Source organism: Homo sapiens, chromosome 4 (genome assembly GCF_000001405.40).
Source record: "Homo sapiens chromosome 4, GRCh38.p14 Primary Assembly".
Classification (NCBI taxonomy): Eukaryota; Metazoa; Chordata; class Mammalia; order Primates; family Hominidae; genus Homo; species Homo sapiens.
Window position 1 is genome coordinate 64,720,158 of NC_000004.12, and position 288,358 is coordinate 65,008,515.

The window sequence follows — 288,358 nt, forward strand, 5'->3', positions numbered from 1 at the left end:
AAAAATAGGGACAAGAAAGCATATGAATCAAACCAAGGACAACTAATGATGTGTGGTTTTCTAATACCACCGTATCTAGCAATACAATTAATAGATTGCTAATTTAACCATGTATAGGAAGTACAGTACCCCACTAAGAACTCAAGGTTCCTTAGAAGGAAAAACAGAATTACAGGCATAATTCAGAGTAGCTGAAACATTGACTACAAACTCTACCCAAAGAAATTATTTCTTAATAACTCCTTTATTAATTCTCTGTTGTCTGAATCTAGAATCTGTGTTTTTCACCAGTACACTATATTACATTATGTTATATCACCCCAGAGTGGTAGCAACCAAGTGTCATGAGATATCTGGGTCTCATGATGCAAATGAAGGTAGCCATGATGTCTTGTACATGTGGCCTTATCTGGAGGCTGCCATGACACCTGGCACACGTGGTAATGAGGAGAAGACAGCTGGAACCACCATAGTGGGTGGACCTAGCTTCTAGCAACCTGGCATTTGCATATCAATGACTGTCTGTCTGGTTTTTCAAGCTGCTTTCTGTTAGAAGAGAAATAACTTCAAGTTCTTGAAGAAATTAAATCTAATTTAAATAAATCTGAAACTAGGACACAAGATACGGATAGTAAAAAATAAAAATTATAAGTACCACCAATAGCTACAAACCAGTTCTAAAAATGAGAATGCTAATATCTACTAATGTTCTCATTCTTTTTTTGTGTCATATATATTTGCATATTTTAACAATTATTTTTATGATCCCTCCCTTTTCATGTATGTACACATACACATACACACCTACTATATATAGATATAGATATAGATATTTTTGATGACCTGCAAATTTAGTCCAATAAATTAAAAAATAGTCCTAAATTATAGAGGTTATCACTCAGAAATTTTGCATGTTCAGTTGGAGTTGATAATATATGATTTAGGGGAGGAATTTGGTGTACATTAGTTTTAAAAATTATGGCTGCATTTTCTCTGGCAAAATTGTTTTTTAAGTGTAAGTAAATAAGTAGGGTATAAAAGAAGTTTGACAATGAAAGAAAACAGTTTAATTAGAAGCTGTACTTTTGGTGTTATTTCATTTGGACACAAAGTTTCTCTCAGTGTGAACCTGAAGGGGGCAGTTACTCGCTCTTCTCACACCCAGGCAGTAGGACATAGCTACCTGATATAGACTTAGCCGATTAGAATGTCCACTCAGAATTTCTAATGTAAAGGAAGCGTTGCAAAAGGAAGAACACAAAACATTACAGTGTTAAGTGATGGCAGCAGAGTATCAGAGTGTACAGTGCCAAGTAGAAGCAGCAGTATAAAGTAGCAGTTGTAGCCATTGATATCCATTGATAATGCCAATAGCAATATCTTAACCATCTCAGTGAGAAATTTGTATTTCACTCCAAATCTCTGGGAAAATATTTGGGCAGTATGAGTCAGGTGATAATGCAATGTAACATTTTGAAACCTCATTTTAGCCACCAAGTAGTGAACAGACTGTTGAGCATCAAGAATGGAGACAAGGATAGACATCAGTCATTTCTAATCCAGATGGATTAAAGTTGGTAGCAATTTATTAAGACATGCATAGTAATTACCCCAGGTAATTCTGGAGGAGTTAACAGAAAAATAAACTTTATAAATTTTCTAAGCTTTAAAAAAATTGTTTATTGTTAGTAGTGATGGGATGTAAAGTATGAATATAAATGCTGCCTATTTCATAATATAAAAGGTGTGTTTAGGTCCATATATGATATGAACTAATTCGCTAGCACATGTTAATTACATGCTAAATATGTGCCAGTGACTGTACTAAAATTTGAATATTTGAGGTAAGCAATATATGCTTAATAAACCACAAATTACTAGCACAAAGTAATTCACAATGCCAGCACTATATATCACACTACATTCCTTTTGATAACATTGTATCTATGCAAAGCTGGAATTTTTGCAGTCGAGAAGAAAAAATAATTGTAGAAAAGAAAATTGAAGTACACCCAATTTCTTTGATTAATTCTTTTCTCAACTTTTATACTTTGAAAGTCTTTTTTATTTTGGTTGGTTCTTAACTATTTTAATAAAATCTGACAATCTGTCTTATAATAAGTGAGTTTGATCTTATAATAGGTGAGTTTGATATTTCTCAAAAGAATGAAAATAATAAACATTTTCTCTCAACTAATTTTTTTTGTTTTCACTGAATTTTTTATTTTTATTACCCTTTTGCAAAATTGCTGATTTTTTTCATTGCTCTGTTTTAGAAATTATGGGCTCTATTTCTATTCTTTGTGGTTTTCTTATATAACTTTACAGCACCTATATTCATTTAAATTTTGTCAAATAAAACTACGCCCCCAAACTTGATGGTTTAAAACATTGATTGCATTTTCTCACTATCATAAAGGTCAGCAATTTGAGCAGCTGTCCTCTATAGAGTATTACATGTAAATTCAGTCATACAGTCAATTGGCTGAGGGCTAGTTTAGTGGTTGCCTCACCTAAGAGGGTTTATTTCTACTCCAGATAATCTTCTCCTTTAGTAGGCTGGCCCAGTGTTCATTACTTGATGGAAAAACAGTTCCTAGAAGTCAGAGAAGGACACCTTAATTAACATTAAAAAAAAAATTCTGCTTCAACATTGAGTAAACAAATAAAATGCTCATGGCCAGAGCCAATGTAACAGAAAACTACACATAACTGTGGATACAAGGAGGTACAAGTCATTGGAAGACGGGAAGATTTTACTTGTAACTATGATGACATATTCGTTGTAATCACTCTTAGGAATACTTTAACTACATTCCTCCTTTTTCTAAATTACTATCTTCTGAGATTGTAATGATTAATTTTATATGTCAACTTGACTGGGCGACAGGAGACTCAGATATCTCCTTAAATATTATTTTTGGATGTGATGTGTCTGTGAAGATGTTTCCAGAAGAAATTAGCATTTGAACTAGCAAGTGGAGTAAAAAAGTCACCCTCACCATGCCAGTGAGTATTGTCCAACCCACTGAGGGCCTGAATAGAAGAAAAAAGCTGAGAAAGGTTGGATTCACCTCTCCTCTGCATGACTGTTAGAGGTAGAACATTGATCTCTTCCCCTTGCTCTTCCTGGTTCTCAGGCCCTCAAACTTGGACTGGAATTCACATCATGGGCTCTGTAGCTCTCTGGGCTTTAAACCACACCACCAGCTTTCCTGGGTCTTTAGCTCAAGGTGGCAGATCATGAGACTTTTCAGCATCCAAATTCATGTGAACCAATACCTTATTATATGTATATACATATACTCTATTGATTTTGTTTATCTGAAGAACCTTGATAAGATAGAGGTCCACTATTTTAATTTTGAATCTTCACCTCCAAACTAGGCATTATTATTATATTTGTCATTGTTATTCTTGTTGTTACTTTATGTAGCCCATAAATGCTTTGATTGACTTATACCTCAATAATTCCTTTACTCATATTCTTATTAGAACTTCAATACTTCTTGCAGGAGTGCATTTTCATAAGATTCTGCAATACTGTCTCTTTTAGAAAGGTATTTTAGGTTTTGTTTGTTTCCCTGTTTAAATCTGAAAATGTTTATAATATGTTTTCATTTTTGAAAGATAATTTTTGGCTACAAAATGTAAAGTTAGTATTCATTTTCTTCTAATGTTTTGAGAATATTATTCCACTGACATCTAATTTTAAACTAATTGTTCTTTCATAAATGATGTGCATTTTCCCTCATATTGATTTTAAGATCATCTTTTTGACTTTGGTGCTCTAAAATCAAAGAAATGAAAGTAAAATAGTCACTTGTATGCTTTTAAAGAGAACATTTGGTTATTTGATTAATGATCATTTGGCTAATGGTCATTTTGTAATATAAAGCAAGTTTTTTTAAAAAAAGATGAAAATCTATATTTAGTTTTTTATAATATTGACTCAAGTCAAATATCTTGACTTACCCTCAAGACTTTGTATAAATTTTAACAATCAAAGCTGACCCTGAGTATGATCCTGTCATTCACTTCAAAGAAACATTGCAGTGAAAACCAAGAAAACTAATGAGAAAGAGAAAGAAAACAATATTATATTACATATACATGCCAAATGCTAAATCCATTGTCAATTTGTTCATCTTCATGAAGCATGTATTCTTATATGACAGATATGGCTGAGATATGCTTTTTCTCAAATTGAGTTTAAATACTCTTTAAAAGACAAAATGCAATAAAAATACTATGTGACTATCTGTTGATTTGTTTGTATATATTTTTCTCTGCATTTATTGTGCTTCCTATATATATGATATTTGATGAGTTTGGCATAATTTACAGAACTATTTCTTTGAATATTCTTGCTCCTTCATCTCTATGTTCTCTTGTCCAGAGTATTTATTTGGAAATATGTGTTAGATGTAGGACGTTTTCATCCTATTTTCCATATTGTTACGGGCGAATCTTTGTTCTTAGAGCTCCCAAGATGGTCGTGGGCCACTCCCAAGATGGCAGCAAGCCTTTTGTTTTCTGACCTGGGGCTTTTGGCCTCAGGGATTACAAGGAATGGAACCTTGGAACTTCGGGGCATGCAATGAGTGTTATAGCTCTATTAGAAGCTGTGGGTCATGGAAGAGGACCGTGGAACCCAGCAAATAGTGTTCAGCTCCATTAGGATGAACCCGGGCACTTAGCCATGCAGGAACAATGGCGAGCCTCTAGCCTGATTGGCAGTGGGAATGGGCCCCTCCCTGTATCAGAAGTGCAGTGGACACCCTGCTGGATCCAGAGGGGTGGTAGTCAGTGGCAGTCTGCGACAGTGGCGATCAGCAGTGGTGGACGACGAGTGAAAGCTCAGCTCCAGCCGGCACAAACATGGACCAGAAGAGTGTGAATTTGCAACATTTAGTAGAGTGAAAATAGAGCTCCCATAAAACTCGAGGGGACCCATAGGGGGTTGCCACCACCAGCTGGAATGCCTGGGTTTATATATTCCGATCATTGTCCCTCCCCCTGTGCTCTCAGGTGATAGATGATTGACTATTTCTTTACCTCCTGCTTTTAGCCTAATTGGTATTTTAGTGAGCTTTCTCTACTACCTGATTGGTCAGGTGTGAGCTGAGTTACAAGCCCCATGCTTAAAGGTGGATGCAGTCACCTTCCCCAGCTTGGCTTAGGAATTCTTAGTAGGCCTAGGAAATCCAGCTAGTCCTATCTCTCAATATTGTGTTACATCTATTTTTTTATTTTCTATATCCTTGATGCATCTTTATGATGTATAATGTCTTTAGATTACTTTAATTTGCAAATTTTTTTCAATAACCATTTCTAATATTTTAACAATGTCACTAAATTAATGTTAGAAGAACTTTATTTCTAAAAATTGTTTGTTTTAAATCTGATAATTATAGTAATGTATTATTACTCAGTATATAATTTTTATAATAACATTATATTTTAAATCTGATAAATAATATATATAAAGCCTCTAGGAGTCAATATTCACTGTTGGTTGTTTCTGATTATTTGTATTCGTAGTTATATTTTTGTTCAGGTGGGCCTGGAAATTTTATATTTAAGCTCATATTCTTTATAACTAATCTAAGTAAATATAATATGATTCTTAAAGTATTGAATGAGGAGTCCATTTCTCTACGGAGGCAGGAAAATAAGAGTCTGGAGGCAGAGAGTATAAAGCTGATTAACACTTCAGTTATAACAGGAAATATCCTCTCCATAGGGCATACACCATAAATGACTTTGCAACCTTACTTCATCCTCTTCATTTACATAGGGTGTACCTGAAGTAACCAATGGAATACTCTAGGGGGTAATTAAACTCCCAAAAATTCTGTAACAGGACCTTTGAGCCGCTATGCTCGGTTCCACACCCACACTGTTGAGTGTACTTTCATTTCATAGTCAACAAATCACTTCATCCCTTCTTTGCTTTGTTTTTGTGTTTTGTCCAATTCTTTGTTCAGGACAGCAAGAACCTGGACACCCTCCACCATTAACATATTTTGGTGAATCAGCCAGGAGGAAGAGGTAAGCCCAAAGTTTGGGATTTATTCTTCTCCTTTCCTATTTTTCTTTCTGCTCCATGCAGGGGAATCTTTTTCTCTCTCTTTCTCTTTTTGTTCCAGGACCCTTCATGGGCAGTGCCTAAACATGGAAGCACCTGCAGGTTTCTGGCCGTGGCCAGTGAAACTAAGGGATTTCAATGTGGAGAAGCCCGACTGCCACCATCCAGTTCACTTAAGGAACCTGGGTCTTTTTGATGGTCTTTTCTTTTCTTTTCTTTTCTTTTCTTTTTTTCTTTCAGCCTTTCAGCAGTTGCTTTCTAGTAGCTTCGTGGAAATTGAGGGCAACTGGCTTAGGCCTAGGGATGAATGGGAATAATTGCCATGCCCCAAAGCAGGGAGGACTTTTTTTTTTAATCTTTTCCATTCATGGTCCCTGATCAGTATGTGTGGGTCATCTCGGAGCAAACTTGCACGTTTCAGGCAACTTAAACTTTTCATGTGCTAAATTCTTCCCTCATGATACTCAACTCACTAAGGAACAAAAAGGCCCACTTGGCATCCAGTTCACATTACAATTCATGGCTATTCATATAAAGCTCATAGAATGCTCTGGAGGATAAAACCTGCATGTGGCACCCCCTAAGGCCAGAGATGTCTGGATTGGACCCCACAGGAGGATGTTCCGTGGGTTCTGTGAACCGCAACCACTCCAAAGAGGATGCTCTTGGCAGAGGTTCTGAGGTTCTGAGATCTTAGGCCTCCTTAGTATCTTCTCTCACAGTTGCAATGCTTTTTGGCCCCAACATTGCTTGGAATCTGGAGTTTTCTGTCTATTGGGAAAGTAGAATGATGTTGCATATATACAGGCTTTTGTGCTGTGGTTGTAAACAAGGGGCCTGGTTAAAGTGTGGTGCTCTCTCTTGGTACAGTTTGGCACCAGTGCTCTTCGGAGTCTGGGGAGGTTTTTCCTTTAAGAGTCAAACCTCCATGGAGACTGCTTTACCCAAAATTTTGGTTCAGAGACTTCATTGGGTTATCTATTGGGGCAAAGTAAAACCAGCAAGCTTGTAGTGCTATCTCATGGCTAAGGTTCCAAGCTAGTGGACCTTTGTTTATGTGTGTGTATACACGTTTAGATGTGCTTATTTGTATGTACACTTATCGCTATATGTTGTTGTCTACTAAATTGCCTTATAAGTAAAAGAGTGCTCATAAATTAAGTAAATAAATCTAACTGTAGCAGGACAAGCTGCAGACCAAACTCCTCAGACACCAAGTTAAAGAAGGAAGGGGTTTATTCGGTTGGGGGCATTGGCAAGACTCCTGTCTCAAGAGCCAAGCTCTCTGAGTGAGCAATTCCTGTCCCTTTTAAGAGCTCACAACTCTAAGGGGTGCATGTGAGAGGGTCGTGATTGATTGAGTAAGCAGGGGTACATGACTGGGGGCTGCATTAACTGGTAATTAGATCAGAACAAAACAGGATAGGGATTTTCACAGAGCTTTCCTATACAATGTCTGTAATCTATAGATAATATAACCAATTAGGTCAGGGGTCGATCTTTAACTACCAGGCCCAGGGGGTGGCGCCGGGCTGTCTGCTTGTGGATTTCATTTCTGCCTTTTAGTTTTTACTTTTTCTTTCTTTGGAGGCAGAAATTGGACATAAGACAATATGAGGGGTGGTCTCCTCCCTTATAACCAATTTTCAAGTTCATGTGACTTAAAGTATAACATTACTAAACAAGCTAGCTTTAAAATTCTTGGTGGAATAAAAATAGAAATGCCTTTGTAATTGTCACCATACATTTTGTCTGAATTTTATGTTTGTCTTTGCTAGATATTTTAAGATGTCAGTGTTAATTCAAGCTGGCAGCTGCTTGGGGCGAGCCTGCCTTCCATTCTATTCAAATTCTCACTGAGATAAATGCATATCTGATTGCTTCCTTTGGAAAGGCTAATCAGAAACTCAAAAGAATGTAACCACTTGTTTCCCACCTGTGATCTGAAAGCCCCCAGGCCTCCTCGTCTCAAGTTGTCCTGCCTTTCCAGGCCAAACCTGTGTTCATTTTACATATGTTGATTGATGTCTCATGTCTCCCTTGTTAAAAGTAAAAAAAATGAAGTTCAGAGAATGGGATAAGTGTTTTAGGTAAAATTTTTGTGTAAATTAAAATCTTAAAGTTATTTTCAAAGCTCATTTGATATCTGGGACATTTCCAATTAAGAAAGGGTTGTAATGTGGAGAAATATGTTTCTAAAATTGTGGAATTGTTCTTATCTATAAATGCTCATTTCTAATAGTTTAGGATTTCTTGTATTTTAGGGTTTCACTAAGGTTTTAGGTTACTAACAATAAAATTTTAGTTAACAAATAATTCTGTATACAAAATGTGTCAGAAAGAATTATTAGTGGAAAGAAGTAGAATCATTTTGTCTAATTCAGAAGTTATCTAAAAGTTAGTTCAAATAAATTTGAAAAGGATATTTATGAAACAATGTAGTAAGGAATCATTACATAGGCAAGAAAGATGTGGAAAAAGTTTAGATAAAAAAATTCTCTAAAGCCTGACAAACAACTGGAGACATTTGGCTAATTAACATTTTCATAGTTAAGGCTCTTAGTCTTGATTAAATTAAGAAGTATTGTAAAAATGCACTGACAGTTTGGCAATTCTTTTTTTTATATAGTTAAGCATGAAGTTGGATTTAGAATGAGCCAAATTTCACATACATGCTTGCATAGCTTCACACTATGTTTATCGTTTGGTTTAGATAGTGCTGGAATACTTATTGGTCATGTTCCTGAAGTGAATTTCTTAATTGCACAGGATGAATAATAATATTAGTTACCTTAAAGATATTGAATTCTGTATCATGAATAAAATATTTATTATGTGGGTTTTCTGGGGCCCTAGGTAACAACGTAGCTTTCAGGGTAAATTGAGTAGGAAAATTTAGGGTTGGTTTTTGGTCTATTTGTGTTTGCTTCTAGTTTTCATTTGTTTGCTGTTTATTCTCATCTGGCTTTGGCTGTGTGTCTCTCTACATAAAACCATGATGCTTTTTAGTTTCTAGTGGAAGGCTTTTATTTGATTTTGTGAATGACTATTTTGCTTCCTTTTCTGGCAAGTCATCATTTGTTCCATTTCTCTGGAATTCCTAAGCTACCTTTGTCGGGCCACAGGAATTAATGGAGAATTAATTAATTCCAGAGAAATGGAATTCCTAATCTACCTTTGTCAGGCCACAAGAATTAATGGAGCACATCAGCTTTTTATTCTTATAAACTAACTTTTTGGATTTTAAGCTTTCTAATACTTTAAGTGTGTAATGTCAGCCCTCTGAGCCCAAGCTAAGCCATCATATCCCCTGTGACCTGCACATATATATCCAGATGCCTGAAATAACTGAAGAATCACAAAAGAAGTGAAAATGCCTGTTCCTGCCTTACCTGATGACATTGCCTTGTGAAATTCCTTCTCCTGGCTCAGAAGCTCCCCCACTGAGCACCTTGTGAACCCCACCCCAGCCCACCAGAGAACTACCCCCTTTGACTGTAATTTTCCATTAACTACCCAAATCTATAAAACAGCCCCACCCCTATCTCCCTTCGCTGACTCTTTTCCGACTCAGCCCCGCTGTATCCAGGTGAAATAAACAGCCCTGTTGCTAACACAAAGCCTGTTTGGTGGTCTCTTTACACGGACATGTGTGACATGTAAAGTATACTTTCATTAATATAATTTGAGTCATATTTCTCTCTCTGCCTAATTTCTCCAAAATTTGTAAAGTATTTGTGAATATTCTTAATTCATGGCAATATGTTTGTTTGCATATGGTCAAGCAGGGTTGCTAGGGCTGTTCAAGGAGACAGAACCCAGAAACCTGGCATGCTGGCAAAAGGGTAAGAATTTCTTACCAGTCAGTCTCTGGCCTCTTTCTCTCTGTGCAAACTGGTTAAAAATAAAGTGAAAGTCAGTGTGTATCTGCTTTGTAAAGTTTTAGCTAATTAGTTTAATAATAATAAGTGCTTAATTCAAATATTTTGTCAGGAAAGTAGAAATTGTAATGCCTTTTAATTCTTGTAACTTTAGCAATCTTTGAGAAATAAAGACGGTTTTAAAGATTATTGGTAAAATACAATTGTCTTCAAACTGTAAACGTGTGTTCTAAATTTTGTTCAAATATTAGGTTTGCTAAATGCTTTCAGGTCATGAACTGCTTTGGCTTTTGAAAATTGTTTAACTTGCCTGCATTCTAGTTAGGTAAGGCCTGGGGACATGTGGAGTTAGCCATGCCCTTGTTATGCTGGAAACAGTCTAACCTGATCAGAATATAACTTACCAAGATTTACATTCTTGTTAAACTTGCCAAGAGTCACCACTGGAACATTCAATGAAGACTACTAGAAAGAGTGTTACATGCAAGGTGTGTAAAAATAGTAGTTTTTTTGTTTGTTTTGTTTTTGTTTTTTCTGTAAAAGGTTATAATGGGTTTTTACTTCTTTACAATTTCTGAGTCATCATTTTGGCCAAATAAATAATTATGGTAATCTGGAATTCCAAAACCAAACTTCAGTTTCAAAATTGTCTTTCCTAATGCCTAGCTTTCTTGATGGATTAGAGGGCCCCTGAAAACATTCAGAAAAGAGGTAAACAGAATTATTTGACATGTTTATCTACATGGGATTGCCAAAATGATATTCAATCTTCTTTAGGTTCTATTTTTGTGAATAATACTAATATATATTCCAAAATTGTATGAGATTTCTAACATTCCTTTTTTTTAATTTTATATATATATATATATTTATTATACTTTAAGTTCTAGGGTGCATGTGCACAATGTGCAGGTTTGTTACATATGTGTACATGTGCCATGTTGGTGTGCTGCACTCATTAACTCATCATTTACATTAGGTATATCTCCTAATGCTGTCCCTCCCCCCTCCCCCCACCCCACCACAGGCCCCAGAGTGTGATGTTCCCCTTCCTGTGTCCATGTGTTCTCGTTGTTCAATTCCCACCTATGAGTGAGAACATGCTGTGTTTGGTTTTTCGTCCTTGCGATAGTTTGCTGAGAATGATGGTTTCCAGCTTCATCCATGGCACTGCAAAGGATATGAACTCATCCTTTTTTATGGCTGCATAGTATTCCATGGTGTATATGTGCCACATTTTCTTAATCCAGTCTATCATTGTTGGACATTTGGGTTGGTTCCAAGTCTTTGGCTATTGTAAATAATGCCGCAATAAACATACTTGTGCATGTGTGTCTTTATAGCAGCATGATTTACAGTCCTGTGGGTATATACCCAGTAATGGGATGGCTGGGTCAAATGGTATTTCTAGTTCTAGATCCCTGAGGAATAGCCACAATGTCTTCCACAATGGTTGAACTAGTTTACAGTCCCACTAACAGTGTAACAGTGTTCCTATGTCTCCACATCCTCTCCAGCACCTGTTGTTTCCTGACTTTTTAATGATCGCCATTCTAACTGGTGTGAGATGGTATCTTATTGTGGTTTTGCTTTGCATTTCTCTGATGGCCAGTGATGATGAGCATTTTTTCATGTGTCTGTTGGCTGCAAAATTGTCTTCTTTTGGCCGGGCACAATGGCTCATGCCTGTAATCCCAGCACTTTGGGAGGCTGAGGCTGGCGGATCACAAGTTCAGGAGATTGAGACCATCCTGGCTAACACGGTGAAACCCCGTCTCTACTAAAAAAAATACAAAAAATTAGCTGGGTGTGGCAGAGTGCACCTGTAGTCCCAGCTACTCGGGAGGCTGAGGCAGGAGTATGGTGTGAACCCGGGAGGTGGAGCTTGCAGTGAGCTGAGATTGCGCCACTGCAGTCCGCAGTCCGGCCTGGGCGACAGAGCGAGACTCCGTCTCAAAAAAAAAAAAAAAAAAAAAAAAAAAAATTTCTTCTTTTGAGAAGTGTCTGTTCATATCCTTTGCCCACTTGTTGATGGGGTTGTTTGTTTTTTTCTTGTAAATTTGTTTGAGTTCTTTGTAGATTCTGGATGTTAGCCCTTTGTCAGATGAGTAGATTGCAAAAATTTTCTCCCATTCTGTAGGTTGCCTGTTCACTCTGATGGTAGTTTCTTTTGCTGTGCAGAAGCTCTCTATTTTAATTAGATCCCATTTGTCAATTTTGGCTTTTGTTGCCATTGCTTTTGGTGTTTTAGACATGAAGTCCTTGTCTATGCCTATGTGCTGAATTGTATTGCCTAGGTTTTCTTCTAGAGTTTTTACAGGTTTAGGTCTAACATTTAAGTCCTTATTCCATCTTGAATTAATTTTTGTATAAGGTGAAAAGAAGTGATCCATTTTCAGCCTTCTACATATGACTAGCCAGTTTTCCCAGCATTATTTGTTAAATAGGGAATCCTTTCCCCCTTTCTTGTTTTTGTCAGGTTTGTCAAAGATCAGATAGTTGTAGATGCGTGGTATTATTTCTAAGGGCTCTGTTCTGTTCCATTGGTCTATGTATCTGTTTTGGTACCAGTACCATGCTGTTTTGGTTACTGTAGCATTGTAGTATAGTTTGAAGTCAGGTAGTGTGATGCCTCCAGCTCTGTTCTCAGCCCAAAATTTTGTTAAGCTGATAAGCAACTTCAGCAAAGTCTTAGGATACAAAATCAATATGCAAAAATCACAAGCATTCTTATACACCAATAACAAACAGAGAGTCAAATCATGAGTGAACTCCCATTCACAATTGCTTCAAAGAGAATAAATTACCTAGGAATGCAACTTACAAGGGATGTGAAGGACCTCTTCAAGGAGAACTACAAACCACTGCTCAACAAAATAAAAGAGGATACAAACAAATGGAAGAACATTCCATGCTCGTCAATAGGAAGAATCAATATCGTGAAAATGGCCATACTGCCCAAGGTAATTTATAAATTCAATGCCATCCCCATCAAGCTACCAATGACTTTCTTCACAGAATTGGAAAAAACTACTTTAAAGTTCATATGGAACACAAAAGAGCCCACATTGCCAAGTCAATCCTAAACCAAGAGATTTCTAACATTCTAATGTCTAAAGTATATGCTACAAATCACAATTACAGTTATTATGTTAAGTTATTGTAAACCGCAGAAATAACCAAATTTTCATGTATAAAACTACTCACCCAAGTAAAACAACAAAAAAATTAAATATCAAGAAAATACTTTTATGTTAAATCAGCTAATACCGAAATTGTTTAAAATAGTTTATAACCAATGCTTGATCCCATATCCCTGGGAAATCAATTATAGCTTCATGTACCTTTAGTTACCTGGTTGGCCATTTAAACATTTTATAAAGGGATTTCTTTCCATTGTTGTTTTCAATTCATGCTTTCTTGTTCTATAAAAGCTTTCCCTTGCAGGAGGGCTGATGTTATAACAGTAGATTATTATGCTCGGTGTATTTTCACCAGGTAAAGAAAGCTTTTTTATGGTTTGAATATTCTGGAAACATCAGAGAAAGACTGTCTTTTCTATCCACACTAAAACAAAACTTTGAAACCTTGAACTTTGGGTTCATAATATCACAATTGAGAAAGGTATCTCCATGCTCTTGGAAGTTATGCACCCACTGGAACGCTTAAGGTAAAACTAACCAGGGAAATTTCTCCCAAAAAAAGGATGGCATCCTTGATGCGAACAACTTTTCCTAAGCTCACAGATTAAGACTTCTACTGTCATGAAACACTTATCTTTAATATATATATATATATATTTTTTTTTTTTGCTTAGGCCTCTATGAAAAATAGAAGTGGAAAGGGGGTCTGTTATGTGCACTAATGGGGTGCACTTTTATTTGTGAAGGAGTTTGAAGCCTTATACATGGATAACCTTATACTTTGATACATAAAAGATGAAGGCCCAATGTAGGTAAGGAACTTTAATGGTACATATGTTGTCTCATAATCAGTCAAAAACAAAACATTTGTTCACTCCTCTTAATCCACATCATGGGTTAAAGAGAACATTGCCAGAAGGCCTTTACTATTCTAAATGGGCATCATTTGTTAGGTCCTTTGTCCATGGCTTAAAGTAAAAGAAGCAATGATTAGAAATGTATCCTCGTGGTAGGCTGTATAGCAAATTTTACTGTAAAGGCTATAGTTACACAACAAACTTTAAATTCTCCTGTGAAACTTATGCTAAATAATAGAATTGGCTGAACAGAGGAGAACCTGTGTGGCTGCTGGCACATGTAGCCTATGGGGAAATACATTAAATGAAGATTATAGAAATTTAGTGGTAGGCGATTGATGAAGAAATTGCTTAGTCAAGTGAGTAAACTCTTTCTCTAGCTCATTCTTTGATTTATTTGATTTCAGGAGGTTTGGCTTATTGGGACCTTGGGAAGTAGGGAGAATACTCTAAACTCTTGGTATTATCCTCCCAATAATTATAATAATAGTCTCCCTGGTGTGCTGTATTCTCTCAGAGGTTTTAAATGCTTGCATGCAGCCATATCTAGAGTATCTTATGGTCTCCCTTCAACTGGAATAACAGGAGCTGAAAGAAATGTGCAACCATGAGGACACATATAACCTATAAATGATGTGCTGAGACCAGAAACCCAAAATTATGGTAACTGAGAGTGGCACTGAGGCCCTACATTTTGGTTACACTCTCACCTAAGTGAAAGCCTGAACAAAAAGGGGGAATTTTTCAAACAAAATTATGGGAGGCCATTGTTTTGGACTAAGCTCATGCACTAGGTCCCAACAAACCAAACCAAACCAAAATTGAGTCACTTGTGCTAAAACTTTAAGAAAACACATAGATTCTAGAACAAGCCAGGTTTTGTTTTTTCTCTTGCAAATCTCTATAACAAACATTTCTGTCAGCATAGGTATGCACCCCCTGAAGTCCCATTAAATCTTTTAGCCAAATTCATTTTCTCTCTCCTAGAGACCCTCAAGTTTCATATGATCATGCAACAAAGTTTCCAGTCAGTTCCAGGTGAAGACATCAACCCTGGTCATGAAGAAGCTACCTTGTCCCTACTATAAAGCAGGGTGAGTTCTGTGATCCCCAATAGGTAGGGACTACACCCCAAGCCAACATGAAGCAGTTACAGAAAAAAGACTATCAGTCCCTCTGCCTCCCATGAAGATTTATGGGGATCACATTTCTTAGGGGGGAGATGAGGCAGAAAAATAAGGTCAGGAGGCAGGGAATATAATGCTGATTTACACTTCAGCTATAACAGGAAATATTCTCTCTGTAGGGCGTTCACCATAAATGACTCTGTAGCTTTACTTCATCCTCTGCATTAACATAGAGCATACACAAGTAACAAATTGAATCTTCTAGGGGGTATTTAAACTCCCAAAAAGTCTGTAACTGGGCCTTTGAGCCTCTATGGTCAGGCAAGCTCCCACACTGTGGAGTATATTATTCTTTTTAATAAATCTCTTTGTTCCTTCCTTGCTTTGTGCGTTTGTCCAATTCTTTGTTGAAGACATCAAGAACCTGGACACCCTCCACCATTAACATCTAGGTATTATTTGCTTGGATAAGAGTCATTGAACACTACTAAACATGAATTTTGTAATCTTCTCTTTTGTAAAGTTTGTAGCTCATCTTGAAGCTTCTATCTTACTAGAAAACTTATATTTAATCACACTGCATGGCACAAAGCTTGGTGTAAGACTCTCATTCAGAAGTTCTGGTTTTGACATGCGACCTAAGACAAAAGAACAACCTTAATTTTTGCTTTCTTCTCTGCAAGCAGCTCAAATTTCAGCTTACTATTTCGCTATTCCCGTTTTTGAAAAATAAATCTAGTTCAAAAAATAAAAATGTCTTTATAGATGCACTTTAAGTTTAATGACACTTTTACTCAAGGCTTTGTGGATGGTGAATTTGAAAAGTTTTGTTGAAAATTTACCCAGAACATGGTAATTACAGTCTCATTTGACCATGAAACAAATATATGAAAGAAAAATTAGGAACACTATATCATGTAGATGTTACTTATTGTCATTATTGTTAATTAAAATGCCTGACTTCTCTTTTTATTTTCCAAAATTTTTACCCTTTCTCTTTGTTCCCAAGTAAGATGTTTCATTGATATGAGAGTATAATAATTAAAAATAATGAAAAAATATTTACTTGTATGCTTTAAAAGAAAACATTTGGCTATTTGGTTAATGGTCATTTGGTTAATGGTCATTTTTCAATATAAAGCAAGTTATTTTTAAAAAAATTGAAAATCTATTTTTAGTTTTACATGATATTCAGTCAGAGTCAAGTATCTTGACTTAGTGTTAGGACTTTGTCTAAATTGTAATTGTCAAAGCTTACCCTGAGTATGATCCTGTCATTCACTTCAAAGAAACATTGCAATGAAAACCAATCAAGACAGCAGAAGAGAAAGAGAAAGAAAACAAAATTATATATACATGCCAAATGCAAACTCTATTGTCAATTTGTCCATCTTATTGAAGAATGTATTCTTGTATGATGGTTATGGCTGAGATATGCTTTCTCTCAAATTGAGTTTATATTCTTATTAAAAGGAAAAATGCAATAAAAATACTAACAGCAAAACAAAAGAATTAGGTTGCATTTTTAGGAAAAAAATTAAAAGCAGGTGTTAAACACAGAGAACATTTTTACTCCATATGTGCTGCCCAGTCAGAAACTATGAGAATAAAAAATGTAACAATGAATTAACAAAGATAACTATAATCCACTTCTATCGACATCTATTAAGGTAAAACAACCACAACATCAACACTGAGATTAAAATTGACTTTGTAATGCCATTTTTTGTTTCCATGAAATAAATTCAAAAATAGAGCCAAGAATAATTTGAACATTTATAGAATACATCAATGATACATCATTACCTAGATCTTCTTCAATTCAGTGATTTTAATTTTCTGTTGAACAAGTAGGGTTTATCAGAGAACTTAGCATCTGAATGTAACAGGGGAATTGTAAAATGATTTCTTGAAATTTGCATGTCTTTGGCTCCTGAATAGCCATCAAAGTAATTGTTTCTTAAATGTTATGCAAATCTTTTCTCCTGTGTTGACCCTAATCAAAGCAATTAATTCTATAATGATGTCTTTCTTTGCAGACACCATCTTATTATTATCTTGGCCTAAATTAATAACATCATGATAATAATTAGTAGATTTGAAATCATCTATTTATTTCTTACAGCATGTGGGCTCCTTATAAAAGAGCAACAGGAATGGAAATTAGAGTAAAACATGGCAGCTGTGTTGATTGGTGTGCCCTCCTAACCTTAGCACCTGCAACATCGGCCTTATTTAAATGTGAATGTGATGTGTTTGTAATAGTCTTTCCCTCACCAGACTCTACAAAGTACAAATATATACAGTTAATAGTGTGTGTGTGTTTGTGTATATATATTAGAATATGTATCTTATGTTGACCTAAAAGAAAGATGCTGAGGCAAAATTAATATAGGTAGAGAGTTTATTTGAAGCAAGCTTCAGAGATGCAACTTCAGAGCATAGATTCAAGTTGCCCTGAATATACACTCCAATTAACAAGTACAAGTAGGTTGTTAAGAGGAAAGAAGAGGTAGTTTCTGTCAGGCCTCTGAGCCCAAGCCAAGCCATCACATCCCCTGTGACTTGCACGTATATGCCCAGATGGCCTGAAGTAACTGAAGAATCACAAAAGAAGTGAATGTCCCTGCCTCGCCTTAACTGATGACATTCCACCACAAAAGAAGTGTAAATGGCCAGTCCTTGCCTCAACTGGTGATATTCCACCACAAAAGAAGTGAAAATGGCCAGTCCTTGCCTTAAGTGATGACATTACCTTGTGAAAGTCCTTTTCCTGACTCATCCTGGCTCAAAAACCTCCCCCACTGAGCACCTTGCGACCCCCACTCCTGCCTGCCAGAGAACAAACCTTCTTTGACTGTAATTTTCCTTTACCTGCCCAAATCTTATAAAATGGCCCCACCCTTATCTCCCTTTGATGACTCTCTTTTTGGTCTCAGCCCGCCTGCGCACAGGTGATTAAAAGCTTTTATTGCTCACACAAAGCCTGTTTGGTGGTCTCTTCGCACGGATGTGCATGAAAGTTTCTAAGTTGTTTACCAAAAAATTTTGGTAAAATATGTTATTGATTGATTATACATAGTTATTTGTATCATAAATTCCAGAAAGATGAAGGTAATTGGTGAGGCAGCTAGTCAGGAATGTAATGATTTTAAATAATTGCCCCCAGGCATGGGTATGGCATGGGTATGGAGAGGAATGACTGAAGTACCATACTCATGTCTCTCTGGTCCTGCATACCTCACAGAGTTCAGACTAATCTGAGCCAGTTTTCTTTTCTCACTTATATATACTATATTCATAAAAATTTGTGTACAAATATATGTAATATATAAGCTATATGTAATATATTAAAATATATGTAACTATATGCGTACATACATGACGTACACACACATATAAATACATGTATCTATCTATATAAACATGCCTCCCCATATATACTTATATGTATCTGTTCTGTGATTATTGGAGCATTCCTATATGTTTTTATTTTACATATTTATTTTTCACAAAGATTCATACCTAATTGTGGCATTTATTTATTCATTCTAAAGTTAATATGCTCTTAGCAGGTTGAATCTATAGACAGTAGACAAGTCATATAATATGTCAAGCAATTTCATTTACAAGAACCTTTAATATCAATACAATAATGCCATGAGCTAGACTTCTACATTCTTTCTTGATATCCTTGAAGTAAGTTTTTCTAATTAACTTGTTTTAATTTGATGAGGTATCCTGATATCTTTATAGTTAGTACACTGAGGTCCAGGATTTTTATGCAAACTTTCTGGCTAATTTAGGTGGTCTGTCATCCTGGCAGTTCTCTTCATGAATAGATTTCTCTTAGTGGGTATTCTTATTGAATACCTATCTTAGACACAGTTTTCTATTTGTCCCACCTGCATTTGATGTTTCATCAATTAACTTATTTGTTCCACGTTCTCTGATTTTATGTGTATATATGTATACATATAAAATAATCTAACTCATTCAACCCAATAGCAATTACTACTGCAAATATTTGTACCTATTCTTGTAACATTTTACTTATGTTTAATATTGTACCACTGTAGGTAAAATGTAGAAACATTGCAGCATGTGAGGATATTTTTCAGTCTCAATGATATAATGACAATATGCATTATATTTTAAACCATACAAGACAATTGTATCATATTGCTTTAAAACATGATATATATTTTAGAGATAATAAGAAAATACAATGTTTTACATTTATCCAAGTCTTAGTGCTCTTTATTTCTTCTCCAAAATTGCTTGGTATCATTTTCCTTCAGTCTAAGTTACTTTTAGTATATTTATTCTGCTGTAGTATTCTGTATATTATATTCTGGTGGCAATAATTTTCTCAGTACTTTTATCTAAAAATGTGTTTAGTTCACTTACAAGATATTTGTACAAGATATAATATTTATGAATTGACAAATATTTTTATTTTATTTCTCTCAAAATTTTAAAGATATTATTCCACTGTCTTTCAGCCTCCATAGGTTTTTTTGAGAAGTCACATATTTTCCTGTCATGTTACTCTGGCTTCATTCGGGATTTTTCATGTTATTTTTGGTTTGTAGTAACTTGTCTATAGTATTATTAATTGTTTTAACATTTATCTTCTTTGGGATCCATTAAGTATTTTACTTACTAAATTTATATATTTCACCAAATTGGAAAATTTTTTATCTATTTCATCAAATACTATTTTTCCTACTCCATTCGTCTACTCTATTTTTTTCTGCTACTAAAATAACAGATATTTAAGATGTTTTAATATTTTATCAAAGGTACCTAATCTTGGGCTAATATTTTTCAGTGTTTTTTTCTCTATTATATATATTGAATTAGTTGTGTTAATCTATTTCAATTTTGTTGATTCTTTCCTTTGTACACAACAATCAATGAAACTTAATTTTTGAAATTGTATTTATTGAGTTGGGGAATTGTCATTTGCTTGTTTCTTAAGGTTTCAAAATCTCTTTTTGTATTACATATCACTCTATTTGTTACAAAAATTTTTCTTTCATATTAATGAGCATAATGATTATAGGTGTTTCCCCTTCAAAACTGGCACAAGACAGGGATGCCCTCTCTCACCACTCCTATTCAACATAGTGTTGGAAGTTCTGGCCAGGACAATTAGACAGGAGAAGGAAATAAAGGGTATTCAATTAGGAAAAAAGGAAGTCAAATTGTCCCTGTTTGCAGATGACATGATTGTATATCTAGAAAACTCCATTGTCTCAGCCCAAAATCTCCTTAAGCTGATAAGCAACTTCAGCAAAGTCTCAGGATACAAAATCAATGTGCAAAAATCACAAGCATTCTTATACACCAATAACAGACAAACAGAGAGCCAAATCATGAGTGAACTCCCATTCACAATTGCTTCAAAGAGAATAAAATATCTAGGAATCCAACTTACAAGGGACGTGAAGGACCTCTTCAAGGAGAACTACAAACCACTGCTCAATGAAATAAAAGAGGATACAAAGAAATGGAAGAACATTCCATGCTCATGGGTAGGAAGAATCAATATCATGAAAATGGCCATACTGCCCAAGGTAATTTATAGATTCAATGCCATCCCCATCAAGCTACCAATGACTTTCTTCACAGAATTGGAAAAAACTACTTTAAACTTCATATGGAACCAAAAAAGAGCCCGCATCGCCAAGTCAATCCTAAGCCAAAAGAACAAAGCTGGAGATATCATGCTACCTGACTTCAAACCATACTACAAGGCTACAGTAACGAAAACAGCATGGTACTGGTACCAAAACAGAGACATAGATCAATGAAACAGAACAGAGCCCTCAGAAATAATGCCACATGTCTACAACTATCTGATCTTTGACAAACCTGAGAAAAACAACAATGGGGAAAGGATTCCCTATTTAATAAATGGTGCTGGGAAAACTGGCTTGCCATATGTAGAAAGCTGAAACTGGATCCCTTCCTTTCACCTTATACAAAAATTAATTCAAGATGGATTAAAGACTTAAACGTTAGACCTAAAACCATAAAAACCCTAGAAGAAAACCTAGGCATTACCATTCAGGACATAGGAATGGGCAAGGACTTCATGTCTAAAACACCAAAAGCAATGGCAACAAAAGCCAAAATTGACAAATGGGATCTCATTAAACTGAAGAGCTTCTGCACAGCAAAAGAAACTACCATCAGAGTGAACAGGCAACCTACAAAATGGGAGAAAATTTTTGCAACCCACTCATCTGACAAAGGGCTAATATCCAGAATCTACAATGAACTCAAACATATTTACAAGAAAAAACAAACACCACCATCAAAAAGCGGGCAAAGGATATGAACAAACACTTCCCAAAAGAAGACATTTATGCAGCCAAAAGACACATGAAAAAATGCTCATCATCACTGACCATCAGAGAAATGCAAATCAACACCACAATGAGATACCATCTCACACCAGTTAGAATGGCGATCATTAAAAAGTCAGGAAACAACAGGTGCTTGAGAGGATGTGGAGAAATAGGAACACTTTTACGCTGTTAGTGGGACTGTAAACTAGTTCAACCATTGTGGAAGTCAGTGTGGTGATTCCTCAGGGATCTAGAACTAGAAATACCATTTGACCCAGCCATCCCATTACTGGGTATATACCCAAAGGACTATAAATCATGCTGCTATAAAGACACATGCACATGTATGTTTATTGCGGCACTATTCACAATAGCCAAGACTTGGAACCAACCCAAATGTCCAACAATGATAGACTGGATTAAGAAAATGTGGCACATATACACCATGGAATACTATGCAGCCATAAAAAATGATGAGTTCGTGTCCTTTGTAGGGACATGGATGAAATTGGAAATCATCATTCTCAGTAAACTATCGCAAGGACAAAAAACCAAACACCACATATTCTCACTCATAGGTGGGAATAGAACAATGAGAACACATGGACACAGGAAGGGTAACATCACACTCTGGGGCCTGTGGTGGGGTGGGGGGAGGGGGGAGGGATAGCATTAGGTGATATACCTAATGCTAAATGAAGAGTTAATGGGTGCAGCACACCAGCATGGCACATGTATACATATGTAACTAACCTGCACATTGTGCACGTGTACCCTAAAACTTAAAGTATAATAATAATAAAACAAATTAAAAAAATAAAATAAAATAAAGGATTACTGCTTCGACACAGCAAAAAAAAAAAAAAAAAAAAAAAACAAACAAACAAACAAAAAACCCTTCACTGGTGATATCAAAATCTGGGCCAGTCTTTGTTAATTGTCATTTATTTTTGAGAATGAGTCTCATTTCTCTGGTTCTTTATATGTTGAGTTATTCTGATTTATATTTGAATGTAGTCATAGTGTGGATACTAAGGATTCTGTTAGGTTTCTTTTAAGGATGTTGGGATATTTGACAGGAAATTGGTTAGATTTGAAATTTAAACTCCATCTTTTGGAAAACTGCTGACATCTGATTTCATTGTCTTCATTTATAATTTAGTTGCTTGCATTTTAACACACGCTTCAGGTATTCTCCAGATATTTGGTCATTTTATATATAGGATATGGGCATTTTCTCTCTTGTTCTCCTTCTTCTAAAATTCACTTCACACTTGTCCTTGGCTGCAATATACTGTACTCTGCTTTCTAGTTCATCACACCAGAAAGACTGTGAGTTCTCTTTCTTTCAAACTTGCCAATATCCTACACATAGTGAGGTGTGAGTTTCCTTCCGGCCAAAAGCCATGGCAACAAAAAGACACTCACGTTGTTACTCTTCTCTTCCAAATGGCAGCTGACATGCAAAAATATACCTGCATTGTTTTATACTCCAGAATATAGGAGCAGAAGAGGTGTGGTATCTTTCCTCCCCATCATAAGGGTCATGGCCACCACTAGTATATCCAAAGACAAATTAATGAGAGAAAAGTAAGACAGATTGATTTTACAAAAGTGTCACTTGACATAGAAGACTTGAGAAATGAAAACCTAAAGACTCAGGGAACTATCAATTTTTGTTTTTATGTTAGATAAATAATAGTAAGGTGGAAATGTAATTGTACAAAATGGATATGATCTAATAGTAATAAAGGAAAAGGGAAATCCAACAAGACATGTCTTTTTCAATTTTTTTTGGCTGTTTTGTGTGGCAATCCTTCTCAAGCCTTGAGTGGGATCCCTTCTAGAATAAGGGTTTTATGACCTACTATTTGACAAGGTAGGTCAGATAATTTATTTACACTCAGCACTTACATAGAAAGATAGGGGAAGGTTTTATGGATAGCTTTGAAGTGTAGGTTTTATGGATAGCTTTGAAGGAGAAATGTCCTAGTTTCTATCCCCGCCCAGAGGCAAAAGAATTCTATTTTCTATAGCTTGCCTTTGTTGGGGGGCAAGAAATGGAAAGAGGAAGACAGAAGTCCAGAGAGAAACGTTGCTTCTGACACTGCTTCCAAGGTCTTTTTTTTTTTCTTTAACTTTTATTTTAGGTACAAGGGACATGTGCAGGTATGTTATACAGGTAAACTCTTGTCACAGGGTTTGTTCTATGGATTATTTCATCACTCAGGTACTAAGCCTAGTGTCCAATTGTTATGTTTCCTGCTTCTCTTCCTCTTCCCACCCTTCACCCTCAGGTGTCTGTTGTTCCCCTCCATGTGTCCATGTTGTCTTATCATTTGGCTCCTTTATGATACAACAATTTATATTCCTTTGGGTATGTACTCAGTAATGTGATCGCTAGGTCAAATGGTAGTTCTGTTTTGAGCTCTTCCAGGAATCACCACACTGCTTTCCACAGTGGTTGAACTAATTTACACTCCCACCAACACTATATAGGAATTTCCTTTTCTTTGCAACCTCAGAGCACCTGTTATTTTTTGACTTTTTAATAGCAGCCATTCTAACTGATGTGAGATGGTATCTCATTGTGGTTTTGATTTTCATTTCTCTAATGATTATTGATATTGAGCTTTTTTGCATATGCTTGCTGGCCACATGTATGTACTCTTTTGAAAAGTAGCTGTTCATGTCCTTTGCCCACTTTTAATGGGGTTGTTTGCTTTTTTCTTGTAAATTTAAGTTCCTTACAGATGCTGGATATTAGACTTTGTCAAATGAATAATTGGCAAATATTTTCTTCCATTTTGTAGGTTGTCATTTCAATCTGTCGGTAGTTTATTTTGCTGTGCAGAAGCTCTTTAGTTTAATTAGATCCCATTTGCCAATTTTTCCTTTTGTTGTGATTACTTTTGTAATGAAATCTTTGTCAGTTCCTGTGTCCAGAATTGAATAGCCTATCTTACCTTCCAGGGATTTTATAGTTTTGGATTTTACATTGAAGTCTTAATCTATCTTGAGTTAATTTTTGTAAATGTTTTAAGGAAGGGGTCCAGTTTTAATATTCTTCTTACGGCTAGCCAGTTATCCCAGCACTATTTATTAAATAGGGAGTCCTTTTCCCATTGTTTTTTTGTCAGCTTTGTCAAAGATCAGATGGTTGTAGGTGTGTGGCCTTATTCTGAGCTCTCTGTTCTGTTTTATTGGTCTATATGTCTGTTTTTGTACCAGTACCATGCTGTTTGGGATATTGTAGCCCTCTAGTATAGTTTGAAGATGGGTAGTATAATGCCTCCAGTTTTGTTTTTGTTGTTTAGGATTGCCTTACTATTCCAGCTCTTTTTTTTGGTTCAATATGAATTTTGAAATAATTTTTTTAGTTATGTGAAGAATGCCTTTGGTAGTTTAATGGAAATAACATTGAATCTTTAATTGCTTTGAGAAATATGGGCATTTTAGTGAGATTGATTTTCCCTATTCATGAGCATGAAATGATTTTTCCTATTTTTTATTATGATTTTTCATTTATTTGTATCATTTTTGATTTCTTTCAGCAGTATTTTGTAATTCACATTGTAGAGATCGTTCACCTCCCTGTTTACTGTATTCCTAGATACTTTATTCTTTTTTGTGCCAATTGTGAATGGGATTGCATTCCTGATTTGGCTCTTGGCTTAATTTTTATTGATGTAAAATAATGTCAATGATTTTTTACCTTGATTTTATATCCTGAAACTTTGCTGATGCTGTTTATCAGGTAAAGGAGCTTTTGGACCAAGACTCTGGGGTTTTCTAGATATACAATTATGTCATCTGTAAAGAGGGATAGATTGAATTATTATCTTCCTATTTGGATGCCCTTTATTTTTTTCTCTTACCTGATTGCTCTGGCCAAGGTTTCCAACAATGTGTTGAATAGGCGGGGTGAGAGAGGGTATCCTTGTGTTATACCAATTTTCAAGAGGAATGCTTTCAGCTTTTTCACATTCAGTATGATGTTGGCTATTGGTTTGTCATATATGGCTCTTATTATAGTGAGGTATGTTACTTCTATACCTAGTTTATTGAGAGTTTTTAACACGAATGGATGTTGAATTTTATTGAATCTATTGCGATAAATGGGTGGTTTTTGTCTTCAGTTTTGTTTATGTGATGAATCACATTTGTTGATTTGGTATGTTGAACCAGGCTTGTATCCCAGGGATAGGCCTACTTGATAATGGTGGATTAGCTTTTTGATGTGCTGTTGGATTTGATTTGCCAGTAGTTTGTTGAGGATTTTTGCATCAATGTTTATCAAGGATATTGGCCTAAAGTTTCCTTTTTTAGTTGTGAATCAGCCAGGTTTTTGTAGCCGGATGATGCTGGACTCATTGAATGAGTTAGCGAAAACTCCCTGCTCTGGAATTTTTAAAATAGCTTCAGTAGAAATGGTACCAGCCTTTTTGTACAACTGGTAGAATTCGACTGAGAATCTGTCTGGTCCTTTGCTTTTTTTTTGGTTGGTAGGCTATTTATTACTATTTTAATTTCCAAGATCATTATTGCTCTGTTCAGGAATTCAATTCCTTACTGGTTAAGACTTGGGAGAGTCTATGTGTCCAGGAATTCATCCATTTCTTCTAGATTTTCTAGTTTGCTAGTTTGTGTTCATAGAAGTGTTCATAGTAGTCTCTGTTTTTTTTTTTTTTTTTTTTTATATTTTTGTGTGGTCAGTGGTAATATCCCTTTTGTCATTTCTAGTTGTATTTCTTTGGATCTTTTCTCTTTTCCTCTTCATTAGTCTAGCAAGCACTCTATCTATCTTGCTTGTTTTTCTTTTTTGTTTGTTTGTTTTTAAAAAAAAGAATCTCCTGTATTTGCTAATCTTTTGAATGGCTTTTCATATCTCAGTCTCCTTCAATTCTGCTCTTATTTTGGTTATTTCTTCTCTTCTAGTAGCTTTGGGGTTGATTTACACTTGATTATTTAGATCTTTTAGTTGTAATGTTAGGTTATTAATTTGAAGTCTTTCTGTTTGATTTGGCCATTTAGTGCATATAAATTTTCTTCTTAATACTGCCTTAGCTGTGTGCTGTATTTTGGTTCTCATTAGTTTCAAATAACTTCTTTATTTCTGCCTTAATTTCATTATTTACCCAAAAGTAAATCAGGAGCAGGTTGTTTAATTTCTAGGAAATTGTATGGTTTCTAGCAATTTTCTTCATTTTGAGTTCTATTTTTGTTGCACTGTGGTCTGAGACAGTGGTTGGTATGATTTTGTTTTCCTTTTTTTGCATTTGCTTAGGATCATTTTATGTCAATTGTGTGCTTGGTTTTAAAGTATGTGCCATGTGGCAATGAGAAGTATGTATATTCTGTTGTTTTTTGGTGGAGAGTTCTGTAGATGACTAGCAGTGCCATTTGGTCCAGGCCTGAGTTCAGGTTCTGAATATCTTTGTTAATTTTCTGCCTCAATGGTCTGTCTATTACTGTTAGTAAGTTGTTGACAACTCCCACTAACATTGCGTGGAGGTCTAAGTCTCTTTGAAAGTCTCTAAGAACTCACTTTATGAATCTGGTGCTCCTGTACTGGGTGCATATATATTTAAGATAGTTAGGCCTTCTTGTTGAACTGAATCTTCTACCACATGTAATGTTATCTTTGTCTTTTTTGATCTTTGTTGGCTTAAAGTCTTTTTTTCCTGAAGTTAGGATTGCTCCTGTATCATTTTATTATGATTCTTAGCTTTCTTAGATTGGTTTTCAACGTTCTACTGAATCTTGATAATCTTCATTCCTATCCACATTCTGAATTCAATTTCTGTCATTTCAGCCATCTCAGGCAGTTTAAGAACCTTTGCTGGATAACTACTGCAGACGTTCGGAGGGAAAAAAGGGCACGCTGGCTCTTTGAGTTCTCAGAGTTCTTGTGCTGGTTTCTTCTCAACTTTGTAGGCTGAGTTCCTTCACTCTTTGAAATTGCCGTCCTTTGGGTGAGTTTTTGTTTTGTTTTGTTTTGTTTTATTGTTCTTTCATCCTATTTGATGACCTTGGGTGTTTTATTGTGGTGTAAGATGGGTTCGTCAATTGGTTTTGTTTCTGGAAAATTTAGGGGGCCAAGACTGAGCTCAGGACTCCTGCACTGTGTGCTCGAACTCTGGGAAACTACTCTAGAGACTTGGCTTTTTTATCCTGCTCCTTGAGGTTAAGAACCTGCTGTGCTAGAGGATCTTAGGTGCTCCTAGACCGCTGGTCACAATAATCTGATGGGTAGTGCCAGCCAAAGCAATTCATAGGGCGGTGGCAGAGGGATCTAACCTCATTCACAAGTGCCAACAGCAGTGGTAGTGGCAGTGTGGCGGGTGCATGCTTATTGGCTGTGTCAGGATGCTAGCAGTTGCCAAGATGCCGGCCTCCATGCATGCATTTGCAGCAGAGGCAGTGGCACCACGGCTGGCAGGGCAGGGGACTTCGCCGGTGACTGTGTGTGTATGTTTGCACTACTAGTGGCCTTAGCACAGGAGTGGGGCAATGGTGCGCGCAGGACTGCCCGGGCACTTTATGCATATTCACGTGGGCAGCAATGGCTCCTCAGGGCAAGGTCGTGTCCGCTGTTCTCCATACCTGGTTTCATACTGGTGGCAGTGTTGGCACAGGTTTAGGGTGCTTGTGGGGGTGGGGCTGGTGGGCTCTGTGCCCACCCAACGTTTCTATGAGAATGGCAGTGTGGAAGGGGTGCACGATGCACTCACACAGGCAGCAGTGGCATTGCAGAGTGCACATGCACACATGCGCTGCTGGGGAAGGGAAGGCAAGGTTCGTCCATGCACACCTGCGCCAGCAAAGCGATTTTGTGGGTAGCCGTGGGCAGGTACATGCAGGCAATGTTGGATGGGGGAGGCTGCAGCGTGGTGAGGTGCATGTTTGCAGGGCTACTCTGCTGGAGCACTCTGCCGGTCAGTCATAGTCCACCAGCACAGGAGCTATAATGTGGGCCCACAAGGAGGTACCTGGGGGTTGCACTGCAAGCAGATATGGTCAAGTTGGGCCGCTGGGAGAGACCAGCAGACCTAGGGGTGCTCATATTGGACAGGCCCCATCTCATGGGCAAGACTACCCTGCATAGATCGGGTCAGACAGTTCCCCTAGGGCTAAAGTCTCCTATGGGAGCGAGGTAAACCTAGGGGGATGAGGTCCCTGGCCGTGTTCCACTACAGATGCACCCACACCAAAACCTTTGGGCTCTCCATTGGCTGGAGTTTTTGCCCCTACCACTTCTCTAAGCAGCTCTCCCTGGCAACTCAAGTGTCCGTGATGGGCAAGTGGGCTCCTCACACTGGGATTCCAGAGGCACGTGGCAAGAGCGGATTACTCCTTGCCTGTTTAACTTACCCCTTCTGCAGGAGTGGCTGGGGGGCCAGAATGAGGCCTAGTGGGTGGTAGTCCCATTCTGGGTTCCACGCCTCCAGCGCCTTCAGCCGAGCCTCTGTATCTTTCATCTGTCCATTCTCAATGCCTTCGCTCTGAAAGTCTGCTAGGAGTGTGCCAAACTTCCCAATGTCCCAGTCCCTTGATGGTAGATGTTCCTCCTGTCTGCATCTAGTCAGCCATCCTGCAGAGCTCAGTTTATCAAAAGAATAAGATGAACACAACCAGACAAAGAGGTACATAGGGCAAGGTCTGGAAGGGACCTAAGCACAGGATGTCCCCATAGATGTAGGGTATGTCTCTGTCCCCATAGATGTAGGGTATGTCTCTGTCCCCATAGATGTAGGGTATGTCTCCTTCCTGGCTTGTGGTTATATTTTATTTAATCAACTCACAAACTCTTGAACCCCTTCATTTAGGGTTTTATGAGCATTCTACTACAATGGCATGATTGACTAAGTCATTGGCCATTGGTTTCCTCCCCAAGGCCTTCTAATCTCTTTTAGTTCAAAGCACTTAACTTGCCAAAGCACCAAATTTTGGGGTATTGTTTTCTTAGCGCCAACAAAAGCATTTGAGTAGATTTTGGTTTTTATTTGTGTTATATGCCAGGTTTAAAATTCATTTCTGCAGGAGAGTCAGTTTGCTAGGAGCTTAGTTGTATATGTTGGATGCTAAACTCCTAATTTGTTTTAAAAATAATGTTGCAGCTATTTCTCTATTTAGTGCCTAGCTTTGGTTTTGTTTTTATCCTGCTCGAGATGTTTTAAACTTTTGAATCTTGTAATTTATATTATTATCATCAGGTATATTTTATGTCCACAAAATTATATTCTATTGTCCAGATAGATTGCATGTGCATTATGTTCTTCTTTCTAAAAATTATCAGTCAGTCAACTTAGACCAATACAGACTCAGAAATTTAGGATTTTAAAAGGAAATATTATAATGATTAGTATAAATGAATAATGTTTTACATAATGTTTAAAATTTGTAGATAAAATAACACAACAAGGTTACTATGGCAAATCTCACCACTTTTTTTTAGAGATGAAGAAATAAAATTGAATAATTTTTTCAGGGTCACAGAATAGGAAAAATCAAGGCAGTATTTTAACTCAAACTAGGTTTACTTATTCTATTCCTTTATTCTATAATACTTCCAGATTCAAAACTATCTCTAAATCTCTTTTAATTACTTCCAATTTTCAGATAAAATCTAAAGCTGGTAAGAATATATACATTAAGTAGGTGTAATGCCAAAATCTATGTCTGCTCTTTATTTTACCTATAGTGTTTAATCATGTTACAGTTGAAATTCAACAGATATAAATATTATACAACAGTTATCTAAAATTTATTATGAATTTAGAAACAAGCTCTAATGAGGACAGGGGTCAATGTGATCAAATATTTATTTGGACTTATAATTTTATCTATGACAGAAAAATATATACTTCTGCTTCTAGAAGGTGGATTACATGCACTATTGTAACCATAATAGGCTCATTGGTCAATATGCATAGCAAGTCAACATTCAGAGACACCAGGTTGTAATAGAGAAAGAGGTTTAATTATTGGATCACCTAAAAAGGAGATGAGAGAAAAACTCAAATGTATCTCCCTGAAGAATTTGGGCCTTGAGTTTTTAAGGGTTTTAGAGTGGGCCAAAGTGTGGAGATCTTCAGTTGGTCTAAGAGTGTATGGGGAAATCACGGGAGAGGGAAATGAAGAAGCTGTATTCTGATTCTGATCCTGTTCCTCTATAATTGTCTTCAAAGTGGTTGCTGGAATTTGGGATCTGAAAAATATCTTAAGCAATTATTAAATAAAAGCCTTATGATTTTAATGTCAGAGATCTTGTGTATTTGGACAATGGGGATGGAAATAAATTCTTAAACACACTTATCACCCTAATGTCAGAAATTCCATCTATAGGAAAAATGGGGATGCAAATGGTCAGTATTTTGTGCTGTGTGACTTTTAGCAACAGAGAAGTAGGTCAAAGAGCAACCTGTTTATTGCTTAATTATAATTATATTTCTGTTCAGAACCCATCATTCATTTCTTGCCAACTCTGTAGCAGTGGATTCACTTTGTCTTGTGCTTTTCCACAATAAGCACACCTAAAAACCCTAGACATTAAATATGAAACAAACCTAAGAAGATTATAGCAGAAGGAGAGAAGACAGACTGATTAATGATCTTAGGTTCTTAGAAAGGACATGGAGATGAGATCTTTGGGTTTTCTTTTTGCCTCATATGTTCTAGATTTGAAGCTGAAGAAGCTGGCTACTCAGAATTGCAAACAGGCACAAACAAAAATGAATGCCCAACAAAAGCCAATACACTCTTACTAAACAAAATAGAATCTGGCTCATAGACAGTTAACTTTTAGAGTATAACCACTCAATTTCAGAAAACATCATAGAAAAACTGTGGCTCTAGCCACATTTACTCTAAACTTATGAGACTGTAATGAACCCCCTGCTGCAGTGGTATCATAAAAGGGAAAGTAAAAAGATTTGGGACTTTCATCCTCACAGGCATAAGTTATAAGACACCCCCTCTACTCAGTGTCAGTGGAGAATATGTAGCAAGCCCGGAATTTCACTCACACTCTGCAATAACAAAGTGCTCCCAAACCCCCAGTGGACAGATGTCAGTAGAGGCTTAACAGAGAAGCAGAACTTTCTTTATTATCTGTGCAGTGTCAGTGAGGACAACATGGGTAGTATATATTCTCTTCTTGCCCAGGAGAAAGGAGAAGCACTCCTACACTGTCAGGAGTCAATGGAAGCTGAGTGGGAAATTTGAACTCATTCCACCTGGCAGTAATAAGGTGGCATTACCCTTCCACTGCCAAAGTAGTATCAGGAAATCCTAGCTAAAACATAACATTTAAATAAGATCCAAAATATTAGAATACAAAAATCCAGGCTTCAATAAAATGTTACTCATTATAAAAAGAACTGGAAAGATCTCAAACTGAAAGAAAAAAGGCCATAAATAAATGCTAATATCAAGAAAATAGACATCATAGAATTATTAGACAAATATTTAAAGCAGTCATGGTAGGATTGCTTCAACAAGCAATTGAAAACACTATTGAAACAAATAAAAAAGTAGAGATTTAGCAAGTAAATGAATGATACAAATAAAAACCAACGGAAAGTTTTGAACTGAAAAACAGTAACTAGAATAAAAAGCTCACTTGATGGGCTCAACAGCAGAATGAAGGGGACAAAGGAAAGAATCACTAAACTGGAGCACATAACAATAAAAGTTACTAAAAGGAAACAGCAGAGATAGAGTAGAAAAAAAAAATATATATATATATATAGGGCTCAGGGACCTGGGAAGCTATAATAAAAGACCTAATGTTGTGTTACTGGAATTCAATGAGGAGAAAAGAAAAGATGGTACTGAAAATGTACTGGAAGAAATAATGACTGAACATTTCTGTTATTTCACAAGAGACATAAGATTCAGGAACATGAATGAATCTTTACTAGGATAAACCTAAATATACCAAGAGACAGCATTCCTTTTCTTTTACCATTTGAATGATATTGTGCCACTTTCTTCTGCCATCCATGGCTTCTAATGAGAAATCTGTTGTCACTTCCATCTTGTTCCCATGTCCTCCTTAACCCCAGAAATCCACTAATCTATTAAGCATTTTGATAATTTTGTCATCTCAAGAATTACACATAAATAATATATTATATAAAATTTTGTGATTAACATTTTTATAAATGAAGATTTATCCAGATTACTGTGTGTATCAGTAGTTCATTCCTTTTAGTAACAGTCCTTGGTATATTTTGTAATTTTTAAAAGAATTCACTTAACACCTGGATTATTTCAAGTTTGCCTGTTGTACCTATAATTGCTATAAATGTTTCTGTTTAGGTTTTTGTGTGAATGTCAGTCTTCATTATTATAGAATGAATGTCCAAGAGTGCAATTGTTTGATCATATGTTAGGTGCATGTTTCGTTTTATAAGAAACTACCCAACTGTGTTCCACAGTGGCAATACATTTTCCCCAGCAATGTATGAGTGATCTTGTTTCTCCAAATTCTCACCAGTAGTTGATGTTATCTCTATTCTTTTCTAATTTCAACTATGCTGATAGCTATGTAGTGATATCTTACTGTAGTTTTAATTTGTATTTTCCTAATGGTTAATAATGGTGAACATCTTTTTCATATACTTATTTGTCATTTGTTTTCCTCTTTGGTAAAATTTTTTCTCCTGCCTTTGACCTTTTACTAATTGATTGTTGTTTATAGAGTTGAGTTTTGTCATATATGTACTTTAAAAATATCTTCTCGCATGAATAATATTTGTAGCACTAGAAATGCTTTGCATTTTGACCGTATCAATGTCAGTACCATAGTTGTAATAGCACGCTACAATTTTTGCAAGATATTACCATTAGGGGATACTGGGTAAAGAGTACGCAGGATCTCTCTGTATTATCTTTTACATTTGCATGTTAATCTATAATAATCTTAAAACAAAAGTGTTAAAATAAAATGTAGGACTTCTAAGGGTAGTATGTTGGTATTATTTTACAAATAACTTTACATTTGGCTCCCTAAGGCCATACTAGCTCCTTTTATGTTCAGGAAAATAAGCTTATGATATCTTTGGACATACTTATGAAGCAATTTCCTATATTGAAAAATAGTCACTTTCAAGAAGAGAGACCTCAAATATTTTTTCTGAAATATCAACTGTCTACTCTTCAAATCACTGGACTGTGACTGTAAATATAGAAAATAATTAGGATGATCAGAAGAGCATAAACAATTTCTAGCTTTATGTCAAGGAGTTTTCCAGGAAAAACCTTGATGAAAAATTTTGTTATTGGAAGCTGATATAGTTTGAGTGTTTGTCCTCTCCAAATCTAATTAGTGAAATGTAATTCCCAATGTTGAACATGGGGCGTAATGGGAGATGTTTGGTTCAGGGAGGTGGTTCCCTCATGAATGGCTTGGTTCTGCTCTTAAGATAGCGAGTAAGTTATTGTGAGATCTGGTTGTTCAAAAGTATGTGGCACCTCCCCTTCCCTGTCTCTCTTGCTCCTGTTCTTGCCATGTGACAGAATGATTATCATCACCTTCTGCCATGATTTTAAGCTTCATGATTGTAAGAATGCTAGCTCCCGTAACATCTTGCCATAACTGTAAGGCCTCCCAAGAAGTTGAGCAGATTTGGCACCATGCTTCTCATACAGTCTTCAGAACGGTTAGCCAATTAAATGTCCTTTCTTTATAAAATACCCAGACTCAGGTATTCCTTTGTAGTAACGTAAATGGCCTAACGCAGAAAATTGATATCAAGGAGTGGGGCATTGCTATAAAAATACCTGCAAATGTGAAAGAAACTTTGGAACTGGGTAATGGGCAGATTTTAGAAGGGTTTGGAGGGCTCAGAAGAAGGCAGGGAGTGGAGGGAAAGTTTAGAACTTCTTAGTGACTAGTTGAATTGTTGTGACCAAAACACTGACAGAAATATGGATAGTGAAGGCCAGGCTGATGAAGCCTTAGATGGAAATGAGGCATTTATTGGGAACTGGCATAAAGGTCACCTGTGTTACACACTGGCTGAGATCTTGACTGGATTATCTTTATGTAATAGGGATCTATGGAAGTTTGAACTTAAGGGTGATTACTTAGGGTATCTGGCAGAAGAAATTTCTAAGCAGCAAAGTGTTTAAGAAGTAATCTCTCTGCTTCTAACAACCTATGATCAGATATGGGAGCAAAGAAATGACTTAAATTTGGAAATTATTTTTAAAAGGGAAGCAAAGGGTAAAAGTTTGGAAAATTCACAGCCTGGCCATGCGGCAGAGAAAGAATCCAAGCAGGCAGTGGAGGAACCCCTTGCGAGAAAAATTAGCATGACTAAAATGGAACCCAGGGGTATTATCCAAGACAATGGACAAAAGGCCACAAAGTCATTTCAGAGATCTTAGAGACAGCCCCTCCCATCACAGGCCCAGAGACCTACTAGAAAAGAATGGTTTCATGGGCCAGGCCCAGGACATCACTGCCCTGCTGCACTGTCCCAGGACTGCTAGGCCTAGGACACTGCTTAATGCATCCTGGGTGCTTCAGCTGGAGCCACACCTCAAAGGGCCCTAGGTACAGCTTGGGCCGCTGCTCCACAGGGCATAAGCTATAAGCCTCAGCAGTTTCCACATGGTGTCAGATCTGCAGATGCACAGAATGCAAGTATAAAGAGGCTTGGCCACTTCTCCCTAGATTTCAGAGGATATATGGAAAAGCCTCGATGTCCAGGCAGAAGCCTGCCACAGGGGCAGAACCTTCACAGAAAAACCTCTACTAGGGCAGTGCAGAGGGAAAATGTGGAGTTGGAGCCCCCACACGGAGTCCCCACCAGGGCACTGCCTGGTGTTGCCAGTGTTGTGGAAATGAGGCCACTGCCCTCCAGGCCCCAGAATGGTGGATTTATTGGCAGCTTGTACCCTGCACCTGGAAAAGCCATAGGCACTCAGTTCCACCCTGTGAGAGAGACACAAGGGCTGCACCACAGGCGTAGAGTTATGCCAGGTCTTGGGATCCCACCCCTTGTACCAGAGTTCCTTGGATGTGGGACATTGAATCTGGGGAGACTATTTTGTAGTTTTAAAATTTAATGACTTCCCTATTGGGTTTCAGACTTGCATGGGGCCCACTGTCCCTTTTTTTTGGCTATTTTCTCTCTTTTGGAATCATAATTTTTACCTAATGTCTGTACTAGAATTGTATGTAAGGAGTAAATAACTTGTTTTATAATTTTACGGTTTCATAGGTAGAAGGAGATAAGTCTCACTTGAGACTTAGGACTTTGGACTCAATGCTGGAATGAGTTAAGACTGTTGGGGATTATTGTCACGGACGACGATATTTTGCAATGTCAAAAGGATATAAGATTTGAGGGGCTATGGGAAGAATGATATGGTTTGTATGTTTGTCCCCTCCAATTCTCACGTTGAAATATGATTTCCAATGTCCCCTCCAATTCTCATGTTGAAATATGATTTCCAGTGGAGGTGAGGCCTGGTGGGAGGTGTTTGAGTCTTGGGGGAAGATTCCTCATGAATAGCTTGTTATTGTCCTTAAGACAGTGAGTGAGTTCTCATGGGATCTGGCTGTTTAAAAATGGATGACTCATTTCCTTCTCTCCCTTGCTCCTGCTCTTGCCACATAACATGCTGGCTTTCTGTTGTCTTCCACCGTGACTGAAAGATTCCTCAGGCCTTCACCAGAAGCTGAGCAGATGTTGGCACCATGCTTCTTGTACATTCTGCAGAACCATGAGCCAATTAAACCTCTTTTCTCTATAAATTACCCAGCCTCAGGTATTGCTTTATAGTGATACAAAGGGCCTAATAAAGAGACTTAATCAGATCTAAAGAAGGAAATGTATCATTACAAAATTTAAAATGTCTGATCATATGTAGGACTCTCTTGTCAATTATTGCTCTGTTTAGCGAGATGAGTTTATTTTCAAATTTTTGAGTTATGTGTCTCTGTGCTGATGTTTAGAGGGAACAAAGGGAAAGATCTGAATTTGTCATTTGAACTAATCTTTATTAAGGTACCACTTATTTTGTGGTAGAAATTGTCAGACATTAGGACTTACCAAAAAGGTATACCTAAGAGGAAACATTCCCCACCAGAAAAGGTCTTAATCATCACAGGGTGCACCTCTCCAATTAGGGTGGCATAGCAAGTGACAGCTACATACGCTTGAGACAATAAAGATTATGCTGCATGCTTTCCAAGTAACAGTGAATTTATTTTTATATTTGTCCTGCACGGAAATGATGAACACTACATTACTAATTCTAAATTAGCATCTAAAATGACAATACAAATCACTAAACATATAGTCATAAATATGATATATAGGACCACCTGTAACAGGGTGCTTACTTTCTAATTAAGGCACAATAGCCATTGGTTAATTTCCAGAATCCATTAGACTTTTGTACATATCAGATTGGGCTATCGTACTCTGACAAAAATTGTTAAGGTATGCATGCATCCGTAAATACTTACAGGAGAGTCACCACTTAAATTTTCTCTTCAGATAAACTATATCTTTATGTCAGTACCTGTTAAATAAGTCTTGATAATTGAAGTGACTCCTGATTGCAGATGTACTCAAATATAACACTGCCTCTGTTTTGAAGGTACATGAAACACCCACCACTATGATAAATTTTGCAATTAGTACTAATGAAAGTTAACATTAGCACACACTGGAAACATTGCCTGGATCTCATTTACTTATGTGGTCTTTGATTCAAGTTGTGGATAAAGAACATGGTAGCCCCCCTACACACATTTTATTGTCCAGAGACTATTATCACTTGAGTATTAGTGTTCAAATGCCTTAAGAACGTGTGTAATCTCTTCTTTCAATGTATGGTTATGTAAAACAATTATACAGCATTTATTGTGTGTGTGTATTTGTTTTTAATTTAGTAAAATACTTTTGATACATATCTGTGTTTTGTGTATATCTGAAGTTTGTTAATTTTTTTTTCTGAGTAGAATTATCATTATATCATGCATTGTATGGATATACTACAATTTGTTCATCCAGTCACATATTGATCAAAATTGTTCCAAATTTTATACAATTTTTAACAAAGCTGCTATAAAGATTTGCATACAAGTGTTTGCATGGACATTTCTTCTCATAATTTTTGGTGAATAAGCTAGTTGTAGAATTGGTTTGTCATATGGTAAGTTCATGTTTAAATTTATGAGAAACTCAGAGTCTTCACCAAAATAATTGCTTCATTTTATATTCTCATTCATAGCTTATGAAAGTTTCAATTGTTTCCTATGTATCTAAAATTTGATATTTTTAGTTTTTTAATTTTAGCCATGTTAACTATACATAGAATTATGTATGTAATTTTTAGTGATATTTATTTATATTTATTGGATGATTAATAATGTTGATATTTTCTGTGCTTATTGGCCCAAATTTTTTTGTAAATATCTGCTCATCTCTTTTGTCAAATTTTGAATTATGTGTCTTATTTTCAAGTTGAATTTGTGTTTGTGTGTGTGTGTATATGGATAGAATACCTATTTATTGTCAGAAGCATTTACTGTGCAAATTTTTCCAGATTGTGAATTTTATTAAAGTATCTTTCAAAGATCAATTAAATTTTAATTTCTTTGGAATCTAATTTATCATTATTTTACTTGTATGTTTTATGTTTTCAGTGTCCTAAAATTCTACCCTAAGATCAAGAGATTTCTTCATACATTTTTTACTACAAGTTTTATAAATTTACTTTAACGTGTTTCCCGTCTATCATCTAAGCCTGAGGTCAGAGTGGAGGTGCATTAAAAATATGTAGCTAAAAAGATATCAAGTGATTCCGGATTTTTTACATTACATTACATTACATTACATTACATTACATTACATTACATTACATGTTGAAGCATGTAACAATTTCTATAGCTTATCTACTGTTTTAATAGCAAATTACTCCCAAAATTAGTAGCTTAAAAGAACACACATTTATTATCTAATAATTTCTGTGGATAAGGGGTCAAGGCATAACTTAGCTAGATTCTCTGCTTCAGGCTCTCTACAAAATGTCAATTAAGATGTTGGCCCAAACCAGGTGTTGGTGGTGCCTCACACCTACAATCCCAGCAACTAGGAAGGTGGGAGGATGGCTTGAGGCCAGGAGTTCGAGACCTACCTGAGCAACATAGCAAGAACGTCTCTACCAAAAAACAAAATTAGCCAGTAGTGGTGCCTTGCACCCCTAGTCCCAGTTAATCAGAAGGCTGAGGCAGGATGATTGCTTGAACCCAAGAATTTGAGGTTGCAGTGGGCTATGATCAAGTTACCACACTCCAGCCTGGGCAACAGAGTGACATCCTGTTTCAAAAAAGAAAAAAATTGGATCTCATTTGAACACTTCAAGCCACTCCCAAGCTCTCTTATGTGACTGTGTGAGAATTCCATGGCTCAAGGTTTGCTGTAATGATGGTGGATGGTGATGGCCGTGGCTGGGTGTCTCTGCAGCCTGCACCCTCGGGTGCCCCAGGAAGGATGCTAATCCCTGCAGGCTCGGGGGTGTTGGCCTGACCTCTCTCCATTCCCAGTGCCTACTCTAATCTCCAAGAGGGAGATGGGGCCAAGCCTGGGGGTCATGAATGGCAGCTGGAGGCAGATTGATTCCTGAATGAAAGGGGCTCGTCCCCAGTAAGGCCCCACCTGTGAGCCAGGAAGGACCTGAATGATCCGGGCCAAGCTGCCAGTCCTGCAGACCAGAGTGGGAACTCTCATTGCTTCTTCCAGCCCGCCCATGGCAGCATGGAGTATCCTCTCTGCTGATAGCTGGAGACAATGGGACAATGAAAGCTGCAGAGAGGAATACCTTATCTGCTGAGAGTTGCAGAGACAACCTGCTGGCAGAGAGGAGCTATGCTCTCTACTGAGAGCTTAAGAGACCTGCAGAGACTTTGGAATGACTTACAGAGAGGAGCTACACCCTCCAGGTTCTCCTCTCTGCTGAGAACTGAATACTAGATGAGGCTACCTGCCTACAGAGAGGAGCTACCCACTCCTCTGGCCTGTTCTGACACTAAATAAAACATTTCTTCTTCATCACCCTTCACTCTTCTTCTTCTTCACCCTCCACTCGTCTGCTACCTCATTCTTCCTGGATGCAGGACATCATTCTTCTTGGATGGAGGACAAGAACTTGGGTAAAGGTGCAGCAGACACAGAGGTTTCAAGCCAGAAAAATCGATGCCCTAGAGATCTTGTAACAATGGCTTTGTTTGTTACTGGCTTTATCTAAGCATAAAGTTAGAGTTCATTCTCAATAGCTTGTCATGTGGGGGTCTCCACTGGACAGCCAACAACATGGCAGCTTTCCTCATCAAAGCCAGTAAAGGAGTCAAGACAAATTGAAAGCTCTTTGTTTTCTCCCCCTCAAGAGGGTAAGAGGTTTCAGTGAAAACTGGAAAACCTAGGTAAATTCTAACAGAACTGTAACACCTATAATCTAATCTTGGAAATGACACCCATTGACTTTGTCACAGTCTGTTGGTTAGAAGCAAGTCACTCAGTTCATCCCCTGTTTAAGGTAAGTGAATTACACAGGGTTGGGAATATAAAATATAGAGTTTATTTGGCTCCATTTTAGAAATTTTCGTATATCACATCCTCATTAAATTATCTTCAAATTTTTAATGAAAACCAATTGATAATATATATGTCTGTTTCTCAATATTTCATTTTGTTCCATTGATCTGTAAGCCAATGTTTTTGTCAGGGCCACAATAGCTTTATTATGGAAGATTTGTAGTAAATCATTTGTAGCAATCTGGTAGTATCAGTCCTCAATTTTAATATTTAATAAAACTTAGCTATCCTTCAGTGCATTGTATTGCCATATGTATTTTATAAACAGCTTAATAAAATCTTCAAGAATAGCCTGTTAAGATGCTAACTGATTTTCTGGGACCAAACATTTGTGGCAGACTTGTCAGATCATAGGATACAACACAATAATTTTATATGTGGATAGGAACACTCAACCCTAGAAGAAAGTTTTAATCATCCCAGAAAGCATTCCAAAAAGTAGTAGAAGATGGCATGTATTAGTCAGATTTTGTGAGAAAAAATGATGAAGAAGTTATCTTAAATATATATACTAACTTGAGGACAATTTTGAGTCTTCAAATCCATAAATTTGGCACATTACTCCATTTATTTAATTCATTTGTATTTGTTCTCTACAATGTGTTGTAGTGTTCAGTGTAATGATCTTGAAAATATATAACATTAGATTTAAGCATGCCATGTTTATGCTATTGTGAGTGATACTAATACTAATTTAAATAGAATTCAGTTTTCAATTTTTTAAGTTATATAAAAATATGGTTGACTTTTGTATATTGACTGCATATCTTGAGACCTTTCAAAATTAATGTATTTCTCATTAATGTCATGGAATTTTTTTTACAAATATATGTCATCTAAGAATAAAGTCAGTTTAGCTTCTTACCTTCCAATTTGAATGGATTTTATTTTTTTTCTGCGTTATTGTACTGACTAGAACCTAAAGTAAAACATTCAATAAAAGCAGTGAGAAAAGATATACTTGTCTTATTCCCAATCATAGGGAGAAATTATTGAATGTTCCTCAGTTGAATAGAAACTACAGGTTTTATTATGTGTGTGGGGATACCCTGCACTAGATAGAGAAATTTGACCTGTTATTTTACTGTTTGTATCTTGAATAGGCATTTATTTTAGTCAAATGCATTTTCTTGCATTTCTTTGATATACACATGATTTTCCATCATTTGATTTACTTTGACTTCTTAAATATATAAACCAATCATAAATTGCTGTGATTAATTTGAATTTGTTTATGATATCTTCAACATTTGATAAGTAGGTGGATTTTTGGTAATAATTGTATTTAGAATGTTGGTATCTATCTACATTCATGAGAAAAATGTCGGTCTTTAATTTTATTTACTTGTAAGACTTTTGTTTGACTTTGATGTCATGTTAATGCTATTCTTAAATTTTATTCTTAAAAATTAGTTGAAGCTTTTTTTATATATTTTATGTTCCTGAATGTATAATTGGTATTATTTCTTTCTTAAATAAATGATAGAATTTACCTGTAAAATTATCTGGGCCAGAAGTATTCATCACAGCAATTTCTTTTTATGAAGAATTCAATTTCTTAACATAAAATGTTAATTTTTTCTACATAATATTTGGCAGCTTGTGCCTTTCAACAGTTTTATTAATTTTATCAAAGATGTACACTTTATTGCCATGAGATCATTTATCCTATTCTTTATTATGTCTTTAATAACTGTATGATATATGGCAAAATCTATTCTTTATTCTTTTTTAAATGATTGTTTTTCAGTTTATGTGAAATTAATATAACAGAAAGTTAACTATCTTAAAATATTAAATTCAGTGGCATTTAATGCATTCCCAATGTTATTCAACAACATCTTCCCTCTAATAAAAAAAAATATCACTCCAGAAAAAATTCTGTATTCATTAAGTAATCACTCCCAACTACCACATCCCTAGCACCGAGCCACCACTCATTAGCTTTCTGTCTCTATGGATTGGCCTAATCTAGATATTTTACATAAAAGGAGTCATATATGTGATATTTTCTATCTGCCTTCTTGCCCTTAGTATAATATTTTTAAGGTTCACTCAAGTTGTAGCATGTCATTCATTTTTATAACAATAATATTTCATTGTATGTATATACCACAATGTGTTAATCCATTTGTCCATTGATGGATATTTGGGTATTTTCCACCTTTTAACTATTATAAGTAATGCTGCTGTTAACATTGGTGTACAGGTTACCGTGTGAACATATGTTTTCATCTTTCTTGCACATACCTGGAAGTGGAATTGCCAAGTTCCATGGTCATTCAATGTTTAACTTTTTACAAAACTGTCAACGCATTTTCCACCATGCCTACATCATTTAACATTCCCATCAACAATGTAGGAGGGTTTCCATTTTTCCACATCCTCACCAATACTTTTTTATTTTTTATTTTTTTCTAATTTTATCTTTATTATAGTCATCATAGGGATGTGTGAAAGAGAATAAAATCTTGGGACTGCAAACTCACTATGTCGAAGAGATAGTTAAGCTTGGTAACTGAGTCATGCAGTACTGCCTTCTCCAGATAGCTGTAATTTCACAATGACATAGTCTTACCTTATGCCTAAGCCAGGTACTCAAAGGGATAGAAAGTCATATACCTTCCCCAGATGGCCTCTCTCACACATTATTCACAAATAAATTCCTTGTGAGCCCGTAAGTCTGCCAGGATAAATATTCCTCTATAAACCAGTTCTAAGTCAGAGTTCTGTTAAATCTCAAACTGATTATATGTTGATTATGAGCTTATCCTCACAGATACAGAACAAGGGCAGGGTCAGAAATCATCCTTCTGTGTACCTTGAGATGGAAGCATAATTGACTTTTTCTTCTACTTTCTCTTTTCATCTTCCCTTATCTTGTGTAAAATGTAAATTCACTGAGCACTTATTAGATCCTTACTAGAAAGTAACCATTTGCCTCACTGTCTTCTCTCTCTCCCTTTTCTCTACACTGCTCCTTCTTTCCCCTTTAAATACTGAGTTCCACAAACCATATACGGAAAAGCACAGGTAACAAATGTGACATGTGTTTTTCCCAGGTGCATCCTCAAACTTTAGTTCAATAAACATCTATTGATTGAGACTCCCATCTTAGTCACTTTGTGGCTAACAGGTGTAAAGCAGTATCTTACTGCGGTTTTGATTTGCATTCTTTTAATGATCAATGATGATAAACATCTTTTAATGTGCTCATTGTTTATTTTATATTTCTTTTGGAGTAATGTCTATTTGATTTCTTTGTATTTTTTAGTTGAACTGCTTGCCTTTTTGTTGTTGAGTTGTAAGAGTTATTCATACGTTCTGAATACTAAACCCTTATCAGATATATATATTGCACATATTTTATCTCATGTTGACTTTCTTGATTGTGTCTTTTGATACCCAGTGGTTTTTTAATTTGATGAAGTTTAATTTATCATTTTTTCTTTTGTTACTTATGCTTTTGTTGCTGAATTGGCAAGTCATTCTCAAATATAAGGGGGTAACGGTTTATTCTAATATATTCTTCTATTAGTTTTATAGTTTTAGCTCATATATTTAAGTAATTAATCCATTTTGAGTCAATTCTTTGTGTACAAGTGAGGTAGCGGTCCAATCACTTTTTTTTTTTTTTTTTTTTTTTTTGAGATGGAGTCTCACTCTGTCACCCAGGCTGGAGTGCAGTGGCATGATCTCGGTTCACTGCAAGCTCCACTTCCTGGGTTCATGCCATTCTCCTGCCTCAGCCTCCCGAGTAGCTGGGACTACAGGCGCCCGCCACCATGCCCAGCTAATTTTTTTTTGTATTATTTTAGTAGAGATGGGGTTTCACTGTGATAGCCAGGATGGTCTCGATCTCCTGACCTCGTGATCCACCCGCCTTGGCCTCCCCTAGTGCTGGATTACAGGCGTGAGCCACTGCCCCCGGCCCCAACCACATTTTTTTTTTAATGTGGTAATCCAGTTGTCTTAACATCATTTGTTGAAAAGATTTCTCTCCTTACTGAATGGCCTTGGTACCCTTATCAAAAATCAGTTTGTTTAGGTTTATTTCTAGACTGTCAGTTCAGTTTTACTTGTTGATATGTTTATCCTTATGTCATTACCACAGTGTTTTGATTACTCTAGCTTTACAGTAAGTTTTGAAATTGAGAAATATAGATTTACCAACTTTGGCTTTCTTTTCCAAGATTATTTTGGCTACTTGGAGTCCCTTCAAATTTCATGTGTATTTTAGTATATTTTTTCCTACTTCTGCTTAAAATGACATTTGGGTTTTGGTAGGAACTGCAGTGAATCTCTCCAATACTGCTTTTGTAAATGTTTGATTGAATTTTTCCACTGTACCATTTGACTCCTCTTTTATTATCTTTTTTGTTTTTTAAGTTTTTTTTTAGTGGTTACCTTGGAGATTGCAGTTATCATACCAAATTTATACGTCTATTTTTAATTGATACCAATTTAGCTTAAACAGAATACATTCACTCTGTTTCTATCCAGCTCCATGCCCCCTTATGTTGTTATTGTCATAAATTTACATTTTATACAACGTTTGTCCATTAGCATTGACTTATAATTAGTGTTTAACACATTTATCTTTTAAATGAAATAGTAAAAAAGGATGAATTACAAACCCAAAATATAATATTACCTTTTATATTTGTCATTGTGGTTACCATTACATGAAATCTTATTTGTATTTTTTTGTTTTCATTTATTTAATTATTTTCTTCTTGGGATGGAGTCTTACTCTGTCGCCCAGGCTGGACTGCAGTGGGGTGATCTTGGCTCACTGCAACCTCTGCCTTCCAGGCTCAAGCAATTCTCCTTCCTCAGCCTCCTAACTAGAATTACAATCGCATACCAGCATGCCTGACTAATTTTTGTATTTTTGGTAGAGAGAAGGTTTTACCATGTTGGCCAGGCTGGTCTCAAACTCCTGACCTCAGGTGATCCACCTGCCTCAGCCTCCCAAAGTGCTGGAATTGCAGCCATAAGCCACTACACCAACCTGTATTGTTTTAAACAACAAATCTTTGTTTCAATGCATATGAGGTGCTTTTTATTTTTTTCTTTGCTTGCATTTAAGATTTTCTGTTTGTTAAGATTTGGTGTAGATTGCTATATGTTTTTTTTTCTTCCTTTGGGTTTATTGAGCTTCTTGGGTAAGTCATTATTAGAAATTAAATTTTTGTGTATCAGCAAAATTAACATTTTGAAATCTAATCCCCATTGTGATGGTGTTTAGAGGTGAGGTGTTTGGGAGGTAATGAAGTCATGGTGGTGAAGCTCTCATGAATAACATGAGTGAGTGTCTCATAAGAAGAAGTTAAAGAGCTAGCTTGCTGTCTTTCTACTACATGAGGATACATTGCAAAGTCAGCAATCTACAACTGGAAGAGTGCCCTCACTAGAAACTAACCATGTTGGTATCCTGATCTCAGACTTGTAGCCTCCAGAATTGTAAGAAATAAATTTCTATGATTTATAAGCCACTCAGCCTATGATGCTTTACTCTAGCAGGCTAAAATGGCTGACAGTGATTTTAAAGATTCACTGACATCTAAGAATGTTTGGCTATTATTTTCTAAAATATTTTTGTAATTATGCCCAATTCATCTGTATAAATTGGTGATTCCAAAAACGTGTGTGTTTTCCCACTTGAAATTGTTTCCAAACTGATGATATATTATTTTAATTTTAGACATTTTCTATGTTTCATTTTAGTTAATTTCTTTGGTCATGTCTTCAAGTTCACTCTCTTTTTTTTGCAACAGGTAATTTACCATTAAGTGAATTCACTGTATTTTTTCTCACACATTAGAGTTTTTACATCTAATTGGTCACTTGTGACCCTTTAAGCATATCCTCCTCAACTTGACTAACGTTTTTAATATTTCCCATACGTTTAATATTTCCCATACGTTTTTAAATTTATATGATATAGTAATAATTAATGTTAAAGTTTCCAAACTTTAACTAAATCTATATCTACTAAATCTATAACTGTACAATTTCTGAGTTAGTTTATAGAATGGTTTTATGAGTTGAATTGTGACACTCCCCCCTGCGGAAAAAAAAAAAATGTATGTTGAAGTCCTAACTTTCAGAACCTCAGAATGTGACCTTATTTGGTAATATGATTATTGTATTAATAGATGTAATTAGTTAGGATGGGGTTATACTGGAGTAGATTAGGCCCCGAGTTCAAAATTAATTCTGTCCTTGGGAGAAAATGGCCATGTGAATACAAAGAGAGGACACTATATGAAGCTGAAGGCAGAGATTGGAGTGATGAGTCTACAAGCCAATGAATGCCAAAAATTACAGATCATCATGAGAAGGTGGAGGAGAGACATGGAACATTACCAATACCCTGATTTTATATTTCTGACATCCAGAACTCAGAGGCAATACATTTCTATTATTTTAATTCACCAAGTTTGTAGTACTTTGTTACAGCAGACCTGGAAAATTAATAAAATTGGCTTTACCCCTTATTATGTATTGTATTTTGCTGATTCCTCATTTTTTTAAAGATATGAGGTCTGGTCTTATTTACTTCTGTATTATTATTAATATTGAGACAGAGTCTTGCTCTGTCACCCAGGCTGCAGTTCAGTGACACAATCTTGGCTCACTGCAACCTGTGCCTCCTGGGTTCAAGTGATTCTCCTGCCTCAGGCACCCAAGTAGCTAGGACTACAGGTGTACAGCACCACGCCTGGCTAATTTTTATAATTTTAGCAGAGACAGGCTTTTACCATGTTGGCCAAGCTGGTCTCGAACTCCTGGCCTCAAGTGATTTGTCCGCCTCAGCCTCCCAAAGTGTGGGGTTACAGGTGTGAGCCACCACTCCTGGCCTTTATTTATTATTATTAAAATATCTTATTTTTGTGTTGGACTCAGACTTACAAGTAGAAGCTGTTAAAGAGGTCAGCCTGTGTCTTTTCGCAATTGGTAATGGCATTTTTCTTTGGTCTCCTTCATTCTCTTTGGCCTCCTTCATTCTCTTTGCCAAAAATTTACTATAATCTGTGACTTTTTCCTTATTTTTCTTTGTAAGCTATTTCTCCAGTGCAATCTGGTGTTTGTGTTACAGGACATGTGGCGTAACATAATGTGGAATCTTGGACGCTTTGGTCTTAGGTATCTTACCTTCTTTGCTCAAGGTCTTTCCCACAACATATTGGCAGACATCCTCTTCTTTGGAAAGATGAAAAAAGTTTACAGATTCTGCTAGGTCTTTTGGACCCCAGCTGATGAGGTATTGTAGTATTATTCAGTACAGGAATATATTTCTCTTCCTTTTTTTACAATAACCAAATTGAGAACACTCAGATTAGCACCAACAATTCAACTCCAAACAGATTTTTACTTTCTTTAGCCAATTCTTCGGAATCTATAACAAAAATGTTCCTTACTCAATAGCAGATGAAGATGGCCATAGGTCAAGGCACAGTGTTTCATGTGGAAACCTCACTTGTCATTCTCATTACTGATTCAGACCACATAACCCTTCCGTTTTTCACCCAGAGTAACAGCAGCAACTTCTATGGCTTTATGTTAATCATAAAAAGTACAACATTTATGTTCACTATCCATGTCAGTGAGTTTCTGGCAGCCAGTGGCTGGGAAGAAAATATTCAGCTTCATCTTGAAGCAACTGATCACCTCTGAGGTGCTAAGAAAAAAAGATCTTTCTTATGGATTTTATTTTGCTAATTCCTAATTTTTGATTGGAGGTCAGACATTGCAAATTTTCCTCTGTTGGGGGCTGAATATTTTTGTATTCCTATCATATTAGGATTTTATTGTGAGACATGGACAGTTACTTGGAAACAGTTTGATGTTTTAGCATCTTGTTTTAATCTTTGGTAGATGGGTTCAGAAATACATTTAGTCTAGGGTTTCTTTTTTCCTGATTACTAAGAGAAGACCATTACATTAAACTACTCCCTGAATTATGAGTTTTTCTACTTTGTGCTGTTGGAAGGAGGCACTATTCTTCACCCTTTGCATACCCCAAGCAATGTTGCCATAATCCTGTTAGATAGTTTTTTTCTCAGCCTTGAATATTTTACTCACACAAGTGTTGTGTATTAGTCCATTTTCACACTGCTGTAAAGAACTGCCTGAGACTGGGTAATTTAAAAAGAAAAGAGGTTTAGTTGACTCACAGTTCTGCATGGCTGGGGAGGCCTCAGGAAACTTAAAATCATGGTGGTGGGTGAAGGAGAAGCAAGTACCTTCTTCACAAGGCGGCAGGAGAGAGAGAAAGCACAGGGGAAACTGCCACTTTTAAAACCATCAGATCTCGTGAGAACTCCCTCACTATCACGAGAACAGCATAGGGGAAACCACCTCCATGATCCAATCACCTTCTACCAGGTCCCTCCCTCAATACTTGGGGATTACAATTTGAGATGAGATTTTGGTGGGGACACAGAGCCAAACCATATCATTTGGTAAGCAGTACTTAACTGAACATTCCCTGGAATTTTCTCTCCTGCAGTTCTCTCTTATTTGTGAACTTTCACCAGTTTTTGTCTGGCCACATGTCTCCAACAGACTAGCCAATGGTTCTTTGCATTGTTACTGATTTCCAAAAGCAACAAGCAAAAGAGGACAAGCCCTATTGTACAAGCACTCTTTGAGCCTCTTGGGTCACTTTTGCTACAATCCCATTGGCCTAAGCAAGTCACATGGCTAAGCCCAGAGTTAATGAATGAGGAGATTAAATTAGTGAATAGATGGAGAGAGAGGTGATTTATTAGAGGCCATTACAATAATAGTCTATCACACAGTAATTATAATAGCTGAATAACAAGTTCCAGAGACTATATTTATTTAATCCAATAAAAAGACCACATCTGGAATAGCAGCTGCAATGGAAGATACCATCTGGTATGACGTACATTACTTTTCTCTTCTCCCAAGACTCATCTGTCTTTTGCAGATATCAAAAAAGAAATTTTAAATTGAAGGTATAGTGTAATGGGAATCACCACCTCTGCTTTTTCATAGTTTTCCAGGTGGTAATAATCTCTATAATACCAAAAGTGATATAGTCTTGCATTTGGATTACTATTTTTATAAAAGAGGGTGCTCCAAATATATCTAATAAAATAAACATTTAGATTGTTAGAAAATTTATCATTTTACTTATAAAAAATTTTACTCATTGTAGTTTCCAAACATAGATTTTAGGTACAAACTTTCATGAAGTGTAGAAAATTTAAGTTCTTCTTTCAATAACATATGTCAGGTATCTCAAACTCTTTAAACCTATGCTCACTTTCAATAATCAATAACAATAAAAATCTTCTGAGTCATTTTATTAGCATCTTAAATTTCACAATATGTTAGTATGATGAAAAATTATAAATTCGATATATTTCTTATTCTATTTCCAGTTTTAAAAGCACTTTTAAGAGGAATACATGCTTTGTTCTCCTCCTGTTAAAACCATTTACTTAAATGTTTGAATGTTGCTGTTGTATCTTTAGAACTCTTTTCCTCTTGAGGATAATATCTATTTCTCAACCATTCTCAATGTCAGGGGTATCATTCCTGTCCTAATACTTAAATGTACTCTGCAAATATGTTCTTTTCCCTGTTTTGTGACAAAGGAATCTGAAATAGAGTTTGTACTCAACTTTGCCCTGAAATCAGCCATAAAAACTTAAGGTAAATATAAAATATAAAGTAAATATGAGAGGTAAAACTTTACTGCTACACTCTTAGGGTCCCTGACTTGGCCCAAAAATTAAATAGGCATGAGATAGATTAAAAGGACAAAAGCATACCAATTTAATATTAAGTTTTATGTGACATAGAAGCCCTCATAAGGAAATGAAGACCAAAGAAGTGGGAAAATCCATATGATTTTATATTAGATTGATCAAAGAGAGGGAATTACAGAAAAGTAACTAAATTATATGGGGAAGCTAAAGGAAGATAAGAATTATTTTAACATGGTCTTTTTGTATAGAGTTTTCTCAGCTATGACTCCCCATAGAAGAATGTTTCTTTTCTCCTGGTACAGGGAGGGTGTCTTTCATATGGGAGTTTTTATCTCCTGTAGGCAAGAAAAAATAGTAGATTAAAATATTCTGTTTAAATCTTCTGTTTTTCAAGTGCCTTTGGCTCAAAATAATCCTTATACCAAAGTGGTATATTCTGGACGGCTTCAGAAGCCTGAATACAATGCAAAATTCAGGCTATTCTGTAAGTAGTAACAATTAAAGTTTTATGAATGAATGAAATGCAATATCTTTTAGAGAATAAGAAGAATGAGAAAAGAAAGCTGAAAACTGAAGTCTAAAGAATTGGTGAAGAAGTCTGAGAGACAACTCTGACGGACAGGGTGAAGTAGTAGCATATTGTGTAAACAAAGATGTAGGGAACCTTTAAACAGACTTGTATAGCCAAGGTAAATGAGGTCATATAGACCCCAACAGACTTCCAATTTGAAGATTTCTTACATCAGAGCATTTTTCAAAACATAGCTATGTATCTTTAGATGTACTTGTAAATTTGACGTTTGTTTCCAAGTTGCTGTTAAATTAAGCATCAAAAAGAAAGAAGTATTTTATTACTTCATTTATGGAAGGTGCATTGAATATATTTAAATGCTCATAATTTTTAAATCATATTATACATATACTTTTGTATTGCAATTCTAGTGAAAAACTATTCACTCAACATTTAAAAAAGAGACAAAATAGGATCCTTGGTTTTCCCATAGTTAATAAGTTCAGCAAAATTTTATTTTTTGGGATCTTTCATAAATAATAATAATAACACACCATGTATTTGTGTAGCTCAAAAACTTTTAAATACAAGTTTATAACATTGATATATATTATTTTAGCTACAAAAGCCGCCTTGGAAATTGTTAAGCATAACCACTTCTTTTTTTCAGATGAGAAAAACCAGAACATGATACAGTTTCCTGTAACACCTCTGGTAACTAAGCCTTAAACTGGACATGGATGTTGCTCCATGGACTACAACCTCTCTTGTTTTCACTGCATCAGTGACACTATTAGGCCAAACATATTTCTGGCTATTTTTATTACTTCGGAAATGTTCATCTGGTGACTCAGCAAAAACACTAATTATCTCATCTTCTTTCCCCATTTTGGAGAAGGACAAATTGAGAATTGACCATTCAAGAAAGATATAATAATAAAATAGAAATAAAAGTGCATAAGGATTTTCTTCATTTTCTAGAGCCCTTTCATGACAAAATGTTTTCAATTAAAGATGAGTTAAATCAAAAGAATGGAAGAAATTAAACGAGACGCTTATTTTTTAACACCTGCTAACAGGTGCTAAAATCTGTTTGAATTCTCTGAATGATGATTTCTGTAGCCAAAATCTCATTATCATAAAACCCAAGATCAAAAAGACTGTGAAATACTGAGGCTGATTTAGTTTTCAAATGCAAAGCAGCAGCTGGATTAAAGCAAAAGGCTACTGGAAGAACCTGGAGAGACACAACTGACATCTTTAGTCATCGGGTGCACTCTCAGACAATGAACAGACTGATTGGACATACAGAAATGGGAAAATTCATCATGTTCTTATTCTAATAAGTTTCATTTCAGGAAACTGATGAACGGCAAGCTGCAGCAGGTTATTCTTTTACTCAGCAAAGAAAATACAGAGGTGATTGATACTGGGAGGACATAGGTAGAAACAAAATGCTTTTGTTAAGATTATATTTACTCTAAAATAATGCCATATATAAAAGTTTTATCCAAGAAAAGTTCTTGTACAATACATATATATCTATATTTACATATAAATATATATGTATGTCTACATAAATGTAGATACATAAGTGTGTACCTGTATAGCTACATGAAATACATATTCATATATACCTATATATGTATGTACATGTATATCTACATAACATACATATGCATATGTACAAAAAAAGGTAATTGAAACAAAAAATGCTTTTTCAAAAGTTGAGATTGATATACTCTCAGCTTTGATAAAAGTCTAATATAAAATATACTATTAAGGAAAAAATTCACTCTACCTCAAAAGAGTTTTTAAATGCATTCTCCATTATGCCACACAATATTCTAATGATCACCTTTCAATTTACTGCTAAGAGGATTCTTTGCCTCTTTAAGCAGGAACAATTCTATTGAAGTATAGAATGTCTTAGGAACAAAGTACACATAGCTACTTAAAAAGAAAGAGAGAAAGAAATTAAAGCTGCTGCTCCCTGTAATTGCAAGCTCAAGTATTATTGTTATTATTATAGTTGTTGTTGTTTTCTGGTTCTGGATCTTGTTATTTAAAATAAAAGAATGAATTCTGCACAGCCCAGGAAGTAATAAACAAAGTGAAAAGACATCCCATGGAATGGAAAAAAATATTTGCAAACTATCCATCTGACAAGGGATTAATAACCATAATATATATGGGTAAGATAAAAGAGATTTTTGGCACTGTAAGAAATGGGGCACACACACATCTGTAAGTATCAATTATTATTATTAATGTTTATTAAAAATGTGGAGACTATACTAAAAGTGATTAATTTTTAGGCCTTTACTAAATTTTGTAGACATAAAATTGTTTTTTCTCCATTAGCTGTTGTTTTTATGTGCCTAATATTGCCTAATAATTGCTGTTTTGTTTTCTAAAAATATATACTGCATATATATTATAAACATATGAAATAAAATATACATATTTAACAATAAAATAGTATGTACTCTGCAGAAAACATAAGAAAATGCCAGAAAGGGCAGATTTTCTAAAATCACTAACTACTCTACTCAGATAAAGATTTTCACGGTTAAAACATGTGACATATATCTACAGTTATTTTTTGCATTTTTCCCCATTTAAGCAATAATTCTAAGCTCATATACTGAATAACCATTTTTCTTCAATATTTAAAGAGAAATTTTTCTCATAACCTACTTAATTTTAAATAGATGCATTTCTATTATTTAGAGTTTTCATCCTATATTTTTTCCTATACCAACTACATGCTATGCTATTATGCTTATAGAAAATTTAGAAGCTGATTTCATATTGAGTTGTATAAGTTGTCTTTTCTTCTCCTATTTCAATGTTCCTTGACTGGTGTTATTAGTTATTCTCACATATAAACTTCTCAATCCTTTTATCAACTTTAAAAATTCTGTCTTTTTCCTTTCTGTCTGATTAAACACATTCTCTTGATTTTCTTCATGAAATAGGCATAGATTATTGTAACCATTTCTTTGTCAACCTATGAAACTCAATTAGAGACACCCATATAATTTAACATTTTTATAAGCCATGATAAAAAGTAAAATAAAATAGGTAAAAAGAAGTGTAATAATATATTTGATTTAAACAAATATATCCACAATATTATCACTTTAACACCTAGTTAAGACAAAAATTATTCAGATATTTTACATGTTTTTGTAGCAAGTATTCAAAATTTGGCATGAATTGTATACTAACAGCACTTCCCAATAGGGAATAACCACATTTTAAGTGCCCAATGATCACATGTGGGTAATGGTTACAGTATTGGGCAGCAAGGTTTTAGGCACTGATTATAATAAAACAAAATAAAAGAGGGTGACGTGTGTCTTAGTCTGTTTTATGCTGCTATAACAGAATACAACAGACTCAGTAATTTATAATGAACAGAAATGTGTTTGGCTCTTAGTTCTGGAGGCTAGGAAGTGCAAACCTGGCATCTGGTGAGGATCTTCGCATCACATCATCACATGGTGAAAGGTGGAAGGGTCAAGAGAGGGCAGGAGCTAGAGCAAAAGATTGAATATGCAGTCTCAGAACTTTCATAATCAGCATTAATTCATTTATGAGGGTGGAGCGCTTGTGACCCAAACATCTATCATTAGTCCCCACCACCCAACACTGTTGTATTGCGGATTAAGTTTTTAACACATGCTTTTTGAGGGACACAGCAAAACCATAGCAATACAGAAATTAAACACATATGAAGAAACTAAAATAGGATAACAGGTGGATAGTAACCAGAAGTGTAGAGGCAGGCATTCCCAATCAAATAAAATCTAGTGTAATATCACTGAGAAAAAAAAAAAGGCGTTTAGTAGTTTTGAGAAATAGGAGGTAGGGGTGGGGTGGTCACTGTGGCTGTGGCTGAAATGTGCTGCTAGATGAAATGGATGGATGAAGCAAGGAAAGGTAGTAAAAGCCAGTTCAGTAGGGCCTCCTCAGATTTTATTCTGTTTTCCATGGAGAGCCACAAGAGAGGCATAAGCAGGAAGATTACATGATGTGCTCTGTGATTTAGAAAACAGAAAACCACGTGATGGCTGCTGAGCAATGAATGGACTACAGTGTTGGGAGTGGAAAAGCAGAAGAGAGCTGAGGATAAAGCCAGGGAAACCATTGATGGTCTGTTTCAGTAATCCAGGAGTTAGAGATTCAAAACTTGAAAGGACTGGAATTGGTGAGAAATGGTTGGATTCAGGATATAATTCAGCAATGGAACTTGGACGACTTACGAATAGATTGGTTATAGGTTGTGAAGAGGAAAGATGACACTATGATGACTACTAAGGTAGGAATGCATGTTGATGCTATTTACTGTGGCAAGGAGACTTGGAGAACAAATGTAGAGAGATAAATTAGTAGTTACATTTTGGACGGTTAAATCATTGAATGTCTTTTAGTTGGAGAGGCTATTCAAGGTTATAAGTCAAGGGAAAATGCTAGATTAGAATTTTTTAGTTAGGATTTATGGGCCAATGAATGGCATTTAAAAATAAGGAAACTGATGTGATTATTTATGATGAAAAAAGTATGTTAGACAAGAAAGTGTTTCAGAACCAAGCCATGCTGTAACCTGACATTTAGAGGCCAGGCAATGGAGAAAGAAAGATTCAAGGACAGTGACAAAGAACAGCAAGTAAAGGAGAAAGAAAATAAGCTTTAGGTAATATCAAAAAGTCTAGAGATTTCTGTATTTCAGGGGTTAAGAGTGGCAAACACTAAACTGCTGAGGAGTTAAGAACACTAAATGTGGCTGGGCACAGTGGCTCATGCCTGTAATTCCAGAACTTTGGGAGGCCAACGCGGGTGGATCACGAGGTCAGGAGATCCAGACCATCCTGGCTAACACGGTGAAACCCCGTCTCTACTAAAAAAAAAAAAAAAAAAAAAAAAAAAAAAAAAAAAAAATAGCCAGGTGTGGTGGCGGGTGCCTGTAGTCCCAGCTACTAGGGAGGCTGAGGCAGGAGAATGGCGTGAACCCGGGAGGCGGAGCTTGCAGTGAGCCAAGATCACGCCACTGTACTTAGGCCTGGGTGACAGAGTGAGACTCTGTCACAAAAACAAAAACAAAAACAAACAAAAAAGAACACTAAATGTAAGCATGATCATTGATTTGGGCAAGATGTAGGTTATTGGTGACGTTTACTAATTCAGAAGAGTGTGCTGAAAAGTTAATGAAAAGTGAGGAAGTAAAAAGAGTAAGTGTAGACAGTTTTGTTGATATGTTTCCTATAAAGGAGAGAAGATAATTTGAGCAGGAGATTAGTGGAGGATTAAAAAAAAAGCAAAGTGTTTGATTTGTTCATTAGTGTATTTCTTTAAAATTAGTGATACCGAGACATGTTTACGAACTGTGATTGGTAGAAAAGAATAAATTAACCATGTAGAAGAGAATGGGATAATTGAAGAAGTGAAGTCCTTTAGGGTACAACAGCATATGGGAACCAGGCCTCATATAGAAACAGGAGCACTTCATGATCACAAGAGGGATGACAGAGTACAAGCAGGTAGGTGAAACTGTCATTAAGTTAATTAATTGATGTGGTATTGTATGCATTTTTGTAGGAATTATGTAACAAATTCATCCACTGATACTAAATGGGGAAGACATTTTTTGAAATGTGTAGTCATTCTTGAGAATGGGAAAGGGAATTTCCTGAAGCAGTGATATGATTATCAAGCAGTATTGCTGTGAAATTAGCAGGCATGGCTCTGTAATTTTTCTCCAGTACCGTTGAGCTGCTGTGGATCAATGTGAATCAGCAGATGGCTCAGTATAAACAGTATTGGGCTTTCATCATTGAGTAAAAGGGAAAATGAGGGGCATGGGAGGCCGAGATATTTGCAAAGGCAGTAGAGATCCTCTTCGTTGCATTTCTTCCTTAACCTTACTGTTTTTCTCTTCTGCCCATGAGGTGTCAGTTAGAAGATCACTGACTCTGTAATTCTGCAGCCAGTAGACCGTAATATGATGAATCTTTACTGAACATATTGCTATGTCATGACCCCCGTTATGGAAAAATGTGCCTCCTCAAATTCACATGTCAAAGCCCTAGCACCCAGTGTAGCTGTATTTGGAGATGAGAACTCTACAGAAGCAATTAAAGTTAAATGAGGCCTTAAGGGAGGACCCCTGATCTGATAGAATTAGTGTCTCTATGAGAAAAGACACCACAGAGCTTCCTTTCTCTCTCCCTGTGCACACACTGAGGAAAGTCCACGCAAAACCATAACAAGGAGGTGTATGTCCACAAGCCAAGAAAAGAACCCTTGCCAGAAATGAATTAACCAGCATCTTGATAATGAATGTCCAGCTTCCGAAATCATGAGAAAATAAATTTCTGTAGTTTAAGACACTCAAGTCTGCAGCATTTTGTTATGGCAGCCTGAGCTGACAAACACAGTCCCTTTTTCTCTTCTCTCCCAGAAAGGTCAAAAAGGGTATTTGAGATGGTACCATAACTTGTAGGAGGAAAGCTGAGTTGGCAAAATTTTACAGCATTTCTTTTTGTTATTTTTTCACTGAATCTATTAAAAAAGAGGAAATGGAGCAAAGTTTGAAAACTTTTGATAAAGCTTTTATCCCCCGCCAAAGGTAGTTATCTCCATTTAACAGGTGAGAAAACAAGAGCCTTAGGAAGGTTATAAAATTTGATTAAAGTTATGTGTTGACAACAAAAAACTGAAGTAATGTGTCAGGGGTCTGGGAAATCTTTAAACATGACAGGATTAAAGCTTATGCTAACTAGCAATACTAAGATTTTACAGGTAAAATAAAGACAGTTGCAAACATCTCAATTTGAGCAAGCCTCTTGGCATTTCTGTGGGTTAATGAGTTAAACAGACGGCCAAGGTGAACACCATATCAGCAAATGGGGCATTGTGTAGTCAGGAATGCGTAATTGCCAAAAGAGGTATAATGCCATTATTCACGGTCTTGGAAGGTAACCTCAGAACTCATGAATTTTCCAACTGAGAGAGTGTTTTTGTTATTCATGGTGGGCCCCTTGGACCACAGGAGGTAGTGGATGCTAACCAGGTGACTCAGGGTTTCCTGGAGCCACATCATATCAGTCCAATCTCTGTACAGGAGTTTTTGAATATTGAGTTCAAGTACATACACAATAAATCAATTGATCATAGATAGATAATAAACTCTTAATGAAACTTGAGACACCAAAGCTCAGGTGAGCTGCACAGGTTTGTAAGGTCTTATGCATATCATTTCAGATCAATGGCTGGAGGATAATACATCTTCAGAATGATGGAAGCTTTGCTTTGGGAACCCTTCCAGACTGCACCCTTTGTGTTCCTTCCCTTGACTGATTTTTTTTTCCCCGAGAGACAGAGATTTTTTTTTTTCCTCAAGACGGAGTCTTGCTCTGTCTCCCATGCTGGAGTGCAATGGCATGACCTCGGCTCACTGCAACCTCCACCTCCTGGGTTCAAGCAATTCTCCTGCTTCAGCCTCCTGAGTAGCTTGGATTACAGGCTTGCACCACCATGCCTGGCTAATTTTTGTATTTTTAGTAGAGACGGGGTTTCACCATGTTGGCCAGGCTGGTCTCGAACTCCTAACCTTGTGATCCACCTGCTTCGGCCTCCCAAAGTGCTAGGACTATAGGCGTGAGCCACTACCCCCGGCCTCTTGACTGAGTTTTAATGTATCCTTTTCCTGTAATAAGTGTAGCCATTAGTCTAATAGGTTTTAGTGAGTCCTATCTTTCAGAACTAATGAATTTTGGAAGAATTCATTAGTCTTTGTAATGAAAATTATTGAACCTGAGAATGATTTGGGGAAACTCTTGAACTTACAGTTGGTATCATAATATAGGGTAATCTTATGTGGACCCTTCCCTCTAACTTTATAGTTGGGACTCAACTTCTTGAAGTTAGAGTCAGACATGAACTTACTTGGCCATCTGGAGGACTGTGCCAATAACTTCACAGTTCGACTAACTCTCCATAGACTTAAGAATGCTTGAGTTAGATGTCAGGAAAAAATAAAATATTAGTTCAATTTAGATTACACTTTTCTGCAGCATATCCAAGTAGCAATATGTAGAAAGCAGTACTAAAGAATTAATATATCCAATTCTTGAGTTCAAGACAGAGACCCCAGGGATGTGAATTTGGTTGTCTATAAAACATAAATTATATTTGGAAACTTATGGGAATGGCAACATTCAAGACAAAATTATGAAGAAACAGTTACCTAATTACTTTCAGAGGTTCATTCTGTCACATGAGAGGTGAACCAGTGTTTCATTACAAAAAAAAAATGTAGCATGGCTAAATAAATTTTAGAAATTAAAAAGATAGTACTTGATCTTTTAGAGATTCATAATGAATACTAGTGGATTATATGTTCTGAAAAGCTGTTCTCTAATGTTTAACTTTGGTTCTTTGTTTGAAAATATGACTTTGGAAACATAGTTATTAAATATTATGTTATTTTGCTAAGGCTACCATAACAAATTAATTTCCTCACAGTTCTGGAGGCTAGAAACCCGAGATCAAGGTATTAGCAGGTTGGCTTTTTCTAAGGGCCTCTCTCCTTGGCTTGTAGATGGTCACCTTCTTCTTGTTTCTTCACATGTAATATATTGAGAGATACAGGGGAAAGGGTGTAGAGAACACATATTTTCAAAGCATATGCTCTTTTTCTTTTCTATTATCATTACAAATAAGGGTTAGCTATTGTATTTATCTGGAAATACTACTTAAAACAATTGCTTTGGTGATAATAATTATAGCAACAGAAAACTCTAAATTACAATTTTTTATCACCCTCAGGTACAATGACATTCATTTAAATTCTGGTCTACAAACCAATGATTGTGTAACAGTTTCCTTCTGCTTAGTTACTGTGTTCATTTGTTGTCCAGAGTACTACTAAAACTAATGCTAATGTAGTCTTCCAGCAATACAGTTTCCTTTAAACAATGGAATCAGGAAAACCTCCAGAGAAGTTTGAATCATAATTATTGCCCTTATGTAATGTTCTTCATAATACCTACCTTAACTCCCCTCCAAATTTTTTACTTCAGAATAATCAGTACTTATCTCCTATGCAAAGCTGCAAGGTCTTGAGGATGTGATCTGAGTCTTATGTATAGTTACATCCATTACTATAATAAATATTCACTGTTAAGTAAATAAATACAAAATATTGGCAATTGAACTTTTTCTATCTTCAAGTCATCCACACCTTGTTGTGAAGACTGACTCATAATAACCCATGTAAGGAATATCAGAACATCATGATGAAATAATTTTAGGTTTCTGATTTTAAAAATATAAGCTTGATGTAAAGGTTAAGGAGAATTCCTACCTTATACATTTAATATAATTAGATGGAGAAGGAACATAATTGTGATGGAAATAGTTGAAAAAAATTGAATGTGTATATATAGATGTATATATATATGTTCAGAAAAATAGATGATTTTGTGTTATATTTTCAACTCACATAAAGTATATGAATAAAACTGCCTGATTTAGAGCATGGAGCTGCAAGTCAAATGAGAATAATTTGTTATTAGTTAACTAGGGAATCATTGACAGTTGACACACAGGTGAATTTAAAGAACAGTTATAGTGTTAATTAAAACTAATGAGGACTTATTTTTTTAAAAGGTGATGTTTGAAGTAGGAGTTATCCAAATCAGGTGATGGAACTGATTGATCTATTAATAGACTGAATGAATCATTCATTTGTTCATTCAAAAATATTTAATGAGAGAATTCTAGGAAGTGGAGACTGGAGATGTAGCAGGAATCAAAAAGATGAGATTCTTACCCTCACATAATTTATATCTGATTGGGCCAATTAATAAGACAATTAAAAATATTACTTGTTGGGAAGGCAATAAACAAATGGATTATATAAGTATTTATTTGGTGAAAGATATTCTAGACAAGTAGTCAGAAGGAGCACTCTGTGAAAGTGACATTTATTTGATCTCAGAAAGCAAAATAGTGAGCCTCATGAAGATTTTGAAGAAGGGAATTGATTGAACTGGTATGTAAACACTACCTCTCTATGACTGTGAATCAGATGTTTACCACGCGGAAAAGGAAAATTGTCACTATCAAAAATGACCAACTTATGCAGTTAAACAACAAAACAGAACCAAAACACACACACACAAGAACGTCTCATCAGGATAAAATACTAAGCATTTATTTAGCTCAGAATTCTGTGAATTCTGGGTCAATGGATCTAGGCTGGATTTGGTTCAGAGGTAGGCTCTGCTCCACCTGTCCCTCCTCTTCCTGGGACCAGCAGGTGAGGCTAAGCATGTTTTTATGATGACCTCGACAGAAAAGCAAATGAGTAAACAAACATTCACAAGCACGTTGCAAATTTAATCCCTGCTGTGTCTGAAGACGTCCTGTTATCCAAAGTCACTCATGTTGTGAAACCCAATGTCTAGGATTGAGTAAGTATACTCCTCCCGTGGGGATGTATGAATAGTTCTGAGAACAAAAATAAAAGTTTGAGCATCCTTTGGCACTTAAAGGTAGTCCATATGTACCTTTTATCCTACCTTCACTACTTCTGATTTTTTTTTCTTATCAATGTAAACGCACATAGATTGTAGCCACAAGGGAAGCAGGAGTGACCACATGAAGCCATAGCCACCGGCACAAACAGAAGATGGGGCACAAATAGACCAGCCCTATTCTCAGTACTGAATAGACTGCAAGAACATAGCATTTTCTTTACCAGTGTAATAATTGGTCCAAACTAGGTGTTCTAGAGGCCTCAAATTTTTAATTTGTAACATAGTTTAAATTTATATTGAGGAACTCCCTGACTTATTCTGACTTAGTTATTATTTCTTCATTTAGTAATAAGAAACTGTTATTCACCAAGTATTCTAAAGTATCATTGGCTTTGAACAGAAAAATAGATAATTTTATGTTATATTTTCAGCTCACATAAAATCTGTAATTTAATTGGTGAACTTTTGAACAGTTTATAACAGCTGAAATTATTAATTGCTAATATTGATATTTTTGCAGCTATAAGGAGGCTAATGTGGACATAAGTTGTAAAGTTGCATGCTCAATAAGTTTATGGCTTTAAAATCTAAGAGTTAATGAATGCTATAATAGGTTAGTGAAGATGATGTACAACTCCAAATATTAAATGATTAAGTAGTGTTCTCTTTTTTAAGGCTGCAAAATCTCAATGGAGTTGTAAGCCAATGTTACTCAACACTCAGGAATCAAGTTTAATATATGGAAAATAAAGCTATATTAGTAGATCATTTCTAAGGCTGTCGTTAAGGTAATTTTTAGCTCTGAAGACTATTCCAAGTCTCATTGTAGGAATCCAGACCTGAAAAAAGTAGACAGTGGAAGTACCAATTAAAGCCACAAGAGGGTAGTCTTCCCACAATGAAAGCAGTAATATGTTTTTGTTTCCCTTATGTCAGCATTACATTATTAAAATTCAAATTTTAGAGGCCGTCCATTGAAGGCAGAATTTATGACCTATAATTTTTATAGCCACAAGTATTTAAAACTGTTTTAAGATGGACTAACATAAAAAATAAGTGGAGATGAACCATGATATATTAGTAAGCAAAACATGCTGTTTGAGTAGTTATGATTTTGTCTGGATAAGTAATATTTTTTAGGTGTAACCAGTTTTCAAAGAATAGTGTATCTGTGGAATGTGTGAAGAAAAACAGGATGCTCTTGAACCATACGTAGATTCTTTAATTTTGAGTAACAGAATAGCCTCTCTTTAGAATAATCCTCCAAATTTTCTCTTATTTTTTTACTGACTGTGAAAGGTTTTGCCTTTCATTCTGTTCAAGTGCTTGGCTAAAAATATTTAACAAGGTATGTACTAAGAAAAAATGGTTTTTTTTTTTCTGAGACAGAGTCTCACCCTGTTAGCCAGGCTGGAATGCAGTGACGCGATCTCTTCTCACTGCAACCTCTACCTCCTGAGTTCAAGCGATTCTCCAGCCTCAGCCTCCCAAGTAGCTGGGACTACAGGCTCACGCCACCACACCTGGCTAATTTTTGTATTTTTTTAGTAGAGACAGGGTTTTGCCATGTTGGCCAGGCTGGTCTCAAACTCCTGACCACAGGTGATCCACCCTCCTTGGCCTCCCAAAGTGCTGGGATTACAGGCGTGAGCCACCACGCCCGGCCAAAAATGTTTATTCTTTTGTTGTCTTTAAAAGTTTAGCAGTGCAGTGTGTGAAAGATCTTTTGCAGTATAAAAGAGGAGACAAGAATTCTCATCCCAAGTTTGTTACTAATTAACCAAGCAGTATAATTGACAGAAACCAATATATTCTCAGTTACTCTCTCAGTTGTTTGAAATGTAAAACAAAGAGTTTGAGGAGGTATACTCGGAGATGTTTCTTTGACTTTCCCGCCATTCTTTCCCCTAACATTGGTATATCCTCTTTATGAAGAAAACCGTAAAGAACAAGAGTTAATTCATGCTGCATCTGATTCATCTCTGAGCTAGCATTGCTTTGATCAAGGTACTGTTTCTTTGCGGAGTAGATTTAAATGCCAACTGATTTCAAACCAGTAGTGCTTTAAAGCCCCTTTGCTTGTCTTATTTTTTCACTGCTCCTTAAATTTCTCGTTCAAACCGTGAAAGTACATATGAATCAGGACTTTAGATCAAAGGTAAAATAAGTGTTTCATAACTGCTTTCTTCGTAGCTCAGAAACTATCCCATGGATTGTATTTAGTAAGAGTAAATTTATGTTATAATCTATTATGCCAGTCCTTGCTCAAAGTCTACAGTTAGCACACTAAATAATGAATTTCTTTTTGTGAAAAGTTGAGTAAGAAACTGCCCATGGGGGGCTATCTGGTAGTGATATTGAACAACCCTATTTGCTGAGGGTCAAGGCAACCATTTCCATGAGTGTTCTTTTTATCAGCAGGTGTGATGACAACAAAAGACAATTCAACAATGACCTTTCCCACTCTAAGGAACATGATTCTTCAGTCAAGGATGTGCAAATAGCTGTGGTCCTTGACTGGAGCTTCAAAACAGTATCTCAAACTCAATTCTAATTAGCTATAAAACAGCTATTTATCTGGCAATTATGTTGTTACACAGGTGTGTTGCTGCTGGAAGAACCATTCCACCACTCAGCTCAACAATGTGCATATGTTCATCTTGTTTGACTTGGTTTATGATTATATGCCGTAGTGCTGCCAAATAAATTGTTTTCAAAATGTTAACTACCTTATGCAGAAGATTGGTTTGCTATCATTTTAGTATATGACTTTGCTTCATTCATTAGATCATTTCTGTCCTTTAAATTTTCCCAAACACAAAACTGAACAGAATTCCAATCCCTCACTCCCTGTGTGGTGAATCTGAGTGTAAAAGTGGATAGAATGAACCATTCTTTACAAGATAAAAATTTAGCTTCTCCCCATTCCTCTTATTGCTTAAGGCTAAAGAGGCAGAGAAAATAAAGTTAACAGAAGGAATATAGGGATGTAGCATATCAGGCAGGTGGCTAAAGCAATTCTACAACACTTTATGGATTCATAGAACAAGAAATTGATGCAAATGACCAGGGATTTAGATGCCTCTGCCTCACTGACAATAGCATTGTTAGGTGGTGGTACTATTGCAATCACTTTCAGCTATTTTTCTTACCAACAGGCAAAGGACTAAATAAAGCATGCAGGCAGGGAACTAATATTTACTTAATCCTAACTATATGCCAGATGCTCACTCAGAGCCTCAAAACAAGCCTGAAAGGCTGATGTCATTATTTCCATTGTTCAAATGAGGAAACAAGGACTTAGAGAAATTGAATAATTTGTCAGAGTTCACATACCTCATTAGTGCCAAGGCATGAATTTCAACCCAAGTATGTGTTATTCAAAGATCAAGTATTTAAAATCGTTTTTCAAGTATTCTAAGTTCCTTCTCAGAAATTAAGGAAAAACAAAGCCTCCCTGATTTACTTTTATCTTTTCTATACCATATTTCTTGGTCTAGAAGTCTTCAGTGACATTTTTCTCTTGTTACTGAAGCGAATAGCAAATTCTTTGTCTGTGAAAATTGTTGTTAAATCACCTAACCTATTTCAACAAGGCCTCTTTTTCAATAGCATATTTCTCTTTTTTTCTCTTGCCAGGGAAAATAAAAAATGTTTCATGAATATTCAGAAAGAGATGTTCTGATAGCTACTAGCAGTCACCTATAATGCAATATTGAATGAAAACAAGGACTTACAGCATTGTGAAAATAAACTGAAACTGTGGGAAAAAAAACAAAAGATACACAATACATTGTATTGGTATTCAGAATGCCTATAGTCCTTTGGCTCAATTCTCATAGATGCATAAAATCATATTTCAAATCAGCACATTAAAATTCTCTGACTTAGACAATATATCTTTATCAAAAATCTTTTAGTAACAAACTTTAAAGGACACTCTGGATATAATAGCAAAAATCTGACATTTTCTAAGTCCATTTGATATTATCTTCTTCAAAAAGCAATAAAGAGTAATCATAACAAAAATATAAAGCCATTAATAAGATTTAATGTAATAAAAAAATACACATGTGTCAGAGAAAATGAGAACGAACATCAGTAAATTCAGAGCTCTTCATTTTAGCTAGTGCCTCAGAAGGATGTTCCTCTCAATGACAGCTTGCATTTCACTTGCACATTTGAAAAAAAAAAAGATGTTTACATTTTAGGAAAATGGGATAAATACATTCATATTCTCTTAAACATATTTTCATACTTTTAATGAAAACCAAATGTATTATAGATAGAATAGATTTGGAAAATATTGTTTTCAATTCTGAACACAGTAAGAAGTTAAAGCATTTTCAATGCTTCTTCAAAGATTATTTTTTCCCAAAAGTTTGGTAACAATAAGTCTTCTTTATATTCACCAATCAGCAATTACCTCTACCTCTTGAAACAGGTCAGTTTTCCAAAGAATTTTTGTCTGACTATTCAAAACATATTGAGTAAATTATATGCTGTCACTAAACATACACATATATATAAACAAACACACACAAACATATGTTTAGGTTTGTCACTTGATAGTATAAAGGCTTGACATTCAACCTACCTTATACCTGAGTAATTAGAGAATTTTGAACCATTTTTTCCTGAGTCCTGGGATTTTAAAATCTCCTCAGGTGATTCTAATATGCCACCCACATTGTGTAGCACTACTTAACCCTTGTGTTCTTTAGCAATCAATTCTCTATTGACTCCCATGGCAACTGAGCTCATCCATTTCAGAGGCTGCAGGTGAAAACTGTCCCGGACCTTCCCTAAGGTCCAGTCAATAGCTGAGGAGATGCCACACTGTCCACCTACACTATATGACAGTGGTTAGATTGGCCAATGAATGACTGAGTAACCCTCTTAGAGTTGGAGGCTTTTATTCCTGCGGAAACAAGGAAAGGATCCAAAATACCTGGTTTACTCCGTTCCACATCTGTTCCAGTGTCTCTCATCCCTATAATTTTGTCTCATACTTTAATTGGATTCTGTCGTAGAATTTATCAAAAATTCCAATTGTTTTACTCATCTTCCTGTCATATCGGATGTTCTCTCTTATGATACAATATAATCCATAAAAGCAACCACATTTTTTTTTCAATTCCTGATGCCTTCAGATGTTGCCAAGAACACAGTAGGCCTCCAGTGAGCACATTTTGTTTTCATAAATGAATGATTACATAAAAGGGTTGCAAAGAAAGAGACATTAGGACATTAGGATAGGTGGCCTCCCGGAAGAGCAAGGTCTTCTGATTTCCTTCCCATGAATGCATTAGGTAATAGGAGTGTGCAGCAGTGACAGGAAGGAGTTTGCTCAGGAAGGCCCTGACGGTATCCACTGCTCTCACAGCTGGGACCTCAGCCCATGTTAAGGGGTCTTGAGAATCATATTTTAAATTTTAACGTGTGTCCTTTTAATGTACTCTAATTTAAACAGCAGGTGGTTGAGGCTATTACTTTTGCCTTAGGAAAGTTCATGAAGTGAAAGAGTCAATCATGTAGGTCAAACACTAAGATCAAAACATAATCCTTTAGCATCTCCCCAGGCAGTTGGAATACAGGCTCAGGATTTTCAGCAGACCATCCCCATGGATCACACTATGAAAAATATGGGTATATTTCTGGGAATTTTAAACAAGATCTATTGTTTTTAATATCCCTAAACATAATATATGGACGGAATTTTTAAAGAATCATATACAGTAGGATATAAGCAGTAGGTGGTATGGGTCTGTTGTATAAGTGTGCACGTGTGTGTGTGCATGTGTGGGTGTGCATGTCTGTCGGTGTATGAGTTTACTAATATATATAAATAATTGTTTTATTTGCTGTATGTATATATTAATATGTTTGTGTACAATATATATAATTGGCTTTGATATACTACGTATTCTGACACATTACACGTTTATTCATATTGTACAAACAAGGAAATTAAACGTACAAATGCTTAAATATGCTATTTAATGTCACAACAAAGAGGAGTAAAAAAAATTTGTTCAAAATCACAATTATAGTCTTATTGCTGTTATTTTATAGTCCTTTTCTTTAAAATTATGCAGAAAAATTACCCAAAATATATTTCATCAAGAAAATATGTCAAATCTTGCATTGACAAACAATAGGATACATAATTTCACTGCCTATCAATCAACATAGCCCAGTATCTAGAAGTAAATCGAGAAAACAATCATTTTAGGCTTAATCTTATTTGTATAAAGAAATATTCACTAACAAAAATATTTTAAACTCTCATGTAGTATTTATTTTGTAGTATCTTATATATTAGAAAAAATTTGTTTATTATATTAGAATATACAAAATTAAATAAACTAGGGATTATTTTTCTGTTAAAGAAAACCTAATGACTTCTTGTGTTGTTTTTGCAACTTGGTGTTATATTCGTCACTTTTTTTTTTTTTTTTTTTTTTTGAGACGGAGTCTTGCTCTGTCACCTAGGCTGGAGTGCAGTGGCACAATCCTGGCTCACTGCAACCTCCGCCCCCCCGGGTTCAAGCGATTCTCCTGCCTCAGCCTCCCGAGTAGCTGGGACTACAGGCGCTTGCCACCACTCCCAGCTAATGTTTTGTATTTCTGGTAGAGATGGGGTTTCACCGTGTTAGCCAGGATGGTCTCAATCTCCTGACCTCGTGATCTGCCCGCCTCAGCCTCCCAAAGTGCTGGGATTACAGGCGTGAGCTACCATGCCTGGCCTATTTGTTACTTTTAATGAAAAATAAAAGTAAGTGGAGGTAAACAGATATAGAAACTGATGGTGGAAGACCCCAGAATGATGGAGTTACTACCAAAACCAAATATTCTCTAGTAATAGTAAAACTTTTGTAGATAAAATGTTATTCTATAAGTGGAAAAAACACAACTATGATATTAATTCTTTGGAAATTATGATTTATTCTGTTATCAATAATTAAAGAATGCAAATAAATATATATAGTAGCAATGGATTAAAATGGCTGGTATAAGTTTGTACTTCAAGTTACTTAGAAATAGATGCCCTTGAAGAAATGCAGTATATTTCTGCAAGTAACTAGGTCAACTTGGGGTTAAAATACTAATGGCAGCATGCTTAGACAAATCTGGTTATGGCACAATATCCATAACTTTTATACTATAACTTTATTATCTGAATATTTGATATATAATTTAACATAAAATATAGAATATATTCAAAATATAGCACAGGGTAACTAAATATCTTTGGATACCTTTTCTGCTTCACAATTGCCTATTCTACTAATTCCGTTTACATATTCTTTACTTAGCAATTCTAGTTGGGTGTTATTGATGGAACCTGCCAGAACAGCAGGTGTACAGGGCAAAGAGTAAATTTGTGTATCATGACGGCTAATTTCATTAGTATGGCCAGCCAAGCTGTCTTCTCTATGTATTTGAGCCTGAGCCTCAAATACTGTACAAAGCTTATGTGTCAAAAAACAACTTTTTAAAAACACTGCCCTTTTTAAAACTCAGAAGCCTATTTTTAACTCTGTTGACCCAAATATAACAAGATTTTGACAAAATTCTATGCAATTTTCTGTAACTATTCTATTTTTCTTTTCTGATTAGCTACTACCTTAGGCAATCCTATGCCAACATGAACACTACAATGATTCAGTTGAATCATATCTGATTTATACATTCATATATACATGTGTGTTTGATATGCAAAATCCTATGATCAGATCTCTTTATGTGTTGGAGTATTGGTGGGGGATTCAGATCACTGTAGATTCTTAGTCATAATAAATACCAAAAAATGTAAGTTTGATGTTGCATTGCTTGTTTTTCCTTCTAACATACTCTGTTATTTCTCAAAAGGGGAAAATAGGATAATAGTAACACTCACATAAAGAAAATTAATCAATCAATCATAGGTATAAAGGTTTCATAGCATCTTTTAGGTCATCCTGTCAACTCCTGAGGGCTGGGTGAGATTGTCACTGAAATCTTCTTTCTGGTATTTATCAAAAATAGTACCAAAAGTGTTAATAAGGAGAATATTTTTTCCTGATGTATTAATGCTCAGAGCTCAGAGTAAATGCTATTAATATTCATTGCAGCAGAACTTTCATTGTTATCATGGTCAGAGATCATTTGGAAATGATTTTGTTGTGTCTGCTAATAAAGACATCAGCAGTTCTACAGTCGTTTATTAGTCAGATTAAAAAGTCTCTATTTTAAAACTGTAAGAGTTGTTAGAACATATTTCTTCTTCGTTTGATTTTTTTGTTTTCTTATCTGTGTATTCAGTTATTTGTTTTAAAGACATTTCAGACACTACAGGCCTCATTCTACCAGAGCTTTGAAAAAAACATGAGCAATATACGTCCATTTAAAAAATATGAAAATGAGCAATCCAAAATTTAAATTCTGTATGTAAAACAATAAGTCTCTGAAGGCCAAACTAGGTCATGAAAAGAAAGAGAGAATAAAGATTTACAAAGGAGACCAAAGGCCTAATGCTCTCAAGTAAAGATTTTTTGAATTAGCCTCAAATGAGAGGAGCATGTAGTGATGCTAGAGAGAAGCCATTTATTGGTTCAGATAGGACATTTTAACATTGTATGGCTTTATGTTCCCCAGGATGTGTGACTTTCATTTTCCCATTTTCACACCATTAAGTATTATATGATTCCTGACTACTATGATTCACTTTTGAACCTCCCAGCTTTCCTTCTTTTAAAAATATCCATTCTACTATATGTCATATTTTACTTACAGTTTAAGATGAAATAATTTCATCTCAATTTCAAGTATCTGCTTCATCTTAATATAAGTACTGCAATTTTACTGATTTCTAAAAACCACATAATTTCCATATTCATCTGAATTTTCTTAACTGATGATGTACTTTAATTAGTATAAATGTTCTTTCAAAGCAATATCTGAGTAAAATATGATTGTGTCAGTAGTTTACCACATTACAAAGTTTAATTAGACTGTCACAGAGTAAAAGGGACATGGATGATATTAATTATCTTTAAAGTAATAATAATGAAAAATCAGTCTAAAATAGTCAATAGTCAATATTCAATTTCATATTGTTGTGAATTTCAGCCGTGGTATATGTGCAATGCTATAGATGAAGTAGAGTAGCTATGTAACTGAGATATAGTTACTTTTCATATAGATGGGACAGTAATATGTAGACCATTGTGAGCTGATGCTGCTCCTGCCCAAACTAATGACTTGTCTGGCAGGTTATGTAAGGTTGTGGTTTTTCCAGCCTGGTGCATCTTTCCACTACCTGGGCCATATTAATATGAAACAGTAGGCATGTGTGCTGGGAATACTAGGGAAGCATTGGGAAGTGACTACTCAATTGCATATACGTTTATGTCTGGTACCAATAGCCTTAAAGTAAAGTAAAATTACTTCTATAACCTTAAAAATAATTTTCTCAAATACCTCCTTGCAGTTTTAGTTATATATATGAGTGTGTGTACATATATATTTAAGTTTAAATCATTGCAAACAGAAAAGGATCCTATTTTGTAGCACACAGAGTTTATTCAATTTTGTGAACCTTTTTGTAAACTTTCTATTAGAAAAAGAAAATTTATAATGCACAACTATAAATAAAAAATCAAGTATGAGAGAATATTTAAATAGAAAATAAATTGCAAATGTAAAAGCTGACAAGTAAAGTAAATATCCAGAAAAATAACACATTGTTATTAATTTACTGCCTGGCACTCATCTGTAATACTTTTTTTAAATACCAGTGTTGTTGGCAGCATTCTTTTTGATCCTAACTTCATGTGACAATGATTTTGTAAAATCTACAGAGAGAAGAAGGAAATTAGTCTTCTTTTAACATGTTGAAATTTATTTTCGTTTTTTTTTAGTTGGAATATATAATGTACTTGACTTTACAAAGATACGTACTTGTTAATTTTTATTGTTGCACAGGTTTTGTTTACATACCCAATAATTCTAAAATTTATATTTTATGTAATTCCCATGGAAAAAAAACAACCTTAAGTTACTTGTTGTACTTCCAATTGTCAAAACTGCATTTTCAAGTATATTCCTGAGGCCGAAAATTTCTGTTTAAAATGGGCGCTTCAATAAGAATCCACTAAAAACTGTACACATCTATTGACTGGAAAAATTTTCCTCAGAACAACTTCTGGCTCCACACCTCTCAAACTCTACTTCTTCTATGGTACCCAGATACTCCAAGTTCTAGATGCCATTGGACATGCTCATATCACAATACAACCTCTGGCCTTGTAATGATAATGGGTGAGTGGTCACTGTGAGCGATGAGAATATACATGAAAATGATTTTTACACTGGGATGATGAACAATAGTCAAATTCACCAAGTGGATTTGATTTGTATGAATTTATCTCCCTAAACCCAAACTAAATATATCACCAACTCAGTTTCCCCTTTGAGTCACAAAATTCCCAAGAAACTTTAAAACCACATACAGATTTGTGAATGAGGGTAAGTAGAATTGGAATGAGACAAAGGTCTTAACCAATTGTAGTTGAAGTAACTTATTTTTGAAAATATGAAAAGAACATATGGCCTCATAAACACATTTTTAGGGCCTCTCTCAGGTCTTCCTTGGAAAAAAACCTGTGCAAATGAAGGGCTCTCAACTACATTTATGTTGCTTGTTGTTCTCCTTGAAGTAATGTTTTTTCTTTGTCCTCCAAAAAAATTATCTTAAATAAATTTATTTAATGTTTGATATGATTTTTTCTAGTTCTAGTTCTAATACTTATAAGCAGTAAAAATGTTGTATATAAAAATATATATTTACATTTTTATTTTTGGTTTTCTGGAATAAAAGTTATTACGATTATTATTTGTACCCGAATCCTCAAAACAACATAAATATATTACATATTTTGAAAAATATTATATTTTATAATGCATCATTTAATGAGAGATTTTTTTCAAAGACCAGTGAGTGAGAGTTATTTATTATCAATAGGAAACACTTTTCAGTTTCCAATCATTTCCTGCTTTTTTTTATAGATATAAGTACCAAGAAGTCTTCTTAATGAAAGTAAGAAAAAAAATGGAGTTTGGTTATAGCAACGCTAATAGTTGAAACTTTTTCTGACTTATATGCTACATATCACACAATAATCTATCATCTAATTATTTTATATATTTCAACTCAACTAGGGTCTTCTTCATAATACTAAAAGTCTCCTAATTTGAAAGAGGCTTTCAAGTCTTGTAACTTCTGTTTCTGCTTACTGCTAAGTAAATTAAAAAAAAAGTTTTCTCAAGACTTTCCAGGGATAATTATTTATTAATTATATGAATTACTTAGTTAAAGGCAAATGTCTATGTAGTTAAAAAGTATCAACACAAGTCTTACAAAATTGCAAATGAGAAGAATATTTTAGAAATTTTATTATACTTTTACAATAATTCAGAGATAAATAATAAAAAAGTTTGGCTATTAAACAAAAACCGTTGTCACCTATAACACTCACTTTATAATACATCTGAATTCCAACATCCAAAATTATCTCATTTCAAATGCCATACTTTTCTTTTTGCAGAAATGCATGTAATGCATATAAGGTAAGACATTAAACTTTACTATTAGTTTAACATACCCTTACTAAAAGGGCCTTCTCAGATATCAAATTTTACTCTATGCCTTATTTGATGTCCTTGACCTTTTTATACCCCAATGTGTAAGATTTGGAATGGTTATTTTATTTTTTATTCAAAGGATTTGTAAAAAGTTAGATAGAGAAGGAAAACTCATATGAATTCAAACTGCAAGCATATTCTGAAGCAGAAAAATTCTGGGAAAGAGTACACATCATAATCTCAGATCTGGGATAGAAAATTTGTCCAATCTCCTCCTGGAAGTTTCCTCTATCCATTTTGAATGTTTCTATCTTATTTCCTTTGCACTGCTTATTTGGGTGGTAAGCTTAAGCAAAACAAACCCTGAACTCTCAGCCATCTCTCTCTCAAATCTTCATATTGACACAACTCATTTGGCTTTGGCCTTGGTTAGTATATGTGTATCTTTTACTTATGTAATATACATAACTGGGAGAAAAATCCCCAAGTATAAAAGAATTAGTTTAGTATTTATTTTCAATAACTTTAAAAATGTATGTAAACACATGGCCATTTGTACAAACAAATATGCATTAGACCAGCATTTCTCAAATTTTAATTTACATAAAATTTGTTGGAGTTAAAATTTAGGTTTTGATTCCATAGGTCTGTGACGGGAGCTGAGATTCTGCAATTTTAACAAGCACTGAGGTGATGCTGATTAGCAACTGGTTCACAGACTATACAATTAGTAACGAGACACAAGATGATATGTATATATGTATGTGTATAAATATGTGTGTGTGCAGGTGTATGTGTGCGTGGATGTAGTACATATTCGATGTTGCCAGATCCATGTATATCATACACCTGTTTGTTGTGAAATAAAAAATTCCATTTATGACACTCTGCTTTCTATGTGCAGAAGAAATAAGGCAGATTTTAATCTAAGATCTAATGAGAGAGTTAAAATGACAATTAGATCAGTTTATTGCACTTCTCCACCCAAGAAGATATCTAATGGTGGGTTCTTTTCTATCTTCATAGCAAATCAATTTTCTTATATAATCAATTTCTTTAATGATTCTTGCAAGCTAGATTATATCATGAAGCTAACTTTATAGATATAAAGCATAATTCTCAACTCTATCAGATTCAGCAACCCCATTTTGTAACAAGTATGTTCTAATATTCTCTTTTTTATTCTGAACTGAAAAAAAAACTAAAGTAAAACCTCAGGTGTAATTAACATAATCAACAAAATGTCCTAATGCAAGTAAATTTTAGAATTCAATGGAAATAGTTATGCACCACACACACACACACACACACACACACACACACACACACAGATTGTAAATTCTTGACCATGTCCATACTTGAAAGTGTAATGAAGTAGACAGTGATTTTTGCATCTGTACGTAAGATCACCTCCAGTAATGGAACTATTAGAAGCATAATGATGAAGTTCATTGAATCATTAGATCCAATAACATGCAAAAGAAACTTTGTTATCAGTGATGCGATTTTCTGAAATGTGTACAATTTTACAATTTTCCAAATAAAACAAGGTAAAATCTTTACATTGATTTAGATTTCCAGGAGTTACATTGCTTGAAGAAAAGCTAATATATCTTAAACTGTTAAAATTCAGCTTATGTAGTAGTGATTTTAGTTAAATACAAAACGCTATTGAGATCTTGAGTCATATAATCATAAACATACTTCTTTACTTACTTGAATATAAGAGGGACATTTGAAAGTATCTTCAGTTCAGAGCTATTCTTTTTTTTTTTTTTTAATAAGAAATCTAGCATCCTTGGACTCTAACCCATGAGTGTCAGCAGGATAACTTGCCATTTTCTGTGACAACCAAGAAAAACAAGTTTCTAATGCACTCTGTGATTGGGTACCACCCTACTGAAAACAACTAATTTAGAATATTTTTGAATGACTTATATGAGAATTCACACACTTGACTCTACATATTTTATTTAGTTTCATATTACTTCTTTTGTTCATGACATCACTTTGATGTCATCAAAGACTTTTCTACTTCTCCATCCGAAATGTTCTTTCTTGGAAATACCATTGCTTAACGAACCTGACTTAATCTTGATGAATTTTTTTTCCTGTTTTAATTTATGCAATGGCTTTTTCTGATTCTTCTTATATTCATTTTGGACATAGCCATTCTCTTTCATTGGATCTTTTCTTTCTACCTGTCTACTTAATGAAGATTGGTATTTCTTAATATGTTTAGCAACTCTCCTTTTTTTCTCTGTCTCTCTCTGTCTCTCTCATTCTCTCTCTTCCTTCCTCTCATTGATCATATTCACTTCCATGCTTCTGACACCTAGACAAATTAGAAAATCATATAGAGTTGAATTAACAAGTACTTTTAATACAAATAAACAAGGATCATAACTTTGCAACTGATTTTTAATTCCTGTAATTGGATTTTTATGTTATTTTGCTTTGCTCACTTGAGCAAATAAAATGAGGTGAGAAATAAATAGAATCAGAAAAAAAGAAAAAAGAAAGTAATTCTCCACTTTTAAATTTTAGAAGAAGGTTTAGGAAAAACTGCTAAGGTCTAAAATTTTATATAGATTTATTTTGAGAAAAACTGAAATACATGTTCGTATCTCACTAGCCTTTGTATCTCACACACTTTGAATACACGCAAAAAAGATTTGTTATAGATTGATTTGATGTTAAATAGAGGATTGAGAAAGGTTTAAAGTGCACACATCTAGTGATAATTTTTTTTTTTAATTCATACCTTCAGAAATTGAAACAAAAATTATCGGCACATTTGCTATCTTCTAAGGCAAGTCACTTTTGTATGAAAGCATTGTGAGGTGCAATTTAAATATTAACTTTTCTCTTAAAATATATGTAAATAAGGTTTTCTGAGTCTGTCATGTTGGAATGAACTTCATATTGGAAAGAAGCAATTCCAACAATTTCTTCCTAAGCCATGTTACAAAATAATGTAGAAAACTCTTAGGACTCATATAAAAATATGATCTCAAATGCAGACTAAGTTTCAAAAGATAACTTTACTCCAGGCACATTTTACTTTCTCATTACATAACTTAAGAAAAAATTTCAGGGAACAATTTTGTCGTATGAATTGAGCAAGATCCTTAGAAAGGACCAACGCTTTAATTCTAGACACATGTCAAACAGCATCAAAAGACTAAAGAACACTCACTCCTTTTTTTGTTGTTCATGGTAATAACGTTTTTCAAAATTGATTTAAAAATTATCTTTTTACATTATCTTACCAATTTCAATTTAAATGAAAGGAAATATCTACACAATATAAATATATAAATTAAAGGCAATATTATTTATTGAAAAAAGTGAAAACATGGTTGGATAGTCACTCTAACAATAAAATGTTGTCAGTGATTTGTTTCATCTCTAAAGTGACCTTATTAAAGAACAAATGGGATATAAGGTATTATAAGCATATTTGCATTTTTAAATTTGAACTACGTTAGTTCATGATGCATGATTGCCTTACATACAATAGTAAGTTTTACTAGATGATGTAACAGGGGAAATAACTCATCGCGAAACTTAAAAAATAATTCTAAATGTATATTCCTGTTTTAGCAAGTTAACTGCATAAATTATTAAAATAAATCTATATACATAATGCTTCATTTTAGATTATTTATGACATATTAATTTACGTAATTAGTTTAGCAAATAAAAATTCCCTGTTCTCCCTACTCCCTCTTCAGTCCTGTAAGGTTTACCTCCAGATTCATTCCTGTTGTTGTCTGTGTCCTTGAAATCTACCTCTCAAGCTGCCTCATGCAGTTGCTACAGCTTAGATTTTCGAGACAGAACTTACGTTAGCCTGCCAGGGCCTAATTCATAAAATATTTCTAACACCACAGATTAGTTCTGAGCCATTTTAAAGCTTCGGAAAGTCTATACCATAAAGGATGCTCCCTTTCATTCCAAATCTATTTGCATTTTATTTGTGCCTCAAAGGAGGAACAATCCAAACTGATTAGAATCTGCAGACACTGTGCATAATGAAAAATTAATTGCATCAATCTTTTCACTGTAGTGGTCTTAACAACTCATTTTCAACTGGTCATTTTTCCACCTGCTCACCAGGGCCCAGGCAGCTGAGGCGAGCATAACTGTGACATTTGCAGAATATCAATGAAGCTAAGGTCACCAGTATATCATGCAAGTGAGAGCTGAGAATCCTGAAAGAGATGTAAGCTGTTTGGATGAGCTAGAACTATTATGTGACAGTGGAGGGCAAATGCATGCTATGACAATCCATATATGCATGGTTTGAATTAACAAAACCGAAAGGAAAAGAGAAAGCCTAAATAACCAACAACAAAGGTGAGGGTAGTGCTACTTCATTGGAGATGGAGCATAATGTGCTGCTGACAGTGGTGGTAAATCAACAATTGCACGTTAACATCATCATAGGCAATTTAATATGGCAGGTGGCGACAGTAGTTCAATGCATATGCGTGAAAATGAGGGGTTTGATTTTGAAATAGGATTGTAAGTCACCATACTTTGTAAAATACACATTTCAGTATTATTCATTTAACAATACTCTTCATGTTCTTATTGATTAAGATATACAACAAATTGCTCCTCATTGTATAAAGTTTTATACTTTAAGCAAACTCTTACACCTACAGGTTTTCAATAATTTCTTAACTAGATTTCTTATAGGTTTCTGGGTCTTCATGCCAAAATAATCAGGAAGTTGTCTAAATTTTCTTGGTTTTAACATCTAAATAAAGAAATTCAAGGCAGTCTCCAAGATGAGATTAATTTCTATCATTTACTACAATTCCATAGGATCTTATTAGTCAAAGTGAGGTCCACTAACCAATCACCCAGAAGCTAGTTAGAAATGAAGGATCTTGGGCTCAGACTGGGATTTACTGAATTAAAATTTGTGTTAGTTTTATTGTAATGTAAATTGCACCTCAATAAAGACTTTATCTTTAAAAAAGTTTTCATTTTAGCACAATTCCTAGGATATCTAAAGCAATGCTTCTCATACACATAACTAGAGCCTGATAAAGCCCAGATTCCTAGGGCCACCTCCAGACATTCTGTTCAATAAATCTATAGTGGGGCCAAGTAATTTGCATACCTGACAAGCTCCCATATAATGCTGATATATTGGTCTATGAAACACACTGTGAATTGCATTTTCTTTCTTTCTTTTTTTCTGAGACAGAGATTTGCTCTTATTGCCCAGGCTGAAGTGCAATGGCGTGATCTCAGCTCACCGCAACTTCTGCCTCCTGGGCTCAAGAGATTCTCCTGCCTCAGCCACCCAATAGCTGGGATTACAGGCATGCGCCATCGTGCCTGGCTAATTTTTTTATTTTTGGTAGAGACGGGCTTTCTCCATGTTGGTCAGGCTGGTCTCGAACTCCCAGCCTCAGGTGATCCACCCGCCTCAGCCTCCCAAGAATTGCATTTTTTTAAAGCAAAATTATAAGTAAAAATAGCATCTCATTTTGGTTATTTTTCTTCAATGTTCAGAATATGTAACAATAATGACATTTTGTTGGTTAAAATATGTCACAAAAAAAAGAAACAGACCTACTCTTTTTAATAATCTTTACTGTAGCAATTGTTATCTACCTAATGTTGAAAAACTTCAGTGAAGAAATTTTATGTTTTATAGAAAAGTTTCCAAATTTTAACTTTTAGGCTTTTACAGTAACAGAGGGAGAGAAACATCTTTCCTATAACTTATGAAAACTTGAGGTATGGGGCAAGGGAAGGGAATTTCAGTGGGGGAACTGTCACTGTAACTCTGAATGGTTATTTAAGAAAAAGCTTGTGAGAAGATGGAATATGGGACTACAAAAAGGAGGAATTCAACTTTGATAGAGAAAGATTTTAGTTTTAAAGTATGAAAAACTAGATGTAAAAGGTTGACCTAAGAAACTACATTATTTTGAAAAATATTGTTCTACATTGTAGAATTTTATTCTCATTAGTAAGATATAAATGTGTGGCTAATTTAAAAATACCTAGACCAGGCTGGGCACGGTGGCTCATCCCTATAATCTCAGCACTTTGGGAGGTCGAGGTGAGTGGATCATGAGGTCAGGAGATCGAGACCATCCTGGCTAACACGGTGAAACCCTGTCTCTACTTAAAAATACAAAATATTAGCTGGACGTGTTGGCAGGTGCTTGTAGTCCCAGCTACTCAGGAAGCTGAGGCAGCAGAATGGTATGAACCTGGGATGTGGAGCTTACAGTGAGCCAAGATTACGCCACTGCACTCCAGTCTGGGCGACAGAGCGAGACTCCATCTCAAATAAATAAATAAATAAATAAATAAATAAATAAATAAAATAAATAAATAAAAAATACCTAAATGAGTGAGAATATAGAATTGGCTCTGAATACCTATCTAACTGGTATGAAAAATGGTTGACAATGTTTACAGAATCATTACTAAGGAAAGGAACTTACAGTTACTCAATTTGCAACACACTTTAGGTCTCTGGGCCACTTCTCTTCTGTTTCATACTTTCTTTTGAGATTTTTTTCAGATATTTTGTCATAATTTTCATGCCAAAGACAATTCTAACATATGTAAATAGTTCATCGTATGTGTAAAAAGAATTAAATTGCACCAGTAATGCAAATCATCCCAGATATTCTGTTTATTTACTTATCTATATTACTTTATTTCTGAAATATAACTGGCATTGATTACAATGACTCCAATATTCCCTACGCTATTCACTGGGATGAGTGGTACAGGATTTATCATAGCATAAAAAATGCAGGGAGAGGCTTCCAAGATGGCCGAATAGGAACAGCTCCGGTCTGCAGCTCTCAGTGAGATCGATGAAGATGACAGGTGATTTCTGCATTTCCAACTGAGGTATTTGGTTCATCTCATTAGGGCTGGTTGGACAGTGGGTGCAGCCCACAGAGGGCGAGCTGAAGCAGGGCAGGGTGTCGCCTCACCCCTGATGCACAAGGGGTCAGGGAATTTCCCTTTCCTAGCCAAGGGAAGCCATGAAGTCTGAACCTGGAGGAATGGTACACTTCTACCCAAATACTGCGCTTTTCCCACAGTCTTTGCAACCGGCAGACCAGGAAATTCCCTCCTGTGCCTGGCTCAGTGGGCCACACGCACATGGAGGCTTGTTCATGCTAGTGCAGCAGTCTGAGATTGACCTGCAATGCTGCAGTTTGGCAGGGGGAAGGGTGTCTGCCATTGCTGACGCTTAAGTAGGTGGTTTTGTGCTTACAGTGTAAAGAGGCCAGGAAGCTTGAACTGGGCGGAGCCACCGCAGCTCAGCAAGGCCTACTGCCTCTCTAGATTCCAGCTCTCTGGGCAGGGCATATCAAACAAAAGGCAGCAGACAGCTTCGGCAGAGCTAAATGTCCCTGTCTGACAGCTCTGAAGAGAGCAGTGGTTCTCCCAGCATGGTGTTTGACCTCTGAGAATGGACAGACTGCCTCCTCAAGTGGGTCCCTGACCCATGTATAGCCTGACTGGTAGACACCTCCCAGTAGGGGACAAGAGACCCCTCATACAGGTGGGTGCCCCTCTGGGATGAAGCTTCCAGAGGAAAGATGAGGCAGCAATATTTGCTGTTCTGCAGCCTCCACTGGTGATACCCAGGCAAACAGGGTCTGGAGTGGACCTCCAGCAAACACCAACAGACCTGCAGCTGAGGTGCCAAATTATTAGAGGGAAAACTAATAAACAGAAAGGAATAGCATCAACATCAACAAAAAGCACATCCACAGCAAAACCCCATCTGTAGGTCACCAACATAAAACACCAAAGGTAGATAAAGACACAAAGATAGGGAGAAATCAGAGCAAAAAAGGAGAAAATTCCAAAAACCAGAGCACCTCTTCTCCTCCAAAGGATCACAGCTCCTCACCAGCAAGGGAACAAAACTGGATGGAGAATGAGTTTGATGAGTTGACAGAAGTAGGCTTCAGAACGTCAGTAATAACAAACTTCTCCAAGCTAAAGGACCATGTTCTAACCTTTTGCAAGGAAGCTAAAAACCTTGAGAAAAAGGTTAGGCAAAAGGCTAACTAGAATAAGCAGTGTAAAGAAGACCTTAAATGACCTGATGGAGCTGAAAACCACAGCATGAGAGCTTTGTGATGTATGCACAAGCTTTAATAGCTGATTTGATCAAGTGGAAGAAAGGATATCAGTGCTTGAAGATGAAATTAATGAAATAAAGTGAGAAGACAAGATTAGAGAAAAAAGAGTGAAAAGAAACAAATAAAGCCTCAAAGAAATATGGGACTATGTGAAAAGGCCAAATCTATGTCCGATTGGTGTTCCTGAAAGTGACAGGGAGAATAGATCCAAGTTAGAGAACACTCTTCAGGATATTATCCAGGAGAACTTCCCCAACCTAGCAAGGCAGGCCAACATTCAAATTCAGGAAATACAGAGAACACCACAAAGATACTCCATGAGAAGAGTAACCCCAAGAAATATAATTGTCAGATTCACCAAGGTTGAAATGAAGGAAAAAATGTTAAGGGCAGCCAGAGAGAAAGGTCGGGTTACCCACAAAGGGAAGCCCATCAGACTAAAAGCAGATCTCTCGGCAGAAACCCTATAAGCCAGAAAAGAGTGGGGGCCAATATTCAACATTCTTAAAGAAATGAATTTTCAACCCAGAATTTCATATCCAGCCAAACTAAGCTTCATAAGTGAAGGAGAAATAAAATCCTTTACAGACAAGCAAATGCTGACAGATTTTGTCACCACCAGGCCTGCCTTGCAAGAGCTCCTAAAGGAAGCACTAAACATGGAAAGGAACAACCAGTACCAGCCACTGCAAAAACATGCCAAATTGTAAAGATCATCGATGCTGTGAAGAAACTGCATCAATTAACAGCTAACATCATAATGACAGGATCAAATTCACACATAACAATATTAACCTTAAATGTAAATGGACTAAATGCCCCAATTAAAAGAAACAGACTGGCAAATTGGATAAAGAGTCAAGACCCATTGGTGTGCTTTATTCAGGAGACTCATCTCATGTGCAAAGACACAATAGGCTCAAAATAAAGGGATGGAGGAAGACCTAAAAAGCAAATGAAAAGCAAAAAAATCGAGTTGCAACCCTAGTCTCTGATAAAACAGACTTTAAACCAACAAATATCAAAAGACACAAAGAAGGCCATTACACAGTGGTAAATGGATCAATTCAACAAGAAGAGTTATCCTAAATATATATACACTCAAAACAGGAGCACCCAGATTCATAAAGCAACTCCTTAGAGACCTGCAAAGAGACTTAGATTCCAACACAATATTAATGGGAGACTTTAACACCCTACTGTAAGTATTAGACAGGTCAATGAGACAGAAGGTTAACAAGGATATCCAGGACTTGAATTCAGCTCTGGACCAAGTAGACCTAATGGACATCTACAGAACTCTCCACCCCAAATCAACATAATATACATTCTTCTCAGCACCACATCACACTTATTCTAAAATTGACCACATAATTGGAAGTAAAACACTCCTCAGCAAATGCAAAAAAACAGAAATCACAACAAACTGTCTCTCAGACAACAGTGCAATCAAATTAAAACTCAGGATTTAGAAACTCACTCAAAATCACACAACTACATGGAAACTGAACAACCTGCTCCTGAGTGACTACTGGGTAAATAACGAAATGAAGGCAGAAATAAAGATGCTCTTTGAAACCAATGAGAACAAAAACACAACGTATCAGAATCTCTGGGAAACATTTAAAGCAGTGTGTAGAGGGAAATTTATAGCACTAAATGCCCACAAGAGGAAAGACCTAAAATTGACACCCTAACGTCACAATTAAAGGAACTAGAGAAGCAAGAGCAAACACATTCAAAAGCTAGCTGAAGGCAAGAAATAACCAAGATCAGAGCAGAACTGAAGGATACAGAGACACGAAACACTCTTCAAAAAATCAATGATTCCAGGATCTGGTTTTTTGATAAGATCAGCAAAATAGATAGACCACTAGCAAGAATAATAAACAAGAAAAGAGAGAAGAATCAAATTGTTGCCACAAAAAATGATAAAGGGGATATCACCACAGATCCCACAAAAATACAAACTACCATCAGAAAACACTATAAACAGCTCTATGCAAATAAACTAGAAAATCTAGCAGAAATGGATAAATTCTTGGACACATATACCCTCTCAAGACTAAACCAGGGAGAATTTGAATCTCTGAATAGACCAGTAACAGGTTCTGAGATTGAGGCAATAATTAATAGCCTACCAACCAAAAAAGTACAGGACCAGACGAATTCACAGCCAAATTCTACCAGAGGTACAAAGAGGACCTGGTACCTGTCCTTCTGAAACTATTCAAATCAATAGAAAAACGGGGACTCTTCCCTAAGTCACTTTATAAGGCCAGCATCATCTTGATACCAAAGCCTGGTAGAGACACAACAAAAAAAGAGAATTTAAGGCCAATATCCCTGATGAACATTGATGTGAAAATCCTCAATAAAATACTGGCAAACAGAATCCAGCAGCACATCAAAAACTTATCCACCACAATCAAGTCGGCTTCATCCCTGAGATACAAGCCTGGTTCAACATACACAAATCAATAAACGGCAATAAACATAATCCATTGCATAAACAGAACCAATGACAAAAACCATATGATTATCTCAATAGATGCAGAAAAGTCCTTCAACAAAATTCAACAGCCCTTCATGCTAAAAACCCTCAATAAACTAGGTATTGATGGAATGTATCTCAAAATAATAAGAGCTATCTATGACAAACCCACAGCCAATATCCTACTGAATGGGCAAAAACTGGAAGCATTTCTTTTGAAATCTGGCACAAGACAGGGATGCCCTCTCTCACCACTCCTATTCAACATAGTGTTGGAAGTTCTGGCCAGGGCAATCAGACAAGAGAAAGAAATAAAGGGCATTCAATTAGGAAATGAGGAAGTCAAATTATCTCTGTTTGCAGATGCCATGATTCTACATTTAGAAAACCCCATTGTTTCAGCACAAAATCTCCTTAAGCTGATAAGCAACTTCAGCAAGGTCTCAGGATACAAAATCAATGTGCAAATATCACAGGTATTCCTATACACCAATACCAGACAAACAGAGAGCCAAATAATGAGTGAACTCCCATTCACAATTACTGCAAAGAGAATAAAATACCTAGGAATCCAACTTAAAAGGGATGTGAAGGACCTCTTCAAGGAGAACTACAAACCACTGTGCAACTAAATAAAAGAGGACATAAACAAATGGAAGAACATTCCATGCTCATGGATAGGAAGAATCAATATTGTGAAAATGGCCATACTGCCCAAGGTAATTTATAGATTCAATGCCATCCCCATCAAGCTACCAATGACTTTCTTCACAGAATTGGAAAAAAAACTACTTTAAATTTCATGTGGAACCAAAAAAGAACCTGCATAGCCAAGACAATCCTAAGCCAAAAGAACAAAGCTGGAGGCATCATGTTACCTGACTTCAAACTATACTACAAGGCTACAGTAACCAAAACAGCATGACACTGGTACCAAAACAAATGTATAGACAAATGGAACAGAACGGAGGCCTCAGAAATAACACCACACATCTACAGTCATCCGATCTTTGACACACCTGACAAAAACAAGCAATGGGGAAAGGATTCCCTATTTAATAAGTGATGCAGGGAAAACTGGCTAGCCATATGTAGAAAGCTGAAACTGGATTGCTTCCTTAAACCTTATACGAAAATTAACTCAAGATGGATTAAAGACTTAAATCTAAGATCTAAAACCATAAAAACCTTAGAAGAAAACTTGGGCAATACCATTCAGGGCATAGGAATGGACAAAGACTTCCTGACTAAAACACCAAAAGCAACAGCAACAAAAACCAAAATTGGCAAATGGTATCTAACTAAACTAAAGAGCTTCTGCACAGCAAAAGAAACTATAATCAGAGTGAACAGACAACCTACAGAAGGAGAGAAAATTTTTGCAATCTACCCATCTGACAAAGCGCTAATATCCAGAATCTAAAAAGAGCTTAAACAAATTTACAAGAAACAAACAAACAACCCCACCAAAAACTGGGCAAAGGATATGAACAGACACTTCTCAAAAGAAGACATTTATGTAGCCAACAGACATATGAAAAAATGCTCATCATCACTGGTCATCAGAAAAATGCAAATCAAAACCACAATGAGATACCATCTCATGCCAGATAGAATGGCGATCATTAAGAAGTCAGGAAACAACAGACGCTGGAGAAGAAGTGGAGAAATAGGAACGCTTTTACATTGTTGGTGGGTGTGTAAATTAGTTCAACCATTGTGGAAGACCGTGTGGCAATTCCTCAAGGATCTAGGAGTAGAAATACTATTTGACCCAGCGATCCCATTACAGGATATATACCCAAAGGATTACAAATCATGCTATTATAAACACACATGCACACCTATGTTTATTGTGGCACTGTTCACAATAGCAATGACTTGGAACTAACCCAAATATCCATCAATGATAGACTGGATTAAGAAAATGTGGCATAGGGCCGGGCACGGTGGCTCACGCCTGTAATCCCAGCACTTTGGGAGGTCGAGGCGGGTGGATCACCTGAGGTCAGGAGTTCGAGAACAGTCTGACTAACATGGAGAAACTCCATCTCTACAAAATTAGCTGGGCATGGTGGCGCATGCCTGTAATCCCAGCTACTTGGGAGGCTGAGGCAGGAGAATCACTTGAACTTGGGAGGCAGAGGTTGCGGTGAGCTGAGATCATGCCATTGCACTCCAGCCTGGACAACAGGAGCAAAACTCCATCTCAAAAAAAAAAGAAAATGTGGCACATATACACCATGGAATACTATGCAGCCATAAAGAAGAATGAGTTCATGCCTTTTGCAGGGACTCAGATGAAGTGGGAAACCATCATTCTCAGCAAACTATCAATCCTATTACAAGGACAGAAAACCAAATGCTGAATGTTCTCACTCATAATTGGGAGTTGAACAATGAGAACACATGGACACAGGGCGGGGAATATCACACATCGGGGCCTGTCGGGGGTTGGGGGCTGGTGGAGGGATAGCATTAGGAGAAATACCTAATGTAGATGTCAGTTGATGGGTGCAGCAAACCAACATGGCACGTATATACCTATGTAACAAACCTGCACATTGTGCACATGTACCCTAGAACTTAAAGTACACTAATAAAAAAATGCACACTTAGTTTCATAGCCAGATACTGGAATTTTACTCATATATTATTTATCAATAATTTTATCACATATGTATACAAATTTATAGAGTTTAGTAAAAATTTTATGTTCCTGAACTTTTTTATTTGCATAATAATAAAGTAAAAAAATTAAGTGAAACCATGATGTTCATACCAATGGAAATTTCTTGAGCTTATTAATTAATAAGAAAAAAAAGGGGCTAAAACAGGCTCAAAGGAGAAGCTGTAGAACATATATGTGTATGAAGGCAATTAGTGATTCTGACATGAATTGCTAATAAGTGAAAAACTGGTTCATATCCTAGAAGGCAACAAAATATAGTATTTGGAGTAATCTTTTTACAGAGGTAAAATAAATTGCATCTCTCCCAGACAAAGTCTATTTATACTTTTATGGACAAGAATTCTTTTCTTTTTCTTTTCTTTTCTTTTCTTTTCTTTTTTCTTTTCTTTTTTCTTTTCTCTTCTCTTCTCTTCTCTTCTCTTCTCCTTTTCTCTTCTCTCTTCTTCTCTCTTCTCTTTTTCTCTCTTCTCTCTTCTTCTTTCTTTTCTTTTCTTTTCTTCTCTTTTCTTCTCTTTTCTTTTCGAGATAGTCTTGCTCTGTTGCCCAGGCTGAGAGTTCAGTGGCGAGATCTCGGCTCACTGCAAGCTCCTCCTCCTGGGTTCAAGTGATTCTTGTGCCTCAGCCTCCCAAGTAGCTGGGATTACAGGCACTCACCACCACATGGCTAATTTTTGTATTTTTAGTAAAGACAGGTTTCGCCATGTTGGCCAGGCTGGTCTGAAAATCCTGTCCTCAGGTGATCCACCCTCCTCAGACTCCCAAAGTGCTGGGATTACAGGCATGAACCACTGTGCCCGGCCAATCTTTTCCATTTCTATCAGGAGATTACAGTTACAAAATAGTCTACTAGAAGATAAACAAAGATGCATACCCCTATAGAATTGGGTAACCCTAAAGAGTTTGCTAAACAGCTCCCATAATTTCATTTGGGCATTTTGAAGTCTCCCATATTTCCTAAATATGCCAAAAAATTACTTACTGTTTTTTCCTAACAGTGAAATTTTAATAGAGACTCTCCACCTAAAATTTTATGAAAAAGAATCAAAAGAAAGGGGAAAGATACACTTTAAAAATAAACACTTTAGGTAGGACTATGCATTGCAAAAATAAACTTTAATATATAAATATGTTTCTTTTCTTGAGAATTTGTCTATCCAGAGTATGTTTTTCTATGAAGAAAGTATATTTTTTGTCTTTCTAGCTTGAAAGTAAACTCTTCAGGGAGGCTAAAAGTAAATAAATAAGATACTTTTAGAAAAAAACTTAATTAGAGTTTATCAAGTTAGGATATGCCTGTAGGTGTTGCAAAATTTTCTGAGACAAAAATATTTTAACTATCCATTTGAAAAAACAAATTATACGGATACTATTTATTTATTTTATGAGGTTCCATATACAGCTACTAAAATAAGTAATTATACCATTCTCCTATTCATTTTAGAAACAAAACTGAAGTAACAATACATATCACAAGGTTGATAACTCATTACTTCATTTAATTAAAAAATCTAGTTCTCAATTTTTGTTTCATGTTTGTTTTTTTGTTTAGGGGGCAGAAACACCTAAATTTTCTTTTTTAAATGTTTCTGGGTACATAGTAGGTGTATTATTTATGGGTTATTTGAGATTTTTTTGATACAGGCATCTAATTCTTAATAATCACATCAGGGTAAATGTGGTATCCATCACCTCAAGCATTTATCCTTTGTATTACAAAAAAACAAATAATGTTCTTTTAGTACATTTTAAAATAATTCAAAGAGGAGGATGTTTTGTTGTTGTTGCTGTTTTTGTTTTCTCCATTGGCAGAAACTTGCTCTAGGACTATGGGTATGCATTTTGTCACCTACATAGCCCTTTTAACTGATCTGGCTCCCTTTGAATGAATGAAGTAAAATCAGGTGAGAATAAATGGATTTTTTTGTTACGTTTTGTTTTGTTTCCTGTGCACCAGTTCAAAGAATACAGCTGAATCATTGCATGATAACCATTGTTATTCTTCTCAAGCAACCCTGAAGTCCAAGGCTTTGAGCCAGTTTCTCTTAAGTTATTATACTTTCAGTCTGGCAAAAAAGAAGAACCACGTGGAAAATTAGAGGTTTAGAGAAATCTTTCAAAAGAGGCAATAGAGTCTGACTTTAGATTAAAAAAAAAAATTTCTCTCAGAAAATTCAAGAAAGTGTCACTGTGAAGTACTTTAATCTATTTTCATAAAGGAATGATCTGCATAGGTAGCATATGTCAATATATTTTCCTTTCTAAAATTTAAATACCTAATTTGAATAAACAATGACGATAAGGACTCTAGGGACTAGAGTAGGCCTTGTTTAGGCACATGAACTTGAACATGAGCATCTTCTGCATGGTTATATTCATTTATTCATTTAAATACTTTGTGACGTAGTACATGGGACAATCAACAGAGCATAGCCTCCAAGAAACCAAGAAGGGTTGGAATTTAGAGAACAAGTAGAAAATTAAGCCTGGATTGTAAACAACATTTTTTTTTTTTTTTGTAATAAGAAACTAGGTGGGGGGTGGTACATGAGCATTCATGAGTTTGCTAACAAAATGCCTAGGGAACTCCAACATACCAGCTTACATTTTCTCTGAAAATTGAAGACATTGTCCTGGTTTAAAACAAAAAAAGCATAAGACTAGTGGAGGAGTTAAAGTAGGCTGACTATCTCAATTCCTGCCTCCTCCAGTCTCCCTACTAGGGTGTTACTCTCTGTTTTCTACTTTAACCATTGTAAGTTTCCACATATCAGCTTTCAAATGTGCATTTTCCAAAGATACTCCTATAGTATAAGTAGACAAGAAAGTCCTAGTACACACAAAAAATATTTGGACAGCCATTCTTGGCAGGGAAGTGACAGAGGAGCCTTCTATATTTCCTCTTGGATTTCATGGTCACTCCAGCCTCTTCTATACCTAATCTGTATGTAAATTACAACAAAACAAAAAATAAAAACTGCCAAATAATTTGGTGAGAGAGGCACAAAACTGATTAATTGCAGTTTGTTTCTTTCTCACTGCTTCATTAATTTATAATCAGTGATTTGACAGAAAAAGTATTTTTAGATATGACATATGCTATTCCTTCATCAAATTTTTCAATGTCAACATTGACCAAAATCTCAGGATTTAAGTCTGTGCAGAGGTTGAAAAGTTCTGCAAATATATCTATTTTACCTCTTCTCTCTGCTCATAGTTGATTCTGTCACAGCTCTTTTTTCCACTCTCTTTTAAGAATCATTGTTCCAAATCTAAACTTTGTTTTGGAGCTTAATTAAATTAAAACACTGTGATCTGTTATTTAAAGGACAAATATATGTCCAGATCATCTTTTGTTGTGTTGGTTCCACTATTGTTATATACACATAATTAGTTTCTTAAGTAGTTTCACGAAGACCTTGATAATGTATATGCCCTATTCATTGTCATCATAGTTTGCCAAAACACATAATCACACAGTAGGGATTAATGGTTGCAAAGGAACTATAAAATCCGTTGAGTAACAAATCCACCTTCTAAATGTGTTTCACATCCTGCCTAACTATGGAAACCCTTGATAAAACACAAATGTGTCTGATTGCACAAATTATGGGTTATGTGAAAACTATCACTTAAAGCTACTAGAATAGCTGTCAATACTCTAAAAACAAAGTAGTTCTCTCTTAATTCTCCTTGTGTTTTAAATATTGCTTAAATGATGTTCAATTTTATACATCATATTTTAAAAACAGATCACATAATGAGCGTGTCTTGCTGATGGTGATTAGGATGACAAATATTCTGAACCACATTATTTAAAAATAGCTAAAGAAACTGGATCAATAAGCCTAGGAAAGAGAAAGCTCGAAGTCCTCTCATGTGAGAGGAAGTAGACGCACTTAGTAAAGTTTCAAACTGCAATCCATGGATAAAGATTAAGGAGAAGTGTGTGTGTGTGTGTGTGTGTGTGTGTGTGTGTGTGTGTGTTTTAAACTTGGCATACTAAGTGTCTTTCCTCAATTTGAAATTTCCAGAGATAAATTGAGTAGGTGAGTGCTGCCAGTGGGACTGGTCAAGCAGGGTGATGATTAATCTTTTTTAACCAACCTAATTAATACCTGTTCTCTAGACTCAATAAAGACTTTTTTTATTTTATTTATTTTTTTTAAAGTCATTCCTGGTCTCCCACTCTGGTTGGATCTTCCTCTTAAATGTATAGTTGTTATAGTATTCTAACCTCTTTCATATACTGTATGTTTGTTTATATAACTTTCCCCACTAATTTACAGTTATTTAAGTTTAATAACTTGAATGTTAGCATCTACCATAGCAAAATATATGAAGGAACATTCACTGAAATTATTGTTACATTGAGATCTCTAAGAGCACATGAAATAATTATTAATAATCCCAGCACTTTGGGAGGCCGAGGTGGGCAGATCACCTGAGGTCAAGAGTTCGAGACCAGCCTGGCCAACATGGTGAAACCCCATCTCTACTAAAAATGCAAAAAGTAGCCAGGCATAGTGGTGGATGCCTGTAATCCCAGCTACTCAGAAGGCTGAGGCAGGAGAATCACTTGAACCTGGGAGGCGAAGGTTGCAGTGAGCCGAGATCAAGCCATTGCCCTTCAGCCTGGGCCAAAAGTGTGAAACTCCATTCAAATAAAATAAAATAAAATTATTATTAAGGTTTTATAATGAGCCACCTAATACGTTAGCTGGAAATACCTTTTATGTTTTGGCTGGAGGTTATCTCATAAAGTTTATGTTATTCAGGTACTATCACATATATTGATCTTGCCAATTGATCTTACATGGCTTTATCTCTCATTAATGACTCTGAAGAAGATTGCTTCACATAAAAAGAGAAGAAACTTATAGAGTCTACAAGCCAATTACTATAGTCTCAGCAAAATGATTTACCTTTAAAATGTACTGGGTAAACACTGACCCTTTTCAAATACCCATACACCTTTTGAATATCTTTAGAAATATGCTAAACTTGTCTGAATAACACTAGTGTTCTCTCATTGATAAATGGCCTTTTGGTTCCCGCACATCACAACATAATCCTCAGTCAGATATTTATGTAGTACTTAGAAGAAAACCTGTAATTTGAAGCATGGAGGAGGCCAGGAAGGTTAAGGAGCCTATACAGTTCTTTGCTGATAAAAAATCCCCTCCTTGCTAGTTAAAATCCAGTTTTTATTAAAAAATAAAATCTCGTTATAAACATTGTATCTATGTGTAAATAACAGGAAGTGGGTAAGCGAGGGGCTACACAATCATTTCTAACTTTGTCTTCAAGTTCCTGTCTTTTAAATCTTCAGCCTTCACTTCAGATTTTGAAATTATGGTGTTTTGATGTAGCTGCCAACTTGGATGTTCAATAAACTCCAAAATAAACTCTCACAACTATTTCTCCTGTTGTCTTTACGTCTTCGAAAGGCCACCACTCTTATGAGTCTTTTTTGATTCCTCACCTGCTTCTGTTTCTTGCATTTGAACTGTCACCATTGTCTTCACATGGCACGGGTTCACCCTCTTTTGCTCTTTGTCATTGCTATTGCAGACTAAGCCACCATCATCCCTCACTTATTTTACTGCCATGGTCTTCAGACTGAGCTTGAATTCTTGTACTTCTCTTATCCTTTTCTTTTTTTTTTAACAAGCTATATAATTGATTCCATTGATGGTTTCCCAGTGAATTTTTGATAGAAATCTCCGTTTGTTTACCTAACTAAAAACTTCTGCATGATATGACCCTTGCCCACTTACACAACTATATTTCATATTGTTTAAAATAAATGAAACATATGTTTCAAACCTTGCAATTGAACTAGACATCTGAACCTAATTTTATCAAAATTTCATATTTTTAAAAACTATAAGTCTCTCTGAAGTGCATAAGCTTTGGACCCACCAAACCTTCTCCATTTAGACTTATCATTTGGTTTCAGTTCAATGTTTACCTATCTAGGAAGAAGTAATTATTTATTTCATATGTTCTTCTCACATTTTCATATAACTAAATACAGCTTATAATTGATTAAATTTTATGTATATATATTTTATGGTTTTGTTTATTAAATTACAAGATTTGAAATGGCAAGAACAATGATCTGTCTTATCCATTACTCTTGCTTTATCCTGCAAAATACTGCAATCTAAATATTTCTAGATGAATTAACGAATGATAAGAACAACATATGTAGGATTTTGTGTGTAAAACTTTGAGTTTATAACAAATTTCCCTTACCTTTTTACTCTTCTAGATCTTTACAGAAGAAAAGAAAATAAATAACTTAAAAATATTAGTTCACGGCATTTGAAAAAGGCTTGGTCATCTATGTGCAGATAAAGTAAACAGAGAACCCATTTGCCCATCTTTTAACAATTGTATCAGTCAATATTCTAAAAACATGGTTACTTAGAGTTTGGCTGAAAGGTCCAAATATTACCCTAAGTAGTATGAGAATAAATGAACACATAGACAGAGAAATCACTCAACCAAAACACTCACACTGTTCTGTAAAGGGCATGTATTTCATGAAATAAAATAACTGTGTGAGGACTGATTTCATTTTCCTGTGACTGAACAAAACAACTTTAACTTTGAAACCCAATACTGCCTGTGAGAAAAACTTAATTTCCAAAAATTTGATTTTTTACTTCTTTTCTCTTTTTTTTTTTTTTTCTTGAGACATAGTCTCACTTCAACACCCAGGCTGGAGTGCAGTGGTGCTATCTTGGCTCACTTCAACTTCTGTTTCCCAGGTTCCAGCGATTCTCATCCTTCAGCCTCCCAAGTAGCTGGAATTACAGGCAGGCACCACCATGCCTGTCTAATTTTTTTTTTTTTTTCAGTAGAAAAGGGATTTTGCCATGTTGGCCAGGCTGGTCTCAAACTCCTGACCTCAGGTGATCCACCCGCTTCTGCCTCCCAAAGTGCTGGGATTATAGGCGTGAACCATTGTGCCTGGCCTTTCTTCTTTTAAAGCAAGTTAATGCCCATTTAATGTATGCAGTGCTCTTGTGTTTCGAGGCTTTCTGATCATCTGTTAATGCCGGTATCCTCTGAGTAGAATGACGTCCTATCTGGTCCTATCCATTCTACTGTGTGGTTTTTGGCTATCAATATATGAGATCACAGCTGCATATTCTTTTTGCTCTTCACCAGTGCTCTCCAGTATTGCCACTATTTGAGCTATTGCCAAGCATCACTTAGGTTCAAAAACAAACTTTTAACACTCCCAGTTGGCCTTAGTGGAGATGTTTAATGTTGTTTCCCATTGTTTTGCTACACACGGGTTGCGGTAGTAAATGTAACTCCTCCCTTAATGTCCCTGGCAGATATTTCTTCTAGTCTCTCTTCGTACTATTTGTAGAGAAATTGTAGGAACCTACTGGTCCATCGGGCTTCTACAGGTCACAATGAACAAGTCTTTCACAGTTCTCAAATCCTCAAATCTATTTGTTATTCACCTGCAGAAAATGCAGCTGAGGCAATAATTGTTTTCCCTATGGAAGTGCTTCTCACTTCCATCAGTCCAGGGAATTTTTGCTAGTGTTTGAGTGAAGTACTGTTTAGCTACTAATTGCATACTCTCTACATCCTCTGGTAAAAAAAAAGTAAAGCCCCAAACACGGGAATAATATTCAAAAAAATTTATTGTGTGTTTTTTGCTCAGAATTTTAAGAATTTGAAATGCAAAAGCCAATGTTTATATCTGATATGCAGTTCTGCATTCATTCTGAAGCATCTCTATTCTGAAACATGAAAACATAATGTCTAATTACCCAATTAAGCAAAATAATATAAAAAATACCAAAAGAGATGGGAAAAGATTAATATGTGGTCTACTACAAAAATGATCATAAATGATTCTTAACATTTTCAGAAGGAAAAAAAAAACACATACTAATCTAAGTTAAGTCTTGCCTTATCAACAGAATAGATCCCCCCAACCCTTTTTCTCACTGTCTCTAAAATTGACCACACGGGTTGTTCAGCAAGACTTTTCTAATGGAAATGAATCATTACTTTGTATAACAGGTATTAAAATTGCCTTAAGGATTCTTTAAGCACCAGGACTCCTAAAATACAAGCTTAATTCTAAGGTCTACAAATGTAAATCTTACTAATTTTTCTGGAATAATTTATTATATTCCAGAATATTTTAAGTCCTAGACCCATGGCCTATTTGAATTTACAAGCTATAATTAGTAATTTGCTAGAGAAAGTCATTGAGTAGAAATGATTGAATCTTTTGCCTACATCAACACTGGGAAAAGGCCAGATTGGAATAAGGAAAGATGTGTCAGTTTCTCCAGTATTAATTTATCCACAAGTTGACATGCTGCTTCTCTCAACTATGCCAATTGTTTTAGTTCAAAGCCTCCCTGACTATCCAAGTTCTTGCTCCTTTACTTTTCATCTTCATCTAAGCAATTTTTCAACTTGGCTTATATTGAGAAAATTCAATATTTCTGACCTGAACACTTCATTTTGGGGAAATTAAATTGTGTGTGTGTGTGTACGTGTATATATGTATATACATATGAAGTTTCATTTATGTATATATGTCTATACATACATTTTTCTGTATATATATATATATATATATGTACCTTGGAGAATACTTATTAACTTCACATCAAATATATGAGAAAACAGCTTTTCATCTTTTATTACTTTTAAGAAAGAAACTGGGCGTTCACATCAAGAGTTCTAGAAGTGAATCAAAGGAACAAAATAAAATAGGTATGCAAGCTTCCAAAAATGAAACCGTGCAGCTGTGCACCATATGTCTATCTGAAATAAGCCAATTGTATGTCATGAGAAAAGAAGGGAAGTACAATCTGGATAAACCAAATGAATTTTCTTAACCAGTAAAAATCACCTTGTCCAAGTGACAAAAGTCACTCAAAGAGCTGGACCAACATTGATTGGATCAGATAATTAATTTGTCATGATCTTATGTTGACATAATTCAATTGATTTTTTGTGGCCTACATTCAAAAGTTTGGAAACACACAAATATGAGTTGTTAAAGCACAGTTCTCTAGGAGTTATGAATATAATTTTTTCAGCTTATGAATTATAATTTTAGAATTCATTATCATTTTTTCCAGATGGATAGACATATGAACTCTGTATCTTTGAAAATTTAATCAAAGTCATACATTATTTTGATTGTTTTCACTGTAAATTATGTATTCTTAATCGGTAAAAAGATATTAGATAACAAAATATACTAGATAACAAATTATTTAATATTGATTTACCAGTTCATACATAAGACTTCCTAAGATGAAACATCAAAAACATCCATCCTGAACCAAATACTTTGTTATTTTCACATTTAACGTGGGATCTTAAAAAGGAAAGAAAAAAAGATGAGGAAACTGATGGTACATGTTCCTCTGGTTATGTCTTTTGTGTTTGACAAAACTTGATGACCAACTTGTTCACACACATAGGACTTTTGTGTTCTATCTCCCCAGACCACCTGCATACTACAACTTAAGAAGGCTTTTATTAATAGACACTTCCTATAGGAAATTTAGCTCATTCTTTGCATGTATGGATCAAAAGGAAATAATAAAAATTGCATCAATTTACCATTAGAAATGAGAGTTCCATAACATGGGTAGATATAAGATACAATGTTGTAAAAAGAAACTTTATTTTGTAACAATAAAAAAATTAAAATTTTTATAATATTTTACTCACAATTGCAACAAACATACACATATAAACATAACAAGACATATTTGATATTCTTGTAAGAAAAAAATCAACTTTACTCAAAGATATTACAATAACTGAAATAAAATAAACATATAAGTTTATGATTAGAAGTTTCAATATTGAAATGATATTTATTTTACACAAATTAATCTATTGATTCAAAGATATCTAGTCAAAATCTCAATATGACTTCTTAAAGGAAAATTATTATTGGCTTTAAAACTCATATGATTAAAATAAGTGAAAATTTTTTTAAAAAGGGAATATTTGCCTTATCAGATAGGAGTGCATATTTTTATTTACATTAATTAAAATTGTATTGCATTGGTACAGGTAGACAAATGGAATAGAATGAAGAATTCAGAAATAAACTCAAGCATGTACCGTCCCCAATGAGCCTCATGTTCTGTGTTGTGGTGCCCTTGTATAGTTCCCTACCAAAGTGAACAATGATGACCTTAGTAATTTGTAGGAAATTTGCATTAATGTTGTGTGACTTCTGAGGTTAAATCATAAAAGATATTGGGGATTACCACTTGCTCTCACTTGGATCTTTCATTCTGAAGGAAGTCAGAGCCATGTGTTAAGGACATGTGAGCAGCCCTATATAAAGGTTCACATGGTGAGGAACTGAGGCTTTGTGCTAACGAAGGCAGCATTCACTTGACAGCAAAGTGATTCAGCCATCTTGGAAGCAGATCATTTAGTCCCCGCCAAGCCTTTAGAAGACTACAGCTCCAGTTACTATCTTGACTGCAGTTTTACGAGAGACCTCAATTCGGAAGAAGCCAACTATTCTGCCCCCAAATGTATAGCCTACACAAAATGTAGGATAATAAATGTTTATGCTTGTTTTAAGCCGCAAGGTTTTGAGATAATTTGTTACTCAGCAGTCAATAGCTAATACAGATTTCCATAGCTGCAATTAGGGTACGATCTTAAGAAAAAGTAATGTGTAATGAATTATTTAGGCTCTGACGTTGGAAGAATAATTGTATGTAAAGTAGATGAAGTGAGGATAACCTAGAAGCTGCCAGCACCTCCGCATTTCTCTGTCTCCGCATCTAAGCAGTGAACCTGCTATCACTTACAACGTTTCAACAAGTTCCTCTGTCAGCCACCTTTAACTTGAAACTATGCATAAAACCGCCTTTAACTTGAAACTATGCATAAAAATGCATTCTGGAGAACATAGTTCCAGACTAAACAAGTTGACCAAGTTGGAAAACGAATTCTGAGGGACATAGTTCCAGCCTAGTAAAACCGACAGAAGGTAGCTTCCTTAACCTCAAAAAAATCCATATGAAATAAATCTATGGCAAATGGCATATTTAACAGATGTACAAGTCTTTCCTTTAAGATTAAAAAGAAGGCAAGCAGATAACATCCACTACTATTATTGAACATAAACATCTTGATCAACACAAACAAGTAAACATGGGAAATTTGTGTAAGAAATGGATAAGACAACCTCACAAAATGATCATTTACATAGAAAGACTGTTATTTATTGCCAGTATACTTAATATTGATTTTAATAGTGTTTAAACTAAGACTATAATTTTTCAAGTTATAATCCCCATAGTTTACCTAATCCAGTGATCATATATTATTCAGCTCTATAATAATCTTATCTGCCTTCAGTGTTTTACTAATTCCCATAATCTTTTTATTTATATGTTTGCATTTTATGAAGTACCATAGAAAGTAAACCATTCCAACTTGCTTTACCCTCTTGTTTCATGTTAATGTACACAAAACATTAGAGTATATAGGGATATGGTATGGTAGATCTCTATCAGTAATTTCATTATTTTTCATATTTTCATCCTTTATGAAGAAAATGAACATTTTTTGCTCTAGGGCTGTACTTATCAATAGATATGATAAGTACATTATTAGTTTGATAAGTACATTATTTGACATTTTACATTAATATGTACCCACCATTAAAGTACCATAAAAAATAAACACACTGCTCTAAAAATGCTCTGTGATCTGCAAACTCATCCTTCTCTCCCTCCCACATAACCACTGGTAACTACCTTCCCCAAAATGTTGTATGGTTTAATCACACAACATGAAATCTCTTCACATTATATTCCTTCACTTAGTACTACACATGTAAGATTTCTTAGTACAAAGATAAGATTTTACTTAGTAATATACATATATGACTTGGAAGCTAAATAATATTCCATTGTCTGGATGTACCATGGTTTTATGAATTCATGTACTGAAAGACACCTTGATTACTTCCAAGTTTTGGAGATTATGAATAAACTTTCTATAAAAATATGTGTGTAGGTTTTTGTGAGTACATACGTTTCCAACTCTTTTGGGTAAATACAAAGGGTCATGATTACCGGATTGTATGAAAATAATATGTTTCACTGTCTTTCAAAATACTAATACCATTTTGCATTCCCACCAGAAGTTAATGAAAGTGCCACATCCTCATTTGGTGTTGCCAATTTTCTCAATGTTGGCCATACTAACAGATAGGTAGTGATATCTCATTGCCATTTTAATTTACATCTCTTTAATGGCATATGACGTAGGCATCTTTTCATTTACTTATTTGCAATCTGTGTATGTTAAGGACCTGTTAAAGTCCCTGGTCCATTTTTAACCAGGTTGTTTGTTTTCTTATTGCTGAATTGTAAAAAATTATTTTGCATATTTTGAATGACAGTCCTTTATCATATACGTCTTTTAAAAATATTTTCTTCCACTATGTGGCTCTTATTTTTATTCACTGGACAGTGTCTTTCACAGAGCAGAAATTTTTATTTTTAATGAAGTCAAGTTTATCCATTCTTTCTTTCATGGATCAGGATTTGATGTTTCTGAAAAGTCATTACTAAATCTAGGGTTATCTAAATTTTCTTATATGTTATCTTCTAGGACTTACGTAGACTTGTGTTTTACATGTAGATACGTGATCCATTTTGAGCTGATTTTTCTGAAGATTGTAAGGTCTGTGTCTATATTCTTTTTATATATATTTTTGTATATGGATGTCCAGTTGTTACAGCACCATTTGTTGAAATGTCTATCTTTTCTTTATTGTATTGCTTTCAATCTTCTGTCAAATATTAGTAGATAATATTTATGTATGTCTAGTTCTGGGCTCTCTATTTTGTTCTATGAATCTGTTTGCCTATTCTATCACCAATATCACACTGTGTTGATTATTGTAGCTTTGTAGTAAGTTTTAAGGTTGGGTATTGTCAGTCTTTCAACTTTGTTTTACTCCTTCAATGTTGTGTTGGCTATTATAAATCTTTTCTCTCTCCATATAAACTTTAGAATTAACTCATCAATAGCCACAAAAGTGACTTGCTGGGATTTTGGTTGGAATTGCATTGAATCTACAGATCAATCTGGGGAGACTATAACATCTTGACAATATTGTCAAACTAGTAACAATACTGAGTCTGTGTATTTGTAAACATGGACTCTTTATTAACTTTGTTATACTTTGATTTATTTCAACAGAGTTTTGTACTTCTCCTCATAAAGATCTTGCATATATTTTGTTAAATTTGCATCAAAGTATTTCATTTTGCAATTGCTAAGGTATATGGTACTATGTTTTTAATTTCAAATTATATTTCTTCTTTGCTGATTTACGGAAAACAATAAACTTGTTTATTAAATTGTATCCTTCAAACTTGCTATAATGGCTTATCAATTCCAGTTTTTTGTTGTCAATTCTTTGGGATTTCCTACATAGATGATAATGTCATCTGCTAACAAGGGAAACTTTATTTCTTCCTTCACAATCTTTATATATTTCCTCCTTGTGTTACCACATTACCTAGGATTTCCAGTACAACACTGAACACAGTAGTGAAGGGGAGATCCTTGTCTTCCTGATGTTACTGGGAAATCTTCAAGCTTGTCACCATGAAGTAAGATATCAGCTATAGGTTTTCTATTGATATTCTTTATTAAATTGAGGACATTTTCATCTATTTCTAGTTTACTTACATTTTTATCAGAAACGGATGTTGGACTTTGTTAAGTGTTTTATCTGCATCTTTTGAAATTATCACATGATTTCTCTTTTTTAGCCTATTATTGTGATGGATTACATTAATTGATTTTCAAATGTTGAACCAGCCTTGCATGTGTGGTAGAAATTCCACTTGGAGATGATGTATAATTATTTCATGCATTGTTCAACTTAATTAACAAATATTTTGTCAATAATGCTTACACCTATATTCATAAGATATGTTGGTCTGTAGTTTTATTTTCTTGGAATTTCTTCATCTTGTTTTGATGTTAGGGTAATGTTCACCTCATAGATTATGTTTCTACAATTTGAAATATATTGTAGACAATTCTTACAACTTTTTCTTTAAATGCATAATAGAATTCACCAGGGAATCTATCTGGGCCTAGTGCTTCTTATTTGGAAGGTTAATAATTATTAATTTAATTTATTCAATAGTTGTAGGCATATTCACATTGTTTATTTCTTTTTGTGTAAGTATTGCCAGATTATCCTTTTCAAGGAATAGGTCCATGTTATCTATATTATCAAATTTGTGGACATAGAGTTCTTCACAGTATTTTTTGACTATCATTTTAATATTCTTTGGATCTGTGGTAATGTCCTTTCTTTCATTTTGATATTAATTTCTTCTGTATTTTGTTTCCTTAGTTATCCTGGCTAGAGGCTTATCAAGTATATTAATGTTTTTTCAAAGAACAAACTTTTTGTTTCATTGCTTTTTGTCTATTGTTTTCTATTGTAGTTTTTAGTATTTCTTTTCTTCTACTTACTTTTGATTTAATTAAATCTTCTTTTAGTTTCCTGAGCTAGAAGCTTAGATAATTGATTTTAGATCTTTCTTCTTGTCTAGTATATGCAGTCAATGCTATAAATATCCATCTATACACTGCTTTTGCTGCATCCCACAAATTTTGATAACCTGTTTGCATTTTTATTTCGTTCAAAAACAATTACAATTTCTTTTTATATTTCATCTTTTACTCATATTCTATTTAGAAGTGTGTTGTTTAACCAGAATATTCTTTAAAGTATTTACAATTACACTTTTTACCCCCTTACTTCAACATGTGAATGTAATTATCTAAGCAGGATATCTACCTAGGAATTATTACCTAGGCAAAAACCTCTATTCAATTTCCTTTTTGTTTCCTGAAGTGTCCTTCCTCTCTCTCTTTTCTCCACATGATTCATTAGTTATGTTTTCAGATTCTAGACAATTATTCATTGTGTTAATATGACCATGCATATCAAGAAATTATGGCAAAAACTGCATCTTTGTGGTTACCATTGTGGTGCTATTAATAGGATGTTAAAATTTGCACTGGCTCAGATATTCTTATGTCTTTAAGGCATATGATGATTCAAATTTCATCACTGAGCTCGTTGCTTCAGAGTAAAAAAGTAAGAGATGGTTAGTATTCACATTTAATTTCAAATGCCTATATGAAATTTATAACGAAGATTTTATAACCTTTTTATTCTCAAGTAGTATAAGTCAATTTTGTAAAATCATGTAATGTTAGAGCTAGAATGGAGGGTAGTGCTTATAGTCTGTTCATTTTATAGATAACAAAATAGGTTCCAAGTCAATGTCTTGCTCAGAGTCGTAAAATCATGGTTTGGCTCTTCTAACTATGAGCAAACAGCAATGTTTTTCCTTTAATCACTGTGCTTCCCTTTTGCACATTGATCGCTATTTCCAGAAATGTAAAATATAAAAAACTATTGCTATTTCCAAAAATGCAGGATATTTTGAAACTGTTGATCCTTTCTCAAGTTATTTGAAACTCACTAGAGAACAAACATAATGATTATTCAACACTCCCACCATTGAAGAAGGTGATGTTCCTTACAGCAATTTAGATTTGCTTTTTTTCAAACCATAGAAAGCACGAACTATGATTGTGTGGAGACCAATAAATGAACGTCTGCTGACAAAATGATTTAATACAGACTGTGCAAAGTGTCAATTATTAAGTATTCCATACCCGGTGATAAGGGACAAGGACAGATAAATTACCACTTTAGTGACACATTAGAAAATATGTTCAACAGACATGAGGCAACTGAATTGACAAGTTAGAAATGATCCCATTAGAGGAATAAGAATCATGGGAAAAGAAACAGAAAATTCTGTACTTTACATTAAATAACAGTGAAAAGTTATTTTGAATTCCTGAAACATTTAGTAAACATTGGGTCCATATTTAGTAGAATTTGGGTACCTATAGGGTTATTTTTCTAAGACACTGTTATTTATTGCCAGTATACTTAATATTGATTTTAATAGTGTTTAAACTAAGACTATAATTTTTCAAGTTATAATCAATCCCCATAGTTTACCTAATCCAGTGATCATATATTATTCAGCTGTATAATAATCTTATCTGCCTTCAGTGCTTTACTAATTCCCATAATCCTTTTATTTATATGTTTGCATTTTATGAAGTACCATAGAAAGTAAACCATTCCAACTTGCTTTACCCTCTTGTTTCATGTTAATGTACACAAAACATTAGAGTGTATAGGGATATGGTATGGTAGATCTCTATCAGTAATTTCATTATTTTTCATATTTTCATCCTTTATGAAGAAAACGAACATTTTTTGCTTTAGGGCTGTACTTATCAAACTATAATGTACTTGCAATTCACCTGAGAATCTTGTTAAAATTGAGTTTAATAAGACTGGGCTGATCTGAGACTCTGCATTTCTAAGAATCTCCCAGGGGATGCAGATGTTGCTGTTCTACAGAGGACACTTTGAATAGAAAGTTGGGCCAGACTGTCTAGACCAGCAAAGCAGGTGGCCCCTAGAAGGTTGTTAGAAAGGGAAATGTATGGCCTATTCCCACACCTGCTGCATCTTAATCTCTATGGGTGGGACCAAACCCCATGAACCACTGTCTAATTCTATTCATTCTTCCAATTTAGTTTCACTTAGTTTCTTTTTTTCTTTCCTCCATGCAAATAAGCCTTGAAAAAGATGCATAAAATAAATATATTACATTTACTGTGTTCTTGGCTTAACAACCTTAAAAATTTATGTTTGGATTTAATTAAAAAATAAAATTTAATGGCAGTAAAATGTTTTTTGATAAAATTTTTAGTTAACATAGACTTATCTCGCCTCTTCCAGTGAAAATTACCTTTCTAAAGAACAAAGTATATCAGTTGTGTGAAATTTTACCATCCACTAATATTATATTTATAATTTACTAGGTGTTAATTAGGGTTTAATAGATCTTTCTGGTTTCTACAAAATTCTGACGAATTTAATACCTTTTTCTTAATTTACATTAGTTTGCCTATGTAATTAAATCAAAGCTTTGTTTAAGAAATAGTTATTTTCTGAATTAGCTCACTGAGTCATCGTATACAATGCATGAACAAAATATTTCTAATATGTTTACATACATGTCTTGTTGCATAATGTTAGATATTAAGCATTGTATAATTTTCTTAAGTTTGACTAGTTTCTTCTAATACCTAAAGAATGAGAAAAAATGACATCAATGTATATATGAGTCACAATAAAATAGTGAGCACTCTGACATTGCCTTCAAAGTTTGGCATAAATGCTGGATATTGAAAAGCAGTTTCCCTCTTAATTCTTAACTAGAAATATTACAATGGTTATATGAAATTGTACAATTGTACAATTCTGGCTAGGAAAATTTTATAAGGACCACAAAAAGAGAATGAGGTCATTTGGAGGACCTTAATTCATATTATATATTAATATTACATATTAAAAATGTATCCTAATTTCACTTTAAGTAAAATTTTTATTTTCATAATATTTAAAAAATATTTTTATGTTTTATGTTTTTTTCTTTTGAAATTAGCCGAAAAAAAAAGTACTTAATGGCAATTGTTTATTTCATATAAAAATTAACATGCATTCTCAGAATCTCTGTGAATCACGCCCTTTGTAGGGACATGAAGGAACTGAAGGCCATTATCTTTAGCAAACTGGTGCAGGAAGAGAAAACCAAATACTGTATGTTCTCACTTATCAGTGGGAGATAAATGATGACAATACCTGGACATATGGAGGGGAACAACACACACTGGGGCCTATCAGACGGTGGAGTGCGGGAGGAGGGAGAAGATCAGGAAAAATAACTAATGGGCACTAAGCTTAATACCTGGGTGATGAAATAACCTGTACAACAAACTACAATGACATGAGTTTACCTATATAACAAACCTGCACATGTACCAAGGAACTTAAAATAAAATTTAAAAAGGTAAAATAAAATAAACTTAAATTCTAAATTTTTTTAAAAAATAAATAATGGCAAAGAGATGAATATGAAAAGTGGAGTTAATGAAGTCAGCATGATGTTATTTCCATACACAGGAATACCTCAAAGATATTATGGGTTTGGTTCCAGAAAGCCACAATAAAGTGCACATTGCAATAAAGCAAGTCACATAAGTTATTGGTTTCCCAGTGCATATAAAAGTTGTTTACACTATATACTCTAGTCTATTACATGTAGAATAACATATGTCTAAAAAATGTACATACCTTAATTAAAAATAATTTATTGCTTAAAAATGATAACAATCATCCAATCCTTCAGCAATCATAAGTTGTTATTTTTTTGCTAGTAGAGGGTCTTGCCTCAATGATGACAGCTGCTAACTTATCAGGGTGGTGGTTGCTGAAGGTGTGGGTGGATGTGGCAATTTCTTAAAATAGGATAACAGTGAATTTTTGTCACATCAATGGACTCTTCCTTTCATGAAATATTTCTCAGTAGCATGTGATGCTATTTGATAGTATTTTATCTACAGTAAAACATCTTTCAAAATTGGTGTTAACCCCTGTCAAAACCTGCATCTGTTTTATAAACAATGTTTCTGAAATATTATTAATCTTTTGTCATCATTTCAATGATATTCACAACATATTCACCATGAGTAGAATCTATCTCAAGAAACCACTTCCTTTACTCACCCCTAAAAAGCAACTCCTCATCCCTTTGAGTTTCATCACGGCATTGTAGCAATTCAGTCACATCATCAGTCTCTCCTGCTAATTATCTTGCCCTTTTTACCACATCTTCAAGTATTTCCTCTACTGAAGTCTGGAACACCTCAAAGTCATCCATGTGGATTAAAATCAGCTTGTTCCATACTCCTGTAAATGTTGATATTTTGACTTCCTTCCAAAAGTCAGGGATATTCTGAATGGTATCAGGAATGGTGACATTTTCCAGAAGGTTTTCAATTTAATTTGCCTGGATCCATCACAAGAATCACTATCTATGGCAGCTGTAACCTTAAGAAATATATTTCTTAAGCAATAATACTTGAAAGTCAAAATTATTCCTTGACCCATGGGCTGCAGAATGGATGTTTGTTAGCAGGTGTGAAAACAACGTTAGTTGGTAGGGTGTGGTGGTTCACGCTGTAATCCCAGCACTTTGGGAGGCCAAGGCAGGCGGGTCACAAGGTCAGGAGATTGAAACCTTCCTGGCTAACACGGTGAAACCCTGTCTCTACTAAAAATACAAAAAATTAGCTGGACATGGTGGCATGCACCTGTGGTCACAGCTACTTGGGAGGGTGAGGCTGGATAATGCTTGAACCCAGGAAGTGGAGGTTGCAGTGAGCCGAGATTGCGCCTCTGCACTCTAGCCTGGGCGACAGAGACTCTCTGTCTCAAAAAAAAAAAAAAAAAGGAGAGAGACAACAACATTAGTCTCCTTGTACATCTTCATCAGAGCTTGCATGACCAGGTGCACTGCCAATCAGCAGTAATATTCTGAATGGAATATGTTTTTCTGAGCAATAGGGCTCAACAGTGAGCTTTAAAAATTCACTAAATCATGGTGTAAAAAGATATGCTTTCATTAGGTTTTGTTTTTCCATTCATAGACCAAGGGGCAGAGTAGATTTAGAATAATTCTTAAAGGCCCTAGGATTTTCAGAATTGTTAATGAGTACTATTCCAACTTTAATTCACCAGCTACATTAGCCCCTAACAAGAGAGTCAGCCTGTACTTTGAAGCTTCTGTTTTCTGGCTACGAAAGTGTTAAAAATGGCATCTCCTTCTAATATAAGGCTGTATCATCTACATTGAAAATCTGCTGTTTAGTGTAGCCACCTTCATTAATGATCTTAGCTAGATCCTCTGGGTAACTTGTGTCACCTTCTGTATCAGCACTTGCTGCCTCACCTTGCACCTTTATGTTATGGACATTACTTCTTTCTTTAAACCTCATGAACGAACCTCTGCCAGCTTCGACCTTTTTTTTAGCAGTTTCTTCACCTCTCACAGGCGTCATAGAATTTAAGAGAGCGAGGGCCTTGCTCTGGATTAAGCTTCAGTTTATGGGAATGTTGTGGCCGGTTTGATATTCTCTCCAGACCACTAAAACATTCTCCATATTAGCAATAAGGCTGTTCGTTTTCTTATCATTTGTGTGTTCACTGACGTAGCACTTTTAATTTTTTTCAAGATCTTTTCCTTTGTATTCACAACTTCGCTAACTGTTGGATAGGTTAACAACCTAGCTTTCAACCTATCTCAGTTTTTGACATGCTTTTCTCACTAAGCTTATTCATTTCTAGCTTTTGATTTAAAGTGAGAGATACATGATTCTTACTTTACTTGAACACTTAGAGGCAATTGTAGGGTTATTACTTCACTTAATTTTAATATTGTTGTGTCTCAAGGAACAAGGAGGGCTGGAGTGAGATGAGGGAGAGAGACAGGGAAATGGTGAGTCAATGAAGAAATCAGAACATACATATTTATGACATTCACCATCTTTTATATGCGCATTTCTTGGTAAACCAAAACAATCATGATGGTAACATTGAAGATCACCGATCTCAGGTCCCTATAATGCCTATAATAATAATGAGAATGGTTAAAATATTGTGAGAATTACACAAATTTGACACAGGGACACAAAGTGAGCTTGTGCTATTGGAAAAATGACACTGAGAGATTGCTCTATGCAGGGTCGCCACACACTTTTGATTTGCAAAAGTTGCAATACCTGTGAAGTACAAGAAACCAAAGCACAAGAAAACAAGATACACCTGTATGTTCAATTAAACTTTTCTTTTTTTTTTTTTTTTTTTTGAGATGGGGTCTCGCTCTGTCACCTAGGCTGTAGTGCGGTGGAACGATCTCAGCCCACTGCAAGCTCCGCCTGCCAGGTTCACACCATTCTCCTGCCTCAGCCTCCCAAGTAGCTGGGACTACATGCGCCCACCACCACGCCTGGCCAACTATTTGTATTTTTAGTAGAGACAGGTTTCACCGTGGTCTCGATCTCCTGACCTCATGATCCACCTGCCTCGGCCTCCCAAGGTACTGGGATTACAGGCACTAGCCATCGCATCTGGCCTACTTTTTGGTTTTTAATAAATTTTTGTTGAAATTTAAAATACATGTGACAAGTATGTGGCACACATGGCGTAGTGTGTACCTTGATGTGTTTTTCTGATATGAAGTTTAAAATATAGAATGTACAATATTTTACTTGTGTATTAAAATTTATTTTTTCTTTATTACTGGGCTCCTTGGGGAAAGGTATTGTCATGGCCATCTGTGAAATTCCTAGGCCTGCATTTAGCAGATATATGGTAAACATTTACTGAGAATACAGGAAAGAACAAACATAAAATAAATAATATATTAACATAGTGATTTCTGCTTAATTAGACAATTGTCCTATATAACTAGTGTTAACTCTTATTTGGTCTTCATAAATCATTATCATAGTGTCTTGGGGAGCATCACAGAAACAAATACTATATTAATAAATATTTTCTTGTTGGCATTATTTAGAACAAACAAATGCATAGCTATTAACAAAAAAACAGAAAACTTTCTTTTCTATTATTGTATTTAATTCTCTATAGGTAATTTTTATAAAAATTGCATGCATTCCAGACATGCTTGTGAATTAAGACAGCTTTCAAGATTTTAAGCAATATGTATCAGAAACTTTATGAAATAAAGGTTATTGACTAAATAAGGGAAGAACTCGTTCACACAGAGAAGGATGACGTTCACTGCTGTCAACTGCCTGCAACATCTTGTTATGCCTCATTATAGACTACTTAACATTTAAATTTTATATATATAATTTAAAAACTACTTATATATAGGCATATAATGGTATAATATATAGTGTGCAATATGTATTCATTTAATATATATGTTACATATAAAATTGAATCCCTAACACATGTAGCATATATTGTCATATATAATGTATATTTTCATTTTACTTTTATTGTTGCAATATAATTACTATAAATTAAAGTTTCCTCTAGGAGTCAATGTCAATGTAAATTTCAAAAATAAAATTAAAAAATATAGTTATACAGAAAGGTCAGATGAGTTATAAAAGTAGTGATTGTGGTATTACAGCAACTTGACTAGTCTTTCAGATAAAGGTAACCCTTTCTCTCTATTGCTCTTTGTCCTCTCTCCCTTTCTCCCTCTTTATAGTTTAAAAATACTCTATAGAATTAACCTGAGCTTGAACAATTGTTGTGACAGCAATGAAGATCAATGAGAATTGCTTTTAGAAAGATCATTCTGTTATACTTTTTGCTCAGATTTTTATTTATTTAACTTATTTATTTGGCAATAACATATTATCTTTACTCTGTCTTATTGTGATAGATTTAAGAGAGGAAATTTCAAGTGTAGGTTTGACCAAGGGAAATATTTATAGTTGAAATTGCTTTTCATATGATAAGGCTCTTAGTTCAAATTAGGATTTTTTTCTTTTAATAATAGTTGTTACAATAATTGCTAAAGTACCATGCATATAAAATGCTTTTCTTTGTCATCCCAACATATTTTATCCAATATTTAAATGTGTTATTTATAAATTTATGAAGCTCATAATCATTGGACCTCTATTTTTTCTATATAGGACTTAAAACACTCAGAATGCTATTGATAATGTATCCCAGAATACTGGCTAAGATTTCAGCAAAATGATCAGAAATAACTATCTTTAAATTCCGGCTCTTCCACTTATTAGCTCGTGTTTTTTGCAAAACTTATCTGATTTTTGTGCACCTTAATTTGTAAAAGTCTGCATAATGGAGACAGTATTATAAGACACTTTAGGATTATTATAAGAATTAAATAAATTGATATGCATGAAATATTTATAATGTACCTAAAATGGTCTATCAATATTGATTATTAGTTATTATCATTAGTTATGCACTTTTTACTGATATTATTATTAATCATTTTGACAGGATGATAAGGAAGAAGTTTAGCAGCTGATTCAGGAGAGTGCAAAGGAGAAACACCTGAAAATTTTGCCTGAATGTCTCTGTTTTTTCAGCCAGTACTAGCAGTGCACATCTAAATGCTATCATACCCTAATCAAGGTCTAAGTCCATCATCAAACAAGTGATTCTGATTGGACAAATGGAGACCCAAGATTTATAAAATCATCTCTATAAATTATAATCAAAGACAAATGTAACAGTAAGGCTTTTTTTAAAAAAACTCTAGCATATTTACATTTATCTTCACTTTGATTTTTATCTTACTTCTATGAATAAGATTTAAAGACGAAAGATTGAAAACAGTTTTTTCTTTTTTCTTGTTGTCTTGGCACATTCTCATAATTCAGCAACAACTTAAATAAATTAGGTAATACCAATTAGGTAATGAGAATAATAATTCTCTCTACTTCCACTAGTCTTTGTATTTTTCTTTTCTTACTGTGTTTTTTTACCCATGTTTGAAGCTTTTATTTTTTAAGTGCCTCCAACCTGGGAGAAGAAATGACTTAACATGGAGAGTTGGAAGCGATTAATGCCTATCTAGAGAGCACAGTGAAACATGAGTACCTTCACTGTAACCTAGGCAAGCATTAATCAGTACCTCAGCACAGCCTGAAGTGACTTTTTGTGATAATAAAAATGAAATTTTTCTCCCAAATGTATGTCAAAAATATGTGTTCCAAGTATTTCTCTGGAAAGAAACAGTTCTTGATGAAAGCATTTTATTTCTATATGAAATGAAACATTTTCTGATTTGACACACAGCATGTCTATTCTGGGGTGGTTAGGAAAATACAACCCTTATAACTCAAAAAATGAGTGGTGGTTGTAAATTATGTCAAAGCCCATTACACAAAGAGAATGTTCTTCAAAGGTAGGTAATACCATATATATACATAAGGGTTATCAAAAACCCATTAAATTTGACCCTTTTAGGTTTTCCTGCTGAGATTAATTTCCCAACATAACATTGCCCTTTTAAAGAAAATCTTTCTTTATCAGAACCTCTTGTTCTCATGGGAGGTATCCACCATTTCCTTGATAGCCAGGGGCTAACCAGCAACCCCTCACAATCTCGTAAGGCATTTCATTTAAATTTATATTGAGAAATTCATAGTCTTATTAAGTTGTCTTCCCTTGAGATTCATTTTGCCATGTTTCATTGGTATGTCATTTTAAATGGTGCCATTTAAAAGCTTGCCCCATATTTTTACGGGCCACACTACAATCAAATGAGGTTAAATCAAGACTTGAATGTTTCCATGTAGATAACCAAAGAAGATATTTTTCAATATTTTGGTTTTATATTGCTTATGCACATGTGCTGATTGAAATTTCCATGATTGCTCAATATAATTAATTGTACATCTTATAGTAATGATAACGATTATAAATAATTAGTGATTCTGTCCATTTTGAAAAATAACATAGCCAATGACTTAATAGTCTAATATCTTAATTTGTGGCTTTTTTTTTTCATCTCCATGTGGCCTACTTGATAACTGAAACAGTACTTTTTGATCCTGGTAATTAGTTGAGGAATTTCTTTCCTTTTTTCCAAAGCCAGATGGTTTTTTTGAAAATCTAAAGACCCATCAAAGATCCACAGCTCACTTAAACTTCCATACTGAGTTTCGAGGCCTTCAAATATACATGTTCCTGAACAAATTATCCTTCCTTTATATTCTTGTGAAAAAAAAGATCAAGCTATTCTGGAACCACTGGTGTTCTTTAAATCTGACATGCTGTTTGCCCATAGGAGAGCCTTTGGAAGCAGTTGAAATAATAGCCGTTTACAAACTCAGCCACACAACCACTCAGGAGATGATGATGATAATAACTGTATAAGTTTTCCAGGGCTGCTGTAACAAACTGCCAGAAAATGGGTATATTAAAACAACACAAATGTATCGTTTCACAATTCTTAAGGCCAGAAGTTCAAAATCAAAATGTCACAAGAGCCAGGTTCTCTCCCGTAACTCTAGGGAAAAACACTTCTTGCCTTTTTCCTGGCTCCTGGAGGCTCAAACTTGGCATTCCATAGCATGTAGTCACATAACTTCAGTCTCTGCCTCTATCTTCACATGGCTTTCTATCCTGGGTCTCTTTCTTCTCCTCTTTTTAAAGGGACACAGGTTATATTGATTTAGGATCCACTGCAATGACTTTAATTTTATTATATCTGAAAATACCCTATTATTTCCAAGTAAAGTTACTTTCAGAGGTACCAGGGGTTAGAACTTCAACATATCTTTTAGGGGAACACAATTTAAGCCATAACAATGACCAAGACTATAATAATGACACAGAGAGACATGTTTTTGAATTGTTTTAATCATAATGTCTAATCCTTACCAATGTTTAGCAAAATGAGAATTATAATTTCCATTTAATCTGGGAGGAAATTGAATCTCAGGGAAGTGAACTTATTTTTTTTTTTAAGATTTTATGGTGTCAGAGCAAAGATTAGAGTCTAGATTTTTCTGAGTATATCTTGTGTTACAGTGACCCTGTTAACAGAGTGAATTGACAACATTATTTCCACTGGCAGCAGTGCCCTGGAGTAGCTGCTATTTCTCCATATTATCTGCAGGCAGTTGGTCCCCCCAAGCAATGGACTCCAACATTAGCAGCTTCTAGAAAGTTTTCCAGCTTTAGCCCCTGTATTTTGAAGTGCTGGTGTTGCATACAAAGTCTCATTTCAGTAATACAAGTTCTCTAAGGTAGCATATTTTGTAGAAATTATTAATTATATAGTTCTGAGATGTTCCTTGCTTACTCAATAGTTTCCAAGTCCTTTCACTGTTGAACATTTTAAAATTTTCTCTCCTGGGCTTCCTTGTCATTTAAGGAATCTTGGTGAGACATGTAGTGACAGCAACTATGCTATACAGACCACTCATAGATATAGGTCCCCACACACTAAATATATCAGGAATTGAATATAAAAGCTGGAAACCGAGTGGCCAGGTATTATCACAGTAAATTATGTCAGTACTGGAAAACACTGGTTTAAATTGAAATTTTAAAAAGGTCACTTACTAGATGTGTTAATTTGGAGCAGAGTAACAATACCTAACTTGTAGAGTCATGAAAATTTAATAATAATATTTATAAAGCTTTGCTTAATTCATTTACCAGATCTAGGAGCTTTTTAGATGAGTCTATGGGGTTTTCTAGGTATATGATCATATCATTAGCAAACAGCAACAGTTTGACTTCCTCTTTACCGATTTTCTTTTTCTTTCTTTTCTTTCTTTCCTTCTTTCCTTCCTTCCTTTCTCCTCTTTCTTTCTTTCTTTCTCTTTCTTTCTTTCTTTCTCTTTTTCTTTCTTTCTTTCTTTCTTTCTCTCTTTCTCTTTCTTTCTTTCTCTTTCTCTTTCTTTCTTTCTCTTTCTCTTTCTTTCTTTCTTTCTTTCTTTCTTTCTTTCTTTCTTTCTTTCTTTCTTTCTTTTCTTTCTTTCTTTCTTTTTCTTTCTTTCTCTTTCTCTTGTCTAACTGACCTAGCTAGGACTTCCAGTGCTACATTGAATAGAAGTGGTAAGATTGAGCATCCTTGTCTTGTTCCAGTTCTCAGGGGGAATGGTTTCAACCTTTCCCCATTCAGTATTATGTTGGCTGTGGGTTTATCATAGACGGCTTTTATTACATTAAGGTATGTCCCTTTCATGCCGATTTTGTAGAGGGTTTAATCATAAAGGAATACTGGATTTCGTCCAATCTTTTTTCTGCATCTATTGAGATGATCATGTGGTTTTTGTTTTTAATTCTGTTTATGTGTTGTATCACATTTTTTTGACTTGCATATGTTGAGCCATCTCTGCTTCCTTACTATGAAACCCACTTGATCATGGTAGATTATCTTTTTGATATGCTGTTGGATTCGGTTAGCTGGTATTTTGTTGAGTATTTTTGCATCCATGTTCATCAGGGATATTGGTCTGTAGTTTTTGTTGTTGTTGTTATGCCCTTTCCTGGTTTTAGTATGAAGCTGATACTGGCTTCATAGAATGATTTAGGGAATTACTTCTTTCTTTATCTTTTGGAATAGTGTCAATAGGATTGGTACCAATTCTTCTTCGAATGTCTGATAGAATTCAGCTGTGAATCTATCTGTTTCTGGACATTTTTTGGTGGTAACTTTTTAATTACCATTTCAATCTCGCTGCTTGTTATTGGTCTGTTCAGAGTTTCTATTTCTTCCTGATTTAATCTAGAAGGATTGTATATTTCAGGAATTTATCTATCTTCTCTAGGTTTTCTAGTTTATGTGCATAAAGGTGATCATAATAGCCTTGAATGACCTTTTGCATTTCTGTGGTATTGATTGTAATATCTCCTGTTTTGTTTCTTAGTGAGGTTATTTGGATCTTCTCCCTTCTTTTCTTCGTTAATCTTGCTAATGGTCTATGAAGTTTATTTATCTTTCGAAGAACCAGCTTTTTGTTTCATTTGTCGTTTGTATGTTTTTGTTAAAATTTTATTTAGTTATGCTCTGATCTTGGTTATTTCTTTTCTTCTGCTGGGTTTGAGTATAGTTTGTTCTTACTTCTCTAGCTCCTTGAGGTGTGAACTTACGACCAAGAACCCAAAAGCAAATGCAACAAAAACGAAGATAAATAGATAGGACTTAATTAAACTAAAAAGCTTCTGCACAGCAAAAGAAACAATCATCAGCAGAGTAAACAGACAACCTACAGAGTAGGAGAAAATCTTCACAGTCTGTGCATACAACAGAAGACTAATATCCAGAATCTACAAGGAACTCAAACAAATTAGCAAGAAAAAAGCAAACAACCCCATCAAAAAGTGGGCTAAGGGCATGAATAGAAAATTCTCAAAAGAAGGTATAATATAAATATAAATATATAAATATGGCCTACAAACATACAAGAAAACGCTGAACATCACTAATGATCACAGAAATGCAATCAAAACCACAATCCAATATCACCTTACTCCTTCAAGAATGACCATAATAAAAAAATCAAAATATAGTAGATGTTGGTGGGGATGTGGTAAAAAGAGAACATTTTTACATTGCTGGTGGGAATGTAAACTAGCATGACCACTATGGAAAACAGTGTGGGGATTCCTTAAAGAACTAAAAGTAGAATTACCATTTGATCCAGCAATCCCACTACTAGGTATCTATCCAGAGGAAAAGAAGTCATTATATGAAAAAGATACTTGTACATGCATGTTTAGAGCAGTACAACTGCAATTGCAAAAATATGCACCAACCCAAATGCCCATCAATCAACCAGTGGATAAAAACTTTATATATACGTATATGTAGAGAGATATGTGTGTGTGTGTATATATATATACACACATATATATCTACATATGTATACATATATACATATATACATATATGTATACATATATACATATATACATATATGTATACATATATACATATATACATATATGTATACATATATACATATATACATATATGTATACATATATACATATATACATATATGTATACATATATACATACATATATACATATATACATATATACATATATGTATACATACACATATATACATATATGTATATACATATAAGTATACATATATGTATATATATACACATATACACATATATCTACATATATATCTACATATGTGTATATATACACATATATATCTACATATAAGTATACATATATGTATATATATACACATATACACATATATCTACATATATATCTACATATGTGTATATATACACATATATATCTACATATACATATACACACATATATACACATATACATATATACACATATATACACATATCTATACATATATACACATATATACATATATACACACATATATATATACACATATATATACACACACACACACACATACACCGTGGAATACACCATGGAATACAATTTAGCCATAAAATGCAATGAAATAATGGCATACACAGTGACCTGGATGGAATTGGAGACCATTATTCAAAGTGAAGTAACTTAGGAATGAAAAACCAAATATTGTATGTTCTCAATCATAAATGGGAGCTAAGTTATGAGGATTCAAATGCATAAGAATGATACAATGGACTTCGGGGGGACGCAGGAGCAAGGGTAGGAAGGAGATGAAGGATAAGAAATTACAAGTTGGGTTCAGTGTACACTGCTTGGGTGATGGGTGCATCAAAATGTCAGAAATATCCACTAATGAATTTATTCATCTAACCAAACACCACGTGTTCCCCAAAAACCTACGGAAATAAAAAAATAAGATAAAAAAATAGTATGTATAAAGCTACACTCCTAGCTTTTTTACTTTTCTACATCTTGATTTATGACCTGAGGAACACTTTAAGAACTCTTACATTCCTTTGCATTAAAATTATTTCTCCAAATAAATAAATAAATAAAGTATAAATAAATAAAATAAAAATAATTTTTTCTTATGCATGTTTAAACCAAGATAACAAGAAATTATAAAACAAATTTTCCTAATAATTTTCTTCACATGTGTAAACATAGGACACAAGGTGCACAAGAGATTAGGGGCCTGGGAAGATTAATATATTCTATATTTGCTACAAATAACTACAAACTATAAGAAGAATCAAGAATTACATAATTTTTATTATTTTTATAATAATTGTATAACCTGACCCCAGCAGGTATTTATAAACTCATTATTAGCATGATAATTTCAACAACAGAACTATTCTAAAATGCAATAGTAATTGCAAGTGTTTTATTAATTTTCTAAGGACACTTACTACTTTTAATGAATTATTCTAGTGTCATATCTTAAAAAGAACATAGGACTGTGACCCAAGATTGGGAATTTATTTGGTTTGACCAACATATTATGATATTAACAAGTCACTTATCTTACATATGAGTATGTTTCCTTCCTAGAAAACAATGGATAATACCACCATATGTCATAGGATGAAAAAAACAAAAAACACATCCAAGGTAAATAAAAATATTTTGTAAGGCTACAGCATTCTAAGCTGCTCTTATTATTGTTATTGTAAATCCATTTTCTCTATTTTTCCTATATTTATTTCATCTTTAAATCAATTATTTTTTCATAACTAGTTTTATTGCTAAACTGTATGCTAAGCATTAGAAATACAATTTTCTTGAACTTTGAAGACGCACTTGATAAACATCAGGTGTTTGTGTCAAATTTTATTAGGGCTCGAAATCTCCCCAACCTCCATCACTACATCTCCTCTTCCACCTCTTTCTTCTTGTTCTCCTCTCTCTCTTTGCTTCCATTGAAACTTTCTGGGTTGTCAGGATTATAATGCTACTAGAAGAAGATATATGTAAGAAAAGAAATAGTCGGTATAACTAAAATATGTACTAACCTGGAAAGAAAAAACTAAAGAAAATTCGACATCAAATAACTATGTAATATTGAGCATACCAATTAATCATGCTAGAACTGAATTTTCTCACTTATAAAATGAAAACATAATTATTCAATTATCCTGTATATGAAGCACTTCTAGAATAGATATCTATATGTGATATACAGATATAGATGTATATACCATACTTCCAGAAAATACATGAAGAAAATGGTAGTAGAAAAATAATGGTAATTGTACATTTTCTAGTAAACAGCTGGTAAGTCAATTTTCTTAAATACATTTCATACATTTTCTATATGTCTTTTTTTTTTTTTTTTTTTTTTTTTTCCGACAGAGTCTCACTCTCGCCAAGGATGGAGTGCAGCTGCGCGATCTCGGCTCACTGCAACCTCCGCCTCCCGAGTTCAAGCGACCCTTGCCTTAGCCTTCCGGGTAGGTGAGATTACAGGCACCCACCATCATGCTCTGCTAATTTTTGTATTTGTAGTGGAGACGGCGTTTCACCATGTTGGCCAGGCTGGTCTTGAACTGAACTGACCTCAGGTGATCCACCCGCCTCGGCCTCCCAAAGTGCTGGGATTATAGGCATGAGCCACAGCGCCCAGCCTCCTATATGTGTCTTTAAGTGATTATCTGTTCTGCTTCTGACCCAGAAGTTATATTAAAATGAAAAATCAGTTGATAAAACTCAATAAATTGTGGAAAGAATGGTAATCCTCAAACTAAAAAGTATCATATTTAAAGTACACATAAGTTAAATGTTAGAGGATAAGTCATTTATTTTAGATATCTTAATATTCCACTCAGTGGTTTTGAATGTCTGTAATATTCAAAAAAGCTATAAGGTCATTTGTAATACAACTTAAAGGTTTATTTGCTTACATTTTTCAAAAAGAAATCAGGGCTCCCCATAACATCTCGTGCCAATACTTAAAATTGTTCAATTAAACATTGGTGTATAAAAAACATGTGTGGCCAGTTGCAATGGCTCATGCCTGTAATCCTAGCACTTTGGGAAGCCGAGGAGGGTGGATCCCTTGAGCTCAGGAGTTCCAGACCATCCTGGACAACATGACGAAACCCCATCTCTACCAAAAATACAAAAAAATTAGCCAGGGGTGGTAGTGCACGCCTGTAGTCCGAGCTACTCAGGAGGCTGAGGTGGGAAGATTGCTTGAGCCCAGGAGGCGGAGGTTGCAGTGACTGGAGGTCATGCCACTGCACTCCAGCCTTGGTAACAAAGCAAAACTCCATCTCAAAAACAAACACACAATAAACAACTCATGAATTTTTTTGGTTTGTTTGTTTTTAAGATGGAGTTTTGCTCTGTTGCCAAGGCTGGAGTGCAGTGGCATTCATAGGAACTGGACTATCTACTAGGGGAGCGTATTTATTGAGAGCCTGCTATCAGGCACATGCAGATCTCTGTTAGGATATTGGCATGCACAGTTTTATTTAGTGTTTACTACAGCTCCATAAGTGATACGTTAATATTTGCCATATACAGGGGAAAAACGGAAGCTCAAAGAGTTTAGTAATTAGTAAAATTACATTGTTTAAACAGAGTCGAAGTGAACTACAATTTCTGTATATCTGAATCCAAAGCTAATGTGGTTTCCTCCATTTGAAGGAGCCACACCAAATAAAAGTCAAAATGTATTTCCTTGCTCTCAAGGCATTTGCAATTGCTTTATGAAACTCATCTGTGTAAAAAAGTAACTGTTTCATTTTTCTCTGTTATAATGCTACCATCTTAAATCAAGCCACCATTTACTGTACATAAACTGTTCTAATCTACTACTAAGCTATTTATTTATCTATCTATTTATTTATTTAGTTACTTACTTTTTTTTATTATACTTTAAGTTTTAGGGCACATGTGCACATTGTGCAGGTTAGTTACATATGTATACATGTGCCATGCTGGTGCGCTGCACCCACTAACTCGTCATCTAGCATTAGGTATATCTCCCAATGCTATCCCTCCCCCCTCCCCCCACCCCACCACAGTCCCCAGAGTGTGATATTCCCCTTCCTGTGTCCATGTGATCTCATTGTTCAATTCCCACCTATGAGTGAGAATATGCGGTGTTTGGTTTTTTGTTCTTGCGATAGTTTACTGAGAATGATGATTTCCAATTTCATCCATGTCCCTACAAAGGACATGAACTCATCATTTTTTATGGCTGCATAGTATTCCATGGTGTACATGTGCCACATTTTCTTAATCCAGTCTATCATTGTTGGACATTTGGGTTGGTTCCAAGTCTTTGCTATTGTGAATAATGCCGCAATAAACATACGTGTGCATGTGTCTTTATAGCAGCATCATTTATAATCCTTTGGGTATATACCCAGTAATGGGATGGCTGGGTCAAATGGTATTTCTAGTTCTAGATCCCTGAGGAATCGCCACACTGACTTCCACAATGGTTGAACTAGTTTACAGTCCCATCAACAGTGTAAAAGTGTTCCTATTTCTCCACATCCTCTCCAGCACCTGTTGTTTTCTGACTTTTTAATGATTGCCATTCCAACTGGTGTGAGATGGTATCTCATTGTGGTTTTGATTTGCATTTCTCTGATGGCCAGTGATGATGAGCATTTTTTCATGTGTTTTTTGGCTGCATAAATGTCTTCTTTTGAGAAGTGTCTGTTCATGTCCTTCGCCCACTTTTTGATGGGGTTGTTTGTTTTTTTCTTGTAAATTTGTTTGAGTTCATTGTAGATTCTGGATATTAGCCCTTTGTCAGATGAGTAGGTTGCGAAAATTTTCTCCCATTTTGTAGGTTGCCTGTTCACTCTGATGGTAGTTTCTTTTGCTGTGCAGAAGCTCTTTAGTTTAATTAGATCCCATTTGTCAATTTTGGCTTTGGTTGCCATTGCTTTTGGTGTTTTGGACATGAAGTCCTTGCCCATTCCTATGTCCTGAATGGTAATGCCTAGGTTTTCTTCTAGGGTTTTTATGGTTTTAGGTCTAACGTTTAAATCTTTAATCCATCTTGAATTGATTTTTGTATAAGGTGTAAGGAAGGGATCCAGTTTCAGCTTTCTACATATGGCTAGCCAGTTTTCCCAGCACCATTTATTAAATAGGGAATCCTTTCCCCATTGCTTGTTTTTGTCAGGTTTGTCAAAGATCAGATAGTTGTAGATATGCGGCGTTATTTCTGAGGGCTCTGTTCTGTTCCATTGATCTATATGTCTGTTTTGGTACCAGTACCATGCTGTTTTGGTTACTGTAGCCTTGTAGTATAGTTTGAAGTCAGGTAGTGTGATGCCTCCAGCTTTGTTCTTTTGGCTTAGGATTGACTTGGCGATGCGGGCTCTTTTTTGGTTCCATATGAAATTTAAAGTAGTTTTTTCCAATTCTGTGAAGAAAGTCATTGGTAGCTTGATGGGGATGGCAATGAATCTGTAAATTACCTTGGGCAGTATGGCCATTTTCACGGTATTGATTCTTCCTACCCATGAGCATGGAATGTTCTTCCATTTCTTTGTATCCTCTTTTAGTTCACTGAGCAGTGGTTTGTAGTCCTTCTTGAAGAGATCCTTCACATCCCTTGTAAGTTGGATTCCTAGGTATTTTATTCTCTTTGAAGCAATTTGTGAATGGGAGTTCACTCATGATTTGGCTCTCTGTTTGTCTGTTGTTGGTGTATAAGAATGCTTGTGATTTTTGTACATTGATTTTGTATCCTGAGACTTTGCTGAAGTTGCTTATCAGCTTAAGGAGATTTTGGGCTGAGACAATGGGGTTTTCTAGATATACAATCATGCCGTCTGCAAACAGGGACAATTTGACTTCCTCCTCACCAAAGTTGAAATGAAGGAAAAAATGTTAAGGGCAGCCAGAGAGAAAGGTCGGGTTACCCTCAAAGGGAAGCCCATCAGACTAACAGCGGATCTCTCGGCAGAAACCCTACAAGCCAGAAGAGAGTGGGGGCCAATATTCAACATTCTTAAAGGAAAGAATTTTCAACCCAGAATTTCATATCCAGCCAAACTAAGCTTCATAAGTGAAGGAGAAATAAAATACTTTACAGACAAGCAAATGCTGAGAGATTTTGTCACCAACAGGCCTGCCCTAAAAGAGCTCCTGAAGGAAGTACTAAACATGGAAAGGAACAACCGGTACCAGCCGCTGCAAAATCATGCCAAAATGTAAAGACCATTGAGACTAGGAAGAAACTGCATCAACTAATGAGCAAAATCACCAGCTAACATCATAATGACAGGATCAAATTCACACATAACAGTATTAACTTTAAATGTAAATGGACTAAATGCTCCAATTAAAAGACACAGACTGGCAAGTTGGATAAAGAGTCAAGACCCATCAGTGTGCTGTATTCAGGAAACCCATCTCACGTGCAGAGACACACCTAGGCTCAAAATAAAAGAATGGAGGAAGATCTAGCAAGCAAATGGAAAACAAAAAAAGGCAGGGGTTGCAATTCTAGTCTCTGATAAAACAGACTTTAGACCAACAAAGATCAAAAGAGACAAAGAAGGCCATTACATAATGGTAAAGGGATCAATTCAACAAGAAGAGCTAACTACCCTAAATATATATGCACCCAATACAGGAGCACCCAGATTCATAAAGCAAGTCCTGAGTGACCTACAAAGAGACTTAGACTCCCACACATTAATAATGGGAGACTTTAACACCCCACTGTCAACATTAGACAGATCAACGAGACAGAAAGTCAACAAGGATACCCAGGAATTGAACTCAGCTCTGCACCAAGCGGACCTAATAGACATCTACAGAACTCTCCACCCCAAATCAACAGAATATACATTTTTTTCAGCACCACACCACACCTATTCCAAAATTGACCACATAGTTGGAAGTAAAGCTCTCCTCAGCAAATGTAAAAGAACAGAAATTATAACAAACTATCTCGCAGACCACAGTGCAATCAAACTAGAACTCAGGATTAAGAATCTCACTCAAAGCCGCTCAACTACATGGAAACTGAACAACCTGCTCCTGAATGACTACTGGGTACATAACGAAATGAAGGCAGAAATAAAGATGTTCTTTGAAACCAACGAGAACAAAGACACAACATACCAGAATCTCTGGGACACATTCAAAGCAGTGTGTAGAGGGAAATTTATAGCACTAAATGCCCACAAGAGAAAGCAGGAAAGATCCAAAATTGACACCCTAACATCACAATTAAAAGAACTAGAAAAGCAAGAGCAAACACATTCAAAAGCTAGCAGAAGGCAAGAAATAACTAACATCAGAGCAGAACTGAAGGAAATAGAGACACAAAAAACCCTTCAAAAAATCAATGAATCCAGGAGCTGGTTTTTTGAAAGGATCAACAAAATAGATAGACCGCTAGCAAGACTAATAAAGAAAAAAAGAGAGAAGAATCAAATAGACACAATAAAAAATGATAAAGGGGATATCACCACCGATCCCACAGAAATACAAACTACCATCAGAGAATACTACAAACACCTCTACGCAAATAAACTAGAAAATCTAGAAGAAATGGATACATTCCTCGACACATACACTGTCCCAAGACTAAACCAGGAAGAAGTTGAATCTCTGAATCGACCAATAACAGGAGGTGAAATTGTGGCAATAATCAATAGTTTACCAACCAAAAAAAGTCCAGGACCAGATGGATTCACAGCCGAATTCTACCAGAGGTACAAGGAGGAACTGGTACCATTCCTTCTGAAACTATTCCAATCAATAGAAAAAGAGGGAATCCTCCCTAACTCATTTTATGAGGCCAGCATCATTCTGATACCAAAGCCCGGCAGAGACACAACCAAAAAAAGAGAATTTTAGACCAATATCCTTGATGAACATTGATGCAAAAATCCTCAATAAAATACTGGCAAAACGAATCCAGCAGCACATCAAAAAGCTTATCCACCATGATCAAGTGGGCTTCATTCCTGGGATGCAAGGCTGGTTCAATATACGCAAATCAGTAAATGTAATCCAGCATATAAACAGAGCCAAAGACAAAAACCACATGATTATCTCAATAGATGCAGAAAAAGCCGTTGACAAAATTCAACAACCCTTCATGCTAAAAATTCTCAATAAATTAGTTATTGATGGGACATATTTCAAAATAATAAGAGCTATCTATGACAAACCCACAGCCAATATCATACTGAATGGGCAAAAACTGGAAGCATTCCCTTTGAAAACTGGCACAAGACAGGGATGCCCTCTCTCACCGCTCCTATTCAACATAGTGCTGGAAGTTCTGGCCAGGGCAATTAGGCAGGAGAAGGAAATAAAGGGTATTCAATTAGGAAAAGAGGAAGTCAAATTAGTTACTTACTTATTTATTTATTGAGATGGAGTCTTGCTCTGTCGCCCAGGCTGGAGTGCAGCAGGCGATCTCGGCTCACTGCAAGCTCCGCCTCCCTGGTTCACGCCATTCTCCTGCCTCAGCCTCCAAAATAGCTGGGACTACAGGAGCCCGCCACAACGCCTGGCTAATTTTTTCTATTTTTAGTAGAGACGAGGTTTCACTGTGTTAGCCAGGATGGTCTCGATCTCCTGACCTCGTGATCCACCCGCCTTGGCCTCCCAAAGTGCTGGGATTACAGGCGTGAGCCATGGCGCCCGACCGCAATTTATTTATTTACATCAATCCCGTTCATATTCAATTCATTTTTTTTGTGGAACAGCAACAGTGATATTTTCAAAAATATGAGTCTAATCACTGCAGGTTATTGTTTAAAAATTCTGTAATGCCTGCTCAATGCTCTTAGAATAAAATCCTACATGATATGACCTGGGCTTCGCTCATGGTGCATATTCTACTCACATCACTCAAGCTTCTTGAAAACTTCTTTCTGAGCTTTGAGCTTTCACATATGCTATTTTTTCAACTGAAAAGCTCATTACAGAGTAACACCTATATATCTTCCAAGACAGTTTAAATATCTTTTGAACAGGCTATGTTATTTTTTTCCTTTTCAGCCTTCGTAATTATTGGTTAATTTTGGGTTTAACGTCTATTTTCACTCTTAAACAGGAATCCTCTAAATAATATGACTATAATATGTGCCTGTTTTGTTTACTGCAGTTCACACTGTACCTGGAAGAAAGTCAGTGCTCATTCATTCATTAAAAAATTTTGTTGAATGTGACCTTTAGACAGGCATACTTTTCAGTACTGGGAATATATCAGTAAACAAAATAGGCAATAATTCCTGTAGTCATGAAGCTTTCTTCGTAGTTCACAAAGAAAGATAATATAAAATAACCTAATAAGCATATAAATGTGTAGTATTTTAGCAGGTGATGATTGCTATGTAAATTGACCATAATGGAAATTGTGAAAGACTTGAACATTAAATGAGTGAGTAGGGTATGCCTCATTGAGAAGGAAGTGATGTGCTCGATAAATATTTGTCAAAGAATGCATGAACTTTAAGAAAAGACGATTTAACAAATGCTTCCAAAGACAGCAATAATGCCATGAGAATTTAGGGAAAAATAAATGTATCAAAATGAAATAAATTAGGGATCATTTGATAAAGGAACATTAGAGCTAGGTTTTAAGCAATGTAGAGGTTTTGAGAGATTGATATTAAATATAAATTATTGGCAAAGTGTTTCATTATAAATAAATGTTACAAGAAAACATAAGAAAGTACAAAGATACGACGGACTGGTAAGTTTGATTGATGTATAAGTGAATAAGACAAAATACTCATGGAACTGGTTGAAAAGACTTTTAATATACTTTGTTAAGAGCCTAAAGATTAAAAAGAAGGATCAAGTTTAGAACTAGAAACAGTGGGAATAATTAAGCAATTATTTGGGAGTATTTATTTGTGCATTGTGTTAAAAAAAAGTTTGGAGGTCTTACTAGCATTTAAGAAACTTCTGAAAGAACCCCATAAAAAGGTAACAATAATTTATATCACGGTAATGACAAGATAGTATAAAGCATACTCTCAGATTTTGGCAACTATTAGGATCTATGAGATGACCACTTTTAAAAAGTAAAATATGATTTCTAAATATTAATTCTGGGTGATTGTAATAAGAGAGGTGCCAGTATCCCTAACTGTGAAGTCAGGATAAATATCTCACTTGTAGGAAAATGTTGAATTTTAACATGATTATAACTGTGACATGTCATTGTATATTTGGGTCATTTCCTTCAGCAGTCTATTAAATCCACTCATAGAACTTGAGAAACAGATTGAGATATATACATTTGCTAGCTATCTTTAACTATTATATTTATAAAAATATTTTGATGAGATATCTGACAGAAAGTATAAAGAGAAGAATAATGACTTAAAACAAAAGCCTAGACAACACATATTGGATCAGAGAAAGAATGCTGTATCAAGGAGGAAGAGATTTCAAAGAGGCAAATAAGAAAAAAGTAAATTCGAGGTAAGAAAACTAAAAGCATGTAGACTATTAAAGTCAAATAATGAAATAATATCAAAAATAAAAGATAGTTTAAATAGTGTAGAAAAACCTAAGAACTAAAAATAATTATTGATAATCTGGAAATAATGTGGATAATAATTACTGAAATATGTACGTTAGTATATGGAATGGGGTGGTGACAATGGCTTTTGTGATGTATTAAGGACTGAATGGGTAAATATTTGAGAATAAAGTAGAAATAAGGACAATATACTGTCCTTTCAGAGAGTTTGTCAATTATATAAACACAAAATTAATTGTGTAGTTCATAGTAGATATTTAATTCAGAGAAATTATTTTCAATCTCCTTTAGAGACAAGAAGTAGGTATGGTTTTATTCACAGAGGGGAAAGAAGTAAGATCAGAAAGGGAGAGAAAAAAGAGGAAAGTAATTTTCTGGAGAAAAAATGAAATAATAGAAATTTGATGTTAGGTGAGATTACCTTTTAGAGGTGGAGAGACATTGCTGAAGAAAAAGAAGAGGAAAATGAAAGAGAAGTTGAAATAAATAACTTAGATAAAAGATTACAATTGGAAGCTAACAAGACATTAAACAGGATTGTGTACAGACTGGTCTTTCCTGAAATAAAAGGGCCCTGACGATCAGACAACAAATGCCCAAGATGCCAGGAACACAATCAAGAGTCAGAGAGATATTTAATTGAGCATTGATCAGAGGATAATGAATGCTTATATTTGGCACTGAATAGGTTTAGCAGGAGGTGATAAAGACCTAATAACTGAAACTAAAATTCATGACATTATTTAGTCAATGGAATACTGGAATAAAGTAGAGAGAAATTTGTTCCCACAGTTCTGGAAAAAAATACTCAAACATTAGGGAACATGATAAAGGTCCAAGGTCCATTTTACTCTTTTTCTTTTCTTTTTTCTTTTTTCTTTTTTTTTTGAGATGGAGTCTTGCTCTGTTGCCAGGCTAGAGTGCAGTGGCGCGTTCTCGGCTCACTGCAAGCTCCGCCTCCCAGGTTCAAGCCATTCTTCTACCTCAGCTTCCCAAGTAGCTGAGACTACAGGCACATGCCACCACTTCCACCTAATTTTCATATTTTTAGTAGAGTTGAGGTTTCACTATGTTGGCCAGGATGGTCTCGATCTCCTGACCTCGTGATCCACCCACCTCGGCCTCCCAAAGTGCTGGGACTACAGGCGTGAGCCACCGTGCCCAGCCAGGTCCATTTTCTAAAACTGTGATAAAAATGATCAGGACAGGGCTAGAATTCATGGGCTAGACATCCCAAATTAGAAGAAAATAAGCAATAATTCTCATTTGTTTTTGATAGTCTTTCATAGTCTGAGCTATCTCTAATTCCCTTACTGTAATAGCAGGGTTTTCCATCATGTCAGTGATGGCCTCTATAGCTACAATTTGTGATAAGGTCATTTCATATGCGAAAGTAAGTAAGAGTCAGAAGAAGAGAATCAATGAGTTGATTGTGCCAAACAATAGTGCATAGTACAGTTTTGTGAAATTTTGTAGCAATAACCAGAAGGTTGACAATAGAATCAGAGAAAGCAGAGAGTAGGAATTTCTCAGGCCTGACCATCATTAAGGGAGCATGACAGAAGTTAACATGGAAATATAGTACTTATTTGTTGATCATAACATATTTGAGATATGTATATAGAGAAAAATACTGTTTGACTAAGAGTTAAGGAGTCAGAGTAGAGTGGGAGGTATGATTTATTGAGTAAACATAGAAGGCCTTGCTAGCATGGTGATAATTTGAAAACACTTGAAAAGAAAGAAGAATGAATCACACTAAGAAAGGGATGTTTCAGAGAGAGGGAAGAATAAATTCAAAGATCTTAAGGCAGAACCTTACTTGGTGTGTTTTAGGGACTGGAGTAAAGTAAACCAGAAGAAAAGAGTCAGGAGAGAAGTTCAGATGGAAGCGTATTCGACTATAAGAGGCTTTGTCGGACACCTAACACTGGTGCTTCTTTGCCCAGTGGAATTTCTTCATATTGAAGATTTTTGAGCAGATGACTTATATAATCTGACTTTCATTTTAGATTCACATTTGTCTTTATGGAAAGGACTAAGGGTATGAGAAGGGAAACAAGTAAGAAGGTTTTATTTTAATAATCTAGATTAAAGATGATAGGGTTTTCGACCTTGGTGGGTATGATGAGAAGTCAGATATAATTTGAAGCTAGAGGTAACATTTGCTGGTGGATTTTAGGTGGGGATTGAGAAAAAGAGTAGTTAAGGATAAATTCAAGTTTTGGGAGTGAGCATTTGAAGAAATGCAATATCCATGCAGTCTTTCAAAATTAAAACTCTAATCCCAGACTTAATTTTGAAGGTTCCTTGTGGATTAGTAACTTTCATACTTAATTACCATCATTTCAGTTAAATTTCAGAAGGGAGTAGAAGTAAATAAGCTTGTTCAGTCTTCTCTGTTTAATGAAAGCTTCATTAATTCAGTTTCTATATGCTATCTACTTGGGATGTATATGGCATTTATTCAGTTTATTCAATTAGATTAAACAACAAAATTAATGATACAAAATTCCCAAGAAACAAGATAATATTGGGTTTTATTCAAGTTATTTTAATTATTTCTATCTAAAGATATAATAATGTTTGAAGTCATTTTTCAAGTCATCTTTTAAAATGTATCTCTTACTTTAATTTTTATTTTAATTTGTACTAGTGACATAAAATAGAGAGAGGAGAAGGGAAAGAAAAAACATCTCAATTAACAAACAAGAAAACAAGTTTAAAGAAGGATGAAGGATGCTAATCTGTGCATATAATTGTATATTTGGTGAGCTTTTGTTCTCATTTAGAATTTGAACTATTATCGGTAGGGTTATTTTTGGATAAAATAAAATAGTATAAGAAAACTGCAGTTCAAATTGTGGTCTAAAATGATGGATGACTATATTTGTTCCAGTACTTCAGGGATGGATTAAGCTATTGAAAAAGCACTCAACATTGGGTAAGGAACAGTAATATATGTGAAATTCTACAGTTAATGCATCATTAAATAATTTGTTGTGACTGATTTATAGGTGCAATATACTACATGGTGTCAAACAGTGCAATATAATAAATGGTATAAAAAATATACTCCCAAAATTGTTGTTATAGTCAGTCTTTTAAGTTTAACCTTAGCACTTACCTGAGTCGTTGAGGCATTTTGTTTTCCCCTTGATAGTATCCACAGTCTAATAGCTTTTGACTGGTGGCCTATATTTGCTGAATCCTGTGGTCTCAAAAAAATTATCTGCTTTATAATAAAGGACTAAGAAAAGTGTGCAGTCCAGTTGATGGCAATTGCAACAGGTAGACTTTTCCTAGTTAGGATACTAGAAAATGAATATAACTTTAGTTGCAGGAACTCTAAAATTCTAATGCAATTGACTTGTAAATGTTTTGTTGATTACCTGGCAGTTAGCTTTTTTTGCCATAACAAACTACCCAATTCATTTTAGTTTGACAAAAAAGCTATTTATTTAACTCAGGTTTCCTTGAGTGAGCTATTTCAACTGTAGTCAGCTGAGCAATTATCCTATTCATCAAAGTGCCTCTGTCTCTGAAGGATGGGTGACTGTCGGTTCAGGGAATGGGGCTGAAGGGGGTGTCGAGGTGAGCATTACTGGGCCACGTGTCTCTCAATATCCAGAAAACTAGCCCAAGGGTTGTTCACGTGCAGATGGTTACAGGGTTTTCAAGGGCATCAAGAAAAGATGAGCCTCATACACAAGGTTTTATTCAAGTCTCTATTTGTGTCATGCTTGCTAATACGCCTTTAGCCAAACAAGTCACTGGAAGGCACTTCAAGTTGCACGGCCAGGGGACCTAGTTACAGGGAGGATGTATTGGTTTGCTAGGGCCACTATAACAAAGTACCACAGACTAAACGGCTTAAACCAGCGGTCCCCAAATTTTGGGCTCCAGGGTCTGGTTTCATGGAAGATGATTTTTCCATGAACAGGTGGGGGTGGTGTGTGGTGGGGAGGCGGGGCGGATGGTTTGGGTTTGGGGATGAAACTGCTCTTCCTCAGATTATCAGGCATTAGATTCTCACAAGGAGCACACAACCTAGATAACTTGCATGCGCAATTCACAATAAGGTTCATGCTCCTATGACAATCTAATGTCACTGCTGATTTGACAGGAGGTGGAGCTCAGGTGGTAATGTTTGCTGGCCCTCTGCTCACCTCCTGCTGTGCAGCCCAGTTTGTAAAAGGCCACAGACCAGTACTGGGGACCCCTGGATTAAACAGCATAAATTTATTTCCTCACAGTTCTGGATTCCAGAAATCCAAAATCAAGGTGTCAGCATGTTACTGTACCAAGTAGCTTAGCTTCAATATGCATTTTGAAATTGTTTTTCTTTTCTCATTTTAGCCTTGAAGTATAATTTGATACTCTTAGTTTCCCTCCCTTCCCGTCAGGTACTGTCTTGCACTGTGCTCGCTCATCTAATTATGTGGTTGCTTAGAAATTCCAGGGGCTAATCTGGAAATAAATCAGGCATGGAGACCCACATGTGGAATTCTCCCCAATCTAAATGTTATTTCAAGGTGGCTAATCTACCACCTGGCCATTGTGGAGATAGTGCCAGCCTGCAATTCAAGATAGTCATGGGAACAAGACATGCAGACCTGTACCCTGCCCCACTCCTGCATGTTTCCCACACCAAGTTTCCCTTCTTAAATCCCCTCACTCAGCCTAAAATTTGAGATGGTTTCTTGGAGGCCTTAGCCCAGCCATCTCCTCAACTGCTGACATTTGATAAATAAAGCTGCTTTCCACTTATCTCTTTTATATTCAGCCAGACTTGAGTTCAGTTACAAGCAGGGCTGGTTTCTTCTGAAAGCCTTTCACCTTGGCCTGTAGATGGCTGTTTTCTTCCAGTGTGCTGGCATTGTATTCCTTTTGTTTGTGTCTGTGTTCTTATAAGGACACAAGTCATCTTCGCTTAGAACCCAAACAAATGACTGCATTTTACCTTATTCACTTTTATAAAGGCCTTTTCTCCAAATATAGTCACATTCTGAGGTCCTAACGACTAGAACTTTAACTTATTATATTTGGGGATAGACAATTAAACCCATAACAGAAGGGAAGAACCTGTGGGGGATTTTCATTTTATTTTTTGCCTACCTTACATTCCTTACTCAGTAATTGATCCAGGAAAACACAATTGTGTAGCAGGCTACTGCTATGGGTATTCCAAACTTCTGACGTACAAAGCTCTCTTTAATCTATCTTTAATATCAGAACATTTTTAATGTTAGAGATTCAATTTTAGGTTAAGGCAGGGATTTCCAACCTCAGCACAACAGATATTTTCACCAAATAATTCTTTGTTGTGTGGGCTTTCCTATGCAATATAGCATGTTTGCCAGATCCCTGGTTCCAACTTGCTAGATACCAATAGTGCTCCTCACCTGTTATGACAAAAATGTCTTCAGACATTGACATATGTTCACAGGGCGACAAAAATTAGAATTTCTAGGTTAAGAGATAAATTCTAAGTAGGAGAAAAGGCATTTCTTAAATTGACATTTAAGTTAAGAGGAAGGAGTAAGACATGAACTTTTAGCATCTGCTACTATGTCTTTCTAAAAATAAATTTATGAGATTTTTATATTTTCCACCTTGGAGTGCAGAATCCTATAGGCATGAGGCTAAGTACATACACACTATGAACCAGACAGAAGGCACTCTCCAACATTTAGGTAAGAGTACAACAAGGAAATTATCTTAGGCAACTGCCTCCTAAAGACAAATTAGCTTGAATCTCTTTAGAATTTTCATTTTTGCTTCCTCAGGAAAACAATACTATTGATAAAATATTAAACTCTGAAATACTTTTTGAAAAGTAAGCAAATAAAAATATTTTTAAAAATCATAAGTATTTGACAAGTATAAATTAGCTAGCCTTCTCTTAAAGAAAAATACTTTCATATAACACAAAAAATAAAACCTACTAATATGTGACTCACAATCATACATATATATCTGTGCTGCATAGTGGATGAGCAAAAATATATCATGCAAATAGAAACAAATATAAAGCAGGCAACACTAATTTCAGGCATAGTCAGTTTTAAAATAAAAATGAGGTGATTATATGACAAAGCAATGTAACATAAAAATTAATATTAAAAATCAAAACAGACTTCCATAAACATTTTTATAGAAAATTACATGTCATTATATGCAAATTAATACATATAGAATATAACAAAATTGTGCTCTGGACTATTTTCTAATCACCAGAAGTCAACATAGACAAGGTAGTCAAAAATTTATCAAATATAGAATGTTTCCTTGTATAAATGATATGATTGAATTATGTTGTATTTATGTAAACCAAGATCTGTTTATAGGTACCTGAAAGATAAAATGTTGCATCCTAAAATTAATGGACCTTTTTAAATGCTTACACTATATTATAAATGTATCCTATACTAGACAAAAATGAACAAGTACTTTGTCTCTGACGAGGGTTTAAAAGATTTATAAACTCATTACTAAAAATGTATTTTAAAAATATTTAGTGTAATATCAGTCTCCTGAAGACTAAAAAGAAATCTGGGAAAATTATCAGCTAATTACAGAATTAATGGCCCTGAAATGAGGAACACATTTTACTTCTGTTATTGCCAACTCTCAGGCTATAAAATGTGTCAGTTTTCACTTCCATTGTCAATACATATAAGAGAATCTTTGTCCTGAATCCATTGTATTCAATTGGCACCATATATGTGAATCTTTTCTTGATTTTTAAATTCTTTTTGTGTACATTTGGCTGTAACTTCAGTAAAAAATAATTATCCATTTTATTATATTTGTAATAACAAAGTATTTCAAAATATTAACAATGATATTATCTTCCATCCTTACAGTCTTCAGATGCCCTCACTTGAGCACAAAAAGATTCTCCAACCCTATTTTCTAGACTAAATTGCCAGACATAACTTATCCACTGTTTTGGGGGAAAAGACAATTATGAAATAGGAAAAGGGAAAGTATTTCCTGATAATAACAATTTAAAAGATGGGCACGTAAGTATTGGATTTAAAGATTTGTACGCATAATAGATTAACACTTTTTCCACTCTACTCTAGGAGAGTAAGAAATGAAGGACCACACATCAGGAGCAGAATAGGCTCAAGAGAACACAAGACTCCTCAAAATCAATGCAGTCTTTTGCCAGCACCAGAAAATTCCCTAAAACCAGAGGCATTATTCATTGTCTTTGTAGATTAAGGTCCAGCAATCAACAGCAGCCAGTGTGTTACCTGGTCATTAGCTTTTTTTGGTGTCACAGTTTGGATAGATAATCCAAGACAATTGCAAGCATCTGAGAATTAAAGGTTAGGACCTATAAACCTAGAGAGATTTTGAGTGTTTGGAAGGGCTCCTGCATCTGACCAAGATTGAATAGATGGAATATCGCTAGTAAAAACAGTGAAACACATTTTCCCTATTATGTATGTTAGTCTCTGTGTGTACATCTAATACAAGTAAATTTATAGTGGACTACTGTGTTTCTTATCTAAAGACATATCATTGAGTTCACTAATGTCATATGTCTACAGACTAAGGATTTTATAGTAAGATCTCTAATATTTGGGCACTAATGATAAGTTAATAAAAGTTGGTATTTAATTGAAGTCTGAGAATAAGTCTTAATTCTTGGCCAAGGAATTGGTCAGCACTATAAACTAAATTTATGTCTTCCACAAAATTATTATTTTGAAGTCTTAATCCCCAATGTGATGATATTTGTAGGTGAGGCCTTTAGGAGGTAATTAAGTTTGTATGAGATCATGAGGGTTGTATCCCCCTGAAGGGATTAACGCCCTTATAAGCAATCCAATTACTGGGTAGATACCCAAGGGGTCATAAATCATTCTACTATAAAGACATATGCACATGTATGTTTATTGCAGCACTGTTCACAATAGCAAAGACTTAGAACCAACCCAAATGCCCATCAATGATAGACTGGATAAAGAAAATGTGGCACAAATACACGATGGAATACTATGCAGCCATAAAAAAGGATGAGTTCATGTCATTTGCAGGGACATGGATGAAGCTGGAAACCATCATTCTCAGCAAACTAACAGAGGAATAGAAAACCAAACACCACATGCTCTCACTCATAAGTAGGAGCGGAACAATGAGTACACATGGACACAGGGAGGGGGACATCACATACCGGGGCCTGTCATGGGGTAGGGAGCTAGGGGAGGGACAGCATTTGGAGAAATACCTAATGTGGATGGCAGGTTGATGGGTGCAGCAACCACCGTGGCACACATATACCTATGTAACAAACCTGCACGTTCTGCACATGTATCCCAGAACTTAAAATATAATTAGAAAAAAAAAATAAAAAGAGGAAGAGAGAGGAGGTCTTTTTCTCTATTTCTGAGCAAGGATGGACATGTGAGGACATACCCTGGAAGGCGACCCTCACCAAGAACCTGCCTATGCTGACTCTCTGATCGCGACTTTCAGGGTCCAGAACTGTGAAAAACAGATTTCTCTTGTTTAAGCCACGCTGTTCATAATATTCTGTTATAGTAGCCCACCTCACCATAAGTATGTAAATTACCAGCTTCTGCACCACCACAGGGATTTACTGTGAAGCTGAAAGTAATTGAAATATAAAGTGCCTAGAATACTGCCTAACACATACTAGTAGGAATTACTGCTACTATTACCAATTCTAATTAGCTGTAAAGTAATATATTTAAAATGCAATGGTGTTAAATATCATTTAATAATGCTATGATTTGTAGGAAGGTTATATTGAAGTAAAGAATAAGAAAATAATAGTGGCATACATATGAAAACCCTAAATTAGAGCAAAAATAAGAAGAGAAAAATGAAATAGTTTCCATTCCAGGTAACAGTCTGAGCTATCTGAAATTGAGATTTCTTACAGAATTCCGCTGGATATTTAGGGGTACACAGAGCCATCCTTGGCTCCTATGGACGTTAAGTGTGTTCACTTATCTGTCATTGAAAGAAAACTGAGAGTACTGCTCTCACCTCTAGTGAAAAGAGAAACTGGGGAAAAGCCCTCCTTATACAATGCAACACCTTTCAGAAATTTGACTTTAGTCGGTTCAAGGTAAATTTGTGGCATGATCATTTAAGTCTTCATATTCCTTTTTATAAAATTTACTTTCAAACTTTAGCCCCTTTTTTCTACATGTTGGCAAAATCTAAGGATTTCAGGCTCACAGAACCTTTGTTTTTAACTTTCTGATAGTGTTTTACTCCACAAAATATACTAAAAAACTAATGCCCTGATATAAACAATATTTAAAATTCACAAGAAAAAGATGAGTACCTCAGAGTTTTGGCAAGGATTATGAATGTGTATAACACAAAATAATTACAAATATATTTGCGTGATATATAATTATTTTTTGTAACTAAAAAAATACACAATTTTTTTAAAAAAGGCATCACATGTTTTCATCTATCAAATTGGCAAAATCAAAGATTAAATGATGCCATTTATTCAGGTTCCAAGCATATAAAAACAAGTTCACACAAGGAAGATGAGATTTTATTTTGATATAATAATTTGCAATTTTTAGCAAAAAACATGTTTGATACTATTTACATTTTTAGAATATATTCAATAAATATGATTATGAATTTAAAAATTTATAAGTAATGTTATTTGTGACATTGTATTTATAGAGAGAAAAGTAATAAGAGATTAAATAAATTACCCCCAAAAAGGGCAGATGAAATAATTAATGTGATATCCATAAAGTGGAGTGGTATGAAGCATTAAAAAGAATATATATCTTAGTCCATTTGGGCTTCTATAACAAAATACCATAAACTGGGTGGCTTATTTACAACAAACATTAATTTCTCACTGCTCTGGAGGCCAGAAATCTAAGATCAAGGTGCTGGCAGATTCAGTGTCTGGAAAAGCCCCACTTTTTTTTACAAGTTCCTGCCTAACATGGTGGAAGGGGCAAGGGGTCTCTCTCAGACCTCTTTTATAAGACCACTAATCCCACTCATGTGGACTCTACCCTAATGACCTAATCTCCTCCCACAGTCTCCATCTCCTAATACCATCATCTTGGGAGTTAAGATTTCAATATATAAATTTAGGGAAGACTAAAACAGTGAATCCGTAGCAATAAAGTATAATTATTTATATTGACATGGGCATATCTAAAATATATTTTTAAGTGAAAAAGGAATTTTTAGTACAAAAGTCCTGATTACATTCATATAGTGGTTATCATAAGATAATATAGCTGGTGGTAGGAGTTTGGATTATGAATGGCTTTTTCTTTCTTTTTTTTTTTTTTTTTCTGAGATGGAGTCTCACTCTGTTGCCCAGGCTGGAGGGCAATGGTGCAATCTCAGCTCACTTCAACCTCTGCCTCCCGGGTTCAAGCAATTCTCCTGCCTCAGCCTCCTGAGTAGCTGGGACTACAGGTGCGCACCACCACGCCCGGCTAATTTTTGTATTTTTAGTAGAGACAGGGTTTCACCATGCTGGTCAGGCTGGTTTCGAACCCCTGACCTTGTGATCTGCCCACCTTGGCCTCCCAAAGTGCTGGGATTACAGGTGTGATATATATTTTTCTTCATTTTTAAAATAATTATTGATATGGTTTGGCTGTGTCCTCACTGAAATCTCATCTTGAATTGTAATCCCCATAAGCCTCATGTGTCATGGAAGGGACTTGGTCAGGGGTAATTGAATCATGGGGGTGGTTTTCCCCATACTCATCTTGTGATAGTGAGTGAGTTCTCATGAGACCTGATGGTTTTGTAAGCATCTGGCATTTCCCCTGCTTGCACTCATTCTCTCTCCTGCTGCCCTGTGAAGAGGTGCCTTCTGCCATGATTGTAAGTTTCCCGAGGCCTCCCCAGCCATGTGGAACTGTGAGTCAATTAAACCTCTTTTCTTTATAAATTACCTAGTCTCAGGTATTTCCTCATAGCAGCATAAGAACAGAATAATACAGTTAGCAAAACATGTATTATAACACTTTGTAAATTAATGATTCTATTAGTTTTAACAAATAAATCATTAGGTATTCAATACTCCACAAATGCTGTATCATGCATCAAGGCACTTGACTAACAGTTCTAATCTTAGAAATGTATCATTGGCAATATAATAAAGATACTGTAGAAATTATATTTGACACCAAAAAATCCACTTTTAGTTTTAAGTAATAGCATGAAAGATTAGACAAAACACAAGGAATTCTAAAGATCTGATTTTGAAATATTAATTTTCTCACTTCCACACACTGTATTTAAGTTTTAAATTCCTGATTGATTAAATGAGGCGCTTAATCAAGAGCTTGAAGATTGCTTCCAGCTCATTATATAATTTTTTTTAAACCTTCGATTTTCTTATCTTGCAACTTTTCTACTACATTTTATACTTTTTTCAACAGGTAAAAATGTGTAAGAAATTATAACTTCACAATTATATTTGAGTCTAAATAATGTTGCAAAGCTCTGATTCTCAATATCCCTATAAGGAAATGCTGCTGAAAAATCTTACCCAGGGCATAACTAAAGGATTGTTTCAGATATTTTAATGACAGCTGAGCATCGAATGCCATCTTTTTCATGGAAGATAATTGTGTTAGAAAAATAGAGGTAAAATGTTGATAATAATTGAAGACATTAAGAAAGTCCTTACATGTGTAATGTTAGATGATGTGAACCAGTTCAAGAGAATGTCAGCTTTATGGATTTCGCTGCATCTCTCACAAAAATAACCATTTTTAAAATGATCTTATTGAATCTAATTTTTTATTCCTAGCTTTGATTAAAGCTGTATTTATAGATAATCACCTCAAACATTTAAGCATCTATACATAAAATATTTTATTAAATTAAGTGTCAGAGGGTTCTAAGAGACACAATTTAGGAATTTTATGTTAACTAAATTAGGACAGGGAGAGAGAGGTAAGTTTTAAATAAGATATCTTAAGTTGGTCTCATATAGAACTTCAGTTCACCACTCCTTTTTAAAGGAGTGAAAAACTCAAATAATATATATAGCATTGCATTTCTTAAGTAACTACATACACACATAAATATATCACTATCAAAAAACATTTCTGTCACCTGAGGGAGTTTCGAATTTTCTATGTCTCTTCCTAGTCTCTTTCCCCAAACCTCTACTAACCATAGTTAATTTTGTCTGAGGATTTTATATAAGTGAAATTATACAGTAAGTGTAAAGTTTTTGAGATCTATTCTTGATGTACTTTATCTGTAATTTGTTGCTTTTACTTGGACATATATATGTGTATATATGGATGTCTGTCTATATATATATGTATAAGTAAAAACTTTAGAAATTTTAGAAAGAAAGCTTTTAGAAATAGAGCTACTATGATCACTCTCGAACCAGGTAGTCTTTCTTTGTTCATATGCTTTCTTTTCTCTTAAGAAAGTATTAAGGAGTGGAATTGCTGAGTCATAGCAAAAAAAATGTATGTTTAACATTTTAAGTAGCTTCTAAATCATTTTTCAAAGTGATTGTGTCATTTCACACTCCCCTCATCAGTATATGAGAGTTTTCACTTAATTTCCAGCATTTAAGATTGTCAGTCTTTCATTTTAATCATCTTCTTTTGATGCTTCTTTTTGTCTCTGTTCTCTAATTAATGAAAAACATTGGGATCACATCAAGAGATATAAAAAAAATTATGCCTTTCCAAGGATTAACCTTTGTGAAATTTCAGTGTGTCTTGTTTTCTCACTATAAATCAACAGGTCTGCTGCACGAGAGTCAGAACATCACTACAAAATGAAAAACCTGCACCAGGAGAGAAGCGAGAAGGCACTGCTAAGGGACACTCGATTTACTCAAGATGGAATAAGTACAAAGTTACGTAGTCAGGAGAACTAGTACGAAAAAGGAATCAGGTCTGTGTCAGAGTAAAAATTGCATCTAGCAAATTTAAACAGGCAAAAAAGAGTTATTCAAGGCCAATGCAATAGAAGAGAGAGGCCAGACCTATGCCTGAGCACAGCTCCAGTGAAACAAAGGTCTGAAGAATTTTTAAAAGCCCAAGTGGGGGATCATAGGCCACCTGTGTTTGCTAATTTGCTTCACGCAAAGGTAAGGTAGGTTTTCTCTTACCTTAATGACAGGAGGTAGTTTTACACCTTTTGCAGGGGAAGTTAGTCTCCTCACTTCCCAGGGAAAAAGAGATAGGGGCATTATCTTCCCCGATGTTCCTGTTTCAAAGAGATGGCTCCCGGGTTCTTGAGAAAAACATTCTTGGGTTGTAAAACTGCAAGATGCTTTTTAAAAAACTTACATTTCAGAGGGGCAGAGAAAGAATGTACAATTACAAGTTTTCTAATGTAAATGCTCTAAGACAAGGGAGGTCAGGAGTCTAGTCAGCAAGAATCCTATTTAAAGTTTAGAGAAGTTGAAAGCAACTTTAAGGCTGTCTTGGTCAACTGCTATATAAAAACAAAAGTGAAATAAATTCATAATGGTAATTGGACCAACAAGTCTCCTGGAGGCCTTTTGTCTAATTTTTTTTCCCCCAGTAACAGGTTAGAGCCTCCTGCAAAGTGCAGTCCAGTCTTAAATGAAAAGAAAGTATTTACTCAAAGTGACCACATATATGCTTTTTATTTTTTTTTAATTATAGGATGGTAAAAATAGGAAGGCAAATGAAAGGAATAAGTGAATGGAAACCCATAAAGTGAAGCTTTCATTCTATTTGAAACTAGGAAATGAGGTTTTTTTGGTCAAGGTGATTTCAAAGGCCAGGATTCTAAGATAGGGATTGTGTAGTCTAAATCATAGTCTTAACAGAGTTAGGTTTGTGGAAAATATTCATATAATATCCTAGAAGATTTTTAATATTTCATGTTATTGGGCCTCCGGACTTGTTGAATCAATAGGTGGGGTAAGAAAATTATATTTTTAGTAGCTCCAAGTTTATAACACGTGAGAACTCATGTTCTAAACTTTGTAGATTGGGGAACTATTGTAAGAAAAGAAATTTAAGAGATTTGCATGGGGTTTTGTGATTATTATATAGTTCTAAAAAATAGCAACTAAGAAAAATATAAATACTGACCCTTGAAAGTTGTTAATTAAAATTAAGAAGTAAAGCTAGTGGGCTCTTTTAGTTAAAAGCAATTATTTCCCTCAAATACACTTATTTCTTTTTTATTTATTTATTTATTTATTTTTTTAAATTATACTTTAAGTTTTAGGGTACATGTGCACATTGTGCAGGTTAGTTACATATGTATACATAAGCCATGCTGGTGCGCTGCACCCACTAACTCGTCATCTAGCATTAGGTATATCTCCCAATGCTATCCCTCCCCCCTCCCCCCACCCCACCACAGTCACCAGAGTGTGATATTCCCCTTCCTGTGTCCATGTGATCTCATTGTTCAATTCCCACCTATGAGTGAGAATATGCGGTGTTTGGTTTTTTGTTCTTGCGATAGTTTACTGAGAATGATGATTTCCAATTTCATCCATGTCCCTACAAAGGACATGAACTCATCATTTTTTATGGCTGCATAGTATTCCATGGTGTATATGTGCCACATTTTCTTAATCCAGTCTATCATTGTTAGACATTTGGGTTGGTTCCAAGTCTTTGCTATTGTGAATAATGCCGCAATAAGCATACGTGTGCATGTGTCTTTATAGCAGCATCATTTATAGTCATTTGGGTATATACCCAGTAATGGGATGGCTGGGTCAAATGGTATTTCTAGTTCTAGATCCCTGAGAAATCACCACACTGATTTCCACAATGGTTGAACTAGTTTACAGTCCCACCAACAGTGTAAAAGTGTTCCTATTTCTCCACATCCTCTCCAGCACCTGTTGTTTCCTGACTTTTTAATGATTGCCATTCTAACTGGTGTGAGATGATATCTCATAGTGGTTTTGATTTGCATTTCTCTGATGGCCAGTGATGATGAGCATTTTTTCATGTGTTTTTTGGCTGCATAAATGTCTTCTTTTGAGAAGTGTCTGTTCATATCCCTCGCCCACTTTTTGATGGGGTTGTTTGTTTTTTTCTTGTAAATTTGTTTGAGTTCATTGTAGATTCTGGATATTAGCCCTTTGTCAGATGAGTAGGTTGCAAAAATTTTCTCCCACTTTGTAGGTTGCCTGTTCACTCTGATGGTAGTTTCTTTTGCTGTGCAGAAGCTCTTTAGTTTAATTAGATCCCATTTGTCAATTTTGGCTTTGGTTGCCATTGCTTTTGGTGTTTTGGACATGAAGTCCTTGCCCATTCCTATGTCCTGAATGGTAATGCCTAGGTTTTCTTCTAGGGTTTTTATGGTTTTAGGTCTAACGTTTAAATCTTTAATCCATCTTGAATTGATTTTTGTATAAGGTGTAAGGAAGGGATCCAGTTTCAGCTTTCTACATATGGCTAGCAAGTTTTCCCAGCACCATTTATTAAATAGGCAATCCTTTCCCCATTGCTTGTTTTTCTCAGGTTTGTCAAAGATCAGATAGTTGTAGGTATGCGGTGTTATTTCTGAGGGCTCTGTTCTGTTCCATTGATCTATATCTCTGTTTTGGTACCAGTACCATGCTGTTTTGGTTACTGTAGCCTTGTAGTATAGTTTGAAGTCAGGTAGTGTGATGCCTCCAGCTTTGTTTTTTTGGCTTAGGATTGACTTGGCGATGCGGGCTCTTTTTTGGTTCCATATGAACTTTAAAGTAGTTTTTTCCAATTCTGTGAAGAAAGTCATTGGTAGCTTGATGGGGATAGCATTGAATCTGTAAATTACCTTGGGCAGTATGGCCATTTTCACGATATTGATTCTTCCTGCCCATGAGCATGGAATGTTCTTCCATTTGTTTGTATCCTCTTTTATTTCCTTGAGCAGTGGTTTGTAGTTCTCCTTGAAGAGGTCCTTCACATCCCTTGTAAGTTGGATTCCTAGGTATTTTATTCTCTTTGAAGCAATTGTGAATGGGAGTTCACTCATGATTTGGCTCTCTGTTTGTCTGTTGTTGGTGTATAGGAATGCTTGTGATTTTTGTACATTGATTTTGTATCCTGAGACTTTGCTGAAGTTGCTTATCAGCTTAAGGAGATTTTGGGCTGAGACGATGGGGTTTTCTAGATAAACAATCATGTCGTCTGCAAACAGGGACAATTTGACTTCCTCTTTTCCTAATTGAATACCCTTTATTTCCTTCTCCTGCCTGATTGCCCTGGCCAGAACTTCCAACACTATGTTGAATAGGAGCGGTGAGAGAGGGTATCCCTGTCTTGTGCCAGTTTTCAAAGGGAATGCTTCCAGTTTTTGCCCATTCAGTCTGATATTGGCTGTGTGTTTGTCATAGATAGCTCTTATTATTTTGAAATACGTCCCATCAATACCTAATTTATTGAGAGTTTTCAGCATGAAGGGTTGTTGAATTTTGTCAAAGGCTTTTTCTGCATCTATTGAGATAATCATGTGGTTTTTGTCTTTGGCTCTGTTTATATGCTGGATTACATTTATTGATTTGCGTATATTGAACCAGCCTTGCACCCCAGGGATGAAGCCCACTTGATCATGGTGGATAAGCTTTTTGATGTGCTGCTGGATTCGGTTTGCCAGTATTTTATTGAGGATTTTTGCATCAATGTTCATCAAGGATATTGGTCTAAAATTCTCTTTTTTGGTTGTGTCTCTGCCCGGCTTTGGTATCAGAATGATGCTGGCCTCATAAAATGAGTTAGGGAGGATTCCCTCTTTTTCTATTGATTGGAATAGTTTCAGAAGGAATGGTACCAGTTCCTCCTTGTACCTCTGGTAGAATTCGGCTGTGAATCCATCTGGTCCTGGACTCTTTTTGGTTGGTAAACTATTGATTATTGCCACAATTTCAGCTCCTGTTATTGGTCGATTCAGAGATTCAACTTCTTCCTGGTTTAGTCTTGGGACAGTGTATGTGTCGAGGAATGTATCCATTTCTTCTAGATTTTCTAGTTTATTTGCGTAGAGGTGTTTGTAGTATTCTCTGATGGTAGTTTGTATTTCTGTGGGATCGGTGGTGATATCCCCTTTATCATTTTTTATTGTGTCTATTTGATTCTTCTCTCTTTTTTTCTTTATTAGTCTTGCTAGCGGTCTATCTATTTTGTTGATCCTTTCAAAAAACCAGCTCCTGGATTCATTGATTTTTTGAAGGGTTTTTTGTGTCTCTATTTCCTTCAGTTCTGCTCTGATGTTAGTTATTTCTTGCCTTCTGCTAGCTTTTGAATGTGTTTGCTCTTGCTTTTCTAGTTCTTTTAATTGTGATGTTAGGGTGTCAATTTTGGATCTTTCCTGCTTTCTCTTGTGGGCATTTAGTGCTATAAATTTCCCTCTACACACTGCTTTGAATGTGTCCCAGAGATTCTGGTATGTTGTGTCTTTGTTCTCGTTGGTTTCAAAGAACATCTTTATTTCTGCCTTCATTTCGTTATGTACCCAGTAGTCATTCAGGAGCAGGTTGTTCAGTTTCCATGTAGTTGAGCGGCTTTGAGTGAGATTCTTAATCCTGAGTTCTAGTTTGATTGCACTGTGGTCTGCGAGATAGTTTGTTATAATTTCTGTTCTTTTACATTTGCTGAGGAGAGCTTTACTTCCAACTATGTGGTCAATTTTGGAATAGGTGTGGTGTGGTGCTGAAAAAAATGTATATTCTGTTGATTTGGGGTGGAGAGTTCTGTAGATGTCTATTAGGTCCGCTTGGTGCAGAGCTGAGTTCAATTCCTGGGTATCCTTGTTGACTTTCTGTCTCGTTGATCTGTCTAATGTTGACAGTGGGGTGTTAAAGTCTCCCATTATTAATGTGTGGGAGTCTAAGTCTCTTTGTAGGTCACTCAGGACTTGCTTTATGAATCTGGGTGCTCCTGTATTGGGTGCATAAATATTTAGGATAGTTAGCTCCTCTTGTTGAATTGATCCCTTTACCATTATGTAATGGCCTTCTTTGTCTCTTTTGATCTTTGTTGGTTTAAAGTCTGTTTTATCAGAGACTAGGATTGCAACCTCTGCCTTTTTTTGTTTTCCATTTGCTTGGTAGATCTTCCTCCATCCTTTTATTTTGAGCCTATGTGTGTCTCTGCACGTGAGATGGGTTTCCTGAATACAGCACACTGATGGGTCTTGACTCTTTATCCAACTTGCCAGTCTGTGTCTTTTAATTGGAGAATTTAGTCCATTTACATTTAAAGTTAATATTGTTATGTGTGAATTTGGTCCTGTCATTATGATGTTAGCTGGTGATTTTGCTCGTTAGTTGATGCAGTTTCTTCCTAGTCTCAATGGTCTTTACATTTTGGCATGATTTTGCAGCGGCTGGTACCGGTTGTTCCTTTCCATGTTTAGTACTTCCTTCAGGAGCTCTTTTAGGGCAGGCCTGGTGGTGACAAAATCTCTCAGCATTTGCTTGTCTGTAAAGTATTTTATTTCTCCTTCACTTATGAAGCTTAGTTTGGCTGGATATGAAATTCTGGGTTGAAAATTATTTTCTTTAAGGATGTTGAATATTGGCCCCCACTCTCTTCTGGCTTGTAGGGTTTCTGCCGAGAGATCCGCTGTTAGTCTGATGGGCTTCCCTTTGAGGGTAACCCGACCTTTCTCTCTGGCTGCCCTTAACATTTTTTCCTTCATTTCAACTTTGGTGAATCTGACAATTATGTGTCTTGGAGTTGCTCTTCCCGAGGAGTATCTTTGTGGTGTTCTCTGTATTTCCTGAATCTGAACATCGGCCTGCCTTGCTAGATTGGGGAAGTTCTCCTGGATAATATCCTGCAGAGTGTTTTCCAACTTGGTTCTATTCTCCGCATCACTTTCAGGTACACCAATCAGACATAGATTTGGTCTTTTCACATAGTCCCATATTTCTTGGAGGCTTTGCTCATTTCTTTTTATTCTTTTTTCTCTAAACCTCCCTTCTCGCTTCATTTCATTCATTTCATCTTCCATCGCTGATACCCTTTCTTCCAGTTGATCGCATCGGCTCCTGAGGTTTCTGCATTCTTCACGTAGTTCTCGAGCCTTGGTTTTCAGCTCCATCAGCTCCTTTAAGCACTTCTCTGTATTGGTTATTCTAGTTATACATTCTTCTAAATTTTTTTCAAAGTTTTCATCTTCTTTGTCTTTGGTTTGAATGTCCTCCCGTAGCTCAGAGTAATTTGATCGTCTGAAGCCTTCCTCTCTCAGCTCATCAAAATCATTCTCCATCCAGCTTTGTTCCGTTGCTGGTGAGGAACTGCGTTCCTTTGGAGGAGGAGAGGCGCTCTGCGTTTTAGAGTTTCCAGTTTTTCTGTTCTGTTTTTTCCCCATCTTTGTGGTTTTATCTACTTTTGGTCTTTGATGATGATGATGTACAGATGGGTTTTTGGTGTGGATGTCCTTTCTGTTTGTTAGTTTTCCTTCTAACAGACAGGACCCTCAGCTGCAGGTCTGTTGGAATACCCTGCCGTGTGAGGTGTCAGTGTGCCCCTTCTGGGGGGTGCCTCCCAGTTAGGCTGCTCGGGGGTCAGGGGTCAGGGACCCACTTGAGGAGGCAGTCTGCCCATTCTCAGATCTCCAGCTGCGTGCTGGGAGAACCACTGTTGTCTTCAAAGCTGTCAGACAGGGACATTTAAGTCTGCAGAGGTTACTGCTGTCTTTTTGTTTGTCTGTGCCCTGCCCCCAGAGGTGGAGCCTACAGAGGCAGGCAGGCCTCCTTGAGCTGTGGTGGGCTCCACCCAGTTTGAGCTTCCAGGCTGCTTTGTTTACCTAATCAAGCCTGGGCAATGGCGGGCGCCCCTCCCCCAGCCTCGCTGCCGCCTTACAGTTTGATCTCAGACTGCTGTGCTAGCAATCAGCGAGATTCCGTGGGCGTAGGACCCTCCGAGCCAGGTGTGGGATATAGTCTCGTGGTGCACCGTTTTTTAAGCCGGTCTGAAAAGCCCAATATTCGGGTGGGAGTGACCCGATTTTCCAGGTGCGTCCGTCACCCCTTTCTTTGACTCGGAAAGGGAGCTCCCTGACCCCTTGCGCTTCCCAGGTGAGGCAATGCCTCGCCCTGCTTCGGCTCGCGCACGGTGCGCGCACCCACTGTCCTGCGCCCACTGTCTGGCACTCCCTAGTGAGATGAACCCGGTACCTCAGATGGAAATGCAGAAATCACCGTCTTCTGCGTCGCTCACGCTGGGAGCTGTAGACCGGAGCTGTTCCTATTCGGCCATCTTGGCTCCTCCCCCCCAAATACACTTATTTCAAGCAAAACAATTATAATAAATATAGGCAGAAATGTCTTTGGAAAGTGTCCTAACTTTAGTGGAATGGTTTTAACAGCTCACTGTTTATAATTTTTTTGGCTGTGGTACAATTGAACTTTTTGATTACTTGTTTCTACTCATAGACTTCTTTGATTCTATGATGGAGAGTACTCTGCACAAACATATTTAATATGGATGTCAAGATTCCATCATTATTGGTTGGCAAGATCTTTAAGTATGCATTTAAATGTTCTTTTACATTAGGCTCAGTAATTTTCATCATTTCGTTGTTTCTTTTATTTCCCTAAATGATTCTTTGTGATTTTGTTATACAATGATCAGTTTATAAATCATTTCTAAGAATCAACAATAATTGATAAAAGTGAGGAATCCATAGCTTCTTTTTCATGTGATCATGTTTTTGGCAATGTTTTCCATATTCTTTTTTGTTATTAGTTGCTCATGTGTTGTCTGCTTTTGGAATCTTGAGCACATTAGGCTTTTAGACTTAAAAAAAATCAAAGAACTTATTTTTGTCAACATAAAAGCTTTTAGTTCAATTTGCCCATTTTGCATAATTTCATTGAAAAGCTGTTCTCCTATTCTGTCAATCTCCATCACTTTTGTTTGAAGCATCTGGTATAACAGCTGTCTCAGTCTTTTGCTTTCCTCCTTCCTTTTCCTTCGTATTCCTTCCATTTCTATCATATCCCTCGCTTGTCATGCCTCAGTGTCTTTATCTTGTATCCTAAAATGACTCTTTTAAAAACACTCCCAAGTACTGTTCCTATTGGAATTAGACTGCTGTTTTTTTCTTCCAGAAATTATCAGGATTCAATTGCCAGTATGTGTACATATATGTAATATAGTTATATGTAAGTATATGTAATAAAATAAAAATCAAGGGCAAGTTAATCAATTGTTGGCATCCAAAATTTTAGAAAGGTGTCATGGAATTTTGACTGTGTTGCTAGGAATTCTGCAATATCAAGTTCTTTATGATCCTCAACTCTCTATTTTATAATTTAATATTAAAAACGTTATGAGGGATTTTGTGAGGTGGATATAATACATATTCCTTCTGTACCAAGGACTTTGAGGACTATTAGAAAAAATAAATGTATGTAATTGAAATTTTGCTTTTCTACACATATAGCTTATGTTTATAAAGTTCAGTTAACTTAAACATAGTGTGTTCTAGAGAGAAATGCTTTGGAATCTTCTGTATTTTTTTAAATTTTTTAAATTTTTTTAGTCAACTAGGTCATTCTTATTGGTCCACGCCATCTCTTGCCTCCAGCCAATAAATATATATTCAGGTAGTTGCCAATGACAGAAATACAAAGGCTAAATTGGTGCCTTTGCTGCTGAAGAGATTTGATTTCTTTCTATTGCTCCTCTTGATCTTGCTAGGTAAATAATTTGTACAAAAACTGGGTCTTGTTTCTTTTGTCAATGGTTAAATATTTGTATTTTAAATAATTTACCAGGTATATAAAGTAGAATAGGAAAAATATAGCCAAGTTTTTTACACGCAGTGATATCAAATGACATTTCCGTTGCAGCACATGCTGTGAGCCCGTGTCTTGTGTACATGAGCAGAGGGATAATTTCTTTCTGACACAGTAGGACTGATAGTTACCAGTTCTAATTATCTGTAGAAAATATTTCAGGCACAATGTACCAAGTTAAACACTTCACATGAACATGTGTAATTGAAGGTATGCAGGGCTTACAACATACAACAGATGTAGTTTGACATAAATTCTAGAATGCAGAAAGTCAGCTGAAAACATGTTAAAGCTTCAATAAATGCAGTATCCTTAACAAAAGCACTGCCTATAAGTGTGACAAATAATAGCAGCTGGCTTTTCAAAAGGCAGGAACCAGGCAGCAGGGCTCTTGAGCACAGAAGCAGACAGCCCACAGGTAGCTTCATTTTATTAGGTTAATTGACAAAATTGTTTTTAATTAAATTAATTAAAGATGGGTTGGTTCCCCCCAAGGTGTGTCTGTAAAAGTGCTGAATAGGCTGTTGAAGGCAGTTACTTGAACTCATGCTCATGTTTAGTGAAGTTAAATTCCTATTTTCAATAGCTGAGTTTGGAAAGAAAATATAAATCAGGGAATGTTTGTTGCATTTCGTTTCTTTTCTTTTCTCTTGACAGCTCATTTCAGTCCATTGTAGCACTAGTACATGTCCTAGATAAAGCTGAAATGTACATATTAACACATATGAATATGTTACATATGTAAACTGCAGTAGGTTCATGGCTCTTGCAGGTTTGATGTGTATGATTTGGGGTATCCATGAGCAGTCCTGAAGGACCATGGTGTAACTTTACATTTGTGATACCATCCAGATGAACACTTAAACCAGTCACCTAGTTGATGTATAGAGCTAGATAAATCATCCAGAATGCATGTGAAGGCAGTATGGGATATGCAAGAAATAAAATTGTGAGCAAAAGTCAGTGTCTACTCTGCTTTCAAGATTTTGCAGCCTAGAAGAAATCATCCTCCCTCATTTTATCTCTACCATCATCTTGCATGCATTAACCATTAGGTACCATTAGGAACAAAATGCTTTGAAAAGAAAGCTCCTTCTTAGTTGTGACGGAAATTAGGATTTATAAAAAAAAAAGTGTATTTGAACGTCTTGAAATATCCTATTAATCGTTAGTGCTGTGCACTATTACTATTGTTATATTCAATTATCAGTTTATTAGAATAGTTTCCAAATACTGTACTATAAAGCCCAGAGGATCGGGTCAAAGCGAGGAAGCCAGTGGTTAGAGGAGAGAGTGAGGGAAAGGTTGGGGAAAATATTACAGTAAAAATAGTTCATGATCTGGAAGAATTCCAGAGGATATCCATATTTCTATGGTGGTGTTTTACTCTATGTCCAAATGTCCAAGCTGGCATACATATATTGGCTTGTATGGCTTATATTACACATATATATGTGTGTGTCTGTGTGTGTGGGTTCATAATATATTTAAACATAAATGTATTTATTTAAAAATGTAAGTATATATAAAATATATACATTGGAAATACTGTAAATATATATGTGTATGTTTATAAATACATATATACATGCATGTATACACATATGTGTATGTATACATCTATACATACATGTATACACATGTGTATGTATACATCTATACATACATGTATACACATGTGTATGTATACACATATACATACATGTATACACATGTGTATGTATACACACATACATACATGTATACACATGTGCGTACACACATACATACATGTATACACATGTGCGTACACACACATACATACATGTATACACATGTGTGTACACACACATACATACATGCATACACATGTGTGTACACACACATACATGTATACACATGTGTGTACACACACATACATACATGTATACACATGCGTGTACACACACATACATACATGTATACACATGTGTGTACACACACATACATACATGTATACACATGTATGTACACACACATACATACATGTATACACATGTGTGTACACACACATACATACATGTATACACATGTGTGTACACACATATGTGTGCATGTATATATACATATACATATGTGTGCATGTATATATACATATACATATGTGTGCATGTATATATACATATACATATGTGTATGTATATATACATACACATATATATGTGTATATGTATATATACATACACATATATGTGTATGTATATATACATATACACATATATGTGTATGTATATATACATATACACACACATATATGTGTATATGTATATATACATACACATATATATATAGAGAGAGAGAAGCTGAATTTTCAAAATGTCTATAATGTCATTACATGATATGCCATGGTAAGCCAATACATTGGAGCTACTCAGAAAAGTCAGAAGGGTTGAAACAGGTATCATAGGGCTTCTAATTTGCCTTCCCACAGGTATTACCTGGGTTCTGCCAAACACAGATAGTAAATGATTGGCTTAAAAATCTCTGAAATGAGATTGCAGATTCACCTTTTCCAACCTCTCCAGAGCTGGCATATTGTGACCATTCACGTTTATTTATCATCATGACCATTATCTTTATTCTGACCCATTGTCCCTGTATCTCCTTCACATCCAGCCATTGGCAATACCACCATAAACATATTCGTGGCTTGTATGCACTTTATTTAATTCTGATGTTCTATTCTGAATCATGCAATATTCTGATACAAGGAAAACTCTTTTTTCCTACTTTCTCTAATATGCTACCCATACAAGACAATGACTAAGAGATATAATTTAGAAGATGTGCCTTTTTTATAACTTAAGAGAGTTGAAGTGCTTTCCTAAAATTAGATTATAACTTGATATTTAATTTTTCATTTAGAAAGATTTTCCAAGAGGAAATTAAGAATTATCGTAACCATGTTTGATTTTTAAATACATTCTTTCTTCATGCCTTTTTTCCAAGAAAATGACAGAAATGTTGTCTGCTGTACACTTCAGAAGAAATGAAAAGCAGAAAACAAACCTTAAGACTGTATTCAAATTCACTCAATTTATTTAAGAAATATTTGTTTAGCACTGATCATGTACTAGGAAAATCGTTACAAAAAGACTCCTTTCTTGAGGTGTTTTGAGTCTAGTGAAGGAGACAATCAATAAACAAGAAACAAAAAAAATAGTAATTTGTATATTATATTTCTAGCAGTGCTTTGGGAAAAAAAAAATCGTTTGTGGTGTAGGGAACTTCTGGAGGACTGATATTAGGCAAGCGAGTTTGTTACACCAAATAAAGTTATTATGGTTGGACCTGTTAAGATTGAAAAGATATTTTATTAGATTGTAATTTCAATTTCAAATACTGCATGTTTGTATGTAAAAAATAACAAAGAAAAGGTAGAACATGTAAAGCTGCTCTCTACTCCAACATCAATAAAACCATTATTCATTCTTTAGATTTTACTATACCTTTTTTAGGTTTCACCTAGATTTGGAGGGGCCTTCTAAATGATGTTTTGTATTATCTTTCTATATGTGTCAATCTACCTACCTATCTATGTTAAAGCTGCAGAAATTTCAAATACAACTTCCCTTTATAAATGGGAAGCACTCCACAGTGGACAATCCTTTTTAACTAGGACATGAAGGATCAGCCAATTTAGCCATTTGTCTACACAGAAAAATCTGCTGTTCTAAAAAGCGTTTCCTAAGTAAAGATTTAAAAGCCTAAAATAAAATACTTCAAACCAGGAAAACATATAACAGCTCAGGTCTTATTTTAAAGTATCTTTTTCCCGACCCCCTGAAAGACAGATAATGCTAGTTTATTGTTTTTCTTCTTGAAATCTTCTTCTTATACATACAGTCAACTTCAGGCACTAGATTGTCTTATAAATATTAATTTATAGTTAATTAGTCGTTTTATTTGAAAGAATGCTAAAAATGTCTGGTCTGTCAAAGCATGCATAATAATTATAAGTAAACGCACCTTCACAGCCTTCATAAAGAAATGATAGTTTAATCTTAGTACTGTCACTTCTTATTGGAATGGATGATTCCTGGCAGCTCTGTGTCAAAACGAGTTGTCAGAGGGGATTACTTCAAAGACTCAGGTTCCTAATTGACAAAACAATAAGACAGAAAGACAATCCACAGTTCAATGCATAGCCCCATTTATATGGAGTTTCCAACGCTACATTCTACACAATTAGTAACTTTATATTTGAATAGAAGAAATCTTAAATTACAGACCAGGATTTGGGTCAAACCTTAGCAGTTCCTAAAGGCATGTAGTAATGTGACCTTGCTTACATTTGATTTGTTTTGATTACCATGCAGCATGGGTGAAATTACACTTTACTACTCACAATAATTGTTATTTTATTCCAGCTCTTCTTGTACTTCCATAGTATTGTAAAATACTTAGAAAAATATCTGGTAGATAAAAGTGGCTATCTGCTCTATTTCAAATCTTAACCATATACCATTAGGCACAGCATGGATGGAGATCTCCCTCCTTTCAATTATTAACAGATTTCTGTAAGGTACTAGGTAGAGCTTTGGAAGAAAACCAAAAAAAATTTTAGCTTTCAAACTAATGGTGTCTTTTTTTTTTTTATTATTTATACTTTAAGTTCTGGGATACATGTGCAGAATGTGCAGGTTTGTTACATAGGTATACACGTGCCGTGGTGGTTTGCTGAACCCATTAACCCGTCATCTACATTAGGTATTTCCCCTAATGCTATTCTTCCCCTAGCCCCAGCAACCCCGACAGGTCCCAGTATGTGATATTCCCCTCCCCGTGTCCATGTGTTCTCATTGTTCAACTCCCAGTTATGAGTGAGAACATGTGGTGTTTGGTTTTCTGTTCTTGTGTTAGTTTGCTGAGAATGATGGTTTCCAGCTTCATCCATGTCCCTGCAAAGGACATGAACTCATCCTTTTTTATGGCTGCATAGGATTCCATGGTGTATATGTGACACATTTTCTTTATCCAGTCCATCATTGATGGGCTCTTTTAAACTTCTAATCCTAACACTAGAATGTGTTAGCACAATACTGTTTATATGTATATTCATTCACTCCACACAGTTACAAGGAAGGTGTTATTACTATCTTTAATGTTTAGATGATAAAATTACTCCTTAGAAAGGTTTAATTAATTGTCCTAAATCACCCAATATAAAAGTGAAAACTACGGGTTTGCATATAAATCAGCTTGTGATGAAGGCCCACAGTTTTAATTAGGGAGCAATATTAGTTTATAATATTAATGAATATATTTTTCTTTTTAGAGAAATTCTGACATTCTATTCAAAGAAATTCTGGAAATTATTCAAATGAGAAGTAATCTTTTTATGTGAAGTACAAAATAAGTAAGGCTGTTTGGAAATTTTGTAAAATACATTGATAACTAAATGCACAACTGAAATTTGAAACTCACTCTTTTCTCGATATCATGCGCCTTCCTCCTATTGTATCTCTCAGTCCTCTAATCTCCCTCAATGTGCTCCAGTGGCTCAAGTCTCTTTATGTGTCCTGGAAAACACCAGACATAACTTAACACTGTTGATGTTGACCTTGATCACCTGGCTGAGGTAGTGTTTGTAAGGTGTGTACAAGATTAAATTTGTCTTGGAAACCTAGAGAATTCATGTGAGAAATGCCCACTGGAAAATTAAAAGGAATGTTTGTTGGAACTATAGGAGTTGGAGAGGGAGGGAAGTTGTTTTTTTTTTTTTTTTTGAGAAGAAGTCTGGCTCTGTCTCCCAGGCTGGAGTGCAGTGGAGTGATCTCGGCCTACTGCAAGCTCCGCCTCCCGGGTTCACACCAGTCTCCTGCCTCAGCCTCCCGAGTAGCTGGGACTACAGGTGCCCACCACCATGCCCAGCTAATTTTTTTGTATTTTTAGTAGAGACGGGGTTTCACCGTGTTAGCCAGGATGTTCTCCATCTCCTGACCTCGTGATCCGCCCACCTCAGCCTCCCAAAGTTTTGGGATTACAGGCGTGAGCCAACATGCCCAGTCAGAGGGAGGAAAGTTTTTAATTTAAATTTTGGAACTATTGCTTTGAACGGAGTTAACAGGGGCTTTCGCTAGTTTATTTGTTTTAAGACTTCTATGAGACATTAACATGTCAATAAACATTGTGAAGTTTCAGGAAAAACATATAATATATGGTTTTCTCCACATTTATTTGGCCAAAAAGAAAAATAAACATATTTTCTATATTCTACTTATTAATGTCTAAAACTAGTCAAACTTTCTCACTTTACACATGCAGAAACTGGTATTAAATGCTAATTAATTCATTCAGCCAGGTGCAGTGGCTCACACCTGTAATCCCAGCACTTTGGGACGCCAAGGCAGGTGAATCACCCGAGGTCAGGAGTTTGAGACCAGCCTGGCAAACATGGTGAAACCCCATCTCTACTAAAAATACAAAAATTTAACTGGGCATGGTGGCTGGTGCCTGTAGTCCCAACTACTTGGGAGGCTGAGGCAGGAGGATTGCTTGAACCCAGGAGGTAGAGGTTGCAGTGAGCCAGGATCACGTCATTGCACTCCAGCCTGGGCAACAAGAGAGAAACTTCATCTCAAAACAAAAACAAAAAGAAAAGAGCTAATTAATTTATTTACTTACTGTGTGCTGAACACTTCTTGTTGGGCAGCAGTGATACTTTATTCCCTTGATAACAGTGGTAAACCAGACAGGGATGCTTCTTCCTACACAGCTACACATGGCTCATTACACCATGCTACCTCAAAAAGATGGGAATTTGGAAGCACAATACAAGTTAAATAGTATTGTTTAACTTTTAACTTACCTGGCCCTAAAATACAATATTGCATTGAAAAGTGTTTATTTGTCCTATGGTTGAGAATAGACACACACTTAGAAACAATTAAATAGTTACTCATTGGAATTGGCTTTACTATAAATAAAATGTTAAGGTCCAAAATAAAATTTTAAAGCATTTGTAGAAAATAAATTACGTTCCCTTTTCACTTTTCTTCCTCTGGAATATGTACTCTGCTCATCAAGGTAAAATAAAATAAAGCAAAATATATAACATAAAACAGAATTAGGACACTTCACAAGGTGTACCTAAATAAGTGAGTGAATCAGCATACTTCTATTTGTTTGATGTAGCAGACAATTACATTATTACACTTCATAGAATAAACATAGTTAACAAATCATGCACATTGTCTCCCTATTCCTATTCAGAGGATCACACCGTTTGACTATATTTTTTGATAAGTATTTCCATTTGCAGACTCAGAAATCAGAATTGTACTTCTGTTCATTTTGCTCCTCTCCCTAATGCTATTTAGATTAATAGGATAAATACCATTCTAAGTCATTTGCACTTGGCCAAGGTAAAGTACGTGGAATGAAAACTTATTCTTTCCATCCAATACAGTTCTCATTGCAAGGAGAAAAAGGAGTAAATGTGGAAAATAGGGAAAAAATAAACATCTTAAGGTAATATTCTGATTCATATCATTGTTTTCATACTCACTTTATTTTAATACTAAAAAAATACTATTTATATTACCTAAACATCCTAAACCCTAAATCTTGCTTTGCAAATGTTCTGAATTCTTTCTCCATTTACACAAACGTCACTTACAGACTAATTTTACTTTTGAACCTAAAGTCTTTTACAATTTTTTCCCTTGAGTTGGCCATGCAATATTTTTATTTATTTTTAGGTTTTATTTATTCGAGAGTTTTTTTTCAAAATTTAGGCTTAGTCTTGATAACTAATGTACATTGTTTTCAATGTAGTAAGATTGTTCTGAACATGTCATTTACCAACTCCACTCATCTCAGTTAGGTTGCCAAAGAGAACAAATGAAAGTTATAAAAAGTATTAATTATTTATATGTTATCATGTTGTGAGTGAAACTGAACTGACTGAAATACAATAAGTCTAGTATAAGAATTTTGGAGTTAGAAGGAACTGAGTTGACAACTGGGTCTACTACTCATTAACTGTGCTCTGCCCTTGACAAGTTAATACTTAACTTCAGTTCAAAATCTATAATATAAGGATGAATAGTTTTTGCAGCAATAAATTTAAAATGTATGAAAACTTGGTAGGATTATATATCAGAGTTTTAATCTGTGTGCTTTTCTCATCCCATTTTCTATCAATTTTACTGCATACCCTTTCTCTTTTTCTACCCCTCATAGTTGTTTGAGCCCTCTATTACAAGGCTAGCACAAAGGCTGTGAATATTGCACTGGTCAAAAAGATTCATGTTCATGTTTTTAAAAAGAGTTCTTCAGGCAGCAGAAACTAGATTAATATTTATTTAAGGAAGTAATAGGAAAGAAGGAGGAGGAACACCAGGGCCTTGGAAACTCAAGTTCTCAAGAACCACAGAAGAAAAACAGAGTTATTCATCTTTGGTGAGAGAAGTCGGTAGAAGACCAAATGTAGGCGGTTAGGTCCAAGTACTGGAAATCCTGTGGAAACTAATTCAGGGCCAATATGCACATTTTGTTACCATCCTTTGGCCTGCAGCAAATCAACTGCCTACCGATTGCTCATCCTGGATTAATGAATGCCTCATTGTGTTTGGGAGATTTTTAGGGCATTAATAATTCAATCAATCTTCAAAGCCTATGGAATAGAGGTTGAAAGAACTTGGACTTCTTTTTATATAATAGTATGGAAAGGGAAAGTTTAGCTCCAAAACATAGGAACAAAGCAGAGTTCCTTTGAATTTTCTTCCAATCTAGGCTGCAGTAGAATGGATATTTGCTTCTCAAAAGACTTGGAATGAAGGACCAGTTTTCTTTTTCCAATATGTTACAAACTAATAACTTTGTAAAATACAGGGGAATATGCCCTTATGGCTAGAAGTAGAAGTTGCGGTTGGTAGGTTTTAAAATATCAAGACACATATTGCCCCAAGTGTGTATTCAAAATATATATATCAAAAATATTCAAGTATTCAAAATATATATCTCAAAAAATCATGTATTTATATGAAACTAATAACATAAATATTTGATAATCAACCTCTTAACAGAAATAAATTAAACTAGCAAAACAAGTATTATTGTATTGAGAGCATTCTGTTATGGTTAATTACAAAGTAATACATTCTAAAGAAACTTTGTTATATGTAGGTATACCTCAAAGATACTGTGGATTCAGTTTCAAACTACTGCAAAAAGCAAATGTAATAAAACAAGTCACATGAATTTTTTGGTTTCTCAGTGCATACAAGATAAGTTATGTTTACATTATACTGTAGTCTGTTAAATGTACAATACAATTTTGTCTAAAAACAATTTATATACCTTAATTAAAAACACTTTATTGCTAAAAAGTGCTAACAAGCATCGGAGACTTCAGTAAGTTGTAGCGTTTTTGCTGGTGGAGAGTCTTGGGTGTTGCTGGCTGCTAACTGATCAAGATGGTGGTTGCTGAATGGGATGAATGTGGCAATGTTTAAAAATAACACAAACATAACGCCTGCCACATGGATTGCCTCCTCCTTTCACAAAAATTTTCTCTATAGCAGATGGTGCTGTTTGGTAGAATTTTAATCAAGTAATCCTTTTTTCAAAATTGGAGTCAATCCTCTCAGTCCTTGCCACTGCTTTGTCAACTAAGTTCATAAAATGTTCTCAAATCTTTGTTGTCATTTCAATGATGTTCACAGAATCTCTACCAGGAATAGATTCCCTCTCAAGAGACCACTTTCTTTGCTCATTCATAAGAAGCAACACTTCATCCCTTCTAGTTTCATCATGAGATTGCAGCAATTCGGTCACATCATCGGATTCCAATTCTAATTCTACTTCTCTTGCTATTTCCACCAAATCTGCAGTTACTTTCTCCACTAATGTTTTGACCACTCAAAGTCATTGATGAGGGTTGAAATAAACTTCTTCCAAACTCTTGTCAATGTTTGCTTTTGACCTTCTTTCATGAATCATGAATGTGCTGAATGAAAACTAGGATAGTGAATAATTTCCAAAATATTTTCAATTTACTTTGCTTACATCTATCAGAGGAATCACTATTTATGGTGCTAAAGCCTTTTGAAATGTATTTCTTAAGTATTAAGACTTGAAAGTGAAATGATGCCTTGACCTATGGGCTGCAGAATATATGTGGTTTTTATCAAACATGAAAACAATATTAAATTGTTTGTACCTCTCCATCAGAGAGCTCTTGTATGAATAAGTGCATTGTCAATGGGCAGTAACATTTTGAAAGGAATCTTTTTTTTTCTGAGCAATAGGACTCAACAGTGGACTTAAAATATTCACTAAACCATACTGTAAACAAATGTGCCATCATCTGTTTGTTCAATTTATAGTGTTGACTATATTACTTTGTTGTTCCATTTATACAGGTAAAGTAGAATTAGCATAAACCTTAAGTGCTCTCAGATGTTTGGTATGGTAAATGAGCATTGGCTTCAAATTCAAGTCACCATCTGCATTAACCCTAACAAGAGTGTCAGCCTGTCCTTTTAAGCTTTGAGGTGGGGCATTGATTTCTCCTCCTTTCTAGCTATTAAAGTCCTAGATGGTATCTTCTAATAGAAGGCTGTTCTATCTACACTGAAAATTATTTGTTTAGTGTAACCACCTCTATCAATTAATTATCTTAGCTAGATTTTCTGTATAACTTACTGTAGCTTACATCATCACTTGCTGCTTCACCTTGACATCTGGTGTTATGGAGATTGTAAGCCAACTTCATGAACCAACCTCTGCCAGCTTCCAACTTCCCTTCTGCAGCTTTTTCACCTTTCTAAGCCTTTATAGAATAGAAAAGTGTTATGGCCTTGCTCTGGTTTGGGCTTTGGGTAAAGAGAATGTTGTGGTTTGTTTGAGGCCTGAATGAGGTGAGGAAGAAAGAGTGGGGAATGGATGGTCAGTGGAGTAGTCAGAACACACCTAATATTTATCAATTAAGTTTGTCATCTTATATGGGCTCAGTTCTTGGTGCCCCAAAACAATTAGAATAGTAACATCTAAGATCACTGATTACAGATAACCATTACAGACAAAATAATAATTAAAATAACAGACATAATAATAATTAAAAGCTTGAAATATTTTAAGAATTACAAAATTGTGACACAGAGACATGAAGTGAGCCCATGCTATTGGAAAAAATGGTGTCAAAAACCTACTTGATGTAAGGCTGCCACAAAACTTTGATTTGTTAAAAAAAAGTGTTTATGAAGCACAATAAAATGAGAAATACCTGTAATTTCCAAGGAAAATGGAGTACTGTGCATGCACAAGACATTGTATAGATGTTGGAAAGGAATGTTCAGATTTAAAAGGATTAGTTGAAAGATACATTAAGTTAAATTTAACCTCATAGAAAGTGGCATAAAATTGGAGAGTTAAATTTTTCTATTGTAATAAGAGTTTTGACTGATTTCTTATTACTGAAAATTATATGTATTTTAGAAATAAAAATTGTTCCAATATAGACTTCTGGAGAAATAGCTTTGAAATAGAATAGTTGAGTTTTCCTTCTAGTTGTATTAAGCAGCTGTGTAGGTACTCACAATATTTGTCACATATTGTCATTAGTAAGAGATTGAATATCACAGTGATCTAATGACATTTTCTCAGTTTAGATCACTTTGTCAGTACATATTTTTAGTTTACTTCAAGGTTATTTTTTGAGTAAATAAAAACATTTTGCCAGTGTATTCATCCTCCTATTTTATGTACTTTCCTTGAAAAAAATAATTTGGTGTTATCTGTTCTTTATTAAATCACAGTTGCCTTGCTGAACTGTAAATGAGCTTGTAACAATTCAAGATTTGTGAAGTATACGTGAATTAAAATATGTCTGCCTTTATTGACGAATGTGCTTGTATATTTGGATCAGTGAAGGTTTAGAAGTATTAGGAAAAGAACTGTTTTAGAAATGTAGCTCAGCATTAGAAAGCAACAGAATTGTACTACCTGGACTTAAACTCTTGAGTGCAAAAGATGCATTCACTAAGCAAAATATGATAGATTGTAGAAACATCAAAATTGTTTTGAGTGCTGAGTCTGACATGCTGAAATGTTTAGAGAATTTTCAGAATATTTAGCAGTTCATTCTTGAAGATGAGTTAACAAAAGTATCAGGTAAATTATATCGTTATTTCTCCCTTTTGGAAAACCTGTTGTTCTCACTTTGATACATTGGGTGGCAAAATTCTATTTAAGAATGGAAAGGAATATGCTATTAAAATTTAGTCTCCTACTAAATGTATTATTCTATGTTTGACACTCCTTAGCTAAGAAGAAGAAGCTAATTGTTAGAGTTAGGGGGAATCTGAGATGGAGATATCCTATTACGAGTTTCATTATCCTTGATTCAGAATCTGGTGTATATTTTTCCCTAATTTGATTTCTTTTTCTCTTAGGAACTTTCTTCCTTCTAGTGATTTTAAACCTTTGGGATGCTTTTCAATCTTTTTCCCTCCTCCCTCTATCTCTCCTTTCCTTCCTTCTTTCTTCCATCTTTTTCTCCTTTTCTTTTCTCTGCTTATCTTTTCCTCCTATACTAAAATAGCATCATCATACTTATTTTTCATTCTTGGTTCTTCCTTTAATCAGAACAATGAAGGTGGCTTCTGGGGTATAGTTTATCTTCTGCCATCTGGGTCCTGGTCACATTTGTGAGAATTCATAGAAGTACAGAATTATCATTTGTAAATTTTCTCTATGTAAAATTGCAATCAAATATTTTTAAGTGGCCTACATTTATTCTGGATTGAGCATTCAAGCCTTATCTTCTTTGATAATATTTCTAAAATCCCTTCACCTTCTCTTTATAAAACATCTTATTTCTGAAGGCCAAGCTCCTCCTTTCTCATTCAGTTCAATGATTATACTCTCAAAGATTATCCTACTTATATTTCCACCATTGTTTTGTTGTTATTGTTGTTGTTATTTAAGTTCTTCATTAGCAATGGTTTACAGTTGGTTACTACTGGAAAACAGTTTGTAATGTTATATTAAAGATGAGGTTCCCTAAAAATTTTAACTTGTTCAAATTGACTGTATATGAGGACATGTGAAAAACTCTAAAGGTGCCTTTAAATTATTCATTCCCAGTCTGAGACATAAAAGGTACAAATTACATTGCCATCACAAGAGCAAGAATGCTATCAAAGACGGCTGGAGTTGCAAAATAAACTCCCTTGAGGAGGCTTCCATAGATCGAAGGTGGGAAATACATCAAAAGGAGTAACTGCAATGGATTGGAACATAGTATGTCAAATTCCATTAGTTTATTAAGCCACTAAAATATTGTAGATTAATTCCCATTGGTACTTTTGGAAAATGTCTAGAAATAACTTGTTTGAAAAATGACAAATAAAAGAAAACAATCAAATATTTATCTTGATTTTTATTTCTAAATCTACCATAGATAACCAAATAATTCTCAAGAAAATGTGTCTCTCTTTAGAATTATTGTAGTTGGTAGAAAAAGAAGAAATTATATACAAATCCCATTTTATAAACTCCTAATAAAATTCTTGATTTAGGCAATAATAATAGCCACTAGTATGACGAAAACAAAGACAAAAAGCTTATTTGTACCTCTAGATGAAAAAACACGAGCCACCTATAAGGCATTCTTGCATTAAAAAAAAAGAAAAGAAAAGAAAAGAAAAAGATCTAACCTGAATCTAATTATAGTCCTTATATTTCAAAAGTTTAGAAAGAGGAAGGGGTAAGAAGGAGTAGGAGGAAGAGGAGCAGGATGAAGGAAAGGGAAAATGGAATAAATTGTACATTTTAAAGATATGAATCATTAGTTCAAATAAATATTTCCATTCAAACTTAGAACTTCAGATTTTTTTACCCTAGTATGTTAAATCCTACATCTGTAGCTCCTGTCTCTTACCTGAAAAACTTAGTGACAAAGGTGCTATAGTTTGAAAGTTTGCATGCCTCCGAAATTCGTATGTTGCAATCTAATCCCCAATATGTTGATATTAAGAAGTGGGGCCAGGCCGGGCGCGGTGGCTCATGCCTGTAGTCTTAGCATTTTGGGAAACGGAGGCGGGCGGCACACCTGAGGTCAGGGAGGCAGAGGTTGCGGTGAGCCGAGATCCGCTATTGCACTTCAGCCTGGGCAACAAGAGCAAAAGTCCGTCTCCAAAAAAAAAAAAAAAAAAAAAAAAAAAGTGGGACCTTTGGGAGGTAAGGAGATTATAAGAATAGAACCCTTCAGAATGGGATTAGTGCCATTATAAAAGGGGTCTGAGTGAGCTTGTTTTCCCCTTTGCCCTCCTGCTATATGAGAATGCCTGAAGAAAGCACCATTTATGAAGCAGAGGGCCTTTACCAGACACCAAATCAGCTGCAAACTTCATCTCCAACTTCTCAATCCCTAGAATTGGGCTACACCCAGCTAAGCCATGGGAAAGGGACTGTCCAGAGCCTGGAGGTTCATTCCACAAGCCAGTGTGTCTAGAAGTTGTAATATTGAGGAGGTTCATTCCACAAGCCAGTGTGTCTGGAAGTTGTAATATTGAGTCAAAGAAAATTATTTTCAAGATTTAAAATTGAATGTTGTTTTTCCTCTTGGGTTTTAGACTTACTTGAGACCTGTTACTCCTTGGTTTCTTCTGATTTCTCCTTTTTGGGAACGAAAAAGTTTATTCTATGCATGTTTCACTATTTTATGTTGGACGCACATAACTTACTTGATTTTGCAGGCTCACAGCTGGAGAGAAATTTGCCTTAGGATAAATCACACCTTTAATTTCACCTCTATGTAATTTAGATGATATTTAGTTGAGACTGGACTTAGACTTTAAAGTTTATCTTGAAAAAGTTAAGAAATTGGGGCTACTAGAATTAAATTAATTTACTTTGCATGTGAGAAGGACATTAATTTTGAGTGGCCAGGGGCAAATGCTATGGTCTGAATTTTGTGTCCCCCCAAATTAATATGTGGAAATCTAAGCCACAATATGTTGGTATTAAGTGACAGGACCTTTAGAAAGTGACTAGATGTTGAAACTAATATTCTCATGAATGTGATTAGTTCACTTATTTAAAAAAAAAAAAGAGATTTAGGTGAGCTTGCCTTTCTCCTTACCCTTCTATCATCTAAGATACAGCAAGAAGGTGCCATTTGTGAAGCAGAGAGCCCTCATCAGATAATGAATCTTCTGGTGACTTAATCTTGAACTTTCCAGCTTTTAGATCTGTGAGCAATAAACTTACGTTGTGTATAAATTACTGAGTTTAAAGTATTTTTTATAACAACCTGAATGGACTAAGACACAAATATAACAAAAGGATTGCCCATATACACTGACCTTTTTATTCTGTTGACAGGTAATTTTTTTTTGTCATATTTTATTTATGTTTATTATTTTACTAATTATTTAAGATATTTCAAACCTATTAACAATTTTAAGACAGTAAACTTCACACATTCATACATTTTAAACATTTTCTACCATCTGAGCTCTTTCTATCTCCTTTAGTTCAAATCTTATTGCTGTAATTTCATGTCAATTACTTCTCGTTGAATAACTAAACTAGATGAATATAGAGTTGCCAAGGCAGCATTAAATCAGTTTTCCCTTGCACAGCTTTGCAGCAGATGTATTGTGCCCATCTGGCTGATCTGCTGCTCGTGTCCCTTTGCCTTTATCTTAATTAATTCAGACTACTACAACAAAGCACCCTAGACTAGGTGGCTTACAAACAACAGAAATTTATTTCTCATAGTGCTGGAAGCTAAGAAGTCCAGGATCAAGATGCAGGCAGAGCAGGTGTCTGGTAGGGCCCAGCTGCCTTGTTGCACATGGACATTTCTGAGTGTATCCTCATATGGCAGAGAGCAGATAGAGAAAAAACAAGCACTCTCATGTCTTGGATAAGGGCACTAATCCCATTCATGAGGACTTTGCCTCATGACCTCAGTAACTTCCAAAGGCTACACCTCTTAATACCATCATACTGGGAGTTAGATTTCAACATATAAATTTTGGAGGAATGCAAATATTCAGTCTGTAGCAGGCTTATTGTGATTTAAGGGAGTGCTACTTAACCCTAATGTGTACAACTGAGAAAACTGTAAAAGTGAGGATTCTGACTTAGTAGATTTGAGGTGGGGTTTCAGTTTCTGTATGTCTAACAAGGTTCTATGAGATGGCGCTGCTGCTTGTCCCTGAATTACACTTTGTGTAGCAAGAGTTTAAGATTTTCTGTGATAAGGGATTTTGTTTTCAGATGAGTAATATGCTAGATTTCCCCTCTTTATCAATTTTCTTGTGTTTGGGTAGGTAATTAAAAGGATAGCAGTACCAAAATTGAGGTAGCTGTTTTTCCTGGGTTTTGTTGTCTGATTTTTTCTTACCCTCTTTACTGATGGTATCTCTAAGCTGTCATTGGTAAGCTGGTCCTCTTCAAAGTGTTCATCTTCATTCCTAGTGCATGTTCTGTCTCATTGGTCTACCTCCTGTACCTTAGCCATGGCTGTCAGTGTTCTCAGCTCAGGGAAGCTTAACATATAGTGATAGAGAGTAATAGTATTTTCTCATTTAATAAGAAAGAAGCTACTGGGTTGCTTTCAAGGAGAGCTCTCTAACTTCATCTTTTCCTGACTCATCATTTTGGAGGTGGCCTGACTGTCACCATTTTGGAGGTAATCTGTTGTGGGTAATATGTATTAGAGTTATGATCGCTGCATATTTTCTGCCTTCAACTGCAGCACCACCTGTAACATTTGTGGCCTCTGTACTTAATTCCCTTTAACGACATCAAACCTCAAGCCTTTCCACCTCATAAACCACAGAGTTGCTTCCTGGTTTACCTTCTTTATAACAATCTACTGCACATAGTATCTTTCTTAGTGTGTTTCAGTTAATTATATCTTAAATATTTCTTACAGTACACGTAACTGAAAGATTCTGTGGATTTGAGGTCACTGGGAGCTGCTACTTTATCTGCTCCTCATCTCTGCCCCGGGTGCAAAGCTTATTTTCTGAGACTGAGAGAGATCCAATAATGAGTGGCACCTGGGTTCCTTCTTCACCGCTCAGTCATGGAGATGATGACTAAGACCCACTCTAATGCCTGCAGGTCCCCTTCATGGTGACATTGATTAGGCCAGAGATGGTGGATCCATTCAGGGATTTCTTGGACTCACCCTTTACTTCCAGAACCGGACTCAACTTTTGTTTTTATATCTGCAAAAATTAGAAAATCATGCCTACTTTACAGGAGAAGTAGAGAAAATATTTGCAAAGCACATAGCAAAAACCAAGCATACAAATACTTGCAGGAAAAAAAGTAGATTTTAAAAATGTTTATGAAAAACTTTTGTGAATTCAGAAAAATACGATTGTTATCGTAGATAGGTTGTTAATACCTACTGATCACTTTTCTTTTCTATAAAATGATTGAAAAGCAGTTCATATACTGCAGAGGAAAGCTAGTATTAGTACTGTTCTTCAGTAATCAAGCTCCCTAGATATGTGGAGGTAACTTGATAAAGAAGATGATGATTTGCATCTCTTGGGAGATTTCATTTGCCTCTTAGAGCCCAAGATTACCAGAAAGGCATTGTGTTTTGACAGATAAATTTCAATTGGACACATTTTAGATCAACACATAAATGCCTTAAGAAAATACCTTTTTTGAGTATAATATTTGACAATCTTGTTCCAAATTCAGTTTTCTTTCATACTATAAAGTTTCACATGTCAAGAAAGATAGTCAAGGAACATTGTTAGGTGAGACACAAAGAGGATACCAACTTTGCCCCATGATTTGAACACATTTATCCTTGGAAGCACCCTTCATCCTTCCCATTTTAGCTCTATGTACCCTGTGATATTTAATACTTCCCACATACACCTAGAAGATCTATTCTAATGCAAGTGAACAAAGAGGAGGAGGAGGACTGTGAGGCAAGGAAGTTCATGTGTAGGTGCTGAGAAATCTGTAAGGGTTCTGGTGTTTTATCTTTTCTCTGTTCTCTGATGACCTTGGGATATAAGGTCACTATGGTGAATGAGGAGCCAGTCATTTCTAGAGAAGCTTTTAAGATAATGTATGTTCACCTTCTGATATACAGAGATAGGCTACATAAAACATCTTATGACTTTAAACACACTGGAGCTCACCTGATAAACAGAGAAGCTATTTCTATAGAAATCTATGATGGGTGAAAATATCTCCAATGATAAGGTCTAAGCTTCTTCAATAGTAAAGTGTATTCTGTAGTAACAGGCTTTGGGAAAGTTCTGGTGTTTATAATAAAGATGAGTTGAAAAGTTTAAAATAAATAAAAAAATGTGTAGATTAATTGCTAAAGAAAATTATATCTAGGTAACAATAATAGAGGTTGTTTTAAATGTGATTAAAATAATATTCCATTAAATGTAGCAGAGTGACATGATCTTTATAAAGTGAATGTTCAAGTTGTCATGCCCATGTTTCTAAGAAAATATGGCCAAGAAAAATAATTTCTAAAAGTGGCCATAGAAAAATACATATTTTACCTTTATGGTAATTTTTTTGTGGTGCTCCTTTTTGATAATGAGTGATGCTGTTGAGATTAAAAGTCCCTTCCTTCGTATGGTCTTTGGAACTTTGCCTCTACTCTATTAACTCTCTCATCTAATATTAGGAGAGTGATAGCACTGACTCCCAATCTTACCTGTTAAATAAGTCCACAACAGCAGGTGAAATTCCTCAGGCCAATTTTGAACTTAGTAGCTTCGATTACAGGGTGGTTTCTGCTTCCATTTGTTATCCTTTCGAAATTCAGCTTGGTGCTCTACGTACTGATTCAGCCAAGGTTACTGTGCTATTCATCTTGCCATAAATTACATGGATAAACTTTTTAAATCTCTTTAGCCTAACTGCGTTTGATCTCCTCTGGATTATAATAGAAAGAATAATACTTATCCAAGATTTGGCAGTATTATCTTGTTTTATTTTGGAGGGGTGGAGGAAGAGGTGTAGAGCAGGACAAATTCAGTTGAAAAAACTTTTTGTTTGCATTCTTTCATGAGCCTTTTAACTGATTTCCATGGTATCAGCAACCTCTTCCTTCCATTCGGTCCATTGAAGCAATCTTTGAAGTATGCATATTTGATCAGGATAGTCCTCAGCTAAACAAACAAACAAACAAATAAAGAGTATTTCAATGGTTTTCTATGGCCAGTTAATGGAGGCCATAATAAAAGCCTACCTTGAAGACATTACAGGTTTGGTTCAGACAACTGCAATAAAGCAAATATCAGAATAAGTGAGTCATGGAAAATTTTTGATTTCTCAGTGCATATAAAAGCTATCTTTACATTATACTGTAGTCAATTAAATGTGCACTTGCATAATGCCTAAAAAATGACATATATAACTTTATTTAAAACTATTGCTAAAAATTGCTAATGATCTGAGCATCCAGCAAGTTGCAATCTTTTTGCTGGTTATGGGCCCTGCATTGATGTTGATGGCTTCTGACTACTCAGGATGGTGGTTAGTGAAGGTTGGGATAAATGTGGCAATTTCTTAAAATGAGAAAACAATGAGGTTTGCCACCTCAATGGACTCTTCCTTGCGTAAAAGATCTATCTGTAGCATGGAAGGCTGTTAGATAGCATTTTACTTACAATAGAACTTTTAAAATTGAAGTCAATCTTTCAAACCCTGCTGCTCTACCAACAAAGCTTGTGAGATATTCTAAATTCATTGTTGTCATTTCAACATTATTTACTGCACACTCTCCAGGAGCAGATTCCATCTCAAGAAACCACTTTCTTTGTTCATCCACAAGAAGCAATTTTTCATTCATTCAAGTGTTATCATGATGTTGCAGCAATTCAGTCACATCTTCAGGCTCCACTTCCAATTCTAGCTCTCTTGCTATTTCTGTCACATGTGGAGTTAATCCCTCTGCTAATGTCTTGAACCCCTCAAAATCATCCACAAGGATTAAAATCAACTTCTTTCTAATTCCTGTTAATGTTGATATTTTAACCTCCTTCTATGAGTCACAAAAGTTCTGAATGGCATCTAGAATGGTGAATTCTTTCCAGGAAGTTTTAATTTACCTTGCCCAGATCTATCATAGAAATTACTGTCTGTGGCAGGCATAGCCGTCCGGAAACATCTTTCTTAAATGATTGGACCTGAAAGTTAAAATTCTCAAACCATGTACTCCGGGATAAATATTGTTTTAGCAAGCATGTAAACAACATTAATTTCCTTGTTCATCTCCATTAGAGCTCTTGGGTAACCAGGTGCATTTTGAATGTGCAACAATATTTTGCAAGAAATATATATTTTTCCTGATCAGTAGATCCTAGTAGTGGACTTAAAATATTCAGTAAACCATGATGATATACTTTCATCAAGGCCTTGTTGTTTTATTTATGGAGCACAGGCAGAGTAAATTTAGCATAATTTTTAAAAACCCTAGGTTTTTGAAAATTGTAAATGAGCATAAGCTTCAACTTCAAGTCACCAGCTACATTAGTCCCTAACAAAAGAGTCAGCCTGTGCTTTGATGCTTTGAAGCCAGCCATTGACTTCTACTCTCTAGCTATGTAAATGTTAGATGGCATTTTCTTCTGATAGAGGGCTGTGCCATCTATACTGAAAATCTGCTTTTTAGTGTAGCCACCTTCAGTAATCATCCTAGCTAGGTCTTCTGGATAATTTGCTGTAATTCTACTTCAGCACTTGCTGCTGTGCCCTGCATTTTCATGCTAGACATCGGCCTTTTTTCCTTAAACCTTATGTACCAGCCTCTGCTAGCTTCCAATTTCTCTTCAGCAGATTCTTCACCTCTCACACCCTTCACAGAATTGAAGAAAGTCAGGGCATTGCTCTGGATTATGCTTTAGCTTAAGTGAATGTTGCGGCTACTTTGATCTTCCTTCCAGACAATGAAAGCTTTCTTCATATCAACAATAAGGGTGTTCTACTTTCTTTCCATTTATGTGTTCACTGGAGGAGCATTTTTAATTTCCTTCAAGAACCCTTCCTTGGATTTACAACTTAGCTGATTTTTTGGCACAAGAGGTATAGCTTCCACCCTATCTCAGCTTTAGATATACTTTCCTCAGTAAGCTTAATCATTTCTAGCTTTCGATTTAAAATGAGAGACATGTGACACTTCCTTTCACTTGAACACTTAACAGGTCATTTTAAGGTTATGAATTGGCCTAATTTTAATATCATTGTGGGAATAATGACTTCCTTCAGAGAATAGGGATGTCTGAAAAGGAAAGAGCAATGAGGGTGTGGCCTGTCAGTAGAGCTGTCAGAATACACACAGTATTTGTCGAAAATTTTCCATTTTACACAGGTGTGGCTTGTGATACTCCAGAACAATTGTAATTTTAAAGTCAAAAATTACTAATGGCAGATCACCACAACAGATATAACAATAACAAAAAAAAAGTTTGAAATAATGTATTACCAAAATGCAACACGGACACGTAAAGTGAGCACATGCTGTTGGGAAAATGGCGCAAATAGAATTGCTGAAAGCACAGTTGCCACAAATCTTAAATTTGTAAAAAAAAAAAAAAAAAAAAAAAAAAAAAAAAAAAAAAAAAGGAAAATAAATAAAATGAGGCAAACCTGTATTCAGAATCCTTGTTATACACAGTGGAACCTGGGGCAACCCTGCCCTTTTGGGCTTGAGTTTCATCATCTGTACAGTGGGACTGGAGGCAGGAGGGTTGAGTAAGCTGACTTCTAAGGTCCCTTCTGGTTCTCTCTCCAGTGACAACGGCCTCCTTGAGCTTCCTACATGGGATGCCTGCTGCAGAACTGTCCCTTAGTGAGCCGTGGTGAAGAGGATCTGCAAAACGGGATAATCTTTCTTGAGCAGGGAGGTGAAAGAACCCAGCAATGGCATGGATGGATGTCCTTGGAAGAATGGAAGGCCCCAGTGTGGTGGGGTGAGGCTTACATAAAAGCACCCCCAAATGCCATTCACTTTCTTCTTCCTTCCTAAAATAATTGAAACTGTGGCTATTGGTAAGCACCTGGTCTTTGCCCAGCATTGTAGCAGAGGCTATAGCAGGAGGCCAGACGTCCAGCTCCCCAGGGAGTAAGGGGTCCCATGGACACAGCCTGATGGGACCAGCCATGATGGCGGGCAGAGCTGTGTCTGGAAAGGAGTCCAAACACCAAATTCTAGTATTGGGATCTTCATGGTGATCATTTGCAAGGCCTCAATTCTGCCACAGGCTGTTCTACTATTCCTTGTTCTACTGTTCCTAGCTTTTTCTTAACACTATTTGCTAAATGCTCTTCTTTTGGCCATATAAAACTGTTATTCCTCAGACTACATACTTATAATTTGTGTGTTATTTTTCATTCTGCCCTAAAGTTCTAAAGTCCAGAAATGCCTTTTCATATCTTCGCTATATACACACACATATATGGAATAGCAAACTGTGATTCTCTCCTTGAACCACCCAGGAATAATAAATATGTGGACTTTTTGAAGGTAGAGACTGTGGCTTGTCAACGACTGTAGAGTTAAAAAACATGAGTTATTTCTTTTGAATAAGTAGGACAAATATCACCAGTATATTGTAGGTACAATCAGCTAAACTCTTTTTCCCACAAACGCTGGATAAATTTTGTGATCACAATTACTGACATAATAATAGTTTTCCTTTCACTGGGAAAAGTCTTCTGTAATTTTGTGTTCATTTTGCCTTTTTGCCTGTTTACTGCTAAAAAGCGTGATAGTCAAATTGTCTTCTCATTCAAATTCTTAACGTTATGTTGTGATTTAAAATCAGAGCCAAAAACACAGAGCTGCTTATTCACATTTCTCTAATTTTTTTACCTAACAAAAAAGAATAAATCATTCACAGACATCTGAAGAAAAGTTACATAATTTTAAAAAATTATTACATGGAGAGTTACTAAGGGTATTGAGTGAGTTAAATATCCAGGAATTGATGGCTCTGGTCAGTCTCATTTTACAGAATCACTGGGGAGTGATTTGCATGTTTTGAATTTTTAGAATTTACTTGATAAAATAACATGCAAATGGGGAGAATAAAGACATGAACAAATTTTAAGTGGCTACCTAGAGAGCCAAGTCTTAAATTCTCCAACCACTCATTATTCCTGAGCTTGAGAATAAATCAATGAATCAAGATAAAGCATGAGTGAAAAGGAATAATACTGGGATAGCCACCAAAGTTTCTTTTAGAATAAAGAAAAAAAAAAACAGAACGAACAGTTGTGTATAGTAGCACTGAGAACATTAGAATTTCCTTCTTTTGACCCTTCTAGATATACTTATTGTAATTGTGTTTGGCTCCAGCACTCCTCCTCTTGTTTTTATTTTGAATTAGGTCCAGACTTTTTAGCTCCAGGGAAGCTAGGAGTAGTACTAAAATTGCTCTTTCACTTAAACAGAGCTAATTGCAGCTACGATGTCGTTCATAGACTGGAAATTAATGATGGGAAAGACCTGTTAGATCATCTCTTCCATCTGATTCTGGCAATACAGGATTATTTTTTACATTGTGTCCTGGAATATTCTGCCTGGTTAATTTTAAGTGACTAAAATAATGGTGCTTTCACTATTTCCCTTGGGAGACAATTATGTAGCCTAATAAACTTCACTCAGGACATCAATTTGAAGATCAGCCCAGGTTTTCTTTTCACTTCGTTTCATGCCATTACTTCTACTTATACACCCTTGGATCACCCTAAACAATTCATTTTCCTTATCCATTCAATACAGCAAATTTCCTGGCTACCATCCTAAAAGAACTCCAAGGATGGTTTCATTTGCATGTCTGAAAAAGGCTATGGTCTTGCTTAGTGGTGAAGCAAAATACAGCTATTCATTATTCCATGAATCATGCTTTTCCAAACGGAGGCAAAGGAAGGCTTTAAAAAATAAATAAATAAAAACCCACACAAGAACCTAGCATTTGCATTATATCTGCACCTTTAATTAATCAGCTTTAAATGTATATTAAAACTTTCTTTTTCTGTGACTTTTAAATATATCACTTCTATTAGATTTTCCACTCCCCAAAATCTTATCATTAAAATTTATTTTTGGATTCTATGTTTCTCCTTCATCACAATGTTCACTTGTTCTCTCAGTGTAAACCTATTATTTTTATTCATTCATTTTAAATATACTAAAACATTTTAAATAAGTATGTATATTGATTTCTTGTGTCATTCAAATGAGCATACATCTGATTTTGTATTATAAAACGATAAAGTAGTCAGTCATGTACGGTATCATTTAGATTTTTGACTGAAGAAAAAAGATTAGGTCTCTATAGATGATAGATAATGACAGGAAAGCATTATTACTATAAACGATATGCAATAAAAGAAAAATATTTTTGCCGTTATTGCAAATTTATTAGGAGAGTTAATAGATTTCTGGGGTTTGGAAACAAGCATATTTTAAAATTCTTGTAACAAATTATCCTTATGCCTATTTTATAGAGAACTGTTTCTAAATGGAAAAGTTATGACCTAGCTACACATTATGTACATCGTAATAAGCAATAAGAATAGTAATCATTGTTATTTTTGCAAGATGAACTTATTTAAGATAATATAGTTCATGAGAATAAACTACTCACCCATGTTAAGTAAAATAAATGATGTTGCTCACCAAAATGAGGCAATAGAAGCAATGTATTATAATAAGACTTCTCACAGGAATTCAGCTTAGAGAGAGTTTCAATATATTTCAGATAGATAAATTTTAAATAAATTTTAAAAACTCACATGTAATTCCTATTCTCAGTTTAAGTACCCAAGGGACAAATTCAAGAGTAATTAACTTAAAACATAGAAGTTGCTAAATCTTCTGCAGATACACACTTTCCTCTAACTTTTTATTTTAAAATTTCCATGGGATGTCATTCTGACTTTTTAAGACTAGATCCAGTCATTTCATTAATTTAGAGTTCAGACAATCTTTGTTCCTTTTTAATATCTATCTATATAGCATTTTCTTGTTCAAGAGTCTTCTACTTTATATGCATTTTTATAAATTTTTAATGACTTTAGGCGGGGGTCAAATTATTAACAGAACATCTAGATTGAACTGCTAAAACAAATTTTAAAATAGGCAACTGCATACAGAGTTAAGAAGTGCCATACTCTCTTAGTTTTACATTTTTGGGGTAAAACGTCTGTATTTTTCACGATGGGTTTCAACATAATTTCAATTTTTCTTTTGTTACTTTGAACATACACCATATTTATCTCACTTAAAATATTTTGTCAGGATTAAACTAACATAAACTAAAACCTATAGTATATTTTTAAAATACATAAATGTATTTTACGTAGTTTATGCGAAAAACAGACTTCTACTCTTGTCAGTAGGAGAAGGAAATAAAAGCACTCCCCCATTGTGTGCACTGTTTATTTTATACTGAGAGACTTAAGTTTTTTTTTTTTTTATGTATTCAAGGAACTCAGTTAACATTTACACATTTGTTTTTACAATATTACTAATAATCAAGTTTAAATAGGAATCTTAATTTGTCATTTTAATAGAAAGTGAAACAGAATTTTTCTGGCAGTGAAAGTCAAAGAAAGAAGGGGAAAAAGTAAGCAATTGGATGTATAAAATGGCAAAGGAAGGAGGAAGAGTGAATAGTGATATCTTTTCAGAAAGTGAAAAAGAACATATGAAATGCCAAGTGACTTGACAAAGTTACTGGGCCAAAGTTAAAGTTCATATAAGTGCATATACATTTTTTTCTATTATATAAAATGAACTAGTTGTTAAGTGTAAATGTAACATTATTTTAGTAATTTATTTTCTCAAAAATCTTTCTTATATTTTCTCTGTTCAAAATTATGTTTGTATAAATTTACAGATTTGAACAAATTTTTCTGAGTCTGATCCCTTTTGGGATGGTCTATTCTAGTGTCAGGCCTATGACAATGAATGACTGTTCTGGGATGCCTGGTTAACCACCAGGTTGTCATATTGATAAGGTCAAGATTAATCCAGTGTAACTGCCTGCATTATCCCAAGACCCCCTTATTCCTAATATTTAAAAATATATAGAGGGCAATGTCCAGCTGGCAGCATTCTGAAAACTGTGCAGCTAAAGTATTTTTGTGTAACTCAGAAATTGTAAAATTACCAAGAGTACTTTTAAGCATTACTCTTGTAGTAAACAAAGCTGTTTCTCAAAGAGAAGTTTGTATATTTGATATTTGGAGATCATGGTAGTAAACATATTAAACATATAATCAGAGAACAGAATTCAAATAGATTTGAATGATTCTGTACATGATTAGGAAGTGCCATACTTTTAAGATCCAAAGGATTTGAGACAGTCTTTCAGCATATATTACATATATTTTATATCAACTGTTGGTGTTGCCTAAAGAGATTAAAGATAACCACAGGATACAAGCTTAAACTCTTCTACAGTCCATCCAGGAGAAAAAATAAATAAATGTTTTAAAGTGGTTTGTTGAATGCTTTTGAATCTATTTTTCTAGTTTTATTGCTGCCAAATACTGACTTCTATTTTTAGGTACTGTAAGAAACAAGACAAGAAGCAAGGTCTTCGGAGACTCATTAGGACCATTAGAAAAATGCTTCTAGCAGCTCCTATCAAAACAGTAGAAATAAATAACCTTTGTTCCTGGGACGTGGATTCACCCTGCTTCTGCAGCCCCGTTTCCGGATGATGTATTACAGTCATTATAGTCACCTCTGTAGGACACTGTGTACACAATGTGTGAGAGAGCCTTACCTCCCAGTTCAGGGTATTTCGTGATATATGAACCTTTTGTCCTTGTCAGATTGTCCAAGGTGAAAAGAATAAACTTTAAATATGAACCACTTCTAGGTAACACAAATACAGGGAAAGAAAATATTTTATCTTACTTTTTCTTGCCACAAAGTAAAAAAAAAAAAACTACTGTGAGATAAAATAGATTCAAAAATAAAACACCTTAAAAAGCAGTATTACCTGTTTCATTTTTTTATAAATTACTATTTAATGGAGACATCCCATGAAATCAAAATGCCAAAATCTGCTATTTGCAGGAAATTGCATTTCATAACAGAGAAAAATGTTCTAGATATTTATATCCGAAAGGACCAAGAGATTCTTATCAATGGCAGACAAAGCTGAAGGTATGTCACATTTATTTCCTTATACAATGTAATAGTACATATTTGGTTCAAGTAAGCTTACGAAATTATTGAACATTTTTTGAGGAATTCCAGCAGATTCTAACTAAACTAAATATGTACTTTAGATTACATTTTACTACTTATTTATAAAATATGAAATATGATTACATTTAAAAAAAACTAGTTACAAACTAATTTTTGTTTTTATTTGTTTGTTTTTGAGACAGAGTCTTGCTCTGTTGCCCAGGCTGGAGTGCAGTGGCGTGATCTTGGCTCACTGCAACATCCTCCTCCCAAGTTGAAGCAATTCTCCTGCCTCAGTCTCCCAAGTAACTGGGACTACAGGCGTGTGCCACCATGCTTGACTAAATTTTGGTAATTTTAGCAAAGATGGGGTTCACCATGTTGGTCGGGCTGGTCTCGAACTCCTGACCTCAGGTGATCCACCCACCTCAGCCTCCCAATGTGCTGGGAATACAGGCATGAGCCACTGCACCCAGCCCAAACTAAATTTTTATTGTAATTTTTTTTTTCAAACTTCATATTATCATTGAAGAAAACTGTGACTGTATCAGCTCAGGTCTCTCAGTCTCAACAGTAACCCTAAAGTAATATCTAGGGGCATTGTTGACAGATTTTGACTATTCTTGTTTATCTCTTTTTAAAAATTTTGCATAACTTGTTGGAATATATAATATTAATGTGATGTATTTTTTCCTCTAGATTATCACTTACATGTCCATTATCAACTAATGGCAGCGGTTTAAGTCAGGTTCCAGCAGGGAATCTAAAAGAATGTTGCATAATTCAATAAAGGGAATTTAAGAAAAGGATTTAAGTACAAACATGCCTAGAATGCTCAAACAGTGGGTAGTAAGGAAATTCCAAGATTAGCAAAAGCAAGAATCACCTACCATTCCGAGGGATGGAAAGACAAAGGAAGAAAACAAGAGGACCAGAGCCCATGATTTGGATACATTCAGTAGAAGAAACCCCAGTGAATCTGCTGGTGGAAGGTGGAAGCAGGGACTACAGATGAAGCAGAAGCACTGTACAAGATGCCACTAAGCAGAAAGAAAGAGACACAACTGCTCAGCTTTCTCCCTCAACCCTGCACTGTCCAATCTCTTGCCAGTGACTCTCAACGGCAGAAGCCTTGTTCATTGACAAGTAGGATAGAAAAACAGTGTGTTCAAAAGTCACTCCCAAATAAAGCAGGGAAACATTCCATGTCCAGAGAACCCTCTAAACTAAATCAGGTAATATGCATACCATTTGATTGAATAATCATTATAAAGCAACACTTAAACTTACTACAGTGAAAAAACAGGGGTGGTTCTGTCAAAAGATAGAAATTTGAAACCTGCCTTGTCATCAAATTCATCAATGTTAATAAAATATACATAAATACATTCATATGTGATCACACACATATGAACATAAAAATGCATGCATGCACACAAACACACACACACAGCCACTTATCACTTAAGTCAATCTACTGCTTTATAAAACTTTTAAGAACAATTATATTTGCAAAATATCACTTGGGTTTGTTGCATTCCAGAACTTTCTTTTTTCCTAAAAAGTGTAAACTACTCTTTTTCTGGAAGCTTTCAACTTGTCAGGGTTGGCAGAAGGAATCTCTAAATTGGTAGATAATTTGGACAAAATATTTATAAGCTGTTTTATAAGTTTAGGATTCTTTAAGTCCAAGTATTTATAATATTGGTAATAGTTTTGTTAACATCAATTTTATTTAGAGATTCTAAAGATGTGCCTGTGATGGGATTGGCAGCAAGTGAACTTAGTAATGTAAATGATCACCCCTTGATAATTTGTAGCAATTTGGGGGTTAAAAAAATGATGTTGATTTTTTTTGCTAATAAAATATTATTTGAAGTAAATTTCCTTCTTCCCTGTATCTGAACCTACCCAATGTTTAGTTCCTGTATTTTTTGACCAAAATATTAGTCATTGCCCTTATCATCATGGCCAGGCACGGTGGCTCATGCCTGTAATCCCAACTTTGGGAGGCCGAGGCTGGTGGATCATCTGAGGTCAGGAGTTCTAGACCAGCCTGGCCAACGTGATGAAACCCCGTCGCTACTAAAAATACAAAAAATTAGCTGGGCGTGGTGACAGGTGCCTGTAATCCCAGCTACTCGGGAGGCTGAAGCAGGAGAATTGGTTGAACCCAGGAGGCGGAGGTTGCAGTGAGCCAAGATCACGCCATTGCACTTCAACCTGGGCAATAAGAGTGAAACCCCATCTCGGGAAAAAGAAAAAAAGATGTGATCACTTGACCACTTGCTGCCATCAACATTTTCAGAACTAACATTGCGAATTCTGCTTCTATGGCTTATTTTTCTGGAACTAATTATTAACACATTTTCGGGTAAAATAATTTAGAGTACTCATTGAAAGGCAAGGCAAAAAATCAAAAGTGGGAAAAGATAACTAAGAATAATCACTTACTTACCAGCACTTGAAATAATTTTGTAAAGAGCTAATCTTTTGTAGTTTTCTACATGTGCTGAGCAGTCATAGAAACTGGTCTTTAATAGGGATAGACTTGAAAAATAAGTCAGCATGGCTTAACTTGACTTAATCAAGCTTTATCATTTAAAGCATTCCACATACTTCTTATACCTATACAATCATGAGATAATTGATTCTCATTTTCTTCAAAATATTTTTAGACTATCATGTAGTTTATTTTTTAGTGTACATTTTATTTCATTAGTACTACTAGAATAAACAGCAAATGAAGTAAAAATATAAAAATGGGATTGGAAATTAAAACTTAAACCTGAATATAAGCATAAAGTAAGAATCAATAAAATATATTACAATTATTTATTGGTCTATATAACATTAGATTCCCAGATATATTTTATGACTGACGGAACAATGGTTACATGAAATAATAATTAATGTTCATGCCCATACTCTCTAAACAAAAGTTGATATAAGACCAGATTGCTTAATAATGCACATAACAATGTCTTCTTAGCTTTATATTTCACAAATACTTGCCATCTCTTATATGTTAGCAAACAAAGGTCATGTTGCTTATTTTAATCCCCAGTCTCTTCTGCATGGTATATTTTTAAATTCTTGTTTTAATATTTTTGACTGTATGTTTTATTTTACGACATAATACAAAAACAAATGATGTTACAGAAGGCACATAAGCAATGTCCCTTAGTTGATCAGGACTGGGCACTTCATGAGAAGTACTCATATAATAATATTAATTAGGCTTTAGTAGCTTTCTCCTCAATACCTACTCACTTCATTCTGTGTCCTTCATTCATTATTGTAATCATTTGAACACCTCAACACAATAACAGTGATATAATTCAATATTCCTTCTATTTAAAAGAAGGAAGACAGAATTTTTTTACTAATTTTCAAAGATTTACAAATTAAAAATCTAAAGAACAGAAATATGCAGATATTCAGGTTAATAATAACAATAATAATATCACTTGTATAGTTCCTCTGTTATTAGAAATTGTAGTATTCTCCTTCCCTTCACACTGAAGATTATAATGGCACAAATCAAATAAGAGGGGCCTTTAAACCTGTCAAAAACAATGACATGTTTTAATTTGTTGCCATTGTTGTCAAATCAGATTTGAATCCTTGACTGAGAAACTTTCTTCTCCAAGGTGTATAACCTCAACTTAATTCATTACCCACCTTCTCTTTGAAAGACTTTTAAACTAAGTTTTATGCAATAGTTCTGTAAGTTGAGAAAGGTTACCACTTGCATTTTACTTTGAGAGTAAATATAACTATTTGGATGAAAAGAAACTTGACACAATCTGTCCTAATCAAGCTTGCTTTGGTTTCAATAGCACAACAGGAGGCTATTGGAAATGCCCCCTCCCCATCTCTGTGCAGAATAATTAAACTGAGATTGGTTTGAATTCTTTTATAATTATCTCTCTCACCATGCTGTTGGATTTGAGAAGTTAATTACAACCATTTTCATGCCTATAATGCAGAAATGATCTCTCCGTTACGTACAGATTTGACAAGTCTTTAGAAGGATGTTAGATGATGGTGCCTAGCTATATATATTCCCTCTCCTTGACAGTAGCTGAATGTCTATGAGGCATTTTTTTCAGTGTTTTAAAAAGAATTTCAATCGTTTCTACTTGAGCACAGAGGAGAAACAGGTGAACCTACTTAAAAATCGGTTTACAGCAAAAACCTTTAACATAAGGTTAGAAATCTATGCAAATTGTCATAGGTGCTATTACAGAATGTGTAGCTATTTGCTCTTTTGAATTACAAATATTTGGTCTACTCCAAACTGAAGGAAAATTTATTTTAACAACGTTCTTTTCCCTGTAAAGTTGCCTTAAGATTTGCTGTAAAAAAATTTAGTTTCAAAAATGCATACAAATTTTTAAAACTCCTGAAATTCCTATTGCAAAAATATAGGTGAAACAGAAGAAAATGATTGAATAGCACTTATAATATAAAGTTGTGTCATTTCAGGGCATAAAAATAATAAGTTTAATGTATTTTTCATTAAAAGGCTCACTACATTTTAATGTGCCAAAGTGAGTTTAGGTTTAAACAATGTTTTTGGATTTCGACAATGATTCGTTTGGCATACTATATTTCTAGGTAGGAGTCTGTACAATTTATGTAGATTAGATAACATGCAGAATGGATTAAGTTTAAAATATATCTTACCAATATATATCATTTAAATTAAAATACTACTACAGTGAAATTACCCATTTTTGAAGGCTCTGTTCTCTGTCTCTAGAAATTATATTTCTAATAACATAGTCCCCAAGACTAAAAATTTATAATGCAACTAGTGTTTTTTCAGTTTCCTTGTTTTGTTCACTTTCTTTCTCTTGAACTGTGGAAAGTCTACCTAATTTACAGCTGTGTAACTACATCAGAATTTTTCCATACATAAAGACAGAAATGTTAACATTTAACTCCCAGGGACAAAAAAAAATCTCGACTATCTAGAAGTATGTGGGGAAGGTAATTTCACACTTTGACTTTGACCAGAGATCTTATGGTTATTTTGAAGTGCTCAGGATGACAATTTAATTTTTCATGAATGGATGGATATAGAAAAGTAGATAATCTCCCCTTATAATGCAATTTTGAGAATTGTGTTTAGGCCGCACATTAACCCCACTTTACCCAAACAATATAACCCAATTTCTTTCAAAATTGATTCACTAATTATTTTTATTAATATTTGAATGATATCTCAAGATCACAAAGACCTACCAAATGAGCCACATTTTCAAAACTGTGATAATTAGCTGTCTAGAATATTTGAGCAATAAACTGCTTTATTTTTTTCTCATTAAAGTTATTTTTATTAATTTTTTATTTTTTAATTTAATTTTATTATTATTATACTTTAAGTTTTAGGGTACATGTGCACAATGTGCAGGTTTGTTACATATGTATACATGTGCCATGTTGGTGTGCTGCACCCATTAACTCGTCATTTAGCATTAGGTATATCTCCAAATGCTATCCCTCCCCCCTCCCCCCACCCCACAACAGTCCCCAGAGTGTGATATTTCCCTTCCTGTGTCCATGTGTTCTCATTGTTCAATTCCCACCTATGAGTGAGAACATGCGGTGTTTGCATAGACCTTAAAAGAATTAGGGTTCTAAATCTGAAAAAAAAAAAAAAAGACCTTCAATGAAAGTAGCTGTTATACAGTAATAGAAATAGTAGTCACAGTCATGCTGCTGTAGTAATCATAGTAGTTCCAAAAGGGAAAAATGATAAACACATAGCAAGCATTGCACTATAGCATTTCTGAGAGACTGCCAGGCATATATGACTAACTCCATCTATTCAGAAGCATAAATTGCATGTAAGTAAGACCAGTTTTGCTCCAAGAGTTGGCATTCTTAACATTCTCTGCTCTATTTTCTGAGCACTTGGCCCCACCTCAGAGTCATTTTTTCTTATCCTTAAGAAGTGGCTTATGTTTGCAGGTGAGTAGCATTCTTAGAGTGCTTTCTGCCCATAGAAGTTTAGGAACACTGAAGATTATTTCCATTTTAACATCTTTCATTTTTAATTCCAATATTGTGGTGCTCTTGATGACACACAAAACTCTTCAAAACTCAGATGATTTTTCACGAATCTTACTGAGATTCGCTTAATTAGACAAAAGCCGAACACACAGCTGACCTCAAGTCATGCTGCTCTCTACCTTGCCTAGACTTCAGTCCAGTTGCTGGACATCAAGATCTGTACGATTTTTTTCAGAAGTTCTTTGGTTTAGAAAACAGGGCCTAACCCGTCCGGGAGGGAGGTGGGGGGGTCAGCCCCCCGCCCGGCCAGCCGCCCCGTCCGGGAGGTGAGGGGCGCCTCTGCCCGGCCACCCCTACTAGGAAGTGAGGAGCCCCTCTGCCCAGCCACCACCTCGTCTGGGAGGTGTACCCAACAGCTCATTGAGAACGGGCCGGGATGACAATGGCGGTTTTGTGGAATAGAAAGGGGGGAAAGGTGGGGAAAAGATTGAGAAATCGGATGGTTGCCGTGTCTGTGTAGAAAGAAGTAGACATGGGAGACTTTTCATTTTGTTCTGTACTAAGATAAATTCTTCTGCCTTGGGATCCTGTTGATCGGTGACCTTACCCCCAACCCTGTGCTCTCTGAAACATGTGCTGTGTCCACTCAGGGTTAAATGGATTAAGGGCGGTGCAAGATGTGCTTTGTTAAACAGATGCTTGAAGGCAGCATGCTCGTTAAGAATCATCACCACTCCCTAATCTCAAGTACCCAGGGACACAAACACTGCGGAAGGCCGCAGGGACCTCTGCCTAGGAAAACCAGAGACCTTTGTTCACTTGTTTATCTGCCAACCTTCCCTCCACTATTGTCCTATGACCCTGCCAAATCCCCCTCTGCGAGAAACACCCAAGAATGATCAATAAAAAAAATAAAAATTAAAAAAAAAAAGTTAAAAAAAAAAAAAAAAGAAAACAGGGCCTAAAAAGCATTGGCATATATCTTTCTGCTGTATTAACAGAGTCTTGTAGCTTTATCCTCAATTTCTTCTCTGCCTTGAGGCAATTGCTTACTTTGAGAACATTTTGCCAGCTAGAGAAGCTAGAAAGGAGGAAAAAAATTGCTTTCCAATCTGGAAAGTCCCAGGGTAGAAATAGTTTCTTTAAATTTCCCGTGAAACTGGACAATTCTTTCTTTGATACATTTCTCTCCTGAATTTTATAATGAACAGTGAAAAGAATGAGATTCTGTCGTTTGTAACAACATGGTTAGAACTGGAGGACATTATGTTAAGTGGAATATGCCAGGCAGAAAAAGATAAACTTCATGTGTTCTCACTCATTTATGGGAGCTAAAAATTAAAACAACTGAAATCATGGAGATAGAGAGTGGAATAATAGTTACCAGAGGCTGGTAATGGTAGTGAAGGCCTGGAGGCAGGAAAGTGGGGATGGTTTAATGAGCACCAAAAAAAAAAAAAAATTAAAAAAATGAATAAGATACAATATGACAGCACAACAGGGTGGCTATAGTCAATAATAATTTAAGTGTACATTTTAAAATAACCAAAGAATTTAATTGGATTGTTTGTAACACAAAAGACAAGTGCTTGAGGTGATGGATGCTCCATTTGGCCTAATGTGACTATTACACATTGTATGCCTGTATTACAATATTTTCTTTATCCCGTAATATGTACATCTAATATGTACCCACAAAAATTACAAATAAAGAAGAGTGGAAATTATATGTAAAGTACTAATGGATAATTAAACACCACTACATCTTGTGAGTTTCATTCACACGCTGCTATAGACTAAATGGCTGTGTTTCCTTAAAATTCACCTGTTGAAACTTAATCACCAATGTGATGTTATTTGGCATTGGGACATTTGGGAGGTGATTAGGTCATGTGATGGGAGCCCTCATAAAATGGAATTAGTGCCCTTATAAAAGAGACTCCACGGAGCTCCCTTGCCTTGCAGCATTTGAAAAATGCAAGACTAAATATGAGATTGCAAACCTTTTTGTATATTTATGACACTTTTCATATAATAATTATACATGTAGAGTAGCCATTTAGAATGTATTTAAACTCCATGTGGGACAAATCTCTTTTTACATATGTTGATAATTAGCCATACTTTTGATTGATTGAAAAATAGCTAACCTATTGTATATATAGCTTTTGCCATGTGAAGACACATGATTCTTAATTTGTCTTGTTAGTTAAAATAGTTCTTCGACAAAGTGATGGTAAGATCTTATATTTTCATATGTGGTTTATTCTTTGATTTCTTAAGATAAATATTTCAGTCATTTATTTTCAGTCTTTTCATTTTTAATAACAAAGTTTATATGGTAAAAAATCTGGGGGGAGAAAATTTAGAAGTGTTTCAGCACTTTACAGTGAAATAATTTTATTATTTTCTACATAGTTGACCATTTGAATTTTATATTTTTTATTTCTAAATTTTAAGTTGCTAGCTTGGAATTGTAAGCATTATCCATTCTGGATTCCCTCTTGTTGTGCCATGGCCAATGTGGGCCACAGAAGTAAATATACTACATCTTGCTCCCAGGGCCAGCTACATAGGCATGCAACTTGTGTAGCTGCAAAGACTCCATCCTCAGAAAAACCTCATGTTTTATTTAATGCTCAGCTGTTTGTTACTGTCTTTAAATTCCTAATATTTTTTAAGAGGGTACAAATTTTTATTTGAGAGGCCTAATACTTTAGTTTTCATTAGAAATTTGCCAATCTGCTTGAATTCCTCATGTTCTTTGAACTAAATGATCCTTGTAACATGTTTAAAGGGAGACATAGTACCAGCCACAACTCTTACTTCCTCATTGAGTTGTCTCCTTGCTAGCAAAGATCTATGCATCCCATAATCACAACATAAAATATTAATTGACAATCAACTGGTATAGGATATCAAGGAAGCATTCCATATTTTTTTCTCAGTTTTTGTTAAAACACGCAAATACTCAAACACCTTTCAGTTGCTCCATAGTTGCACTCATATTAGCTTCATTGGTTCTAAAATCGTATAATTTCTTTATGCAAATTAATGTTATGCAAATGTTGTTGAGTCTCTGGTGTAACCTAACTGACTTGCCATTTGACCTTTAAGGTTTGCTCTCAATCCAAATATAGTTATAAGTGCATGTGCAAAATAAATATTTTCATTATATCAATGTACTCTATATTAACTTACACAGTTAACTATTTTGGTTTAAAAGTCACTTTTATTAGAATCCTATGACTGTTTCCACAGAGCCATCTTGATTAAAGAAAATGTAATGATGAAATGTATGATGAACAGAAATTAGATATCAAGATAAATGACTCATATACCTTCATTTATTTGCCCTTTGTGATATTTGCTTTTTCAAAAAAAAATTATGCAGAAAAGTAACCTAAAAATAATTAGAAATGCATTCTGGATGTCCACTATTTAGAGTATCAGCAAACCCTTAAAATAAGGCAAGAAATATGTTTCAATGAGATATCAAAATTGCAAGTTATGTAGTAACTAATCTGTGAATTACTTGGTAATATCAAGTATAATTATCAAGTAATTTGTGGGAACATGTAATTCTCCTGTAATTATAGAGCTATTACAGATGCCCTACAAAATAGGACGCTAGTACAGCCTTACCAATCTAGAATCATTTAGCCTTCTTTTAACATTCACTGACTGTGATATTCATGAATGAAACATCTGACTTCTAAGTGAAAAGCTCCAGATGCATTTATGTACAATAGCTATTCTTTCAATCAAAAATATGGCTTATTCTCATCATATGTAAAAAGAGATTCCTCCCACCGTTGATTATAAAAACATTCTAAATGGCTACTCTGCATGTATAATTATTATATGAAAAATGCCATAAATATACAAAAAGATTTGCAATCTCATATTTAGCCTTTCCTTTTTTCAGACAAACTCTGCTTTGTGTACACTCTTACAATTTTCCTTTATCAAATAATATTTGGGACTGGGTGACCTGGTATATTTTGACAGATATCTGCAAATAAATGAATATATTTTCAGAAAGTGCTTTTCATGAAACAGGCACTAATGTAACATGATTTTAAAGTTATAGCATTTGAAGGCTTTTTTAAAAGTAAATATAAGATTTATTCTCTAGTATTTATTTTATTTTTCTGCTACCTTTTCACTGACAGTATAGCCTATTATAGTCCTTGGCATTTTATGGAGGAAACAGTTATAACCTCTCACTTCATAGGGCCCAAGTCTCATCCTTTATTTCTATGTCTGGGCATGAAAATGAAAGGACTGTGGTTACTGAGCCTGGAAGCCACCAGCATCACCTAAGAAGACCATAAAGTCAGGTTATGTTCTTTTTGCTTAAATTCTCAATTCTTTCTTCTTTGGCTAATAGGAATTTTACTTATTTTCCTGGGAGCTCAAATATCGATTTCAAAGGTGATTCAGGTTATAGGATCTGCTGCGCTGCCAGAAATAATAGAAGCTTCTATATTGATCCTCTACAGTTAAATGGAATACAAAAACAAGTACATGGTATATAGTTTTTAAAAACTCTCAAACCCAATTGGTTCCCTGATCTATAATTATTAATGAACTAGAATCTTCTTAAACTTTCAAAATTTTAACCTAATCTAGAGCATTTGGTTAAGAAACAACTTGTTTTTTATATTTCTTTCAAAAATCAAATTTTATTTCAGAAACTCTGCTAGAGTTTTGAAAAGCTGATTCTAAAAATACTCAAGGAAATGGTATTATTTACCATGAAAAAGTACCATGTATGTATTTTTCACCACTTTGCTGGTACGTAATTAAATATAGATTACAAATCAACTATTTAGGTCACTACTATTTAATTAAAGACTATTGAAAGTACCATTTATGAATTGTTCACCTCTTGAACTATTCGTACACCTTTTTAAGAGCTACACAATTCATAAATGGTACTTTCAATAGTCTTTAACTTGTAGTGACCTAAATAGTTCATTTGTAGTCTATATTTATTTAAATACCAGCAGTCTCCATTTTAAACATTTTTAATGGATACTTAAAAATTTTAGTTCTATTTTAACTAAAATTGTCATTATTTTTGAATTTCAGTTTATATGATGTTAGATCAGTGAAGTAAACTGTAAGACTTGCTCATAACTATGATATTTAGCAAGTGGATAAAATAGTTACAAAGATGTTATTTGTCCCTTTTCTTTTACAGGATTAAGGAAACTGAAGACAAATCATTTGTTCAATAAAACAGGTCAGTGATGACGCTAGATGTCATGTATGCTTTTTAACCTCCCACTCATTTTTCTTTCTACTCTGTGAAGCTGCTTCGAATCCTCAGCTTTACTGGAGATTATTTAAGCTATTAGTAAGAGAAACAGAAGATTAAGAAGAACAGAAACACTTTAGGATAATATCAGCTAGCCATAAATAAAGTATTATGATCATTTTCTATGCTTTTTAAAAATATTTAGCACATATTTAGAGTTCATTAAAATTTATTTTACATAGAAAAGTTCCAGGATTGAATTACCTACCTTTCCACATTTAGGAAGAGTAAGACTACACATATCCAATATAGAAAATTAAATCAGATACTATCTATCCAAATTAAATTTAAAAATAAATAAATACTTAAACTACGGATATAAAATGATGGAAAAGAAAAGAGCTTAAAAGTCTTGAAATGCAAAATGTTAAGTATCTGATTGTCATTACTTTACAACAGAGTTTCTTTTCAACTACAGTAAAATGTAAAATAACAAATTGTATTTAATATAATTTTCTAGTATCAGAAAATATTTGTTTAAAATATATATACAGTTTATATTCTATTTATTTTTTGCTAGAGTTCATACATTTTTACATAAAGTTGATATCATGTTATTTGTCACATTTTTCAAATTATTAGCCTAATGAAGTGAAGAGTGTGTTACATTGAAAATAAAGATGGCTGGATTCTTGCTCTAGTTCAGAAACTAAGCATGCATATGACTTTTGAGAAGCTATTTAACCTATCCTTTCTTTCATTTCTGCAAAACAACTCTTATGCCTACCCCATACCATTTGAAAAATGATAAAATTGTACTAAATGACCTATAAGGTCTTAGATCTAATATGCTATAATTTTAATGCATGTGCTTGCAATACATTTCTACACAGCTAAGATACATTTGTATTCAGTGTGTTACAAGGTTCCCAATTCTTATTTATAAGACATGGAATCAGGGTAATGTACTGTGGCATGAAATACATAATAAATACATGAATGAATAATGCAGAGTCCTTGATCCTTAACCCTTGCCAACATCGCTCATTAATTGAATGGCTAATTTTGAAGTAAGCAACAACTACAGTATCTGCTTCATTCCATTTAACTTTTAAATGAAGAGGCTCCTACTGTGAACTTAAAATATAGTAATTTATATCTGAAACAAAGCACTCTGTCCACAACCCTCAAATCTTACTTTTTTATTTTGTACTGATATGTTCATTTTGGGGAAATTTCTATTCAATTCTTACTACTTATTTTTGTACTGATATGTTCATTTTGGGGAAATTTCTATTCAATTCTTACTACTTATTTTCACCTATTACACAAACCAGTAACATTAAAATAGGGAATGCTTATTAGTGAAACATACAAATGTTCTCCCAAAGTAAAGAATAAATATAGTAGAATAAATTTATATAAATAATATAGTCTCTGAGTTTGAGTAGTTAAGAAATATACACTTTGATTTAAGAAAAAGCTTAATCAATAAAAGACATTCACAAATGCGTTAATACTGGGGTATTTACAGATTATGCAATTTACTTTCTCATTGAAGGCAGACTATGCAATTTAAATTCTTAGCTGAACCTCATGAGTTATGGCTTTACCCTCTTTCTCCCTCTATTTCACCCACACAAATATACAATCTATAAAGCAAAGCCACATCATTTCACAGAGCAATGATTCACTTCGTATTCCAAGATGAAACCACTTTGAGACTCTCTGATTGGAGTTGAGCTTCTTTTAATATATTAAAATATCAATTAAAGAGTAGAGTGACTATTTTGAAATTCCCACCAAAATATTCAGCCAGAAAAAAATATCAATTGGAATAATTCATTTAAAAGTAACTAATGAAAATAACTTTTCTCCTATTTCTAAATTTTTGTCTTTTTATTGTTTAGTTCTAGTAATTTTTATATAAGCTAAATGTAAGTATTCTATCTGATCAATATTTTATTATTCATCACAATCTGTAGTTTGACTACCTATTTTCTCACTGTTGTCTTTTTTAAATAAGCTTTTTAGGTTGAAATAGTTTTAGATTCACAGAAAATATCCAAAATTAGAACAAAGAGTTCCCATGTACCTTGAATCAAGTTTCTCCTATTATTAACATCTCATATTATGGTATATTTGTTAACAATTTATGAACCAATATTGATACATTATTATTCACTAAAAACTATACTTTACTCACATTTTCTTAATTTTTACTTAATATCCTTTTTCTTGTCAAGGATCCCATTTAGGATTTCATACCTCATTTGGTTATTATTTCTGTAAGACAAGGCTCCTCTTGACTGTGACAGTTCTGCAGACCTTTCTTGTATTTGATAACCTTGATAGTTTTGAAGAGTACTGCTCATGGATTGTGTAGCATGCCCCTCAATTGGGATTCATCTGATAGTTTTCTCATGATTCATTGTGTTATGGATTTTTGAAAGAAAATCTACAAAGGTAAAGTGCCATTTTATCCCATCATATCAAGGATACACACTGTCAACATGACTTATCATTATTGATGTTGACCTTGATCATCTGGCTCAGGTAGTATTTGTCAGGTTTCTCCACTGTGTTCTTGTACTCTTTGAAAGGAAATAACTATGTCCAGCCCAGACTTTAGGACTGAACTCTTATGATGGCAGTCTACATAACTTATTCGGAATTTTTATATACTGGAGATTTGTCTCATCTCCCCAATTTATTTATTTGTTCAATTATTTATTTATGTCAGTATTATTCGTGGATATTCATTTTATAGTTTAGGTTTCAATCAAATACTACTTTATTTTGTTTCCAAATTATTATAGCTTTAGCCGTTGGGAGCTCTTTAAATTGGTTACCCTCTGTCTTTGACATACTGGCATCATTATGGGATCTGTAGTTGTTTATTTATGTATTTATCAGCTCATCCTTAGTTTCTGGCACTAAAAGATTCCCTAGGCTCATCTAGCACATTTCCTGCCCCAATCCTAAAAGCAGCCATTTCTCCAGGGACTCCTATTTCCTTTTATTTAATAATGGCACTAAAAACCAAGATCTAGGTGTTAGTTGTGCTCATTGTTACTGGGTGTCATTGCTTGTAGGCCCTTTTAGCAGACAGAACAAGGAAATACATGGGTGTATATTAACCCATGTTTATATACAGATCTCTAAATATTTATATGTAAACAATTCATAACTACGTTAAGATAAACATGGTCTCTTGCTGACATCTCCAACACTAATTCACTACTGAAAGGTTTATTCTAGCCTCCTTACCTTGCCTATCTACAACTTTCAACTCCAGTAGTCAGAAAACTGGCTTCTACTACCCACCATCAATTTACTTATTTGTTCAACTATAACATACATGCATAGTGGTTTGTATTTTTTAACTAGTATCAATGTAAGCAGCAATTTTATTAACTAGCATACAGGGCTTTTGTAAAGTCATTTTTTGTTTTTTGTTTCATTTTTATTTTTTCTTTAGTCTAACAGATTCTATTCATTTCCAAAATTAAGTAGGTGGACGTTTTTTCACCACTCCCTTCAGTGAGGTATTTCATACATTTGTAATATAGTTAGATTTATTTCGTAGCATTCTGCATTCCACCCCGGAATTTCTAACCTCCTAATTTTTTAAAATAGAATACATTAAGGTTCACTCTGTGCTGTAAAGTTCAAGGGATTTTGACAAATGCAGAGTGTCAAGTATCAAGTATCTACCACAGCATTATCATACAGAATCATGTCACTGCCCTAAAAAAAATCCCTTGTACTTCAGCTATTCAACCCTTCCTTCTCCTTAATCCCTAGTAACCACGGACATGTTTACCGTCACTACAGTTTTGCCTTTTAGTAATATCATGCAACTGGAATAATGCTATATGCAGCTTTTTAGACTGGCTTCTTCCACTTAGAAATACACACTTAATATTCATTCATGTCTTTTCTTGGCTTGATAGCTAATTTCTTATCACTAAACAGCATTCAATTTTATGCATGTACCATGTTTTGTTTATTCATTCATATATTGAAGGGTATCTTTGTTGCTTTCAGTTTTGCCACTATAAACAAAGTTGTTATACATATTTATGTGAACGTTTTTGTATGTGTGTGGATGTAGGTTTTTAAATTAGTCAGATAAAAACCTAGATGTATAATTGCCAGATTATATGGTAATACTATGTTTAATTTACTAAGAAAATGGCAAAGTAGTTTTCAAATTAACAATGCCATTCTCACTGCAATGAATGAGAGTTCTTGTTGCTATGCATTCTTTTCAGCAATTGGTATTGACAGTTTTTTTTTTTTTTTGGTTTTTATCCATCCTAACTCATGTTTACTGATACCTTGTTCTCTTAACTTCCAATTGCCTAATGCTATACTTGCTACTTAGTTACAGGAGATTTGCGTGTGTATGTGTGTGAGAGTGTGTGTGCATGTGTGTGTTTGTAGATTTGTTGGACTTTCTATATTGATAATCATGCTGAATAAAGACAATTTTATTTCTTCCTTCCCAATCTGTATACATTTTATTACCTTTTCTTGTCATACTCAACTAGCACATACTTCCAGTACTATGTTAAATATGCATGGTGAGAGTGAACATATTTGCCTTCTTCCTAATATTAAGGCTAGTTTCTCGCCATTAAATATGACTGTATCAGTCTGTTCTCATGCTGCTAATAAAGACATACAAGACTGGGTAATTTATAAAGTAAAAGAGGTTTAATTGACTCACACTTTCACATGGCTGAGGAAGACTCACCATAATTGCAGAAGGCAAAGGAGGTGCAAAGGCATGTCTTACATGGTGCCAGGCAAGAGGGCATGTGCAGAGGAACTACCCTTTATAAAACCATCAGATCCCGTGAGACTTATTCACTATCATGAGAACAGCACAGGAGAAATCTGCCCCCGTGATTCAATTACCTCCCACTGGATCCCTCCCATGACATGTGGGAATTATTACAGTTCAAAGTGAGATTTGGGCAAGGATACAGAGCCGAACCGTATCAATGATGTTAGCTGATTTTGTTTATTTGTTTTTGTAGCTTTCCTTTATCATGTTGATAAAGTTTTCCTCTATCCCTACTTTTCTGAGAGTTCTTAATCATGAATGGTGTATTTTTTTAATGCTTTTTCTTCCTGCATTACTTGTTATACTCACATAATTTTTCTTCTGTAGCCTGCTAATGTGGTGGATTATCCTGATAGATTTTCAAATAATGAACCATCCCTTCATTCCTGGAATAAATTCCACATGGTCACAGTGTTTAATTTTTTTGTGTGCATTGTTGGATTTAATTTGCTAATATTTTGTTGCAGATTTTTACCTCTATGCTCATGAAAGATATTTCTCTGTAGTTTTTCTTTCTTGTGATGTATTGATCTGTTTTTGGTATTAGGATAATTCTGGAATCACAGAATAAGTTAGGAAGTTTTCTTTCTGTTACTCTTTCTAGTTTCTTTAAAAAATTTGGAGAATTTGCATCATTTCATCCATAATTATATCCTTGGAAGAATTCACAAGTGAAACCATTTGGGCCTGGTACTTTCTTTTTTGAAAGGAATAAATTTAATATTCTAAAAAAAAGATATGTCTTTTCAGATTCTTAATCATTTTTGTTTGATCTCTATTCTAATTCCCCTTCAGCTATATTTTTTTCAAATGTTTTACTTTGACTTCAAGACACTTTTTCAGGTGAGGTACTTTTAAATTACAAAAAAAGAAATTGCTAATCTTAAACAAAAACAGTAAGTGCACAATATTCTGAGTTTCTGCATTTACTAAAAGTGTTGTTTACATTAATAACTGAAACTGTTGCTTTATACTTAGAAGTGCTTTTACTGAAAATGTATCTGGAGATTAAAGAAAGGCATATTAGGTATATTATTATAAAATGTAGATAATATAATGTTTTAAAATAAATTTTTCCTATTTTATTTGCTTTTCAGATACCATGTGTACTAATATTTTGAAACTTATAGTGATATTTATAAACAATGCTATTGAAGTTATTGATAGAAAACTGACTCTACTATTACCATTGACTATGGGAGCTATCCAATTCTCTAATTTTATTTTTAAAATATTTACAGACTCCAATAGGAGCATAACATTATTATTATCTGACTACACATTTAAATTTTAGAACATTTCCTGAGAATTTTTATGTAAGAACTTGCATAGTTTATTTTGGAAAATGTAATTTATACAATCAAATAGTATATACATTGTGGCTGCAAATGTGTAGGTTTAACAAATTTCAATGTGCTCTTCTAAATTCCCTAGTTCCTTCTTCTACTAGGTTTGGCCATTATGAGTATAATCAATAAAGTTTGAAGCAAAGTGATTCACATAACTTTAAATGTAGTTAATGTCCAGTATGCCTTCTCTGTTTACTCTTCCCTTATTACAGGGACCTTAAAGTTCAGCTATTGCAGACATTGCCACAAGTTGCATGTCAAGATGACTTATTCTAATATATCTTATTATAGCCTTACCCAAACAAATATATTCATGCACTTATTTAAGTATGATTTTGCAGATACAGTTAATTTTTTATTATTCATTACACTAATGTTTTACAAATTCATCCGCAAATCCTGAATTAGCAGACACTGAAACACTGTTTCTAGGAGAAATGTGTATGTGTACACATATATGTCACATAGATTATAATCTTAAATCCCAAAAACCAGGTCATCCTAATAGCTTCTATTTTATTTATCTTACAGAAGAGAAAAGTAAATTCAGAAGTGTTAGGTGACTTACCTGAGACTACCCAACTACCAGATGACAAATTTCTATCTGGCCTTTCAACTGACTCCAGAGTGAAGCTTCTTGGATTAGGATGCACTGCCCCCTACCATCCTCTTATCATCACTGTGTGAGAATTAAAACAAGAAGGCAGAGCATCCACCCTTATGGAAGCAGCACATCTGGCCACTCACCTGTTTCCGTTAACTGAGAGAATGACTGCAAAAGCTCAGTGAGCATGGACTTGGGGGTTAAGAATAACAGTGAGTAGGTGAATTCACACACATGGAATCCACAAATAACGAGAATCAAGCATATGTCCATCTTGATTTGACCAAAAAAAATGGATGTTTAATTTTTAAAAATGTATATGACCATGACTACCACTCATTTTTAAGTAACTATTTACTGATTTATTATATGAGTCAGACTCTATGCTAAATTTTACAGATATGGGATGAAGGAATGGCTTTTCCTCTCAGGAGCTCTTGATTGAGTAGAGAGAAAGTCATACAAGAAGTAACCATGCAATGTCATAAGTACATGCTTCAGTTAGGGTAATATTAGCTATAAAAGACTTAAAACTCAACTCAAATTAATTTTAACCATACTGGAATGTATTGCTTTATATCATTAAACATATCTTGAAAAAGTTTACTTTGAAAGCATGGTTTGATCATATTTTTGTTTATATTTCTTGTGATTTGTGTACCTCTCCCTTCTGTTGTATCTTCACTCAATCCTAAGGATAGCTTGCTTTTTGGTAGCAAAATTTCTAGGGCAGCTGAAGTCTCACATCTACACTCCAAACTATTGAAAGTTTGGCGTGTAAACATGAGACTTCAGATGCCCTAGAAATTTTTTTTCTCCCATGCCTTGAATTAAAAATGTCTTGAGCTGCAATTTGCCTGTTCTTTTCTACACTGTCCTGTGCGCGCTGAAAAATATGGCCTCCTTGCTTCCTCACCTTCAAGCCCTACATTCAGAAAAACACCAAATTTAACCTGATTATCACTACGCCTCATACTGTGACCTGAAATGTCTCTTCAAGCATTAAGATGTTACCATCACAGCAATTACAGTCACCAGAGTATTTAGATGGTTCTGAATGCATTATGCAAATTAGGGCCCATCCTGGGAGATAAGGGTGGTGTTATTCACAGCCAACACATTAGTGAAACGCATTGCATAAAGTTAGAGTGATGCCAGCCACATGCAATCACAAAGTCCTTCTATTATTATATTATACAAATAGGTATAAACTAATAAAATAGAGGAGTACAAATAATTCTGTTTTGAAAACTTTACATTGGTTATTTTTTAAATGTTGTAGCAACAAGGATGTTACATGCAGGATGAATGCTATCAAATGGAGAAAGAAGAAAGGAATTGAATATAGGAAGGAATATGGGAGGGTCTCAGTTGCACTTGTAAAATTATAATATTATGTGAAAAAAATAATAAAAGTTCATACTTTAGACAGTTATTTATAAAGTTTGCAAAAACATTGAAAAGATTTATTGAATACTATTTTATTCTGTTATGGTTTTGACTTGTTCCTTATTAAGTTTAGAAATGATATTAAGAACTAGGCATGGTATTTCAGTGAAGTGCAATGAGTGTGTTAAGATGATCTATAAGATAAAGTGTGAGAATATGCCTACAATGTTGTTAAATTGAGCTCATTTAGTCATTTATCTTATTGCTTGCATGAAATAGAGATAGATTAAAAGGTGGTAACAACTAACGTATTTTAAAGAGCTATTATAAAAATTTAAACAGAAGGAATAGGGACAATATAAGGGCATAATGATGAAATATCTCCAAATTCCAGTAGACTATTTCTGGACAGTGAGAACATTGTAGACTATAATAAACCTAATAGAACTTTTTATTTCATTCTTCCTAGTTCATTTTCTTTATTAAGTTTGCAATTCATATAGGCAACTAGTCTTTTTTTTTAACAGTACTAATGCGTCCATCTGGTATATTATACGACCATAATCTTCCCCAAGATTGGAAAATAGACTGTTGCTTTAAGACCAGCAAATTTTAAATATTAAGCAAGCAGTAGTGGCAATTCTAAAACCAAAGTAATGAAAACAGTAGAAATTGCCCATTTGCTGTTATATATATATCCTGACTTTTCTCCAGACGTTTTGAAGATAACTAACAGATCAATGGGAATTTTCAAAAGTAAAATTGTCAAAAAACTTTCTTCAGGAAATTATCTTGAGTTTCAAAATCACAGTAAAAATAGTATACTTCAGTATACTATCAGTAATAGTAACTTCAGTTCCAAAATCACAGTAAAAATAGTATACTTGCTGTAATATTTCAATGTATACATTTTTCAAATATTTTATTATGACGATTTTTCAACATAAAAGTTGAAAGAATTTAACATTCAACACTCCTACATTCATCATCTACAATTAAGCTTTAACATTTAGATAGATTTGTTTTATTTACACATCGATCCATTTCTCTCTCCCTATTTCCATCCATTATCCTATTTTCCTTTTGAAGCATTTCAAAGTAAGTTGCAGACATCAAGAGAGGTAACCCTGAAAATATCAGCATATATGTCTTTAACTAGGTTTTACAATTTGTCTAAAATTATTTTAGGGTAAAATTTACATACAATGAAATGCATCAATATTAATTGCACCATTTAATATAAGTTTTGACAAATGAATACAGCTATGTAAACCAAACCCCTGTCAGGGTACATAAATTACCATCAACCCACAAAGCTCCCTCATGCTCCTTCCCAGTCCATCAGAGCTCCACCCAATCACCAGAAGCAACATCTTTTCTATCATAATTTGTTTTTCCTTATTCTAGATATTTCTATACATGGGATCATACATAATATACTACTTTGTGCAAAGCTTGTTTAACTCAGCAAAATATTTTTGAGATTCAGTCATGATATTATTAGTTATAACATGCATTTATTATTTTTATCCTAAATATTATTGTATTTTATAGCTATACTATATTTTGATTTTTCATCTTCCTATTGACCAACACCTGGTTTGTTGTGAAGCTGCTAAAATCATTCTTGTAGAAATCTTTTTGTACGTGTTTCTTCATTTTGAGTGTATGTCTAGCAGTAGAATGGTTGGGTCATATAATGGATCTATATGAAGTTTTGTAAAAAATTTTAAAAATTTTTTCCAAAGTGGTTGTGACATTTTCATTTTTACCAGCAATGTATGAAAATTTTAATTGGCCCTAACCTTGCCAAAATTTGATGTTTTCAGTCTTTTTAATTTTAGCCATTCCTAGAGGGTGTGTAATGATATCACAATGTTGCTTTAATGTACCATTCCCTACTTACTTAGTGATGCTGAACAGTTTTTATGTGTTTATTATCCACTTATACATCTTAATGTATAAAATGTGTGTTCAAACATTTTTCCCATTTTAAAAGGTTGTTTGTCTTTATAATGTTTTGCTGTAGGAGTTGTATTTTGTGAGTATTTTGATTCACTGATGATTTGTTTTTGGTAAAGTCAAACATATCATTTTTTCCATATGTCATCATTTGTCCTGTATCTTATCTACCTATAAGAAAACTTTGCCTAGCTCTATGTCAAATAGTCATTCTTCCATATTTTATTCTGAAAATCTTTTGTATAAGCTTCTATGTTTCGGTCAATAATTCATTTTGAATTATTTTTAGGTATATTGTGAGTTATGGGTGGAGATTCATTTTTTCCATATAAATATAGTTATTTCAGTATCATTCATTAAAAATATGTTTTATTTATGGGTAGAGACTCCTCATGACCACTACCACTTCATTCTAGAGAATGAAGATTCTCTAGACTCAGAAAAACCTACTATCTCCATGTTTAGTGTCTTTTACAATGAAAAGATACACATTAAAATTAGCAAATTGTAAAGGTACATGGGATAAAGTCTAGAAGACATGAAGCATGGGCTTCTAGGTGTCCTCCCACAGTGGAGTCCTATGGATGTGCTTTATTATCCCAGCAATGATGTGTGGCAATACATGTGATGTATTTCCAGTCAGGAAGCTCAATCTTGCCTTGGTCTTCAGAGGTTTTATTAGGGGTCAGTCACGTAGGCATGCAGCACCTGTATAACTGTCCTCAGCTGTTGAGATTTTAGTTCCTCATACACTTACCATAAATCTCATTGTTAACAAAAACTACCCATTTAAACTTGTACTTTGTAATCTAAAGTCTCAGGCTTACAAAAACAGTTGTTCACAATAAAACACATAATTAGTGTAAACAGTTTGAACATTATTTTTACCACATGGACGGAGGTGTCAGACATACAGAAGCACTCTTCTCAGGCAGAATATTCCAGAGCCTCGGAGCTCATTTTTGAGGAGCCAGCCAAGGGCCCACCCTGAAGAAAGATGCTTATGGGAAATATACAGGGTTTGAGCAACCCAGGCATGTGAATTACTCCTTCCCTGCACATTCATTGAATTGCTTTAATATATTCGTAAAAAGTTAAATAACCCCCCCAATATGTGCAAATCTATTTCTGGGCTTCAAATTTTATTCTATGGCTTTGCTAATCAATCTTTACATCATTGCCATATTATTTTGATTCCTATAGCTTTATAATATTCTTGAAAACATTTATTATAGTTAAACTATGCTATTCTTTTTTAGAATTGCTTTAAACTATGCTTTTTTTCAGAATTGCTTTGAATATGCTAGAACTTTGTACTTCCATATAAATTGAAAAGACACCTTATTACTGTCTTTATGTAGTCATTTTTTATAATTTCTATCTCTTTGCTGTGATTTCTTAATTTTTCATTCATTTCAAACATATTTTCCTTTACATCACTCAGCATAATTCCTTTAAAATCTTTGTTGTGCCAATTCCAACATCTGAGTCATTTTGCTGTCAGTCTCTGTTGATTTTCATTTATCTTGAGAATAAAAAACATTCTTCTTTATTCATGTTTTGGAGTAATTTAGGATGCATGTTGGAAATTATGAATATTATCTTTTGGAGATCATGAGTTTTGTAATCTTCTTCTGAATCTTTTATTTCTATTTAGTCTGTAATGTAATTTACTTGGTTGAAATCACACCTCTGCAAAATCTATCTTTGTGTGGCAGCTGAAGTCTTGCTTCAGTTATTTTATCCTTAGGTGACTTGCTTGGAGTCAGATCCACAAAGTCATTATTCTAAAAACATGGACACAGTTTATAATTTCAAGTTGGCGACCTTCTCTTTTTCTGGCTCTTTTCCTGTGCAGTGTGTATTCTCACTTACTAGCAGCTATGGTTGTCCCAAACTCTCTCTTCTAGTACACCTTTAAAATCAGAAAGACAATGCCCTTTCTATCGCAGTTTTGGCTACTATCCATGGCATGGTTTAGAACTGCCTTTAGTCTAACAGCTAAAGTAAATGAGAGACTCAGTCAGTGTCATTTTCCCTTTTCTATTGTAGACTACTCTTCAGAATATGCTCTTTTAGGGTCATTTCCAGTGCCTTTGGCTGGTCTTTTTTTTTTCTTTTTACATTTGTTCACAGTTTATATTTATTATCTGTAGAAAATATTCATATAGATGCTTATTTGGCCATTACCAGAAACAAAAATTCCTTTGGAATTGATGACCACAGATGGTGAATAATCTGCTTCGATGGCTGACTTGTTCAGTAGAAATCTTTATAGATGTCTGGGGAGTGACACTGCATAATCTGTATTACTGAGATTTGAAATATATTCCAGTAAATTTTGTTTTGAAAAAGATTTTCTACATGCATATGATGTCCAATCCCACTCAAAAGTCTACTAACATCACAGTAAATGATTACATTGCATAGACATGCATAAACACAAAGGGAAAAGAGAAGCAACATAAAACAGTTTACAATACAATTTTGCAAAATATGAAGCAGATGGTCAGAGAGTAACTAAGAAAAAGATGTCTAGAGTTAAAGATGTTAACAAGAAAAATGAACTAAAGTAACTTAAAACTTTCAGACATTGGAGACCCCAGTAACTTTTTAAGTGTGAGATAATGGTAGAGCTGAAATAGAGGAGTTACTTGAAAGTATTTAGAAAGCTAAGTTAGATAATTCTCCATCCCTCCTTCACTCATCCAAGTATCCAGGCACTTACCCTCTTCTAAGAAAAAGAGATGAAGCTTACTTTCTGGAGAAGAAAAAAATTAAACCTAAGAGATTCCAAATAACAGTATATCAGGCACAATGTATGTAATAAAAATGAGTCATATTGAAACAAAAGTTTGAATTAAGCAGAAGCCAACAGAATAAAAAAGAATTCTGTCTTACTATGCTTAACTCTCAGAATGCTGGAAATTAGTTAAGCTAACACACAGACTGAGATTGTCAAACCTTACCTAATATCAATGTTTACTAAATATTTGAATAATATAAGAAATTAAAAAGTTCAGATAAGGCAATGAGATGTCTGGAACATCAAAAGTAGCACCCCAATTCCTTGTCATATTGGTCTATGACACCAGTTCCAGAATAGGTAAGGCCACTATGTGAGATTCACCCACACAGAGGGAACATTAAAATATTATGTATCTTTATATCTTGCATCAAATATATTGTTCTAAAGATTGAACAAAAAGGAAAAAATATTGGAAAACATTACATACAAACTGATCCAATATCAATAAAGTGCTCAGAAGTTAAGAACATAGGAAAAAGAGAGAAGATAATAATTAAAAAAAATACAAGAATTTCATTCCTCCTCCAATACACACAAAAAATAAGATTACCCTGAAGTCCAATAAAATTAATTTTAAAATACTTATTAATCAGAGCATATTTTCATGGACTTTTAGAATACTAAAATCCATGAATAGAACTTAAAAGCTCCCCAGAAGATAATGGTAGTGTGACCAAACCTTTATTATAAAGACCATAAGATGGTTATTTTCCTTATTTTCCTTTTATGTTATCCGTTTCATCTTCCACGAAAGCTTGCTTGAAAGTAGTCATTTTGGTAAAGGATAGTCACTGGTAATTGATTAACTTCATTCATATGCTAACCTCCAGAACTCCCTGCAAGATTGATAAATTTGTTTTTCTTTTAAAGAACAATGCTTCTTACATCATGCAGACCTCGTAGTTGGTGTCTATAACTCTGAAATGAACTGATGAGATCTAGAATCTGAAGAATGCAATCAGCTTTGATCATTAGGAGATCCCATCTCCCATATTTCTATCTTGCTCATAAAAGCCCTCCTTTATGTTGAAAGGAAGTCAAATTTGAGTGACCATCTCTCCTACTCTCTAACTTTTGCCAAATTGAATAAACCTTTCTCTGCTCCTAGGTGCTGATGTGTCAGTGATGGGTTTACTGTGCATTGGGTACACAAACCCACATTTGGAGTTGTTTGATAACAGTAGGACAAATATAAAGGATCAGTGATAGAAACTAGAACTTTAATAATGACAGATTGAAGACCATGGAGTGACAACTTAAAATTCGGATTAAAAAAATCTATATGCAACTCCATATCAATCAAGTCATTGAGTAGAATAGTATTATCAGATACTAAGATAAAAATTAATTTTTCTGAAGAAGCAACATAACTACAGAATATGATCTATAAAAAGGAAGGAATCAACCAAAAATATTTAGAAATATAAAATCAGGTATCCAGAAATTTTGTATCTAATCATGACAGAGATAAAGGAATTCCAAGGACGATGATGAGGGAAGTAATTAATAGTAAAGATGAAAATAAATAGTAACCTATCACGCCAGCTTACAGGGCAGTCTTGGGCACCCTGGGGGCCCACACCATAGTTTCCATGCAGGAGTACCATGCCTGACCAGTAGAGAGTGCCAGAAAGATGGCCTCTGTGGCACGCACCAGCCTGCATGTTTCCTCCTTATACTGCAACTTCCCCCAAGCCCACTGCAACTCCCCACATCACTTTGCTTAGCTAAAGTTGCTCAGAGAACAGGTCATCCTCTCACATCTGGAGCAATCACTACTGCTTGTGGGTCACAGAGAAGGCACATGGTCCTGTGCTGGCCAATACCCTGCTGCAAACTCAAACCACTTCCACTGTAATAGCACACACAGTCTCCAAAACTCTCTTGCTTCCACCACTGTGGTAACTGCCTACAGGGAGACAGGCACCCCTGCATTTCTTAGCATTCAGCTGCAGCTGCTGCATGTTGGTTCTCCAGCACAGTTAACTCCAAATCTCAAGGAGCCAGAGAACAAAGTTGGTGCCCAATACAAGTCCCCCAGAGTTAGAGAACACAGTCTAGGAGTTGGAAGCTGAACAAAGGTCCCCTAAAATCTTCCAGAAGCAAAGCTAGGCGGCTGAACCTACCTTATACCACAATCAAACCCTCCAGGTCAACAAATAGAAAAAAGAAAGGAAAAAAAAAATCTGAAAGTCAATAGCTTCAAAGATTGAAGGTAGATAAGCCAACAAAGATGAGAAAAAAATCAGCACAAGAATGCTGAAAACTCAAACGTTTCTGAAAACCTTCTTTTCTCCAAATGACCATATCATCTCTCCTGCAAGAGTTCAGAACTGGACTGAGGCTGAAACAGCTGAAATAACAGAAGTAGAATTAACAATATGGGTAGAAATGAAGCTCATTGAGCTACAGTAGTATGTTGTAACCTAGTGCAAGGAAGCTAAAAATCATGATGAAACATTACAAGAGCTGACAGACAAAAGAGCTAGTATGGAGAAGAACATAACCAACTTGATAGAGCTGAAAAATACACTACAAGGATTTCATAAAGCAATCACAAGTATTAATAACAGAATAGACCAAGTGGAGAAAAAAAACTTAAGGCTTGAAGACCATCTTTTTAAAATAAGACAGGCATATGAGAATAGAGAAAAAAAAGAATGAAAAAGAATGAATGAAACCTCCAAGAAATATGGGATTATGTAAAGACACCAAATCTATGACTGATTGGTGTACCTAAAAGAGATGGGGAGAATGGAACCAACTTGTGAAACATATTTCAGAATGTCATCCATGAGAATTTTCTCAACCCAACATTCAAAGTCAGGAAATGCAGAGAACCCCAATAAGATACTCTGAAAGAAGATCATCCCCAAAACACATAATCATCAGATTCTCCAAGGTCAAAATTGTAGAAAAAAATGTTGAAAATAATTAGAAAGAAAGGGCAGGCCACCTACAAAGGGAAGCCCATCAGACTAACAGTGAACCCCTCAGCTGAAACCCTACAAGCCAGAAGAGATTGGGAGCCAATATTTAACATTGTTAAAGAAAAGAAATTCCAACCCTGAATTTTATATCTGGCCAAACTAGGTTTCATAAATAAAGGAGAAATGAGATCCTTTTCAAACAAGCAAATGTTGAGGGAATTTGTTTCTACCAGACCTGCCTTAAAGAGCTCTTGAAGGAAGCACTAATTAGGGAAATGAAAGACCATTGCCAGCTACTACAAAAGCACACTGAAATACACTATAAAGCAATCACATAAACAAGTCTGCAAAATAACCAGCTAACATGATGACAGGATAAAATCCACACATATCAATACTAATCCTGAATGTAAATGGGTTAACTGCTTCAATTAAAAGACACAGAGTGGCAGGCTGGATAAAGAACCAAGACCCATTGGTATGGTGTCTTCAAGAGGCCCATCTCACAGGCAATAAAACACATAGGTTCAAAATAAAGGAATGGAGACAAACCTACAAAGCAAATGAAAAACAGATAAAAGCAGGGGTTACAATCCTTGTTTCTGACAAAATAGACCTTAAACCAACAAAGATTTTAAAAAGACAAAGAAGGGTAATGCATTTATATAATGGTAAAAGTTTCAATTTTGTTGTTGGTTTTTTTTAGCTTTACATAATGGTAAAGGCTTCAATTCACCAAAAAAAATCTAACTAACCTAAATATATATACACCCAACACAGGAGCACCCAGATTCATAAAGCAAGTTCCTAGAGACCTTTAAAGGCACTTAGACTCCAACATAATAATAGTGGGAGATTTTAACACCCCACTGACAATATTAGACAGATCATTGAGAAAGAAAATAAACAAAGATATTTAGGACCTGAACTTAGCACTGGATCAACTGGATCTGTTAGTCATCCACAGAACTCATCACCCAAATACAAGAGAATATATATTTTTCCCATCACCACATGGCACATACTCTAAAATTCATCAAATTATTGGAAAGTAAACATTCCTCACCAAATGCAAAAAAAAAAAAAAAACTGAAATCATAACAAAGTATCTCAGATTACACCACAATCAAATTCAGAATTAAGATTAAGAAATTCACTCAAAATTATACAATTACATGGAAATTGAATAAACTGGTCCCAAATGACTTTTGAGTAAATAACAAAATTAAGGCAGAAATGAAAAAGTACTTTGAATCTAATGAGAACAACAATACAACATACCAGAAACTCTGGAACACAGTGAAAGCAGTGTTGAGGAAAATTTATAGCACTAAAAACCCCCATCAAAAATTAGAAAGATCTCAAGTTAATAACCCAAGATCACAACTAAAAGACCTAGAGAACCAAGAGCAAACAAAGCCCAAAGTTAGTTAGCAGAGGGCAAGTAACAAGCAAAATCAGAACTAAACTGAAGGAGATAGAGACACACAAAAAAATTCAAAAAATCAATGAAATCAGGACCTGTATTTAAAAAAAAAAATTAACAAAACAGAGGAACAGCTAGACTAATAAAGAAGAGCGAAGATTCAAATAAACACTATCAGAAGTGACAAAGGGGATATATTACCACTGACCCTGCAGAAATACAAGCAACCATCAGAGGATATTAAGAATATCTCTATGCACATAAAATACAAAACATAAGGAGTGTATCAATTCTTAGACACATACACCCTCCCAAGACTGAACCAGGAAGAAATTGAATCCCTGAACAGAGAAATAACAAGCTTTGAAATTGAGGCTGTAAAAAATAGCCTACCCACCAAAAAAAAAAAAGAAAAGAAAAGAAAAAAGAAAAGAAAAAGCCCAGACTCACAGATGAATTCTACTAAAGAAGAGTTGGTACCATTCCTACTGAAACTATTCCAAAAAGTTGAGGAGAATGGACTCCCCCCTAACTGATTCTGTGGCCAACATCATTCCGATACCAAAAACCTGGCAGAGATACAACAACAAAGAAAACTTCAGGCCAATATCCTTGATGAACATTGATGTAAAAATACTCAACAAAATACTAGCAAACCAAATCCAGCAGCAGATCTAAAAGCTTATCCACCATTATCAATTAGGCTTTATCCCTGGGATACAAGGCTAGTTCAACATACCAAGTCAACAAATGTGATTCATCACATAAACAGAACTAAAGACAAAAAACACATAATTATCTCAATAGATGTAGAATAGCCTTTTGATAAAATTAACCATGGCTTCATGTTAAAAACTCTTAATAAAGAAAATGTTGAAGGAACATACCTCAAAATAGTAAGAGCTGTATATGACAAACCCATAGCCAACGTCATACTGAATGGGGAAAAGCTAAAGCATTCTTTTGAAAACCAGCACAAAACAAGGATATTCACTCTCAATATTCCTCTTCAACAGAGTATTGGAAGTTTTGGTCAAGGCACTTAGGCAAGAGAAATAAATAAATGGTATTAGTATAGGAAGAGAGAAATTCAAACTATCTTTTGCAGATGACATGATTCTGTATATAGAAAACACTATAATCTCAGCCCCAAAGCTTCTTAAGCTGATCAACAACTTAAGCAAAGTCTCAGGATACAAAATCAATGTGCAAAAATCACTAGCATTTCTATACACCAACAACAGTCAAGCTGAGAGCCAAATCAGAAATAAACTCCCATTCACAATTGCCATAAAAAGAATAAATACCTAGGAATACAGGTAACTAGAAATGTAAAAGATTTCTACAAGAAGAACTACAAACCACTGCTCAATAAAATCAGAGATCACATCTTTGATTTGGAAAACATCTCATGCTCATGGATAGGAATAATCAATATCATTAAAATAGCCATACTGCCCAAAGTAATTCATAAATTCAACGCTATGCTTCTTAAACTATCATTGACATTCTTCACAGACTAGAAAAAACTATTTAAAAATTCATATGGAACCCAAATATAGCCTGAATAGCCAAGGCAATCCTAAACAAAAAGAACAAAGCCAGATGCGTCACGTTTCCCAACTTCAAACTATACCACAAGGCTGCAGTAACCAAAACAGCATGGTACTGTTACAAGCAGATACATAGAACAATGGAACAGAATAGAGAACCCAGAAATAAGACCACACACCTACAATTATCTGATCTTCAACCTGACAAAAACAATCAATGGGGAACGGACTTCCTATTCAATAAACGGTGCTGGGATAACTGGCTAGCCATATGCAGATGAAAACCAAACCCCTTTCTTACACCATACACAAAAATTAATTCAAGGTAGTTTAAGACTCAATGTAAAACCCAAAACTATTAGAACCCTGGAGGACAATCTAGTCAATACCATTCAGGACATAGTCATGGGCAAAGATTTCACAATGAAGATGCCAGAAGCAATTGCAACAAAAGCAAAAATTAGCAAATGGTGTGATCAAATTAAACTAAAGAGCTTCTGCACAGCAAAAGCAACTATCATCAGTGTGAACAGACAGCCTACAGAATGGGAGAAAATTTTTGCAAACTATGCATCTGACAAAGATCTAATATACAACATCTATAAGGAACATAAACAAATATACATGAAAAAGATGAATAACCCTATAAAAAGGTGGGTAAAGGACATGAACAGACACTTTTCAGAAGAAGACATACCTGCGACCAACAATCATATGAAAAAAAGCTCAACATCACTGATCATTAGAGAAATATAAATCAAAACCACAACGTGATACCATCTAACACCAGGCGGAATGGCTGTTATTCAAAAGTCATAAAATAACAGATGCTGGTGAGGTTGTGGAGAAAAAGGAATTATACCCTGTTGATGGAAGGTGTAAATTAGCTCAACCATTGTGGAAGACAGTGTGGCAATTCCTCAAAGACCTAAAGACAGAAATACCATTTAACACAGCAATCTCATTACTGAATATATACCCAAAGGAATATAAATTATTCTACTATAAAGACACAGGTAGGCAAATGTTCATTGCAACACACTTCACAAAAGCAAAGACATGGAACCGACCTAAATGCCCATCAATAACAGACTGGATAAAGAAAATGTGGTACACATACACCACTGAATACTATACAGCCAAAAAATAAGAACAAGATCATGTCCTTTGCCTTTTCAGGGACTTGGATGGAGCTGGAGGCTGTTATCCTTAGCAAATGAAGATAAGAACAGAAAATCAAATACCGCATGTTATCACTTATAAGTAAAAGCAAAATGATGACAACACATGGACACTTAGAGGAGAACAACATGCACTAGGGCCTATCGGAAGGTGGAGGATGCAAGGAGGGAGATGATCAGAAAAAATAACTAATGATACTAGGTTTAATACCTAGGTGATAATCTGTACAACAAACCCACATGACATAAGTTTACCTATGTAACAAAACTGCACATGTGTCCCTGAACTTAAAATAAAGGTTAAACACATTTTTTTAAAATAGTGAGCATACCAGTGCAGACTGGAATAAGATAACAAAACTCTTAAAGGGAGAAGAGGGACAATTCAGGAAATGACTCAAGAAAAGCAATTTAGTAAGAATAGTAATTAAGTAGGTGAAAATAATAAGAAAGCAAAAAGCAAAATATCAAATAACTTCAGGAGATGCAAAATGTGGCAGAAGAATAAAGTGAAAGCATATTACACTATGTAGCTGTGTCTTGTCTAAATTAGTATTTCCATATTCATACATTTTATTAAAATTACCTCATTGGTCACAATATTGACTAAACCAAAATAGGGACAAAGACAATCGTGGTATTAGAATTTGGGAGGGGTGGTGTATCTGTGTGTGTGTGCATCTGTGTGTGTATTGTGTGTGTTCCCTAATCCACTCATATCAAAGTTCACTTTTGTGGATTTGAGTACATATGGCTTTCTTCACAGCTTCTTTATCACAGCTATTACAACATATTCTAGCTATGTATTGATATGTGTATCACCCTCAGTAGATGTAAATCCTCTGAACAACAGAATTTGTCAATTATCCTTGCATATTCCATGTAGAGCAGATAATCTTTCTTATAACGATTCTAAAGGAATACTAAAGATGTGTGACTGAATGAACACATTAATGTTTTTGATTATTTTTGCCCTAACTTGTTTGTTCAAAACAAAATTGGAATCATATTATGAAACCTTATATCTGCAATAGGTGTGCATAATTAATATTCACTCCTAAATAGATTAGTGAATTTGTACATTCTTCAAAATAACAATGACATGAGCAATTACAAAATCCTGGATAAAGCTGACTTTGAAATTTAAAAAAGTTGAAATATTTCTGCAATATTTTTATTTGAAAGAAGATTCTAATATAGTATTTCCCCTTCCTCCTTCACACAGAAATATAGATTAGACAGACAAGTGATAGATAGGTGGACAGATAGATAGATAGATGGATAGGTAGATGATATGTAGATGATACAGAAAAATAGTACAGCCAATCTGAAAAAAGCTTGAAAGCATATTACCTCTTACTTTTGTTCCAGGGCTCCACCTCTTGCAATGTATCCATATTCTGATCTCATTCTCTAATTTTTACTGAGAAAATGAATTGTTACAGTGGAGACAATCAATGAACTGTTCAGGAAGACATATTATTAATTTTTAAAATAAAGCTGCTAAAGCTAATAAGATCAATCATTTCAATCATTGTCTATAAAGTGACTTTATATTTCCCTAAGTCATTAAAATTTTATCAAGGAAGAAAAATGGAGTAGGCTTAATTAATAAAACTAATACTGTTTAGAAGAAAATGCTATAAAATGAATTCTATCTGATTTACTTATGGGATATTGTCACTAATTAGGTTTTCCAGAAATGGGTGCTGAGGAGAGTGATACGCGACATTTTTGATTGGACTGATATCCTTTGGGAGGAAGTAGAGCAAGTCACTGAAAAATAAATAATAACTCTAAAATAAAAAACTTAAATTTGTATTATAAAGAAAAAATTAATTTTAATTTATTTTATTTATTCCACGCTATGTTCTCTTTGTAAACTTCTGGTTTTGAAATTTAATTTCAAAATATTTTCAAAAGTCTAATTTATGTTAGTGTTAAGGGTACATACGTTAATCAATTAAAAATGAAGAAATTAAAAGAAAATATTCTCTGCCGAATAATGTATCATTACTCTGCTCACACCAAGTATCAACATAATTGTACTTATTATAATTAGCACAATACTTAATTTATGGAGTATTAATAACTTATAAATCTATTTCAAATAGACATTCCTGAATATGTGTATCAAAAATTGAAACAAATCGTTTTACTTCATGTATGAAGATAACAATCACTTAAGGTTCGACAGATATATACAATTATAACAACAAAAATATGAAGAACATCGTTTTTTAAATAACATAATTAAACTTCATGTAAAACAAGATCTTCAACCTGTCTTTTACTCTCATAGATAATTTACTCCTACACTGTGTCAGTGTGTTTACTTTAGGACCTGAGGGCTGAGACTGTTTCTTGTTAATAGCTAAGAAGTAGCACACTAGAGACACCTTTAAACTCATCTTTGCGTAAGTTACATTTTAGTTGGCTTTATTCCTTCTATTTTGTTTTCTCTTCCTGAAATAATGTCTTCCTTTGCTCCTGGGTTATTTCCAACTGTGTTCTGCAGCTGTTGGTTCAATTCATGATAAACAATTGATTACACAGATCATAGAACAAGTTAATCAGTCTGGGACTTTGGTAATGAAAAATAAAGCTCCAGCAAGTTAATAAATCAGTTTTAAGTAGAGAAGGTATCTAAAACTAATTAAACACTGGTCTCAGTGACAGTGATTTAAGCTGTAGTCCTAAAACCTTTATATTCCTTAGAACCACAGTTTTCATCATGTTAGTGTCAAATTACAGTTTCGTCTTTTGAATCGTTATAATTGAGTACTATGAAATAAACACTATGTTAGAGAAGTGACCTTGCAATTAAAGTTTGTAAGAAGTTAAAAACTGTCATGGAAGGATCCACCTTACCAGACACCATATTTCCCTTTGTCCTGGAGTAACTGATTATTAATAAGTGATTTCCCATGGGAAGATAATTTCTAAGAAACAGTCAACATAGTTGTAGAGGGAACAAGTGTTATACTAGTGACACCTTTATCATTGCTTTATTGAGTAGAGGTTTTTTAAAATACTTGGTGACACAGATGAACGTTAAACTCATAGTTTTCCATATGTATCTAATGTAATGGTCTAATCAGGATTTGGGGTTAATTCTGATATTAATTCAGCGTCTCTAAGATGTCTGGTATAAAGGTTCTTCATATTAGAAGGCAACATATAGTATAATAAATGTTTGTATTACACCTGTATGATGTGTAGTCAAATGATTGTTGTGGCAATAACGAGAGTCTATAATCTGTACTGAAAAATGGAACCAACTTACAAAATAATGGTTATTCATGCATACTGAAATAGAAAATGCCATGTGGTGCATGGAAGATCAGTATAGATACCATGCAAATGTTGCAAATTCTATGTTCCTTTATGTTGAATACCCAAGAATGGTAGAGAAGTATGAGTGCTTGTGCTTCACTAACCTTTCATTCGAGACTGTGCTAACATTTTATTTGCTAGAACCGTTCTCATTTAGCATTTAGAAATTAGCATGCTAAGACATATAATATAGTAGTGTCGTGCCTCATCTTAAGGACTCACTTGGTATATCTTTAAAAAAATTATTGGACATTGTCATCTTCAGGCACATATGCCTAAAATCAGTTAGATAATTAGAAATCTGAAATCAACACTTAAACTTTTTTCAAATATTATGTGTGTTCTCATCGGGTTAAGAATTTCAGAGTTTTACCTGCTATGTTTGCAAAGCCTCTACATGATGTCATGCTGACTTCCACCTTTGGATATATTCTTGAAAGAAAAATATTTCAAATTCCCCCAAAGTACATTTTATTTGTCATTTCCCTCATTTTCAAAAGTGAATAATTGATTCCATACTCCTTAGGCAGATAACATCACAAACCTTATGAACCACATCCTAGTTAATTAACCATACTTTTTTTTTTTTTTTCAGCAGGCAGCTGAGGGCACAGGTGCATTTTGGGGTATAGATTACTTACTCAGAAAAACAAGGTATGTCTTTATGTTAACTGGGTGAAAAGTAGCTTTGCAACGTATATTCACTTCAATAATTCATTGCAAGTTGTTTGTTTTATACATAGTCCACAATGGAACAGCTATTGTTTGCTTGTCCAGTAATGCACAAGAGAACTACCATTTAACTTCCAGAAAAATGTATACTAAAACATATTCAAAAAAAGCCACCTTAACTTTTAATTATGTCAAATTTTGCATATATTTATGGCTTTCTATTTTGTGTACTCTCTCACCAGTCATGTTTGCAAATAAATGTATAAAATTTATTAGAAAATAATAATGAATTAGCTAATAATGAATTAGCTATTCTATCGCTTGAAATTCTTTGTTCAAACGTGTATTATAATGTTTGACTATGCATTGATATTGGAAGGGGACATTATTAGACAATTGGTGATATTTGAATATTGACATACGTTAATGATTTATGAGTTTTAAATTTTCTGAATTTAGTAATTTGTGATTAAGTTAAAATAAGATCCTTTTTTCTTTGAAACACATTTTTCCTGTTTTCTTCAAAAACACATTTATAAGTATTTTGGAGTGACTTGTGATATATGTTATTGCCTTCCAATTTTCCAGCCAATATATTATATAAATATAACATAGTATATATAATACACTATGTACATACCCTATATCTGTATACAATATACTATGTACTATGTTCTCTCTCTGTCTCTCTCGATATTGTGATATAATGCTGCCATTCACTATAGTGTATGTATATATATATATGAAGGGGGGATTTGCAAATATAAGACAAATGTTGCAAATTATGACCAATGGTGAGTGAACATCTTTTGCCAGACACAGATCATTTTGTTGGGTAAAGTCACTTTAACTACACGTCCATAATATTTTTAGGAATATTATGGATTCTTCTTATATGGTGCTGATTTTCATATTTCTGTATGCACCAGTTTTATTTAAACAATGTATTTACTTGGCTCATTATTTGAATGTTTTGTTGACATTAGACAGGATGTTATTGAAATCCCTGATCTTGAAGGGATTTGATGTTCTTTAGTAGTGATGGCATTTTTAACCTCTGCTAAGTAGAAGCCTACTAATTATAAGTGGAGTCACGAACAATTTTATCAGATATTAATTGGCTTCAAAGACCAAAACCGCCACTGAGACTCTCCTTTGTACTGATGCCAGAGACTCCAATCAGAACTTGTTTCTGTAGCTTACACATGCAACACCATAAAAGTAATAATATAATAAGGACTGACAATGACACGAGATACATTTTTTTGAGTTTCAGCCAGGGGCAAACTGCCTGTTGCTTTCCATTCAAAAGAGCTTTGCTCCTTTATCTCCTCCGTCATGACCATCCTCAAAGATATAGAAAGAGCAATTACTGCAGAGGTTTTTCTTTCAGCTCACTGAAAGTACTTTAACCTTGGCTACCATGTCAAAGATGGCAGCATTAGTAATAGAAAAAGTCTTAAGTCTGCAGCTCATATCCACCTTTTACATCAGTCAATCCAGATCATTATTCAAGAGTCAGTAGGCACCAAGAACCCTTTAATTAACATAAAAAGTCAATGTCATCATATTGCTTAGAGAGCCTGAACTGATTCAGATTTACCACAGTTCTTGGCTTTGGAAAATACAGAGCTTCCTAATACTGTAAAATATGCATTCCCAATCCTACTCTCTGGGAGATATGTCAGGGTATCCCCATTCACTCATAATATGCATAATTTATTTAGATATTTGAGTAATAACCACATTCTTCACAAGTGAATTTACGTTAGAAATTTAGTATCGACCATCAACTTCTTCCCGTCATCACTGAAACCTCATATGCTACCATTCATTCTAAACACACACAAACACACACATAAAGTTACTCATTATAGGTCCTTTATCACAGTGTCTGGGAAATACTGTGCAGTAAGCTCCAGAATCTGTAACTTTTACCTGGCTATATCAAGGTCCTTCCTTGGTTCAATGTTTTTTCCCTGAGCAGATAACAATAGTCTGAATATTGCAAATTTTTATGTGTTTCTTTGTTTCTATAATACAGCTTCTATTTTAATATATTTGAGAATTATAGCCTCCTGCTCACATTATATATTCTAAGACTTTTGTCATGCTAGATTATGAATGTTTAGCACACAATATGGATTTCAAAATATCTTTTCTGGCTTTTGTTCTATAGTACCTTGCAACCTTTTCCAAATCTCTTTGTTCATAATGGGTTTGATTGTATTGTCTAGATCTTACTACTGCTACCAATTTGTATTTCCACCATGTTGAAAAATGTTAATACCCCTTTCAGATTGATGTGATGGCCAGACACAGATAAAAATCTGTGTAAAGCAAATAAGGCTTACTTATCTAAAATATGCAAAAGGAAACCAGCATAGAGGGTAACAAAAGCCAAAAACAGGATTAAAGTTTTCCAACTGCTTTGGTGCAGACATGTAGATGATAAATCTGCGTGGAACTTTTGAAATCTTACTTGCCTCACTTTACTCGCAGAGTTTTATTCATTAGGCTAATGGCACAATTTCTCAACTTCAATTCTATTCTCATTTGGATCAGATAATTGTTGTTGTGTGGGGTTTTTTTTTGTATATTATAAGATGTATAGTAGTATACCTGGTCTCCAACCACTACATGCTAATAATCCACTTTACTCTCAGTTGTGACAATTAAAAATGTCTCCAGAATTCACCAAATGTACTTTTGGGTAAAACTCAGCACCTTTGTAAGAACCACCATGCTAAAGTAATTTGGATGGCAGTCTTTCCTTGGTATATGCTAAAGACCAAGCACATGCATGTCATGCTTCTCATTAATTTTAGAGCTAAGGATTGCACAATATGGGAAGAGGGCATAGTGCTTTTTGGCTTAAGCACACTTTTCATGTTTCTGCCCTTAACATTTCTAGCAATTCAGATAGAAAACACTTCTGAATTCAACACCATTAGTAATAGAATAGAGAACAGAAGTCAGTTATTAGGAGATTATGCTTATAACCTATAAGGTCTATGCTTTTTTAAATAAATAATGGAAAGTCTAAAGAGGGCAGCTGCTTGGAGTGATTAAACAACTCAATAAGATTAAGGCTGGCATAGCTGAATTTCTCTGCAACTATTCATAATTCAATTTCCCTAAAACTGTACTGTTGCTGTAGCCTTATATACACCGTATTTGTTCAAGGCAATAAGAATGTAGAAATGTTTCACATAAGCTCTCTCAGTTATTACTATGATAAAAAATTCTTTGATAGAGAAATGACATCAGCAAGAAGGCAGAATATCTACCCTTCTTTTTCCCCATGAATACACCTATTTCAACATTACTATATGGACCAATTCCATTTGTGAGAGATCCAGAAAGAAATATAGAGGCACCTGCACCTCTGACAAGTGTGAATCCAGCCACAATTAAGATGGTAGAAAAAAAGTGGACAATCTTCTCATTATAATACTTCATCAGCACAGCAACACAAGAGTGGTTAACTCAATAAATTTCTGCAAAAACCAATGTCCTGGAGAGTTTTTCTGATTTTTTTTGTTTTTTAGTAGTTTCATAGTTTGAGGTCTTAGATTTAAGTCTTCAATCCATTTGTATTTGATTAATGTAAATGGTATATGGTAATATATAGGGATCTAATTTCATTCTTCTGCATAAAGATGTCCAGTTTTCCAAGCAACATTTATTGAAGAGACTATCCTTACCCCAGTGTATGTTCTTGGCACCTTTGTCAAAAATTAGTTCACTGTAGATGTATAAATTTATTTCTGGATCTCTATTTTGTTTTGTTTTGTCTATGTGTCTATTTTGATGCCAGTACCAGGCTGTTTTGGTTACTATACTGTAATACTAATTCTGTAGTATAATTTGAAGTCAGGTAATGTGATTTCTCCAGTTTTGTTCTTTTGCTCAGCATAGATTTGGGTATTCTGGGTCTTTTTTGGTCTCATACACATTTTTAGCATTTGTTCTATTTCTGTGAAGAATGCCATTGGTATTTTGATATGGATTGCATTGAATCTGTAGATTGCTTTATGTAGTATGGACATTTAAAAAATATTGACTTTAAAAGGTTAATAATAAACTTTTAGTTAGACTAAGAAAAAAGAGAGAAGACTCAAATAAATAAAATCAGAAATGAAAGAGAAGACGTTAGAACTGATGCCACAGAAATAAAAAGGATCATAAGAGACTGTTATAATCAAATATACAGCAACTAACTGGATAAGCTGGAAGAAATGGATAAACTCCTGGAAACATACAATTTACCATGACAGAATCATGGAGAAATATAACATATGAACACAATTATAACTAGAAAGGTTATTTAATCTGTAATTAGAAACTTTCCAACAAGAAAATCCCCAAACCATATAGTTTCACTGGTGAATTCTATAAAATATATAAAGAATTAAAGTTAGTCCTTCTCAAGCTCTTCCAAAAAATTGAAGAGAAGTGAAAGATTCCAACTTTATTTTAATGAGGCCAATATTATGCTAATATCAAAGACAAAGACACTTCAAGAAAATAAAACTACAGGTCAATATTCCTAATGACCGTAGACATACAAATGCTTAACAAAATGCCAAAAAACAGAATTCAATAGAAATTTTTTAGGAAACATACACCATTACCCAATAGGATTCACCCCTATGATGCGGAATCACTCAATGTGATATACTACATTAAAAAAAAAGGAGAAGAATTGCATGATCATCTCTATTAATGCAGAAAAGCATTTGACAAAATTCAATGTTCTTTCATGATAAAAATTCTCGACAAATTAGGTATAAAAGGAACTTACCTCAACACAGTAAAGGCCATATATGAAAGGTTCACAGGTTAACATGATATTCATTGGTGAAAAACAGAAGGCATTTTCCCTAAGATCAGGAACAAGACCAGGATGTCCATTCTTGTCACTTCTATTCAACATAATACTGGAAGCTATTGCCAGAGCTATTATTCAAAAAAAAAGGAACTAAAAGATATTTCAACTGAAAAATAAGTAAAGTTATTCTTTGCAGATGACACACTCTTGTATGTAGAAAAACTTAAATATGTTACAAAAAACTTTTAGAACAAATAAATAAATTCTGTAAAGCTGCAGAATAAAAATATCAGTTATGATTGTATATACTAATGAATTATCCAAACATGAAATTTAAAAAATAAAACAATTGTATTCACAGTAGTTTGGAAAAGAATAAAATACTTCAGAGTAAACTCAAGCAAGGAGATGACTTTTCACTGAAAAGTGCAAAACACTGATGACAGAAACACAAAAAGCCAGAAATAAATAGAGACATCTGTTCATGGATTAAAATAATTAATACTGTCAAATGTTCATACTAGCCAAAATAATCTACAGATTCAATGCAATGCCTATCAAAATTTCAATGACTTTTTTACAATTTTTTTTTAATTATAAGATGTGTGTAGAACCACCAAGGACATCGAAAGGCCAACTCAATCTTGAAAAATAAAAATGTCTTAGTGTAATTTGGCTGCTATCATGAAAATGCCACACACCTGGTAGCTTATAAACATAATTTATTTCTTACATTCTGGAGATTAGAAAGTATTTATTAAAGTGCTGTCAGCTTTGATGTCTAAGTGTCTGGTGAAGAGCCAGTTCCTGTTTCAGGGATGACTGTCTTCTCAATGTATCCTGACTTGGCAGCAGGGGTCAGGAAGCTTTCTGGGGTCCCTTTTAAAAGGGCACTAATCTTATTCATGAGAGCTCTTGTATTGGGGATTAGGTTTGAATGTATGCATTTTGAGGAAACGTATTTAGTCTATAGTATTCTATCTCTGGTGCCTCAATATTAATGTTCTTCTCACATGCAAAATACATTAATTCCATTCCAGAAACCCCAAAAGTCTTAACTCATTGCAGCACCAACTTTAAAAAGTCCAAAGTCTCTTCCAAACATCATTCAAACCAGATATGGGTGAGATTCAGGGTAGAATTTATCTTAAGGCAAATGTCTCTCTACATGTGAATCAGTAAACCCAAACAAGTTACATACTTCCAAAATGCACTTGTGGGACAGCCATAGTATAGACATTCTCATTGCAAAAGGGAGAAATAGGGGGGAAAAAAGTTAGTAATAGGTCCCAAGTAAGTTCAAAAACAAATGAGGCAAATGATATTAAATCTTAACGCTACTCTCATGACTTGCCTGGGCACCACTATAATGGGAACTCTTTGTGATGGCCCCAATCCTTTATATCTGGATGGACACAGCAATGACCCCAACCACGACTCTCCTGGGTGCATCCCATACCACAGTTTTCTGTGAGCTGGCAGTGACAGCACTGCACAGATACTGCCAAAGTTTCCTGTTTATGCTCTCCAGAGGAGCAGCTACCAGGGCCCATCCCACACTGAGACCCATCAGAGCCCCACCTGGGGCAGAAAAGAAACCTGCAGCTGGAGTACAGGGAGTAGAGCATGTGATATCAGGAAGTGTGGAATAACAGAGACTGAGGGCAGGCAGCTGCTGTTGGCCCCTACTTTGAAACTGCTCTGCCTCCAGGTTTTTGCACTCTGTGATAAGAGGGGCAGCCCTGATGATCTCTGTTGCCTTCCTAGTCATTCTTTGATTGTCTTGTAGATTAGCTCCTGGCTTCTGTTGAGAAGGGTGATCCACACTAATATCCTTATCAAGCAATTGCTAACTTACTCCTTAGTGTTCCCTCATAAACTGGCTTCTCATTCTTTTCAATATAAACAGGCTGAGAATTCTGCTTCCTTTTTGATTAGCAATTCTATCTTCAAGTCATTTTCTCTTATCTTTTACTATCAGCAGTCAGGAGAAACGAAGATACACCTTCAACATTTTGCTTAGAAATAGAGTCATCTAAATATCCAGTTTTATTGTTCATAAGTTGGACCTTCAACAAAACACTAGCAAACAAAATTCAGCCAAATTCCTTGCCACTTTATGATAATGATGGCCTTTCCTCTACCATTCAATAACATACTTCTTATATTCATCTGAGACCTCATCAGATTGCCTTTACTGTCCATATTTCTATCAACAACCTAATAATCTCCCAAAGGACCCACCTCCAGCTACCATTTCACTGGGGACCAGGCTTCAACATATAAATTTTTAGGGGAAACAAACATTGTCTGTAGCAAAGAAAAAAGTTGGAGGCATTACATGTCCGGATTTCAAGATTTATTACATAGTGACATTAATTAAAATTACAAGTTTTTGGCTGGGTATGGTGGCTCACGCCTGTAATCCCAGCACTTTGGGAGACTAAGGCAGGTGGATCACAAGGTCAGGAGTTCCAGACCACCCTGCCCAACATAGTGAAACCCCATCTCTACTAAAAATACAAAAATTAGCTGGGTGTGGTGGCAGGCACTTGTAGCCCCAGCTACTCGGGAGGCTGAGGCAGGAGAATTGCTTGAACCTGGGAGGCAGAGTTTGCAGTAAGCCAAGATGGTTCCACTGCACTCCAGCCTAGGTGGCAGAGTGAGATTCCGTCATAAATAAAAAATAAAAAATAAAAAAAATTACAAATTTTGAGAAAAAGACAGACTTACAGACCAATAGAATAGAATAGATAGCTGAGAAATATCCCATATATTATATATATAAATATATACACACACATACATATATATATACACACACAAACATATATATAAAATAAACTGACCTTCAACAACACTTCAGCAATGCTTCTAAGGATACACAGTGGAAAAAGAATAGTCTCTTCAACAAATAGTGTTAGAAAAACTGAATATTACACACATCCTACACCATGCATAAAATCAACTCAAATTAATTAAATACTTAAGTGTAAGACCTGAAACTGTAAAACTCTTAGAAGAAAAACATAAGAAAAACACTTTAAGACATTGGCTTTAGCAATTATTTCTTGAATAGAACACCAAACATATGGCCAGTAGAAGGTATCTGAGTTACCGATGGTGAATCTGTATGGGAATGCAGCTACCTCAATTTTTTCCTCCTCAGAAGAAATAATTTGACTGAGTTGCATATGGCAGAAAAAGAGACCAAGGCAAGTTTCAGAGGAGGGATGTGTATGTTTATTTAAAAAAGCTTTAGAGCAGAAAAGAAAGGAAAGAAAAATACACATAGAAGAGACCCAAGTGGGCAACTTGAAGGTCTAATGTGGTGTTTAATCTTGATCCCAGAACCATATAGACTGACCCCTTTCCCAGGATGCTTCCCTTAGGATGGGCTGCCTGCATGTGCAGTGCCCTCCTTACCCTTGGGAGGAGAGTGTGAGCAGTGTGTTTAGGAAGTTATATGCATGCCCATCTGAGGTTTTCTTCCCTTTTCTGGTGGAGTGTCCCCAGAAGGTCATACCTGCCATTTTGTCTCTTACGCACATGCCCAGGAAGTTGTTTCTCCCTGGAATCTGCATTCGATTAACATCTTAGTGCAACAGGTGTGGGCCATCAGGAAATAGCCTCTCCCTGGTGCCAGCTGCCAATTTATCACTTTCAGAGAGGCAATGTGATGATCGCTGAACCATCATCTGATATTCCTTGTGGGTGGGGGACAGCCGTCTCCTGCTCCACTCATGCTCGTCTCACTACCTGTAAAAAAATCCCAAGTAAAAGAAGAAGAAGAAAAAAAAGACAAGTGGGACTACGTCAAACTAAAAAGCTGCTGCTCTGCAAAGAAAACAATCAATAGAGTGAAAAGAGTGTCTATTGAATGGAAGAAAGTATTTATAAACCATATATTTCATAAGGGTGAAATCTAAAATATATAAAATAGTTTACAGAACTTAGCAAAAAACAAATAATGAGCAAAGTACATGAATGCACATTTATCCAAAGGAGACATACGATTGGCCAAAATTTGTATAAAAAGATGCTCAACTTCATTGAGATAGTTTGGATATTTGCCTCCTCTAAATGCCTTGTTGAAATTCGATCTCCAATATTGAAGGTGGAGCCTAGTGGGAGGTGGGGACATACCCCTCATGGATGGCTTAGTGCCCTCTCAGCAGTAAATAGTTGCCACTCTAGTAGTTCACATGAGATCTGATTGTTAAAAAGAGTTTAGGACCTCCCTCCTTACTCTGTCTCTGGGTTTCCTCTCTTGCCACATGATACATTGGCCCCCTTTTCTTTCCATCATGAGTAAAAGCTTCCTGATGTCCTAATCAGGAGCAAATATTGGTGCTGTAATTTGTGTACAGCCTACGGGACTGTGAACCAAATAAGACTTTTTTCTTTATAAATTTTCCAGTCTCGGGTATTCCATTATGGCAACACAAAAGGGAATAATCCAGTCACTAATCAAAAAAAAATGCAAATCAAAACTATAATAAGACATTATCTCATACTTGTTACAATGGTAATGATTTAAGAAAATGACAACACCATAATATCCATACGTGTATGTGAAGAAGTTGGAACCATTGTACCTTGTCAGTGGGAATGTAAAATGGTGCAGCCACTATGAAAAACAATATAGAGATTTCTCAAAACAATTAACATCAGACTTACCTTATAATCCATCAATCTCTATTATTTATAATTTTCCAACAGGTTTAAAATTATCATTTTGAAGAGATATCTGCATTCCCATATTCATTGTAGCATTTTTTATAATAGCCAAGATATAGAAACAATCTAAATGTCCAGGGCAGGTGACTGGATAATGAATATATGACATATTTATAAAGAAATATTATGCAACTATAAAAAGAAGTAAATCCTCCTGTATTAGTCATGGTTCTCTAGAGGGACAGAACTAATGGAATATGTGTGTGTGTATATATATATGTATGTGTGTGTATATATATATAATATATAATAGATTATTATATATTTATTTTATTTATATAAATATGTATTTATATAAATATACATTTATTATATATTAGATATCTATTTATATTTTATTATATATATTTATATTTATATATAGGGGAGTTTATATATATATTATACACACACACACACACACACACACACACACATATATATAAAGGGGAGTTTATTAAGTATTAACTCACATAATCACAAGGTCCCACAATAGGCCATCTGCAGGCTGAGGAGCAAGGAAAGCAGTCCGAGTTCCAAATCTGAAGTACTTGGAGTTCGATGGTCTAGGGCGGGAAGCATGTAGGGAGAAAGATGTAGGCCAGAAGACTAGGCCAGTCTCTCTTTTCACATTTTTCTGCCTGCTTACATTCTAGCTGTGCTGGCAGCTGATTAGATTGTGCCCATCCAGATTAAGGGTGGGTCTGCCTTTCCCAGCCCACTGACTCAAATGTTAATCTCCTTTGGCATCCCCCTCACAGACACACACATTATCAATACTTTGTATCCTTCAGTCCACTCAAGTTGACATTATTAAGCATCACACCTCCCATATGCACCAACATGGATGAAACTTGAGAAAATTTTTGCTGAATAAAATGAGCTAGTCACAGAAGGACAAATACTGCATTATTCTCCTTATAGGAGGTAACAAGAATGGTCAAACACAGACGCAGAAAGTAGAGTTGTGGTTGTTAGGAGATAGGGAGGAAGGGAAATCGAATGTTTCCATTAAATGGACATAAAATTTCAGTTATGTAAGATGAATAATTTCTAGATAACTTCTGTACAACATTGTGCTTATTTATAGTTATCATACTGTATAATACATTGAAAATTTTGGTAAGAACATAGATCTCATGTTGTTTGTTCTTACCATAATTAAAAAATATTTATAGAAATCCCAAGTATATTTTGACTTCTGGCTTCCAGGAAAGCTGGAATTGAATTATTAATCCTATAGTGAAGGAAAACAAGAAGGTAAGAGATAAGGTCTTATTGAAAATTTATGTTAACAAGAACATAAGTATCTGCTATGAGAAGAATTATTAATTCTCTCTCTCTCTCTCTCTCAACAGTGTCATCACTCTGTTGCCCAGGCTGCAGTGCAGTGGTACCATCACATCTCACTTAGACTCAACCTTCTGGGCTCAAGTGATCTTCCCACCTCAGTCTCCTGAGTAGTTGGGCCACCATGCCTGGTTAATTTTTGTATTTTTTTGTAGAAACGGGTGTATTCTTCTATCAGGGTTTACTACTAATTATTTCCTACACTTCATATATCACCTGTAAGTTCAGAATTAGTTGAGAATTAAACCAGTAGAGTAAAAGACAAGGATATCAAAATATTAGTATTAATACCAACTAAGACTGGTTGGAAATTGTGGATTAGATATAGGTCACAGTTAAATATTATTGTAATATTCATTAATAATTAAATGACTGAACATAGGAAATCCAACCAAAAGAGATTTTGCATCTACAGAGAAGATGTACTCAACCTAGAATTATTTTTGCCCTTTTTTTTATTCCTATTACCAAGGGCAGGGAGAAAAAAAATGAGCTTCTTGTCTCACCCCCAGAAAGATATAGAATTTGAGCTACCAATCTAATGAAAGCAGTACGATAATATAAATGATCATGGAGTGTAAACTTACCAATACAAATGTTGGGCCAGACGCGACCAACTTTACAAGAAAAAAAAAAAAAGTGGTTTCCTCTACACCAGAGAAGACAGAATCAGCTAAGGCCAAATTTAGCCTGGCCAAGGCCAGTGAACCTAATTGCCAAAGATCTGTGTGAGTCATAAGATGAGAAGTTATACAAAAAGTAATAAGTCAGCTTTAGTAGTGTTAGTGGAGGATAAACTGTTTTCTTTGTAAACTCACAGTGACTAGTATCCCAGTAAAGGTGTTCAGCACATTTTTTTACTCTTAGTGGCAAGGTCAGAGATCATTGTCCTGTTGAAAGAAAAGTTTTATACCACTATGGAAACAAGAACATTCTTGGAAGATGATTAAAATGATACATGTCTGAAATTAGGAATCCATTGACAAGAATGTTAACAGTAAATCCAAAAATATAAGTGTAGCTTTAAGAGAGTTTAAAAAAGAAAAATAAATAAACCAAACATAAACCATATTAATCTTTCAAATTTGAAATAAAAACATTTTCATATCCACCTAGAACATCCTTCAGACAGTATCTTCAAAATAACATTCCCTAAGATTAATCACTTTTAATTGCTTATTTCCTAGGAAGTTTTTCCAGATAATTAAGTTGCCAAATTTCTCAGGATTTTTAGGTTTCCAGAAATTGTACTTAGTACAATAAAAAAGGAAATTTCAGGAACTTGAACTTTAGGACTGTGGAGATAATTTAAAAATCTAAGGAAGGGGAGAATGAGTGTTGCTCTGAAAATTTTTTGGACATAAATGAATAATTATTAGACAAAGAACAAGGATCAATTATGTCACATTCATCTAGTGACTGTCAATCTGCATTAAGAAGGTCTCCAGTGTAGTTTGTTGTCTTGAATGTTGATTCAGCATTTATATGTAATCTTGATCCTGAATCAATTCTGATAAAGCAGAATTGATTTTGGATTTGCCCTTATATAAAAGAAACATGAGATTAGTGTTGGTGAAAAATCCTGCTTTTCAGCATGTCATCCTGAGCTTGAAGCAGGTCTCTTTTCAAAACTATGCCAAATCTTAGCACAGTGGATTTTTAACTTATAAGGTCTTATTTTAATTAAAGTTGAAAAAGAGCTTTCTCTTTTTAGATTTCCTTGTCTGATTGATTGTTCATTGTGTAACTACCACATAGAATTAGTTATGAAATTTTTCAGGCAATGATTGAATTCATTTCACCCTTTCTTACCTTCTAACTCTAATGTATAAATTCTTTATTGAAGATTAAGACTATGGAAATGTACATTTATCTAGTAGCTAAATAAAGTGTGCATGCAGTTCTACCACCTCCTAAGTACTCACCTTGGTGAACTCAACTTGTCTCATGTTAAGAGCCATCTGTTAACCCCCTATCACTAAAGGAAACCTCAAAATATTTCATAGTCATATCTTTGGAAATAGCTTGAATGTATATCCTTTTAAAACTCCTGTTATTATTTCAGACTTACCACAATCAAGTTTAAGAATGCAAAATAACGAAAACTATATGCTCCTATCAGAGTCATATGTTAACAAACCAAGAGAATAAATAGAACAAAAATAGAGATTTATACTTGTAAAATTAATACATAATAATATATCTAAAAGTGTGTGTTAAAGATGGACTTTTATCTATGGTAAAACATTTAACTGAAACTTGTGAAAAAAAGTAAAATTCATGCCTCATGCATTATACCAAAATTCTAGATAAACTACTTCTTACCTTAGAAAAGAAGGATAAGCTATTATATAAAAATATCAGCAAAATATTTTTTATTTAGGAGGAAGAATAACTTCTTCATTTTGAAAATAGAAGTTGAAAACAAAAACTAGTATAACATGTGAACGTACACCAAACAAAATTTAAAAATCAAAAAAAATAAATCTATAAAGTCTATTTAAAAATTAAAAATCAATGCCTGGTAACAAAATTTATGAAGTTAAAAGGAAATGATAAATTTAAAAAATTGACGTTTAATAACAACAATGAATGACCTCAATTTAAATGCAGAATTCATAAACTTACAAAAAAGAATAAATGCACTAATTATAAATTGGAAAAACAAGCTAAACAGAAGATTAATTTGAGAAATAAAAGCTGCAGAAAAATGTGTTGAGCTTTAATTATAGGACAAGGACTATGCTAATGGCTTAACGTGAATTGTTTTACACTGTCCTCAGAAAAACTCTATCATTGCTACTAGTGTATCATTATTAGCATTATTGACATCACTAATTCTCATAATTATATAATTCATAAAAATGCAGGTAGGCAATATATTTTGTTCCTAACAAAGTAATTAAAAAGTTACAAATATTTTTAAATAAGTAAGTGTTTTTTTCATGTATCTGATTGATAAAACACAAAAATTATCCAAACTTCATTTTGAGGTAAACTTACACATGAGGAAAGCATTCCTTCATTTTCATTGTTTCTGATTGTATATAAACTTTCTAGAGTCTCATTTGAGTGAGTAGAAAAAGATGGGCTGGGAATTTGCATATTACAACCATAAAATATTTATCAAAATAAGAGAATCTTTGCAGACAAAGAGTACTCCTAAAAAAATAGAGTTGAAATATTTACATATTATAACATGAAAAATTTGAGACTTGAGATAACCTCCTCTTAGTAGCATTTTCCCTGAATTTACCAAGCGTATCATTGTCTATACAGAGAATATTTATCGATTAAAAGATTATCATCTACAAAAAGGCAATTAGTCTAAAATGAAAGCTTAAATAATATTGTCACCAATTATATTTTTTAAAAACTAGGCTATATAATAGACTAAGTATATATATAAAACAATAATAATTAGAACCTATTTTTTAAATTATTTTCAGAAAAAGACTCAAGGTATAGTATTAGACACATTTAAGTGTAAGAAAATGATTAAAGTATATGACTATGTGCTAAGAATAGTTACATTGCTTTTATTTTTTGATAATCATAAAATAAACATGAAGGTTATAAATTTTGCTTTCATGTGAATTTGTAATTTTTTACAAAATATTTTTTGAAAATTATTTTTGAATAAAATATTTTATGAGTACATCAAAATAATAAAACAATCATTGATAATTATAATATATATTTTTAAGTATAATATTTATTATTTTTAATTTTTCCTTTTGCTATCAAACCTACTCTGTTTTGGGTGATTAATTATGCAGTATATCATTTCACCCACTAAAAGCGATATTTTTCTGTCCATCTGGGATGAAGTTCAAGGTTGATGTATGCAATATGACATAAAAGGCACAGAATCAACATTTATAAAATTATATAAATAACTGTGATAGTTCTTTTACTATTGTGTTTAACAACATGTTTGTATGTATACTAGTTTTTGGATAGTATATGTTAAAAATGTTTTATTCTTCTTGAGTCACGCTGTTCTAAGAAAGCAACAAAAGTCGGTTGGCCAAAACAAAACTTTTATTATACAGACATAGATAATTACAATATATCATCCCAGAATTATATTGATGTCAGCTATGCTCTACAACAATAGCAATTTGCATCTGTAGGACATTTAAGTGGTTTAAACATTTTATCTACACACTCCTTGATTTGGCCTTCCAACTCTGCAGGAGAGAGAGCACATTTGACTCATCTTTAGTAAATTGAGATGGAGTTTAAACTAATTGCTCAATGTGAGCCTTGAGTTGGATTTAGCTTAGGTCTTCTTTTTTCAAATTAATTGGCTCTATCTTTACAACACATACTTTCTCACTGTTTCCTAACAGTTAAATAGAGGAAGTTTTCAAAATTTCTAACACCAAAGTTACAGTTTTTGTACTTGTGATTGAAGGTTTTATCATGTGGGCCATAATTTCTCATTAAAACATGGATGAATAAAAACTATAATTAAGATCTATTTTTCTTCTTTCCTGAGGTTCTCTAAGTATTTTCTTTTATCGATATATGTACAGCTACTTAAGACACTCATAACAGTGCAGTCTTTTGAGAATTCTGTCATTGAAATTGACATAAGAAAAAATGTTTTTAAGTTTGATATTTATAATATAATTTATTTGATGATACTACCATTCTATGTAAAAATAAATTAATGAATGGCACAACTATTCTTATTGAGACTAGGTGTTCTTTCCTTCATTCATCCTTTGTCCACCTTTGGAGTACTTTTGACTTCTACCTACAGGGTCAGCCCAGTCATGGTCTGTGTGACCAAAGTGATCACCAGCAGAAGGGATTTAGTAATGCCCAATATTCAGGAACTTGATTTTAAAATAATATTTGAACATAACATATCCCTGCTTATACTTTGTCTTGAACTTTGTGACTTAGGTCTGATTATTTGGTTTTTACTTCACTTGTCTGTTTTGAAGCTAGCCATTTTTGTATTTGATACTTTTTCCCTTTGTAACCTGTCCAATTTTTCAAGATCCCTTGATTTTTAAATTCAGCTAGGGGGTTTCATTTTAGTCCTGATATTAATATCTTCTGATTAAGAAAAAAGCCATTATGTTCTGGTGTGAAGTATGTATAATATAAAACATTCAAATAATAAATATAGTGGCATAAGTTTACATTTCAATGATGACAGAAGCAGAAATTGTTCATTATTTAACTCGTTCTCTGTCTTTAATTTTAATAGTAACATGCCAGGTACTGTTCTACGTGCCTCACACGAAATAGATATTTTAGTATTTATAATAACCCTACAAGGTAAGTGCTAATATTCTGAATTTACAGAAAAGAAAAGGGTGGCATAAAAGGTTAAGTAAATCAACAATGTTACATTTCTAATAAATTGCAGGGCTGGGATTCAGAGCCAAGCAGTCTGACTCTGGAATCAATGAATCTCTTAATTCCTATTCTGTATATGTTCTACCTGACAGCAACTACTTCTCTTCTCTGTGAAGTGTTTCCTATCAAATAAGGATCAAAATCAGTACTCATTACCATGGAATCAAGTTGTGTCTGCAGATTTTCTATAGGTCACCCTACTTCTCAATCAGAAGATTGTTAAACAAATTATTAATTTATTAACTTGTATCTTTTCCAAACTGGAACCCACGATTAATCAGTTCTACTTTTTTGACACTGCTGAATTTGTATTTATCATATAATCTTTCTTTCTTAAATGTCACACTGCTTTCAATAGGACCTAAATTAGATACAGCAAACCATTTGACAACTAAATTAAAACTAATCTATGCATGTATTCTTATTCAGCCTTAAGTATAAAATATGACTCTCTTTTATTGCTGTGTCTTGATAACTGTGTTTTATAAATGTATGGGTGCATTCTGTCCTGCTTTATATTGAGCAAGTTTTGTAACTTTGTAAATTAAGACTACCTTGAATGATGAGTTATAAACCCTGGTGAAATCTACACCATGCACACAGAAGCAAGCAACAGTCTTTCTATAGCATATATATATAATTTCTATAGCATATATAACATTTCTATAGTGATCTGTAATTACTCGTTATGACCTCTTCATTAACCCACACGATTTCAGTGGAGAGTATTATGTTATTTGACATTCCCAGTCAATTTTAAGAGTCAATCTCCTTTTTTCCCTTTGATAGAACACTCTATAAAATGTATTAGAAAGTTAACTGAACATAATTTTATCTTTCTTTGAATAACTAAGAGTCAACAATAGTAATTTCTAGTATTATCACTTGATGTTATGCTGTAATGTCTTCAGAAGATATCAAGTGATTGTGGGCTTAGATTTTCATTTCATTCAAAGTTTTAGGGCATCTGAGGCTCTGTAACAGAGGCTTCTTTTCTGGATTCATTTAGATCTCTTGTCTTCACTGACATCTCTCATCATTGCAGCTTAGTCGGCTGATCAAGAACCTCAGCTGTTGTAATCTGTAATTACCTCTACTTTTTATTTTTTCTTATTTTACTTTTCACTCAATTTTCTATTCCTTTCATTACCAACTTTGAATTTTATGGAAAAAAAATGAGTTTGTACTGCTAACTCAACAATGAATGAAGTAGAAATGATGAGTAGGTTGTGAAGTCTCAGTTCTGTGTGCTCTATAAAATCACAAAGTCTGTGATTTTATAATTCCTTGCCACTTATAACTTCTCATCTCTCTCGCTTTTCTCACCTTACTACAGACAACATTTAACCCAAGTGATTACTGCCTTAATTTGGAAACTATTGTTCATGCATCCATGACTCCAAACCATTAGTTTTGCCAAGTATTGAGAGAGCACAGTGTAATGGCTTGATCCATAAGCTCTGAAGCAATGATCCTAGCATTTGAAACTAAAGTTTTCCACTCATTGTGTGATTTCAGAAAAAATTTTTTCCTCTCAGTTTCCAAATCTGTAAACTGAAGATAACGATGAGGATGATGTTAGCTAACTTACGTTGATGCTTGATTAAATAAGTTAAACATGATAATGACTTAGAACAATGACTAGCACAGTAAGGACTATGTAAACACTAGTATTGACAGTTTCATACTCATTCCTCATCTTGTCTGTTTGCTATTTAAATTTTTATAGTGTTACAGTGTTATATTGAATGACATTTTTCTGTAACTGTACACTTTCCCTAGGGGACATCATTAATCCATGATTTTAAATACCATTTATGTGCTTGCAACTCACAATGTTTTTTCTTTTACGATTTTATACCACAGTTCATGGGAGATTATCATCTTTGGTCTGTTCAAGGATTCTCCTCTTTGTTCACCTCATTCTCATTCCCAACAATAGGCAGTAATTCAATTATATTTAATGTGCAATTTGTGTATTTTACAAAATGTTTTATGTACATGTACCTCTAACTACATTTTATTGTGATACACATTTCATATCTCATTGTTTCTTACTTATTTTCTTTTCTTCCTACTAAATAGTACATTTAAGACCTATACTTATTTCTATGAATACATCTAGTTTGTGGCTTCTAATGGCTTCAATGTATGTATCTACCACTCGCATCCACCACATTACCTATGTTCTCTTTCAGTGATGAACAACAATGTCATCTACAACTCATGAACTGCCTGGATAAAGCTGCAATGAATATATGCATATATGTCTCTTTGTGGATGACTGAAGTAATTTATTTGGGATATTTAAGAAAGGAATTGCTAAGACTTGCTCCCAAATATGCCTCTACCATTTGCATTCTCAGCAGCAAAACACATTATAGACAGCATCTGGCAATCTCCAACTTTTCAGGTTTTGCCAGTCTAATAGACATAAAGTTTACTCTTAATTCACATCTTCTGGTTGCCAAAGATCTTGAGAATCTCTGCATGTGCTTCTGTCTTCATTTAAGGTATAATAAAAGTGTTAAAAATATAGAAACATTCCAGAAAAGGAAAACTCTTCAGCATAATGAATGATTTGAAATTTGGCACAAAACATTTAATGAACTTTAGATATATCAATGGAATATTATTTATAAACAATCATGAAAGTCGCTAGAATTACTCAAACCCAAGAACCCATAAACGCAGGTCCCAGTTACCAGTGAGAAAATATGACTAATTTCAAAGAAGATGGATACATGTCTACACACCATCTGCAACTTAATTTGTATTATTCTTCCTCCTGTACAGTTCAATAGTGCAGGTCTACAAGCATATATTCTATATAACCCAACAGTTAGACATTTCTAACTTCTAATATAAAACACAATTCATTTCCCAGTAACTTTTTATACTCCTGTCAGCAGCAAAAAAAGAGAACACCCTAAACACTGTTTATCTTCAAACAGAAACATTTCATGAATTATTGGGAAAAGAAAAATAATTTTAAAACTGTGATCCAAAAGAAACTACATGTTTAAAGTAGTCATGTAAATGCAAATGAACAGGCAAATAAAATATAATGCTAGTTTCATAAATTCGTTTTTCTTCCCTTACCACCCACTCTGCACTAATTCTTATTTTCTCCCCAGTTTTAGTTTTCAGATCTTTGAAAGAGCTCCCATGCTGGGGCATGAAGCTTAGCAATAAAAGAGAAACATGAAATAAAATTTGTCTTAGCTTTCAATTCAGACTCAAATGTAAAAACAAATCAATTTTTTTCCTAAAATGTATTATCTTTATAAATTTATAATACATTCAGTGCTGTCTCAATTCCCAGAATAACCAAAAAGTATTCTTTTTACTGTCAATTTTAACACCCCAGGTAATTTTATTAAAGCCTCGTGACTTTATATATTATCTGTATGCTGAATAATCTCAAATTTATATCTCTAGTCCCGGTTGGTTTCTAGGCCTTCAGACTCATAGATCCAACTGCTAATTCCACTTATTCACTTTCATCCATAACTTGCTTCCCAACTGTAAGACACAAAACAGAAATCTTGGTTTTCCTCCCTGAAACTCTGAACATCCTTTCTCTTTAACACTTCAAGAATCAGCACTATCCTCACCAATCTACTTGGGAAAAAAATTCTGGGAGTCATCTTTGACTTTTTTCTTTTCCTCACTCACTTCATTTTGTTCTTAAGAGAGCTTACTTTCCAATGATGAAGGAAATGAGGGAGTGAGTCACACAAAGATTTGGGAAAGACATTCCAGGGAAAGAGAACAGAAAATTCATAGGCAAAGATGTTTTTAAAATATTTTGCTTACCAATATTTAGTTCAGTGTCTGTCACATAGTATGCAAAAATTGTTGAGTGAGTGGGCTAGTCAATTTTTCTCAGACAAAATGATAAAATGTAGTTTTCTTAGCTTACTCAAAATTAAGACTAAAATGAATTTGGTGATTAATTTAGTTCTAGTTTAGTACCAAACCAGTGTTCTTTAGTTGTATATATTACCTAAATACATACAAACTTATTCATGATAAGAACTATTTGTCACTCATTTTACTCTACTCAGGAGAGACTATCTGCCTTTAACATACTAAGTGCTCAATAGATGTTTATTGAATAAAATAATTGGTCAATGAATTACACTTATGTTTACGTAACACTTTTGTATACAATCATACTTTTGTTTTAAATAGAGAAATCATTATAATCAATACAAAGAATCCTGAAATTGCAGAGCCAAAAAGTATTTAATGATTGTATTATTCAACATCTTCACTTTAGGAATGAGAAAACAGTTTCATGGATCTCCTTTCTTTCTCAAGTTTTCATAGTTATTGTCAGACTAAGAAGAAAATTCAGGCTGCCTAATTTCTAGACAAAAGTTCATGTCAATATTTTGCCAAATATTAATTTTTTTCTAAAGTTCAAACAAAGATGTATGAATATTCAGGAATCTTTTCTAAATGTTGAAAAATAAAAATCAGTTGTAACAGGGAAGCTTCAGTGAGGGTGATTTGTTTGGAGCTGCTATGAGATGCTAATTGTCTTAAATTATTATTGCCTGTGTTCATTATATTGAAAATGAATACAGGAGATAAAAATAAATAAAATTGAGCATCTGGGAGCATAATAATGAATGTTAGGCAGTTGAAAATAAGTGAGTGCTTCATTGACCAAACTGATTCATTTTGATAGTGTATACTAAAAAATATGACAGTAACAATTAAAGAGCATGGTGTAACCAATATATAATAAAAGAATTAAATGTGGGCAAGCAGTTACATAGTAGGATGTAGCTATATGAATTAATTATTGTATTTTACATTCATACTTCTAAGAATGTGAACAGAAAGATGTGCTAGAAGGGAACCATAATAGGGTAATCTTCCTGTCAGCCTTCTACCTTGAAGTCTTTCCTTCTAAAACTGAATCTATTTTTTCTCAAAACAATGCTGGCAACACATATAGTATCATCCCTAGTACTGAGAAAAAACAAGACGATTTCTTGTAATGCAAAAGTTAAAACAGACAGAAACCTATGACTGTCAAAATGGTGAAACTTAATCAGCATTTAGTGGGACTGTTAGCCATGGTGGTTCTGAATTTAAACCTGGAAAAATTAAGATGTAATAAATAATTATTTGCAAGTGGGGGTAACATTAAAGATACATTGACTTTTTTTTAATTTGCGTTTTTTCTGAAGGTGACATTTTTCCTGGTCAAACCAAGACTTGGGTCTGAGATTGGGATTATGGCATATTTAGATTATAACCATAAAAGTATAAAATAAAAAGTTAATAATAGGTATGTTCTAATATTCTTTGCAATATTTTGCTTCACAGCAATATGGTTAAAAGACAAGTTTTGTAGAAAACAGTAGAGAGCAAGTGTTTTCTAAGTGCCTTTAAAGAAGAGTCAGGACAGAAAAACTCAAATAAAATATAAATAGCATTTATAATAATAAAGATAGATAGACGATAGAGAGATAATATATGATATGCTTTTGACATATGAAGGTGACCAAAAGTTGAAACATAAAGCCTGACTCTTCTGTCTCTAGTGCATTGCCAGGAAAAGTTAGGGATGGAGGCAGAGGGGGATCATTTAATTAGGCTCTGTCTTAGTCCATTTAGTGTTGCAATAAAGTAATACCTGAGGCTTGGTTATTTATAAAGAAAATAGGCTTATTTGGCTTATTGTGCTGCAGGCTGTACAAGAAGCATGGCACCAGAATCAGCTTTTGGTGAGGGCTTTGGGCTGCTTCCACTCATCGTGGAAGATGAAAGAGCAGCTGGTGTGTATGGAGATCATATGACCGGAGAGAAGAAAGGAGTGAAATCGGGGAAGCATCAGGCTCTTTTTAATAGCAACTTTCCCAGGAACGAATAGAGTGAGAAATCACTCAACTCCCTCCCCTCAGGGCGTTAATCTATTCCTGAAGGGTCTGTTCCCGTCACTCAAACATCTTCCATTAGGCCTCACCTCCAACATTGAGAATCAAATTTCAAGATAAGATTTGAGGGGACAAATATCCAAAGAAGAGCAGGTTCTGATCTTGTGGCCACCGACTTTACAAGAGAAAGATGTGTTGGATAGGTTAAAGGTAACCCGGAAAACAGGAGAGTGTTTGTTCACATTTGCATGTGAATTTTAGAAGGAAATTACCCCATACAGCCTATTCCTCCTTAACCTTGGGCTGTTGCTGTGTCAAGGTCAACAAAGAAATACAGCATGATAGGACAAAGAGCTGGAATTTCATTTTCCTAGGTCCCAGGTTGGGGCTTGGAGAGTATCTGAGTTTAATTTGTAAGCTTGCCATGGGACCCATGTAGTAGGGAATAAAGGAAATCTGCAGCAGAGGCCTGGAAAATCAGCTAGACCAGGCACCCAGTATAGAGTATAGCAAAGTCTCAAATACCTAAAATGTTATGAACACCTAAGCTGAGGCAAATCGACAAGGATACCTACGATATCCAAGTGTTGCGGGGCAATTCTCCAGGGCATTTCTACATATCTAGTGACAACTTTGGTCTGGGAATTTTTTTTTCAAGAATGTTTGACAGGAAATTGCCTGGGAGGCTGGAAATAGTGTCTCTTTCTGTAACAGATAGTAGATTTATTTCCTAACCAGTATCATTATATATAGAGAATGCCTGCTTTCCACCCTTGATTCTATTCCCAGGTTATAATAATATTTATCTTTGGAGGAGAGGATGGGCATGTTTGACAGAAGACCTCTTATTAAATTGGAAAGTTTCTAACCTCAGTGATTGTCAACAATAAAGCAGACCCTCATGTGTACAAATAAAACTAAGATTGCCTCAGTATTGGCCCCAGGAGACCTGGGAGAGGTATAGAACAGATGCAGACATAAAGCTCACACTACTTTGCATTGAGTAACAAACTGTCTAAATCCATTGGAGCTAATTATTTTCTTACCAACTGAAACTATGGGAGTGTGGTGAGTGTCTTAGGGAGTACTTGACTGCTTGAAGCTAACCAAGCCAAAAGACCAAACCTGAAAATATACAAGCTGTAAATTTATCTACAAATGCCAGTATGACAAGTAGCAATCATACAGATATGAGATATTATCATGGAGACAAAAATATCTTCAGATGTTTACAGATCTAAGGACAACTCATTCTGCTACCATAAGCCCTGCTACTGTGAAGTCTTCCTCAAATAATGTTGTTACTGTGTAGTTGAGTAAAAAGTTGTTGAATTAATATGAGTTGTTATATCTGAGATCCCTGCAATTAAAGGTAAGTTCTGGACACTTATTAGTTGATTACTATTTACAAGTTGCTTGGAGATTCACTGTTCTCCTCTGTAAGATGTGGTTAAAGAATACATAGCTCACAGAGTCATTGTAAACAACAGATTTTTCAAGACAGCTATGGTATCTGTCGCCTTAGAGATTTTTTAAAAAATAAATTTGAATTTAAGCTGAAAAAAAAAAGATAAATTCTTAAGGTATAGTTAACCCAGCAACATGTACAATGATAATTATGTTCCTCTAATAATTAATTGTAAAAAATATTACAGAGTTAGCCTCCAGAAAGTGGATGCAAGCTTCTCTATTTGAAGGACACAGGCTATTCTCAGAGACTAGTTGGTTATTGTCTCCTCAGTCCTTAGTGCAGTTCCTAGCACACAAGCAAGCCTCAACTGTATAAGGGAAAGTAATTGTGAAAGTAGGAATGGGCAGATTCCTGGTTAAATGATCAAGTGAAGGTTTTATGGTATTTTCTCTTTATTTAAAATAGTTTATCTACCTGCAGTGTAATGAGACAGTATTTATTTAAAATAGTTTATCTACCTGCAGTGTAATGAGACAGCGTAATGAGAAGGGGTCCTTGGAAATACTCCAAATGACCTGCACACTGGGAATGCACACTGGGGTGGACACACAGAAGTTCACACCCTTTGTACTGGGGAGGAACTGGCCCCTCCTCTTCTTGTGTGGAACCTGGGATTCAAACAGTCAGGTGGGAAGTACTTTAGCAGGGATTCTGGCCTAGCGAGAGTCTCTGTTTCCCCCTTTTCTTCTTATAACTTAATAAAACCCTGTCTTACCATTCAAATTGTCTGGGCTTGAATTTTTGTGGCCATGGGACAAAGAACCCCATCTTTAGCTGAACTAAGGAAAAGTCCTGCAATATTTTTTGGCGCCCAACGTGGGGCCCAGAAGCAGTGAGTGAAATACAAAACAAGAACTCTTTTTCCCTCTCCCTTCTAAGTTTTTTCATCCTCAGACTTCTAAGGTTAGGGGAAACATGCTTCCAACCCCTGTCACTCCTGGGGGTTGAGGGAAAGTCTCTTTCTTCCCTTTTTTGGTGATAGACAGGTCAGTAGGGGCTCTCTGCTTCCCTTCCCCTCCCTGCCAGAGCTGCGATGCATGTCCTAAGGGTCCCACAAAGCTGGTTCGCAACCACAAGCCAACACAGCCTTCCTGAGCCAAGGGATTCAGCTTTATCACACAGTAATTAAACTAATCTCCCTGGTGGAGGAATCATTTGCATAAGAATAAGAGATTCTTCCCCAGGCATTTTTAAACTGTTTCTTTTTCAAGTTAAGTTTTAAAGTTTTTTATTCTTTTTAGAAAGCATTTTACTATGCCAGCCCTTCCTCAAACTATTACTGTTTTTATTTTCTGTAATGTTTTAATTGTGAAAAAGGATTTGTTGGGCTGGTCTTGGGCTGTCACCAATCTGTTGTGCTTTGCATGTCTGTATGGTACCTAGCAAACTTCTAAGCTTCCATTTTGTTTTACATCCTGTGGTGTGGGTATGGCTGGTAACTCTGGTGGTTTGTTTAGCAATCCTGCCTTAGGAAATTAAAGTTTTGTTTAGCAATCCTGCCTTAGGGAATAAGTTTCTTTCTGATTTGATATCTGTATGTTTTCCTAGCCCTGTCTCTTAAAGGGCCTCACCCAGCAACTGGGTTTTCTCCTGCCTGTATGTGTGTGAGTATGTGACGTTTGTAAAAAGAGGTCTAATTAAATTAGCCTGAAAGGAAGACAAGTTATTGGGCAAAATATTTTTTAAAGGGAAGATAAAAACTGTGGTACCTTTCAGTTCATGTGACTTTAATCTTTGAGGAATAAAAACAGCCTTAAATATTATCGGTAGAAAGCAGATATCATCAAAATGTAAATAACTGAACTAAACTATGCATGTCAGAGTCAATGTTTGCTAGATGTTTTAAGGTTACAAACTCCTTTGGGGTTTTGAGAACTATTTGACTTGCTGGCTTTACAACTGGTAAGGCTTGGGGGCATATGGAAATTACCATGCCCTTAATTAAGAAGACAAAACTTGGCTGCACTTAGCACACCATGGAAACAACTTACAGGTTTTACATTAAAGTTAAAAATTGCTAGGAGTTACCATTATAATATGTAATTGAGATTACTGAAAATAGATTTACATGCAAGGTGTGTAAGAACAGTAAATGTGTTTTTATAGTGAAAGGTTATAAGAAGTCATGTAAATGTAAACTTTGGCTTAGGGTTAAAGGATTGTTTTAAATTAGATAAGAAAAAGCTGAAGGTTCAAAGAAGTGGTGGAAGAATTGTGGAATATAGTCTTGTAGAAGAGGTTCTCTATGTGAACATATTAACTAAAATCAAAAGGGTATTATAAGTTTTTTTCTGTAAACTGAGCATTGAAATCAAAACACAACAAGGTATTCTTAAAATACTAATCTGCTGTTTGGCAAAATTTATAAAGGGTTATAAAAGTTTTTTGCTTCTTTAAAATTTCTGAGTCATCATTTTGGATAAATAATTTATGGTAATCTGGAATTCTATTTCATAATATCGAGTGCTTTAAATATATTTAAAAGCCTTCCCAAAATCAAACTTCAGTTTCAAAATTGTCTTTCCTGACACCTGGCTTTTCAAATAGTCCAGAGGGCCACTGGAATGTCCAGAAAAGAGGTAAGCAGGATTATTTGACATGTTTATGTGTATGGGATTGACAAAATGATGTTCAATCTTCTTTATGATATATTTTTGTGAATAATATATGTTACAAAAATTGTATGAGACTTTCTAAAATTCTAATGTCTAAGTATATGCTACCAAACATAATTAAGCTTGTTATGTTAAGTTATAGTAAGCCACGGAGATAATCAAACTTCTTTATCAATTGTCTTCCTAATTGCAATATTCTGTGAATAATTTTGGTATTCACAGAAAATTGTTGTCTTGTTTTAATCCTTTTCAAAAGATGGTGTATAATAAGTTATAGAACTGTAACAGGCACTCTCAAATACAGCATTCTGGTAACTTTGGAGACTGTGACATTGGAATAAAGGAAAGTGTACAGGACTCATGAAGAGCTAAAATGTTCACGAATATCAAGCAAAACAAGAGTTAATGGACTGAACTGAGAAATCTGAAGCAACCATTTTGACTTTTGCTTGCAATACTGCTGATCCTTGATTTGTTTTTCAGAGTCAAGGAAACTTATTTTGAACTATTTACAGCCTTTAATAATTGAGTAAGTTATTCTCCTGTGAACAAAATTTGGAGCATGTTTGTTTCTCTCTGCCTGGTTCCTCTAGAATTTGGAAACTCTGTGAGTATTCTTATGACAATATAGTTGTTCACATCCATGCAATAAAAATCCATTTTTCTTTTGCAGCAGGACACAATTTAAAAAACTGATCATTTTGCAAAGGCTTTAACTGGAAGGGTATGCGTCCCTTTAAGGAGTCAATCTCGACTTGCAGAACCAATAAAAGCCCAGTGGGAAACTGGCCTCATAGCCTTGCCTACACAGTCCCTGTACAGGCTTCCTGACCTGTGGTCAGTGTGGAATGTCACTTTCTAAAAGCTTCAGGAGCTCCAAGTTTATGCTGGGATCTTAAGAAGAAAGGATCTCCCAACTCGCAGGTATTTGAGGATACAAGTCTATGGCTGGGCTCAGATTTAAAAGGATTTATCTGAGATTGCTTGTGGAACACACTTCCATCAAAGTCAGTCCAAAGGCCTATGTAGAAATAATTATTCTTGCTGCACTTTATGCAAATAATCAGGTCAAGTATAAGAATAAAGTCTATTTTGCAAACAACTCGGTCCTATGATGATTTTTTTCTTGACAAATATGAGAACTAGAGAGAGAGAAATTAAGTTTCAAAACCTACCATAGGTTTGTCATTATATTCTAAACTCATTAGTTGTTTTTAAGTTTTTACCTACATTTTAGACTAAACCTGCTTGTTCTTGTGAACTAACCAGCACTCTCTGGCTCCAGCTTAGAACAAAAAAGAAGAGCAATGTAGAAATCTGGATCAACATTCTAGTTCTGAGCAATTATCCTGCAAATTCTGACAGGTGATGGGAATAAATAGGGTGCCCATCACCCAGACGTTTCCTTTTTGGGAAAGTAAGACCAAGGGAGCTAACCAAAGCCAAGCACCATGCATCCAAATCCTAGTAAGCATACTTAACAGCCATCAGTTATTTGGGTGTGTCACAAGACATCGATTTCTCTCTCTTGTTGGAGGAGAACTCAATTCCAAAGTTTCACCTTAGCGTTTGGCTTATAATAAAGAGTCCATGCAACCACCGCCGCCCCCTCCCCACTCCCCACAAGACACATTTTTGTCGCAAACTCACTTCCAAGCTTCAGGTCAAAGCCCTTGGAAGGAAAAGTGGATCTGAGGGATCCAGAGGCAGATAATAACGGAAGTTAAAAGGCACTACGAAGGTGAGTGTGGCTGATTCCTGCTGATCAAGCCAATCCCAAGCTTCCTGTTTCATGAATAAAGGCCACGTTAGTATCCATGGCATAAATGAGGTCTAGTTAATCCAAGGCTACTGACAGCAGGGGAAACAGGGCATACGTGGGTAAGAGCAAATGATTCCCACCCCCTAGGCCCTCCTGCTTCATGGGTGAATGAATATGATATATTTAATAATATCACTAGGAATTATGGGTGGCTTACATTGTATCCAATATTGTACTATATACTTTGAAAATATTATCTAATTTCATTTTCACAATAACCTCATAAAGTATCTATTCTGCTCATTTTTTTTAAAGATAAATATAATGAATCACAGAAAAGTTTAGTTACCACCCAAGACCACACTGCAAATGAACCTAAGGCTGGTATTGAGTTGACCTATTCTACTGATATTAGTAAAAAGAAAGAAAGATACAGAAAAATAGAGATAGAGGGAGAGACAGAGAAACAGAGACTATCATTAGATGCACTAGAATGGAGCCCTTTATAACTGAATAACTTTTTAAATATTAGTTTTTTGAGCTAATGAAATTTTAGAATTGGGATATAACTAAATTTTTTTTTTCTGATTTTTTTTTCAATGAGAAAAATCAAGGCCAGGTGCAGTGAGGATTTGGAGAGAAATTGTGTGTGTGTATGCATATATATATACATATATATATATATGTATATATATATATAATATATGTCCACAGACACACACACATACACAAATATACACCCAAGTCATTCATTTCATTATATCACTCATCTTCCAAGTTATGAAATAAAGTAACATTGTAATTGAATTTTATATAATTGTTGTATATGGAAATACTGCATACATCTATACATAAACATATTATACGGATCTGCCATAGCAAATGAGGCAAATGCAAAATTGATTGAGATGCAGAAAATCCATTTTCTTAGAAATAGGTAACTTTTATTTATTCGGGGTTTAATTATCACTTCCTACATGCAGCATACATATCACTAGACATTGGGAATAAAGGAAGAAATGATACATTTTCTGACATTAAAAACTTCTGGACTAAGAAGATAAAATGGGTTCATAAATAATATTTTTGAAATTGTAATATATCTTAAGGAAGAAAAAGATAAAGCCTACTTTTCAGAGGAATTTAAAATCAACTCCCAATGTTATGAGGTTTTTATCCCAAAATAGAAACCAAATCAAATGCCTCAATCCATGTTAAAAATTAGACCAAACATTTGGAAAAGAATTACTCCGTATATTCAATACAATCCGTGAAGAGCAAAGTACATTGCTGTAACTTAATTTATTAAACCTCTTAGTATGGCAGATGTTATGTAAAATTATTCCTGGCCTGTTAGCATGTAAAGGTAACTAAACTTCCATAGCAAGCTTTTTTCTTTTTTTTTTTTTTTTTTTAAGTGGTCAACATAGCTGTTGTATTTAATTTGTCTGTCCAGGGATTATGACAAAATAAAAGGATTTTTTAAAAAATTTAACATTAAAGATGCTTCCTACTCTTGTAATTTTTAATATTTTAATATAGATACCAATTTTGCTTTATGTTTTATTGTAAATTAATGTTCCATCATTTTTAATCATGTATAGTTGTCTTTTATGAGAATTATCAACATAGTAACATTTACACATCAATGCAGATATCAGTCTCAGAAAATACATTGATGTAAACTTTCAGTTGGTGATTACAGATTGAAAGTCGTAATAAACTGAAATCTCCACTTCAATAAAATTCACTCTGGAGTAGAAAGTGTTACAAATTTGCAACTTTCTATGCATCACTCAGCAGGTAAATATATTTAAATCATTTCACCATATAGTATTTTTCCTATGAGGTAGTCTTAAAAATTACTTATTCAACAGATATTTAATGCATACATTCTGCATTCTAGGCACTTTAATAGGTACTTATACATGAACAAGATGGATAAAATATTGAGTCATATGTCTTATGAAAAATTTAATTTTTAAGAAAAATATTTAAAAAGACTGATAAAATGTCTTCCAACAATAAACAGATAAACAGACAATTATACATAAGGGGGCAAAAGTCTTGCAGAAAGAAATAAGTTCAGGAAGGGGTAAAGTGTTACTTTTATTTTATACAATATGATCAAGGGAAGAACAGATAATAAGAAACTATTTTATCAGGAAAAAAGTATGAGAAAAATAGTGTGGAAACTTGGAGGAAGCGTATTTTAGGCAAAGATGCCCTAAGGCTGGAGGCCAAATGTTAGGAATGAGGAAAGACAGTTGTGGGAGGTGATGGTGTTCACATTATGTAGGTATTGTAGGCCATATAAAGATTTGGATTTTGCTTTGAGTGGAGTAGGTTTTGGCAAAAGGATGATATATACAGACTTATATTTTGGGAGGATCATTTTAGTTGTCTTGTAGAACTGCCTATAAAGAGTAAGGCTAGCCAAGGTGGGTGGATCACGAGGTCAGGAGTTTGAGACCAGCCTGGCCAACATAGTGAAACCTCGTCTCTACTAAAAATACAAAAAATTAGTTGGGCGTGGTGGTGGGCGCCTATAATCCCAGCTCCTTGGGAGGCTGAGGCAGGAGAATTGCTTGATCCTGGGAGGCGAAGGTTGCAGTGAACTGAGATCACAGTCCAGTCTGGGCTACAGTGCAAGACTCCATCAAAAAAAAAAAAAAAAAAGAAGTAGGGTTAGAGTCTGGGAAACCAATCAAAAGGCGGTTACAGCTGTTTCATTGGGATATTACAGCAATCCCATTACAGCTTGAATCAAGAAAATAGTAGCTTATATATTGAAGTCAATAAGATTAATGGTTGATTTCCTATGAGGCATTGTGATTAGAGACAATAATGTAGAGTTTTCCATAAAGTTGCGAATCATAAATGGAACAATAATTGGGGTTAAGAAAGATTTCTTCTTTCTTTCTTAAAACGGGACATATCAGAGACAATTTGTATGTGCTTGGGAAATGATCCAGTAAAAAATTAAAAAAAATATGATTCAGGAATATTCAGGAATGTAAGTGAGAATTGATAGTGAAATATCCTTGTTAAAGGAAGTTGAAATAGAACCTAGGGCAGAAAGGAAGGATGGACCTTAGATTAGAACAAGGATGGTCCATCTATTGCAGTAAGACTGAAGCTATGGATTCAGAGAATAGTTGTTTTAGTATGCCGTTTTGGATACTTTTTTTCTGAAAGTTTGTATTTTCTGAAAGAAATAGAATCAATATCATTAGCTGACAGTGATGGATGTGATGTTAGAAGTGTGATGAGAGGAAAGGTGTGAAATAGTTATGTAGAGAGAAGAAAACTGAACAGCTAAGGAAATGAAGTCACGTTGTTAAACAACACTAACATTTCACCAATGATTACTAATTAGGAGTAAAGTGAGGTGGGTTGACATAATTATGAGTTTTCTTCCGACCACGTTTACCTTTTAAGTTCAGAAGAAAAGCACATGGAGAGATGGTTATGGCCATAGTCAGAGATTTGTCTAGTAAGTATAAGACAAGAGGAGAGGAATATGGATAAAATTATCTGCAAAGAAGCAATTACATTAATAGACTATGCATGGAATCTATGCCAGGTAAAAATAAAAGTGACAACACGAGGGCATGAGGGACATTAAAATATTGAATTAATGTAGGGAAGGTCCCTGTAGAGTGAGAGGAAATTGGAGCCGAGGTTCAAGAAGAAAGGTAAAAAAATTGCAGAGGTATTTTAAAAATAAAATGCTTGAAAATAAGATGACAGAAAGGGTGTAATTATTTGTAATGACAAGGTTATAGTCTATATGGAAATCAAAATGATTAATCATTATGACAAGAATAGTATCAGAGAACGTGAGAGTAAACTAGGTTTTGAAATAGCCAGACAGAGGCAGTGCCTTTGGGAGTCCATAGTTGTTGTTAAATGAGCAATAGTGGATAATATCCGATGGCCTGTGCTTCAAGGGTGGAATTTTTGTGTGTAAGAGGCAGAAAATTGTTCCTTCTAGGGAGAAGCAAGCATGATGCATATTGGAGGCTTCCATGTCATCTCCAAGCCTAGTGATATGAGGACTGTGGGAGAGTAGCCATAATTAAAAGGAGCAAAGATAAAGTCATGTCTCCAAGAGAGAAGCAAATTTCAGGTAGAACAGGAAGCAGAAGTGGAAGGAAATGTTTGAAAAAGAAGTTAGAGATATAGGAAATTTTGTTTATGTCAGAACATGAGTTCTATAGGATATCATAGAAGGTTTTGTGGACTTATTTATGGGTGACAAATGGACTTAGATGGGGCCAAACAGAGTCAGGTAAAGCAGGGAGCTCAGTTAGTGAGGCATGACTGAGTAGGTGGTTCAAATCTCATTGTGAGAAGTGATGGAAAGAAGAATGTAGGGTTTGATAGGATTTGCCCTGATGGTCTCTGGGGGAAGAGTATGCTGTTGAAGGTATGAGTTTGGAGGACAAGAAGCAAGTGGAAAGCTTCTCAACAGCCTGATGTGCTCTGAGGCCTCTTTCTTTACTCCTGTTTAACAGAATTATTTATATTTCTTGTTGGATTAACTGTTGTGTTTTAGGCATTGACCTGTTCTGTCAAGCTACACAACACCTTGAAGAGAAAAATATAGTCTTTTTTAACATGTCCTCACTGCATTACCTAACAAAAGTGCTCATTACATAATGATTTGGTTGATTCTAGCATATGATATAGTGGATTATTTTAGTAACAATGTATTCTCCTTATCCTAAACTAAAAATAATTCGGACTTATATTTATAGTTTATCAAGCAGGAAATTGTTTTAATATATGATCTACGTATATTGAAAACCAAAACATTATGTAATCATTATCAGAAGATCCACATTATTTGAACACACTATGCTGGTATAAAAACCAGTTTCCCTAAGGTGAAAAAAATAAGCCTAAGGCATTTTACCTGACACTAATATTATCATCCTCTTCCAAGAATGACCCAGCTTCTTGATTATAGAGAAAGTAAGTAAAAACACATTCTTTACCAATTTTGGGGACAACCCTCCCATTCCAAAGTAAAAGACTTTCAGCCCCTTCATTTATGCCTTGTAGCACTGCACATCTTCCTTTGCCTTTCCCTGAACAAAGATGAGAAACATACCAAAAAGCCACAGTGTACAAGCCTAACTCATGATTGTTTGGAAGATGAAGAGAAGGGTTCATCTTCCAAAAATGGAAAGGTTCAAATGTTGTCCTCAGAGGGACTAAGAAAAGGGAGGGGCAACAAGGGAAATGTACATCTATATATAATTAAAGCAAGAGTGAGAGCTATCAATTGATGTTCAACTCTATTAACATTTATGCCCATAAAGAGTAGAGCAATTTCTAATAACTCAGCATTGCCCGTAACCCACCTGGCCACAAAACTTCATTTTTACTTAATAAGGTTTGAAACATGATGCACAAAAATAACAAAGAAGAGCATCCTTCTATATAAATCAAATATTGATCTTTTTCTTATTTGTATTAAATGCAGCTTCTTCTTTCATTTGAAATATGAACATATGGCAAGAAAACCCAAAGGTAAATAAAATGCAAATCACTACCTACCCAACCACTTTCTGATTATTGCTCATTTTCTCCATCTCCTTTAAATTTTCAGAATGCTAAACAATGTCCCCAATTGAGACCCCAGCTAGCAGCCTTCTGGCATTGCTAACCTATCTTCATCATATAGTTCTCTTTTGAATTGATTCTTTGCCCATAAGACCTTATTGATAATGAAGTTACAGATTTGTAGAATATATAAATGTTTATGTTTCTCATTTTTTCTCCAGAGTAAACACACACATATCTGTGCATTATTCTAAATCAATTAAACTTTCCACTTGCCAGTAAAAGTAGAAAAGGTCAAGCTCCTTTAAATAAAGGGTAATTAATATTTCCTTGCTGGATAAATGGGTGCTCAATGGTTAAAATTAATTTTCCTAAACAAGGGGATGAGTAACTATAAATGACATAAACAATATCAATAGTTTTACTCAGGAAATTACAATGACATTTCAATAAACACCCATCCCCTATAAGTGGGGGTGGAGCTGTGGGAAGAAGACAGCCATAGCATTTTTGTGGATCCAATATATAGGCATTTGAAAACGATGTAAACAAAGCAATCAGAAATAGGAAAGCCTTTGGTAACATTTATTTCATTATATATATTATATACTATATATTATATATAAAATATATATATATTATATACTATATATTATATATAAAATATATATATATATATATAAATATGTATATATATTAGACAGAGTCTCACCCTGTAGCCCCAGCTGGAGTTCAGTGGCACAATCTCAGCTCACTGCAACCTCCGCCTCCCAGATTCGAGCCATTCTCCTGTCTCAGCCTCCCAAGTAGGTGGGATTACAGGCACACACCACCACACCCAGCTAATTTTTGTAATTTTAGTAGAGATGGTGTTTTACCATGTTGATCAGGTTGGTCTAGAACTGCTGACCTCAAGTGATCCACCCACTTTGGCCTCCCAAAGTGCTGGAGTTACAGGTGTGAGCCACTGCCCCTGGCCAACATGTATTTCAAATATAGGAAAATCATAGCCACAACAGGTATTGACCTTGTGAAGATAAATTTCAAGTGGCAATATCTGATATACACAAGTTACGTAAAAAGAAGTCATGTTAAAATTAGTTTCCATAAATAGAAAATAGAAAACATTGATCTAATTGGTAAAATTGGTGATTTGAGTTAGTTATGAATCTTAATCAAAGGAATGCAAAAATGTATTTTTCAAGTGATTAGTAATCTAACCTAATTAATTATTATCTAATAAATGTTTTAATCAGTAGATAGGAAAAGTTCTGATGGGTTACAATTGCCTTTGTAAATAGGTGATTTTAAAATGCTTGAAACATTTCAACTATTTTTATCCCCAGCCCACTCTTATAATGTTTAAAATATACAATTTGCAGCCAAACCTGTTAGTTGAGATTTTCATTAAAAATATATTCTTAACATATGCAAATAAGCTAGGCTAGCTTTCCTTGTTTTGTTACTCTTGGGATCCCTATACTGTTGTTAATGTAAAGTAAATGTGTTCAAAAATATGCCCTTTTACATTCTTTCTCTGCTCCCCCTCTTACTTTTTTTTTTGTAGATTCTCTTTCTTTTACCTCTTGTGTTTCTGCACAGTTAAATATTGATTCTGCAGATCCTCCTCAAAGCAGAACTTTGTTGCAGAAGAAAGCCTATGTAATTGTTCAGAAGACCTAAACTGAGTCCACCATTACTGCAGTTTTCTTGCACTCATGCAATTGTAGACTGAGAAAATTTGCATCTTGTTTTCAGATTTTCCTGAAACTTTTTTGCCAATTGAAGAATTCTTCATTTTATGAGTTAGTATCTTTGGAAGCCTGTTTTGTTTTTTTGCTTTTTATTTATTGATTTTTTAAATTTTTAACTTTTATTTCAATTTCATGGATACGAGTGCCAGTTTGTTACACAGGTAAATTTGTGTTATGAGGGTTTGTTGTACAGATTATTCCATCACCCAGGTATGAAGCATAGTATCCACTCATTATTTTTCCTGATTATGTGCTTTCTCTCACTCTCTACCCTCCAGAAGGCCCCAGCTATATTGCTCCTCTCTGTGTCCACGCGTTCTCATCATTTAGCTCCTACCAATAAGTGAGAACATGCGGCATTTGGTTTTCTGTTTCTGTGTTAGTTTGCTGAGGATAATGGCCTCCAGCTATATCAATGTCCCTGCAACAGAAATAATCTCATTCTTTTTGATGGCTGCATAGTATTCCATGTTGTATATGTACCACATTTTCTTTATCCAGTCTATCGTGATGGGCATTTAGGTTGATTCCATGTCTTTCTACTGTGAATAGTGCTGCAGTGAACATATGTGTGCATGTGTCTTTATGATAAAATGATTTATATTCCTTTGGTATATATGCGGCAATGGGGTTGCTGAGTTGAATGGTATTTCTGTCTTTAGGTCTTTGATTTCCTGATCGTCCAGCTCTCAGTCTCATCAGAATAACTGGTCTACCCTCTGCTTCCTTTCACACTGTTGAGGATACTACTTTTTTTAATGTTAATAAACACACAAGCTCATATTTGGAATCCATGGAGACATAAAATTTAATTTTCTGTGGGTTCATTTCTTTTCTTCTCACTCTCTGTTTTTTCCCCCATGTCTTGGTTGCTATGTATGACAGATTCTATTTTTCAAAAATAGTCACAGTATCTACCATCCCATATGCACTCCCAGAAAACTTGCCATTTACCAACAAAAGGTGGAGTGCATATGTGTGTATATGTATGTGTGTAATCAAACATGTTTCACTTGCTAAAATAATAATGTTGAATCAATAATATATATTATATATAAAACTATATATTGATTATATATTATAGATAAGTATGGTGTTTCCATCAACAGATGCTTTTTTCTTCTTTTAAAAATTGTGTGTGTGTATGTATGTGTGTATATGTACCTGCGTAATCAAACATGTTTCACTTGGTAAAATAATAATGTTGAATCAATATTAAGTGTGTTCTCCTAAAACAGTTCATACTGTTCTGCATTTGTAGTGCCAAATCACTACAGATTAAAAAGTCCTGCATCGTGGCACCAACTGAGATTATCTATCTATACATATATATTATAACATTATACATATAACTTATATAACATATATACAATGACAAATATATATATAACATATATAACGTGTATATATATATATAAAATGACATATACATATATAATCTATATATATGTTATTTTTAGCCAGTAAGTTTTTGGGAAGTTTATTTCACAATATTTAATAACTGAAATACTTTTTTGTTGTTTTAGGTGATGAATTTGGGGAAATTAAAAATTATTTCAGTAACCTCAGAAGTGCTTAATGTTAACATAGTCCAATTTGTAGATATTATTTAATGGTTAGCACTTTTGTATTTCTTTTAACTTTCATGCTATTTGGTTAATAATCTAATGCTAGAAAGGCTATTGGATGTGGTTATAAAATTACTTAATAATTTAGTACTTTAAACAGAAGCATAGAATACAAAATATCAAATATGCAGGTAACTATTTTAAACAAAAAATAGACACAGTAATGTAAGTTATAGAATTATATAATAGTGACATTTTCTTGGAGATACATAGATATATTGCTAGTAAATATCTAAATTTTATTATATTTAACTTTTAACATTAGATACAAGTGATTTAGAAATTCAAATTTGTAATATGGTATAAATTGTTATTATATTGATTTCTTTGCAAGATTCCACTACAAATTGGACCAGCTCAGTCTGAGAATATTAAAAGAATAAAATAATTTTATATCTATATTTTCATTTTGGCAATAAAATAACTAAAATGTATATATTTTAACTATTATAACAAGAAAAGAAAAAATTCTGTAAAATGCAAGGTTTAAGAGTTTTATGTTTTAGATCTAATAAAAGTGTTATGTGGAAAATATGTGAGAAGAACATAAGCGTTAAAAATCAAAAAGTTAAACCCTAGATCTGGCTAATAAATCCCTCAGGAAAATGACTGACAATGTTGCTTATAAAGCCATAATTTGGTTTTAACTGTGGGTAAACTGGTGAAAGTGAATTTAAAGATTTGTTTCTGCATATTGCTTGTTTTATATATATATATGTGTATATATATATATATATATAGTACTACATATACATATGTACTATATAGCATATATCTATATATATAATACTAGTAAATGGCATTATTTACTACTTAGTATTAGGAGGAGAAGTTGTAAATATTGTTTTTAGGTCCATGTGAGCCTCACTTATATTTGAAGAAATATAAACCCAAGTTTGAACTTGTGGTTTATGTTACAGCAACATTCAAAAAAATGACTTTCAAATGTCTAACACCAGAAAGCAAAATCCATTGAAAAGTTCGAGTGGAAATTTTAAATATATTTTAACCTCTGCCATCTGTCTTAGCCACAGATCCCTAGAGAACAGAGGCTGATTCAAAGGCTTTCATGTGGATGCTTCCTTACAGTGCAATGCCAATAAAGCAGAAAGAAGGGAAAAGGGATGCAGGTAGAGAATGAGGGGAAAAAAATCAAAGGAAGCACTTTAATGAGCTCATCAAAGCTTCTTGTGAAGTGTGATTGTTTGTTCCATCTCTGTCTTCTGAGAAACCATAGGCCACAGGATTTACTGCTGGAGGAAGGGAGAAGAAATGATCATTTTGCTGCCTTTCACCCTCTGCTATTACTGCTCAAAGTCCCCACTGTGGGACACAGTTGCCAACACTCTGGGTTACGTTTTTATGACAGTACATAAACATAGTTGACAATCTCTCCTTTTTCATTTGGTGCCACGATGCAAGACTTTTTAATCTGTAGTGACTTGGAACTACAAATGCAGGAACAATATTAACTGTTTTAGGAGAACACACTTATTATTGATTCAACATTACTATTTTACCAAGTGAAACATGTGTGATTACACACATACATACACACACACACAAACACACTTTTTCAACAGAAGAAGAAAGCATCTGTTGATGAAAACACCATATTTATATATTTTCTTCACTTAAAGGAGTATGTTTCAAATCTAAATATTTTTAACTTTCTCATAATTCTCACTTTCTCTTTTCCCAAAAAAGTTCATCATCAATAATATGTTTCAAGAAATTCCCCTTTGGTTACAAAATAATCCATGGTCAAAACATAAAATTTAGAATTATGAGATTCCGTGGCCACCCCAAATTAAAAGTTTTGGCATGGGACAGCTATTAAATTTTGTCTCCTAGTAATTTCAAGCTTCTTTTTATTAAAAATAACAGGCAGGCACATTAAAACTTCATGATTAGTAAAATGGGTTTCCGAAGTGCTACTTGCAGATGTCATGTTATTATTCAATTGATAATTCATGCATTTCTCTATAAATATCAGGATACTTTAAAGATGCAAACAGACTTATGCCCTTTAGCTCTAAAATATTATATAAAAAATTAATCCAAAAAGAAAAAATATAGATAACTGGAATTTGAGATTTAAATTTTGTGCTTTTCAAAAGACAATGTTAAAGAAATGAAAATCAATTCAAACACTGGGAAAATATTTGCCAAATATGCATATGATAAACATTATATGTAAAAATAAATAAAGATTTCTTACAATTCTGTCATAAGATGACAAGTGTATTAGTCTGTTCTCACACTGCTATAAAGAAATACCCGAGACTGGGTAATTGATGAAGAAAAGTGGTTTAATTGACCCCCAGTTTTACATGGCTGGGGGGACTCAGGAAACTTACAACCATGGAGAAAGGAAGCAGGCATATTTTACAGGGTGGCAGGGAAGAGAGAGTGCATGAGTGCAAGAGAGGGCAGGAAAAACTGGCTTAAACCACCTGATCTCAAAAGAACTAACTCACTCTCACAAGAACACATGGGAGGAACTGCCCCTATGATTCAATTACTTCCCACCAGTTCTCTCTGTCCACACCTGGGGATTATAATTCAAGATGAGATATGAGTGGAGACACAAATCATTCTGCCCCGATCCCTCCCAAAGCTCATGTCCTGACATTTCAAAACCAATCATCCCTTCTCAACAGTCCCCCGAAGTCTTAATCCATTCCAGCATTAACTCAAAAGTCCAAGTCCAAAAGTCTGATCTGAGACAAGGCAAGTTCCTTCTTCCTAGGAGCCTGTAACATCAAAAGCAAGTTAGTTACTTCCAAGATACAATGGGTTTACAGGCATTAGGTAAATACACACATTCCAAATGGGAGAAATTGACCAAAACAAAGGGACTATAGGCCCCCATGCAAGCCCAAAATCCAGTGGGGCAGTTATTAAACCTTTAAGCTCCAGCATAAAATCGTTTGACTCCATGTCTCACATCTAGGACATGCTTATGCAAAGGGTGGGCTTCCACAGCCTTGGGCAACTTCGCCCCTGTGGCTTTGTAGGGTACAGGGTACAGCCCCCGCCCTATCTGCTTTCATGGCTGGTGTGGAGTGTCTGCAGCTTTTCCAGGTGCATGGTTCAAGCTGTCAGTGGATCTACCATTCTGGGGTCTGGAGGATGGTGGCCCTCTTCTCACAGCTCCACTAGGCAGTGTACAAGTGGGGGATCTGTGTTGCAGCTCCAACCCCATATTTTCCCTTTGCACAGCCCTAGCAGAGGTTCTCCATGAGGGCTCCGCCCCTGTTGCACATCTCTGCCTGGACGTCCAGGTGTTCCCATATATCCTCTGAAGTCTGCACAGAGGTTTTCAAACCTTAATTCTTGTTTTCTGTGCATTTAGAGGACCACAACATGTGGAGGCTGCCAAGGGTGGGGGCTTACACCCTCTTAAGCAATGGCATGAACTGTACCTTGGCTTCTTACAGCCATGACTGGAGCGGCTGGGATGTAGGGTACCAAGTCCTGAGGCTGCACATAGCAGGGGGACCCTGGACCTTGCTCAGTAAATCATTATTCCCTCCCAGATCTCCAGGCCTGTGATGGGAAGGGCTGCCACAAAGGTCTCTAACATGCCCTGGAGACATATTTCCCATTGTCTTGGCAATTTACATTTTGTTCCTCATTACTTATGCAAATTTCTGCAGTTGGCTTGAATTTCTCTCCAGAAAATGGGTCTTTCTTTTCTATCACATCATCAGGTGATCATTTTCCATAGTTTTATGCTCTGCTTCTCTTTTAAACATAAGTTCAAATTTCATATCATCTCTCTCAAGTTCATAGTTACACAGATCTCTAGGGCAGGGGCAAAATGGTGCCAGTCTCTTTGCTAAAGCATAACAAGAGTGACCTTTGCTCCAATTCCCAACTAGGTCCTCATCTTCATCTGAGACCACCTCAGCCTGGAGTTCATTGTTTCATATGACTATCCATATCATATTTTGTTCAAAACTATTCAACACATCTCTAGGAAGTTCCAAACTTCCCCACATCTTATCTTCTTCTGCTCCCTCCAAACTGTTCCAACATCTGCCTTTTACCCAGTTCCAAAATTGCTTCCACATTTTTGTGTATCTTTATAGTATCCCACTCCTGGTGCCAATTTCCTGTATTAATTCATTCTCAGACTGTTATACAGAAATACCTGAGACTGGCTAATTTATAAAGAAAAGAGATTTAATTGACTCACAGTTCCACATGGTTGGGGAGGTCTCAGGGAACTTACAATCATGGGGGAAGGAAGCAAGCACATCTTACATGGCAGCAGGCAAGAAAGAGTGCAAGAGAGAGAAGTAAAATCACCTTAGAAAATCATCAGTTCTCATGAAAACTGACGCACTATCATGAGAACAGCATGGGGGTCACCATGCCCATGATCTAATCACCTCCTACCCTGTCTCTCCCTTAATACCTGGGATTACAATTCAAGATGAGATTTTGGTGGTGACACAAAACCTAACCATATCAACAAGCAACCTAACTACAAATGGACCAAAGTACCAAGCAGTCACGTTGCCAAAAAAGATATAAGAATGTTCAATAAGCTCATGAAAATTTGCACCTTATTATCCATTAGAGATATGTAAATTAAAACTATAATGCAGTACTGCTGCATACTCATTATAATGGCTAAAATTAAACAGACTGACAATAACAAATTTTAATAAGGGTACTGAGGAAAAGAAACTTCTGTTTTGCATTACTGGGAATGCAAAATGGCACAGCCACATTGAAACAGTTTAGATATTCCTTATTAATAAGGTAAATACATACTTACTTCATCACATAGCAGCCCCATTATTAGGTACTTACCTTAGACAAATGAAAACATTGATTCACATAAATAATATGAATGTTCTTAATGACTTTATTCATCATAGCTCCTGAAAACAGCCCAAATGCCCATCAACTGTTGAACGGATACATGTATTATGGTATATCTACATATATCTACATATCTATATCATTAAGAATTACTCAGAAATAAGACGTAATTACTGATGGTCACAACAACATGAATGAAACTCAAAAATTTTATGCTAAATTGAAGAAACCAGATACAACAGACTATGTCATTTGAGCCCACATGGAAAATTCTAGGAAAGGCAAAAATCATAGTGACAGGAAGCAACATGTGGTTGCTAAGAGTACAGGACTGGGAAGGATTTCGACTTAAAAGTATATGTGGGAACACTTTTAGGTAAGGGAAAGGTTTTGTTTCATGATTTTGATGATAGTTAACACAGCTACACATATTTATTATAACATGTCAAATTAGTGATTGTGTTTGATTAAAATCATACCTCGATAAAGCCAATTTTAAAAAATCAACAAAAGTAGTAAATTCTGGAGGAGAATATAAATTTGGCCAGGGACTTACTAAATTAGACATACTTAAATTAATTTTTTTAAGATTAATTATTTTAATTAATCACCTTTTAATATTTCTTTTTAATTTTCTATACCTAAACTGATCATTACTCTAAAGGACATAAAATATGGTTTCATATATCAGTTGGTTTAGAGATAATTTTACATGGAGGATGGATTCTTACCGTTTTTCATTTATGAAAATGTTGCAGAATTTCATTTTGGTGACGTAAAACCAGAAGAGGCAGGTTTCAGGCAAGATCCTCCATACTATCTCACAGGCCAGACCACAGGCCATTACAAAACTTGGTCTGGCAGGCCTCACTGAAGAATGCTGCCTTCACCACACCAGATATGGTGCACAGCCAGTGCATAGCAGTCTCTAAAGAGAGCTGCAGTCAAAGACCCCACCTATCATCCCTGCTAGCCCTGCTCTTAAGCATATACGTCTGCATATGTGGCCTGGGCACCTCCATTCCAAGGTCTACTGTTTGTGGCCCCCACAGTTGAGGCCTTTCTCAGGTGCCTCTGCTGAGAACTCTTTGTCTGATATCCATGAATACCATTTTCACTTCTCAGTATTTGTCTGCTTTTGGCTTTTTCCCCTGACCTTATTCTTAGCCTTTGGGTAGAGAAAACATGAGGAGTCTTTTGTTCAGGGTGAGATGACTCTTCCAACTCCACTGTCTGTGTTGAAGTAAAACCTTTACCTGATGCCATTTCCTGGGGAGAATAGAACATTAGGGGAGCTGGTACCTTCTTTCTGGCTTCTTGGGTACACGATTGAAATAAGTGAATAGAGCCTTGAACTGTTATTTTCAGTTTGGCTTAAGGCCCTAATTGACTGCCTCAACACTTGGCAGCTCTCAGCTCTTGATAAAACATAATTTAATATAAATAAAAGATAAAGAAATACTATCAAAAACGTATGCAGACAGACAAACATTAAGGATCTGTAAACCAAATGGTTGAATTTGGTAACAATTCTATAGCTATTTTTTTCTTCACACAAATTTCCATTGTACCTCTAATGGTGTCATGGTAATTGGATGGAAGTCATAGCCATTTGCACACTTTCTTAAGTATATTCTTCAATGACTGGAATTGTCTAGAATCTAAAGAAATTATACAATAGAACATGTTTTTTTAAGTAAATAGAAAAAATACTATTATAAAAAGTAAATGTGCATAAATTAGACGGCCCCTCCTCAAAACCATGATTCCTTAATGTTTGTAAAAAAGTGTGTATATATTTTTATTAGTATTTTTACAAATACTGATCCAAGGTTTTCGAAATATTTGTCGCAAATGAGTTCAAAGTTTATTATAGCCCTTATTTAATAATATCAAATTAAAAGCAGTTGGCAGATAGGCATTTTTACTACCCGTTTTAATAGACAACTTAGGCAATTTAAAAGGAAAACATTATAATTAATTTTAAAAACACTTTGACTCTACCAGAAATATGTGAATAAGTATCAAAAGAAAGCTATTAGAATGATTCCTTTTCACTGAAAGGCTACAAAAATTCCTACTGATATTTAAACAGCTACTGGATGGTCAGCAATTTTCTCAAATTGCCAAATATTATTACAAGTGATCCATACTGTGACAACTCCTTTGTATTGAGAAGATCTTTAGGGAAACCAAAAAAATTGAGTGCAGATTTATGCAGATTTCTTCTTCTCCAGTCATGTAATTGCTTAGGAAAAAAAAGCTGTAATACCACATTCAGTAGTTAAATATCCAATAAAATTAGTCCATGGAGCTACGTTGTAAGGTATGGTATTATACATTTCCATATAGGCCACCTCTCAAGTGTTCAGGATTATTTTAATTTCTCTCAGAACCATTATGAAAAAAGTATAAGAAAATAGTTGAAAATTTGAGATGAAAATTATGCAAGTCTCTTCAATATGACAGTTCCATGTTACTTTTAATGGATTTGTTGTTCCCTAGCTACTTTACTTCTAGCAATAATTTGGATATTTATTTTCTAATTAAATTTTGACTTTAGAAATGACTTATACACATTTAATGTAATAATAAAGCTCTTTACAGTTTTGAAAATATTCAAAATTTTTCCCTTCATTGGAAGATTTTTCAATTAACACCTAGAGCAAAATTTTAAGAATTATATAATTAGAAAAATTCTGATTACTTCAGGAAATAATGATGTCAAATTGTTCAAGTCGTTACAAGTTATATTTATTAAAGTTCATGGATAAAAATGTTGTTTTGAATTCAGATTGCTTAATATGGCCTGTAGAATTTGATGTATGGGTGTATTACATAAACTTATGCTTGAAATGATTTTTCTAAGTGTCAATCTTGCCTGACAGCTCCAAGAAAGCTGAAGAAATTAAGAAGCAACATGATATTCCTTAATAAATAAATCCATAAGACAACACCAAGCAACCAGAATGAGAAAGGATGCAGATAAGAGCAAAGACATGGGGGTCGTGCATGGGAGGCAGCATGGGTGGCATGCATGGGTGGCACCCATGGGTCATGCATGGGTGGCAGCATGGTCTTGTCTTCTATTTTGATTTAGATACTTTGAGAGTAGTCTTGATTCCCCATTTCTTAAGTATGAATAGTTATGCTTATGTAATAAAGGTCTAATTGTAATTAACCTTACAATTTAAGCCTTAGAATGTGGTAAATTAAGGAAGACTCTTCATTTATACTTTGCATGCTTTAAAAAATCATGTACATATATTTTGTAAACTTTGTTTATGTCAAACTCTCTTAAACACAAATTATTTCATGGTCTTTATACCAACACTATGTAAAGGAGAAGACTTTGACTCAATAGCAACAGCAAAACTTAAAAAGAAAACCTGAAGGCTTGTGTCTAGCGGTTTTATCGTTTTCATCTTATGCATCCAACTCAATAGCAAAAGACATAGAGGTTCTGTGTTTCTTTGCTTATATTATTATACATATATATAAAATATGTAATTATTGTATATATAAATATGTAAAACCCCACAAAAATCCTTTCACATCCTTCACCCATGTGATAAACCTCTGAGAGGTTTATCACTGGACATTCTTTAGTAATTCTAATTAGTAATTCTAATGAGAAATTGCCAAGTAACAGCCTCTCCAACAATGAACTACATCAATGAACTCTGTTTCTAAGCAGGTTATGTGAACCTCTTCCTTTTCACAAATAAAAGCTTCTCTTTACCCTTCCCTCACCAAATGCACTGGTAGCTTACCATTCTGTGCATTTTGGATTGTAATTCTCATTTCTCATTTCTCATTTCCTAGTAAACGCAACATATTTTGGGAAAATTTTCTTTAGTGACTTTTTAGGTTGACACTGGTTACTCTATTTAGAACCTCAAAAAAATTTCTAGGCACCAAACAAATGAAATGAGGAAAAGAAAGGGCTCTTTATCTGTCAAGTCTATTAATCCCATTACTTAATTCCCATAATAAGAACATTAACAGTGATAACCATTATTAAGTATCTTCAAATTTAGTAAGCACATCAATATGAATATTTCCATTGTAGAATATTTTTTATCTATGTACTTTTTCTCTAATTCCAATTTTAAATTTGTCATGTAGGGCATCTGTGATTGAATTTATTTATTAAATGAATGTCTTTATCTTCTTTTAAATTTTATTCTAGATAAAATTTAAAGTATAAAATTACTTTAACCACATTTTACACAAAATTTTTAGGGTCATTATAGGAACTTATCAGTTTCTATAGACTTAGCAGTTTCTATAGAAGTTTCTACAGAAACTTACCAGTTTCTGTAGAAGTTTCTACAGAAACTTAGCAGTTTCTATAATGACCCTAAAATTTTCTGTAAAATGTGATTAAAGTAATTTTTTTTATCTCAAGTCAATTCTTTGGATTCACATGGACAACAAAGATGCTTCTTTCTGCATTAATAAACCTATGTAATGCATATTAAGTAGTGTTTACCTAAGTAGATTTTAAGCCTAAATCTCAACATCATTACATAAAGTCTCAAAGGCTCTTAAATATAACACTATCAAAGCTCCTTGACTGCTTCGTTGTTAAGAAGATAATACTTCACCTCAAACACTTTTCTTGAGTTTTATTTACATATTTTATAAGAGAAAAAGACAGGAAAGAAGGATAAGGCTAGCTGAATCTCAGTGGAGATTCCCAAAGTGCCCTTGGTTTTCCTGACAGCCTCAAGTGAGGTTCAAATCTATTTAGTGTGCTAAACTAATGCAAAAAATGAACAGCATTAACATTCTAGCTCTGGGTTAGAAGCTCATAGGAAAGCAGAGATTTATCAAAAGTGATAGACATGTGTCTCTGCCAAACTGGATAGTAAAATTGGATAATAACTCAGTTAGCGAAACAATATTTAACGTGGTATGCTTAGTAGTTTCTTGAGTATAAACTACCGAAGGATCTTTAGAAATCAGACTTTCATTTTGACAAGAGTGTATTGCCTCAACACCTACTGTCTTGCTAGTCATCAAAATAAGGAATTTAGTAGCAGTGTTTAAATCTGTATCTAGTATTCAACACTCACTAAGAATTCACCCAGACAATATGTAGAAAATGGCCTCTAATATTCCCAATTGTTTGATAGCTTTAGCGATAAATTAAAATGAAATCTGATTTAAATAAGTATTAATTAAACAACTTGAAATGCTCTATGTTTACATTCTGATATGACTTGCACATCACTTTTCTAAAGGTCTTTTTCCAAATTTTATACACCTGAAAAGATAGTCTTATAGTTACAGCGATGAACATTTCCAGTAAAGATTGTTTCAATATTAAAGCTGTCAGGGAAACATAAGGGCAATCAGGGACCTTGATTAATTAATGCTTGCAACTGGGATCAAATTGTATAGGTCAGCTTCTCCAAATATTTCAGGGTTGATAAGAACTTAGGACTACTAATAAATGAAGAGTGAGTGACATCAAATTAATGATGACTTTAAAGCTGCTGGGGTATTGAACCCATCAGTTGAATGTATTCTTAAGAAAAACAGCGAAGAGGAATCTATGCAATTAGAAGTGGTATGCTTGCAATAAAACCAACTACTGACACAAACAGGCATAGGATATTTTATTGGAACTTAGGCACCTTTTTAAATGAATTATAAGAACTGCTATTTAAAAAATAGAGAAAATCAGTATGGCAAGACTACAAAAAACATATTTTAAATATTTTAGTAATCCTCTTTGTAGTTCTAAGTATTAGAAAAGCATCAGACATCATTTGGAAACAAAATAGACATGAAGCAAAAGGAAATATTTAATACCAACTTGATTCAAGAGAACATTGGACTAAATTAAAGTTGTTAGACTTAAGAATTAAGTTTGAATCTGAACGCTATGATATTGTTTACAAGTTATTTCAAGATCTGATGAAATGTTCCCAAACCAGTCACATCTCTCTTACCATCATCCCCCCTTTAATAGCCCCATATACACTGTGCTCCAGAAAGTCTAATCATTTGGTTCCCCAAACTAGCTTATATTGCCTGATAATTTCCCCCCTTTATTTTTCTTTCATTTAACTAAATCATATGAAATTTTGGTTCTTAGTTTAGATGACAGTCTGAGGATATTTCTCTGAATTTCTCTTCTGGCTAAGAATATTTCTGTGTGCTTCCTTACCACTATGTATGTTTCATTGTTGTCCTTATCATTTTGCCTGAGCTGTCTATCTCACTAGATACTTAGAGGAATAAAACCTGTCTCTTTTGTGTACCATTTCATCTCAGCATCCAGCAGAGTTCTTAGTAAACATTTACTGAGTATATGAATGGACTGAAGAGACTATTAAGCTTCTTTGTTTGGAATGTTAACAAACTACATTTAGGAAGTAATACTAGAATAGCTCATAGGAGCCTTACCTGAACTCCTATTTCTCAATATCTGCTGCAGAGCAGTTTCATAGGTCAACACCCATGGGCCACCGATATAAAAATCACCAGAGACATTGGTAAAATATCTAAGTCCTTGGATTCCTCCAAATAACTTCTGAGGTAGAATGTCTGGAAATAGAATTAGGAAATTTCTAAACACACAAAAAAAGGAGCTCTGCTGAGGAGAAAGCATGGCAAAAATGAGTTTTTATTGACTGATGCATACAGAATTTCCTCTATACCATCATTACACAAAACTGTAGGGTTAAAAATTCTTAAATTATAGACCCATAGCAGAATTTTCTACACAGAAAAAATATGTAAATGTAAATATTTTATATATAATATGTAAGTATTATATAAAGATATTTAATAAATTTACCATCAAATTTCATTAAGCTGCATAAAGTAATATTTCAAAAAGCAACAGAAACAAAGTATAGAGTAAGCAGATAGATACACTAATCCTTATGGATACTCACTGCATTGCCAGACATGATTTATCTACTTCTATATCAATCTGAAAGTTAGTAGAATGAAATATTCTACTAGTGTGCTAGTAAAAAAAAAGATGAGCTTATATTTGCTTCAGATCAATTGTTGAAGGACACTATGATGAGACGTTACTGGGTGTGAAACAAGATCAAGATCAAGTCTAAGGTCCAGGCTTGACATGTGTAACAGTGCTTTTGTTATTGGTGAGGGAGGAAGACTTACCCAGCCTCACCCCCGTCCTCACTTAAAAACACTTAAAAATAAAAATTTTCATCTCCTTAACTTATAAGACTGTCTTTTCAGGTGGATAAAATTTGCAAAGAAACCTTTCGAAAAGTGATGTGCAACCCATATCAGAATGTAAACAGAGCATTTCAAGTTGCTTAATTAATACTTCTTTAAATCAAATTTTATTTTAATTTATGGCTAAAACTATCAAACAATTGAGAATAGTAGAGGCCATTCCTGCATGCCATCTGGATGAATTCTTAGTGGGTTTTGAATACTAGATCTAGATTTAAACGCTGCTACTAAATTCCTTATTTTCATGAGTAGCTTTTCGGTTTTTCTTCAAATAACACCTATTAAACTGTTTCATATAAAAGCAATTCTTAGGGATTGTTTTACAACTCTTAATTGCTAACCTGAGCAAGTTATGTGAGAAAGAAAATAGCTAGTAAATATTGTTACAATTGTGACACCAGTGCACCCTAATTTGCCTGTAAGTCTGATTTATTCCTAATCCCTAATATAATTATTAATTGCACCTCTTTTTATTCTTATCAGTGTCCCAGTTTAAATAATGAATTGTATGACAACCAAATTTTAAATAGCATTGGTAAGTGGCATGAGTCCTGTAAGAGTTTTTAGAAAGAAAATACTACCTTTCATTAGTAAAGTTTTTGGATTGTATTAAATTGTTGGAAAAAGACATTATATTACTAAGATACTGATAGAAATTATTTTTAAACAAATATCTCTGAGTAGATCAAGATATCTGGAAAAACTCACAAAAACAAGTAACAAAAAATGTATACTATCCTATGTCTGAAAACTCTTCATATTATCCCACTCAAAACCATTCAACATGCCCTTTCTCAACTCCCTTTCTCACTTTCTGCAGTTGTGCAAATAGTATCTGGAGCAGTGTACAGACTATTAGATTAGGTAGCAAATTTCAAACTTGTGCCAGTGTTGGAATGAAATTACTTTTCACCTCAGGTTTTAATACTAAGAACAATTTAATACTGGGAGACAGAAAACAAAATAAAGAAAAATAACTCCAAGTAATGAGAGAAATTTCCAGGTAACACTCAGTCTAGTTACTTTTTTTCCAGCTGAGGCCAGGGAGAAATATAAAGTCTCTCTCATGGTAACCTAAGAAGATAGTTTAGGGAAACCATTTGCTGATATTTTGAAAATTACACTTCCAGCTTCTGGTAACGTTCAAATACAGTCACTTCTCAAGCATTTGTACAGATATTTTGCTTGGGAGGCAACTGCAATAATCCCCTCTAAAGTTAGAATCTAGTCTCTGCCAAGGAAAGTTTGAGATTTAAAAGGTTCATTTGAAATACATTTATGTTTGCTAAATAACACAATACGAGTAACTTATTTTAAATGTTAACTTTATATAAATATTGAAAATTACTCATCTATCAATGCTGTAGCAATATGCTTTGGCTTAATAACAGTAAAACACCCATTATCTGGTTTATCCAATTTGAAAAGTGTACTACTTTAAATTTTTCTGTTTCAATACTTTTGCTAGGCAAGGCCTATACTAAAACAGAACGCTGACTAATACCTATCCATTAGCAATTTTCTTATATGTATACAGTCCTACACAGCATAGTGACATTTCATTCAATGACAGATGGTATATAGGATGGTGGTTACATAAGATTATGACGAATCTGAAATGTTCCTTTCACCTAGTGATGCCATAGCTCTCCTAACAACATAACCCAACACATTACCCAGCTGTTTCTGGCGATGCTGGTGTAAGAAAACCTACTGTGCTGTGAGTCATATAAACCTATAGCACATCCAGTTATGTAGAGTTCATAATACTTGATAAAAAAGACTATGTTACTAGTTTATGTACTTACTATGCTATGCTTTTATCATTATTTTATAGTGTACTCCTTCTATTTAATTTTTAAAAAGTTAAATGTAGGACAGCCTTAGGAAGGTCATTCACAGAATATTTCAGAAGAAAGCATTGTTATCATAGAAGATGACAGCTCTATGCCTGTTACTGCCGTTGAAGACCTTCCAGTGGTACAAGATATGGAAGTGGAAGACAGTAATATTGGTGATACTGACCCCGTTTATGCCTAGGCTAATGTGTGTGTTTATGTCTTAGTTTTTTACAAAAAAAGTTTACTAAGTAAAGAAATAAATATATAAAAAAATTAAAAAGCTTACAGAAAAGGATATACAAAATGAAAATATTTTTGTATAGCTGTATAATGTGTTTGCAGTGTTTGTTTGTTTGTTTGTTTAGAGACAGGGTATTTCTCTGTCACCCAGGCAGCTGGGTTGCAGTGGTGTGATCATAGTTCACTGTACCTGGAACTTCTGGAATCAAGAGATTCTCCTACCTCAGCCTCCCAAGTACTAGAACCACAGGTGTGCACTACCACATCCAGCTAATTTTTAATTTTTTGTAGAGATGAAGTCTCACTGTGTTGCCCAAGCTGTGCATTTGTGTTTTAAGCTAAGTATTATTACAAGAGTCAAAAAGTTTAAAAAATTTTAGAGCATAGAAAGTAAAAAGGTTACAGTAAGCCAAGCTTAATTTATTATTGAAGAAAAAATATTTTCAATAAATTTAGTGTAGCCTAAGTTAATATTGTTTATAAAGTCTACCTTAGCATACAGCAATGCACGAGGCCTTCACATTCACTCACCACTCATTCACTGATTCACCCAGAGTAAGTTCCAGTTCTGTAAGTTCCATTTATGGTAAGTGCCCTAAACAGATATAACTTTTTTTTAATTTTTATACAGTATTTTTACTGTTCATTTTCTATGTTTAGGTATGTTTTGATATACAAATACTTACCACTGTGTTACAGTTATCTACAGTATTCAGTCCTTTAACATTCTGTCTACGTTCATATTCTTAAAGCAATCTTCTATACCATATTGCCTAGGTGTGTAGTAGGCTATAACATCTAGCTTTGAGTGAATATGCTTTCTGATATTCACACAATGATGAAATCGCTTGATGCATTTCTCAGAACAAATTGCCATGATTAAGTCATGTATGACTATTCGTGTAGCTAATACAGACATACCTTGTTTGATCACACTTTGCTTAATGATATTTCACAGATATTGCATTTTTTACAAATTGAAGATTTGTGACAACCCTGCATTGGGAAAGTCTATCAGCACTGTTTTCCAACAGCATGTGCTCCCTTTGAATCTCTGTGTCACATTTTGGTAATTCTCAAAATATTTTAAACTTTCATTATTATTATTATCTGTTATGGTAATATCTGATCAATAATCTTTGCAATTATTATTGGAATTGTTTTTGGGTACCATGAACCACACCCATTTAGGATGGCGAACCTGCTCAATAAATATATGCGTTCTGATTCCTCCACTGGCTGGCCATTTCCCCATTTCTCTCACTCATCTCATTTAGCCTCTCTACTTTCTGAGACACAACAATATTGAAATTAGGCCAATTAATAATCCTACAGTGGCCTCTTGCCTCTAAGTGTTCAAGTAATAGAAGAGTCATATGTCTCTCATTTTAAATAAAAAGTTAGAAATGATGAAGCTTGGTAAGAAAAGTATGCCTAAAGCTGAGGTAGTCCAAAAGCTAGGACTCTCGTGTCAACAGTTAGCTAAATTGTGAATGAAAAGGGAAAGTTCTTGAAGGAAATTGAAAGTGCAACTCCAGTGAACACAGGAACTAAAAGAAGGTGAAACAACCTTATTGCTGATATGGAGAACATTTTAGTTGTCTGGATATATCAAACCAACAACAACAGTCCCTTAAGCCAAAGCCTAATCCAGAAAAAGATTTTAACTCTCTTCCATTCTATGAAAGCTGAGAGAAGTGAGGAGGCTGCAGAGGAAAAGTTGGACGCTAGCAGATGTTGGTTCACGAGGTTTAAGGAAAGAAGTCATCTGACAACTTAAAAGTTCTGCCTGAAATAATAATGCTAATGTAGAAGTTACACCAAGTTATACAGAAAATCTAGCTAAGAAAATGAAGGTGGCCACAACAGATTTTCAATGTAGACAAAACAGCCTTATATTACAAAAAGATATCATCTAGGACTTTCATATCTCAGGAGAAGTCAATGCTTGGCTCCAAAGCTTCAAAGGACAGCCTAACTCTCTTGTTGGGGGCTAATGCAGCTGGTGACTTTAAGGTGAAGCCAATGCTTATTTTCCCTTCCAAAAATCCTAGGACCCTTATAATTATACTAAATTTATTCTGCCTGTGCTCTATAAATAGAGCAACAAAGCCTAGATAACAGCACATTTGTTTACAGCACGGTTTACTGAATATTTTAAGCCCATTGTTGAGGCTTACTACTCAGAATAAAAAATTCCTTTCAAAATATTACCAACATTGACAACGTACCAGGTCACCCAAGAACTCTGATGAATATGTATAAAGAGATTAATGTTTTCATGCCTGCTAACACCAGACCTATTCTGCAGCCCATGAATCAATGAGTATTTTTGACTTTCAAGTCTTATTATTTAAAAAATATATTTAATAAGACTATAGCTGGCACTGACAGCAATTTTTCTTATGGGTCTGGGCAAAGTAAAGTGAAAGCTTCCTGGAAAGAATTTATCAATCTAGATGCCATTCAGAACATTCATGATGCATGAGATGAAGGCAAAATATGAACCTTAACAGGAGTTTGGAAGAAGTTGATTCTCACTCTCATAGAAGACTTTGACTTCAAAACTTCAGTGGAGAAAATAGCTGCAGGTATGGTAGAAATAGCAAGAAAAATAGAATTAGAAGTGGAGCCTAAAGATATGACTAACTTGCTGCAATCCCAGGATAAAACTTGAAAGAAAGTTTTTCTTATTGATGTGCAAAGAGGGTCATTTTTTGACATGGAAACGACTCCTGGTGAAGATGCTGTGAACAATGTTGAAATGGCAACAAAATATTCAAAATACATCATAAACATGGTTAATAAATCAGCAGCATTTAGAGAGGATTGATCCCACTTCTACCATGTGTAAAATGCTATCAAACAGCATCGCTTTCTACAGAAAAATCTATTATAAAAGGAAGAGTTAATTTATGTGGCTAACTTCATTGTTGTTTCACTTTGAAAAACTGCCACAAGCTACCTCAACCTTCAGCAACCACCAATCTGATCAGTCAGCAATCAAGATCAAGGTAACACTCTCCACCAGCAAAAAGGTTATCACTCATTGAAGGCTCAGATGATGGTTAACCTTTGTCCAGCAATAAAATATTTTAATTCAAGTATGTACATTTTTCTTTTATACATAATGCTATTGCACACTTATGAGGCTACAGTATGGTGCAAGTAAAACTTTTATATGCACTGGGAAACAAAAAAATTATAATTGACTTTGTTGAAATATTTGCTTTATTGTGTCTGGAACTGAACCTACAATATCTTTGATGTATTCCTGTGTCTATTAAGTCATTTGATGTGTCTGACATTTTTCTAACTTCTTTATAGGTCCTATCTTATTTAATCCTGACATACACTAAGAAGTTAGCATTATTATATTTCCGATTTTAAAGACAAATAAACTGAAGCATAAAGAGATTGAATTGTCCCAGAGCAGTCAAGCTATGTTAAAGCTAGAATTTTGACACTGTAGATTATACACCAACCGCTGTATTATGTTGCTCTTTGCTGATGTTTCCTTAACAAATGGTCATTCTGTTTGTACTTTCCACTGATTATTCCACTCCTTGAATAGATTCATTCTTGCATTTTGTACTCCAAGAATTATAAATTAGTTAATGGTGCTTACATTAGGAATGGGATGTGGATGATTACTTATGTTTTATTAGCACTCCAGTAAAAAAAAAAAAAAAGAATTTGTATTCTTTACAAATACAAGAAATTGCTAATGAATCATTATCTGCTGTACCCTACTTTCATTCTATCAGTATAAACTTCCTGAGTTTTTCTTTCAAAGAGCACAAATCCTGGCTATAAAGAAGACATATGGGACATATCTACTTGTTATATTATAGAGAGGAGCATCAGATATTATCTTAAGAAAAACTACCTCTAACAGGGACTCCAAACCCAACTAATGAATAGAACCCAGAACAAAATGGCCATTGTGTTCCTGGTTGTAGGCTAATAAATCTCAACTGGTATTTTAGCTTCAGTGACCAGGAAATAATAGGGAATGGTGGAAAGTGTGGCAAATCAGAGAATATATGTCTTGTCTAAAGGGTCAAGCATGATGAAACACAGGAACAATGGTTTGATTGCTTCTAAAGGGACATCCAATATCCAGGTTATTATGTGCAATATGATTTGTAATTGTAGGTAATAGGTACAGTTTAAAAACACTTGCAAGCCAAAAATAAAACAAATAAACCAAAAACAGTCTGTGGTCCATATTCAGTATATACTCTCAGTTTAACCTCTGGTCTGTCACATATACTACACATGGAGAAGGACTGAAATAATTGCAGTTGCTATTATACATGGCTCTTTTTCTTCCCCTTGTCATATACCCTTGAAGAAATGTATAAGATGAAAGGCTAATATTTACTAAACAAACATATCATGAATACTTGCTCAAATGTTTCTGAGATTAGGCAAGTTACTGGGGATTAAAACTATTATATGTATTTTATATAATCTTAGTAGAAAAATACTAATGCAATCAAATAATTACAATTCTGCATGCATAGTTTGTGTAGTACTTTTTAGAGTACTAAGGGAACAGAAATGAAGAAGTGACTATGTCTGGCTGATTACCAGCAGGTGATATTTTGGGTCTTGATTAAATCAGTGGGAGTTTGTAAGACAGATGAAATTATTGGCTAAGTAAATTAACGTACAGTGATATGGTTTAAAGTGCCTGAAATCTTCAAACCAAGCCATTTGGTTTTCAATGATATTGTGGAGCAATCAGAGAGAAATGCCCACAGATAACACTAAATAATATTAGCACCAAACCTACCTTTGAAAATCTTAATTACATTTTTTTTTTTTTTTTTGAGACAGGGCATTGCCCTGTCACCCAGGCTAGAGTGCAGTGGCCAGACCTCAGCTCACGGCCACCTCTCTTGTAGGTTCAAGCAATTCTCCCACCTCAGCCTCCCAAGAAGCTGGGATTACAAGAGTGTGCGATCACACCCAACTAATTTTTGTATTTTTAGTAGAGACAGGTTTTTGCCGTCTCCTGGCCTCAAGTGATCTACCCGGCCCAACCTCCCAAAGTGTTGGGATTATAAGGGTGAGACACCACGCCCCACACCAGGCACTAATTTTTCTTAAACCATGTTGACATAAGCACCAATTTCTCTTGCCATTTAACTTGGGTAATTACCATAAACTCTTAGAAAGCTTATCATGATAACATTTAGGAAATGATTACTGAAATCTGATGTCCAGAAATAATCTTATTCATATATTATAGTTCAAAAACCAATCAGTACAGAAATGTCTTTAGTTGCTGAAGAGCTGCAACATCTACTTACATAATTCTAGTGAAAGAAATCTGTCTGCTTCTGTAGAATTCAGTTTGATTAGACAACTCTAATTTCCAGAAAGCTTCTTATAGCATTTAGTTTAAGCCTGCCCTCATGAAAGCACTGTTTATCGGTCTTAACGATCTTTCTTCTAGAAAGGTACAAAAGAGTTTTTAAATTATTCACATGGCAATTCCTAAAATATTTGAAAATAGCTATCCTTGCTTTTTGTATTTTTATCCCAGGCTGAAGATAGCTCCTTCAAATATTACTTATTTAATGTGATTTCCAGAACTTCATGGATCAGTTATCTTTAACTGATTTGATCAGTTAAAATTTGATCAGTTAGAATTTGATCATTCTAAATAAAACCCCTATCTCCTACTGACCACCTTATTATTGTTCATGTTACGATTGAAAGTGGAAAAGGATAAGGGAAGGTGAATGCACAATTGTCCTTGAGGCTGGAAAAGTAACACAAACCATATGCTGTCCACAATTTAAGTCAGGAGTGGTATTTAAGCATATGGTTCTACATATTTGGTTTATATTAGAAATGGACATGTGAAAAAAGTTAGTTAGGAATCTAATAGTGTTGCCCAGTGTGCCACAATGTGTGTTTATTAAGGCTGCCCCCTGCCTTTTTTGCATGTCCTTTGTTTTATATTTTATTTTTATTATTGTATTTCAAGCTGTTCTCCTCAATGCAAACAAAAAGGTATTTATCATTATTGTGTTACTTATAGTCTTTTTCTTTTTCTTTTTTTTTTTGAGACGGAGTTTCGAGCCCAGGCTGAACTGGAGTGCAATGGCACCATCTCGGTTCACCACAACATCCACCTCCTGGATTCAAGCGATTCTTCTGCCTCAGCCTCCCAAGTAGCTGGAATTACAGGCATGCGCCACCACGCCCTGCTACTCTTGTATTTTTAGTAGAGACAGGGTGTGCTGAAATCAGGAGCAGACATAGAAGAAATGCAGAGAATAAAAGTTCCAATAATCAATACAACTGGCAACAAATATTGCTAAGAAATAGACAAGATTTAAAAGAAGAAAAACAGCATCACTGAAAGAAAGAAACTTGGAAAGAATGCTTTTATTTCATGACTCTAATTTATAGTAACCCTCTTCCTCATCCAAGTTCAGAACCAATTGAGAGGTAAACAAAGGGGTCAAGTAGATTATGGTAGACTGTTTCACTGTAGTCCCCAATAAACAACAGGTCAAGTAACTTGCTTTGGACTTGCTTTGAATACAACTTACGTGAGTGATCTTAGCTAAATCACATGTAGTATAAGAACTACCAAAGTGAGCCCAGTCAACCCACAAAATTATGAGAAAAAATAAATTGGTCTTGTTTCAGCCACTGACAGGTTTGTTACTCAAAAATAAGTAACTGAAACATTGATGTAGGCCAAATGACAGAGTTATTGGCAAACATGGCTAAGGTATATGGCCTATTGGTTTTCCTAAAACTAAGCCCCAGAATTAGATTGCCTTACTGACCTACACATTCTTGGAAAATGCCTAACTGGAAGTCCCATCTCACAGATGTTGCATGTGTCCCATGTAAATTTTACAGCACGAAGAGCAAAGCAAATACATCCTGTGAAGGTAGGAGCATTCTAAAGAAAAAAATAAGATGAACTTGGCCATGCCATTTCAATTTTAGCTCTCAGACTTAATCAAAGAACTCACTCCTCTTTTCCAGAGGATTCAAGGAACAGAGTAACTCAGGAAATAGAAACAAAAAGGTCATCTTTATTGTTATCTCTCCACATGAAAACACAGAGTAGGTGAAAAAGATGTTCTCAATTTCCATCCCCACTGTTACCACCAAACAGAGATTACATTTTATCCTGAATTCAGATCTCCAATCAGGGGACCTCATTTTACAATCTGAATTTATGATGAAGTTTTATCATCCTTAAGATTCAGGGTATGTCTTATATAAGTTGTTTCTTCCTCAATATTCAATTCAATGCCTAACATATGGTAGGCATGTTGGATTAAATGAATAAATAAAAGCTTAAACACAACATACATTTACTCATTGAATTCACTCAGAATTATTTTTAGTATAGAAAAAATTCTCTATTGTGAATTTTTAGTGTATTTTAGCTAGTATAATTAATTAAAAATAAAACAATGCATATTAAGTATTTATGATTTCTGCCTGAGTCCTACTAAATGTACTTTTAAAATCACCTTCAACCTCTGAGCTCTATGATGGGCTGCATGGAATTTAATTACTATTAATTACTGCTATTATTTCCTGATGTTGCTTATCAGAATATTTTATTTTTGTGCCAATTAGAGTATAATTATTAGGATAATGGACTCTACAAAAACTAATTATGCCATGAGACTAGATTGGATTTATCTCTAGTAATTGAGTTTCACAATTTAAGATCAAAATAAGTGAATCAAAAAGAAAATGTAGAATCATTAATCCCCCAGGCATCAACAATAAGGTTGATTTGCTTTTCTATCCCAAATTAAGCTGTTATTTTACAGTGTCATATCAGTTGATAAATAGACCCAATTCACCATGAGTAAAACTATGTTTAACCACTTACAATTCAGCCTCACGCCACATATTCTTCACAATTTTTCTTTAACCAGAGCTTTATATTTGATCCAGAATACTGCAAATTTGTGGGAAGTTATTGGTTATCCTATTTACTGGGAAGCAACTGAATGTTAACCCCAGACACCAAGTTACCATGTGACCTGAGGTGCTCATCCTGAACTGAGTATTGTGGGGACAAACTATAAAATTAGGTATGCATGGCTGCACTCCAACATTAAGTGGAAGTTGTATATGTGAGACTGGACTGAAGGAAGCCCTGAGGAACAAGTAAGTTACATGAGGAAGCAGCCCAAATGCCCATGGTTCCTACTCCTACCATGTTCTCTTCTCTCTCCAGTCCACATTTACTGCCTCATTAGAGAGTTCTCTATAATCAATTGACTGAAGAAAAAGGGCCTAGTTTACACAGGGTTCTGTGCAGTATGTAGGTATGGCCTAAAAGTAAATAGATTCAACACGATAGCCCTGTTTTGAGATATCCTTGAAGAACACTAATGAACAGAAATTCTCCCAATGGGCAGAACTTGGAGCAGTGCATCTGGATGTTTGTTTGCTTGAAATAAGAAATAGTCAGAGTTTCTGTTATAAACCAATTCATGGGATGTGGCGAGTGGTTTGGCTGTATAGTTAGGTCTGTTTCCTGAAGACTAGAGCAGCTCCATTTAATGAAGGAGAAAATTATTACTGGCTTGCTGTTTAGATCTTTTTTTTCTTAGATGATGGTGAACTTCTTTCAACAAGCTTTTCATAGAATTTTATTTAGCTTATGACTACCTAACAATAGAAATATTAAAAAATAGGAATTACTTATATAATCTAACCTACCTTACTGAAGTTCTACATTAATGTTATAATCAACATTATAAGAAACAGGACAGAGAAAAGTGGGAAAAACTGTTTAATGTGTAAGAGTTTTATTTTGGAATGATGGAAATGTTTTGGAACTACTGGCAGTGATTGCACAACATTGTGAATGAACTAAATGCCACTGAATTGTTTACTTTAAAATGGTGAATTTTATGTTATGTCAATTTCACCTCAAAAAGTAAATTTTTAAAAATTATGACAAATGTCAATATGTGTGTATTAGTTTGCTAGGGCTGCCATAACAAAATACTACAGACTGGATGTCTTAAACAACAGAGATTTATTTGCTTACAGTTCTGGAGGCTAGAAGTCCAAGATCAAGGCATCAACAGGTTCGCTTTCTTCTGAGGGCTCTCTCCTTGGCTTGTAGATGGGCATTCTCTCTCTCTACCCTCACATAGTCTTTCATCTATGCATGTGTATTCTTGCTCTGTTCAAATTCCCTCTTGTTATAAAGACATCACCTTAGTGGCCTCATTTTAACTTAATCATCTCTTAAAAGGCTGTATTTTCAAATACAGTCACATTCTTAGGTACTGCAGGTTAAGCTAAGGATGGCCAGGTCAAGTTATCTTTGTATTCCTTTGTCAAAATAAAAAAAAAAATCAAGTATTCTTCCCCAAAACACCAACTTTTTAATAGTGATTTTATACCCCAGGTCTATCTGACTCTGAAGTCTTTGTTGTTTCCAATATATTTGCTATTAGCCAACTATATATTGTATATATACAATATATAGTTGTATATATATATATATATATATATACTATATATATATTGTATAGTTGGCTAATAAATACCACATATATAAGCCAACTATACCACGGACCACAGAGAGATGGCACAGGCAGTATTAAGACAACAACAACAACAATAGTAAAGTCTTGTAGTTGATAAATAAAAAAGTAGGAGTAGTACACTGAGAGCAAATGTCAAATGAGAAAACATTGAGATAAAAAAGTACATTGATAAACCATCTGTAATTTTAACTATACACATGTTACGTAATTAATGTATGCTAGACACCTTGCTAAGTTATTTACTTTCCTTAACTCAATACATCCTCATAGTCCTATGAGGCAGCCAATCATTGTGTCTTCTGAAACAGCAGAAGATTTGTATGTTGTTTTTATCTACAGAGAGACAGGTCTAATAAATCATCTGTTTTCCTTACAGATGGGTGAAACTTGTTTACGTGTCAAAATGTTTTATGCTTCTTTCCCATCATTCCGCCCCCAAATCACATATTACAGATGTTCACATGGTAGAAAATCCAAATGATTGTGTTATAGCTCCATACTCCATCAAAAAGAGCACACCTAAGCAAAAGTTGGAGAAGAATGTGGTGACGTAATATCCACAATGATTCTGTTTCTTTCTTTTCTTTCCCTAAAGGGCCATATTTGTAGCTTATCTTTGATTACCTGTGATTATCAATAACCCATTCACTTCCACACTAAGTGTAACTAATTGTTAGAAAAGAGTTTGGAACACAGAGAGACAGACAGAGAGTGAGAGAGAGAGAGAGAGACTGATCAGGGAAATGCAGTCAAAATTTACAAAATGGGTTTCCTTTTTTTTTTTTTTTGGTAGAAGTTGTAATGTACTCAATAGTAGCAGTCCTCCCTCTGAGATACTACCACTTCCTAGAATTGACTTTAGGATTTTTTTCGTTATAATAATGAAATTTCTCTAGAATAAATATGTAGCCTAGATCTTCTTAGTGGTAGATTTATGGTCATGTTTAGAAGGGACAATTGTGTAGATTTAACTTTGTAAAGTTTAATTTTAGGAAGAGAAAAAGGAATAAATATTTCTATAACTAATACACTCTTCCATGAAATCCTGTCCTGAAGAAATTCCTGAATATACACATAGCTCTTCTATCTATTAAACTTCTTCCCAAAGGAACACACATTTAAATTCCCATGATATTTGTAAATATTTAAGTTAGAAAGTGAATTTTTGCCATTTCCCATAGGAAATCAAACAATGTACTTTATGCTAGTCACATTGCAAATAATCATATCTCAGAATTTCATTTGTAATTGCCTTCAAACATTACCATATAAACTGTTAGGAATTTACTGCATTTTATTAACTATATTACCCATATCTAAGATATTATTGCCACATCCAGTGTCTTAAAGCATTTGCCTTATGTTTTCTTCTAAAAATTGTATAGTTTTATGTCTTACATTTAGGCTTGTAATCCTTTTTGAGTTACTTTTTATATATGACGTTGGATTAGGGTCCAACTTTATTGTTTTGCATGTGGAAATCTACTTTTCTCAACACCATTATTTTCCTTCTATTATAGATCCAGGGGTAGGTGTACAGGTTTGTTATATAGTTGTATTGTCTAATGCTGGGGCTTGGGCTTCTGGTGAATCCATCACCAAATAGTAAATATAGTATCCAATAGGTAGCTTTTTCAACCCTTGCCCCTCTCCCTATTTCCTTTCTTTTGGTGTCCTCAGTCTGTTATTTCATCCTTATGTCCATGACAGCACCAATTTTTAAAGAGATTTTGCTTTTCCCATTGAAGTCTTCTGGGAATATAACCCTCCAAGTTGAAAGCAGGGTCTCAAAGAGACATTTTTACACCTATGTTTATAGCTGCTTTACACAATAGCTAAACTATAAAAGAAACTTGTGTCCTTCGACTGTTGAATAGGCAGCAAAATGTTGTATATACATAAAATGGAATATTATTCAGCCCTACAAAAGAATGAAATTCAGACATGCTGCAACATAGATGAACCTTGAGGACATTATGCGAGGTGAAATAAGCCAGTTACAAGAAGACCAAAACTATGCAACTCCATTTATATGAGGTCCTTAGAGCACACATAAAACAGAAAGTAGAATGCTGGTTTCCAAGGGGTGGGGGAGATGGAAATGGGAAATTATTCTTTAATTGGTATAAAGTTTCAATTGAAACTTTACAATTTCATCAAGTACATCATCAAATTGTACTTCATCAGGTACAATTTACTTGGTGAAGAGTGATGTGGCTGAATAGTGGTGATGACAGTGAAACATCGTGAATGTATTTCATTCCAGCAAAATGCACACTTAAAAATAGTTTGCATGGTAAATTTTACATTATGGGTATTTTAACCACAATAACAAATTAGAAAAACACATACTTACAGGGAGAGTAAAAGAAAGATGCTTTGTGTAAATATTCATATAGTTTTGGATAAGAGCCCTCAGTGGGTATTTTACTCTGACATTATTAAACCCAATGTTTTTCTCATATTCACTATAATATATATTTCCTTATCTGTAAAAATTTGTATGGAATCTATTACATTTTACCTGTAACATTTATTTTTTTAAAGTGTTTGATGATAGAAAGATAAATGGTAAGGTCATGTGATCTATATGTTCTAACCAACAAATAATAATAACTAATGGATGCTAGGCTTAATACCTGCATGACAAAAATAATCTGTACAACAATCCCCAATGACACAAGTTTACCTATGTAACAAACCTGCACTCATATTCTTGAACTTAAAATAAAAAGTTAAAAATAATAATGATAAACAGAGAAAATGAGTCAATATGAAAAACTGGGGAAAGGTGTGTATAATTAATTAGAAGTTCAGTAAGACTTGGTAAGATTTATTATTAAGAGAAAAAAACCACTACAAAAGTCAGTGAAAGATATTAAAAAAGAACTTTGCAAGTAGTATCAGGAAAAATAAAGCTCCTATATTCCAGTATTAAAGAATCATATCTAATTTAGTATTAGAATGTTTTATCTGGTTCTTCCCATTAGACTGCTTTATTCTTTTTTTTAAATTTTATTATTCTTATACTTTAAGTTTTAGGGTACATGTGTATAACGTGCAGGTTTGTTACATATGTATACATGTGCCATGTTGGTGTGCTGCACCCATTAACTCGTCATTTAGCATTAGGTATATCTCCTAATGCTATCCCTCCCCCCTCCCCCCACCCCACAACAGTCACCAGTGTGTGATGTTCCCCTTCCTGTGGCCATGTGTTCTCATTGTTCAATTCCCACCTATGAGTGAGAACATGCGGTGTTTGGTTTTTTGCCTTTGTGATAGTTTGCTGTGAATGATGGTTTCCAGTTTCATCCATGTCCCTACAAAGGATATTAACTCATCATTTTTTATGGCTGCATAGTATTCCATGGTGTATATGTGCCACACTTTCTTAATTCAGTCTATCGTTGTTGGACATTGAGGTTGGTTCCAAGTCTTTGCTATTGTGAATAGTGCCACAATAAACATACGTGTGCATGTGTCTTTATAGCAGCATGATTTATAATCCTTTGGGTATATACCCAGTAATGGGATGGCTGGGTCAAATGGTATTTCTAGTTCTAGATCCCTGAGGAATCGCCACACTGACTTCCACAATGCTTGAACTAGTTTATAGCCCCACCAACAGTGTAAAAGTGTTCCTATTTCTCCACATCTTCTCCAGCACCTGTTGTTTCCTGACTTTTTAATGATCCCCATTCTAACTGGTGTGAGATGGTATCTCATTGTGGTTTTGATTTGCATTTCTCTGATGGCCAGTGATCATGGAGCATTTTTTCATGTGTTTTTTGGCTGCATAAATGTCTTCTTTTGCGAAGTGTCTGTTCAAGTCCTTCACCCACTTTTTGATGGGGTTGTTTGTTTTTTTCTTGTAAATTTGTTTGAGTTCATCATAGATTCTGGATATTAGCCCTTTGTCAGATGAGTAGGTTGCAAAAGATTTCTCCCATTCTGTAGGTTGCCTGTTCACTCTGATGGTAGTTTCTTTTGCTGTGCAGAAGCTCTTTAGTTTAGTCAGATCCCATTTGCCAATTTTGGCTTTTGTTGCCATTGCTTTTGGTGTTTTAGACGTGAAGTCCTTGCCCATGCCTATGTCCTGAATGGTCATGCCTAGGTTTTCTTCTAGGGTTTTTATGGTTTTAAGTCTAACATTTAAGTCTTTAATCTATCTTGAATTAATTTTTGTATAAGGTGTAAGGAAGGGATCCAGTTTCAGCTTTCTACATATGGCTAGCCAGTTTTCCCAGCACCATTTATTAAATAGGGAATCATTTCCCCATTGCTTGTTTTTCTCAGGTTTGTCAAAGATCAGATAGTTGTAGATATGCAGCATTATTTCTGAGGACTCTGTTCTGTTCCATTGATCTATATCTCTGTTTTGGTACCAGTACCTTCCTGTTTTGGTTACTGTAGCCTTGTAGTATAGTTTGAAGTCAGGTAACATGATGCCTCCAGCTTTGTTCTTTTGGCATAGGATTGACTTGGTGATGCGGGCTGTTTTTTGGTTCCATATGAACTTTAAAGTAGTTTTTTCCAATTCTGTGAAGAAAGTCATTGGTAGCTTGATGGGGATGGCATTGAATCTATAAATTACCTGGGGCAGTATGGCCGTTTTCACGATATTGATTCTTCCTACCCATGAGCATGGAATGTTCTTCCATTTGTTTGTATCCTCTTTTATTTCCTTGAGCAGTTGTTTGTACTTCTCCTTGAAGAGGTCCTTCACATCCCTTGTAAGTTGGATTCCTAGGTATTTTATTCTCTTTGAAGCAATTGTGAATGGGAATTCACTCATGATTTGGCTCTCTGTTTGTCTGTTATTGGTGTAAAAGAATGCTTGTGATTTTTGTACATTGATTCTGTATCCTGAGACTTTGCTGAAGTTGCTTATCAGCTTAAGGAGATTTTGGGCTGAGACGATGGGGTTTTCTAAATATACAATCATGTCATCTGCAAACAGGGACAATTTGACTTCCTCTTTCCTAATTGAATACCCTTTATTTCCTTCTCCTGCCTAATTGCCCTGGCCAGAACGTCCAACACTATGTTCAATAGGAGTGGTGAGAGAGGGCATCCCTGTCTTGTGCCAGTTTTCAAAGGGAATGCTTCCAGTTTTTGCCCATTCAGTATGATATTGGCTGTGGGTTTGTCATAGATAGCTCTTATTATTTTGAAATACGTCCCATCAATACCTAATTTATTGAGAGTTTTTAGCATGAAGGTTGTTGAATTTTGTCAAAGGTCTTTTCTGCATCTATTGAGATAATCATATGTTTTTTGTCTTTGGTTCTGTTTATATGCTGGATTACATTTATTGATTTGCGTATATTGAACCAGCCTTGCATCCCAGGGATGAAGCCCACTTGATCATGGTGGATAAGCTTTTTCATGTGCTGCTGGATTTGGTTTGCCAGTATTTTGTTGAGGATTTTTGCATCGATGTTCATGAAGGATATTGGTCTAAAATTCTCTTTTTTGGTTGTGTCTCTGCCAGGCTTTGGTATCAGGATGATGCTGGCCTCATAAAATGAGTTAGGGAGGATTCTCTCTTTTTCTATTGATTGGAATAGTTTCAGAAGGAATGGTACCAGCTCCTTCTTGTACCTCTGGTAGAATTTGGCTGTGAATCCATCTGGTCCTGGACTTTTTTTCTTGGGTAAGCTATTGATTGTTGCCTCAATTTCAGATCCTCTTATTGGTCTATTCAGAGATTCAACTTCTTCCTGGTTTAGTCTTGGGAGGATGTATGTGTCGACGAATTTATCCATTTCTTCTAAATTTTCTAGTCTATTTGTGTAGAGGTGTTTATAGTATTCTCTGAAGGTAGTTTGCATTTCTGTGGGATCGGTGGTGATATCCCCTTTATCATTTTTTATTGTGTCTATTTGATTCTTCTCTCTTTTTTTCTTTATTAGTCTTGCTAGCGGTCTATCAATTTTGTTGATCTTTTCAGAAAACCGGCTCTTGGATTCATTAATTTTTTGAAGGGTTTTTTGTGTCTCTATTTCCTTCAGTTCTGCTCTGATCTTAGTTATTTCTTGTCTTCTGCTAGCTTTTGAATGTGTTTGCTCTTGCTTTTCTAGCTCTTTTTAATTGTGATGTTAGGGTGTCAATTTCAGATCTTTCCTGCTTTCTTTTGTGGGCATTTAGTGCTATAAATTTCCCTCTACACACTGCTTTGAATGTGTCCCAGAGATTCTGGTATGTTGTGTCTTTGTTCTTGTCAGTTTCAAAGAACATCTTTATTTCTGCCTTCATTTCATTATTTACCCAGTAGTCATTCAAGAGCAGGTTGTTCAGTTTCCATGTAGTTGAGTGGTTTTGAGTGAGTTTCTTAATCCTGCATTCTAGTTTGATTGCACTGTGGTCTGAGAGATAGTTTGTTATCATTTCTGTTCTTTTACATTTGTTGAGGAGTGCTTTACTTCCAACTATGTGGTCAGTTTTGGAGTAGGTGTGGTGTGGTGCTGAAAGAATGTATATTCTGTTGATTTGGGGTGGAGAGTTCTGTAGATGTCTATTAGGTCCACTTGGTGCAGAGCTGAGTTCAATTTCTGGGTATCCTTGTTAGACTGCTTTATTCTAAGACTGCCAAAGAAACCTTCAACAGCATCAAAAAATGGAAAACTTATTTCAGGGACAATTCAATTATTTTATGAAGTTATATGTTGACTTTCATGAAAGGTAAGAAATCTGATTTTAGTGACTAAATAATAAACAAATAAGAACAATAAAGGTAAATACCATTAAAAACAAAGTAGCTAAAGAGTCAAGATGTAGCTAAAACCAAGCTCAACTGCCTTGATGTGTGTCTGTGAATTTGTGAGGCAGTAAATGTTTACAAGTTCCACTCCATATCCTCAAACGTCTCTGTCCTCAAAGGCAAAACCCAAAGTAAAATAACTTAAAAGGGAGGTTTTTAGCTAGATATAAAAATAACACAACAAAATGTTTTTGTTATTCTTAGGATAGTAAGAGATTCTCTCTGCAAGTCTTTGAGATGGCAACATGCAACTTCATATATATTTACAATAGCTGAGTCACCAACGAGCTTCAGAGCTGCAGATTAGCTCATATGTTCTCCAAAGTTTCCACTGATTCTGTTGTTCTACCTTCCCTCAATTAATAGCACATAGCCAATCACTCCAGTGTTTTCACAATTTATTTTGTCTCTCACACACACAATCACTTGTGCATGAAACTGTGAACCCATGTGTACACACACACTTTAATCTGCTATGTAGGACTATGTTTTATTTAGGCCTTTACACACACATATGCTAATATTTCTATCTTCCCACTTAATTCATTACACATATATCCTTTTTATGATAAAAATAAAATGCCATTATAAAAATCAAATTTTGGAATTATATATTTTTCTTTCTAACATTTATAGGTAGTATAAATTCTTATTTGCGTAGAACTAGTTTTTTACAGAGACAAAATACTGATGTTATTTTTAAAGTTTTCCATAATTCCTCCACCAAAAATAAAATTATACTATTTAATCTTATGAAGTCTCAACAATTCTCATTCTTCAAAAGCAAAGAGAATTAGATATTCTCTAATATCTGCTTTTCAGTATGATTGGCATTGTTATGCTAAACTCTTCTACTTTGAAATTATGTCTTCTAGGCATAACATCACTTTATTTTGAATGAATGACATTCTAAATGTCTAAATTCCAAGTGACATCTTGTTTATCTAGAATTCCTGAGGCCTAAAATTGTTTTTAATGAAATTTAAGTTAGATGTTCTCAATTTAGTTTAACAATTTTGCAAAAACAAAACAAGTGCTTACAAGTCTTATTCCCCAGTCAAATAAAACATTGTAAGTATGAACCCCCTAACACTTTCATAGAAATAAAAATCATCTATAGTTTTCTTTCCTCACGTGAAACAAATCAGGATGCATCTCTGAAAGTTAAAAGATCATGTCACTCCTATATTTAGTTTTCTTCTATTTCTGCTTCCCAATTCTCCACTTGCTGGTAGCAATACTGGCAAAAATAAAACTGTTAAGATGATACTTCTGTCACAACAGTTTCAAAAAGCCTCTATAGAACAATGCAGCAATCTTTTAAATTTATCCACTTCTTTCATTCTCTCATTCTTCAAAAGATCTACCCACAATTGTACTTTAATAAATACATCACAAGACAAACAATGAACCTATTAGGATATGTGGCATATAATGTAGACTTTTTCCTTCTGAATTAATGTTTGAATTTTTAATTTTGCTTTGAAAATTACAAAAATAAAAAACAGAAACATAAAATATTTCAAAGTCTCAAGATATACATGTGGCCAACAAGCATATGAAAAAAAGCTCAACATCACTTATCATTAGAGAAATGCAAATCAAAATCACAATGAGATACCATCTCACACCAATCTGAATGGCTATTATCAAAAAGTCAAAAATAACAGATGCTGACAAGGTTGTGGAGGAAAATAAATGTGTATACATTGTTGGGAGTGTAAATTGATTTGACTATTGTGAAAAGCAGTATGGAAATTCCTCAAAGATATAAAAATGGAAGTACCATTTGACCCAGTAATCCCATTACTGAGTATATACCCAAAGGAATATAAATCATTCTATCAAAAAGATACATGCATATGTATGTTCATTGCAGCACTATTCATAATACCAAAGACATGGAATCAACATAAGTTCACATCAATGACAGACTGGATAAAGAAAATGTGGTACATGTACAATATACACCATGGAATACTATACAGCTATAAAAAATAATGAGATCATGTCATTTTCAGAAACATGGATGAAGTTGGAGGCCATCATTCTTGGCAAACTAATGCTGGAACAGAAAAGCAAATACCATATGTTCCCACTTATAAGTGGAAGCTAAATAATAAGAATACCTGTACATCGAGGGGGAATAACAGACACTGGGGCCTACCAGCAGATTGAAGTTTGGAAGAGGGAGAGGAGAAATAACTAATGGTTACTAGGTTTAATACCTGGGTGATGAAATAATCTGTACCACAAAACCCTGTGACATGAGTTTACCTATAGAAAAAACCTGCAGATGTACCCCTGAACTTAAAATAAAAATTAAAAAAATAATTATTTGATATATTATATTTGAGTATTCATTTATTTATGATAAAAAAGATCATTGTTTTTCCTCCAAGCTACAATATAATATTTGTTCTCATTTATTATTATCCACCTGATCACAAAAAATGACTTTGTAAAATGTTTACTTTTTATGAGTATGTTCTGCTTTACCAATAGTTGTTCATTTTTTCTGCCATACTGCCACATTCTACATCTCCAGGAGGCACTTTTCACATTGTATTCTATGCCGTGTAGTGCATATTCAGCTTGAAATGATAGATGATTAATTTTGATAGATAATTGATTTTATTCTAAATATTATGCTATTGTTGTACTGACAGCACCATATGTTCTCATTAGTCAAAATTCTCAACTGCCAACAATGTAAATGCATTAGATTCTGAAAAGCAATGCTTGGAGAACTTTTAGCAACATGACAAACTAAGGTGATGCATGCAGTGCTCTTATACATTAAAACAAAAAAGTTTGATAAATTAGAGCAATTAAATAAAAAGTCTAACTCAAAAGAAAGGGATAGCCTCATATACCAAAATAAGAGAACAAAGAAAGCCATAATTTTAAGATGAAAGTGAACTTCTAAGTAAATTATGTCAAGACAGGCTCTGAGATCAGGGAGTCTAGATTTCTAATACTCATTGTAAGATAAGAAACTTATTATTAAATACATACGAGGTTCACATGGACACATGGCAGGGTACAACACACACTGGGGCCTGGTTAAAAATGGGGGTTGTGGGGAAGGAGAGCATCAGGAAGAAGAGCTAATGGATGCTGGGCTTAATACCTGGATGATGGGTTGATCTGTGCAGGAAACCACCGTGGTGCACGTTTACCTATGTAACAAACCTGCACATCCTGCACATGTACCCAGTAACTTAAAATAAAAGTTAAAGGAAAAAAATAAGAAAAAGAAAAATAAGAAAAGAAAATCATCCAAACCAAAAAAAAAAAAAAAAAGCACCACCACCAACAATAAACAACCAAGCAACCAAGCAAGCAATGTAGTGTTCCCCTAACTCAGCATCAAACACAACACTTCTTCCCATCAGCATGCATTATTGGGCAGTTTTCAGTGCGATTAGGACTTCCAGTGAAAAGTGATTTTTACAAAATCAAAGCCTCAATTATGGGCCACACACAGATTAGGGTCCAAACTTGCATGGTATGAATTGTGATGATGTTTTTAATAAGAGGAGTTGGAAAGGAATTAGAAGTTAATCACTAGGAGAATACCTAAATAATATTTGGTAGATGCCCACTACAGCATACGAACTTAGAAAAAGAAAGACTAGTGTACATAGAACTACATAGGTAGATACTAAAATATACTTTTAAGTGAAAAAGTCATGAACTCAAATGAAATTTATAGCATGATACAATTAACAAACCTATACCACTCACGCATTCAAAATGCCACAGTATATATTTTATAAAGATAAGTTCATAATAAAATACACTTATCAAATCTATTGAACAGGATATTTATGATAAGAATGAAATATACATTTGCTTCTGGAATGTAACAGCAAATTAAAATAATATAAATGGTCCCAAAAGTAAGGGAGAGGTTGTGCATAAACCAATTATGACACCATGGTAGGATGGAGGGTAGCAAATAACTCAATATATCTAATTCCCATTAAATCATATGATAAAACAAAACATAGGCTTACAAACAATTTACAGAACAAGAAATAAATAATCCAGCAATTATAAAATACACACTTATTTAATTAAATAATAACTGTCTGCTCAGGTTGCCACAACATACCACAGACTGAGTGGCTTTAACAACAAAGTTTACTTTCTCACAGTCCTGGATACTGGGAAGTCCAAGATGAAGGTGGTGGCTGATTAAATTCCTGGTGAATGTACTCTCTCTCTAGATTGCAGATAGCTGCCTTCTTATTGTGTCCTGACATAGTAGAGAGAGACAGCTTTGGTGTCTCTTTCTTTTTTTCCAAAGGCACCATCCGTTTCAGATTTGGGTCCCTTCTTTACGGTTTCATTTGACCTTAATTACCTCCTTGTACAGCCTGTCTCCAAAGACCATCACAGTGAAGGTTAAGGGCTTCAAAAAAATTTGGAGGGACACAATCTAGTTCATAGCTACAATTAAAACACTATGTATGAAACTTGCGGGATACCACCAAAGAGATTGGGGCAGCAGTTCCAATTCTGACATGATACCAAGAGGAGCTCTGCAGACCTACTTCCCAATAAAATGAATCATACTTATTTTTAAATACACACACAGAGAGACCCCGACATTTAAATGTTTCACAATGGTCTTAAAGGCATACAACAAATGAAGAAATCTTTAATAAATATTAATAAAATAAAATTAATAATATTCAATAAATATCTAATAAATTTTACCAGTAAAAGTGAGTCTGTCATTTACCTGTTGCGAAACCAAGTTCTAAGCAGACCAATTAAGAGATAGGGTTTCCCATTTGCAATGCAGACTCCACTCACAGGATGGAGGCTTTGCTTGGGATATGTTGATGTTAAAAATACTGGGTCCCCCAATCCTCTTTGCACGAGTTTTTGGGGTGGAGGTTTTATACTAGAAAAGCCAAGCCAAGAAGACTTGGAGCTGTGGCCCCTTCTACCACGTACTCAGCTATTAAACGAAGAATGTCATTCAAGAGAAGCTCACCATGGCCCTTGCCCCCAGCGCAAAGCCATGGCTTAAAGATTTTGTGCTGGACAAAAGCAGGCCACAAAACAGAGAGCTGCAAATTTCTCCCTTCTTAGGAAACATCATTTGCAACTGAATTTGGAGAAGTTCAAGACTAAGGGCATTCTCGAAATCACTGGAGCTTGCAGTGAAAGGCTCTTGGGAAGAGAATGGTAGTTCCTTGAAGACATAATCTAAACTACAGGCCAACTAGTTTGCCGGAGATAACTGGTGAAAAAGAAAGTTGCGAGGCCATTTTTGGGGACCAGAACAAATCTCGAATACTGACCTGGGAAACTATTCTCTCAAAGGAGCTCAAGTTTCATTGGATCAGTCTACAAAACAATTTATTTCCCAGGACCTTGTTGAAAACAATAGCAATTAGCAGAGTTCAACAGCTTGCTGTGGCCAGGGAAAGAAAAAAGAGAGCCCTGCCAAATCCATTGTGATTCCAGGATGACTGTGGACCTAGCCAAGGCTTTGCACCCTAAGAAGGCTCAGAGGCTTTATACTGTCCAGAAGTAAAGAAAGGGATAAGAAAATGCTAACATTTTAACACAGGGGAATAATATTTGACAATTAAAATAAATAAACTGGGTTTAAATTTATCAACACAGATCCATCTCAGAAGTATAATGCTGAGTGAAAAAATAGATAAGCACAAAATTCAGAAAAATAATTGTTACCTTAGTGAAGAGAGTGAAACTGAATTAAGGAAAAACATAACAATGTTCCAACTTTATGAATAACTTTTTATTTCCATAAACGTGACAGGAAGAAAATATGAAAATAACTTTTCTTATGATTAATTTTTTATTTCTAATTATATTTTGATGTATATTAATTTAAATAAAGGTTAAGTAGTCTTTTATAATTTTCTGTAGTTCTCTTTAGGTTTGAAATGTAGCACAATTTAAATAAAGATTTAAACTATATTAGTAATATGCATTAGTAAGTGAGCTATAAGAACAGCCATAGAAAAACATGTTGCTATGGTTTGCAGGTATCCCCAAAATTCATTAATTTTCCACAACCTTGTCAATATACGATAAAGTTTAATACGCATATTTTTAGCACTTTAGCAATTTCATTCGTAGGTATAAAACTCCAGGAATCTCACCTATATGTGAAAATGAGGCATGTAAATGACCATTCAATGCAACAGTTCTTATCATAGCTATGTAAGAAAACCTCCCACATGTCAACCAAAAGTAGAGTGGTTAACCCGCAGTATAATCATACAATGAAATTTTGCAAGCTTTCAAAGTGAACCAGAGTTACACATGCTAATGTAAATAAATGTTAAATGAAACCGGCCTGGCACGGTGGCTCACACCTGTAATCCGAGCACTTTGGGAGGCAGAGGCAGGAGGATGACCTGAGGTCAGGAGTTCGAGACCAGACTGGCCAACTGAAAATACAAAAATTAGCCAGATGTGGTGGCGGGCACCTGTATTCCCAGCTACTCGGGAGGCTGAGGCAGGAGAATTACTTGAACCCAGGAGGCGGAGGTTGCAGTGAGCTGAGATAGCAACGTCGTACTCTAGCCTGGGACAAGAGCAAAACTCCATCTCCAAATAAATAAATAAATAAACATAATCCATAATCTCAAACAAGAATATGAATTTAAAGCTGCATATATGCAATATAAATAACTATAAATATTTAAAATGAAAATGAAAACAATATAATTTATGTATTTATATATTTGTAATAAAAGTATAAAAACGTGTTTAAGAAACAAAAAAATTCAGATAATGATTTCCCTGGTGTAAAATGATGTGAAATATTATTGAGAAAGATCCAGGTAGCTCCCTCCAGCTGTCTCTTAAAGATTTATTTCTTTAAGAAAAATTGAGGAAAAAAATTATAAAACCCAGTAAAAATCTAAAAGAATACAATTCAGAAAGCTGGCCTCAGATGTAACTTAATAAACATGCTTTTCTTTTATTCCATTATTTCTAACTTTCACAGTGAAGTGTTAAGCAAATATTGAGGTGATAGCTGGAATGAGAAAGTGGTATACTTTCTCCACAACACTCATTGTTTAAAGTAATATACTTATTAAACAGATGCTGAAGTACATATCTGCAATAGTCACTAATTAAAATGCATGAAAAAAATCAAGAAATTATGACACTTTAATACTGTTCATTTTCTCAATTTCTATCACTCAAACATGCCTCCGGAAAAAAAAAATGTTTTTCTTTGAAAAAACCATTTGCCTTATACTTCCAGAAATACTACAACTTGCATTTACGACACTCTTCAAAAATAAAATCTTTTACTTTCAGACTAAATCAATTTAAAAATTGTTTAAGATTTTATATTAAACTTCGTCGAGCTAATGTTATTGCTATTGGATGTGGTTGACTGTATCTATTGACTTTGACATTGTCATTCCGAGTTATAAATATTAATGGTAGCAAAACTTCTATGGATCAATAAATCTCTACAGTGATTTTAAAAATGCCAATTTTGTCTGAAGATTAAAAGTATATTTTGTATATTAACTAAAAACTTCTTCATCAATGATTACATTCTCTCTTCCCAGACTTTCCTCTCTGGTATACAGCCTTGGTCACAGACCAGAAAATCTGTAGTTCACCAAAAGTTTCAAGAATTAAGAGCCAGTGGAATTCACAGTACTTACGGAATTGGATGCCAGGGGATGTGGTGATAATGACTATAGCTCTCACTTCCCAAAGCAAAGTGGACAAAACAGAAATGGGCAGTTTTTCCCATGATTTCTCTGTAGAGAGAAAGAGAAAGTACAGATACATTTTGTTTTTCAAACTTCCAGCCTAATATATTTGTTGGTTGGCCCTATCAAAATCTCAACACATCCAAAACTGAACTAGCTCATGTTCTACTCTATGCCCATCTAACTCCACAAACTTCCTCCTCTCACAGCAATCTCTGACTCTGATAATTGCACCATGACCTGTCCACACAGGGAACCCCCGTCTTTTCTCTATCTCCACCACGATCATTTGAGTTTAGGTCACTATCGCCTCTTGCTTCGACCTTTTCCCATCATCTGCTTGTTTTGCCTCCCTCCGGTTTTCAACTATCCAATATAGTCTACAACAATGATGGTGAGTGGCTCCTCTAACATGAAAAGTGAATCACGTCAGGGCTTTCAAGTTGTGTTTGGTATAATGTTCAAACTTTTCATTATATTTTCAGGACCCTTCTTCACTATCTCCTGCCCATGTATCCACATTCACCTCTTGTCACTTCACCCCTCCACTTTAATCTCCAGCAATACTCACTTACCTTTTAATTTCTTGAATCCAACTAATTCTTCTTGGCCTCCAAGACTTATATGCTAATACCTCTTCTTGAAATATTTCCCATTTCTATTTTTAGTCTAGATAATTCTCAGGTATCTTTCTGGCATAACTTAATGGCTACTTCTTTCAGGATGCCTTATTTGCCCTTCTAGGTTAAGATATGTCCTATTGTATTCACCTGTATTATCTATCCTGTCACAGCATTTATGCATTTTAGTTTATTTGCTTCCTGACTGACCGTAATCTCCATAAAAGCAGGGGCTATTGTCATCTTGCTCACCGTTAAACAGCTAGTACCTGAAACCTGTGTGGCATATAGTTGATGCCTAGAAACTTTTTTTGTGAAGGAGGCGGTAAGCAAATAAATACATTACCAAAAGGAACATAGCAAAGGTTCTTAGGTATGGTATGGTCAGAAAGAACACTCTCATAAGTCAGGCGAAGTCATACATAGGCAGCAGGTATACACAGAAGCCTTGGGTCTACAGTGAGTTAGTTCTCCAAGGTTCAGTACAACTGCCCAGGGCAGATGGAGTCTCATCACCATGTGCTCCATGTAACTCTGCTGCTGAGGGACTCCAAAAGCACTTTGCTCTGGGTTTTATACCCTAGTCCCCAGCTGAGTCACTGTGCTGAAGCACTGTAGAACATCATATGCTGGGAGAAATGAGGACACAAACTGGGCTGTATCACATATTTCCTCTTTATCTCAGAATGTTCCTCTTGGAATGTCTGATAATTGTAACCAAGGAGGAGAAGAACTGGGTCAGCAAAGGCCATCTGGACACCTGTCCTTCTGCAAATCATTAAGGCCCATGCTTCTAGAAAGGGGACAGTGAAACAACATTTATTTGAAATATCATGAATGATAGAAATAACTGGTTATTCTTATTTTTGTTATACTTTATTCAAATATTTTTCAAATGTTTCTTGATAGATAAATAAGGTATCATCCCCCAAGTCTTTTCATAAACTTAGAATTTGGAATCATGTCTCTATGTTTTTTTGGTTTAATAGTTCTCTCTTATTTGTATTTTTGACAGCTTCTTTTGCACAATTATATTTCACTTCACTGTACGTTCTGAAGTAGAAAAGTACATTTAGATACATAATACAGTATGACAAGAATAATCCTTAAACACGTATTAGCCATGAATTACTATAAGTGATATGGACTAAATAGCTTAACCTATCATTATAGAACACAATTATTGGAGATCGACAATGGGTTTCAATTTGCATATATTTCTGGTCAATTGTTTAAAGCTGCCTTATATTCTTTTGGGAAGAGAGAAGGTGAAACAATATGAGATAATTAGCAAGGAAAATAATCATGTTAATTATTAATGTCAACCAGCGAATGAGAAAAAGGTGATATGGAAGGTCCATCACATAGATACCCTCATGATATTCTGCAATTATTTAGTAGAAAAATAAAAATGAAAGTGAATGGCCCTAAGTAGCTAGCACAAAAGAGGTAGATATTTGGATGAATGACACTTTGAAATACGTATATTGAAACACAAATCATACACACACACACACACACACACACACGTAATACGTGATCATTAATCTATGACATTGTAGTATTAGGGTAGTAACTCTATTAAGATTTAATTAAAAAATTAGTAATTCTTCCAAATCTGATATTATAAGTGGGCTAAAAATGTAATCATAATGTATTTTGAATGTTTCACTTCTAAGCACAAATAGAAATAATCTAATGAATTTCCATGTAAATATAATATTAGTTATATTGAAATAATTAAGAATGCAGAAAGAATATAAATTTAGTGAAACATTTTCCCTTCCCAGGAAAATCTAGCTGCATAATTACATTGTAGTAAAATTTTGCTTGTCAAAATTTATATTTTACAGCCAGGCGCAGTGGCTCACGCCTGTAATCCCAGCACTTTGGGAGGCCGAGGTGGGTGGATCACAAGGTCAAGAGATTGAGACAATCTTGGCCAACTTGGTGAAACCCCTTCTCTACTAAAAATACAAAAATTAGTCAGGCGTGGTGGCAGTCTCCTGTAATCCCAGCTACTCAGGAGGCTGAGGCAGGAGAATAGCTGAAACCCAGGAGGCAGAGTTTGCAGTGAACTGAGATTGCGCCACTGCACTCCAGCCTGGTGACAGAGCAAGACTCCATCTTAAAAAAACAAAACAAACAAACAAACAAAAAATTTACATTTTACAGAGCCCATTTTGTTTCCAATGTTTATATAACTTCAATTGTTTTAGAAATATATTATTTTTTGAAAAAGAAATTAAAATAATCTGCTGATACTCTACATAATTGTCTCATGGTTTATGATTGTAAGTAGTACAATCAGACCTTGAAATAAATATATAATTCTTATTATTAACTGGGGGATTAAGCCTTTACTAAATATCAAAATTTTACTGTAATTAAATTTGACTGACATTTTACTAGACTTTTCACTAAGCATCATAAACAGATAATACCATATCATGCTTGTTTTTATTTCCTCATCAATTTCCAAGCATCGGGTATATTGCCTAGAAAATAGTTGGCATGTGAAAAAATTTTTTTCAAAGGATGTCTCACAGAATGACAAATGGAGAATTATACATACAAGAAATGATGTTTTAAAATACAATGTAAGCATAATTCTCTCTGAAAAATAAAAATTGGGGCTATAAAACCTTAATATAAACAGCTAGTAATGGCAGAGGCAGGACTTGAATTCCATATTTTCTGTTTTCCAGGTAAAATGTACTTCATACCATGTAATCATTTTTAAAAATAAATATATCTATAAAGAAATTAGTTATAATTGGCTATTTGTTTATAACAAGTTTATTCATGAGCAATGTAGTCTGCTACTAAAATGTATCCATTTATGTGGTTATTTATAAATTACTTACATAACAGCCCCTACCTGAATCCTCAAGAGACATGTTTGAGCCTCTAGGGGTGAAAACCGGGCAGTGACATTTATTTGACTGGTTTTCAGTCAGTCACTCCACAAGGTGGCAGTGTAGTATTATTACAAATAATACCCCTCCTGCAATTTTTTTCTTTTTTTAAGAATATGTTTTTTTCGTGTACGTTGGGGAATTATTTTACCTTTTCTTTTCCATGTGATATATCTTAAGGTTAAACAAATTCTGAGTAAATTTTAGATTTCATACATTGTACAAACAAGACAAAATGAGCTTGTTTTAGGTGCCTGAATGATACAAGCTATCCAAGATTTGTTGAATATCATGTCAACATTTTGAAGAGAAATATCTTTACTGAAAAGGGAAGGAAACCTCATGTATATATAATCATTTCTTATTGTCTTACAAAAGCACATTACGTTGAAAGGGAAGGTTCATCACAATCTATATTGAGTCTAACGAAGGTAGTGCTCTGAATTTAAAATTATAATTCTGGATCTTTTCATGTACGTTTTTAATTATAAAGAGGAAGAATCACTTGTATGATTGCACATATA

The 288,358-nt window shown here is 34.7% G+C and overlaps 3 long non-coding RNA genes and 1 pseudogene across 4 annotated transcripts, besides 7 other annotated features; 1 reads left to right on the forward strand and 3 right to left on the reverse strand.

The window, feature by feature from the left end:
* Positions 7,219-7,751: an enhancer, noted in NCBI's record as "OCT4-NANOG hESC enhancer chr4:65593094-65593626 (GRCh37/hg19 assembly coordinates)". NCBI's record gives its function as "activates a minimal SCP1, AML or CMV promoter by ChIP-STARR-seq in naive H9 embryonic stem cells {active_cell/tissue: H9 hESC(naive)}" and the evidence as "EXISTENCE:reporter gene assay evidence [ECO:0000049][PMID:30033119]".
* Positions 7,752-8,283: an enhancer, noted in NCBI's record as "OCT4-NANOG hESC enhancer chr4:65593627-65594158 (GRCh37/hg19 assembly coordinates)". NCBI's record gives its function as "activates a minimal SCP1, AML or CMV promoter by ChIP-STARR-seq in primed H9 embryonic stem cells {active_cell/tissue: H9 hESC(primed)}" and the evidence as "EXISTENCE:reporter gene assay evidence [ECO:0000049][PMID:30033119]".
* Positions 7,834-8,128: a silencer, noted in NCBI's record as "tiled region #8732; HepG2 Repressive non-DNase unmatched - State 24:Quies, and K562 Repressive non-DNase unmatched - State 24:Quies". NCBI's record gives its function as "represses a minimal TATA promoter and a strong SV40 promoter by Sharpr-MPRA in HepG2 and K562 cells {active_cell/tissue: HepG2 | K562}" and the evidence as "EXISTENCE:reporter gene assay evidence [ECO:0000049][PMID:27701403]".
* Positions 16,830-17,391: an enhancer, noted in NCBI's record as "OCT4-NANOG hESC enhancer chr4:65602705-65603266 (GRCh37/hg19 assembly coordinates)". NCBI's record gives its function as "activates a minimal SCP1, AML or CMV promoter by ChIP-STARR-seq in naive H9 embryonic stem cells {active_cell/tissue: H9 hESC(naive)}" and the evidence as "EXISTENCE:reporter gene assay evidence [ECO:0000049][PMID:30033119]".
* Positions 17,392-17,953: an enhancer, noted in NCBI's record as "OCT4-NANOG-H3K27ac hESC enhancer chr4:65603267-65603828 (GRCh37/hg19 assembly coordinates)". NCBI's record gives its function as "activates a minimal SCP1, AML or CMV promoter by ChIP-STARR-seq in naive and primed H9 embryonic stem cells {active_cell/tissue: H9 hESC(naive and primed)}" and the evidence as "EXISTENCE:reporter gene assay evidence [ECO:0000049][PMID:30033119]".
* Positions 17,954-18,514: an enhancer, noted in NCBI's record as "OCT4-NANOG-H3K27ac hESC enhancer chr4:65603829-65604389 (GRCh37/hg19 assembly coordinates)". NCBI's record gives its function as "activates a minimal SCP1, AML or CMV promoter by ChIP-STARR-seq in naive and primed H9 embryonic stem cells {active_cell/tissue: H9 hESC(naive and primed)}" and the evidence as "EXISTENCE:reporter gene assay evidence [ECO:0000049][PMID:30033119]".
* On the reverse strand, positions 46,949-47,781 carry RPS6P5 (ribosomal protein S6 pseudogene 5; annotated as a pseudogene).
* LOC107986284 (uncharacterized) lies at positions 54,465-170,673 on the forward strand. Of its 2 annotated transcripts, XR_001741712.2 has the most exons (4): positions 54,465-54,668; positions 55,709-55,887; positions 137,549-137,701; positions 168,316-170,673. It is a non-coding gene; the product is annotated as an uncharacterized LOC107986284 (long non-coding RNA). The 2 variants fall into 2 exon arrangements; XR_001741711.2 differs by lacking the exon at positions 55,709-55,887.
* Positions 137,075-138,274: an enhancer, noted in NCBI's record as "MED14-independent group 3 enhancer chr4:65722950-65724149 (GRCh37/hg19 assembly coordinates)". NCBI's record gives its function as "activates an origin of replication core promoter dependent on BRD2, BRD4, P300/CBP and CDK7 cofactors, and independent of MED14, by STARR-seq in HCT116 cells {active_cell/tissue: HCT116}" and the evidence as "EXISTENCE:reporter gene assay evidence [ECO:0000049][PMID:35650434]".
* Positions 150,531-153,304, reverse strand: LOC105377255 (uncharacterized). Its single transcript, XR_938828.3, has 3 exons — positions 153,189-153,304; positions 151,989-152,083; positions 150,531-150,658 (listed from the first exon to the last, which is right to left on the reverse strand). It is a non-coding gene; the product is annotated as an uncharacterized LOC105377255 (long non-coding RNA).
* Positions 170,674-194,123: 23,450 nt separating the features above from the next.
* Positions 194,124-284,343, reverse strand: LINC02232 (long intergenic non-protein coding RNA 2232). The gene is made up of 7 exons (NR_033976.1): positions 284,246-284,343; positions 257,332-257,472; positions 219,799-219,879; positions 219,116-219,208; positions 217,450-217,682; positions 206,435-206,504; positions 194,124-197,486 (listed from the first exon to the last, which is right to left on the reverse strand). It is a non-coding gene; the product is annotated as a long intergenic non-protein coding RNA 2232 (long non-coding RNA).
* Positions 284,344-288,358: the final 4,015 nt, after the last annotated feature.